Source organism: Dryobates pubescens, chromosome 4 (genome assembly GCF_014839835.1).
Source record: "Dryobates pubescens isolate bDryPub1 chromosome 4, bDryPub1.pri, whole genome shotgun sequence".
NCBI classification, from domain to species: Eukaryota; Metazoa; Chordata; class Aves; order Piciformes; family Picidae; genus Dryobates; species Dryobates pubescens.
This window is the reverse complement of record NC_071615.1, coordinates 34,271,409-34,478,022: the sequence shown is the minus strand read 5'-3', so window position 1 is coordinate 34,478,022 and position 206,614 is coordinate 34,271,409. Positions and strand designations below refer to the sequence as shown.

The 206,614-nt window shown below is 44.4% G+C and overlaps 2 protein-coding genes across 2 annotated transcripts; one reads left to right on the top strand and one right to left on the bottom strand.

Annotated features, from left to right (window-relative positions):
• Nucleotides 1-882: 882 nt before the first annotated feature.
• On the top strand, nucleotides 883-26,157 carry LOC104306539 (serum paraoxonase/arylesterase 2). The gene is made up of 10 exons (XM_054161099.1): nucleotides 883-1,007; nucleotides 6,436-6,506; nucleotides 12,025-12,080; nucleotides 13,426-13,591; nucleotides 14,793-14,919; nucleotides 15,420-15,620; nucleotides 16,156-16,237; nucleotides 16,752-16,880; nucleotides 18,217-18,385; nucleotides 22,637-26,157. The coding sequence occupies exons 1-9, from the start codon at nucleotides 934-936 to the stop codon at nucleotides 18,373-18,375; spliced, it is 1,065 nt and encodes a 354-aa protein (XP_054017074.1). The 5' UTR covers nucleotides 883-933; the 3' UTR covers nucleotides 18,376-18,385; nucleotides 22,637-26,157.
• A 38-nt stretch (nucleotides 26,158-26,195) lies between these two features.
• Nucleotides 26,196-166,777, bottom strand: PPP1R9A (protein phosphatase 1 regulatory subunit 9A). Its single transcript, XM_054161097.1, has 20 exons — nucleotides 166,513-166,777; nucleotides 163,556-165,226; nucleotides 84,485-84,617; nucleotides 83,963-84,083; nucleotides 78,809-78,913; nucleotides 61,659-61,794; nucleotides 56,809-56,964; nucleotides 50,409-50,462; nucleotides 47,825-48,054; nucleotides 46,352-46,448; nucleotides 46,044-46,215; nucleotides 45,001-45,158; nucleotides 44,134-44,434; nucleotides 41,087-41,174; nucleotides 40,900-40,977; nucleotides 36,692-36,890; nucleotides 33,843-33,962; nucleotides 31,800-31,823; nucleotides 30,456-30,638; nucleotides 26,196-29,221 (listed from the first exon to the last, which is right to left on the bottom strand). The coding sequence occupies exons 2-20, from the start codon at nucleotides 165,020-165,022 to the stop codon at nucleotides 29,009-29,011; spliced, it is 4,035 nt and encodes a 1,344-aa protein (XP_054017072.1). The 5' UTR covers nucleotides 165,023-165,226; nucleotides 166,513-166,777; the 3' UTR covers nucleotides 26,196-29,008.
• Between the last annotated feature and the right edge of the window lie 39,837 nt (nucleotides 166,778-206,614).

Genomic DNA, 206,614 nt, shown 5'->3' with positions numbered 1-206,614 from the left:
GGCATTGAGGATTTTAAGCTACAGAGGGAACGGAGGGCAAATCTGATCAGCTAGTGAGGAGTCAGTGCTTGTTGACTCAGAAGTGTGGGCATGAAGACAAGGCAAACATGAGGAAGCTAGTAGAAACCAACCTTGGTGTTGCTGTAGTTTAGAAACAAGCAGAAGGTGTCGACACAGTGTGGAGTTCCAAGGAGAGTCTGAGATCTTGAACTCACTGGTGTTGCCAAATGCAGAACTTGGGGTAGTGCAGCTGAAGCACTTTCCAGTAGACAAAGACCTGGGAGCACTGATAGGCTGCCATCTGAAGATGACCCAGGGTGTGGCAGGTGGCCAAGAAGGCCACCAGCATCCAGGCCTGTAGTGACAAGCATACTGTGACAAGCAGGACCAGAGAAGGGATTGTCCCCATGGACTCAGAACTAGTAAGGCCAGGCCACACCTTGAGTCTTGGGTTCAGTTTTGGGCCACTCACTCCAAGAAAGGCATTGAGGTGCTGGAGCAGGTCCAGAGAAGGTCAACAAAGCTGGTGAAGGGTCTGAAGAACAGGGCTGGTGAGGAGCAGCTGAGGAATTACAGTTGTGTAATCTGAAGAAAAGGAGGCTACGGGGAAACCTGCTGGCTCTCAGCAACTCCCTGAAAGGAGGCTGTAGCCAGGTGGGGGTTGGTCTCTTTTGCATCGGAACAAGAACCGCACTTTACAGAATCCAGAACTTTGTCCCCCTGCCTGGGTGCTGCAGCGTGATGCCTCCAGAGCCGTACTCATTCGGGCTCCTTCTGCCCTCCTCCGCCTCGTCCCCGGTCCTACAGCCCGCTGGCTGCTGCCGCGGGTGGGCAGAGTCGCTTTTGCAGGGCAGGTCGCTAGGGGCGGGCCGGCAGCCGGCGGTGAGTGCAGCGCCGTGCCGGGACGCGGCGGAGCCGGGAGTGGGAGCGAGCATGGGGAAGCTGCTGGCGGTGGCTCTCGTGGGGATAGCGGCAGCTTTGGTGGCGGAGCGGCTGCTGGCGTTCCGGTGAGTTGTCAGGGGTCGCCGCACGGCCCGCAGCAGGGGAGGGCAGCCAAGGTCCCGGTGGGGAACGGAGGTGCGGGAAAGGGCTCGGACCTCCAGGCCTCGGGTGGTGCAGGGGAGACTGAACTGACCCGTCAGGGTCGGTGCCGAGCTGGGCAGGGGGTGACGGTTGCACCCTTCCGAGCGTGAAGGCACTTCAGCCCCTTCTCTGGAGCCTGACTTCAGGGAACACACACTTGGCTCCAGTCTCCTTTCAGGGAGTTGTAGAGAGTGAAGTCTCCTCTCAGCCACCTTCAGGCTATACAACCGCAGTTCCCTCAGCTGCTACTCATCAGCCCTGTTGTCCAGACCTGTCTCTGGACCTGCTCCAGCACCTCAACGTATTTCTTGTAGTGAAGGCCTATCACTCTTGTCATAATCATCATTGCTACCTTCTTCACTATCAAAGGGAACAGTTTTCCCTGCACAAAAACTATTCAGTGGCCTGCCCGGCAGTGTCGTTTGCATCCTCTTTTTGGCATAAACTCACTGCAGGAGCATTTGTCCAGCAGAAATGCCCTTTGCAGTAAGGGGGATGTGAAATCCTCCCCAGGATTTCCCCCCTCTCTTTGGGGTCAAGGGTGCCCAAAAGGGGAGGGGATGTCTTGGGGCAGGGTGCCTGGTACCTCTGTTTTTGCAGAGGCTGCAGTTAAGGGGGTTGTGCCAAAACTGGGATCTGTGAATGTCTCTCATTTCCTGCCTATAGCATAAACAATAAGTTAAAATCAGGTTGGCAAAAACTTGTGGTGTTTTCTGCTGAAGCTGGCATCTGGGTAACAATAATCCCGGTGTACATGAGGTTTCCTCTGAAGGAGCACAGACTTCTGTGATGGTAAGTTGTAGCCTCAGTCACTGTGAGCTAAAGTACCCAGCCACATCATGCTTCATATCGTACACCTCATGTCATGAGGTGTGAATGTGAACATTCTTAAAGCAGCTTCAGTCCACAAGGACTCCAAACACCTGACTTCAAAGCAGTGACATCCAGCTAATAGATCTCTGGGTAGATAGCCATTGTAGCTCATTACAGAAGGAGGGCTGTGCTGCCTGAACCTCAAGTGCCTCAAGTACTTTTTACATCTTGCACTAATCCACCACAAGCATTACTAATAACTAGGGTTGTAGTGGGACCCATCTACCCTGGAGTCGCTCAAGTTGGAATGGCAGAGCTGGAAAACACTTGCAGGCTTTAGTATGGTGAGCCATTTCAATGCACTATGAAAAGCAAGGGACCCATGTCCCCTCCAAACTGAAGGGACAAATACAGCATTTGGGATCTGGCAAGATGAATCTCCTGGTAGAAACAGGATCCCTGCCATTTCTATAGCTCTCTCTGGGTTTTTCCTGTGTGCTGTGTTTTCAGCAAACTGCAGTCTAGCAGCAGTCTTAAGATGGTTGCAGAGTTTGGAAATACAACTTTAGATAACAAAGTGCTCTCAAATAATTTAACACAGCCTTGAGAAGAGAAACTGGGGTGGTGTTAACACTTCCCAGGCCTCTCTGTTATCCATCCCCCACTCAGAAGGCAGGAATCCAGCAAACAGTATTTGCTGTTTCTTCTGAATTTGATACCTGGTGTTCAGATAGTATGACACAAGAATCCATGAAATGCTTAAAAGATAAGGCTTAAAGAATTGTTACAAATCTCACAGAAACTCAATTCTTCTTCAGTCTGGTTTGTTTATGTATCTGTTACACACTTGATAGCTACCAAATGGACTTGAGTAGGGCTTGTGCAGCAGAAAACTGGTGAAGTCCTTGTGTGTTACCAATTGAAATTACACTGTTTCCAATGTTGTTTTAAATTGCTAATTCTTCTCTGAAGAAAGGTCTGAGCAAATTTGCAAAACTTGTGAATTATGCTGGTTTTTCCTCAAAGCAATATGCATATGATATTATTGTTCATGTACAGATACATTTACATGCAGACATGGTGGTGTCATCTCATAACACTGTTCTGATACGGTGCTCAGCTTGCACACTGTTTAAAGCAGAAGTGGGCTCCCAGAAAGATCCTGACCATACACAGATCTGTTGTAATAAGTCCAGAGGAGGGCCACAAAGATGATCTGGGAACACGTCTGCTATGAGTAGAGAGTGAGGGAACTAGAATTGTTCAGCCTGGAGAAGAGAACACTCTGGGGGACCTTGTAACTGCCTTCCAGTGCCTGAAAGAAACCTACAGGGAGGCTGGAGAGGGACTTTTTACAAGAGTGTTCACTGATAGGACAAGGGGCAATGGATTTAAAGTGAAGGAGAATAGGTTTAGATTGGATCTTAGGAAGAAATTCTTCAGTATGAGGGTGGCAAGATTCTGGAATGGATTGTCTGGAGAAGTTGTGGCTGCCCCCTCCCTGGATTATGTTCAAGGCCAGGTTGGATGGGACCTTGAGTAACCTAGTCTAGATGAGAGCTGTCCCTGCCCATGGCAGGGAGGTTGGATTAGATGATCTCTAAGGTCTCTTTCAGCCTAAGCCATTCTATGATTTGGAAAGAACTGGAAACAAACCCCAGAATAACAGATGATTTTCAGTCTTATCAGTAAGAAAGATCTGGGAGTGGTTAGCCTAGAGAAGAGGAAAACTGCAATAGGTCTTTGAATATGCAGCAGGTTGATGCTCAAGGAAAGGGGATGACTCTCATTTGTGTCCTACAAAGTGAGACAGTGGGTGGACAACTGAAACTGGAAAGAGAAGACTGAGTGGGAAAAGGCATTGTGCACAGGGATTGCACCAAGCAGCAAAATTCCTGCCGTTTTGGAAGTTGCATCTCCCACAGTTTGCAGGTCTGCTGTGTTTTCAGTATGGGCAGTTAGTTATCTGGGCCATCTGGCTTAGCAGTTAAGGCTGTCTGCGCTAGATAAACTGACACATTTTGGAAAAGCCTCTCTATATACTGCAGGCTTGTGACCAGTGTCCTTTTGAATTATTCTCATTCCAGTCCATGAAGTGTTTCCCTGGGAATGCTGCCGGGATATCATCATCCCTTGTTGGCTGCTGGCTGAGTTCCTGCTGTGCTTTTGGCACAGTCTGCCCAGGAAAAGCTGATGCAAATAGGAGAGAGAGTATCCCTCAACAGGCAGCACTGTGGACTTGGGGTGTGTTTGCCCTAAGCCACCCCTATTGATTCAGTTCTGCTGAGATGCCAAGGGGCAAAGGGAGACCTGACATCTCCCCTGTGCAGCTTGTGGGATGAGAACCAGTGTAATTCCGTCAGAACTCCTGAACTGGGGGAGAGGGCTTGGGAGAATTTAACTTGACTCCTTTCCCTTGCTGTCCTCTGTGCTATTTACCCTTTTTCTTTTTTTTTTCTCCTTCCCTCTGGCCTTATGTTAACAATCTGTGTCAATTATATAGCATTAAAGCAACTCAGAATTCTTAATTAAGTGATTAAAAAGCTGCAGGACTGACATACCATATGGTGCTCTCAGCCATATCACATATTTTTCATACCATAGACCAATAGTGCTGTTTAGTTCATGTTTGTGCCTGAAACTATAACATAAACATGGTGGGGTTTAGCTATGGGATCTGTGCATTCTGAATTGCCTGGGGTTGGAGCAAGTGCAGCCTCAGCACATATTAAGGACATACAAAGGAGTGACTGAGTTAGTTTAAGTGCTTTCTCTTAGGAAAAACAACCAAAAAAATTCCAGTGTGCTAGCTTGAGCATTCTTACATAGAGACACAACATCCTTCTTATGGCACTGTGGACCAGAGTGGTCAAACACTTCAGCCCTGCTGGTGAGTCAGAGAATCATAGAACTGCTGATGCTGGAAGAGACCTTTGAGAGCATCAAGTTCAAATTCTCACCTAGAAGTCACAATCCCACCACTACTGCTAAGCTACTACCACTAAACCATGTCCCTAAGCACGACATCCATGTGTAAGTACCTCCGGGGATGGTGACTCCACCACCACCCTGGGCAGTCTGTTCCTATTATTGATAACCCTTTCTCTGAAGAAATTTTTCCTGTTATCCAACGTGAACCTCCCCTGGCACAAATTGAGGTGCTTTCCTCTTGTCCTGTTAATTGCTGCATGTGAGAAGAGACTGACACCCACTTTTGTAGAGTTGTAGAGGGTGATGAGGTCTTCTTCAGCCTCCTCTTCTGAAGACTAAACAACCCCATTCACTTCATAGAATATACATAGAATATACATAGAATAAACCAGGTTGGAAGAGACCTTCAAGATCATCGTGTCCAACCCATCACCAATCCAACACCGCCCAAGCAACTAACCCACAGCACCAAGCACCCTGTCAAGTCTTCTCCTAAAAACCTCCAGTGATGGCGACTCCACCACCTCCCCAGGCAGCCCATTCCAATGGGCAATCACTCTTTCTGTATAGAACTTTTTTCTAACATCCAGCCTGAACCTCCCCTGGCGCAGCCTGAGACTGTGTCCTCTTGTTCTGGTACTGCTTGCCTGGGAGAAGAGACCAACAGCTGCTCCTCATAAGACTTGTGTCCCAGGCCCTTCACCAGCTTTGTTGCCCTTCTCTGGACCTGCTCCAGCACCTCAATGTCTTTCTTGTAGCAAGGGCCCCAAAACTGAATGCAGTACTTGAGGTGTGGTGTGGCCTCACCACTGCCAAAGGGAGGGGGACAATTGCATCCCTACACAAATTTATGTGAAAAGCACCTCCTAGTGAGGTGCCTTTCATACAGATTTGTAGACAACTTGGAATGGAGGAGATGGAGAAATAGGAACTCAAGTAGTTACTTGCCTCTGCCTGCTTGCCCAGTAAATCATGAGCCAGAGATTGAGTTTTTGTGGGCATTGAGGAATGAAATAAGCACCGCTGAAGGGTAATGCTCTGGGCAGGCACCAGCAGAAAAGAGGAAAGGGCAAGCTGATTGCTGAAAACTGTACTACCAAGTCCTACCAGCTCTTTGGAAATAGATATTCCTACCTTTGCCACAACACTGTTGCTACCTTTGAATGTAGAAAGCGCAACTGCTGATAAGCCTGTCCACCAAAAATAGCCAGTGGGTTGGGGTAGAAGGTTGCCCTCTCCTCATTTCAAATGCTGATCCTAACTGTGGGGTGCTACTATATTTAGGTGGCTGAAACCTGAAGAAAGGGTGGCTATGATATGTTACCATTTGAGCTGCAGTGGGGTCATGAAAGCTTGTTCCTGAAGCTCATGAACCAGGTCAGGTTCGTGAAGTTATTCAGTGCAGGAGAATCGCTTAATCCCTGCCTGTGTGGAGCCATCACAGCGATTTGGAGCAATTGCTGTTGTCAGTTCTGGTTTTTGCTTATTCAGTGTTTTACAGCTGATTTGTTGCAGTGATACGACAGACAATAAACCGAGGATCAAGCTAGGATTGTTACCTGTGCAAAGCTGGCCGTGTGCTGTTAACCTTGCTCTTCCCTCCTGCAGGAACAGGCTCAACGCTTCCCGGGAAGTAGCCCCGGTAACCCTCCCGAACTGCCGGCTCATTAAAGGCATCGGTACGTGCTCCACATGACCCAGGGCGTTGCTTTTGTCCAGCTTGCTTTTGCAGCTGCTTCTCAAAGCCAGCTTCCCAAGCCTCATCCTGAAAACAATTTTACTTTCATTTGCTGCTTGGACTCTGAGGTAGGGAGAAGCTGTGGGAAGAAATTATACTGAAAATCAAACTAGTTTGGTTTAATACTTTTTGCTTTTGGTGTTTGATCTTCCTGATGCAGGATCAAGTCTGGCATCTGTGCAGCTGTTCAGACAGCTGCTCAGCCCTTTGCCAGCTTGGTTGCAGATTCACAGATTGCATCAGGTTGGAAGGGACCCTCAAAGGTCATCTTGTTCAACTGTGCTGGCAGTCAGCAGGGACACCTCCAACTGGGTTAGGCTGCCCAGGGCCACATCAAGTCTGATCCTGAATGTCTCCAGGGATGGGGCTGCAACCACATCCCCAAGCAACCTGTTTCAATATTTCACCACTCTCATGGTAAAGGTCTTTGTCCTAATGTCCAAGCAAAATCTACTCTGCTCCAGTTTCAAACCATTGCCTCTTGTTCTATCACTACAGGCCCTTCTAAACAGTCCCTCCCTGGCCTTCCTGTAGGTCCCCTTCAGATATTAAAATGTAGTAATAAGGTCTCCCTGGAGACTTCTTTTTTTCAGGCTGAACAGCCCCAACTCTTTCAGCCTATTGTTTCAGATCTATTAGACAAAGCTGGCTAGTGCTAGGGAGGGGAAGCAGCAACTCCTTCCTTGGATGTTCTGGCAGAACTGATAGGTCTTTGCTGGCATGCATATAGTCCCACTGCAGAAACTTCAACTTTCACTCATTATTGAGAAGGAGCAAAACAGTCAAGGAAGATAGATTATTTATCGATGTCTGATCATCAAATAAAATGAAGCAGCAGTGATGCACAAGGTTTGTTTTGCTGTTGTGGAGTCTCCTTCTCTGGAGACTTTCCAGACCTGTCTGAATGCATTATTGTGTTGCCTGCCCTGGGTGAGCCTGCTTTGGCACAGGGGTTGGATTAGACAATCTCCAGAGGTCCCTTCCAACCTCTACCATTCTGTGATTCTGATCCCTTTCTTGAAAATTAATACCTTGCAAACACTTCTGTGTTGCTAAGCCACTTAGGAAATCATTTGGCTTTTAGACCAGGGTGTGCAGACTCTTCTGGCAGGTGGCTACAGGTGGTTGTCAGCTGATGGCATGTTGAAGAGAAGCCATGCTGCCAGGGTAGAAGCTTTGCAAGAAGGCCACAGGCATATGGTGAAGGAGTGGCTACTAAATGCCAACAGGGATTGCTCACCTTTGTGCCTCATTTGGCAGAGATTTAGGAGCAGGATGGTCTCATGTGGTGCAAACAGCAAGCAGGAGCTTGGGGTGGTTGCACAATTCAGCTGTGTGGTTTCAAAGAGCAAAGGGTCATATTTGTCATCTTAATTTGGTTTGCAGAGAGGTTTGACAGGGTGCCCAAAATGTTGACTTTGTCCTTTGGATCATGTATTTAGCAGGTGGCAACGCTTCTGTCTTGTTTTGTTTCTCTTCCTTTAGGATAAGCAGGGTATAAAATGGATAGCTTTACATGTCATAGCTTTATCTTGTGCCTCCTTTCCCCCAAAATTGTCATTTTTATCTTCATACAGGCTTAATGGCTGGGGTTTGTTCTCCTCAGTATTTTGGGGCATGTCTGAAATTCTGTCGAATTTTGCCTAGATTTTGCTTGTGTACAAAAATAAAATAGTCACTGAATGAGCTTTAAGAGCTTTGCCTTTGGGGCTTGCTGAGTCACTGAGCTGATTTCATAAATCTTGCTTCTTCCTTGTGTCAGGAATCAAACATCTTTGTAAAGTCAAATCACTGCTGTCTGCAGAGTTCCTTTGCCTGAGGTTATCTGCAGGAGGAATTTCACTTTAAAAATTTTCAGAGCCTTCTACATTGAGCTGAAATTTACTCATAGAGCACTCTGAGTAATGCTTATTTATGGTGATTAACAGAGAACTAATTGCTGAGTAATTCTGTGAAGCACATCACTGTTGCATTCTCTATGAGACTTTTTGCATCGTGTTGTCTCTGTTGAGGAAAGAAGGAAAACTGGACATTGTAAATACAGAGGTGGTTGATTACTGAGCAGTTATCTCATTTTGGATGCCTGACTTTTTACATGGAGATTCTGAGAACCTGGCTCTCCTCAGAGGTGGTGGAAGATCAATTTGAGGAGATTTATTTCTTCTGCTCACTCTGCTCCTCTAACACTGTCCCCTCACATAGAGGTCTGCACCATGTCTTGGCTTTGTGCTGCTGTCTGCTGCTTTCTCAACAGGCTCAGAGAGTTGGGGTTGCTCAGCCTGGAGATGGCTGCAGGGAAACCTTAGAGCAGCCTTCCAGTATTTGAAGGGGCTCTCTAGGAAAGCTGCAGAGTGACTTTTAACAACACTATGAATTGACAGGACAAGGGGTAATGGCTTCAAATTGGAAGACACTAGGAAGCAATTCTTTCCCATGAGGGTGGTGAGGCACCGGCTGCCCAGAGAATTTGTGGAGGCTGCAAGCCTGGAAGTGTTCAAAGGCAGGCTGGCTGCAGCCTTGAACAGGGTGGTCTAGTAGAACCCCCATGGCAGGGGGCTGGAACTAGAGGATCTTTTAAGTTCTTTCCCTCTCTAACCATTATGATTTTAAAATGCTGTGTCAAATTTGCATACACAGTCTGTATTTTAATATTTAAAATAGCCCTTCTGGCCTCTTAAATGGGACACAGGTAATGAGCTGGATCAGCTCTGAACAAAATTATCTTAAGCTATCCATCTTGTCCATGGAAGAGCAAACATCTGGTGTGGGCTTCCGTAATTAACTTAGAAGTGATGCATCTGTATAAAGGGAAGCAAACCCAGAGTAAATGGAAAAAAAATTCTATTCAACACTTTTCTTTCTGCACATTTTTTCTTCTCTCATTTTCCAGACTTTGATGTATTCTATTTTAACATTGTGCAATGTACAGACAGATGCAAATATTGAAAAGAATTAAAAACCTGCAGCTTGTCCTAAACCTCATTCACAGGTATGCAGAACAAGCTGCAGCTGTGGAATAAACAGGGTCTTCTGAATGACGGTAGTCAGCTGATGGTACTGTTTATAGCAGAATCATAGAACCCTTCGGATTGGAGGGGACCTCCAAAGGTCACCTAGTCCAGCCCCTCTGCAGTCAGCAGGGACATCTTCCACTAGAGCAGATTGTCCAGCTTCACCTTGAATATATCCAGGGACAGGGCCTCAACCACCTCCCTGGGCAACCTGTTCCACCATTCTGTCACCCTCATGATGCAGAACTTGTTCCTCACATCCAATCTACATCTGCTCTTCTGTCATTTCAAACCACTGTGCCTCATTCTGTCCTGCAAACAGTCCCTCTGCAGCCTTCTTGTAGCCCCCTTCAGATAATGGCAGGCTGCTATTAGGTGTCCTCAGAGCCTTTTCTTCTCCAGGCTGAACAACCCCAGCTCCCTCAGCCTGTCCTCATAGCAGAGGTGCTCCAGGCTCCTGATCATTTTCATGTCCCTCCTCTGGACCCTCTCCATCAGGTTCATGTCCTTCCTGTATTTCTTTAGTGCAGAAACTTACACGTCTTAATTATCTGCTCCCAGTTAGCCTGCTTGTCTGTCTGCTTGACTTGCCTCACTAATTCAGCAGTAGTAAGTGATGGTATCTCTGTTCATTCACTCACCAGCATGCTCTGCCAGTGAAGGCTGTCTGTCCAGTTCCTGTCACTGTGGTAATTGAGCCTTTCAGCGTTTATGATGTTAACGTTGCAGCAGTCCTGGGAAGTGGGGACCCACTGCTAACCCCATCCTAGAAATGCACCTAGGCTTGGAGAGACCAAGAGTGGGGCAAAGAAAAGGAGCTTGCTGCTTAAACCAGAGCATGAGCCAAGCTGAAACAACACAAATCCAAAGCTTTAGTTGGAAAGTGCAGGTTCTGAATGTCTCTGGGCACATCAGTGTAGATGTCTGCCTCCTGCCTGCAGCCCAGCTGGCACTCAGAAACAAAACCTAGGAGGTGGGTAATGGGCTGGCTCCCAAAAATGCTTCTTCAGACATTTTGCACTTCAGCAGGCAGGGATGCTCCACCTGTTAGATATGGCATGGGGCTTGCTTGCTGAGGCTGAGCAGAAGGTGGCTGTGTCTCTCTCCCCCGTCCCTCTGCAAGTTGTTTCACCAGATCTCCCCAGGGCTGAGCTGGGAAGGAACTTGCCTGCGCGGGGGAATTTGAGGATCAGATTCCTCCCCACAGAGCTGTTTGGTGGCTTCAGGGGAATTACAGCCCAGCTGAGTTAGTGCTGGGATAAACAGGAGTTACATAAAAGCAAACAAAAGACCCAGCTCAGATTTGCAGGCACTTCCCTGGAAGGAGATGCCAAGAGTGGTGTGACCTTTGTAGGGTTCTCTATGGCCAAGCAGGAGGGGTTGTGGAGAGGTGGGCAAGCTTTCAGGGAGCTCTGTTAAAGAAAACCTGCAGAGCAATTTCCTCCTTGAAGCAAATGCTCCTGGGTGGGTTTAATCCAGCCTTGGGAAGTGGCTGGTGGGGAGTGCTGGTTGTGCTGGTGACTTGGAGAGCAGAGGGAAGGCTTCTGAAGGCAGCAGTGAAAATGTGGGATGGCAAACAGGCTTCAGCATCAGACTAAAAGCTCTGTGGAGAGTGCTTGGTCAAAGCCTAAAATTGTGCTTTTACTAAAGGGATTTTATTCTCTTTTTTTAAACTTTATTTTCCTAGCAGGAAAAAATACTGCAGGAACTGCAGGAACTGGCAACATTGGAAATGATTACCCAGAGTTAAAAGTGTGGTCTAACTATTAAAGCCCTTAGCTGTTAAGGACAGAGCAGGTTCTCTGACACTTGAGAACTTCAAATATTTGGCAATCCATCCTAGTGCAGTGTCCCAGCTCAGCCAGAATTAGTGTGTGCAGTACCCAGAGCTGCCTTCTGCCAGTGCTGGGGCTGAGTGATGGGTACAGTCCTGCCCTGAAATTCCCAGCACTAACTGCTTGCAGCAGAACATTATCATCAAAAGTGGGTGACTCATCCCCTGCCACCCCAGGGCACATGGAGCTAGGGAGGAATCATAGAACTGGTTAGAAGAGACCTTCAAGAGTTCAACCCTCAACCTAAGACCACCATGGCCACTAAACCATGTCCCCAAGTGCCATGGCCACATGTTTCTTGGACACCTCATGGGACAGTGACTCCACCACCTCCCTGGGCAGCCTGTTCCAATGCCTGACTAGGAGACTGCTTGGCCACCACAGGGGCACCTATAAGCCCCCAGAAAGAGAGGAACCCGAGTGATTTCCTACCCTCCCCTGCCACTGCCTTCTGCTACCACTCCTAATGCGATGCAAACTTCTCTGCTGCACTTGTGCATTCATATTAGAAAGGAACATTCCTGAGAGCTGGATTTGTACTAAAAAGGTGTTGGGTTTTTGATGGGAAATATTTAATATCATCTGGAAAAGCCTCTTTATCTCTGTCTTGCAGAAGCAGGCTCAGAAGACATCGACATACTTCCCAATGGCCTGGCTTTCATTAGCTCCGTAAGTGCCCGTGCCCCCTTCCCCCGCAGGGGCCCTCCCTGCTTCCTTATCTGCAGAAGCCAAAGGTGAAAATTGCAGGTCGGACTTTTCTCCTACAAGGCTGACTGGCTCCACAGGAACAGACCAGACTTGTATCAGCTTAGCTGTTTTTCTCTTCTACTTGAGCCGGTGTACTCCTTGAGACTGAAGTGGCAGTGCTGGCTCCGACATGCGTGTCCTACTGCACTGGCTTATCTGCCCACAGAATCTTTCCTTTCTTTCACACTGCTTCCTTGACGTGCTGACAGGTCAAGCCTCTCCCTTATTAAGAAGGTGTGTTAATTCCCTGACTTAAAAAAAACACCACAGATTTTATGTGTTGGTTTTATTGCTCCTGGGTGTTTTTTAGCCTTTAGGGCATAGATTTTCCAGCGTTTCTTTGCAGGATGACTAGTGATTATTTTCTGAAGCAGAAGCTGATGTTCTCATCCACATGCTCCAAAAACACCCAGGGAATGACAAGGTTGCAAAATTCATGCCAGAAATTGTGACTTGTCACGCCACTACTGTTCCCTGTGGCTTTACCATGTTGGATACTGTCAGTGGTGCTGTACTTCCAGTTTGTTCTTCCCCAGTGTGGGCTTTATTTGCAGAGTGGTTTGACATATGGGGAGCACCAACCCAGGTGGTGCCTTTGTGGTGGCCTCCATGGAGCCTGCTCCCTCTGCACTGCAATCTGGGGCTTACCAGGGAAAGCAGAGCTGGTCCCTCTCTGTCCATCCTGGCATGGTGGGCTGAAGCAGAGGGACATCTTTGACACAGTCCCCCACAACATCCTGCTTGCCAAGTTGGAGAGATACGGATTTGATGGGTGGACCCTTCAGTGGATAAGGAATTAGCTGGATGGTTGCATCCAAAGGGTGCTGCCCAGGGAGGTGATTGAGGCTCCTACCCTGGAGATATTCAAGGTGAGACTTAATGATGTGCTGGGCAGCCTGATCTAGTTGGGGAGGTCCCTGCTGACTGCAGGGAGGTTGGACTAGATGACCTTTCTATCATTTTATGATTCTATCTAAAGGCTTCTCAAAGCCTGGAACGGGCTCCCCAGGGAGGTGGTTGAATCCCTATGCCTGGAGGCGTTTCAGAGAGGCAAAGATGTGGTGCTGAGGAACATGGTTTAGCACCAGCCTTGGTACAGTTAGAGGATGGTTGGACTCAACGATCTTAAAGTTCTTTTCCAACCAAAACCATTCTGTGATTCCATGACATCCTGATGTGTGCTTGCAAGCCTGAACAAGGCTCCAGCATTTTCAGCTTCCCTTTACCTTTTATCCAGGAATGATTTTTGTATGTTTCCATTTTACAGGGCTTGAAATATCCAGGACTAAAAAGCTTTGCACCAGACAAGCCAGGTGAAATATTTTTGATGGATTTGAACGAAAATAACCCCAGAGCAGTGGCACTGAGAATCAGCCGAGGGTTTGACCTGGCATCGTTTAACCCTCATGGAATCAGCACCTACATAGATAAAGGTAAAGCCATCTGAGGCAGATCTTGGCCTCAAGAGCACAAACAGAATCCCTCTGTAGCCTTGCACTGTACCTCCAATAGCCTGCTCTTGCTGGGAAAGAGAAAGCTTTTCAGGCTCTTTGTCTTTCTAGAGCTCTTTTCTAAATGCCAGCTGGCTAAATCAAGCATCTTTGCTCAGTATCTCAGGCTGGCTGAGATAGAAAGGTGTCCGATAGGACACCTATAGGAAAGAAAATATGGGAAAAGTCTGAGAAGGTGAAAATCACACAAAGTTTATTTTACCATTTTACATCTGCTCACCCAGGACTCAAGGGTTTTGAGGAGCAGGGACCTCAAAAAAGAGGAGGCTATGAATAAGAGTGACCAGAATGGAGACTTCTGTGGCTAAACAGTGAATTATCAAGTCACTGCAAGCTACCAAAATCTCTGGTACTTTGTGGCCAGCCATTAGAATGCTGGAAGGGACCCTCAAAAGTCATCTTGTCTAACCCACCCTGCAATCAGCAGGGACATCTCCAACTAGATCAGGTTGCTCAGGGCCTCATCAAGTTTTACCTTGAATGTCTCCAGGGATGGGGCCTCCACCACTGTCCCATACTGTGACTGTATGGGGACTTAGGTCAAGCTGCAGCAATGGATGTCTTTCTCCAGCTATTTGCAAACTCCTGTTTGCCTTGTTAAAATCCCTAAGGAAAGGAAGGAGAGCATGAAAGGTATTTTATTGGTAGCCAGAGCTTGGAGAGGAGAACATGGCAATGGTTTTAGAGTAGGGTAGATTTAGGTTGGACATTAGGAACAAGTTCTTCACAATGAGGGTAGTGAAAGACTGCAACAGGTTGCCCAGAGAGGTTGTAGAATCTCCATCTCTGGAGACGTGCCTGCTCAGGGAAGGATGTTGGACTCCAGAGATGATCTAACCCATGGTTCTGTGATGAAGACATGATTTCTTTCTTCCTTGGTGGAACTTGCAAAGATGTAGTTTACACAGCAGTTCCCTGTAGAGTGAGCCTGGGCAAAGAGCAGCTGGAGCTCTGGAGCCAGTTGCAGTGGCATCCTGCATTACTTTGGTGCTTGTCCTGAGGAGCTGAGAGACAAATGCACCAAATCCAACGTATTATATACTGGGGGCTGATTCAGAGCTCTGGGTGCTTAGCCATGCAGACTGGTGCAGAAAATTCAGCTGTTTTCATCTCTTCTTTCAAGATGACACTGTGTACCTCTTTGTTGTGAACCATCCCCAGCACAAGAGCACAGTAGAATTGTTTAAGTTTATGGAAGATGACAACTCTCTCCTGCACCTGAAAACCATTCGACACGACCTTTTGACAAGGTATTGGAGCTCAGTACTGGCCTCACAGGAACAGGCTGCCTTGCTAAACTCCAGAGTGGGAGCTTTAGGGTCTTATTGAGAGATTTTCTCTTTATCAGCTTTGCTGTTTCTCTTACCGGTTGCTGCTTATCTGTGTAATCAAACCTTCCTCCTTTTCTCATATAACCCACTCATGGCTCTCTTTCCTCTCCTTTTCCCACTTTCCTTCCCTTACCCCACTTTCCCCCCTCCCCCTTTTCTTCTCTCTTCCCTCCCCATGGACTTACAGGCACATAACCAGAACTCTCACCGATACCTTATGCTCCTGTTCAGGTCTCAGCACTGTACAGTCCTGCTTCATGTAAAAGCAAACAGAAGCAAAAAAGGATCTCAATAACTCAGTGTCTGTCTGAAATACCATCTGTAATTGCAACCCATTCATGTGTATGGGAAGACACCATCCTGGCTGGATTCTGGGCAATGCTTTCATTATTTCTCTCCCTCTCTTTTTATTTTGTTAGTGTGAACGATATAGTAGCTATGGGACCAGACAGTTTTTATGCCACCAATGACCACTACTTCACTGACTTCATCTTGATTGCCTTGGAGATGTTCTTGGGTTTAACTTGGTCAAATGTTGTTTACTACAGTCCAAAAGGAGTGAAGGAAGTAGCAGCTGGGTTTTATTCAGCCAATGGAATTAACACCTCACCAGACAGAAAGTAAGTTCCTTGTTGCCTTAGATTTTGTTTGCTCACACAAGAGAATCCCCAGATTCTAACTTGTAGCTGTGGTCCCTCTGTGACCAAGTGTCTAAGCTGGCTCATGTGAGGCAAGGTGCTACCTGCACAGTGCCACTGATGTGGAGGGCTTGTAGAGCAGAACTCTCATGTCTTCTTGTAACTGGAGGCAATGAATGCTCCACAGGTGGAAAGTGCATGACTGAGTTAACCAGCCTGGAGGTGTACATAAATCATCTTTAATTTGAAGAAAAGTGTATTTGTGGGCCTCACAATCCAAGGTCTGTGTCGGTGTCACAATGGCACTGAGAAGACCTGGCATGGTGTGAAGCTACAGTGGTGTCTCAGCAGGTTGGCTTCAGTTCAGTGCCCTGTGGCCTGCCTGCAGTGTCTGTTGCTGTGTGAGAACTGTGAGATGGATTTCCTCATGGGAAGAACTGGGCTTGCACAGGAGGAACTGACTGGTTTCAGTGTCTGCTTACTCATCTATATCTCTAAAAGCTGCTTTCTTTTGAAGGTACATCTATGTTGCAGATGTATTTGACCACAATGTCCATGTTATGGAGAAACATGCCAACTGGAGTCTAACCCATGTGAAGGTAAGGTGCTGCTATTCCATGGAAAGAGGTCTGTGTGAATGTTGGACAGATTAGTCCCCAGGAATGCTTGAGATTTCAGCCTGACCATGTGTAAAGTGCTGGTCTGGATGGCTCCTGGTGTGGGTTTGCAGAGGGGCAGTGTGCCCCTTACACAGCTTCAGGTCTTCCATTCTCACACCAGCAAGAAGAGGAGGATCCTTGGGTGTGCTGTAGAGCCACACTGAACGTCTGCCTCAGTCAGCCTGGGTCAACCAAGCACTGAAGGTAACAATCAGCACAAGTGTAGGTGGGGAGGCTTGGAGCAGCAAGCAGGTTTGTCATGGCACAGAGGAGGGTATGGAGCACACCAGGGGCAAAGTGTAACAGCACTGGAGGAGAAAAGACTTCTTAAAAAATCAAAAATTCTGACAGCTGGGAGCACTGGACAAGGCTGTTGGCTATGTTCTGGTTTGCTTCTAAGACTTCTGCTGGCTTAACTTCTCTCTTCCTCACTTTTTCCCTCTGTGTTGGACAGACCCTGCAGCTGGACACGCTGGTCGATAACTTGTATATTGACCCTCACACTGGAGACATCTGGACAGGATGTCATCCCAATGGCATGAAGCTATTCTTCAATGATCCTGACAATCTGCCTGCATCTGAGGTACCTTGTGGGAGAAGTCTCTGGGCTCTGTGCCAGAAAGTTGTTCAAATCCCCCTGCTCTAACTTTGCTCTGCATTACACAAGAGAAGTGCCTGACCAGCCTTTGTGGAAGCAAAGGCTCGGCTGGCTTCCAGCTTGTAGCTTCTGCTCTCAAGAGGAAAGCCTGCACAATGCATACTCACTAACAAACACCTATTTAGCTCCTTAGCAGGCAACTGAATCATTTCCACCCAGTAGCTCAGCTCAGTCATTTTGGACTCCTCAGGCTACTTTCTGTGCAGCTGTGGCTGTGCAATCAGACTTTGATGAACTGTGTTAATGACTGAGCCAGCACCAAACAAAAATAATTGAGTGCAAAGCATGACCAGAAACGTTGGCACTGGAATGATTTATCTGAGCCAGTGTGGTTCCTCAGTAGGTGACACTGGCATTCTTCTTTCCTTCTGAAATCTATGAGGTACCAGCATCAGCACACTAGCAGCTGGGATTGCAGGGATCTCGTCGGTGTCTGACTTCAGCCTTGTCTGAAGCTCTTCGTAAGACACTTCTCAAAATGAACATGTTCAGTAGCAGATTTACTATCACAGAATCATAGAATGGTTTGATTTGGGTTGGAAGGGTCCTTAAAGATCATCCAGTTCCAAACACCTCTGCCATGGGCAGGGACACCTTCCACTAAACCAAATTGCTTAAGGCTTCATCCAATCTGGCCTTGAACATTCCAGGGAGAGGCATCCACAACCTCCCTGGGCAACTTGTTCCAGTGTCTCACCACCCTCACTGTGAAGAATTTTTCCCTAGTCTCCAGTCTAAATCTCCCCTCCTCAAGCTTCAATCGATTCTCTCTCACCCTATCACTACCAAGCCTTTGTCATAAGTCCCTTCCCAGCTTTCTTGTAGCCCCTTCAGGTACTGGAAGGCTGCATTAAGGTCTCCCTGTAGCCACCTTCTCTCCAGGCTGAACAACCTCAGCTTTCTCAGCCTGTCCTGTATACAGGAGGTGCTCCAGCCCTCTGATCATCTTTGTGGTCTCCTCTGACCTGCTCCAGCAGTTCCATGTCCCTCTTGTGCTGGCTGCAGTGCTGCAGGTGGGGTCTCACCAGAGCAGAGGGGCAGAATCACCTCCTTTGCCCTGCCAGTCACACTGCTTTGGGTGCAGTCATCATGGGCAGTGCTTCAAAATGTGAGGCCCTACCACAGGAGTCACGCGGCTGCAGTCACCAGCAGCTGCTCAACCTAACTAACTTGTTTCCATCTAACATCTTGTTCCCTCGGTGGGTGGAGGCCTTTCACCCATGGCCATTTCAGCAGCTGTGTCCCTCTCCCCCTGGGGCAGGTGCTGCGCATCCAGGACATGCTGGGGGAGCGGCCGGCGGTGACGCGCATCTACGCCGACGACGGCTCCGTGCTGCAGGGCAGCTCCGTGGCAGCTGTCTACGAGGGCAAGCTGCTCATTGGCACCGTCTTCCACAAAGCTCTCTACTGTGAGCTGTAGCTCGGAGAGGGTAAGGTCTGCTGCACTGGAATGCATTAAATTCCTTGAGAACTTAGCTTCTGCTAGATTTTGCTAATGAGACCGTGCCAGGAAAGGTTAACCAGAGCCATGGAAATGGAGTAGTTTTTTGCCTTCCTCTCTGAAATAAGAGTGTTGCACCATGGTAAAGGAATTGAAGGTGAGGAATCAGTTTGTGTCAAATGGGGAGGACGCCGTGTTGTTAACAAAGGGTAACTGTGAAGTTGAAATTTAGATGACAAATGACTGAACTGTCAGACTAACTTACCTGTTGTGATTGGATCTCTGGGTTTTGGTTTTTCCCCCCAGAGAACACCGATTTTATAAATGAGAGCTGTTAACGACCACTGTGCTGCTTGTCACCGACCCCATGGCCTTCCCAGGGACTACTGTGCTAAGGGTTCTCCTTCCAGACCTTCCTCTTGGCTTTCCCTAATGCTCCTAAAATAACTGGGAGAAGAATGGAGAATAAATGTTATTTCAGTCTTTTCTTCCCTCATTCCCCTTAAAGCCATCTCCTAACCTGACTTGTTTCATAATCTGAATCCTCCTGAGGAAAGAGGAGGGCATCACTTTGGGTAGTTTCTTACTGAGTCTTCCAAAGGGAGTTTTTAAAAAAGCCTTTTTTTTTGTTAAAGAGTGGGAAACAACTCCTGTGCCCCTTCAGTAAAAGTGCAGTAACAACTGCTGTCTGTCACAGCAAAGGGAACATTTCTGGGCTCTTTGCCACAGTGACCTCCCCTGAGCGTTGGTCACCCAACTCCAGTCCATACCAAGCCGATTCCTGCTGTGCTGCTCTGCAGCAGGCACCTGCTTCACCTACGTGCAGTGCCAGTTATGGGTAAGGTTGTGCACTGCTGACAGATCTGTCCATGTTCCCATCAGCTGGTGGTTCTAGAGTGGTGTTAGCTAGCAGTCACTTGTCATAAACCAAACTGAGTGTCCCTTCAAGCTGGAAACCAGTTTTGTGCTTTCCAGTTTGCACAGCAAGATGCCAGTCTGGTAGAAGCCCCTTTGAGCCACCAGCTTCCTGCCCCTGGAGTAAGCTCTTCTTTCTTTAGTTTAGATGTCCTTACCCCCAGCTCAGCTCTTTCATCTTCAGAGTTCCCATCTCTGATCACTCACCACTGGTTCTGTGGGAGATGCTGCCATGTGGTAACACAGAAGGCTGTGTGTTACCGGCAGTGCCACTTCTCAGCAGCTTAGCTGCCTCTCCAAACAGAGTCACCAGACAGACCTGCCTGGGGGCCACCACCCTGCTGCATCCTTTAGCTGATGCAATAGCATTTCCTTGCTGCTGTTCTCCCATACTCTGTGGACCAAGGCGGCCGTCTGCCCATGAAGCAGCAGCTGAGAAGAGCCAGCCCCTGGGTGTTAGTTGCTGTTTCGGCCTTGCTGCTCTCTCCTGCTACCTGCTTCACCACCAGCCACAGTCCCCTCTAACCATGGAGAGTCCAGTACTTTGAAAGCACAGGAGCACTTCTGCCTACAAGGCAGAACAAATAACCTGCTCTGTAGCAGCCTGAGCACAGAGACAGGAGCCAGAGTGTGTGCAGACCTTCATGTGGCTTTGGGTTTTTCCAGGAGGTGTTCTTGTAGGGTAAGGTTTAGGGAGCAGCAGCCCTGACCAGCACATCTCTTGGCTCCTGCACCTTTGGTTTTTAACACAAACAACCCTGATGGCTTCCATCCCCTGTTATAAAGGAGTGACTGCTCCTTCTCCAAGGGAAAGGGACAGCAAGGAGTCAGTGCCAGGGCCTGTGGCTTCATTTCTATACGCGAGAGATGGTGCCATCCTCCTTCCTCTGCACAGCTGCAGTGTGCTGTGGGTCTTGCCACATCAGCACCTGTCCCTAGCAATCATCTGCTCCACCTCAAGCCCCTGTGTTGCCACCACCATCTTGTTGGCATAGATGCTGTGGTGTGAGGCATGTCCCTGGGCACAAGTTGTGTGAGGCTGGAAAGCTGAGCCAGCAGCATGTCTGCCCAGTTGCTGCACCCAGTTTCCCACCATGCTGCCATGCCAGCCAAGTCTTTTGCCCCCACATAGCAAGTGTGGTTGCTGGCATTTTTGACATTTTGTACACAAACAGCACAGGCTGCAGGGCTCCAGAGATAGCTGGAGGGGAGAGCCTGAGCTTTAGGACTATTAACTGCCCTTCTCTCTTGGGCACAGCCCAGCATGACAGGTCTGTGCATAGAGCCCTTCTGCAAAATGCCCTCAGCTGATCTGGGGACTTCAGCACTGCCCCAGGGTTTGCTGCCCAAGCTACAAAGGCTTTGGTGGCAAGGACTCATCTGGTTTGCATCCTGGTTTCAAGTCTTTCGCTATCCACAGTCTGCAGACAGCCCTTCCACAGAGCAGAGCTGGCCCTGTACAAGGGTGGCTTTTGTCTCATCCCTTTACTGCCCTTGCCTTTGGCATCAGCTGATTGCACCAAGCACTGGAGAACACAATTTACTGTAACTCTGGCTTTGCCACTCCTTCCTTAGCAACTTCTCTCCATGCATTGCTACAAGTCACTTACCAAAGCATTAATTTCAATTTTCCAGTAGCTCAGAACATCTTCAGATGAACAAATCTACATGATGCTGGATCTTCTCAAACCTGTACTTCTTAGCTGGCTTTGGCCTTTTGGAAAATAAACAATGTGTTGACTTGCCACTGGCTTTTTAGTTCAACCTAAACCTCCCCAGGTGCAACTTGAGGCCATTTCCTCTTGTCCTATCGCTTGTTAGTAGGGAGAGCAGACCAACTCCCACCTGGCTCCAACTTCCTTTCAGGGAGTTGTAAAGAGCCAGAAGGTCTCCCCTCATGGTCTTTTCTCCAGACTAAACAACCCCAGTTCCCTCAGCTGCTCCTCAAGATTTATTCTCAAGACCTTAAAAGATTAAAAAAAAAAACAACCAAAAAGCAAAAAAGAGTCAAACAACATTCTCACAGCCTGGCCTTGCAACCCCAAGGAGGGCATCAGCCATCACCTTTTACAGGCTGTAGCCTTTGGAGCAGTTCTGGGGCATTTCAGAAACCAAAGTGCAGACATCTGAGACAACTTGCACAAACAACAAGGACATGGTACAGTTAGAGAGTGGTTGGACTGAATGATCTTAAAGGGTTTTTTCCAACCAAAAGCATTCTATGATGACTGCTCCAAGCTTAGGAAGCTGCTGAGCAGACAATGTCAGTAGAGGGCTGAGAGCTTCTTACCATACCTATTTTAATTAAGATAATAATTGTCTGGGTACAGGATTCTTTTATCTTCTTGCAGCTGGAGGCCATATTAGCAGCAAGGAAGATTTCTGAGTCAGCTGCAGGGAAGCACAGACTGGGTTAAGACAGATTAAGTACAGTGTTTGGCCTAGATTCTGCCAGATGTAAATCCAGTGAAATGACAACACAAATTAGACAGCCTGTCCCCTTCTGCTTCTCCCTCACTGAATGCTTTACTAAAGTTCAAATAAATACAAACATCTGAGGCGTGTTCAGAACTGCTATGCTGTCTGAAGTGCCTGTTACCACCAACCTAACACTTGAGTGTAAAACCACAGGATCACAGGATATTAGGTGTTGGAAGGGATCTCTGGAGATCTTGCAGTCCAACCCCGCTGCCAGAGCAGGACCATAGAATCTAGGGCAGGTTGCAGAGGAATGCATCCAGATAGGTCTTGAAAGTCTCCAGAGAAGGAAACTCCACAACCTCTCTGGGAAGCCTGTTCCAGTGCTCTGTGACCCTTTCAGTAAAGAAATTCTTCCTCATGTTGAGGTAGAACTTCCTGTGCTGCAGTTTACATCCATTGCCCCTTGTCCAATCCCAGGGCACAAGTAAGCAGATGCTGTCCCTTCCCAGCCCTCAGATATTTATAGACATTCATTACATCCCCTCTCAGTCTTCTCTCCATACTAAACAGCCCCAGGTCTCTCAGCCTTTCCTGATAAGGCAGTGCTCCAGTCCCTTAATCATCCTTGTAGCCCTCCATTGGACTCTCTCAAGTAGGTCCCTGTCCTTCCTGAACTGGGGAGCCCAGAACGGGATGCAACATTCCAGCTAAGGCTTCACTAGGGCAGAGCAGAGTTGAAATGTTTTCTATACCAAAACTAACCCAAGGCTTTTCAACAGCATCAGCAGCCTATTTTCACATCACTCTGCAGGCTACATTTCACTTGCATATCAACAACAACAACAACAAATGGCCATTCTCTTTCCTTACCCTTTTTTTTCCTTGCTTTCTTACATAATTACAGATTGTAACAGAGGTCCACGTGGAGGCCTGTGAATCATGGCAACTGGGCCAAGAGCTGGGATTAAAATAATCTCCAGTGAGCAGAAGTCTGCCCTGTGCAGCAACAGCTGTCCAGTCATGCTCTCCATTATTTCCTCTGGAATGACCAAGAAATGGGCAGGCAAAGTGAGGACTCGATACAAATTGTACTAAAGATTCAGGGTTTCTCAGTTTATTGCATTCGTTGTCTAACAACAAGAATACTCATTGGCAAGAAAGTTATTTACACTAACAAATCAACTTGAAACCACGAGGCTTTGCTGTTTGTATTTAAACTGTAAGAAAACAAAGGGCCACCATGATGGATTTTTGTTTTGATGTCTCCCAATAACTAAATATTAACCAAAGCTGGAGGTTGTTGGGTTTTTTGGGGGAGGGTGGGGGTGGGTGGGAAGGGGGTAGAACTCAACAATCTAGAGAAGTTCATATCAACCAAGCACAAGAGAACAAGCTCAGACATGGCACTACTGTGTCATTCATGCAGATGATCAGACACCAAGATGTACAAATGAAAAGTTCAGGGAAACATGCACTTCATATACATTTGACCTCTTGGAAAAAAAAAGAAAAGGAAAAAGGAAAATCTTGGAAGCTCAACCACCTCTCTTCCACCATAGAAAAAGAAACCATATGAGTAGCCAATTTATACAGTGAGCACAGTGCAGTTTAGTCTTTTAGCTGCCAGGTCTTCTAGCAATGGCTGGCACCTGTCAGTGGCCAGTGAGATACCTCTGCAACGGGTCTGGGAAAGAGGAAACCATTATAGCAAAGTCTAAGGGATTCACTGTGCAGGCCCCACTTCCAGAGGGGCTGCTTGCTCTGCGTCCCCCTTTCCTTCACACATTTCTGTACCAGGCTCCAAGCCCACTTCTGCTGGTGCCAGTGACACAGGTCCCAGAGCAGGAGGCTCAAGATCCTGGGTTATAGGAAGCTGGACCCCATCCCATGAGCTGTGAGCCCTCCTCACCTTTCCTCACTCTGCCAAAGTCAGCAGAGCAGGTTTCACAAACCTTCCAGCTCATTCCTAGCACAGCCCAAACTTCCCAAAGAAACAGGCAGCTCAAGGCACTGCTGCCAAGCTTTCCAGTAAGACAGGGACAACAGCATAAGTACCAGTTAGTACTGCCAGTTAGTCACAGAAAGCTCAGTTTGTGAGGGATTGGAGGGCTCAATATCATGACTAAGATATCACAGCTTGGCAAAAATGAGTTTTATACATGGAAAAGTACAGCACAATCCATGCAGGAGGTCAACCAAAGGGACTGTGCACTCCACTGAGCTGAGTGGGTAGGCCACCTGGGATGTCACTCATAATCCTGCTTGGAAGGAAGCTACTGAAAGTGCTCCAACAAAACCAAAAGTTACAGTTAAAAATACACAAAAAGATTTCCTTCCTAGAATAGTGCCACTCCAATAAACCAATCCTGCCAACCTCCTGCCCCTTAGAACATTTCTAGGAAGGCTGATTTGAATTCTTTTCAATCACTAATTTACCAAAACTAAACCAAACCCATCCACCTGCTCTGTGCACTCTGCAGCCCATTTTGACCAGTAAAGACTCACAGGTTGATTAAAGAGGTGCTGCTTTGTTCAAATGCCTGGTTTGCAAGTGGTTTGGGCCCTAACATCCTGAGGTTTTCAAGTGAGAGAGAGCAGAGTGAAGAAAGTGCTATTAGAAGGGTCCAGCTCCTCTGTCACTTACTTTGATGATAGTGCAGGGACAAAGCCACACCTAAAAAGCACAGGGTTTTGCTCAGGTTTTGCTGTTGCCTCACCAATATTTTCTCTCTGCAAACACACAGCTAGAAAATCAACACAAGCCCTAATTCCTGCAGACTGCCCCTAAATTTCAGCACTGAAAACCAGAGCAGCCTGCAGGGCAGATGTTACAAAGAACTGCAGCTCAAGCTGTGCAAACCTTGCCTTTGGATTTGCAGTGCTGTGCTAGTGCCCAGAATGGTAATTCATGGCCACACCCAACTAAAGGAGGATCCTCTTTCTTCCTACTGCAGAACTGGATTCTGCACCACTGACAGGAGTGGTGTTTCTTCCCTTGATGGAAAAGTGGGACACAATTCATTCCCCGAAACCACACAATACTGCCCACCTCTTACTCACCAGCACGTGTGCCAGGAGGCGAAGGTGGAGCTGGTCAGGAGGACTTTGATGGGAGTGATGAGTGTCAGGAACCCTGGTGCTCAGTTTCAAGCACCTCTGAATGTCGATGAGAGCTGAGGAGTGGCAGGCTTCAGGAGAAAGCTGCTCAGTAATTCCAGCAGAAACTTGATTCATGTGAAAGGCCTGCAGCAGACTACAGTCATGGCACAGCAACACTGATGTGCAAACATCACCTAACTCTGCTCAGTTTTTCCCACTGGCCTCTGTCCCACTGTGCAATTCTAACCTGTGATCTAGAACAGACTCCTCTTACAGTGACCCCCCACCACACCTGCTCAGAGAGGGGAGTGAAATGCAAACAGCAGTGGACAACACTCTGCACTGCACCTTCCTCACACCTTGGTCCTGATCTGCCTGGACAGATCAACCCCAAGCTGGGATTTTAACACAGAAGTCACAGGGGTGCAGTACCACAACAAATATGAGCTGAAAGCAAGGAATGCTGGGCTGGTTTGGACAGAGCAAGGAGCCACCACTCCACAATTCCACTACAAACACTAGGATTTGTTAGGAGTGAAACAACCTGTGGACTCCTACTTTTTCTGTGTTTCAGAGTTCCATTTTTTGCTACCTCTCCATTCTTCACCCTTTCAGAGGCTCCAAATATTCACAACCTGGCAGCACCACAGCAATGGGGAGAACTAGAGATTACAGAACCAGGAGGAAGTGACCTTCGCTCTGGTCATCTGGGTTTAAAGATGACACAGAAACATGGCTGGAGGCCTGGAAACGCCAGACTACCAGCACAGCGGTTTACAGGTGGGCAGGCAGGTCAGAGCTTTAACCCCATGAATAAATATGGAGCAACAGGTGAGAGCAGTAGCTGCAGGTGAGCCAAAAGACAAAGGGTTTCCAGTGACTCGTTTCTGTTGTGACATCAAACCCCACATTACTCTGAACTGCCACTGATTCACAAGGAGTTTGAGAAGACAAGAAATGCACATCTTCCGTTTCGTGTGTGCTGTGACACAACACAAGGGGAACAAACATAAGACAGCTTCGAAGGTCTTGGAGAACAGGAACCACCATTTCAATCTGTGCTTTATCCCTGCTGGTAGCACTCCAGCCAGGAGTGAGCACACTGAATGCAGTCACAGACACAGCACCAAAACTCTTGGCAGTGCTCTGCTTGCTCAGTTTTCACTTGCTGATCAAAGTGCATTTGGGGTTTTCATTGAAATTCAAGCTGTGAGCGGTTTGTCCAAGTTAGGATTATGTTGGATTTTTTTAAAGGTAGGATTATTTATTTTTTTTTTAACTTAGGGTTTTGTTGGAATTTTTTTTAAGTTAAGTTTTTTATTTGATTTTTTTAAACTTTTGTTTTTGTTGGATTTTTTGTCAGGTTTTGGTGTGGTGGGTTTTTTTAAACTTAGGTTTAGGGTGGGTTTTTGGTTTGGTTTGGGGTTGTTGGGTTTTAAGTTAGGTTTTTGGTGGTGCTTTTTTTTGCTCATGCAGGGGGGGTTGGACTCAATCTTTCAAGGTCTCACCCCTAACATTCCATGAAAAACAAAACAACCTTAGCACAAAGCAACAAAACCTCCCTGAATACCTGAAGGATCGAAGCCCAATCACAGAATCAATCAGATTGGAAGAGACCTCCAAGATCATCAAGTCCAACCAGTTACTCTAGCAGAATAAGAAGCTGCTTTCCCAAGGGACTAAGCAGACACAGTTCTAAGCAGCAAGGATGAAAACTCAACCTGGAACTGCCAAGCAAGTCTCCTCAGCCTTCCACAAACCCAACATCAACCAGGGACACAACACTTTGGGTGATCATATAGAAACCACTTACAACATGGCTACAAGTGTAAACGTCATTTAAACCAAACCCAATCACTGAATGCATTTGTCAACATTGTATTTAAAATAGGTAAGTTTCCAGTTTCCCCAGATCAGTTCTCTCTTACTCACATATGAATGGATGACCTCCTAAAATAGCAGAATGCTCATTTTATAAACATGTTAAAAAAAACCATTTCTGGCATTATTTTCTCCTACAAAGAGCACAGAAAGATTGGCTGCAATGTGGAGTTCTTGTTACCAAGTGTTTGCTGCTGTTTTGGTTTATTTTCCCTATTTCAACAAAAATATCCCAAGCCTTTAGAAATGGGAGGAGCTATCTTTGAGGGCAATTTCATTTGTAGACCTGAAGAAAATATACATCAGAAAGGTGTAGGAACTGGATTGGGAAGGAAAACGCAAGCTAAGGCTAAGTAGATCTGGTGTGTGTTCATTTTGAAGCAACAAGGCTCTCTCAGTCCACAAACCCTTTCACTTGTCAAAGAAATTAATTCTCAGGACCAAAAGCAATTGAGCTGTAAACACTGCACCCCAACTGTTCCACATCTGAGCTTCAGAAACAAATCTGAATGCCATCAAGTACAGAGCCATACAAGCCAAGCCTAATTAAACCAAAGATTTTCTTCAGCAGAACTCCAGCATTTGCATTTTTTTATGCTGGCAAAGTTTTAAGTTCAGCATTCCAGCCTGATCTTAAATGACTTCTGGGTTGGCCTGGCTACATGAAGACTGCTCCGGCAGGGGGACTGGACTTGATGATCTTACAAGGTCCCTTCCAACCCCTACCATTCTGTGATGCTGTGAAAGGGCAGTGAGGTTTCTACACCATAAATGCTGCTGTGTGGTTGAGTTTGACTGCAAAGCAGGAAGCTGACACCTCTGGCGTCTCATTGTGGGTGTTTGCCTGGTGTCTCTCCATTCTTCTGAAGAAATACTGCATACTTTAACACTGCTTTTAAGAGGCAGTAACACCTTGCAGTGCCAGCTCTACACTGCTGCTGACACAGCCAGAACTACACTGCAGGCTTTGCCAATGGCCTCATGGACCAGGAAGAGAGAAATCTGAAGGATGGAACATGACCACTGCTAAGCCATCAAAACATTCTAGAGCCTAGGCCCCAAAATTCTGGGGTTTATGGGGATATTCTTTAAACACATCAATCCAACCAGTTAACAGATGGCAGCTTTGAGTTTGTAACCATCACCTCCATGGCAGCGCTGATTTTAAAAACATTGGAGACAATTCAACCAGAATCCCTCCTCTTCCTCTTCTTACAGTGCACTTCTGTAAGAACTACACCTCTTTAGCACACTCCAGTTTGACAACCATTTCCAGCAACAGCTTCATAACAGCGCAGCACAAAGCTTTTATTCTCCACAGTGCTTCCTGGAGAAGGACTCTGAAGATGTGGTGCTTTACTTGGGGAGGGGAAAAAGACCACCCAAACCCTGAAAGAAAGTAAGCCCAGTTTCCTGTTCAAAACACATGAAAAAGAAAGCAGAGTGTGCTATAAGAAAGTTGCCTACACACCGGGAGCACAAGGAGATTTGTACAGATCTACAGGCTGTGCTCTAGTGAGAGAGATTCCTCCTTGCTCAGATACCTGCAGGATAAATGTTATCCTCAGATCTCTGTGTAAACCCACAGAATCAGTTAAGGCTTTGCCTCCTTCCTGGGTTAGTTATTGTGCAGTTAACAGATAGAGTTCCACCTCCTGTCTCTGACCCAGGGTGGATATCAACTTTCCTGACTTGATCTCCAGTGTATGATCAGACGTCACTGAACAGTTGTGTTTCCAGAGCAGTGTTGCTTCAAGGTACTGACCAAGACGAAACTTACTCTGGTTGACAGAGTTGAGTATCCAAACACTGGGAAGAATCTGAACTTCCAGTTAGAAAGTGAAGTCAACTCTTACCAGACAGAGCACAACTCCTTCTATTCAGCTGAAGAAAAGTCCCCCAGTCCTTCTGACTGGCCACCCTGTTCAGAAGAGGTGAAGCAGTGGACCGTGCTCCTCAGCATCATGCTGGTTACTGATGTGACCAAACACACCAAGCTCAACAGAGAAGTTTGGAAGGAAACATTGCCACACAAACATGAAATCTGTCAGCTGTCAACAACAACGAAACAAACCGAGGGGCTGGGCTCGTGCCACACCGCACCGCAAGGTGTGGGAGCTGGGTATGAGGGAAAAGGAACCTACACAATGGAGACCTGCCCGGGCACTCTATGTACAGCCCCGCTTCGCTGTGCACACCCTCCTGCAAGCAGCACAAGGAAGCTGCAGGGGCACCAGAGTGATCTGAGCTTCTCTTCCCTTGAGGTGCCTCTGCCTGCCCACAGGGCAGCCGCCGGTCACTGCTCGTTGGCGCCCTCTGTCGCGTCTGACGAACACTTGTCTGGCTTCTTCGATTTCCTCTGCAGCTGCTCTTGTTCCTTCCTCCGCAGCTTTTCCCTTTGCTTCTCCATCTTCTCTTGAGCTTTGCGAGCTTTCTCCAAGGATGCTTTCATCTCCTTTAGTTTTTTTTTAATGACTGCTCTGTCCTGGGAAGATGTCATACCGAGAGCCTGAGGTGGGGAAAGCAAAAGTATAAAAGACAATTTCATACCTTTTATCTCCATCTTTTTTTCTATTCCAGTAATAACTTTTCTTGGGTAGAATCATAGAATAGTTTTGGTTGGAAGAGACTTCTAAAATCATCCAGTCCAACCAGCGACCTAACACCTTCATGGCCAAAGAAGACTCTTAATGATCTGAGACAGACTCAGATACATAAATGTACATAAGGAACACACTTCTGTACTACCTGCCATGCCTTCCACTTCTGGAATGTCAAAGAATTACAGCTCATTGCTACACCAATGCCAATTTCATTGATTAAATGAACTATTTGCCTGAAGTAATCTAAGTTGACATAGAACAAGATGGTTGGACCTGATGATCTTTTCCAACTGAAAGGATTCTGTGATTCTAAGACTTCTCCAATTCTCACTGCTATGCCTTGGACAAAAGTTCACTGTTCTAAAACCCCCAGAGTTAGTGAAACACCAGCAAAACATTTCAGGAAGGAAACACCAAACTTGGACTTTCAGATCTGCTGAGCTTCCCACAACTCCTTCCTGTAATTATTTTTGACAAAAGCAGGCTCATATTTTCACTACAAGAACCAAGGCATACTTCAACCATCCAAACTGGATTTATCATAGAATGATGGAATGGGTTGGGTTGGAAGAGACTTTAGACGTCATCTAGTTCCATCCCCCTTGCCATGGGCAGGGACACCTTCCACTCAACCAGGCTGCTCATAGCTTCATCCAGCCTGGTCTTAAAACACTTCCAGGGATCAGGTGTCCACAACTTCCCTGGGCAACCCATTCCATTTAGCTCTACTGGTATCAACTCATGCCTCCAGTACTGCACTAATCCATTTTCCGGTTGCTGCTTTTGATTTATGTCTTTTTACTGCCTTCTCTGGATCACCAGCCAGAGCTGGATGAGAAATCTCTGCATGCAAACAGCACCTAATGTGCTGCTGTGTGATTTATGCAAGTAAGGGCACATTTTATACACCCAGAGTCTTCACGAGGCAAAGGGAAGACTTTCCTTCAACTTTTCATCACTGCTTCTGAAGCTTCTGAATGCAGGTGCACATGGGAATTCCTCAAGGTGCTGGCTGTGGCTTTCTGCTCTGTGCTTGCTATTCTAGTCCAGCACCACCCCACAGACAGGGAGTCACTGCTGCTGGCCAGTCTTACCTAAGTGACAACAAAGATTAGTTATTCTTGAAGTCCAGCCAATTACCTTGAGCTTGCTGCCATCCAGCTGAAGGAGATACTCCCCATTAACGTTCTGGGCACTGAATTCAGACACATACTGCTCCAGGTTGAGGCTCATCAGCCAGTGGGACACCTGCTGCACGCTCCACTCCTGAACGGCACGGCTCTGGCACTGGCTGTGCTTGGGAGACTGCCCCTCATCCAGGATCTGTGACAAAGCCATGCTCTCTTGTTACTGGTAGGTAAGGTGGGTGATGAACAGCATTCTTCTGTACAAGCCACCAGCATCAGAGCAGAGCTAGCTGTGCTAGCTTTACACTGCAGTCATAACAGTTTCACACCACTCTACCCCATCTGTATCTAACCCGGTATCTAAGGGTTGGTACAAGGTACCCAAGAAGTATTCTATCTACACACAGAAGAAGAAAAAGGAGTTGGCATTCCTTTGAACCCAAAGAGGGGCTAAAATGCCAAGCTGGCACCATTCCAACCAGTTATGTTCCCACTTCCTCTCCTTCAAATCGGAACATTTCCGAGGGATGCAATGAATACTGCATCCCACTTCACAGGCTCATTCACAGACATGTTTAAGCTATGAACGAAGAAATTCAGCAGGGAAAAAACCCTCAGGAAACCACTCTGAAGATCAAAGTGATGACATCAAACAGCCAGTGAGAGTTATGCTGTCTATGGAAGACTATGAGATGACACAGAGGAGCAGTAAGGAACACACAGCTGTCCCACAGCCTTGGCCCTCCTCTCCTCACCTTGTGCTGCTGCTGCAGAGAGCACAAACACAGCACCAAGAGGGGTAGGTGGGGTGTCAGCTGCAGGTGAAGTCCCATGTCCCTGCTCTGCCAGTTTATTCCACCCTGAGGTATGCCAGTGGGGCCTGAAACAAAAGCTACTCTATGCCAGCTGTGGTCAGCAAAGCAGCTGCTGCCAGCAGCAGCTGTCTGCTGTTTGAGCAGCTTTTACAGAGGAGTGAGATGATGCTGGGAGCTCTCAGCTTCCCTCTGCCCAGTTCTCAGGACTAAGGAGAAGACAGTTTAAGCACCATCTTTTCCTTCTCCTGTCACCAGCTCAGTGCAGCTGATGCGTAGCCTGCTGGATTTGCTCTGACACCAACCCTCCTCCCCTTCCAGCATGCTGTAAAAACTGCAATTTGCTACAGCTTTGAAATCTCCTAGCAGAGAGGAGAGGGGAACTGCAGAGGAGAGAGGAAGTGGTGACATCTGTGTGCTGTGCTGGAACAAGAGGGTTTGCCACACCACAGCCATGACACAAGGAACGTGACTCTGGGAACGGGGACGCCACGTCGGCACGCCACGGTCACGCAATTCACCACAATAGCACACTAGTATCTCACCTCATCATCAATCATATCCAGGCTCTGAGTGAGGGAGCAACAAAGAAATGGGAAAGAAAAGCATTATAGAAACAAAGTACAGAACACATAACAGCATGTCAAAGTTCAGGCAAGGGCAGCACCGAGATTTGCAAACAGAGAGGGCCACTCAAAACCAAAGGGATCTCTTTAAATTAAAAGTCTTTCCAGAAGCAGAGAGGCTGTGCTGAAAGCTCAGCACGCACACAACTTAGCAGCTAAACCTCTAAGACTGTCAACCAAACCCTCCTTGAGTTCCTGATCTGGACACCCTAGAACTGGTGGGGTCCTTCCTGATGGCTCCAAGAGCAAAAGCTCCTTAGAGGAGCACCTGAAGAGCTGTGCTCCCTCCCCATCCTCTCCATTTTTTCATCCCTTCAAACGCTCAGGTCAAATCTGCTGGAGACACCAGAGAGGGAGTGCTGGCAGTTATGGGAGGCTGAAGAGCAACACTGGCCTAGTCCCCTGCCAGGGTGGCTGTGAAGGTTTCGACCACACCTCTTGCTGAACACACTGCCTGATTTGGAGGCTGCAGTTTGGCAGGCAGCAGAGGATGGAGAAAACTGGTTTTTTTAGACCTGTTGAGGCTTGATTATTGTAGAGTGATAAAGCAGACAGGTGAACAAGCAAAATGAAAACATTTCCAGGCTCTTAATTCAATGCTGCTGGGAACGAGGCATTGTCATAATAAAATACACAAAGTGAGGGGAAGGAAATGTGGTAAGAGATGGAAATACTTGTTGTAACGTTTGTCCTTTATCACCTGCAGTCAGTAACCTCCATGGAATGGTTAGATTTAGAGCCTTGCACTTTGGTCAGTGGTGTTGCATAGAACAGCTCTCATTCTTTAAATCCATGCAAAGTATGCAGGCAGGAAAGAGAACAAACCTAACTATCATTAAAAACAAAGAGGACATAGCTACTTCAAGTTCCTCCTCTCTAGAAAAAAAACCTGGCTCAAATGTCACACAGAAAATCATGGAATGGTTTCGGTTGGAAGGGATCTCAAAGATTATCCAGTTCCAACCCTCTGCCATTGGCAGGGACGCCTCCTACTAAACCAGCTGGATCAAGGCCCCAGCCAACCTGCCTTTGAATGCTGCCAGGGCTGCAGCCTCCACAACTTCTCTAGGCAACCTGTTCCAGTGCCTCACCACCTTCATGAGGAAGAATTGCTTCCTCATGTCTAACCTCAATCCACCTTCTTCCAGTCTGAAGGCATTACCCCTTGTGCTGTTCACTCCATTCCTCTCTAAAAAGTCCCTCTCTAGCTCTCTTGGAGGTCCCTTTCAAACCCTGATAGGCTGCTCTAAGGTCTCCCTGTAGCCAGCACTTCTGCCGGCTGAAGAACCCCAACTCTCTCAGCCTGTCTTCATGGGGGACCTGTGAAATTCTTCTGGATTGCCTGTGAAGAGCACAGGCACAGGCTGTCACCAAATCCCAAGGTCTGGAATGCTTTTTCACATTGTCACTGTTTGGAAAACCTCTGGTTTGAAGTAACTGAATTCAAATCCACTGTGCAAAGCAAGCAGAAAGCATGCAGAGTGGATTGACACATAGACATTCTAATCAAGGTACATACACTCAGGTACAGTAACACACAATTACTGCAGCTTGGCATTGTTTTAGCAGGGAAAAAATCAGTCCAGGGGAAGGTGCGTTGCAGCCCAACTAGATGGCCCAAATCACCCTGTATCTTTGTTTTCTCGTAACTGTCTCAACTCTCTCCAGTTCAGTGTAGGTATATCTACACCTATGGGTCCACAGGTACGTATTTACAATGTGGGAAGAATGTATGAGGAGACAGCATCTCTTAGGAGACCAATTTCACTCTGTTTTCCCATGATAATGCCACAGGACCCTTACTTCGACTCATTAAATGCACAAGAAAATCATCCTCTAGAAACCAAGATTAATTTTCTTTTCCCATTTCACTCCCTAAAAAAATGCCCCATCATTATTTGAGTATTTATCAAAGAAAAAAAAATATCTGTCTCCCATCTTAAACCAATTCCACCAGCATACCTCATCTGAAGACAGTGCCAAGGAGTGTGAGAAACCTGGGGGTTTAGGTTCTGCTCCTAAGCCACTCAAATCAGCTGAGCTCGTGCTGCTGGGACTGAAATCATCGTTGAACGTGAAATTCTGTGGAGAAAACAAATGAGTCTGAATGAATAAACAAACTCATATATACTTCTACAAGGGACATTTGCTTTCTGTCCTCCAGGCTGGCACAGTTCAGGAGTGATTTCCAGCAGACACAACACACATGGAAGGAGCCTGGGTTTTGGAATTAATATTTCTAGGATGCAGTATTTTTACCACTGCGTACTTCAAGAGACGCCTTTGCCAGTTTAATGCCTCAGTAGGGTCTGGAAGCAATTTCCAGACTCCCTCTTAAGATGCTGGCTGTCATCCTGGAGCTAAATTACTGCTTCCATGGGTTAATCACTAGCATTTTACTGTCCTCCAAGTATTTAGGACAAGCGTAGCACAGGCAGTAGCACAGAGAACAGGATGGAAGATTAATTAGCAGAGAGAAGTGAAAACTGCTATTGAAAGAGCAAGAAGGTTCTGTGAATCCATTTCTGAGTCCCAAATCATCTGCTAGGAGAAAGATCCTCCCTCTTTGCCCATACCTTTAAAAGAAACTGCAGGTAAAAGAGATCTTTGGATAGTGAACGTTATTTACTGAGCTAACAACAGAGCAACCCCTGGTTTTTGGTAATGATGCAATGGCAGTCATCACACCAAACAGCAAAGGGCAGCAGAAGCATGCACAGATTGTTTTTCCCCAGGAATACAGCAAAATTGCCATCAGAAAACAACAAAACACCCCACTAATATTTCACGTTAGAGTGAGAACCATAAAACCCCAGGGTCCATAAACAATTAAGGAGACCAGGACATTCGATTTACCTTGAATATACAGCTGATGATGTAGAGCCCTTTCATCTCTAGCCTAACATCTAAATGAAGACCAAATTAAATTCACCTTTGACATTCAATTAAAAATAGAACCAAACATCAAAACTACAAACAACATTAGGAAGGTTATCCTTTTATCCTCCCCAAAGATATCTGACCTATCTCTCCTGAAAACAAGAAGCCTTCAAAAAATATAGAGTGTTCATCCTCCAAGATTTGCTGCAACTAAAGGTGGTAACTATGCCTTGAAAATCTGAAGAGCAGTACAGGAATTGTTAATTTAAGAGCTTGCAAACTTTACAGGGAACATCAAAATGGCTTTGTGACCACTCTTCTCACACCTACGTTCAGAATTCCTGTTCTGCTTCTCGCAGCTCTTTATAGAGGAGAAGCAAATCTGAGCAGCTTCCTTAATATGCAAGCTTGTAGCCCCCACAGTGTTGTTAGAGCAGGAGTTCAACAGCTCTACCTCCTGTTGTGTGAAGAACACCTTTTTGCTTTTTTTAAGCACTCTGAATTTTCTTTTACCTCTATTTTGTGCCAAGCTTCAGCTTTATGATGAATTTAAGTCTTTAATGAATTTAGGGATAAACACAAGGCAGCCAATGCCTGCTAATAATTGCAATAGCAGGATAAGCCTCCTCCCCAAAGCCTCACACTCACAATCTGCACAAGGAGGTGCCCCTTTCCCCGCCATTCGGAAATCACTCTCACACGACCTTTCTTTGGTGCTGCAAACCGGATTTGCAAGTCTCAGCCTTACCTTCCCTTTTTAAAAGAATCAGAGGTTCAGAGAATGGGTTGGGGTGGAAGGGACCTTAAAGATTACATAGTTCCAGCCCCTCTGCCATGGGCAGAGACACCTTCCATTACAGCAGGTTGCTCAGGGCCTCACCCAACCTAACCCTGAACACCTCCAGGGCGGGGGCATCCATGACACCCCTGGGCGACCTGTTCCAGTGTCTCACCTCTAAAGAAATCAAGTAACCAATTAGCTTTCCTTTAATAATCTTCAGAGATTTCATCTATGGTCTTCTTGTTCAATCTGCTCTGGCCTTGTCAACCTTGTTTTGCTCCCCCTACCAGGCCAAACACAGCTATGAGCTTGGTGCACAGCAGTAGAGTATCACAAGCTCTTGGCACCAAGAGAATAAGAAAAGCCCATGGACACTGCTATTACACACAGGTGTTTGTAGAGGACAGAGAAATCAGATTTCTTGTTCGTACTCCTGTACATGAAGTTGGGAACCATACCTGCTTCTTTTTACCAGACCAAAACAAAAAGTCAGCTGCTGCAAGTCAGAAAAAGAATGAGGCAGAGAAATACTTCCCAGAAGTGAAAACAAAGCACTTTGCTGTAACTAAGGGTTATTGGAGGAGTCATCATGCTGCAACATTCATGCACATAGAAAGGAATCACACAGAGCTATTAAACTGCAATAGTTCAGATTTCCACTTCAAATAAAGAATTAAATCCAACATCCAGCATGCATGACAAACAGATTTCATTACTGGGGGGGGAAGAAGGCAGATGGCTGACAGCATACAGCATTTCCTCACTTGAAAACACCTCTGCTGAATGCAGGCAGGTTCTCCCCTCATCAGTCCTGAAGAATGCAGAAAATACCCAGCACTGAACACACAAACCCAGCATTTGCTCAGTGGATCCAAATGCTCATTTCCACTGGCACCACTTTGCTTTCTGTTATAGTGCAGCACACCAGGGTTAGGTCATTGAATTCATGGCCACTGAGACAGAGTCAAAAGGGTAGAATGCAAATGGTACAAGGACAGAGATGTTCTGTTTGGATGAGCTGTTCCCATACAATGAACACCATGCACTGTTTATTGTAGTAGTCATAGATTGGCCTGTTCTTTCTTTCCAGAAACAGGAAGCCAATTATGCCACTCAGCAGGGTGGGAAGAAGGTAGCTTTGATGTTCTACCTTTGACCCTTTTTTAGCTGGACTTATGTTTTCAGAGGAAGGTTCAGTTGAGCTGGTGGGCGACGGCAGGTTGCTAGAAGAATTGGATCCCTTGCCACTCTCTCCATACCATGTGAATGGTACACAGTGTGGGAGAGAGGAGGATCTCTCTGATAAAGGTTTAGTGCTGGCTGGCTTCTGCAGCACATCCTTGGCCATCCTGTGTAATAGAAAGGAGCAGGAACATCTGTTAGGTTGCAAAACAGGAGAAAACAAAACGCTACAGAGGCAGTTCATAGATTGATAGAATGGTCCGAGTTGGAAGGGACCTTAAAGAACATCCAGTTACAGCCTCCCAGCCATTGGCAGGAACATCTCCCACTAGCCCAGCTTGCTCAAGGCCTTGAGCAACTCCAGGAAGGGGGCACCCACAACCTCCCTGTGCAACCTGTTCCAGTTTTCCCCCACCCTCACTGGAAAGGATTTCTTCTGAATCTCCAGTCTAAACCTGTTTTCCTCAAGCTTCACTCCATTCCCCCTCATCCTGTCTCTACAGGATGTAGTAAAATGTCCCTACAAAGCTCTCCTGTAGGGCTCCTTCAGGTACTAGAAAGCTGCTCTAAGGTCACTCCAGAGCCTTCTCTTTTCCAGTTCATCCTAAGCAGAGTGACCTTCCCTGTAACTGTGACTAAATAACTGAGTGGCATGCAGCTGGTAGGGTCATGCTTGAAATCTCTCTCAGCAAAAGAAGGAAAAAGTGGGTTCTTCTTATTCTTTTTCTAACTCAGACTCTCTTAGACAACACACCCCAGCAAACGGAGGCAGAAGCCTGTACTTCTGATGTTCAGATGTGAACCAGCTCCAGGCAAGAAGCTGTACACTGTGCTGGTGCATTTCTGAGCCCCACTGGTATCTCAGCGTGACTAAACAGATCAGGCTCAGCACTGGCCCAAGTGGACTTTGGCTCCCAGAGAAGGTCTGGCTTAGGGTTTTATAGGATCATGGAATTATTCTGGTTGGAGAAGATCTCTAAGATCATGGAGTCCAACCATGACATGCAGAATGAATCAGGTGTATCTGCATCCATCTATGGAGATCTGCCTTCGGTACAATAGCTAAACACTGATAGAGGTCTCATTATGCTGATTTTAAGGTATTAAATATTAAAAATGTTAATATATTAAAGTGAAATAAACACCTATGAGATACTATCAGCTTCTCTCTTTGTAGTAACAGAAACAGCACTGAATAATGTTATCAAGGCAAAGACAGCAGTTAGAAAGGCCTAAATTATTCATTAATATCTCCTCTCAATGGCACAGGATGTATATCAAAACCAACTATGCAAGGTGTCTGCCTCAGATCAGTGCTGCATCTCTGATATTATTTATACCCCTATATATATATATATACATAACTGTTTCAGAGCATTAAACTGGGCCCCTCAGTTTAGGAAGGATGTTGACTTGCTGGAGCGTGTCCAGAAAAGGGCAACAAGGTTGGTGAGGGGCTTGGAGCACAAGCCCTATGAGGAGAGGCTGAGGGAGCTGGGGTTGCTTAGCCTGGAGAAGAGGAGACTCAGGGGTGACCTTATTGCTCTCTACAACTACCTGAAGGGGGGTTGTAGACAGGCAGAGGTTGGTCTCTTCTCCCAGGCAACCAGTACCAGAACAAGAGGACACAGTCTCAGGCTGCATCAGGGGAGGTTTAGGCTGGAGGTTAGGAGGAAGTTTTACACAGAGAGAGTGATTGCCCACTGGAATGGGCTGCCTGAGGAGGTGGTGGGGTCGCCGACGCTGGGGGTGTTCAGGGCGAGGCTTGACAGGATGCTTGGTTGTATGGTTTAGTTGATTAGGTGGTGTCAGATGATAGGTTGGACATGATGATCTCGAAGGTCTCTTCCAACCTGGTTAATTCTATTCTATTCTATTCTAAACTTCTACTGCTCTTAGCAGCCACCAGTAAACTGCACACATGTAAATCTCCCCTTTGCTTCTTCCTTCTGGACAGCTTCTAAGTTATGACTAAGATAATAACTAGAGCTTTGTATAATGTCAAACCTCTTCTCTGTGTGGACACAACTGAGGTTGTCAAAGGACCCCCATCCATGGAAGCACAAGAATATTTCTCCCCCCCTTTAGCTACATCAAGAAAGGTAGATAGAGATATCTGACCCAGTCCTTACTCCTCCCTCATGCTCTAATCTTGTTTGAAACTAGGAAGAAAAACAAAATGATGCTGCCTGAACCACCTAGCTCCAGGCAGTGGAACATATGCTTCTTAAACTGGGACTTTTTATATAGCTAACATTTATGGTAGACTTAGGAAATAATTCAGGATTTTATTTACATGTCCTCAGAGCTATTTTTCTGGCAATGGCAACATCCATCTGACAGTATGATTAATTCTACATCAGCAGGGTTAATACTACATCAGTCCTTGGACACAAGGAAGAAGTTCTTTGGGCATTAGGAAGGAGTTCTTTGGACATTAGGTAGAAGTTCTTTGCTATTAGGGGTGGTGGAACACTGCAAGAGGTTGCTTAGGGAAGTGGTGGAAGCCCCATCCCTGGAGACATTCAAGATCAGGCTTGACGGGGCTCTGAGCAACCTGATGTAGTTGGGGATGTCCCTGCTGACTGCAGGAGGGTTGGACTAGATGACCTCTAGAGGTCCCCAGGCAGCCTGTTGCAGTGTTTCAGCACCCTCGTGCAGAGCTTGTTCCTCACATCCAATACAACTCGGCTCTGCTCTCATTTCAAACCATTGGGCCTCGTCCTGTCACTGCAGGTCTTTGCAAAGAGTCCCTCTGCAGCCTTCTTGTAGCTCCATTCAGGTACTGGAAGGCTGCTATTAGGTCTCCCCAGAGCCTTCACTAACTGCAGGTCACACTGCAAGCAGACCCACCAGGAACCAGCTGGAGCAGGTTTTCTGTCACCAGCACAGAGGTGATGCCTAAGCTCACTGAAGAGACATTTGTGGGGTACAAATGTACACAAGGATGCTGAGACAGAACTTTGCACTTCAGTACAGTCTGCTTGAGGGAGTAAGTCAGAAATCTAAGGTTTATTTTGCTGATTTTATGGAGCTACAAAACAGACTTGTCTATATTAGATTGTCATCAAACCCTGCAGATGTCCACCACTGTGACTGAGTAGCACTCAAATTTTGCTTTCTTCCTATAGCTCTTTTATCTTTGGGGTTTTCTTTTGCTTTGTTTTATGCCCAGAGAGTTTTTGAGTTGCTATGTCCTCTCTAGCCTTCTGAACGATATTAAGTTTGCTTAGTGCTCCTGACATAAAGTTGTCTTTTCATATCTGGACCCAGGTATCACTGCCTGTAGCTGTGATCCTGTCAGACTCACGAGTATGTGAGGAGAGCCCTTCAGGAAAACTCTACATTGGCTTTTGCAGAGAAGATTGCTTCCTGCCATTCTGAACATGCATTTATCTATTCAGAGTCCAGATGCTGGTGATGTGGTTTCCTCAGATCACACAAGGGTCTCATAATTCCTTCCCTGAGAGATGGTATTGTGACAAATGCAGTCAGCATTTTCCCTATCTGTCTTTGACAAATGCAGTCAGCATTTTTCCTGTCTGTTTGCAGCCCATGATGCTCATCTTCAGAAACAAACCCTCCTGAAAGCTTTCCTGATGTGTCTGCTGTGAAGCTGCAGTGAACAGCTGCTGCCCAGCCTTGCTCTAGGGGCTTTTAAAAAATTGTGTCAGGATTTCTGGTTCATGGGGATTATTAACTGGCTGTGTGTGCATCTTTTAGGCTGGCTCTGATAACCTATTTCTGCAAATTCCATTAGTGGACACAAGAGCAGTAATGATGTCATGGTATTATAAGCCTCCAAGTATTTGTAGGTTACATGTTAGTCCTTCATTATCATAGAAACACAGAACTGTTCTGGCTGGAAACGACCTCTAAGGTCATTGAGTCCAACCATTAACCTAAGACCACCATGGCCACTAAACCATGTCCCAAAGAGCCATCGTGTCCACACATTTTCTTGAAGACTTCCAGGGACAAACTTGGTAACCAAACTCGCTGCTCTCAAATGTGTCCCAAACCCGCAGTTTGTAAGCTCAGAAGGTTATCTCAAAGCTTAACACTTATTTATGTGAAGTCAGTGGCTCTGACAGTGCTCCCATCTGCTAGGAGGATCAGGTTTTCCCACTGTTTTGGACAAATCATTTCTTGCGCCCTCCATTTTTTTTCCCATACCTACTGCCACAGGTCACCCTAACAGCTTCTTTCTCTTTCCGCTTCTTGCCCTTGTTTGAACTCCTTCTCAAGGGAGCCCTATAAGAATATTAGAAAACATCAGGAAACATATTTGAAATATTACTTTTAGTCCTTTTTAATGACAAAAAAGATCAAAAAAAGTTATTTGAAAGAAGAAAATGCTTACCCAAGATCTGCAAGCTTTCGCTTTAGCTTTTCTGTATGCCCTATAGCAGGGCCAGTTGTTCTTGCTGCCTGAGCACATGTGGCACCATCTAGGACATATTTGTACATGGAAGAATGTACATCATTATTATTATTATTATTTTTAATTAGTACTGATTGCTATTCCGCTTGCCAGAATAGTTTGTGTATCTTCTGCTGATCAGACATGCATGCCTATACACCTGTGTGAGCACACCTGGATTCTTCTTGTTTTTAAGATGATGGTGTGAGGAGGAATAAAAATCAAGAACTACTTTCACAATCATAGAATTGTAGAATGGTCAGGGTTGGAAGGGACCTCCAAAAGGTCATCTGGTTCAAGTCCCTCTGCAGAAAGCAGGGGGATCCTCAACTAGGTAAGGTTGCTGAAAATGCACCTGAGGAAAGTCTAACTGAAGGAAACAGAAAGTTCACCTTGGTTGAGTTTTAATGTTCTAGGGCACAAAAGAGGCCCAGCTAAACATTCCAGGGAATTCAGTTTTAAATTCAGCAGTAGCCACTTCAGTTTGCTGTTAGGGAATTCATTTGGTGTGTGTGCTTCACTTCTAAATTACTCCTGAAATGCTTGCTTAATCTTTGGACCCAAGACTACCTTTTATGACAGACATGCTAGGTCATAGTTATCTGTTCAGCTTCAACATCTTTGTTACCATAAACATTTAACTGGAAATCCAATCATTCTGAATTAAAAAAAAAAAGAAAGAAAAATTAAAGTATCTTGGTTCATAAATTTGCCCTCAGATGCCAATCAGTTTATGATCTCTTCCACAAACACTGTTAAAACCTCAAGAGGAAACAGCCTGCACTACCTATAAAGTGAAAACAATGAATCTGAGTCTGCAAAATGCTGTGAAATCCAGATGGAAGATGAGAAAGCGCACAGCAGCTGAAAAATTCAGACACAGCTTCTGTGATTCTTAAATGTAGCAAGTGTCCCCAGATACTGTAGAGGCAGCAAATAAAGGTCAGTCATTCGTGTCACTTGTGGTTTGGTGGCTTTTGCAACATGACCTGAGAGGTACAGTGACTTTTAACTGAAAGCACTGCTGGGTTTGTGAATTTCTGGCATAAGAAGCCCTCAGAATTAACTCAAAATCCCCCAGAGCTATCCCAGGGCAGTCAACCCTGTGCACGGAACTTTGTACACTGCTTTGTGGGTAATTGAGCAAGTTTTCATTCAGCTAAAAAAAGTCAGTGCTCAACTGGTTCATAAATCCTGGAAAAGCAGGAAAAGAAGGCTCCTGCAACACCCACACTCTTAAAGCCACACAACTTCTACCAACACAAGTCCTGATTTAAAGAAAAACAACGTTCAGGAACAACTGACCAGTAACCTCGTGTCAAAAAAAGCAATCAAAAGCCAAGTGCTAGGAAGAGTGACAAAAGCAAGGTGAAGTCTCCTGAGAAGAAGGCTGTTCCCTAGGGAGGCTGAGGAAAACTTCAGGCAATGCACATCAACCCTACACTGTGCACACTCCTCTCCTGTCTCCTCTTTCACCTTTAATCTGTATTTCTCATTTAACCATTCTCAATTTTGCCATTTTAAAGAATGAAAGTCATAATGTTTATTTTCACACCAGCTAGTCACAGGCAAGTGTGGCTTAGGGGCCAGTGGTGGGCTTCTTGGGGAGCTCTTCACAAAAGGGAACGACACAAACACAGGCACCACTGGCAGTCCCATGTTCACACCCTTATTTTTACTGGCAGAACTCAAGCATTCATTAATTACACAATTAAAACCAACACAGACCAGCCATTTCAGAACCTCTATCAAAACCCCAGTATATATTAACTTCTCCTCAATTCAACACAGCTTCCTGAAACTGCTTTCTAGGAAGCTGAGTGAAAGCCCTGCATGAAAATGCAGAAAACCCCCCAAATCAATTTCAAGTCTCTTCAACCACACAAACAAAAATCCCCAACAAATTGTCCTTGGCAGTCAACTTAAAAAAGCCAAAGTTTGTTAGGAACCTCCCCAGACCCATTCCTGCAGTTCTCACTTACAAACAACTGTTATGATATATTTTAGTTTACTGAAGTACATCTTAACATAAAATAGTGACTGGCAAAGAATGCTGGAGTTGTGTAAAGGGCAAATTCTGACTTTACAAGGACCTAAAACTAAGGACTCAGTGTTCTGTGCCATTACTGTACTCTTAATTCATGTAACAAACTACTCAGATGGACCTGAGCTAGGCAGAATTTAAAAGAATCTGAATTAACTAAATAGAATTTGAAGAATGTAAATTCCCTAAATAGAATTTAAAGAATCTGATTTAACTACACAGAATTTAAGGAATCACAATTAACTGAATAGAATTTAAAGACTCATAATTAACTACAGAGAATTTCAACAATCTGAATTAACTAGAGAATGTAAAGAATCTGAATTAACTGAACAGAATTTAAGGAATTAAATACATAACAATGTGGCAAATTCTCCACCAAATTACTTGATTCTTTTTTTGTTGTTGTTGCAAATGTAGAGTCTCCAGACACTAACCTCTTGTTTCATCTAGACTATGCAGTCTCTCAGCAATTAAAAGCGACAATCTGCTCTTCTTGCTTTACGCTCCTCTCCTCACCCTCCAAAGAAAGCATCTAGCAGTGCCAAAATCACATGATTCGAGTAAGGGCACTGTGTTAAGTGTGTTTCTAATACAGAAATGCCCCATTTGGGCTTTTTAAAACAAAATAAAGATTCTCTTAAAAGCAGCTTCTCCCTTTTTGGTGAGTTCTAAGAACCCACCAAATCTTCACCTTTTCCTGTTAATTCTAAGAAATAAAAAGGGGATTGGGGGGGCAAAGGAAGCAATTCCTGATCTCATTTTAAGCTTTGTCCTTCTTTTGTATCATCACACAAGGAATTTTTTGACTGCCAGGTAGACAAAAGAAGCTATAAGGTGCTGGTTTCCTAGGTGGCAAGGTCTTGCTACACAGTAAAGTTCATAAAGTAGATATAGGTGAGCAAAATGATGCATCAATGTAGTTCAAAAAATAAGTTAATACCTTTGTCCTGTAAAATATTCCTGCCAGCTGGGTGATGCAAAGGAGATGCCTCGGAGCTGTGCCCAGATTTGGAAGGAGAGGAAAGTGGAGTGTCTCCCTGAGCTGGCAGGGAAAGGACATCTCCTTTGTGCTGTTGTCCTTCTTCTTGGTTTTCAGTTAAGTTGTCAAGTGAGATTGCTGCACTGCTAGCCACGGGGGACAGGGAGGAAGCACCAGAATCTGATGCTGGTGAGGATGGTCTCATGCATAAGGGCAGTGGTGGTTTTGAAATGTGCATGGGACTACTGTAATTGTTTGACGGCTGTTGACACAAGAGATTATAAAGCAGGTTATACCATTTAGTAACCAACCAGAGCAAGGTGTACTCTGAACATGCAATTCTTTTATTCATTAGGCCTTCTATTTGTATGAAATGCTTTAGCAGCTCATGCCATTACCTTCTGACACCACACGCTGTGGTGTTTATTGGTATTTGGGTTCAGACCTTAGTCAGAACAGGACAAAACAGTAAGTGATTATCACATCATTTTCATTAACAAATTAACAGAGAGAGAAATGCACAATCCAAGTTCCTTTTAGACTCCTGCACAAATGAAAGGCTCCACTCTGCATTATAAAGCACACCTAGATCAGAAAGCCCAGGTTACCTGTTAAAAAAGCAACACAACAAAACCAAAAGCCTGGGTGTGCTGGCTCAAAGGAGACCAGACTTGCACATCACTCAAGGACATTCACAGCATACAGGCCACAGAGAAATAAATACTGCCTGTGCTACACTGACAGGACAAAGACAGAGGAGGAAATGACTTAGAGGGACAATCTAGCACTCCATGGGAAGCCTGGAAGAAAGGGGAGAGTCCTTCTCACCTTTCGTTCCAGGCTGTCCTCTCCATCCGTTGAACTGATGCTATCATACAGCCTCGTTCTGGAAGGCCTCTGCCGCTTGTTCTTCACTGAAAGCTGAGCTCGATTCTTCAGAGCTTTGGAGTCCAGCCTCTCTGTTTCTGGCACTGCTTCATTGAAATCTGTATGGACACAGGATTTGAAGCTATTTAGAAGAAGAATCTTTCATTGCTTTTCCCTAAGACAGGACCTGCAATGGCAAGTAGCTGCACTTTGCATGCTTTGCTTGCTCCTGCATCTTCAGAGCTGCTAAAAGTACATATGCAAAAAAAAAAGATATTTGCATAAACTATTAGTAAGTTTAATAACCTGTAACAACCCATGACACTTACTCACTTCCATTTCATAGAATCACAGAATGGCTTAGGCTGGAAGGGACCTGAGAGATAATCTAACTCCAACCCTCCTGCCATGGGTAGGGACACCTCTCAACTAGGCTTGGCTGCTCAAGGTCTCATCCAAAATGGCCTTGAACACCTCCACGGAGGGGGTATCCCCAACCACTCTGGGCAACCTGTTTCAGTCTTACCACCCTCCTACTGAAGAACTTCTGCCTAAGATCCAGTCTAAACCTATTCTCTCTCAGCTTAAAACCATTCCCCCTAGTCCTGCAGCTAGACACCCTTATGAAAAGTCCCTCTCTGGCTTTCCTGGGACTCTATCTTGGCACTAGATACTGAACTTTGGAAAAGTAACAACATCCCTGTATTATTATTTAGCTCATATCCTAAAAAATAACCATGTTGTTTACATCAACATACATCTTTTACAGAAACACAAATCAATACAATTAAAGAGTATTCCCTGAAAATAAACCAAACAGTTTCAGAACAAATGCGAGGCCTTGATACTTACTTTTAAATTGGTCTTAAAGCTTCAATGATTGTTTGCTGCTACCCTTACCTACAGTCATGCTGGATAAAGCTATATCTAAACGGAAAGTTCAACATATTCATGAGGTGTTTCCATTTAACTATAGTCTACATCTACATTTGGTTAAAACAAACCTTGGCTTAAGCCATCCAGGCAGGACACTTGCTTAGTATCTAGATTTTCCACTGGATCTCCTCTAGAAACTTCTCCAAAAGATGTCTGCCTTTCAAAAATGTTGTTGTTATTGTTAACCTGGCTCCCATTTTGCTTCATTAGCCTGAAAACTTCTGCTTCCAAGTCTTGTATCTGAAAGAAACACAACACGGTGTCACCCATAACACATGCACAGAGCTGTTAGAGACTTTTTTTTTAGGTATGTTAGCTATATTTTTTCCAGAATATCAGACAGAAATGTCTCAGTGTGGGAGCAAATCCTACTCACACGAGCCTGTAAGCCTTGAACCTCCACAAGGTGTGCTTTCTCCAAGTCTTCTAGTTTCTTTCGTTCAGCTTCCTGGCGCTTGATGAAGTCAAGCTCTCTTAGGGAACAATACAAAACAAAGATGTATTTGCTGTCATCGAAGCAATGATGTTCAAACAGAAAATAAAACCTTCTGATGTATCACAGAATCACTGAAACATTCAGGTTGGAAAAGACCCTCAGGGTCTCCAAGTCCAATTGATAACCCTTCTCTACAAGCTTCACCCCTAAACCATATCCCCAAGCACCACCTCCGAACAGCCTTTAAACACATCTAGGGTTGGTGACTGAACCACCTCCCTGTGCAGCCCATTCCAATGCCTGACCATTCTTTCCCTGAATTTTTTTTTCTAATGTCCAGTCTAAACCTACCCAGTCATAGCTTGAGGTCATTCCCTCTTGTTCTATCACTAATTACCTGGGAGAAGAGACCAGCACCAGCCTTTCTACAGTGTCCTTTCAGGTAATCATTGGAGGTTTTCAGGAGAAGACTTGATGGGGTGCTTGGTGCCATGGGTTAGTTGTTTAGGTGGTGTTGGATTGGTTGATGGGTTGGATGCGATGATCTTGAAGGTCTCTTCCAACCTGGTTTATTCTATGTATGTATGTATTCTATGTATGTAATTGTAAACAGCAATGAGGTCTCTCCTCAGCCTCCTCTTTTTCAAACTACAGAGCCCCAGCTTCTTCAGTCGCTCCTCATATATCTTAATCTATGCATCAGGAAAATCTGTCCTTAACAATTTATTGCCAGCCTAATAAGCATGAAACTGCAATTAGGTCAAAACCCTAAGCTTAGACTAAGTGAATGTGCTAAGTGAAGATGTAAAAATGGCAAGAGGACAGGCTGGGGGAGCTGGAGCTCTTTAGCTTGGAACAGAGGAGCCTGAGGGGTGCCCTCATTCATGTTGATAAAGATGTGCAGAGCAGTGTCAGGAGGAGAGAGCCAGGCTCTGCTCAGGGATGTCCAATGACAGGACAAGGGGCTTTGGGTGCAAGCTGGAGCAGAGGAGGTTCCACGTGAACAGAAGGAAAATCTTTTTCATTCTGAGGGTGCCAGAGCCCTGGAGCAAGCTGCCCAGAGAGGTTGTGGAGTCTCCTTCTCTGGAGACATTCAAAACCTGCCTGGATGCCTTCCTGTGTGACCTGCCCTAGGAGATCCTGCTCTGGCAGGGGTGTTGGACTGGATGGTATTTTGAGGTCCCTCCCAACCCCTACCATTGTGTGATTCTGTGATAAACTAATACTCAAACACTACTAACATCTTTCCATAATAAACAGCCTGTATTTTTCAGGGGGAAAAAAAGAGAGAGAGAGAAAAGCAGTGTTCACCCTACTGGTGTTTAATAATGGGTTTCCTATTTCAAAACATATGACAGACATGTTTCCTATCTGGCCACTAAGTCATTTTCTGGTCCTGGTGCAGCTGCTTACTTTTGCTGAAAATCCTTGATTAATTTCTTTGCCTTGTTGTATTTCTTCTCCAGAGCCTGATACTGGCTTTGCGTCTCCTTGAGGTGCTCATTCACCGTGTGACACAGGGTTTGTGCCTCAATCCAATAACTCTCTAATTTCATCATCCTCTCCTTATTCTCCTCAATGTTCTGCTGGAGTTGGGTCTTCTCTAATTCCCACCTCACCTTCTCATTCTCAGCAGCCTGCAGCTGAACAAAAGAGCAGAGATGAACTCAGTAAAAAAGCTGCTAAGTGCTTCCTAATAGTTTAGGATTAATTCAAACATGGTGAGCAGTGAAAATCAGTGAATTAATAACTAGAGTAGTAACATGTGAGCAGTGAAAAGAGCATTCCAGGACTATGAAAACAGGTTGATACAGGCTGATTCTTCCTCACCAAACAAAGCAGAGCCTTTACTTTGTGTTCCTGGTTTAAAGAAAATGTCAATAGTGGAGTACTCAAGGCAAACTCCAGGGTTAATCTGTCAGCACTGGGGATGGCTTTTGCTCTGTGCATGTTGCTCAGGTATTGCAAAGCATTTATGAAAGTTCATAAAACGATGGAATTTCTTATTTTAGGAGCAATGTGATTTCCAGGTTCTGTATTTGATTTAAGAGCAACTTAGAACACACTACCAAAAAAACCAGCAACTGCATCTAATGTAACTATCTGCTTTTTTTTAACCCAAATTAGAAACTCTAATGAATTCTCCCCATGTTTTGTTTTATGCCATAATCTTCCTTAACCTCCAAAGCCAAACAAAAGAGGTTGGAGCACAATTCAAAATTTATCATTGGGTTGTTACCTGATTATTTTTTTCCATTTAAGCAAGCACAAACTTTTGCATCCAATACTGCAACTATGCCGGAACTATGACAAGGCCAGAGGCAACCTGGTAGAAATATATTACTCTTGATTTCTTTAAACTTGCTGGTGAGGAGTTAACATGAAAAAGAAAATATGCCCTTGCTGCTGAAGATCCAAAAAGAAGAATTCTGTCCAATATAGCAGCATTGCTCAACTCTAAAACCAGTGTGGTTCCACTGCTAGTTCCACTATTTGGCACCAGTGAAGCCCAACGACTTTTTTCAAGTCAGGGCTTGGAATCCAAGGCTTCCTTAAAGGAATCCAGGGCTTCCAATCCAGGCTTCCTCAAAGAAGCATGGATTTTACTGCTGAGCTTGTAGTAAGAATTAGCTCCTTTGCTGTATTTGGGTTTTTTTGGGTTAGGCTTCTTGCTTCCCAATCAGAGCTAGCTGCAGGCTTCAATGTTCAGGGGAGGATAAGGGTAGGGTTGTTCAGCAGCTTGTTTATTTTAGGTCCCAGAATTCATAATAAGAATTAAAACAAATAGAAACAATGCCTTAACATCCCTGTTTACTTATCAAGATTGTTTAATTTGCTCTAGGCAGCTCTGCTAGATGATACACACACAAGGACAAGAACTTGTTTGCACATTTATTAGTAATACACCTAAACCAGGCACATTTTCTTCAGCTCTAATGAAAACACTAGGTAAAAAATCCATCAGGAAGGGGCTCGTGAACCCTCATCTTACAAATGCATTTGCTCACACCCACACATTGCTGCCATCAAGGCAATGGGGCTCGGCACAATCCCAAGGGAGTGACCCTTTGCCTCTCATTGCTAGCACGCAACTGGAAAGCAGAGCAAGGAAAGATTGCTGATTTTCTGAGCTGCAACAGTCCTGCTGAAATTGCCCTTGCATCGACGGCTTGCACTTTGCATTCGTTTTTAACAACAACATTTGATAAACATTATACAAAACACATGGTGAGTCCAAACATGGCTGAGGTACAATTTTCTCCTTCTCTTCTGATTTCCTTTGTCATGTACTCAGAGAGAAGGATGTCATTATAAAACCTGATATTACTTAACAACTGGAGCAGCAGTTGACTTCCCAGAAAGTTTACCTCAGTATAAAAAACACAATTCCTTTTTATTGCCAATTCAGTCTAACTAGCAACTGATTATGAGAGAATGTTTTCTGCTAAACTGGTAAGCTTTTTCCTTTCTAGAATATAATTTTAAGACAACTGCAACAATATGAAACAGAACATTTTCTGCTGTATATAGAAAGTAATTTATCTTCAATACCTTTCAATAAATCAGGGTTTTCTAAATGATGTCAATAAAAGGAACATAGTGTTAAATAGGATATTTTACCATCCCTGGTAAACTAAAATCCTACTAAGTTAAGACTTAAATATTCAAGCCAAGTAGAATTTTAAAACCTGAGAAACTGCATTAGAATTGTAAAACTAGAAATCTGCCATTTAGTCATTATGATACCCCCTAAAATGTACGTTCAACTGAAACTACACAAGTTGGCAGTTGCTCTTAATAGCAGCACTTAAGATTTTGCTTGAAACTCTGAATAGAGCACATACACCAAGACAAGATTTAGCTGAGCCATTGTGCTTCTCAATCACCCTTTAATAAGGATGTTGACTTCTCCACCCACATAGATACAAGTCTTCAGCTCTGATTTTTGCAGGAGAGGAACAAAACCAGCGTGTATTAACCATATATTGATTCTTACCTTTGTCTTCAGCTTCTGAATTTCAGCTTCTGTAACTGCATGTTTGATTTGCAACTAAAATTGAAAATATAAAATAAACAAGTGAAGTCACAGAGAGAACTCCAGCATTTTTAAAGCCTGTGCTGCAAGTTGAATACCTTATTACACAGCAGAAGGCCTTGAAGAGTGCTGCAGTGCAGTAGATTGTAAATTAAAATGTCTAGCTTGCAAAATGACTCAGTCTGTGCAACCTAATTAAAGATAGGATGCTGTCTAACCACTCATAATTTCAAATCAGAACATCCAATCTGTTTAGCAAAACCAAATGTCTTATGCTTTAGAAAAAAAAGAAAGAAAAAAAAATAAGAAGAAAAAGATGTTATCCTGCTGGGCTCTGCTCTGATCTGAACGTGAGATATGTCCCAGTGCTGCCAGGAAGTCCCACTGCACTGATTAAAGCAAGCATGTTACAAAAAGCAAATATGGAAATAAGTGATTTAACAACTTGAGAAGTCAGGAAAACCTTGAGGGAAGATTCCACACATTTATTTCAAACCCCCCCCCCGAAAAAAGAAGGTAAACTGATGCTACCCTTCTCCACCATTAGCTGGAGTGATTCTGCTCAAGCTGGCTGAGCTCAATTGAGGGCAGTTCCACAGGGAAATTGAAAAACAGAGCTGGCACTGGAGCAGACCAAATGATTGCAAAGAGATGAACAGCCCAGGGAAGTGTTTTGAAGGCTGGAGTCACATTACCAAGCAGCATCTCACACTAACATTAGGTTTGTGCAGGAAAAAAAGGTTGGTGTGAGGACCTGGCATCCACCTGCACACTTCCCGGAGGCATTTCTTTTGGACTAACCTACATTAGTCTGATCCTGTGGAGTGAATAGTCATTAGTGGAGTGAATAGTCATTAGTGGAGTGAATACTCATTAGCTCTTGGAGCGTGTTAGGCGATGTCCTGAAACATCTTTAGTTTCACTGTAAATTTGCAGGCTCCAAGAACACAAAATCAGAGTGGTGGGGGCTGGAAAGGACCTCGGGAGATCAGAGTTCAACTCCCCTGCTACAGCAGATTCACCTACAGCAAAAACATTTCCAGGTGGGTTTTGAAAATCTCCAGATGAGACTCCACTGCCTCCCAGGCAGCCTGCTCCAGGGCTCCAGCACCTTCACATTAAAGGATTTTTTGATAAGTTCAAGTGGTACTAGTTTGTGCCCATTGCCCCTTGTCCTATCACTGGGCACTAGTGAAAAGAGCCCAGCCCCATCCTCTTGCCTCCACCCTTTAAATATTGATCAGCATTGAGAAGATTCCCTCTGAGGCTGCTCTTTTCCAGGCTAAACAGCCCCAGGTCTCTCAGTTTCTCCTAACAAGAGAGGTGCCCCAGTCCCCTCATCATCTTTATGGTCCTCCATTGGACTCTCCCCAGTAGTTCCCTGGTTCTCCTGGACTGGGGAGTACAGAACTGGACACAAAACTCTGAAGGACAAATCAAACCATAGCTTCAACAGCTGATCCAAATGGAAATGGTCATGCACACAAACTCAATAGTGGTTTGCATCACCAATCCCTACTGCTTCATTATGTAAAGCAGGCAAGCATGGACAACCTTCTGACAGGTCCCACAACCTTACACTTAAAGCACTGTTCAATCTGAATCAGTGACCTGACCGTGCTGAGGGCAAGGGCATAGCCTGAGTTACAGCTTGGGCTGGAGGAGTGGAGCAGGACAAAGCCTTCATCTATTTTTCATGAAGACCAGGAATAGTTACCTACAAACATGTTTTACAGGGGGGTTATTTTCCCTCACAAGACTAACAACAGCCTTTGGGAACAGTTTGTGTTGAGCTAATGGAGTACATGAGGGAGCTGCACTCAACCAGAAATTATCACCTCTGGTGAAGCAATGGCAACATTCTTGAAGACTAGGCTGTTAGTAAAAAAATGTACAAACAACTCAAAAAAGAATTTCTGGAGAAGAGGAGAGAGGAGCAATTTTCAAAACACCAGGAACCATCAGAGAGTTGCTTGGCACAAGCAGTTTTGAGAAAAGCTTCTTTTGAAATCCCCTTTTTGTGGGGCCTCCTGAATGCACTTTTTGTGGCAGCACAGGAAATAAAGGCATGCTCTCAGATGCAGCTTGGTTTGCAAATCAGCTTTAACTGATCTAGTGAATAACTGCAGTCCTTTCTGGTAGAGAAATACTGAAAGGAAGGAAGGAAGGAAGGAATAAAGGAGACACCGATGCAGCCAGTTCCACCTGAGGAACACTTTAAGATCTTCCTTCTCTCACGCCTTTCTTGGTCACCATCTCCAGAGAAGACTCTAAGCAATTCTTGTCTCCAGGATCATCTTACACTCACTCACTTACACTCACTGTTTGACTTTGCACTGACAAGTGTGAGGAACCTTCCAGTGCTCAGTGACAGCAGCTCTAAGATTTCCCTTCAAATGCAAGCAGTCACTGACTGTACCAGCTAGCAAAAATATGGAAAACATGGAGGCTCACCAGCCATGCCAGCAGGTGAACCATACATGGGGTCAGACTGAACCTACCCTCAGCATGCAGCTAACCCATGGACCACATGGGCTTCCTGAAGAAGAGCCATATGAGCGCAAGGCTACTGGGCCAGGCTGGAGAGACAACAGTGCAGGTGGGAGCAGGGATCTCAGCAGCCCTGGAGGTGGTGCTAACAGGACGAAGTGGCCAGTGGTGCTATTCCACCTAGCAGACCAGGAAGGCCAGTAGGATATATACCTTTTTGTAACTATGTATAATAGAGGAAACTATGGAGATACTTTAATTAGCATTTGCAAGAGGTTACTTACAACTTCTGAGTTCACTCAATCCAGCCTCTGATCTGCAACTTTCAGATCATTCCGTTTCTGTTAGTAGTGAAAAATTACAGAATAACCATCTCAGCATGCTGTGGTGCTTAGAAAGTGCCCAGGTCTTTGCTTAGTTCTGCTACCTCATTGTTTTGGAGTGAGATTAGAATCAGGGGAAGAATGGATGAGCTAGACTTGGCTCCTTTGCAGAGATCATAATGAAATCAAAAAGCCAAGACTCAAAGTCTTAGGCTATCTCCTTACAGACCTTTCCTAGCTCTTCTAAAACCCACAAGCAGTACTTAATCAGCTCATTATTACACACAGGCAGACTCCACTTTTTGGATAAATGACAATCAGCTGAGGTACAGATGGTTTGAACAGTTATTTTCATACTCTCTTTTATTAAGTTAAAAATGAGTACTGAGCACCCAGTCAGATCATTGAATCATTATATGGTACAGCAGATCTCACTGAGGCAGAAGATAAAAGAGACTTTTTTATTGAAGGTATGTAGCTGGACATCTCATTTCTTTTCATTTTTTCCCCCTCTCTTTGAAAAAGAACCAATTCTGCTTGCAGAACAGACGAGAAATACTAACACATTTACCAGTTAGACTGAACAACAGGCAAGGTCACTTGTTTGGCAAGCAAATTTGGACTCCATAATTAACAACCTTTAAGTCAATTTACTAATAGGGGAGAAAAAAATCCCTTACTCCACATCCCATACAATGCCAGAAATTCTTGGCAGATACTATTTTGCATTTTTATGTTTTCTAAGCCAACATATAACTGTGAAGGCTTCATTTGAACAAAAGCATTTTGAACAATTTTTGGCACTTTTCCTTTTCAATGAGGTCTTGAAAAGCTGATTAATTTTCTCCAGAACAATGAAACTTTTTATCAAAAGATATAGATAGAAAATGGATTGAATTCATCTCTCAATGAATTCATTGAATTCATCTGCAGAAGGTAGAATGGGATGAAAAGCCAGCAAATGGTAAAATAGCCAGAGTACACTAGGAAAGGAAGTACCCAGTGGAATCTAATAATCTCCATAAAAAAATGTGTAGTCATTATATATATTTTGCATGTTTATGTAATGATATAGATTCTGAAATCATGGAATGGTAGGGGTTGGAAGGGACCTCTGGAGATACCCAGTCCCACTGCCCTGCCAAAGCAGGGTCATCTAGGGCAGGTCACAGGAACACATCCAGATGGGTCTTTAAATTCTTCAGAGAAAGAGATTCCACAACCCCTTTGGGCAGCTTGGTCTAGGGCTCCAGCACCCTCCCACCACCAAAGAAGTGTCTCTTCATTTTGAGGTAGAACCTCCTAGGTTCCAGTTTGTTTCCATTTCCCCTCATCCTGTCACAGGACACCACTGAAAATAGCCTAGTCCCTTTTTCTTGACACCCACCCTTCAGCTATTTGTAACCACTGATCAGATCTTCAAGATGAGGGACAGGACTGATCTGTGAGCACAACAGGAGAGAGGGAAAGCAACTGAAGATTTTGCAGGCTTATATGCATTTTGCAGTACTACACTACTACCACTAATCTATTTTTGCACATATTTCATTAAGGCATTAAATAAAATGCCTAAGTCTTACATACGATGTCCCTTCTCCCTACAGATTTTGTCCCTCTTCAATCACCACAGCTATAACAAAGCTTCTAGCTCTTTCTCTCAAAGCAGTTCAGGAAACTCAGTCCCATTTTTATCTGTTTTAGAGACAGGGAAAGTAAATTTGCAGAAAGATAGTGATTCCCCCAGCAATGCCCATCTCTCTCCTGACTTTCGTTCCAAAAGCAAGGCACTTCAGCTAAGGCTGCTCTCTAAAGTACATGAGCACATTTTTTCATGGCAAAGAGTGAATTCAACTAATTAGGTCAAACTATTATGCTTAAAGATTATGTCCAACCCACTTGTTTAATACTTTCAATAATCTCTGGAGTAAGAACAAGAAAGTACAGTTATTCTTTAAATACAATGCCAGAAAAACACTGTGTGGGCTTGTGCAGCGTGATTGTGAACAAGTCCTCCAGTGTTGAAGGAATTCAGGGCAAATACCAAGAAAAATACATGTACTCACTCTGGCAGCCAACAAAATGCAGCTGTGTGCTGTTAAATACAACCAGGGAAACAAAAGTAGAGTGCTTGTAACAGTGGTACTGCGTGGGCTAGAGAAAAAGAGTCCACTCTTGTGCAGGAGCACTGAATGTTTCTTCTCAGGCACTCATCTGCACTTAAAGTGAAGGATCCCCAAGAGGAGATCTTCAGCTCATCTCTTCTACACCAGTGTTTTGAGGGATTTACAACAATAGCTTCAAATCAGTTTGGACATGCTTAAGCATGGCAATAACCCAATGTACTCAAGCAGAGTTTGGCAGTTAATTCATCCACAGGTCAGTGTCTTGCTCATCACTGCAGCACTGCTTTGCGTGGCCTTGGTATGCTGGCACAATCAGAATGGCAGCACGTTCCCATTGCTTTGAAAAACTATCACAATGTATGATGAAAAGATAGCCTGAATTTGAAATATGGAATGAGAAAATCATTTAAGTACAGTAAAAATCTTTCAGAAGATGATGATGAATAACAGGAACCATGCAAAGGCTGAAAAGAGAAGGACTGGTTGCTCATTGATTACTTTCCATACATTACTCTCTCACTGGAGAGTAGTAACAACATGTGTTTATAGGAGACAACATATCAGGTTTGAGTGGAGGGAAGAGGAGAAGGGAAGAAGGATAAAAGCAGAGCCTCTGTATTTAAAAACTCCTTTCTGGACACAGATCCTGCTGCTCAAATCTCCTATGAGGTTTTGGCTACTTTCACCTCTCCTATCTTCCTGTATTTAAAAAGAAAATTGTTCTTTTTTGGAATCACTCAGCCCATTACTGTGGACTTAAGATATATCAAACTGTTCCATGTTTTTAATTGCAGCAACTTTCAGGAAAGCTTAGAACTAAACTGCATCAAAAGCACAGCCTAAAATACAGCAGAAAGGTTTCTCAGTACTTTGGTATACGTTAAGTTATATGAAGTTAATGACTGCAATGAACACCACTGACACAAGTCCCAGTTAGTACTGGTGGATGCTATACACTGTACCCACAGAGCTTGGTAAAACACCTGTTTGAAATATGCCTGCTTCCTCAGCAGAGCTTTCCCAGTCTTTCTAAACACGTGGCCAAAGACATGACACTGCTGTACACTGAGGAGTTGCTGCATTTGCTGTTGGGTTTTCCTCAACAGTTTTGATTGAAATCTTAGGATACAAAAAAAAACACCCAAAAACCCAACCTCCAAACAAACAAAACCAAACAACAACAAAAAAGGGCACTGTGTCTTCCTGGTCAAAAATACAAACTAAGTGCTGAGACGGAATAGCTTCAGTGCTGAAAACTTCCACCTGAAAGCTGATGCTAAAAGAGCTCTGAAGAACAGCCCCACTTCTTTTCAGCAGAACTTTCTCAGTAATTCAAAAGTACTGAGTATACAAACAGCTAGAAATCAGCTTTATAATCTAACTCTGGTGAGATACTTTAGGACTATTTTCTAATCCATCACTTACCTCTTTGAATTTGTGAGCAAGCTTGTTGGTGTCCACATCACTGGGGGAGAACATGTCATCGTTTTCAGGGAGATCAAACACCTCAATAGCCATGTCACCTCCTGGAAGGACAGGTCCCATGTCTTCATCTTCTTCATCTGTAGCATATTCCCCTGTCTTAATTTTACAGCATTTAAAACATTTCAGTTATCCTCTTATTGTTAGGTAGAAACTGTTCAAAAGAGTAATGAAGCTACTCTGCAAACACACAATCCTGCAGACAGAGAAGTTTCTCTTTTACTTTAACTGCAATGCTTAAAAATTCTACCAGACAACCTACAACTCCACAGCAGTATTTCAGAACTTTAAGAGAGCGGAGAAAATATTGTCTTAAGCACAAAGAATTGAGTGCTTTTAGTCTTTTGTAACACATTTTACTTAAGGAAGTAATTCTCCAGTGATAGTCCACATTGTATTCGAAAATCCATTGGTTTTGCTCTTTATCAACAACCTCATGGTAGAAAAGTGACTTGCACCTTCAGTAAGGAGATGCTTCAAGCTATAAACAGAAAATGCAGGTGGTTTGTTGGGTAACTTGTGGGATGTGAGCAACTATCTGACAAAATAGAATGTAAAAAATCCTAAGGTAAATCAGTATTTCAAGATTAAACAGAACTATAGTACTGAAAAGAAAACGACTGCAATGTTCAACCCCAAGCTGCCTAGACAATGGTTTACACACAAACCTGGGCAGCGTGATCTAGTTGAAGGTGTCCCTGCTCACTGCACAGGGGTTGGACAAGATGACCTTTGAGACTGAAAATCCAATGCAATCTGTGAAGCTGTGAATCCAACCTAAACCTTCCCTGGTACAACTTGAGGCCACTTCCTCTCCTCCTGTCACTTTATACTAGGGAGAAGAGACCAATGCCAAAGATATGAAGGATTAAATAATAGAATTTAATCATAAAATGGTTTTGGTTGGAAAGGACCTTAAGATCCTTCAATCCAACCATTACATAACTCCACCAAGTCTGGGGCTAAACCATGTCACTCAGCACCACGTATCTACATCTTTTCAAGACCTCCAGGGATGGGGATTCAAACTCCCTGGGAAGCTTGTTCCAGTGTTGAAGAACTCTTCTAGTCAAGAAGTTTCTTCTCATATTCAACCTAAACCTCCCCTGGTGCAACTTGAGGCCATTTCCTCTCATCCTGGCACTAGGGAGAAGAGACCAACACCCACATACATGAGTTAGATCAGGCAAATATTCAAACACAGGCAATATTCTACTGGCCTCAGGAGTTGGAATGTTTGAAGAGAGACACCAGGCAGCTTACAATGAACACAAAGGAAAATGTTGCTTGAAATTGTAGATGATAAGTGTCGATGGGCAGTCATTTCTGCTGCAATTACTGCAGAAAGTAGTCATCAAAGGCAAGCAGTGCCGTTTGCTCAGGTAACCAAGCCAGCAGGATGACACAAACACATTACAGAACACAGAAATAAACAGGACTTTTGCTTTTGTCTTCCAAAGAAAGGGATCTGATCTTGTCACCACATGAAACACAAATTACAGCTTCAAAAGAACCAAGGAGTGCTGCTGTAAGGAGATCTATGTCATAAGCTGTCATATTTGACCTGAAAAAAAAATTGTCTCTGCTGACTTTTGTTTCACATGAAACCAAGAGAAGGTTGCTCAGACCCAGTGCCACAAAGCTAGATTGAGGAATTCAATGTTTTACAAGGTACAGACAAATGTTATTTTGCTTGGAAATAACACTGCCTTGTAAGGTAACACTTGAAGTAGCTGCCTGAGGTTCCTTGCAGTATATTTTTTCCTAGCTGAAAAAAAAAAAGATGTTTTTATCCTCAGTAACCACTGAAAACTTCCATGCTCCTGAAGGAAAACTTTGGATTCTTCAGTCTGGATTGGTGAGCGAGACTCATGCATTTAAAAGACCTATTTCACATTTCAGCAGCACCTAGGGCTTGAGCTTATCCCTTCCACAGCAGCAGCTTTGGAAATCAGCCATCCCATTCTGCTATCACAGCCAATAGCATAGAATGATCTTCATAAACATCAACTGCAATTTCCCACTTCAAAAGGGAAAATATGTTACTCAGGTTGTTTAACTGTCTTCTCGAGTCTTGAAATAGGTTTGTTGCTCCCAAGCAGAAAGAAGGAGCAGCAAGGATAGTGCATGGCATTTGTACAGTAAATGAGGTTTCCTTCATGGTTACTCATGTAGTAAATTATCTTCCCCACCAAATAAGTGTCATGGAACATTCCTACAAGGCAATGGAATGAGAAGTCAGAGCAGACCACCAAATGTCTCTTTAATCTGGCATGACCCAAGTCCAGTGCACACTGGCTGGCAGAAGGTGAAACTGCCTCAATAATGCTGCTCTGTGAAAGAACCTGGATCCTTCTGCAAAAGCAAGGTGCTGCTTGAGCTATGACGAAGACTGTCCAAAACTGAAGAAATACAGCAAGATAAACCAGCAGGACCTGCACTTGCCTGGCACATGCTCTCTTCCTGGAGTTTGACCAGCTCTACCACACACAGCCATCTGCAGTGACTCCTGGACTCAAACACACATCCAGAAACCTGTCATGATATTGCTGTCTTTGTGGGAAGCTCTCTGAGGCTCAGAATTTGGTGGTCTCAATGCAGGGCTGAATAAAGTGAATTTTCTTGTATATTTATACAACACTGCAGCTCAAGATCTGCTACCAGATTTTAAGCGCTGCATGAAAATGAACAGGACAGTTTGACAGCTCTGAGACTGAGCAACTCCTGCATAATTTACCTCAGCACCAAACTCCTTAGGCTGGCAATCCCAATATTCCTCAACTTCATGTAGCCAGAAATATCACTTTTGAGGAAATGGACTCAAAAAGGTAGGATTTTTTTGGGGGGGTGTGTGTCTATTTGTGGATATTCGTTCAGACAGTGTAAACTGAGATTTTCTTACCCAAAAGATGCCCTACTTTTTAAGGTCAAAGAATGCAGGGCTAGCACTGGGGTCTGGCACACAGCAATGTAAACCCAGCCACATTTGTCCTCAGAGAGCAAGGTGAGCTCAAAGTAGCAATGCTCATATTTGACAGCAAGTAGAGCAGAAGTGTTTGCGGTGACCAAAAATATCTTTGAACCGCATCTAATGTGCATCAGATCACAGCCTCCACCATGTCAGCTGTCTGGGAGTGGTGCAAGTTATGCGAGTTTACAGGGATGGCAAAATTGAGTGACCAAAAAAAATAAACTCAGAAATCTTGCAGGTTCCCAATAAAATCTACTGCTGGTAAGTCTCTTAAGAAAAGGGACATGCTTCATTAACTACAACCCAGTCATCTAGCCTAAGAATAAGTTTTAGCACCTCATAGCCCTCACGCTTGCACACAAACATGCACACACGCACCCCCAAAAGAGGTGAGTGTAACTTTTATTTACAATCATAGAATCACAGAGTGGTTTGAGTTGTAAGGGACCTTAAAGACCACATAATTCCAACATCCCTGCTATGGGGTGAGGGTTGAACTAGAAGTTGGATTGAGATTAGCCATCAGAAAGCAACCATTCCCCATGAGGGTGGCGAGACACTGGAACAGGTTGCCCAGAGAAGTTGTGGAAGCTCCAAGTCTGGTAGTGTTCAAAAAAGTGGCTGAGGCCTTGAGCAAGCTGGTAGGAGATGCCCTTGCCCATGGCAGGGGGTTGGAACTGGATGCTCTTGAAGGTCCCTTCTAATCTAAACCATTCTATGATTCTATGATTTATAGGTCAGCAGGTAAGACTTTATTTATTTATATGAGTTAAATATGCACATATGATAGGATTTATTCTGAAACATATTAAAGTACTTTAATTTTTAGTATCAGTGGACATCAAAGCAAATGATAGCATCACTGGAGCTAGACAGGACTTTTTCCTCCATCTTTTGGGACACTTCTGACTGTTCTGACCTACTGCTAGTTTAAAGCAGGTTTCAAAATCCAATTGTATCCCAATTTTATCTCAGAGTTGTTGTTTTTTCTCTGTGTCACTTTTTAGAAGCCTTGTCTCAGTACCTAAGGGAAAACTAAAGTGAAATAAACACATGGCAGGAATTCTCTGTCTCCCCTTCTCTGTCACCTCTTTCCACTAATAAAATGTAAAGCTTGGCTCAGGACTAATCCCAGGAGTCTGGTATTTCAAATAGTGTTATCCCAGATAATGTGACTGAAGGCAGCATGCCTGGGCTATGTGGAATTGGTTTGCTACAACTGCCTTTCACCCAGCAGCTAATTTAGGGAGTAACACAGACAGTGGTATCTGAAAAAAATCATTAATCTTCCTAAATATCACAGAATTGAAGAACGGCAGGGGTTGGAATGGACCTCTGCAGATCATCCAGTCCAAGCCCCTGCCAGAGCAGCTTCACCTCCATCAATACGAAACGTCTTGGTATTTAGGCGTATTAGGAGTTTCAAGCAAATGGAAAGAATTCACGGAAAAATTACTGTATAAAGTTGCTGGTTCCAAATCCTTTGTATTGGGACATTGGGTGCTACTGGAAAACATCAATACATGATACAGACAAGGCATATTCATTCCTAATCCTGGGGAATACCTGTTCACACAGAAAGCAAACAGTGTGTGGATGGAGGGGGTCTGTCCTGGAACTTCCAGAACATTTCTGAATGATCTGAATGAAGCAAAATATCAGTCCTTCCAAGGGGAAAAAAAAGACAAGGGGTGATGGGTAAAAGTTACTGCTGGGGAGATTCCAAGAAGGTAACCTCTGAGTGAGAATTAAAAGTAAGGAATTAGGAATAGAAAACAGACCACTGAAAAACACCAAATAATGAGACCCTGGACAGCCTTACCTTGTCATCATCTGCATCATACTGTGCGTAGTGCTGCTCCAGCAGCTCTCTCTGGCGGCGTTCCTGCTCCAGAGTCTGGCTGATCAGCTGCGCCACCTCACTCACCTGGCCTGGCTTTTCTCGGCCAATGACAAACCTGAACAGCAGGGAAAACAAAGGTTACTCCTCTTGTTTTACTAACGATCTACATGTTAAGACACGCCTTGTAGAGGTGGGTAGCCTTTGTCTTCGAAGACAAAGTGTGCTCTCTGGATGGCATCTGTGCAGCCCTAGGAGGGTTTGGACCACAACAGTACTTACAGGGGCACGGGATAAGAAGAAGTGATGACTGAAGCCTTCATTCCAGATTTCAATACAAAGGCTTCTCTGAGTTTGAACTTTACAGACACAGACCAGGTCACTTCTTAAAAAGATTAGTGATCACTTCTATTCCCTTCAGGAGCAAGGTACAGAAGCCTACAGAAGACCTGATACACAGTAAGAGCACAGACACACTTCTGGCAGCTTGTAATGAAAGCAATATGCTACAGAGCAACCTCCTTCTCCACCCTGACCTAGAAGATCACAGAATCACAGACTGGTAGGGGTTGGAAAGGACTTCTGAAGATCATAGAGTACACCCCCACTTCTAGAGCAGGGTCACCCAGAGTAAATCACACAGGAACACATCCAGGAGGGGTTTGAATGCCTTCAGAGAAGGAGACTCCACAACCTCCCTGGGCAGTCTGGTCCAGTGCTCTGCTATCCTTAAACCAGCCTTCCTCCTCTCTAGAATAGAGAATCCACTTACAGGTTTTTCAGTCTAACAGACACTATTTCCCCTCATTTTAAGATGCCTTTAAATCCTTCTTTGATTTCATCAACTTGTGTTGCTAAGGAGCATTTTCCTCCAGCATCAGCTACTGCTGAACACTGGGAGCACATTTCTCTGGCTTAACAAAAGACAAGGGAAGTGCCCCTTTCTTGATAGAGACTTACAAGGCTGCCTCCCAGTCTTGCTTTCAGCAGTTCAAAATTGGCTTGGATGATAATAGTTTGTTCAGCACAGTAGCATGACTGAAATTAAGTATTTTGCTATTTATAGTACTTAAAACACACACCCATTAAACAGTATCAGCACACTGTAAACTACTGAGAAAAACACAATTTAAAGACGTCAAGCTGAAGGAATGTTTTTCCTAGCAGGTCAGAAAGACAATTAGGTAATTACAGGTGAAACAAGTATTGTGCAGAGCTGAAAAGCATGATCAGGTGAGAGAGATACTGCATAAAGTAAATCATTTGTTTCCACAACACCTGGTTCACAGAGTCTCAGAATCCCAGCTTGGTGGGGGTTGGAAGGCCCCTCTGGAGATCATCCAGTCCAGCCCACGGTCATCCAGAGAAGAATCACATTCAGGTGGTTTGGAATGTCTCCAGAGAAGGAGATTTCATAACCTCTCTGGGCAACCTGCTCCAGGGCTCTGCCACTCTCAAAGTAAGCAAATTTTTCCTCATGTTTAAGTGAAAATGATGAATTCACTATTGGAATGAGAGGTAGAATTGTGCATTATATCCTAAGGAAGAAAATTATTTTCATTAGTGCTGCCTATCGCTGTTAAAGTCCCTTGGGATTTGGCATCTATGTGGATGCCAGCTTTCCCTGAGTGGATGACCCCGAGTCCATTTCCTATGCCAAACAGTTCGTCAGGCTCTATGAAGTCAGGCAATACAGAAAATAATACAAGGTGGAGTTTATTTCAACAGTATCAAAACACCCATATCAGTAACCACCGCCAAAAGGATAAGAAAGGTGAGAATGAGCAAGTCCATCTGAAATGACAACACGAGATGCTCTGAAAATAATGTGCAAGGAAGGATCTTAGTTTAAAAGCATTTATAGAAAACACAGCAGAAAGTAGAACAAAGCCAAGGAAATACCATCAAGCATTTTAATCCTGATCAAAACAGATGACAGTCTGGCACTCAGACCCTGGTATTACAAAATGTGACATTGGTCCTCAGTCATGATAAAGACCTTGGGCTGAAAGCAAAAGAGTGTTTCCTCATGGCCCCAGAAGTTCATCTGTTCTGAAGACTGACTCATACTCAGATCCTGTTTCCTCTGAATTTTAATTTCAGAGCCAAGTATTGCAAAGATTAACCCAGACATGTTTGCAGTCTCAGCTGGGGGGGGACAATGAACTTCTGATACTACTACACAAAGTGAAAAAGGATTCAACCCATATTTGTTTCACATTTGTCTCCTCTAATGTAAAAACAAATTAAAAGAAAAGATGGAAAAAAGTAACTTCTATTTCAAACAAACATTTTAAGCAACATTATCCATCACTGTACTGTGTATAGGTAGTAAGGAGAGCATCATGTTTGTAAATGTGAGGGAGATAACCAGTGCAGTAAACTATGGAACCACACAAAGGGATGCAAATATCATAGAATCATAAAACAAACCGGGTTGGAAGAGACCTTTAAAGGTCATTTAGTCCAGCCCCCCTGCAGCCAGCAGGGACATCCCCAACTAGATCAGGTTGCTCAGAGCCCCATCAAGCCTGGCCTTGAATGTCTCCCGGGATGAGGCCTCCACCACCTCCCTGGCAACCTGCTGCAGTGTTGTACCACCCTCATAGTAAAGCACTTCTGCCTGATGTCCAATATCGTTATTCCCTCCTGCCCTATGGCTGGTAATTCATCTTCCATGGGAAACAGGAGACTCAAAATAGTTGAAACAATCATTCTTGTACACTAAAAACCCTAGAAGTTACAATCTGTAAATCCTGGTAACTCCTGATTACTTCGGAGTGGTTTTAACACCTTAGACTCTAATGCATGAAGGTTTTCACACAGATAAACAAGTTGAGGCAGGGCCATTTCCAAGTTTAGCTAAGAAAGTAAAACCTTATCAGATTAATTTTTCTTCTTATGCCAAAGCCACTCACAGTTTATAGTGAAGTGATTTTCAAGGCTTAAATCATACATCAGAATGAAGTTCCTTAATGATACCTACAGCTGTTAGATGATACACAAATGAAAGCCTCAAAGAAACGACACAGTTTAAAGCAAATGTTTTCCAGGGAGAGGCAAAGAATGTTTTATTTTCCTATGCTTTAAAGTGAGACATTTCCACTGTGTGAAAATAAATGTTTAGAAACATTCAAGCTATGACTGATGTCACTTACAGACAAAGAATTGTACATCTGTACAGTGACAGTTGTTACAAACTAAAGTAAGCATTTGGGCACCTTATATTCCAGGATCTTCACAACACTACTCTGCATATGTTTACTTCTAACTAAAATGAGCCCTAAGATCATAGAATTAAAAATCACAGAATGGTTTGGGTTGGAAGGGACCTTAAAGATCATCTAGTTCCAGCCCTTCTGCCATGGGCAGAGACACATTCCAGTAGACCGGGTTACTCAAGGCCCCAACTAACCTGACCTTCAACACCTGCAGGGAGAGGACATCCACAACCTCCTTGGGAAACCTGTTCCAGTCGCTCACCGCCCTCACTGGGAAGAATTTTTTCCTAATATCCAGTCTAAATCTTCCTTCTTCCAGCTACAGTGAGGGTGGTGAGACACTGGAACAGGTTATCCAGGGAGGTTGTGGATGCCCCCTCCTTGGAGGTGTTCCAAGGTCAGGTTGGTTGGGGCCTTGAGCAACCTGGTCCAGTGGAAGGTGCCCCTGCCCATGATGTGGGGAGGTTGGAGTAGATGATCTTTAAGGTCCCTTCCAACCCAAACCATTCTATGAATCTTGCTTCATCTCCCCAACTAGTCACCCCATCATAGAGGGATAGATTAGTCAAGCATGATTTCCCCTTGGTGAATCCATGCTGACTACTCCTGGTAACCATTTCTTCCATGTGCTTAGATAATCTAGTTCCAACCCCCTGCCATGGGGAGAGACACTTTCCAGTAGCCCACGTTGCTCAAAGCCCTACCCAACCTGATCCAGTAAATTATAAATAGATAATTTAAAGACAGATTAACAAGTATTTCTGTCTGAAAGCCACAAAGCAAAGGCAGTTATTAAAATGCTAAGCATGAGTTAGATCTTTCCACCCAGAATGCAAGAACTATCATGATCTGAAGTGTTTAAATATGAAAAAGAGACATAAGGTTGTGATTCACTGACCAGAAAATGAGTCACTGAGCCATAACATGCACACTTCAACCAAGTGGGTAATTACAGATTTCTCATCACTCTGGCTCAACAAAATTAAGCACATTAATTTCAGACTTCATTAATTAGTCTCAAGGGCCAAAAGTATTATTACAAAGAATTATCAATTCTATCATCAATGATATATTTAAGAAGCTGGTTATGTTTCTGGATACGAGACAAACGAGGGTTTAAAAGCCTTTAAACCTCATCACAAAAAGCCAGCAGCTGCAAAATAAACCCCAGTGAGTCTGTGATGCTGTACTACAAGCCACCACTGTGCTAAATCTCTGACCAGCGCTGATTATTTCTGATGTCCACACAAAGGAAAGAGAGAGAACAACATAGAGAAGCAGAGCGTGAACTGACCTTGATATTCAGTTAAGCAGGCTGAAATAGCAGCTGTGAAATATTCACCTTGGTTGTGGTTAAAAAATAAACAGGGATGGAGCTAGGAATATAATTCACATTTGATGACTAAAACGGAGAGACGTGGATTTGATGGACGGACACTGGCTGGGTACGGAACCAGCTAGATGACTGCACTCGGAGAGTTCTGATTAACGGCTCCATGTCCAGGTGGAGACCGGTGGCAAGTGGTGTTCCTCAGGGTATGGCACTGGGTCCAGTGCTGTTGAACATCTTTGTCAGAAACATGGACAGTGGCATCAAGTGCACCCTCAGCAAGCTTGTTGATGACACCAAGCTGTGTGGTGTGCTGGGCTCACTTGAGGGCAGAGATGTCAGCCAGAAGGACCTTCACAGGCTTGAGAAGTGTGTCAGTGCCAACTGCATGACCTTCAACAAGTCAAAGTGCAAGGTCCTCCATCTGGGTAGGGCCAACCCCAGGCACAAGCCCAGAGTGGGTTGAGACTACCCTTGAAGAAAGAGACTTGAGGGTGTTGGTTGCTGAGAAGCTTCCCATGAGCCAGCAGTGTCCTCATGCAGCTGTGCGCTGGGCTGCAGCACGAGGAGTGTGGCCAGGAGGGCAAGAGGGGATTCTGCCCCTTGGCTCTGCTCTACTAAGACCCCACCTCTAATACTGCATCCAGTTCTGGTGTCCCTAGGATATGAGGACACAGAGCTGTTGGAGCGAGTCCAGAGGAGGCCACAAAGACGATCCAAGGGCTGGAGCACCTCTGCTATAAGACAGGCTGAGAGAGCTGAGGTTGTTCAGCCTGGAGAAGAGAATACTTCAGAGGGACCTTACAGCTGACTTACAGTACCTGAAGGGATCCTACAGGAAGGGTGCATAGGGACTTTTCATAAGGGTGTGTAGCGACAGGACAAGGGAGGAGGGTTTGGAGCTGAGGGAGAGCTGGGTTAGACTGGCTCTTAGGAAGAAGTTCTTCAGTATGAGGGTGGAATAGGCTGCCCAGTGAGGTTGTGGATGCCCCCTCCCTGGAGGTGTTCAAGGCCAGGCTGGATGAGGCCTTTAGCAGCCAAGCCTTCACAGGGAGGTTCCCTTCAGGTATTGGAAAGCAGCTCTAAGGTCCTCCCCCAGTGTCTTCTCTTCTCTAGGCTGAACACCACCAGCTCCCTCAGCCTGTCCTCACAGCAGAGGTGTAGCATTTGGGGGAGTTTTACAGACGGATTTAAAAAGTGGTTTTCCTTTGAGCTTCCAAGCATGAAGCTGCTTCTGTTACCATTTATCTGATTTATTTCAAGATGTCTTCAATTACCTCCTCTGGCTGCTTCCATTAGGATAATAGTCATGTAATTAATACAGAGTGCTAAAGTGGTGTGAACCCTGTAAGAAGGAGGTTTTATTTAGTTACAGCACTGCAAGTTGGATCATGTTGGGTTTCCATGAACAAGATCAAGCTCTCCTGGTGGATGGAAACCTCAAATGTTGACTGGCTGTAAGGAATTCACGGCCTATCAGCTTCCATTACACTTCTTCAGAATCATAAAGATTCTTTGAATTACTTGATAACTTAGGCTGGAAGCTTTGGTCCACCTCAAGTCCCCCCCAGCCCAAAGCAGGGCCAGCTCTGTTATGGCTTTGATTCAAATTGTCATCTCTCTACTGATCGCATTCGACCTGTTCCAATGGTTGAGAAACTTCACAGTATGGTTTTTTTCTGGTGAAAATGTATAGTCAGAATTTCCCTCACTGCAGTTTCTGGTCATGCCCTATTATCTTTTTTTTTAATAGAAACAGAAGCACTATGGTTGGAAAAAACCTCTAATATCATCGAGTGTAACCGTCAACCCAACACCACCATGCCCACTAAACTATGCCCTGAAGCACCATGTCTATGTGATTTTGGAACATCTCCAGGGATGGTGACTCCACCACCTCCCTGGGCAGCCTGTTCCAATGCCTGACCACCCTTTCAGGAAAGAAATGTTTCATAATATCCAATGTAAACATCCACTGGTGCAACCTGAGGCCTTTTTGTCTTGTAACTGTACAGAGCATACAAAATAACCGGGTTCACCCTTTCTACCTTCTGAAAGGTAGCTGGGACATCTTGAAGATTTCTGCCATTGCATCCTTCTTTCCTTCAGGTTGAAGAAGTTCTTTCCAGCTCTTCCCAGGGTGTTTCCTGCACAGCTGCTCTACAGCTCTCAGTGTCACACAGGGCTATGCTGCTCCAGAGGCAGACCGTGCACCTGCCCTTGCTGGACTTCATAATGTTTCTGCCAGCTCACTTCTCCAGCCTCCAGTCAAGGTCCTGTCTGTCAGCCTGAAACTGTCACAAGTAGACACCAACAGCATTCCCTTTGATGACTTGGTCTCTAACTCTTACCCATAAGCTTTTAACCTGCTCATGTCTACTCTCAGAGACTTACTCAAGGTCTTCCTCATTTGCATTCAAGGAAAAAATTAGGCAGCAGAAAAGCCTCTGCAGTCTCTCCACAGCATCTTGGATACAAGCCCCTGAGAAGCTACACTTCCATCATCACTAAATGGATATTGAGTCAGATGATTTGGAAGTCATGTAGAAAAACCCACACATCAATGTTAATGCACTTAGATTAATTAATCCCACAGAAATCAATTCAACTCTAGGGCCTCACTGACACATTATCTTTACTCAAGAGTACTTTAAAATTAGCCAAGGGATTCAACATTTTGGCACCTCTCCATGTTCTTCTGGTCCTTAGGTTGCTCTGCTCTACTGAGAGCACAGGTAGAGGATCTCTTTCATCTCTCCCTGACAGTACCCAATGCAGTGTTTGCAATAAAGGTTTCCATGAGTACATGATGATCACTTAATCAGCATTCCCTACAGCACCACACAGCTTTCAAGGGAATAGTCAGCTCTAAGAAATGCATTTGTAAACCTGTGCTTTAACATACCTGAATGCAAGTGAAGCTCCTGAGTCAGCTCTGTTCAAAAGCATACAAGTGCTAGCTGGGAATGCTTCCAAAACCTAACTGTATTTTAAGGTGAGATCACAGAATCACAAAATGGTTGGAAAGTACCTCAAAAGATCATCCAGTCCAACCCCCCTGCCAGAACAGGACCACCTAGGGCAGGTCACACAGGAAAGCATCCAGGCAGGTTTTGAAGGACTGCAGAGAAGGAGACTCAACAACCTCTCCAGGCAGTCTGCTCCAGGGCTTTGGCACCTTCACAGGGGAAAAGTTTTTCCTCCTGTTCCTGTGGCATCTCCTCAGATGTAGCCTCAGCAGGGCAGAGTAGAAGCAAAAGAGAACCTTCATCTACCTGTTGGTCATATCCCTTCTAATACAGACTAGGATACAACTGGCATTCTTGGCCACAAGGGCCTTCCCTCACTCCCACTCTTGCTGGCATCCATGGGAAGGAAACCCAGAAAGAAAATACAGATGGGCTACCAGTAAGGCACTGAGTTCAGACTATGTCCTTCATGTGGATGATTAGGTGGTTCCAGATCCTATGTCTAGCCAAGCTGGACCACCCTCAGAGCACAGTCCAGGGGTAGCTAAATGCTCCCACAGCACAATCCTCATGGCTTGGTAAGTTATCCAGCAAGGATGAATGGTAGGACACATTAATCAGGGTGCTGAGTGAGATCTTCCATAACACAGTATCTTGGACTTTGAAACAACAAAAAAAAGATAAATTAATTGCTAAATAAACACTTCTGATGATAGAGTTGAAAGGGTAGGAGTTTCTGCTTAGATCCAACCAACCTGAGGATGCAGTGATTCACAACCTGTCAAGTTGATGGGGTGCTTGGTGCCATGGTTTAGTTGATTAGATAGGTTGGACACGATGACCTCGAAGGTCTCTTCCAACCTGGTTTATTCTATTCTATTCCCACCTTGGGGACCTGTGGCACTTCCAGGACTACCACTGGGAGTTGCAAGGATGTGTAAAGTTGTTCCTTTTTCCAGGAAAAGGAAAGCAATTCCTAATGAAAGCCAGCCCTGCTGTGTCTTATTAATTCATGTTACACTTAATTTTAAAAACAATACTCTAGATATCTAGAAAAATGCCCAAAATCTTTTAAATGAAGATTTCTCTACAGATTTCACACTCAAACATAACATTTCCTATCCAAATCTGCAAATATTTCTAGACAGAACTTGCCATAAAATTCAAATTAGAAATATCTCAGAACTGGGAGGCTATGTTTATGCCAGTAAATTAAAAAGTGCCAGGGAATGCTCCCAAGAACTAATAATTGATCATCTACACTATGAAATCACTGAGGCAGTTTCTGGAACCCCCAAGTTAACTAATATGCTACCAAATAATACTCACAGTGACTTAGCAAAGGCTAGGAGTTAGCTTAGATGTTTCCAGCAGATCATTTGAATCTGGCCACCCTGCTCTGAAAGGTAAAGGAAGTTTAACAGCAGGAACACCGACCATGCTAGTGCCAGCTGGCCTCTGTGCTGAAGACCAGTCCAAGGCACAGTTCATGTCCTACAACAGGCACAGCCAAGGAATATAAACAGCAAAGCAGTGATGAATGCAGTCTTACCTCACCGGTGCTAAAGGGTCACAGCACTGGTGAGTAATCTGTCACATTGTTCAGCATGCTACTCCTGGTAGTCTTCTAGAACAATTACCAGTGCTTGTAGGAGTTGTTTGCAGAGACCACAAAGGAAATGGCATCTTTAGTGGAATAAACAGGAGAGCTCTACACAATTTTGGCACAAGACATCATTAATTTAGTTTCTGCCAGGTCCATGATGCATGTTTATCAAAGAAGGAGAAAGTGCACCAAGCACACATGGCTTCCTAGGTAGCCCTTCATGAAGTCCCAGCTCAGCGCTCCACAATCACAGAGCAGGGGGCTTTTCTTTCCTTTTCTTTTTCTCCAGCACTTGGATTCAAGTAAAAAGAAACACAGAAGGAAGGGAGGAACAAAACCATCCAGAAAAAAGACAGCACAGTTAAGCTTTCTGACTCATACATAGCGCATGGTATCATCCATGTGTGATTTGGGTCCTGTCCCATTACCCAAGACTGAGAAGCAGCCTTTCCTGCCTCTTCCACAAGGTGTACCTGTATGGAGAATGCCTAGAATGTTTAAATGACACAGCTGTTTCCCAGGAAAAGATCCCAGGTAGGGTAAGCAGAAGGAGCAGGAGAAAATCTGTGCACTAGAAGAAGAGAAGGCAATTATTTAGAGGAAGCAGTCACAAAAACAAAGCAAGTCTGTGAGCAAGCAGCATTCCCACCGGGAATGGTTGACTTCATCTGCCCTCTACACACTGCCTCAGCACTTGCAAAGACACAACCGTATGACCTATCTTTCCAGATGTTACAATGTCAAACAAGACTAATAGCAGGCAAGCAAATAGTATTTTCTGAGACTGCTATTTTCCATTAAAAAATCAGCTCAAGATGGGGTGAGGAATTAGCTGAAGAAGAAATAATATGACTCATCAAGTTGGTGCTAATTAAAAAGGCAGTATTTTCACTTTTCTCCCTTTAGCTGCACCTTGTACAAGAGCTAGCTAAAAGAAAAGTTAAAACTTCATTTTTTTCTGAAGTTGCCTTCTCACTAGAGTATGAGATAAAGAAATTAGGCTCTGAACTGGGAGTGGGAGCTGAGACAAAACCCTCCTTTGAATTAAAACTGTCCAGAGTTAAGAAAACCCAAAAAACAGTGATAAATGATTCTTCATTAGAACAGAGAAGAGTTAACAGTGGAAAGCCCCAGGGACTGATGGTTACACTGCTACTGTTAGAATCTACTTTTGATCCAGAAGATTAATTAAACACGCCAAAATTTGCTAACCAGTTATTTAGATCCTTTATTACGATGGGAAGACTTTGATGTGCTTCAGCAGACTTTAATTAAGCCAAAAAATGGTAAACTCATTGGTAGGTTAAAATTGACGCAAAGAATGATGTTCAAGGTGGTGCAAATCGGGAGAAACCAAATGAGTTTTGCACAGGTTCTGTGTGGTTCCCTGAAAACTCAAGAACTCCTTCAGAAACCACCGAGAGAGCATCCGCTCAGTGCCTAGCAACGGTTTGGAAAGCTGAGAAAATGCTTAGTCACATTCAGGAGACAGGATATGGAAGGAGGACACTGAATTTGAAATTGGCCTCTTTACTGAAACACTGAATTTGGCTAACTCCCTTAAAAAAACCCTTGCAGACGAAAGCAAGAATGACAAAAGGATGCAAGCAGCATTTGAAGAACTGGTATTTTCTGATGGCACTCATGCAAGACTTACCAATGCAGCAAGACTTCCCAGGACCATGTCTTCCTTTCCTGAGACCCTGCCTCTCCCAGAGCAGTGTGGACAAGAACATTTGTGAGGCAGAGAAATGCAGTCCTGACTGAAAGCTTCTGTATCTGTCCTTTGAGGGACAGAGACTAAGTAAGTATGCTAAAAGGACAAAGTTTTCTCTGGAAAAGAACTGTATTTTTGCTCTTGTGAGTGTGCTCAAGAAAAAATCAAGCTCCCTGGAGGTGTACAGCTCTCCAAGTGAGCCTTCTCTGGAAAGGACATTAGGATTCCCTAACACCATTTTATTATGGTGAAGAAGAGGGGGAAAGTGTGGAGTCACAAAGGCTCAACATCATACAAGCATCTTCGAAGAACTTCAGATCTGCTATTCAGCAGCACACCACACAGGGAGAATGCAAGCAAAGTAACAATGGAGAAGCTCCATGACAGGATGGGATTCCCACTGCCAAGCTGCCTCCTTATCTTTTATGATTGTAGGCTCACAAACTTGAAGCTGAGGGATTACATCCTAAATGGGGTCAGAAGACGCACAGAACAATTAGTGATATTAGTCTGGCGCTGCCCTCTGACTGATCCATTAATCTCAGAGCAGGGGCAGCACTCCACAATATTGAAACCCAGCACACAATTCAGTGGAAAATCCCTCCTGTAAATAACCAAATTCAGAAATCCACTCATGAGACAGTGAGCAAAATTATAAAGACTTGATATTTACATCAAGTGAAACAGCACTCCTAGTTGTATTTGCCAGATTAGAGTCACAAGGACACTAATTCTCATCCCTAAAAACAGAAACTGATTGCCAACTGGGATTATGAAAGAATTCCCTCTCCTTCCTTTCTCTCCTAGGCTACCAGAGTACATCTGATGGGTGCTGATTATCTTCTATAAACATGATCAAAAAGAATAATTGAATTTACTAGCATTGGGTTGGGTCAATGACCTTCCCTTATGGCCTGACAAGTTTCTGACTAGTCCAGCACTTCAAACAACGGATAAAATAATCACAGATGTTTCTATTTGCTCTTCTTTCCCACCTCTCACCCTCACCTAGAACAGTTCAAAAGGTAAAAACCATGTCTTCATTTCTGTTGATTCTTTACTGTGTCAGCTACAGGCAGTCTGGATACATTTTTCTGCCTGAAACACTGCAAAAATCTATTCTAGGTCAATGACTTCCACTGTCAGGATCATTCAAAGTGTTCAGGAGGCTCAATGGAGGAAAATAAATCACTAAGTATTGGTATTAAGCAAGCTGCCTGAAGAGGTATTGACTGCATTTATTGCAAAGAATTCAGCAGCAGCTTTAATGTCATTCTGTTCATGAACGTCCTTTCTTTGCAACTGATCTCACACAATAAACCCTGCTACAAAAGCCAGGGTGCACTTTGGCTAGATTAAGGACAAAAGGATTGTCTCTGTAATGCTGGGGGTTATAAATGTGAAACAATGCCAGTGACACCCACCCAAACCTCCGCACAGGACACCAGGCAGAATAAAGCTGCCCATGGTTTCTGCTGCCATCACACACAGGCAGTTCTAGAATGCTCACTGAACTATGAAATGGCAGACTGTGCTGGACTGCTTTGGGCTGCGACAGAGTTCATTTTCCTCCTAGGAGATGGTATAGAGCTGGGGTTTGGACCTGGGACAAGACACAACATTGATAACACAGTGATGGTTCAGTTACTGCTGAGCAGTGCTTGGACACAGTCAAGGCCTCTTCTGCTCCCCACGCCAGAGGGGTGTAGTGAAGGGGTGCACAAGAAGTTGGGAGGAGACACAGCTGGGATAGCTGGCCCCAACTGATCAAAGCCTGGAGAAGAGACAGTTCCTGGAAGAACTTACAGAGGCCTTCCAGTAGCTGAAGGGAGCCTACAAGAGAGCCAGGGAATGACTTTTTACAAGGGCTTGTAGTGACAGGATGAGGGGCAATGGCTTTGAGAGAGAAGAGGGGAGATTTAGATTGGAGATTAGGAAGAAATTCTTTACAGTGAGGGTAGTAAGACACTGGAACAGGTTGTGCAGGGAGGTCATGGATGCCCCTCCCTGGAGGTGTTCAAGGCCAGGCTGGACAAGGGCTTCAGCAACCTGGTCCAGTGGGAGGTGTTCCCTGCCCATGGCTGGGTGGTTGGAACTGGATGATATTGAAAGTCCCTTCCAACCCAAACCATTCTATGAATCTATGATATTCCAGACCATGCTTACCATGTAAAGCTGGGGGAAGAGGAGGGAATGAGGAGATGTAGGGGAGTTGGACTAGATAGTCTTTAAATGTCCCCTCCAACCCAATGCAACCTGTAATACAGGACAGAGCCCTGCTTTCCTGGAGGTGGCTGAACACCAGCCTGCCCATGGGAAGTGATGAATGAATTCCCTGGTTTGCTCTGTTTGTGCACAGCTTCTGCTTCACTTATTAAACTGTCTTTATCTCAAACCCATGGGTTTTCTCACTTTTACTCTTCCAATTCTCTCCCCCATCCCACTGAGAGGAGTAAGTGAGGGGCTGTGTGGGGCTGAGCTGCCAGGTGGGGTAAAACCATGACACATGCAGCTAAGAATCATTGAAATTGGAAGAGACCTCTAAGACCATAAAACTCAACCATCAACCCACCACCACCATGCCCACTAAACCATGTCCTGAAGTGCCATGTTTGAACACCTTCAGGAATTTCTCCTGTGAAAGGAGGACTTGTGAAGTTGCCTTGTCTTGAATTAGATGAGGTGTGAGATTGTGCATTGCCTACACACTTGAAGTTCAGCTGGGACACCCATCACAGGAATGGCAGAAGGTATTTCTTTATCAAGAACCTTTTCTGCTGCTCCTGCCTCCCACAGCTCATTAATGGCAGCTACCAAGGGAACAGCACACACAAAGGTCAGGAGCTCCACTCCCTGCTCTGCCAACAGGCAGGAGCTGATGGCTGAGGGCAAGTGAGGGATTTTGTGCTAGAAGATCCTCTTATGCTATCCCTATGGCTCTGGAGCAGTTTGAGTGCAGAGGTGAGCACTGTCTCCCAAAGAGGGTGGAGACAAGGGATTTCTCCATCCCAGGTATTACACAGGTCTGAAGTGGGAAAAAGGATTGGTCAGAAAACACTTGATCTCTCCAAAAGACAAGCAGCAAGCAGGACTCTCTTGTCACACAGCAGAAGAAAAACAGCCAGAAAGACAAAACCACACTGTGTGCTCTCATCTTTCAAGTCATCAGCTCTGACTTCCTTTACAAGTAAATGTTTAAACCTACTCTGAAGTCAAACCACCAAGCATCCTGAAATCTTTAGCTCTAAAAACCAGCTTTCTGGGACCATTTCTGATTTTGATTAGCTAACACCCATACAGTTCATCAGTGCCAGCAGAGCCTCAGACAACTCAACAGGGCAGGATCTGAGCAGAAGCCAGGCAGGAGCTTGTGGCACGCAATTCTTTGCCATCTCATCAAGTCCCTCTCCCAGACTGGCATAGATCAGGATAAAAATCATGCATTTCTCAGCTGGCCTGTGTAAAGCAGAAGAGTAGTCTGAGGGATTTCTTTTCCATGAAGTTTTAAATCAAGGAAATACAGGGGAAGTTGCACCAAGTTCTACCCCTTCTTTTCCTCTAACTAGACATCAGCATTAGTCTAAAGATGCTGCTGCCCACACAGTGTGCCTACAGACTCTTATAGATCTGCTTTATTTAATAACATTTTAATATTACTTTACATTGTAATTCCTATCATAATTTGTATTTTTCATTTAACATTATTTTATGAGGGTTTTTCAGTCTAGTTGTGACACTAATGCACTGGGACATTTCTCCATGAAAGATCAGTATTTTAAGCTTACTTACAAAGAAAAATGCAGAAGCTCACACATCTCTCCTTGATAAATGAGACCTGTCAGAAGCCAATGATCCCAGTGCACAGGGTACACTTGACAATGTGACCTCGACAACAATGAAGAAACACTTTGTACATTCCACTATTTTGTGACAAAAGGGTTTAGATTGAAACCAGTCTGGCTGTAATTTGCTCCCTGAGAGAAGATTCTGTGAGCATTCCACATGAAAACTGATTTATGTTTCTTGCTACAAAGATCTTAGGGGACTGGAACATCTCTCTTGTGAGGAAAGACTGAGGGAATTTAGGCTTCTTAGCCTAGAAAAGACCAGACTGAGGGGGGATTTCATCAATGCTGATCAATACTTAGGGGGTAGGTGCCAGGAGGATGGGATCAGACTTTTCTCAGTGCTACCCAGTGACAGAACAGGGGTAACAGGCACAAACTTGAACACAGGAAGTTCCATCTAAATATGAGGAGGAACTTCACTTTTAAGGTGGTGGAGCACTGGAGCAGGCTGCCCAGAGATGCGGTGGAGTCTCCATCTCTGGAGACATTCAAAACCTACATGGATGTGTTCCTGTGTGACCTTCTCTAGGGTGAACCTGCCTTGGCAGTGGGATTGGACTCGACCTCCAGAGGTCACTCCTGCCATTCTGTGATTCTTCCTTCCTCCAAACCCATGACTTCTAGCATGAAAGCAAGCACTGCATTCTCTAATGTAGGCAATGATAATTGCATGAACTGAGACAGTTATAAATGCATGCAATACACGTGTTTTATGTGAGTGGTTTGGGCTTCCTTTTTGGTGGTCTAAAACATCAAACAGAAAATGCCCTTCTTTTTTTTTTGGTGTCCTGAAACATAGGAAGACATTTTTCTTTGTCATAAAGATTTTATCACTGAAGGTCCCAATTTTGCAGAAATCCTAATAAAGTCTCCTCTCATTTTTATAGTTAACTCAGCAGGAACCCTCGCAGCATGTGTGAGCCTTGGCAGAAATAGCACTGATGTAACTAAAACTGTAAATGTTACACCAAAATACAGTCACCTGTAATTACACCACCACTTCTAATAACTTTTCTCCTAAATAACCTCTTTCAAACAAAACCTTGATCAACCACCCCCAAGATTCTTTGCAGAATACACATCCCAACATTATTCCTTAATGTCGTGTGGGAACAGCTATGTAATTAGAGTGGAACTGTGCACAGCAGCATCTAGCACCATCATCTGAGGGGGGCTGTGTATCATTACCACCACTAGTTTAGTCATGGTTCAAAAGAAGTCAGCCCTCAACTCATGAATTAAAGAATTCAGCTGTATTCCCTAAGGGGGGGGGGGGTTGAAAGAGAACCAAAGGGTTGACTACAGAATGGCTGTTGCTTTGCAATATGTCAAAGATATTTGGGGATCTTCAACGAAATTAATAAACTGTACACTATATTCTGTTTGATAAGCTATTAAACAGAAAAAATACCCCAACAAACTATGTGAGTGCAGAGGTTTTTAAATGGCAAACCAGTTAATTTCTAGGGAAACACTGTTCTTATTAATTTATAAGGTTTCCAGCATTGCTCTGCCATTAGTTCAGAATTTGACTTGCAGTCTATGTCACATTTTCTAGCCTATAAATTATTTTATGTTTTTTTACAGGGATGGCCTTTTAGTGAACCACAGCATAGGGACACAGAAAAACTCAGAGAAGGTGGAGGGACACAGGCTGCTCAATAAATTCATGCTGGGATGTTACTCTTCCAATTCAGTAGCTGTTAACACTACTGCATCAAGTACTCTCCTCTCTGTGCTAAGGTGGTATCTGCGAACACCAGAGTGCTCACTACCTTACTCCTCCAGCCCTGGGTCAGTAATGTAGCCAGTCTCCCCAATACAGAAGAAGAAAGATCAGTAGAAGCATAGTTTCCAACTGACCAACACCCATGACCTTCATCATTCCAGCTAATACAAACAATTTGAGGTCCATGGAGGTCTAAATCAGTGAAAAGCTGTCTTCTGTGAGCAATTTCAGCTTGATTCATAAAAGTCATAGAAAGGTTTGAGTTGGGAGCTCCAAAGGTAATCTAGCCAACCTCTCTGCACTCAGCAGGGACATCCTCCACTAGAACAGCTTGCTCAGAGCCTTGTCAAACCTGACGCTGAATATCTCCATTGATGGGGCTTCAACTACATGCTTGGGCAACCTGTTGCAGTGTTCCACCACCCTCATGGTACAGGACTTGTTAGTAACATCCAAACTAAATCTTGCCCCTTGTGCTAGCACTACAGGCCTTTGTAAACAGTCCCTCTGCGTCCTTCTTGAAGGCCCTCTACAGTGGTCTTCTTTTAAAATTCTAAGCCAAAATACAAATCTCAAATACCACAGCTCATCCCTGTCTTGGGATAAAAGCAGAGAGGACACAGAGGCCAAACCTCTCTGATTCCACCTGAGCTCACTGACACACCTGAGAAAGAAATATTCAACCACAATTCTTTTTTTCTTTAATACTCACCTGACTTTGCCTTTTGTGTTTCTAAGAACAGTTGCAGCAAAATTTTGGGTAACACCAACCAGACTGATGCCATCAACTTCCACAATTTGGTCATTCACTTGGATCCTTTGCAGGGAAAAAAAACACAGAGAGAAATAATTGTGTGAATTCTTGGTCAACTTCCAGCACAGAGAGATCTTTTCCATTTGATTTTCAGCAAAGACTTTAAACAAACACTCAGGCATAAAATGACTGAGGCAAACATGAAAAATGCATCATTCCTTGCATGCAGACAGCTCATAAATCCAGCTTCATTACATTAAATTCATTCATCCGTTCAGCTTCCCATTACAATTAATAGCATCGATCAGCTAGTTGCTTTCCCTGCCTATAAATGCAGCAACACAAACTCTTGAATCTGTCATATGACTTAAATTAAAAGAGATACTCAAACAGCTCTTGTGTCATTCTTTCCTAAGCCAATCTTGAAAAACAGCATAAGACACAGCTCTGGTATTTCAAGCTAATGGAATAAAAATGTGCTATTTAACTCAAACAACCTGCTCATCTGGGGAGAAAAGAGCTTGTGCATCAGACTTCATTCTGACATACTCTCTTAAAGTATTTCATCAAACTTGCTCCAAAAGGATCAATTCCCACTGTAAGTGTGATCTTACTGCTCACAGTAAGAGCTTGCACTGCTTTAATGACGACTCTCTTAGAAAGCAAACACATATTTCCAGCTGATAAGCTGTCTTATGCAGGAAAAGTTAGGCAAAATAAAGAAAATGCTGCTTTTATCTGAAGCAAGCACTGCTGCAAAATCCCTGGAGAAGAGAATGGACTCATCTGGATGACAAATGCTTGGAAGGAGGACTGACTGCTATACCAAAATGCCCTCTAGAAACACAGCAAGTCCTGTCACTTCAAAACATAAATTCTCTATGTCCATATATTTTCATCATACATAAACACCCCCCCCCCAAACAATCTGCAATTATTGCCATTCAAGTTAGAGAATTACATAGAATTAAAAAAGAAGTCTCCTCTCTGTTGCTGCATACCTTCTATACCGCCCAGACCATACCACTCTCACAGTCATACTCTCCTAGCTGTTTCCCTCTTCCTTGAGCATCCTCTCTCCAGCCCCTCTCCCACTGCAGCTCTGTACCTGTACCCTAACCCTTTAAAACAAGCCACCACAGACACCATCCAGACCAAAATACTCTCACAGCCATGTTCTCTGGGCAGCCTTCCCTCCATCAAGAGCTCTAAAAGCTTCCTCTGGCTCTCAAACCTAATTTCAAACATGAATGAAAAATTAGGCTCAGGTTGGCAAAGCCTGCATTAGAGCTGTTTTAACTCCCTTTATCATTAATAAAACTGGCAATTCTTCTGACAGCTCTTTTCTAATGCTCACGACCCAAATCTTTGGCTGTGTGAAGCAGCACTTCCACCAAGTAGCAACTGCAGAAGCGAACCAACTGAAGTTGAGCAACTCGCTTGTGCCATTACTGCTGTGAACTGATAAATTGAATGTGTGCAGAGACAATGTTTAGAGTATTTTTCAAGTTAAGAGATGTGCAATGTTTCAAAACTGTTGTTCTCTATGTTATCAAAATAGTTTCAATTGTGAATGACTCATCACCACAAGAACTGAGAGCAGCAGCTACAAATTCACCCAGGAGAAATTTTTGGTTTCCATATTCACTCAGCTCACCACAAGTTGGCAGCGCCCTCATGCAGCCCAGAAGGCAGCTGTGCACTGGGCTGCATTCAGAGGAGTGTGGCCAGCAGGACGAGAGGGGATTCTGCCCCTTGACTCTGCTCTGCTGAGACCCCACCTCAAGCACTGCTTCTAGTTCTGGTATTCCCAGAAGGACACAGAGCTGATGGAATGAGTCCAGAGGAGGCCACAAAGATGATCCAAGGGCTGAGCACCTCTGCTGTGAGGACAGTCTAAGGGAGCTAGGGCTGTTTAGCCTGGAGAAGACTCCAGGCAGACCTGAGAGCTGCCTACCAATACCTGAAGGGATCCTACAGCAAGGCTGGAGAAGGACTTATCATAAGGTCATCTAGGAATAGGATAAGAGGGGAATGGCTTGAAGCTGAGGGAGAGTAGGTTTAGACCAGATCTTAGGAAGAAGTTCTTCAGTACAAGGGTGATGAGACCCTGAAACAGGTTGTCCAGGGAGGTTGTGGCTGCCTCCACCCTGGGGGTGTTGAAGGCCAGGCTGGATGAAGCCTTGAGCAGCCAAGCCAAGTTGAGAGGTGTCCCTGCCCATGGTGGGGAGGTTTGAATAGATGATCTCTAAGGTCCTTTACAACTCAAACCATTCTGTGAGTAAGCCAGGTGTGCTAGTTTTAGGCTGTACCTTTAAAGTTTTCCACAGATCTTGAACAGAGAGTGGTAGAATGTAAATAAATTAATACTGGGTGTAAAAAGGAAAACAATGGTAAGTTCTAAACAATCCCATTGGACAGATAACAGACATAAAATTTAGATATGTAAACTTTCTCTCTTTTTTAGACTTCCTCACTCTGGGAGAGACTAACTTGATTCTGCTTGACCTTGGATGTGTTCTTTGGTTTGGCTTTGTACTCTAATAAAATAACTCTTTGCTCTTTTCTCTTGTCCCTTTGTGTCCAGGGGTGTAAGGAGCGGGGCAGGGAGTGGGAAGCTATAGAAGCTCCCCTGGTTTTTGGCCATGGGGGGTTCTTGTGCTGTTTGTAAATTGTAAATACCTGCAAATATTGTAAATACTGTATATCTTGTACATATTCATTGCATTCCATTGCAGACTGTAGTTTTGCTTGTAAATACAGCTTCATTTGCTTCCAGCTTGGCTGATCTGGCAATTTAATGTTGGGGGAATTTTCAACCCACCACAGCAGAGGTGCTCAGTCACTGAGAAACCCCTTTGTACAGATTTTGGGTTTCCATGGGAGGCAAGTACTATCACCATTCCATGAATCATTCAATGAAAGATGGGACTTATCCTACAGATATTGTCATGGTTTAAATTGTAGTTTCAGAAAAGCCTGGTAGAAGATTGTTGTGAGATTACTCAGAGTATCTGATGCAACTGCTGAAATCTAGCTTTATTTTCTGTGAGGAGACTGTTTTGCTATCAATGTTAATGATTAACTAGGCTTTTCAAAGCTAATAGGACCCTTTACAGTTGATGCACTTTATTGCAGAACTGACTGCTCCTAACTGAGAGGATGACATATCCCTTTCCCAAGTGAATGATCAATCAGGTTCTCAAAGAGAAAATCAGAGGGCTATTTCTCAGCTGGCTGAACAGGCAGTTGAAAACCAACACAAATATTTGAATGGTCAAAGAAAGATGCAATTTTGTTCAGCTGACAAGCTCCTTTCAGATGCCAGCCAGGGAAATAAAGGAAGAGATATGTGACTGAACATTAATATCTGTAGCCCGAAGATGTGAATATTGATAGAAACAGGAAACAGATCATCAGAGAGCAATGGTGAGTGTCCGATTATCAACCAGACAATTTCACACAGAATGCTAGTCACAGAATCATGGAATGGCTTAGGTTGGAAGAGACCATCTACTCCAACCTCCCTGGGCAGGGACAGCTCTCAGCTAGACTTGGTTGCCCAAGGCCTGAGTCATGAGCTTAATGCCTTCTGGCTGAGCTCAAGCATACCTTTCACAAAAACCTGCGCTTGAATTTAAAGCAATGGATGAAATCATGACATCTTGAGGTCTCAGATTCTTTACTTTCCTTCAGCATTTTTAAGCCTGTGAGAAATCAGTACCAGGCTTTTAATCTGGTATCTCATTGCCAAAGAGCTGTAAAGCTACCTGTGAGCCCACTCTGCAAGACAGTTTACTTCAGTAGTTTCAGACAACATCATTAAACTTTGCAGCCCCCTGCCATGCAGAGCCTTCTAATTTCATTTGTGTGGTCTTCAGCAGCAGAACAACCTTTTATTTAGCCTGCTTGAAAACTTCCAGGTGCTCTTCAATCAGGAACAGGTTACTGCAATACATTTTTCAGAAGAGAGTAACAACTTTTTAGAGTTGTGTCACTGTGTCAGTGTGTCACTGTGTCAGTGTTTGGTACTATTTATAACTCTTGTAACAAATCACTAAAGGGTGATAGAAGGAAAGGATGCATATAGGTAGACTTAATTGTTAACGTGTCAGATGAGGAGTATTTTATTTGCATCCAAATCCACAAAGAGTATGAACTAGGACAAACCAGCAAATTATATAGGTTGGAAGATGTTTAAGATTACTTTCCATTATGAAACAGTTTCATAATAAAGTTTTTCTAACTTTCAATGAGAAGCATCAGCCTGATTGTGGCAGGCACTGTGTAGTACACATCAGTCTGTCCCACACAATGGGAAATATTTATTGTATGTTGAAAAGGAATTATTTAATCTGCACATACCAAGCAAGCAATTCTAGAAAGAACCAGATTTGATGTGAACATCATGTAAGACTACAAACAGTAATTCATTTCTTTAGTGGGCAAGATTTACAGTGCCTTTTCCTATTCCCACTGATTAATGTGCTTTCAGTGCTGTAGCGATGAAAACTGAACTCTGGAACAGAAGGCTAAGCACAAAAAGAAACAGAAACCTGTAACAGGAAACTTCAAAGGATATTTGTATGTGTATTTACTAAGAGTTTAAGCATGAGGATACACTCATCATTTTCCTAATAGAATGTTGAGCAAAACTCTTTTTCAGAAGTACTAAAGCTGGTTTGAAGCCAAAAGAACCTCTAAAAGCTAAACCACTGTTAAAACTGATACTCTGTTTGGAATCTCCAGCTTCACTCACACTGAAGCATCTGGATTTTCAGTAGTCACCATGAAACATCTGGATTTTCAGTAGTCACCAGCACACACTTTTGGCAAATCTGCTCCCCCTGAAGAGTTTAAACTCTGTGCACCAAACTGGTGTCATACCTGACCACATCATGTATGTGGAATTTATCAGTCAAATTCCTGAATTGTAGAGCTTTGAGTAATCAGGACACACATTAGGAGGGTTGGACTGGGTGATCTGTGAGGTCTCTTCCAACCAGATGTTTTCTGTAATTCTGTGATTAAGCAAACAACACCTTCTGATGAAAATTTTACTTCATAGTTAACTACTGCTGGGCAAAATTGCAAATATTGAGTCTAGTTTACCTGCCATCTCTTTCTGCTGCCCCACCTTCAGTTACTGTTTTGACAAAAATTCCCAGTTTTTCCAGGCCTGCATCTGCTCCAACTCCCATTCCAATAATGCTTATGCCAAGTCCATCTTCATCTGTGAAAAAGACAAGTGAAAGCAGAAACTTCTTATATTTGATTTGTACAGTCACTTGGTAAGTAAACAACTATGCTTTAGTGCCTCTTGATTTTTTATGCCAGTACAATTGATTTGCTTCCTTTAGAAAAAAAAAAAATCTATTGTACTACCACTTTAATTGCACACCAAAAATAAAACCTTCACCCTTATGAGGGGGGTAGAACTACAATCAGGGGTTTTAACTTGGTTTATTCTATTCTACAATGGTTGAACTTGATTATCTTTAAAGGTCTTTTCCAACTGAAACAGTTCTATCATTCTATGAACACATTGCATCAAACACTGTGTAAAACCACATCTTAATGGAGTGCCACCAAACAATTTTCTTAGGGAAGGAGAGAGCTGTGCAGACCCCATACCTTTTTCTAGTTCAACTGGGAACAGCTCCAGTTTTTCCACACGCTTCTCAAGCTCATACTCAGCTGATGCAGCCACTGGGTCAACTTCATCGTTTCTCCTGTCATAGTCTTCATTGGAATATGTATTGAAAACCTGTGAAAACAGACCAAAAATCACTCAACTACCCACTCCAAAAAAGACTTTCTGCTTAGGAAAATCATAGGTTGTTTAATTTGTGCTTTTCATTCAAGTTGCAAAAGTCAACCGAGTAGAAATGATTGATTTTTGTTGTTTGTCATTATAAATGCAGAAGAGGAGCTTGAATGACTAAGTTGGCCTATATGTGTATTTAAAAGACTTCACTCATTAATAATGCACTTATTAATGGCTGAGGAGAATCTCATGATATTCAGTAAGGCAAAGTTTAAGGTCCTGCACCCAGGTCAGGGCAATCCTGGATATCGATATAGGCTAGGGGATGATGAGATTGAGAGGAGCCCTATAGATAAGGACTTAGGGTGCTGGAGGATGAGAAGCTGGACAGGAGCCAGCAATGGGCACTTGCAGTCCAGAAGGAAAATGGCAGCCTGGGCTTCATCAAAAGCAGTGTCACCAGAGATGAAGAGAGGGGATTCTATCCCTCTGCTCTGCTGAGACCTCACCTGGAGTACTGCATCCAGCTCCGGAGCCTTCAACACAGGAAGGCCATGGACCTGATGGAGCAGGTCCAGAGGAGGGCCATAAAAATGATCAGGAGGCTGGAGCACCTCTGCTACAAGAACAGGCTGAGGGAGCTGGGGTTGTTCAGCCTGGAGAAGAGAAGGCTCCAGGGAGACCTAATAGCAGCCTGCCTGTACCTGAAGGGGCTACAAGAAGGATGCAGGGTGACTGTTTGCAAAGGCAGTATACATAGCCATGGGTATATTTGACACTACCCAGGTTTACCAGTTCATCTCTGCTCTAAAGCTGCAGTTTATCATCTACTGCATTAATCTTATTATTTATACTACTTTCTATCATACTTCCAACATGAACATGGCCTTCAATCAGAGGCTATTTAAACATTCAGGAGTCTTCCTTTAGGAGAAGCATCCTTTCTTATTTTAGAGGACAGAGTTTGCCAATCTGATTCATTTAACCATCTACATTTGCCAGTTCCAAAAGAAAATACATTGGTTTAGCACCACACTTGGTAGATCAGGAGAATGGTTGGACTTCATGGCCTTGAAGGTCTTCTGCTTGAAAGTCTCTCTACAGCCTACCTTCAGGGAGGAGAGGAAGCTCTGAAAATGCCTGAAATAGGTGACACCTTTTTTAAAGAGTCTTTTCTCTGTGATGTGGTCTCCATCAGAGTCAAAGGGAGTGAGTCAGCGAGGAGGAGCCACCACAGGCTTCCTCCAGCTTTCCTGGCTTCATGCTCCCCTAAAGCCTGTGTGGGCATCAGCTGTCACTAATGCTTCAGTTGGGAAGCACCAGGGAGACAAATCTTCCCAAGAAGCAATAGCAGGGGTGAGACACAGATGGGAATTAGACAGTTGCAATGTTGAAACAATTTGATTGTCTAACACCAAACCCAAGCCTGGGGGTTCCCTCAGGTTTCTCTGCAGGAGAAAGATCTGTTTCAAGCAGACCATAAGCAGACCATAACTCCAGCTAAAGGAACGGCACAGATGAGTTTAGATTCTGAAATACCAAAACTATCTGTGCTCTGGACTTCTCTATCCCAGGGAGACCTCTTCTGACACACATACAGAGAGCAAGGAGCAACTGCTGCCATGCACAACCTAACTGTTCAATTTGCTGATAACAGAAAATAGCAACTCTAGAGATTCCTGTTGACATTGCCAAGCAGCACTCCTCTTCCAGAGACTTTGGAATATGAGATCTTTGCAGGTGTTGGGACCTCATTTCAATAAAGCATTTAAGAAAAGCAAACCATTTGAGATGCAGCCTGCCTCACCACCACTGCCAACAACAGCTCAAAACCAAGGGGAGAGAGAGGGTGTCCTGCAGCTCAAGAATGAGATACACCAAGTAACAGCAAACTCCTGCTGAGTGGGAATTTCTTGTAGCCTGTAACTCTGACCAAAATAAACTCTGCAGTGGCAGGATGTGAACTTTCCCATGCTGCATCCATTTAGTGTCCAAAACCCGTTGGAACTAAGTGGCACTGTAACTCTGTCCACCACCTCTTCATACTTTTTAAGGGATCTGAGAACAAGATACGCTTCCTTTGGAAGCAAATTAATATTTACATACTTCAGAAGCTATAAAAATGCAATGCTGGTCTCACAAACACTGAGGACATTTTATTACACAGCATCGATTCATAGATTCATAGAATGGTTTGGGCTGGAAAGGGTTTTGAAGATTATCCAATTCCAACCCCCCAGCCATGGGCAGGGACACCTTCCACAAGCCCACATTGGCTTCATCCAATCTGGCCTTGAACACCTCCAGAAATGAAGAAACCACAACCTCCCTGGGCAACCTGTTCCAGTGTCTCATCACCCTCACTTGAAAGAATTTCTTCCTAATCTTCAGTCTAAATCTGCCCTGCTCAAGCTTCAATCCATTCCCCCTCAACCTGTCACTACAAGCCCTTGTAAAAAGTTCTTTACCAGCTTTCCTGCAGCCCACTTCAGGCACTGGAAGGCTACTCTAAGGTCTGCCTGGAGCCCTTTCTTCTCCAGACTGAACAATCCAACTGTCCTGCATCTTGTGTCCTTCTTCACAATCTTGACCTAATGCGCCAGGAAAAAGCACAAAGTGAAGACTGAGCAGTCTCCCATGGGTGTGAGTCTCTGCAGAGCAAGCTTGCCCCTTGGAGCAGTAATCCTATTCATATGAAACTTCAGGAATATTGTGCCCTGAGAAGCACAGATGACAGAAATAATTTCTTTCTTTTCCGTACAGGCAACAAATTATGGCCTCTAGGCTGTTGAAGGCAAACATGACCCTAAACCAATCCTGGAAAAGCTCTGGCTATTTTCCCAAGGCAACCCTACAATCCCAAGCAATTCACTCATTGGCAAATACCAAACTACTTCAACACAAAAAGTTGAAGAATATTGCTGTGCCTTTTGTTTATTCAACTCATTTTCCAAGCTTTGAGCATGCAACCCTTTATTTATCAGACTTATGTTGTGCTGGAAGGAAAACTCAGTCATTCAACTTGATTATCAACTTGATTACCCTGGCCAGACTGGTAACAAAACACAGCTCACATGGAATTCCCAACGAATTCTTTTTGTCAAGAATAGAATAGAATAGAACAGAACAGAACAGAAGAGAACTAACCAGGTTGGAAGAGACCTTTGAGATCATCGAGTCCAACCTATCATCCAACACTGTCTAATCAACTAAACCATGGCACCAACCACCCCATCCAGTCTCTTCGTAAACACCTCCAGTGATGGTGACTCCACCACCTCCCTGGGCAGCCCATTCCAATGGCCAATCACTCTTTCTGTGTAGACTTTCTTCCTAACATCCAGCCTAAACCTCCCCTGGCACAGCTTGAGACTGTGTCTTCTTGTTCTGGTGCTGGTTGCCTGGGAGAAGAGACCAACATCCGCCTTGCTACAACCTCCCTTCATGTAGTTGTAGAGAGCAAGAAAGTCTCCTCTGAGCCTCCTCTTCTCCAGGCTAAGCAACCCCAGCTCCCTCAGTCTCTCCTCATAGGGCTTGTGTTCCAAACCCCTCCCCAGCTTTGTTGCTCTTCTCTGGACACGTTCCAGCAACCAACATCTTTCCTAAACTGAGGGGCCCAGAACTGGACACAGGACTCAAGGTGTGGCCTAACCAGTGCTGAGTACCAGGGCACAATGACCTCCCTGTTCCTGCTGGCCACACTGTTCCTGATACAGGCCAAGATGCCATTGGCCTCCTTGGCCACCTGCGCACACTGCTCTCTCATGTGCAGCCTACTATCAACCAGCACCCTCAGGTCCCTTTCTGCCTGGCTGCTCTCCAGCCACTCTGCCCCCATGACCATCATTGCAAAAGGGAAATTCCCAATACTGTCCTGTTTTTCTCTTCCATTAATGGCACATGGCAAATGATTTTCATTGAATTCTATTTGATGAGTTTTGCAGATCTGGGTCTAAATCTTCTTCTGCAGTGACCTGATTTTTGTAACAGAGCAGGTTGGAAGCAACAGTGTAATGGATTAATAAAGGACCAGGGAGGTGACTCCCCTGACTCTTATTGTTCATATACAAATCTGAAGGAGAATTTTTCAGTTGTATGTAGTTCACAGGTACACTTGATATGTAATTCATTCCTTTGCCATTTAACTAGAACTTACTGACACACACAGAAAAATACTTTTTAACTGGTTTAAATCATCCATTGCCTATTTCTGGTAAAAAATCCACAATTTAGCAATAGAGGATAAAAACTGGGGGGGAAATCCCCTTGTCTTTTTCATGACAGTAGCTTGACAGCTGCAGGGAAAAGAGCCAAGAACCAAGCTCCAGTGTCCTGCATTCCCATAAATGGGATTCCTCAGGCTTCCTCAGAAAGTCTCTCCTGCCAGGCTTCTTTCCCAGATCCCAGACAGGTTAGCAATCTAGGTGCAGCAATTGAACATGTCACTGCACAGAGCAGTGCAGTACTGACCCTTAAACCTCAATGGCTTTGGCTGACTGGAAGCCCTGGAGCAGGCTGCCCAGACAGGTCTCTGTCTGGACAGATTCCAAACCCACCTGGTTGCTGCAATGCTGGGCAACCTGCTGTGAGGTGACCCTAGCAGAGAGGTTGGACTAGATGATCTCCAGAGGTCCCTTCCAACCTCTGACATGCTGTGACTGTGACTAGAACTTCACTCCAAAAGCATCTATCTACACCTTGAGAGTGTCTCCATCCAGCAGAACAAAGAAGCAGGTGCACCAAAAGGATGTTGATAGCCATGCTGTACAACAAAACATTATTAAAATAGCAACAAGAACATTTAAGGAGAAAATTTGTTTCCAATGTGACAGCAAATATATTTTATCACTCTTTTGGCAAGCCCCTCTATTGCCAAGGTAACAAACTGGCATGCTCGAGAACTCATTGTATCTTTGAAGAGGCAAATAAGCATGCAAAGGAGAACATCTGTAGTGAGCCAAGTTTGACAAATTAATTATAACACAGCACAGCCTCAAGTCTGGACCTCTGGTTTCTAAATAAGTTTGAACAGAAATGGAGAGCATGAAGCAGAATTGCAGCTCCAGTACCTAGCCATTTCTTCCCAAATCTGCTGCAGTGTTTCTCCCAGATCCTCGCATCACTGCCAATTTACATCCTAACTGAGGGTGCTATTTTTCTCCTGCCTTCAAGATTGTGACACATGAGCTGGCCAAGAGTAAATGCTGCTTCTGGTACCAATTAGTACAGACTGCCATACAGTAGCAATGTCACCATTAATCAACATGTCAGTGTTTCTTCTCCCAGCTGTCTCACTCTCCCTCAGCCCACAGATGTCTAAACACAGATTGAAAATTGTAGAATCACAGAATGGTTTGGGTTGGAAGTGATCTCCAAAGGTCATCTAGCCCAAGCCCCTCTGTATTAAGCAAGGGCATCCTCAAACAGATCAGGTTGCCCAGAGCCCTGTCGAGGCTCAACTTGAGTATCTCCAAGATGAGGCCTCAACTACCTCCTGGAGCAACCTGTTACAGTGTTCCAGCACCCCCACAGTAAAGAACTTGTTCCTGACACCCAAGCTGGCACAAACCTAAAAATGCCATGAAGCTTCTCAGAAGCAAACACCTGGATCAAAATACTGACTATTCTTCAAACATTCTTATTACCAGTTAAGCCTCTGGAGAGATTCAAGATTCAATTGGAGAGGAAGGGACCCTCAAAGGTAATCTTGTCCAACCTCCTCTGCAGTCAGCAGAGACACCTCCAACTAGATCAGGCTGCCCAGGGCCACATCAAGTCTGATCTTGTATGTCTCCAGAGATGGGGCCTCAACCACATCTCTGGGCAACCAGTTCCAGTATTTCACCACTCTCATTGTGCAGAACCTTCTCCTAATGTCCAACCTAAATCTGCCCTGCTCCAGTTTCAAGCCATTGCCCCTTGTCCTACCACTACAAGCCCCTGCACATTCACTAAAAATGAATCTACGAACCCAAAGTTTCAGAAGCAATTCCTTCCGTTCACTTACAGGTGTCAGAACTGTTAGGAAAATAATTTAGAGGGGGGAAAAGGGCACAGAAATTGATCATGGGCATTAATTTAGAAGATTTGCTGATAAACAGAAAGGGTGAACACAGGTTCTTTGTATGCTCTGTACAGTTACAAGATGGGACAAGAGGAAAAGGCTTCAAGTTGCACCAGGGAGAGGTTTAGGTTGAATAATATGAAAAACTTATTTCTTCAGTCATTGGAACAGGCTGCCCAGGGAGGTGGTGGAGTCACCATCCCTGGAGGTGTTCAAGAAACCTGTGGATATGGCAGTCCAGGACATGATTTAGAGGGCACGGTGGCATTGGGTTGACAGCTGGACTTGATGATCTTAGAGGTCTTTCCCAACCTTAACAATGCTATTCTAGAAAGAAATTTTAAAAAATCATTATGCAGCAATAATTCATCCAACTCTCCTTTGATTGTGACCTATGTTATAAACTGAACAAAAAATAGTATGTTTTTGTATACATAAAGAGAGCTAGTACAGACCTATTGCATTCTCAATAGTACACATCACCATCTATCCTCCAAAGAAGACATCAGGTGGAAGGGTTAGGTGGAGACAGTCTGATTTGGTGTCAAATTTTCTCAGCATCACATCACCAATACAAAATCCTGTTCTCCTTTTTTGAGGTGCTAAGATGCAACTGCCCCAAAGGTTTGTCATGACACTCTCACACCATGTCTCTTTCCTAGCACTTGCTGCGTTTGGTACCAACTGGCAATCTTACTGATGCTGCTGCAGATGCAGCAAAGACTGATTGAGCCAGGGAGAAGGATCTGCAGCACCAGAAACCAGCAGACTTTATGGTTTTGCCTCAGACCATGGCACAGCAAGCAAATGCAAATTACATGCCATGACTTCAATGGGAGCCTTTCTGAATCTCTAAAGCCATCTCATCATCTCCTCTCATAACTATGTTCATATAAAAATCAAGAAATGCTTGGGTTTAAATTTTTAATATGAAATTCTTAATGAATTCTTTAACTGAGACTGGGTTACTAAATAAAGACAGTCCCATGTTTTAAGATGACTGTGGGAAATCCTATTATATTCTGCTCAGAAAAACTCATACATGTGTTGAACTCTTCCTTTGCAGAGTGTCAGCACACAGACTACTCACTGCTTAAGCACACAGCTTAGGTGTTGAAGCATAGATGAAGTATGACACTAGGTATTAGCAAACCCTTCAACCAGCCTTCTCTACAGGGGAAACACAATCCCCCAGGTTAAGGTGGCACAAAGGGGGTTTCAAGCAGGTATTTTTCTACCTCTACTGAAACGCTTGTGATTCTAGGGGATCCAAAGCCCTTGGTAGCCCTATTGCTACACTCACATGAACATTACCACACAGCTGATATCAAAGAGATCAATTAATGGGGTGTTGCATTAATTCACTCAGAGCCTTGCACCCGTTCCCACCAAAGCCCAACCATTAATGCTACTGCTTGTATACAGAAATGGACAAACAAGCAGAGGCTAAGAGGATTAAGGGAAAAGCTTCTGTAATACACCAAAAGGGCTGCTATGTTTTGTAAACATCTTTTCCAAACAGAAAGTGCAATGCAGCATTCCCAGTGCCAGATCACTACTCAATTACTTGATATTGTAGAACTCCCAATCCTTTAATTGCACCTGCAGGCAGAACTCATTTGGGCTGGCTGCCTTTCTCCTAATGATGGTTTCACATTCGCACTCTGGAGCACAATGAATTGCGTCCTAGTAAGATGTCAAAGTGCCTGGAATAAGCAGAAGAATGTTGATCCATGAAGCATTCATAGCCAGTGGATTGCATTGCAGTTAATCACAGCAGTGCTTCAGGAATCACACATTCTGTGTTTCCAGAGGAATTTCAGCTCCCTAATGCCTCCTAATACGGTATGTGGGCTAACAGAGACTTCAACACAAGCCAGGAAGAGGGGTCCCCTGGTCACAAAATCATAGGATTGTCTTTGTTGGAAACAATGTTTAAGATCAACCAGTCCAACCATTCTCTAACTCTACCAAGGCTGGGGCTAAACCATGTCCTTCAGCACCACATCTCTGCTCTTTGGAACACCTCCAGGGATGGAGATTCAAGCATCTCCCTGGGAAGCCTGTTCCATGGTTTGAGAACCCTTTCAGTCAAGAATTTTCTTCTCATACCCAATCTAAACCTCACAGACGCAATTAGAGGCCATTTCCTCAAAGATTCATAGAATGGTTTGGGTTGGAAGGGACCTTAAAGATTATCTAGTTCCAGCCCCACCCCTGCCACTGGCAGGGACACCTTCTACTAGACCAGGTTGTTCAAGGCCTCATCCAGCTTGGCCTTGAACACCTCCAGGGAGGGAGCATCCACAACCTCCCTGGGCAACCTGTTCCAGTGTCTCACCAACCACATTGTAAAGAATTTCTCCTAATCTCCAGTCTAAATCTGCCCTCATCAAGCATTATTCTATCACTTGTTACTAGGAAAAAGAGACAGACCCCCTGCCTTACTCCAGTCTCCTTTCAAGGAGTTGTAGAGAGCAATGAGGTCTCCTCTCAGTCTCCTCTTCTCCAGACTAAACAACCCCAGATCCCTCAGCTGCTCCTCACTAGCCCTTTTCTCCAGACCCTTGACCAGCTTTGTTTCCCTTCTCTGGACCTGCTCCAGCACCTCAGTGCTTTTCTTGTAGTGAGGGCAAATCTGACTGTGTTAATGGTTCAAATGTAGCAGCTTTAAATGCAATTTAATCTATGGTATTAAGGGAGCAAGAAACAGAAGGTTACAGCTGTGTGCAGGCAGAATATCCGAATGAACAAAGGGAAAGAAGGATCAGGGTGATAAGCTGGCATTAATGAGTAATGCTAGCTTGAGATGAGACTACAGTAATAATGCCACAAAGTGGGGATTCAAGATAAATACATTTCAAGTGACTCAATTCAACACTGGCTTTTGGACTTTTTTCAACTTCAACATTTGCTATGACATCAGGCACAAAGCCTGACATTACTCTCTTGAAATCAACAGCAAAATTGACTTTATTAACCCCCAAGAGGAAGAGGTGGGAGTCTGTACGATGACTGTTTTTCACTCTACCCTTCAAGCTGTAGACAGACTAAGAAGCACAGAAAATAGGAGTTTTGTTTACACATGTCCACTTTTTTTTTATGTGCCCAAATTTACTGCACAGGTCTGTATTATGATTCATTTTCACTCTACCCTTCAAATTGTAGACAAACTAAAAACCACAGGAACTACAAGGAGTTTTGCTTACACATTTCCACTGTTTGTGTCCACATTTACTGCACACATTCAGATTTTATAGATGTTTCCTGTACACCACTCTGCGATGGACTGGAAATTCTGGAGGACCAAATGCAAAGCACAGCACTCAGTGTTTTCCATTCTGAGGTGGTGTTCATGGAGCTCCATGGAGCCCAGACTGTGGGCATCCCAATTTTTCGTATGACTTCCCTATTCCATCACCAGACTTCTCATGTCTGTGGCATATGGTACCAAAGACACTGAGGTAATGCTGAGCAGCACTGCTTGCAGGGCTGTTAACTGCTGTACTTCAAAAAAGCAACGCAAAAGACATTTTTTGGCCCCATCAATACCATCTCCTTATGCTGAAGAGTGAATCTGAAACTTCTGCACTGATACCTGATAGGAGAGTCCTGAGTGTTGTCATTCAAGATGCAGGAATGCTGCTTAGAGAAGCTGTACAAGAGAAATCAACAAAGAGTGGGAAGATGCAGCCTTTTTGTTCGCCTGCTCTCCTAGAAAGAAAACGGTTTCAACCTGGCTGCTGTGGGAACTGGGGAAGATGCCTTTGTGCATATGCTTTTCTTTCTTTCCCTAAAAGAGTTTTGGTGGATATTTTTCCCCCACAGGAACACCATGCCTCACTCTTCTGGGTTTGAGCAAGCATCTCCCTGAGCATTGAATCATAGAATTGTTTCAGCTGGTAAACACCTCTAAGGCCATCAAGCCCAAGCATCAACCTGACACCACTATGGTCATTAAGCCATGTCCCAAAGTGCCATGTCCCCATGTTTCTTGAACACCTTCAGGGATGGTTACTCCTCCACCTCCCTGGGCAGCCTGTTCCAATCTCTGACCATTCTTGTAACAAATAAATTTTCCCTAATCTCCAACCTAATTCTCTCCTGGTGCAATTTCAGGCCATCTAATTCTATTACCTGATACTAGGGTAGAAGAGACCAGCCCCCACCTCACTCCAACCTTCTTTCAGGGAGTTGTAGAGAGCAATGAGCTGCATGTCTTTATCAGTTCCAGCATGAAAGGCTACATTTGAATGGAGTGGCAAGTGGGACACCATATCCATACACATCCATTGAGGACATGAAGACAGATATGGGGTTTAATGTGAGTCTGCTGTTGTCCCTACCACACACCAGCAGCAGAGGTGGCCATGGAATCAGACACATAGTTAACAAACTCCTGGACCTTTTGCTGACTTCAGTCCTCTGAGCTTTCTGACACAACATCTTGACCTGCTTCAGAGATTACTGAAGCTCAAAACCACCTTTGTGAGGGCAACTTTTAAAATATGAGGCTTAGCTTTCTGTGCAGATTTGCCCAAGTGGAGTAGAAGAAAGTCCTTCTATGATCAGGTGACCCGTCTGGTAGACGTGGGGAGGCCTGTAGATGTGGTGTACCTGGACTTCAGCAAGGCCTTTGACACCATCCCCCACAGCAAACTGCTGTCTAAGCTGTCAGCTCGTGGCTTGGACCGCAACATTCTGTGCTGGGTTAGGAACTGGCTGGAGGGCCAAGTCCAGAGAGTGGTGGTGAATGGTGCCACATCCAGCTGGCAGCCAGTCACCAGTGGTGTCCCCCAGGGATCAGTGCTGGGCCCCATCCTCTTTAACATCTTCATTGATGATATGGATGAGGGGGTTGAGTCAGTCATCAGCAAGTTTGCAGATGACACCAAGTTAGGAGCAGATGTTGGTCAGTTAGAGGGTAGAAGGGCTCTGCAGAGGGACCTCGACCGACTGGACAGATGGGCAGAGTCCAACATGATGGCATTCAACAAATCCAAGTGCCGGGTGCTGCACTTTGGCCACGGCAACCCCATGCAGAGCTACAGGCTGGGGTCAGAGTGGCTGGAGAGCTCCCAAACAGAGAGGGACCTGGGGGTACTGATTGACAGCCACCTAAACATGAGCCAGCAGTGTGCCCAGGCGGCCAAGAAGGCCAATGGCATCCTGGCCTGCATTAGGAATAGTGTGGCCAGCAGGAGCAGGGAGGTCATTGTGCCCCTGTACTCTGCATTGGTTAGGCTGTACCATGAGTACTGTGTCCAGTTCTGGGCCCCACAGTTTAAGAAGGACATCGAGACATTTGAATGTGTCCAGAGAAGAGCAACAAGGCTGGGGAGAGGCCTTGAGCACAAGCCCTATGAGGAGAGGCTGAGGGAGCTGGGATTGTTTAGCCTGGAGAAGAGAAGGCTCAGGGGTGACCTCATTGCCCTCTACAACTACCTGAAAGGTGGTTGTAGACAGGAGGGGGTTGGTCTCTTCTCCCAGGCAACCAGCAGCAGAACAAGGGGACACAGTCTCAAGCTGTGCCAGGGGAGGTTTAGACTCGAAGTGAGGAGAAAGTTCTTCACTGAGCGAGTCGTTCGTCATTGGAATGGGCTGCCCAGGGAGGTGGTGGAGTCACTGTCCCTGGAGGTGTTCAAGAGAAGACTGGACATGGCACTTGGTGCCATGGTCTAGTCATGTGGTCTGTGGAGACAGGTTGGACTCTCTTCCAACCTTAGTTATACTGTGATACTGTGAAAGTGCTGACTGCCATGTGCACAGATGAAGGCCTGTAAAAACTACAGAACTCCTCCTCTGTGTGTTGTGTAACCAGAGCAGGGGCACCTAGGAAGGAGAGTGCTGTTCACTTGCTCCTCCAGCTGAAGTGTGCAGCACACAGCTGGTATGGCTGTCAGTGGCAGTGACTGTATTCTGGTTACAAACAGCTGCACATCTCTTTTCAAAGGAAAACAGGCACCATTTAGTGGAACCTGGAGATATTCCAGCTAACAAATTACATGGGGTATAATCTGTGTGACAGGCTGGGAACCTAACAGAGTAAAGCCCTTCAATCATCTTACCATGATTTTAATGCTTACCTCAGCCTAATATAATGAATCAAGAGAATATCCCCAAATATTTCTAAAAATCCCTGACATTCAAATATTTTTAAGCCAGTTAGTGTTCAGTGTCTGAAGAAATTGGCAAGGCTGTGACTGTTGCCTAAAGGGAGAGCTGTGAAAGAACAAGCAGAGTAAGACAGCAAACTAATCTTAGGAAACTTTCCTAAAATACATTTACACATCTAACCTCAGCTGTGTTTAAGAATCTCTAATTAAAAGAGATGACAGGCTGGGAGAGTTGGGGTTCTTCAACCTGGGAACAGAAGGCTCCAGGGAGACCCTAGAGCAGCCTTGCAGTACCTGAAGGGGACCATACAGGGAGGCTGGGGAGGGACTGTTTAGAAGGGCCTATAGCAGTAAAATGAGGGGCAATAGTTTGAAACTGGAGCAGGGACATAAGGAAAAAGATCTTTAAGTGGTGGAACTCTGGAACAGATTGCCCAGGAACATGGAGGCCCCATTCCTGGAGGCATTTAGGATGAAACTTGATGGAGCTCTGAGCAACGAGACATAGTTGGAGATGTCCATGCTTCAGGGTGGTTGAACTAGATGACTTTTGAGGGTCCTTTCCAACTCACTGCATGTTCAAGTTTGTTAGAAGCGTGTTTTCTAAAATACCATTTTACAGTTATGGCTTCAAGGATACACATCAATGCTGAAAGGCTTCTTTTTTGGGGTGTTAATATAGTTCAGTTCTCCATAGAGCAAACATAAGGACAAACAGAGACAAATTTGAAGCAATTTTTGCAAGTCCTTCTTTAGTTTTAGTAACAAAAGTTAGCACTAGCTCAAGGAAACCACAGGTGATAATCATAGCATGGTTTGGGTTGGAAGGGACCTTAAAGATCATCTAGTTCCAAACCCCCTGCCATGGGTAGGACACCTTCTACTAGCACGGGTTGCTGAAGGCCTTATCCAACCTGTCCTTGAAGACCTCCAGGGAGAGGGATAATGCTAACCTTACTGGGAAACTGCACGACATACAACTGGTACAAAGCATGTGTGACTCCTGCCTGCTTTTTATCTTTAAATAAAACCCAACACTATCCTCGATGAGAGAGTTACTTAGATGCAGGTAGTTTGGGAAAATAAATACATGGTTGCACATAAAACAGTCTGGTAAAACTTTAAACATGAAAACTTTCATTTTAACCATACTGGCATTCATTAAACACTCTGTAATTCTAAATAGTAATTATCAAAAGAGCACCTTCTGCTTGCAAATGAAATAGCATGAAATGACAACTCTGAAAAGCCTTTTCTATTGATCTGGTGAACTGAACAACCACAACCACCGTTCTGTCTGTAAGTTAGTTCAAGTTTTAGCTTTCAATTCATAGAATCATAGAATTGTTTGTGTTGAAAAGACCTTTAAGCTCACTGAGTCCAACTGCTCTGTAACTCTACCCAGTCTGGTGTTAAACCACATTGGGGCTGTTTAGCCTGGAGAAGAGAAGGCTCTGGGGAGACCTTAAAGCAACCTTCCAGTACCTGAAAGGCGCCTTCAAGAAGGCTGGGAAGGGACATTTTACAAGGACTTGTAGTGATAGGATGAGAGGAAATGGATTGAAGCTGGAAGAGGGCAGATTTAGACTGGAGATTAGGAAGAAATTCTTGACAATGAGGGTGGTGAGACACTGAAAGAGGTTGTCCATGGAGGTCATGGATTCCCCTTCCCTGAAGGTATTCAAGGCCAGGCTGGATGAGGCTTTGAGCAAACTGTTCTCGTGGAAGGTGTCCCTGCCCATGATGTGGGGAGATGATCTTTAAGGTCTCTTCCAACTCAAACCATTCTATGCATCTATGAATATGACATTTAAACCCAAATGGCTGCATGGTTTTGGTACCACATAAAATGCTTTCAATACCACAGACAACATCAAGAGGATGGCTGACACAGAAAATGGTGGGGAGAACTGATAATCTTATGATGACAGTTAGCTAAAAACTGCCTGACAGCATTTCACATTAAAGGTAACTTGAATATACCATGCCTGGTTTTGCCTACTTACCCTGAAAGCTATGAGACGCTTCTTCAACTCAAGTTTAAAAGGCCTTATAAAAGCAGTATTAAACTAATCTTACTTTACTTGCCTTTATGTTAAAAGCCTGTCTGTCTTGCCAAAGGGGAAACTGTCATAATCTGCTTCCAATTCAACATTCCAAATAGTGAATATATACTGTCTTCCATGCCCCAAGTTTAATTTTATTTATCTCTGACAAATGTCATAATGTAACTCAATAACAAAGGCACAATGAAAAATGCAAACTATAACTGTTGCATCATAATGTTATGACTTGCAGCTAATAGGAGGCAGATTTGTGGAAAAGCAATCATGCCTCTGTTTAGGAAAGAATTTGTATTTCATTAGCCCAGCAGATTTTGCTGAGCTTTTTCCAGAATAGGTGCTTGAAAATCAGATGCACAAAATGGACTCCATCATTTTTCTATAAAAAGCCTTTTGGATACAAGATTTGTTCTTCATACTCAGGTTTTTTCCCTTTTTTCTACCAAAATCTAATTGTCTTATTTCATAGAAAGGCTTGAGTTGGAAGCGATCTGCAAAGTTCATCTAGTCCAGCTCTGCTGCAGTCAGCAGAGGCATCCTCCAGCTTGCTCAGAGCTCCATCAAGCCTGACCTTGAATATCTCCAGGGATGAGGCTTCAAGTAACTCCCTGGGCAACCTGTTGCAGTGTTCCATCACCCTCATGGTGCAGAACTTGTTCCTAACATCCAATCTAAATCTGCTCTGCTCTCATTTCCACCACTGCCCCTCATCCTGTCACTGCAAGCCTTTGCAAACAGTCTCTCTGCAGCCTTCTTGTACCCACTTCAAGTACTGGAAGGCTGCTCTTAGGTTCCTCTGGAGCCTTCTTTTCTCCAGGCTGATCAGGACAAAATTAATTTCAGTATATAGTAAGAACAACTTAAAGGCTGTCACTTGGCCTTTCAAAAACTGCTTGATAAACTAGGGACTTCGGTAGGGAAGCAGAAATTAGTCACCAAGACACTACTGGTACAGTACAATCACCTGCATGAAAATCTTTCAGTGCACTTGCAAGATAATTGAACCCAGGTTAATCTTCCCTCATGGAAGCTACTTCCAACTCCCCTGGAAGGGAGAGAGAAAGGGAATAAAAAGGAAGGACTTACAGGTTAAAGAAAAACACCACCTAAACAGCTTTAACAAAGCCGTATGAGATAATAATATTAAAATAAAATCATGAAATACATAGAAAATCAATACCAAACTCCCCCAAAGTTCAGGCTGGATTCAGTGGCAGATGGGGACAGGATGGCCTTGAATACCTCCAGGGAGGAGGAATCCACAACCTTCCTGGGCAACCTGTTCCAGTGTCTCATCACCCTCACTGAAAAGAATTTCTTCAAAATCTCAAATCTAAATCTCCCCTCCTCAAACTTCAATCCATTCCCTCTCACCCTATCACAACAAGCCCTCGTAAAAAGTCCCTCCCCAGCTTTCTTGTAGGCCTCCTTCAGCTACTGGAAGGCTGCTCTCAAGTGTCCCCTATGTCCAGCAAGTATTTGGGTTATCAGCTATGAGCCAGACTGAAGGCAGACAGTTTGCAGAGGGCACAGTTTGCATGACTGCTCAGTACCAGAGGAAAGTAAAGACAGCAGCTGTAGAAGTCATTTTTGGCCAGAGGTGATAAAGCAGCTCAATTTGCAGCACAGAAGCCAAAATCACAACTTCAAAGGAACACCAGTGGGGCTTTTTGGTGAGATTTAGAAGTATTTCTAACTGAAACAGAGTAGGAGAAATGTATCTAAGTATAGTTAACTTTAGTCTGGCAAATGGAAATGTTGAGCATTATTTAAGATCAAAATGAGTGAAAGAGAAATATCTTGATGCAAAAATGCAAAGCTATCAATGGGGCTTTGCATACTAGGCCTAAACAGTACAGCTCAAATAAGAGTAGGGAGTTTTAGGAAGGCAATATATATAAACATTATTTTTTAAAAAATATTAAGCTAATTATACCAGCCAGTACTTCAAATCCACCATCTAGTTCCAATGACCCTGCCAGCAGCAAGGACACCTCCTACTAGACCAGGGTGCTGAAAGGACAGGAATAGGTAAAAGGATATCAGAACTCCTCAGAAAGGATGCAGCCAGTTTAAAGAATATAGTTGATGTAAGTTCACCTTTGATCAAAACAAAATCAGAAGCGCCAGACAGCCCTGCTGCAGGCGTGAACTACGACCGTCTAAAGAGTTCTCTCAACACAAAGACAATTGGAGAAAAACAGGTTATGGAAAGAAGGGAGTTTGTAGGCTAGCAGAAGACACTGAAATACTTGGGTTCAAGACAATGATCTACTATATTTGGGTGTTAACTGCTTGAATTATATACAAACTCACACAAAAATCATCAAATCACAGAATCTGGCTGGACAAGACCCTTAAAACCATCAAATCCAACTGTCACCCAACTACCATAACCAGTAAACTACATCCTGAAGCACCACATCTACACACTTCTTGAGCACCTTCAGGGATGGTGACCCCACCACCTCCCTGAGCAGCCTGTTCTAATGCCTCACCACTCTTTCAGTAAAGAAATGTTTCCTCATATCCAGTCTAAACTTCCCCTGGGGTAACATAAGACCATTTCCTCTCAATCTATCTCATTTGCAGGGGGGTTGGACTAGATGACCTTTGGAGGTTCCAACCCAAACCGTTCCATGATTCTATGAAACAAAATGAATGGAAAAGATGCAACAGACTGGAGAAATGTGATACTACCACACAACTGATTTAAAAAAAAATCCTCTTCACTCCATATGGATTTTCCATCAGGACAATCCCAGGCCCATATGAAATTTAAATGAGAATCAGGTGTTTGACTGAGTATTGCTGGATTGCTGCTATTTACAGTCCTTAAGTCTCTAAATAACTCAGCAAAATAAAGAAATTGGTCCCAATATAGTAGAGTGTGAGGAGTGATTCAGACCACCCCTTTTTTCCTTATCTGAACTACTCTTGTACCCTTCTGCTAATGCAAGCACACAGAAACAAGCTCAGTCCCCATTAACATCATGCCAAGTTGAAAGGCACTCAGATCTGCTTTCCAAACCAGTCACAGAGACATCTCCAATTCACTTCCACACAATCAATATCAGGCCAGTACCCAGGGGCTGAGAGTGCCTATTATCCTGACATAAAAAATTGTTCCTATTCAGGAATCATGGGTATATGCTGAACTAGAAAACTCTTAGGCTTTTCCAAAGCCTCATCACCTTTTAACGTACCAAAACTACCCCAAAGTTTTCCAGGTAAGGCAGAGCTGGACATCTTCACACATCATGTTTTACAAGGGCTTGTAGTGATAGGAGGGAATGGACTGAAGCTGCAGGAGGGCAAATTTAGACTGGAGATTAGGAAGTAATTCTTTACAGTGAGGGTGGTGAGACATTGGAACAGGTTGTCCAAGGAGGTCAGGGATGTCCCCTCCCTGGAGGTGTTCAAGGATGAGGCCTTGAGCAAGTGGGCTGGTGGGAGGTGTCCCTGCCCATGGCAGGAGGTTGGAACTGGATTATCTTTCATGTCCTTCCAACCTAAACCAAATCTATAAATCCTTTTAGGGAATGGTTTCTATGAAGTATTATCAGGCTTTGCTTGCTTATAAACTTCCCAACTGGTAATCTATGAAAGGGAAAGAAAAGGTAAGAGGTAACTGATGCTCAGGGAAGATAAAAAAAACCTGATAGACAAATGGAACTGGGAAAATAGAACCATAGAATTGTTCTGATTGGAAAATATCTCTGAGATCATAGAGTCCAGCCACTGATCTGTCACTACCGTGGCCATCTCCTCACCTAGAGTCAACATAAAAACACATCCATGCCTTTGATTTCTTTTTAAAACCCTTCTCTCTTAAACATGTTCGAAGTCCAAGTTAATATTGGTTTCATGCACTTTGGAACAGATGCTGCTTCTGTTCTTCAGTTAGCCAGACAATCTCTTAATTAAATATCTGCATACAGCACCTTGGGAATCGGATCTGTATTTTAATCACATATTCCTCCACTTTCTTATTTTGCTTTTATTTACTCTGGTGTGTGGCAATATTGCACATGGCTGTAAAAAAACCTGTGTGGCTAAAGCTGTAATGTAGACTTTGAAACCAAATGACTAAAAATATGAACAACTCTTACTCTCAAGAACAATGAATCATAGAATCGCAGAATCATCTTGGTTGGAAAAGACCTTTAAGATCATCTAGTCCAATCATTCTCTAATTCTAACAAGGCTGGGACTAAACCAAGTCCCTCAGCACCACAAGCATCCTTAGAATCATAGAATGGTTTGGGTTGGAAGGAATCTTAAGTGTCACCTACTTCCAAACCCCCTGCCATGAGCACAGGTACCTTCCACTAGAGCAGGCTGCTCAAAGCCTCATCCCATCTGGCCTTGAACACATCCAAGGGAGGGGATATCCATGAACTCCCTGGGAAACCTGCTCTGGTGTCTCACCACCCTCACTGTAAAGAATTTCTTCCTAATCTTCAGTCTCAATCTCCCCTCCTCAAGCTTCAATCCATTCCCTCTCATCCTGTCACTACAAGCCCTTGCAAAAAGTCTCACCCCAGCCTTCTTGTAGTCCCCTTTCAGGTACTGGAAGACTGTTCTAAGGTCTCCCTGGAACCTTCTCTTCTCCAGACCAAACAACCCCAACTCTCTCAACCTGTCCCCATAGGGTAGATGCTCCAGCTCTCTGATCATCTTCTGGCCCTCCTCTGGACCCACTTCAGCAGGTCCACGTCCTTATTATGCTGCAGGCACCAGAACTGGACTCAGCACTCCAGCTATCACACCACTCCATTTTATCAGGGAATTATTTTTTTTCAAGACATAATTACACCTTTCTACATTAGAGAAAAACTAACTCCAACATTTCCTGTTGTGCAGAGACTTATTTAGCCCTCATCTGAAAACATAATTTAGAGCTCTAGTATCCATCCCTCAACATGCTTCTCCCAAGTAAAACATTGGGTAAACCTCCCCTGGCGCATTTTTATTGAAGAGAGCTGCAGAATTAAGTTAAAGTTACACTGTCTGTGTCCTTTCCTAAAGCATCAGACATCAGCTAATCCCATTATTTCCTAATGCACTGATTGATTTATTTGCTATGTTAAAAATGCCTGATCCCCTTCAGTCACCAAGGAGAATCCTGTGGCCAGCTGTGTCACGCTTTCATGGCACTGCACAACTTCTGGCTGTGATTTGACATTCAGCAGGCAGCTCTCTTACACTGCAATGCATCATGGAGTACATTTCTGAGGTGGAAGATGCTGAAATTTAAAAATATCACCTTCCTCCTCAACAAATGATGTGCATGCTGAACCAAGGTAAATACTCATCTCCAGAAGAGTTCAGTATTTTGTAACAATGTTTACTTTTTGTGCTTTTACGTTTTACACATTTGTGTATTGTGTGTAAATGTGAAACATTTGTATATTGGTATTTACTACTCAAATCATTCACTGCTTGAAATCTGCCACATAGAAAACAACTGAATATATATATATATATATATATTCTACTCCTATGGGTTTTCTGAGTTATTGTGTTTTGGGGTCATCAACTAAGAAAGGGATCATTTGAAGAGTTTCCCAGAATCACAGACTAGCAGGGGTTGAAAGGGATCTATGAACCTAAGCCATTCTGATTCTGTGACTGGCATCTAGTCCAAACCCCTGCTAGAGCAGGGTCACCCAGAGTAAATGCTACAGGAACACATCTAGGTGGGTTTGGAATGCCTCCAGAGACAGAGGCTCCACAACCTCTTTAGACACCCTGTTCCATCAATGTCCATGGAGACTCCAAGATGGAAAGACATGATCTCCCCCATCCAGCAAGGTGCACTCCCAGCCGTGCCAAAGGGGCCTTGGCTAGTGTCACCCAGCACCCCATCCCTCCCACATGTAGGATTACAGCTGAACCATGTGATGGTCGACAGCAGGCAAGGGCAGCCCTCACCACCATCTTCAGCTGCTTTACAGGAGGGATTAAAGAGGGATTGGATCTCGGATCTCCCAAGCAGAAGGATGAAAGGCCATAGCCACAAGCCTGGATGTGGGAATTTTCCTCTTAAGACATAAGGAAAGATTTCTGCCCATGAGGATGCTCAAATGTGGGAACAGGGTGTCCAGAAAGACTGTAGAGTCCTCCTGGATTTAGGGAGACGCCCAATCAGAAGGGGCAGAGCCCTGAACTAACTGTTCTGCCTCTACCTGCTCTGAGCCTGGTGCTGGATAAAAGGATATCCCGGTGCTGTTCAACCTGGAGAAGAAAAAGCTCCAGGGAGAGATTAGAGCAGCCTCCCAGTACCTGAAAGGGGCTATGAAAAAGCTTGCCTGCCTGCTCAAGAGGATGACACCAGCTATGGGAAATTTAAACGAGGGATAGCAAAGCCCTCAGACGATTGATGGGGCAGGAGCTCAAGTGGTGCTCTGCTCAGTTCCCTCAGTGGCAGAGATGTACACTGAAAGGAACAGGAGAACCCATGTCATCAACAAATGGCTCAAGGGATGGTGCCAGCAGCAGAATTTTGGGTTCTTTGATCAAGAGGCAACTTTTACTGCACCTGACCTGCTGGACCTAGATGGGGTGAATCTATCTAGAAAGGGCAAGAGGGCTCTAGCACTAGAGTTGGCAGGGCTCACTGGGAGGGCTTTAAACTAGGTCTGAAGGGGGTGGGTGATGAAACCAGTCTCTCTGGAGAGGAGAGAGTGGGACATAAACTAGAGTTAGATGAGAAATCAGCAGCCCAGCTGAAGTGCATGTACACCAACACACACAGTATGGGTAACAAACAAGAGGAACTGGAAGTCTTGGTTCAGCAAGAAAACTATGATGTAGTTGCCATTACAGAAACATGGTGGGATGATTCACACAATTGGAGTACTGCATTGCGGGGTTACAAGCTCTTCAGGCAAGACAGGCAAGGGAGAAGAAGAGGAGGGTTGCCCTGAATGTTAGGGGATCTCTTGATGCCACAGAACTTGAGGTTGAGGATGAATGGATTGAGTGCCTGTGGGTTAAAATCAGAGGGAGGGCTAACAAAACTGACATCCTGGTTGGAGTCTGTTATAGACCACCCAACCAGGATGAAGAGGTTGATGAAATATTCTATAAGCAACTGGAGGCTGTCTCAAGATCATCAGACCTTGTCCTTGTGGGTGACTTTAACCTGCCAGACATCTACTGGGAACTTAACTCAGCAGAGAGGAGGCAGTCCAGGAGGTTCTTAAGAGTGTATGGAGGACAGCTTCTTGATGCAGCTGTTAAGTGAGCCTAGCAGGGGTCAGGCCCTGCTTTACCTGCTGTTCTCAGAGAAGGGCTGGTGGGAGATATGATGGTAGGAGGCTGTCTAGGGTGCAGCCACCATGAGATAGTGGAGTTTTCAATATGCAGGGAAATAGGGAGGAGCAATAACAGAACCCTTACTTTGGACTTCCACAGGGCAGACTTCAGCTTATTTAAGCAATTAATTTGGAGAGTACCCTGGGCAGCAGCCCTTGAGAACGAAGGGGTCCAGGATGGTTGGACCTACTTCGAACAGGAGCTCTTGAAGGCACAGGAACTGGCTGTGCCCATGTGCCAAAAGATGAGCCGCCAGGGAAGGTGACCAGCCTGGATGGGCAAGCAGCTCTTGAGGGAACTAAGGGAAACAAAGAGGCTGTAGCACCTTTGGAAAGGGGGAAGGCAACTCGTGATACGTTTAAGGATGTTGTTAGATTATGTAGGAGAACAATTAGAAAGGCAAAAGCCCAGCTGGAACTTAAACTGGCTGCTCCTGTGAAAGACAATAAAATGCTTTTATATAAATATATTAATGCTAAAAAGAGGAGCAAGAAGAACCTCTACTCTCTATTGGACCTGGAGGGGAACATTGTAACTAAAGATGAGGAAAAGGCTGAGGTACTAAATAGCTTCTTTGCCTCCATTTTCAACAGTAAGGCAGGAGGACTTCAGGATAACTGTCCTCCTGAACTGGTAGATGGGGTCAGGGAGCAGTATAATCCCCCTGAAATCCATGAGGAAGTACTTAGGGACTTGCTGAGCCATTTGGATACTCACAAGTCCATGGGACCAGATGGGATCCACCCTAGGCTGCTGAGAGAGCTGGCAGATGAGCTGGCCAAGCTGCTCTCCATCATTTACCACCAGTCCTGGCTCACCAGAGAGGTCCCAGATGACTGGAAACTGGCCAATGTGATGCCCATCCACAAAAAGGGCCAGATGGAGGAACCTGCAAACTCCAGCCTGACCTCAGTGTCAGGCAAGATAATGGAGCAGATCATTTTGGGGGCAATCACAGTGCACCTGCAGGACAGCCAAGGGATCAGGCCTAGCCAACAAGGATTTAGGAAGGGCAGGTCCTGCCTCACCAACCTGATCTCCTTCTATGATCAGGTGACTGCCTGGTGGATGTGGGGAAGGCTGTGGATGTAGTCTGCCTGGACTTCAGCAAGGCCTTTGACACCGTCCCCCACAGCAAACTCCTGGCCAAGCTGTCAGCCCATGGCTTGGACAGCAGCACTCTGTGCTGGGTTAGGAACTGGCTGGAGGGCTGAGCCCAGAGAGTGGTGGTGAATGGTGCCACACCCAGCTGGCAGCCAGTCACTAGTGGTGTCCCCAGGGATCAGTGCTGGGCCCCATCCTGTTCAATGTCTACTGATGATCTGGATGAGGGAATTGAGTCCACCATTAGTAAGTTTGCAGATGACACCAAGCTGGGGGCAGGTGTTGATCTGTTAGAGGGTAGAAGAGGTCTCCAGAGGGACCTTGACAGGCTGGACAGATGGCAGAGTCCAACATGATGGCATTTAACAAGTCCAAGTGCAGGGTGCTGCACTTTGGTCACAACAACCCCATGCAGTGCTACAGGTGGGGTCAGAGTGGCTGGAGAGCGGCCAGGCAGAGAGGGATCTGGGGGCACTGGCTGACAGCCAGCTTAACACAAGCCAGCAGTGTGCCCAGCTGGCCAAGAACACCAATGGCATCCTGGCCTGCATCAGGAATAGTGTGGCCAGCAGGAGCAGGGAGGTCATTCTGCCCTTGTACTCATCACTGGTTAGGCCACACCCTGAGTACTGTGTCCAGTTCTGGGCCCCTCAGTTTAAGAAGGATACTGAGACACTTGAGAGAATGGCAGTGAGGCTGGTGAGAGGTCTTGAGCATAAGCCCTATGAGGAGAGGCTGAGGGAGCTGGGGTTGTTTAGCCTGGAGGCTCAGGGGAGACCTCATTGCTGTCTACAACTACCTGAAGGGTGGTTGTAGCCAGGTGGGGGTTGGTCTCTTCTCCCAGGCAACCAGCACCAGAACAAGAGGACACAGTCTCAAGCTGCACCAGGGGAGGTTTATGCTTGAGGTGAGGAGAAAGTTCTCCATAGAAAGAGCTGTTGGCCACTGGAATGTGCTGCCCAGGGAGGTGGTGGAGTCACTGTCCCTGGAGATGTCCAAAAAAGGATTGGACGTGGCACATGGAGCCATTTTTTATTTAGTCACAAGGTGATAGGTTGGACTTGATGATCTCTGAGGTCTTTTCCAACCTTATTGATTCTATGACTTTTTACAAGCACTTGTAATAATAGGATGAGAGGGAATGCATTGGAGCTTGAGATGGGGAGATTGAGACTGGAGACTAGGGAGGAATTCTTTTCAGTGAGAGTGGTGAGGCACTGGAACAGGTTGCCCAGGGACATTGTGGGTTCTCCCTCCCTGGAGGTGTTCAAGGCTAGGTTGGGTGGGACTTTGAGCAAGCCGGGCTAGTGGAAGATGTCCCTGACCATAGCAGGGGCTTGGAACTGGATTATCTTTAAGGACCCTTCCAACTCAAGCCAGTCCATGATTCAGGCAATGAACATCCAAAGTTACATACTGTCCAAATCAGAAGACTGACTAGATTAGCCCTGGGGGAAAAAACGGTGTTTGCATCCTGTAAATTCCTGTGATCTAATCAGGCTCCCACTGAACAGCAGCCTGTCCTTATGCTGAAGTGAAGCCCATGTGCTGAGTGAAAGCCTACGATATATCAGGAAAGGCTTAACCTAGTCTCCCCTGACCTGTTGAGTACCTAAGTGGCTTAGCAACTTAGCTCTTCCCACAAGCGCAGTATTAAGTATCCTGTCTGGATGCAGTTCTCATTGCACTTCCTTACACACAGGAATCTGAAGATTGCTAATGATCTGTAATCCAGCTAAAAACAGAAAGAAATGGATAATCTCTTTGGGAGGTGCTCCTCTAACCATTAACTGATGACTAGATTGCAAAAATATGAAGATTGGAAGCTCAAGGATAGTTAAGCTACTAAAGGCATTGTCTGCTTTACCTTCCTTCCCGAGACACACGGCAGTGTTACACTGCTCATGATTAATTAGCACAAGCTCTTGGTGACAACTTAAAGCCAGAAGTTACCCAAGCTGTAGATCAAGTTTTGCCAAAAAATAGAAAGAAGTTTGTCTTTTGTCTTTACATGGAGGGAGAACAGCAGATGAGAATTCATGACTCTTAATACCCAGTGTGGGTTATTCTTACCCCTGGCTCTTAGGAAGAGCAGGGATATGTGAGGTTGTGGGTTATAGCAGTATTTTTTCTTACCCTTCTGCAGTCTCCTAATCTGCATTTTCCATTATCATGATCATGGAAACACTGTGCCTTGTCAAACGTCATCACAATTTAGGATGAGAGGAAATGGACTCAAGTTGTACCAGGAGAGGTTTAAATTGGAGATTAGAAGAAATTCTTCACTGAAAGAGTTTTCAAACCCTAAAACAGGCTCCCCAGAGGGGTGGTTGGGTCCCCATCCCTGAAGGTGTTTCAAAGAAGCAGAGATGTAGTGCTGAGGGGCATGGTTTAGCCCCAGCCTTGGTACAGTTAAGAGAATGGTTGGACTCAATCACCTTAAACACCTTTTCCAACCAAAACAACTCAATGACGTGCCAGTGTTCATTGCCACTTTCATTCTAGAGCTGGTATTCACACAAGGGCTGAAATCGCAGGCTGTATCTATAGTAGTCCAGAACTAACCCTAGCAATTTCACACTACAGATGACTGCCTGCCAGGGCTCACAGCTATAGGCCAGCCCTGCTCACTTCCATAAGCAGATACAATCCTAATGCTCCCGCAGGCATCAGAGGCTACTTAAAGAAAACAAAGAGGTAGCAGTGGAACAGGCTTCCCAGGGAGGTTGTGGATGCTCTCTTCCTGGAGGTGTTCAAGATGAGGCCCTGAGCCACCTGGTCTAGTAGAAAGTGTCCCCACCCATGGCAAGAGGGTTGGAACTGAATGATCTTTAAGGTCCCTTCCAACCCAAACCACTCTGTCATTCTGTGATACTTAAGACTTGTTCTAACAAAAAGGGATGGCTGGGACAAAAAGTCAAATCAAATGCAATCAATATTCATTAAAGCTAGCACCATAAGGCACGATGAGAGCTGGACATAGGCAGAAGGAAGAGGTGCCATTAAAACCTGACCTTGAATTGAATCTTACCAATACACTAAAGCCGACTTCCAGTCCATTATTAAATGCTTCAATGTCTCTGAAGGCCTTTTCAGCCTCTACAATAGTCTACTGTAGCTGTCACATGGTAATCAGATCTGTTGAGTATGCAGGAACTCGCTCCCTTTCAAAATGTTATGGTGCTTACAAAGGATTTTATTCATTAGGCAGATTAATAGCTGGTCTTTGAACCCTCTCTATCCTTCACACACGTCTGTGCTGAGTACCAGCTCAGTGCTGCCTGGAGGACAGCAGAGGAGGGCTTCAGAAACTTGCCTGTGAGAAAAAATGCAAGCTTAGATGAATGTTACTAGGAACCCTAACTCAAAACAAATTATTGAGCAAACATTGTTGTCTTCATTATTTAAACAGAAAAAAACCCCAAACCATTAAAAAAATAGCAAGCAAACACAATTCTCTTCATTATTAACACAGAAAAAGCATACAAATAAATTCCCAGTAATAATACAAGAGGAATCAGATGATGATCACAGAATTATAGAATCATAGAATGGTCTGGGTTGGAAGGGACCTCCAAAGGTCATCCAGCCCAATCCCCTCTGCAGTAAGCAGGGGCATCCTCAACTAGATCTGGTTGCCCAGAGCCCTGTGGAGCCTCACCTTGAATATCTCCAAGGATGGGGCCCCAACCACCTCCCCAGGCAGCATTATTGCTTCTCCAGTTGCCCCACTTCAAAATCTGATAATTCTGTTTTCAAGTCTGCATTGAGAAAAATTCTTAGCTACCATTTAAAAAAAAACCATTATTGAAATCTCTGCCACTGACAAGTGTGTAAATATCTTACGGTATTACATGAATACAACCTAACTACAGGTAGCCTAACTGCAGGTGTGACTCTGGAATGAGTCATCCAAAGAGGCTGTGGATGCCCCCTGCCTGGAGGTGTTCAAAGCCAGGTTGGATGAGGTCTTAAGCAGCCAACTCTAGTTGACTTGGCAGAGAGGTTGGAGTAGATCATCTCTGAGGTGCCTTCCAACCTAAGGCGTTCTGTGATTCTGTGAACCTGCAAGAAAGTAAGCAAGGGTGTACTTTAAACCATGTTGATACTTACTCATCACAGAATCATAGAATGATTTGGGTTGGAAGAGACCTTGAAGATCATCTAGTGTCAAACTCCTGCCGTGGGTGGTGTTTGCCACTCCAAATGCCTACCATTAGTTGTTATTAAAAACAACACAGAAATGCTTTGCTGGCTTTATGCTTATAAATGTCATTTATGAATATTTGCAAATAAAACATTTAAGATCACATTTAAACCCTACCAGAGGAAACAAATATAATAAATTTGCATTTATTCCACTACAGAAGTTTATCTCTTATGATAAAGAGTCTGGAACAGCATGCAGAGGCTGCAGATAAATAGCCCTAATTGAAAGCAGACTAAAGTGCCTACACACTTGGACATTTGAATTGTTCTCTGTATACTTTAAAGAGAAAGACAAAAAAAAAGACACTTTTTGGAGCTTCCTTAATGCTCTTAAGATGTTACATTTCTTTAGCATTTATTTAATCTACATTCAAACCCATATAAATGATCAGTAGCATTAGAAAAGCTTGAGAAATGGCATCCTAAGGCTGTGTTTTCCTAGGGATGCTTTAACACCTCAAAATGCAGGATTAATTTTTTCCCCTTCCTGTCTCAGTAGTATTGTTATTCTAATTTCCTTCTAGAAATAACATTTAGGGAAGGCCTATGACTCTTTTAAATGAAACAATACAGTTTCCAGTCTTGAAAAATAATCAAAAGGTAGTAACACCAAAACCCCACAACCAGTACTATAAACTGGTGGCTTCCAATTTCAGTGGAATGCCATCTGGGCCTTTATTCAATTCATCTCTCCCATAGTCCTCATTCAAGACAACAAAAGAGAGACCACGTACATCAGCCTGGCAGAATACTCCTGACTGACATCAGCACAACCATGCTAAAGACTTGGCTCAATTCTTACAACAGGAGGTACCTTCTAAATGACAGATTCATCTAAAATGAACACAGTCGTAATGAAGTCTGGCCAGAAATAAAACATCTTGCTGGGCTGCAACTGAACTGCATATGGCAAAATAAAAGCAGCTATCCTACTGATACCCTCACCCAGGATACTGCATCCAGCTATGGGGCCCCCAACACAAGAAGGGCATGGACCTGATAGAGAGGATCCAGAGGGGGCCACGAAGATGATCAGAGGGCTGCAGAACCTCTCCTAAGGGACATGCTGAGATAGTTGGCACTGTTCAGCCTGCAGAAGAGAAAGCTCCAGGCAGAGCCTTCCAGTACCCAAAGGGGACCTACAGGAATGCTGGAGAGGGACTGTTTAGAAGGGCTTGTAGTGATAGGACAAGAGGGAATGGATTGAAACTGGAACAGGATAGATTTACATTGGACATAAGGATGAAGTTCTTTACAACAAGAGTTGTAAAATCCTACAACAGGTTGCCCAGGGATGTGGTTGAGGCTCCATCCCTGGAGACATTCAAGGTCAGATTTGATGTGGGCCTGGGCAGCCTGATCTAGTTGTAGGTGTCCCTGCTGACTGCAGAGGGGTTGGACAAGATGAACTTTCCAACCTGATGCAATTAGTGAAACGTGTATAGTAATGTGAAAGCAAAACTGCAAGCCTAACACTGTAGACTCCTATCAGAGGTTTGCATTTCTTCATCATTTCTGTAATAACCTTGCCAGGCACAGTTTGTGCCATGACCAAAAATTGTTGCTATTTGCAACAAAAAAATGTCCAGTTAGAAAGATCCCTCCTGGCAGAGAAGAGGGAGAGCAGTCAGAGGTGCTACACTGTGGTGTCAGGCTGAGCACAAGCTCTTCTGTGATGGTTTGAACATCTGGAATGAAAAGAAGAGCCTGCATCGGCTCATTTCCTCTTCTCAGGGGACAATAATGATCTCTGCACATCACAATCAACACTCAAAGCCCGGATGTAAACAGTGGTCAAGGTATTTTAAATCACATCACTAGCAAATGGAAGACAATGGCCAGTTGTGACTTCCAGTGTAATTAGAGCAGCACACAATAAAAATAAGGGCACTGATTTTCTTTATACAATGCGTACATGAAACACCAGCAGCACTGGGCTGAAAACTCCCCAGAGGCATTTCCAGTCCTTCCACGTAGGAGGAAGCCTACCCCTACCAACTGCCGAGGGAGTGGAGTGCTGGCACTCCTGGGATGTGGAAGGAGAAGGAGGGACAGAGAAAACTCCTCATGAAAGAGAATTTGGGAAGCCTGAGACAGACAAAACACTCTAAAGGTCATTTTCTCCTCCAATATGAATACAGCTTCCGTTCCAAGTCAATGGGAGACCTCCCAGGAACAGAAAGGTTGCTTCATTTCTGCTTTTTGATTTTAATCTGTTTACTCTAAATTAGATCCTGGCTTCGGAATGTTTCTCTCCCTTCAGCATGGAGAAATAAAAGTTCATCGATTCCTCTTCAAACCTAGTAAAAGATACTGCATCTCAGAGATGCGATGCCAGATAGTTTACGCAGCTAAAAGGAATCCTCTCTCATGTATCGAGCCACTAAACCTCGTCTTTTCTTGGCATATGTATTAACTGTGCTTCACCGAGAATTTCACTCGGCATCTGAACAACAAAGTGGCCTCCTGCAAACTGGAAATGACACCACAGGCTGGGAAGATCCTGCAAATCTCTCACTACAGCGCAAGACGACTCTCATTTATGCAGAACAATCTAGTTTATGCAGAATAACAACCATTTCAGTGAGACAGCATTCCCTGGGGTTTTTTTGCTTTATGCTCCTTCCTCTCTTCACCCCTTTCCCACAGTCCAGTCCCTTAACACCTTTTCTCTTTTAGTGCTTTCCTCCACCTTGAAGCAACACACCAAACACTTTGTCATAGCAAACTTCTAGTTGTGACAGATGGGGCAATGGAAGGTGACCAGGGAGAGCAGCTCCCATGCGGGGATGAGACTGAGAAACACCTGGATGCCCAGGGAATGGACCTCAGCCTCCCATCATTCCTCTAATACTGACCAGACCTACCCAAATCACAAATTTACAACCTCTCTGGGCAGCCTGCTTCAGGGCTCTGGCATCCTCACAGTGAAATTTTTCCCTCTGCTCCAGCTTGCACCCATTGCCCCTTGACCTGTCATTGGGCATCCCTGAGCAGAGCCTGGCTCCATCCTCCTGACACTGACCTGCACATCTTTATCAACATGAATGAGGCTCCTCCAAGCTGAAGAGCCCCAGCTCCCTCAGCCTTTCCTCAGCAAGGAGATGACGTTCCACTGCCTTCAGCATCTTTGTGGCCCTGTGCTGGATTCTTTCAAGCAGTTCCCTGTCCCTCTTGAACTGAGGCTACACGCCCCACATTTTCTTTCCTTCTATTGTTAGATATTTAAAAAAAAAAGACAGCAATACATGCCAGAGGAGTCTGAGGGATGTAACTGGTCTTCTAAGGCAGATAAAAAAAGAACAAGGAAGTATAATGCACAACAGAAGGAAGCAAAGCAGCAAAGACACCTCAAAACGTTTCACAAGGAACTCTACTCATATTTAAGGAGACAATAACACAACCAAGCCATCTGGTATAAACTTAGATGGAAAAAGTGAAAGACTGAGATATTATTGCCAAAACAAAATACAACACCAAACCTTTGGAATCTATAAATAGGAATAATTACACTAACAAGCAACTTACAGCCTGCAAATACTGAATAAAGACAAATAATAATTAATTCTTTGTGACAGCTGTCACTAGATTACAGCAATCACATTAGTGCTGTAGTTACTCAGAAGCCAAAACTACAAACACCAGTCACCAAAATGCTCTTTATTTTTTCCAGTGTTTTAATTAACATACCCGTTTTGGGTGCTGCTTAAGTCCATCCCTAAATTAATTACAATTCTGAGCTGCGTGCACTTCAGTGCAGGCAGATCTCATACCTCTCATTATGTCAATGAAATAACAGGGGCACACTTGAAAGCTAATTCAGAAAATCAATTTCCAGCACTAAATAGATTTAACTGTTTTGGGGAGTTCATTTCCCATACAATGGCCCTTCAAGATCTTATGCAGCTGGCTTTGGCTATGCACGTGAGCTTTGTATTTCCTTAAGCAGACTGGATTGGGTTTTTTCCCCAATTTGAAAAGATTAAATTAATTTCACACATATTTCATTGTTATTCCTTAACATGGACAGAAAACCAATGTGCCATGACCTTTGCTGCTGGTCTTGAAAGGGCTTTTTTACAAGCTAATTGGCATAGAATGCACTGAAATTTCATGTTCTGAAGTGTAAGTGTCCTGCTGATCAGTCAAATTTCATTGCAAAAGCAACTGGAAAACTTATTGTGACAATTTACTGAAGGAAATCAAAACTCTAGCAAAAAAAAAAAAAAGCCTCACTATTTTTCTTACCCATCTTTGGCTTCTGCTTCAATGCTCATGAAAAGTGGGAGTTCTTGCAGAAAAGCAAAACAAAACAGGACTCTGCATGTAGAAACTACATAAATAGGTATATTCAGTGCCCCTCCTCCCTGATAGCTTTGCTAAATTCATGGCTCTTATGGAAAGGCTGTGAAGAAAACATCCATCTTCAGAGACTGAAAAATTTGGTTAGACAGAAACAAATGGCTGTAGTGGTTTGAGCCTTAACTGGGAGTTAAGAGCTCAGATGGGGGCAAGGCTGAGAATCTCTGCCCTGCTCCCCCCTCCTCCCTCCCAACAGAGAGGGAAAAAATGGAAAGGGAAGGAGCAAATCCACTAAGCAATAATTTGGAGTTGGCCTGGAAGTAGAGAGGTAAAGAGTTTTCTTTAAACAATATATATATATAAAACAATAACAGGTAAGGTTCACCAGGCAAGGAACAAGGATGGATGGGAGGGGGGAAGAAATAAAAAAGAACACAAAACCAGTCTCTCTCTGAAGAGGCACAGAGGCAGCAGGGTGAAGGAGCAGGCCCGACCACGTGGCAGAAGAGCAGGAAAGCAGCTGCAGTAGCTCTTGTCCAGGACAGGCAGAAGCAAAAAGAAGCGGTAATGACTGCAATGCCCTCCCTTTTATACCCTAGCTGGGCAGGGAGTGGGGAGTGAAACAGACTCAGTTTCCCAGGGGGAAAACACCCTGCAGGGAGGGCAAAGCACTCGCAAGCCCTCCACCCTGTTTTCAGGATGGGCGTTAATCCAGCACAATGGCTCAAGTGATGGTGCCAGCAGCAGAATTTTGGGTTCTTTGATCAAGGGGCAACTTTTACCACACCTGACCTGCTGGACCTAGATGGGGTGAGTCCATGTATCTTGAAAAGGCAAGAGGATTCTAGCACTAGAGTTGGCAGGGCTCATTGGGAGGGCTTTAAACTAGGTCTGAAGGGGGTGGGTGATGAAACCAGTCTCTCTGGAGAGGAGAGAGTGGAACATAAACTAGAGTTAGTTGAGAAATCAGCAGCCCAGCTGAAGTGCATGTACACCAACACACACAGTATGGGTAACAAACAAGAGGAACTGGAAGTCTTGGTTCAGCAGGAAAACTATGATGTAGTTGCCATTACAGAAACATGGTGGGATGATTCACACAATTGGAGTACTGCACTGAGTGGTGGTGGAGTCACTGTCCCTGGAGGTGTTCAAAAAAGGATTGGGCAAGCCACTTGAAGCCATGGTTTAGTTAGTCATGAGGTGCTGGGTGACAGGTTGGACTTTATGATCTCTGAGGTCTTTTCCAACCTTATTGATTCTATGATTCTAAATTGTCCAGAGGAATTATCCTAACATCCTTGGTTCCACTGAGATATCTTCTACATTTAGGGCACTAACCAAAATACCAACATACACAAAAATATGCAAGCTGCAGAAGATTGCAAGCTGCAGAAAATACACAAAAATATAAACCCTCAAAAGAATCTTACTAGGAAGAAATCATCTACAGAAAGAAATCCACATAAATGTCTTCAGGGAATGCATTCTAGCACAGCTTTCAAAAATCCTTGTTTTACTTCCATGGGAAGAATCCAGAAGTTTGCTAATTCTGCTTTTAACTCAGGATATTTTCCTTCATTTCTGTAGTATTTTTTATTTACTTTTTTTTTCTCCCCTTTCCTGTCTGCTTGTGCTTTAAATAGCATTTGGTGGCCTCGAAAGATACAGAGTCAGATTTCCTGAAAAGGGACTGGGATTTTCATATTGGCAGCATCCCATCCCTGCGTGTTTCCGGCAGATAGAGTAGAACCACCACCTGATTTCTGCTCTTGTGCTCCAGATCTTAAGAACCACCCAAAACCCTCAGAGATCAGGAATTTTCTTCATGCCAGGTAAACTGATCTCTAAAAGTGGCTCTAATAACTCATTCCTTCTTTTTTTTTTCTAAGCTGTTTTTATCCAGATTAGTCCTGGGATTCAGGTCCCTGGTGGGAGGTAACCAAAAGCAGCTAAAGCCCAGAAAAGGTGGACTGAAATGACTTGCCAGAGTGAAAAGAGAGAAAGAAGCTCCTTCTTACCACACCAGTTGCACGGTGTCTGCAAGAACAACCCAAGCAGTGCCTCCAGGCTCCCATTGGGAAGACCTATCTGCATTAAAAGAATTGCTATTTCTGGAACACTTAGCCAAGTCTTACACAACACTCTATTAGTTGCATTATCTGCTTCAGAGACTGTAGTGGGGTGGGCTCCAGCACACTTGGAGAGCCAGGCAGAAGGCTTTACTTAGACCAGACTAAGCCTTGGAGGCCATGCTGTGGCAGGGGCTGCCTTCACCAGTCAGCACAGTGCCTGATTTCTGAAAAACAGTGAAAATGGCAACATGGAGATTCATAGAATCAAAGAATTGTTTAGGCTGGAAAGGAGCTTGAGGATCATTCAGTTCTAACCTGCCGTGGCAGGGACACCTTCCACTAAACCATCTTGCTCAAAGTCTCATCCATCCTGGCCTTGAACACCTCCAGGGAGGGGGCATCCACAAAGTCCTTGGGCAACCTGCTGCAGCGTCTCACCACCCTCACCACAAAGAATTTCTTCCTAGTAACTCCCCTCACCTTCAGTCAAAATAGCAGTCTCTTTGGAAGGGATTCATTCCCTCGGTTGTTTAACCATGAGGGTTCAAATCAACTGCGTATTCAACCCTGCTGATCTTTCCAGAAGCCCTGCTGGGTACCACTGCTGTAACTGATTCTTTTTGACAAAGTTGCACCTAAGATTGCTGAGATGGTTTTGGATGATAGTGTGGTGGTATCAGAGAGAGAGACCCTTGTGACAACTGCTTTGCTTCCCTTCTGCTACTGTCTTCCCTCATTTGCTTTCCTCTGCATTACGGTACTGACTCTGCAATCCTCCACCAGTCTCTCCCCCACCCCCCGCAGTCTTTATACCTCCTTTGCAATACATTTTCCTGTTCTCCTTATGTGACATTACAGGGGAAGAACGTTCACACCACCTAATTTCAGGCTAGGAAGTTAGCTTTCCTATCTGAACAATAGCAGCAGCATCTGCACCCCACAGTTGAGCAAGCAAACCTCATTAGGACCAGAAATGGAAACCCACGTCCCAGAGGTGGCTGTCACGCAGCAGCAGACGAGCCCACTCTGATTCCTGAAGGCAGGCAGGCAGCCACCCACACTTCAAGCCTACTCTTTGAGCAGGATTTAAATCTTCTTGAACAAATAAAACCTAAAAAGGGAAATACTGAAAAGCATAAATTTTATCAGCCACCATATAATCCTTCAAACAAAGGACTTAACAGTCTCATCAACTCTTCCACTGCCCAGAAGCAGAGGCTGGCTGAGCAAGAGCTTGCTTTCCTTGCAGCATGAGAAGTGTCTACAAATTAACACACAGAGGATGTTAAATTAAGTTTGCTCTCCACCAGGTACCCTAAAACATACAGGTGAAAGCCTGATGAAACACCAAGGAAACAAGACTTTGAGGAGACCATGTTGCAGCATGTCAGTATCTGAAGGTGACCTACAAGGTGAGGAGGGACTGTTTACAAGGCCATGTAACACTAGGACAAGGAACAATGGTTTTAAACTAGAGCAGGGTAGATTTAGGTTGGACATTAGGAGAAAGTTCTTTACTATGAGGGTGGCAAAATACCAGAACAGGTTACCTGGAGCAGTGGTGGAGGCCCCATCCCTGGAGGCATTCAAAGTCAAATTTGATGTGGCTCTGACCAACCTGATCTAGTTAAAGATGTCCCTGCTCACTCCAGGGGGTTTGGAGAAGATGACCTTCAAGGGTCCCTTCCAACCTGATGCATTTTGTGATTCTTTGGGTCTACCAGTGGGAAAGGGGCTGTATGGGGCTGCAGGTGGCTATAGTGCAGGCAGAAGCTGCAACCAAGATGAAGGATTTCTAAGTAGACACAGACACCATGTGGAACATGCTCCTATTTCCTCCTCTAGAAAAGGAAATCCAATTCTTCACTCAATAATTCAAGGCAAGATTAAGCACGCATTGCTGCTCACAACCACAGCTAGAGAAAGGAGACATTTTCTGCTCGGAATGAGAGTAACAGACATAGAGTATCATAGAATCATAGAATGGTTTGGGCTAGGAGGGACATTAAAGATAATCTAGTTCCAACCCCCCTGCCATGGGCAAAGACACCTTCCACTAGCCCAGCTTGCTTCCTCATCCAACCTGGCCTTGAATACCTCCAGGGAAGGGGCATCCACAACCTCTCTGGGCAACCTGTTCCAGTGTCTTACCTTGCTCACTGTAAAGAATTTCTTTCTAATATCCAGTCTAAATCTCCCCTCTTCCAGCTGCCATGGACAGGGACACTTCCTACTAGATCAAACAAACCATTCTTCTCTTTTTTTTAGGAGGAAAGAAAACCCCAAAAACATTCTGATTAACACTCTTGAGACTCACAGGTCTGTATGATAATTGATCTGTCAGTAGTTAAAAGGTTGCTTCAAAGTCTTAATAATGAAGGAATCACAAGAATAAAAGCAGTTCATATTCAGTCCAGTCCATAGCAAGCCACTGAAACTCTTCCCAACCATCACCAAAGCACACTTGAAGAGTTTACTTGCACCCTACTATTGGGGTACTGGTTGACAGCTGGCTCAGCATGAGCCAGCAGTGTGGCCAGCTGGCCAAGAGGGCCAATGGCATCCTGGCCTGCATCAGAAACAGTGTGGCCAGCAGGAGCAGGGAAGTCATTCTGCCCTTGTACTCATCACTGGTTAGGCCACACCTTGAGTACTGTGTCCAGTTCTGGCCCCTCAGTTTCAGAAGGGTATTGAGATGCTTGAACATGTCCAGAGAAGGGCAACGAGGCTGGGGAGAGGCCTCGAGCACAAGCCCTATGAGGAGAGGCTGAGGGAGCTGGGGTTGCTCAGCCTGGAGGAGGCTCAGCGGTGACCTTATTGCTGTCTACAACTACATGGAGGGAGGGTGTAGCCAGGTGGGCGTTGGTCTTTTCTCCCAGGCAACCAGCAGCAGAACAAGAGGACACAGTCTCAAGCTGCACCAGGGTAGGTTTAGGCTGGTTGTTAGGAAGAATGTCTACACAGAAAGTGTGATTGGCCATTGGAATGTGCTGCCCGGGGAGGTGGTGGAGTCACCATCACTGGAGGTGTTTAAAAAGAGACTGGATGATGAACTTAGTGCCATGGTTTAGCTGATTAGATGGTGTTGGGTGATAGGTTGGACTCAAGGATCCTGAAGGTCTTTTCAAACCCGGTTAATTTTGTATTCTGTATACTAATTTCAAGGTAATTACTCTTCCCTACTATTCTTCCCTCTCTGAACATGCTAAGCAGCCAGTGGATCACCTCATACTTTGGAACAGACATTTTTGTACTGTGGCATCTGCTCCAAAGATTTAGCTGAAATCTTAAGAAATTTATTACCTAAATTTCACTTAAAAACAATCTTCCTCTGTCCATTTGGAACAGGTCTGAATTGAAATCCATTTAATGTCTGATTCCACTCCGTTTCAACCAGGTCTTTACAGAATTCCTCATCTCAGCAGCTTTTTTAGGACTCCTGGAAGTCAAAACCTGATGAACCAACTTCTGTTGATTTTCCATCTTGACATACTGTATTAAAAACTGCAGTTTGAAGCAAATTCTCACAGCTGGATTAATAGCTCCTGGACAGAGCTTAAAATTGAAACATTTGACAGGACCTACAGCATAAATATCAAGGTTGAGTTCTCACAGCATCTGAGCCTTTCAGCAAAGTTTCTGTTCACAAGAGGTTTGACCATATTCTGGATGTCCAATGATTTCCCACCACTCTGTAGCCTTCATGTGCTAGTTTTACACAGTCACCAACATCTGACAGCAGTTCTTAACTAACCTCAGGACATTTTTATAGAGTGTTTATCACACTAGAGACTCCCAAAGTCATGCTACCACTTTCCCCCCTTGTTTTCTAGTACAAGCTGCATACAGTCCTCTCATAGCAGACACCAAGCTGAGTGGTGCTGTTAATAAGCTAAAGGACCAAGATGTCATCCAGAAGGAGCTGGACAAGCAGAAAGTTTAGCAGAGTGTTAGACACTTTTCAGTAGGGGTTATGGAAAACCTGGTGCTGTGTCAGTCCTTATTTGGAAAAACGTCAGGGAAAGAGTTTCTTCTGCTTCCCAATGCGCCATCCACAGCATTTAAAGTCTTTTTCCTTTTAAAGCAATTAAGATATCAAGATCAAGATAACAGTGCATCATTAGAGTGTCTACCAGAATCTATTAAGAACCAAATAGCAAAAGCCAGGAAAATACATCTGATTCATACCAAGAGTCATTCTAGTATTCTAAAATAGGCAGGGCATGCTTCTGAAGAACTGAAAAGTTCAGAATTGTTTCTTCTTTTGATAGACATTTTGAAGAACTCAGACAAAAAGCCGAAGTTGTCAAGCACTAAATTACCACAGAACTGTTTTGGTTGGGACAGACCTCTAAGATCATTGTGTCCAACTATCAAACTAACACTACTATGGACACTAAACCATGTCCCAAAGTACTATGTCCACACATTTCTTGCACACCTTCAGAGATGGTGACTCCACCACCTCCCTGGGTATCCTGTCCCAATGCCTGACCACTCCTTCAGAACAGAGATTTTTCCTCATGTCCAATCTAAACCTCCCCTGTCATAGTTTCAGGCCATTTCTTCTCCTTCTATCACTTGATACTAGGGAGAAGAGACCAACCCACCTCACTTCAACCTTCTTTCAACCTCATTTTCTCCAGACTAAACAACCCCAGTTCCCTGAGCTGCTCCTCACCAGCCCCATTCTCCAGACCCTTCACCAGCTTTGTTCCCCTTCTGTGGACCTGCTCCAGCATCTCAAGGTCTTTCTTGTGGTGAGGGGCCAAATAAATAAAAGAGCCTCTTTGGACAAAAATCAGTAGTCAGATCTACTTTTTCAGTCACTGGACAGGAAATATTCTGAAAGAAAAGGATGTTATTATCAAATGATTAAAGAAGACTGCAGACCTCATTTAATTTATCAGAACTACCACACACAAAACCAGCTGTAAAACCTTGAAAATGATGACTAGCTGCACTCTGCTCTTTGAGATGAGTTTTGGACAATGGTTTAAAATTAGAGCAGAGCAGATTTAGATTGGATGTCAGGAACAAGTTCAGCACCATGATGGTGGTGGAACACTGCAACAGGCTGCCCAAGGATGCAGTTGAGGCCTCATCCCTGGAGATAATCAAGATCAGGCTGGACAAGGCTGTGGACAACCTGTTCTAGTGGGGGATGTCCCGGCTCACTGCAGGGCGGTTGCACTAGATGACCTGTGGAGGCCCTTCCAACCCACACCATTCTATGATTCTATAATCTACTGCAGGCTGGGAAGCTGATCTGGTTTTAGCATGAACAGTTCCTTCCTCCCACCAAGCCATCAGAAAGGGGTAATAACTCCTGAGCTGGACTTACTGAATCCACTTCTCCTTTTCTTAGTTACTCTTTCCATATTTTTCAGGAAGTTGTCTCTTGGAGGCCTGCTTGCTTTAACACCTCTGGGAGATAAAAGAGCAAGTGCAAGGAGCTTGTCTCCTATCATTCCTAGCAGATGACAGCTGCACTGTTAACACCAAGGGTTGTCACCAACCTATCTCAAAACTTTTACTGTATCTCAAGTCTGGAGGGGGTTTGAGACAGAAAACACAGCCTTACAGCTCTTGCACGCAACTTTTATCAAGATGCTGATAACAACACAGCTCTGAACAAAACAAAGAACTGGAAAAGCTCTTAGGCACACATGGCAGTCCAAATCTGAAGCAAAAAGCATTCAGTTGTCCAAGATAATACTAGCAAGATGTCCAGAAAGATCAAAATATCCTCCATAAAAGAGGAAGTTTACTGTCAAATAAACTAAAGCCGTAAGACTGCTCTGAATTGCAAAATAAACCTCAAGACATCCAAACAGGCCTATTAAGAGGATTCTTAAAGAAGCATTTTAAATTAAGATCTCAAGAAAAACTCAAAGTATATTGTAAAACTTTGCTCCTGTTCTGCTCTTGCTGGCTATATACAGGAGTTGAATTCCTTCAGCTTGACTAGAATATATTACAAACAACATTCTACTACCATAAATCCATGGTATCTGTCCTGCAACTGGAAAAAAAGTGCTTTGTAGCTATGAGAGCAGGCATTTCACATGGTATATGGGATACTAAATAATCATCACAGGCTCACACCACCTCAGGCTATATATTTCCTTCTTACAGCATTTCCTCCAGCAAGACATGAATTAAACTTCACATTTTTATAGCGACCATTAATTTAATGAACTTTTGCTCCATTTTACCCTCGAGACAAGGCTGAAACAGCAGCAAGCTGCAGTCACACACTCCACTCATCAAAGTCCCTGCAACAGAACATTTGTTTCTTCAATTCCCTGAAACCACAACAACCAACAACAACGTTTTTGAGCCAGGATTATATTTACCTGTATTCTTAATGCAAGAATTGTTTACTCTTCTATGGACACAGCTTGCAAGCATGCTGGCCTAATAAAACCAGGAACTAGGCCTGGAGTACCAGTAAAGGAGGCTATAGAAGCATGCAGGTTCAGTAACCATCATCAGAGATTCCTCATATATAATACCTAAGAAAATGTCCACAAAGGCCACAGTAAATGCATTTATCATGCACAAGCTTAAGGCCATCAACACAACAGCTAGAATCAAGTTTAATAAAAGAATTGCATTTTGACAATACACAGTGAAGAATCTGAGCTAAAGCACAAGCAAAACCAAAATAAAACCACCTGAATACTTCAAAATAAGAAGTCTTAACATGACACTTTATTAAATAATGTAATTTGGTTAGAATTAAAGAAAACCAAAACACTCCCCCCAAAATCTGCATCCATTTTAAGACCTTACATTGAAACCTGCATGGATTTTTAAAAATTATATTCTTTTTTGCTTTAGATGTCAAAAATATCTTTAGCACTGCAGTCATTGCAGTTAAAGGGAGGGGAGTTAAACCATTTTCATTCCTGCTGGTGGTGTTATGCCAATTTTGCCCTGCTGCCTATTTCAGTTCCTATTTATTATCAGTGGTCATAAAAAGGCATCTTGTCTATGTAGATCAGAAAAGTTTATAATGCCACTCTGTTTCATCCTAGGAGTTTAGTACTTCCTCCTTTATAAATGCATCACAGAATCATAGAATGGTTTGGGTTGAAAGGGTCCTCCAAAAGTCATCACTCACTATAGGCAGCAGACATCCTCCACAAGAGCAGCTTGTTCAGAACCTTGTCCTTGAATATCTCCAGGCATGCAGCCTCAGCTACCACCCCAGGCAACCTGCTGCAGTGTTCCAGAACCCTCATGGTACAGAACTTGTGCCTAACATCCAATCAGAATCTGTTCTTCTCTCATTTCAAACCATTGCCAAACCATTGTCCCTGCAGGCCTTTGCAAACAGTCCCTCTGCACCCTTCTTGTATACCCCTTCAGGTGCTGACAGGCTGCTATTAGGTCTCCCCGGAGCCTTCTCTTCTCCGGGCTGAACAACCCCAGCTCCCTCAGCCTGTCCTTGTAGGAGAGCTGCTCCATCACCCTGAGCAATTTTGTGGCCTCCTCTGAACCTGCACCATCAGGTCCATCCACACAGCACATTCTGGTTGATACAAATTTGTAAATATTCAAGCCCCAACAGCATGAATAAGCCATGATTAACATTTTTTTCCTTCTCTAAAAGCCTAATACCAAAGCTGTATTCCCTTCTGCCATTTGAGACTTTATATTCACTGAATTCCTCCTTTCCTAAATTACATTTTTCTCCTGATACAAGTACATAACTTCACTGTGTAGGCTGCAAATCTGGTGGGGAAAAAAAAACCACCACAGCACCACGTTTTGGAGAAATGTCGAGTACTATCCCATTATCATTTTGTGGCAAGTTTTCCGCCTACATGAAAACCCACAGATAGTAAAAGTCAAAAGGAGCTGTGTTAGATACCAGCTTGGTTCTGGAGGGAATGGAATTACTGCTTTTTGTACTCAATTTAGTGCCTCCTTTTTTATTTTTAACTGCTTCATGTTGCCAAAACTGAACCTGGAAACAAATGCATTTTAAACTGTTCCTGCTCTATCAAAGCAGATGTTTCACAGCAGCCCATGTTTGGAGTTTTCCCAGCTGCTCTGGAACCTGAATATTCCCAAATGTAATACTATCTTTGGGTGAAGATCACCCAAAGCCTCATAGAAGCTTGTGCTTGAGGTCTCTCACCAGCCTCATTGCCCTTCTTTGATGATCTGGATGAGGGGATTGAGTTGGTCATCATCAAATTTGCAGATGACACTAAGTTGGGAGCAGATGTTAGTCTGTTAGAGGGTAGAAAGGCTCTGCAGAGGGACCTCGACCGACTGGACAGATGGGCAGAGTCCAATGGGATGGCATTCAACAAGTCCAAGTGCCGGGTGCTGCACTTTGGCCATGGCAACCCCATGCAGAGCTACAGGCTGGGGTCAGAGTGGCTGGAGAGCTCCCAAACAGAGAGGGACCTGGGGGTGCTGGTTGACAGCCACCTAAACATGAGCCAGCAGTGTGCCCAGGTGGCCAAGAAGGCCAATGGCATCCTGGCCTGCATTAGGGATAGTGTGGCCAGCAGGAGCAGGGAGGTCATTGTGCCCCTGTACTCTGCATTGGTTAGGCCACACCTTGAGTACTGTGTCCAGTTTGGGGCCCCTCAGTTTAAGAAGGACATCGAGACACTTGAACGTGTCCAGAGAAGGGCAACAAGGCTGGGGAGAGGCCTTGAGCACAAGCCCTATGAGGAGAGGCTGAGGGAGCTGGGATTGTTTAGCCTGGAGAAGAGGAGGCTCAGGGGTGACCTCATTGCTCTCTACAACTACCTGAAAGGTGGTTGTAGCCAGGAAGGGGTTGGTCTCTTCTCTCTGGCAACCAGCAGCAGAACAAGGGGACACAGTCTCAAGCTGCACCAGGGGAAATTCAGGCTTGAGGTGAGGAGAAAGTTCTTCATGGAGAGAGTCATTCGTCATTGGAATGTGCTGCCCGGGGAGGTGGTGGAGTCACCATCCCTGGAGGTGTTCAAGAGGGCATTGGACATGGCACTTGGTGCCGTGGTCTAGTCATGAGGTCTGTGGAGACAGGTTGGACTCAATGATCTTTGAGGTCTCTTCCAACCTTGGTGATATTGTGATAGTTGAAAAACCTATATTGATTTTAACGTCAAATGTCATAGACCCTTGAAATTCATAGATTCACAGAATGGTTTAGATTGAAAGGGACCTTAAAAATCATCCAATTCCAACCCCCCCGCCACAGGCAAAGACATCTTCCACAAGATCAGCTTGCTCAAGGCCTCAGGGAAGAGGCATCCATAACCTCCCCAGGCAACCTGTCCCAGTGTCTCACCACCCTTACTGTAAAGAATTTCTTCCTAATATCCAATCTCCCTAATCTCTAATCTGAATTTGCCCTCCTCAAGCTTCAATTCATTCCCTCTTATCTTACCATTACAAGTCCCTATGAAAAGTCTCTCCCCAGCTTTCTTGTAGCCTCTGTCAGGTACTGGAAGGCGTCTATTAGGTCTCCCTGGAGCCTTCTCCAGGCTGAATGACTCCAACTCTCTCATCCTGCCCCACAGAGAAGGTTCTCCAGCCCTCTGATCACCTTCGTGGTCTCCTCTGGACCTGGTCCAGCAGTTCAATGTCCCTCTAATGCTGGGGGGCACCAGAACTGGACATAGTATTCCAGGTGGGGTCTCACAAGAGAGCAAATGCACATGCTTCAAACTGCACAAGCTCCTAGTCATGCAGCTGGCTTCAAGGTAGACAGGAACTTTATTTTTAGAGGATCTAGGCTAAGCCAACCTCTCCGAGAGCAAGCTCCAGGGTAGATTCTTGCTTTGACTTCTATTATACAATGTGTTCTCCTGCAAATAATAGGAGGGTTTTTTTTTCTTCAAGGCAATTACATATGTTTTAAAAAAGAAACCCTTATATAAGCCTTTCACAATTGAGGAAAGAGTAATTAACTTGCATAATTGTTAGTTGTGACCTGTAGTTGCAGTAAATGCAGCTCAGCAAGCCTTTAAAATGGTCAGACACATTCTGCTAAAATAGAAAGGATGCACTCAGGGAGCTTCACCCTTCTTTTTATGCATATACATCCTCATCACTGCTGAAAACACAGGGCAGATGGAAATGGAGATGACCTTCAAGAACAGATCTCAGATATCAATTTTATTTCCATAAATTTTATTCCTGCCCTCAAGACAGAACACTTCTCCCTGGTCTTATGGTTGGCTGAGCAGAGCAGGAGGAAACATGAATTAAAAATTCCATCAGAGTGGCACACAAGTAATAAGTTAGAGGAATTTCTGTAAGATGCATGGCTAAATAAGCATCCAGCGGGGTTACAGATGGCAGTTAAAAGCTATGCATTAATCCTAGGAATAAAAAATTTGAAGGAACAAACCTGAATCTTGAAGTAAGATGGGGAGGGGGGAGGGAATCTTTGTGGTAAAAATTCTTGTCCCATTATTTCAAAACTGACAGAAGCTGAGCACTTCAGTTTATGACTCTGAAATGCTCTAAGGGTGACGCTGTTCTAATCCTATTAACTCCTCTCCAATGCACCTTGAAGCAAGAAGAAAGGGTAGGACACTGTCCCAAGTGCCTTGGCATCAACTTGCTCTTGCTAACCTCACGCTTCTCAGTTCTACATTCAGTACTCTCTGATTCTTCTCTTTTCAGTACTAAAAATGTGTTTTAATTCAAATGACATCAAAATGTATTATTTAAGCACTGAAGTAATCACATTTGCAGACGTTTGCTCTTTCTCAGTAGCTCTTTTGTACAATTAATTATTGAGTAAGTTAGAAATTAAAGCAGAACAACCTGGACACAGTTTCTTCCCTACCTACCTGCCTAGAATTTGAAGCCCTCTCATCTCCATCCATCACCATACTGAAATAATAAAATCATAGAACGGTTTGGGTTGGAAAGCACCTTAAACATTACCTAGTTGCAACAGCCCCTGCCATGGACAGACACTTTCCAACAGACAAGGTTGCTCAAGGCCTCATCCAACCTGGCCCTGAATACCACAATCTCCCTGGGCAACTTCTTCCAGCACCTTACCACCCTCACTGTAAAGAATTTCTTTCTAATATCTAATCTAAATATGGGATCTTGAACAGAGGTTCTTTATACCCATCTCTGCTGGATGTAAGATCAGGGTTAAAAATCCCTCTGAGCTGAATCAGACTGAGCAGCCACAGAGTACTGCAAGGGCACACTCACAGTGGGAGAAAATGAAACAAACAGTTATGGCCCCTAGTACTAGCTCTGGGCTCTCATCTTCCACCCATCCTCCACATCCCTCTTGGTGCATCTGTGCTTGAAACCCATCCTCCATCCCAACCCCAAATCTCTCAGTGAAGCTGATTCAGAATCAAACTAAAATGGAGAAAATGAATGCAGAAAAAAAAAAAACACACCAGCCCACTTCAAATATAGGACTTTATTCTCAAAAGCTGCCTGCCATTTTTGGAGCAACAGCTTTTAAGTCCTCTGCTTGAGACATCTTGAGTGCTGTTTCCATGAAAGCTGAACATTTCCAGCTCCCATGGAAATCAGCAAGTGAGGTGGGTGCTTAACATCTCAGCAAGCCACAGCAGTGCTTTTGCAAAGGAAACCTGTTAAAACTGAATCACTTACAATAAGGAGGTGCTATCCAATTTTAGAAACCATATTAAAAAACAAAATAAGGTCTTGGAATTTACAAAGAAAGATAAATTAACTCAGAAGAAAAAGGCAAGGGGAAAAGCAGCATTTGGAAAGGCATTTAATTCCTGTATCCCCAGACACTTGATTTTTCATAGCCTTGGGGATGTGCCAGCACGTTGAAAAGATGAAAGATAGAATTCTTCCAAAGGGGTCACACAGACAACATGTTACTAACCATCAACAAGCCAGTAATTACAACAGCTTTACGTTTATTTGAGACCATTTCCCATTCAAGGGGCTCCTTCAAAGGCTGCTGGCTATTTCTACACCCTGTGTGCGATCTGTGCTCTGCAAAGGATCTATTTGAGCACAGCAAAAGCCTCCCCTAGAAGTGGGTATTTAGGTCATTTCTATTACTGCACTGAAGCGTCAGTTATTTCGTCTGATACTCTGCGACAGCTTGTAATTTGCCAAGAGTGATGTTTTCCATCAGTAAACTCTGGCGAGTCAATAAATGCAGGCTTGATTTGACTCAAACTGGCATGGGGGTTAGAGACGGAGAGGGTGAATGTGAATCCTCATTGTGAGAGTAAATGCCCTGTTTTGTGGATGGTTAGCACTGCTCCCTGCTCCATCTCCTCCCCATGCTTCCAGGGTCACCTCTGATGCATGTAAGGAAAGAAATGTGTAAAGGAGTGTTTTACCTGTCCCTGAAAATAGCTGTTTAATGAGTGCTATGCAGTGATTATGAAGCCAGTGGAGCAGCACCTGCTGGACAGTTAGGAAAGAGTCTAAAGGAAGGGGAATTGGGGTTCACCCTGGAGAAGAAAAGGCTTATAGCTGCCTGCCAGTACCTGGAGTACAAGGAGAGGGACTATTTCCAAAGGCCTGCAGTATTGAATGAAAGGGAATGGACTAAAGCTGGAGGTGGGAATATTTAGACTGGAGATTAGAAAGACATTCTTTGTGATGAGGGGGGTGAGATACTGGAACAGGCTGACCAGGGAGGCTGTGGATGCTCCCTCCCTGGAGGTATTCAAGGCCAGGCTGGATGAGGCCTTGAGCAACCTGGTATATTGGGAGATGTCCTTGCCTATGGCAGGGGGGTGGAACTAATGATCTTTAAGGTCCTTTCCAACCCAAGCTATTCCATACATCTATGAGGAGTGACCACTGATGAACTCTGAATACAAGCAGAAAGTTCCACAGGTACAGAGCAAAACCCAGAATTGCTTCTACTTGCCCTTTTCTCCCCACAGGGGCAGCTCAGTAGCCAAGTACCCTGAGTCTTCCCCAGTTCTACACTCTGTAGCTATCACATGGCTGCCTAAAACCTGCTGAAAACATTGTTTGTAAGTATGCAAAGGGAATGAAAATCTCTGATTGTTGCTTCCTTCAAGCCTGGAGGAAAAAAGGATGAGGATATCACTGACAGCATCATCTTGATGCTGTTTCAGACAACCAGAATTCAGTCATTGCTGGATGGACCAGGAATCTTTCTTTACCTGTGTGGTGTAAGTACTTAGAGGTACGGAGTTTGAGGAAAGAGGTGAAGGCTCCAACACTGACCATGTTCAGAATCATTTGGGGATAACAGCAAATAAATCCAAACTCAGGAGTCTGCAAATCTAAACCACTAGATGTTTAGCACCAGACTTGGTAGAGTTAGATATGGCTTGGCTTGGCAATCCTAAAGGTCTTTTCCAACTGACACAATTCTGTGATTCTGTGCCAAGATGTAGGTAGAACTACAATATTTATTCTAAAAGCCAGTGAAACATGTACCGTGCAACTGAAGCAACAGCAACTAAATTTGCTTGTTTCTGGTTTTTTTGGGGTACAACCTGATGTGCCAAACCACAAACTGTACCCATGTAGAACATTAATTCTAGAACAACAAGGAAGTAGTGATGGCACACATGGTTCTAAAGGTCGGCCTACAAAGTCTTCATTTTCACCACCCTCTGGACTTGATGGCTGCTGGTTTGCCTCTTATTTCTTCTGTCAGTATTAAAAGAATAGCATCACCTCAATGAACCTGTATTTTCACTCTCAGCTAGCTATCAGACCAATCTATACTGGCATTTCAGCTAGCAAGATTACTCCAAAGCCCTTTCATTAAGGCACAACTAAATAATGATTCCTCTCAAGTTGTCATACTTCTTGTCATTTCCCAAGAACCCAAGAATGTATGGATGGAGGAAAACAATGAAACATCCTAAATTCTACCAGCACTGACAGTAGCACAGTAATACCCTTAATAGTCTTCAAAGTGCTTCCTTTCAAACATGACAAACAAAAGAGATCCATTTGCTCAGACCTTTCATGAGCTGTGTATTTGGAAACTTCACATCAAAATCAGGGGCACAGATGCTGTGATCAAAGAGCAGCTGCTTGCTTAATCCATCAGGAAAACGACACAAACAAAAGCTTAAACGAGCAAAACGTCAAGGATTCCGATGTTGAGGCTAGAGATCTCCTGCAGTGAAAAGCTGAGGCTGCCTTTGAAACAGCTGCCGAGAGGTAAAAAAATACGCAGGCATTTCCAGGTTTGTGGATCCCCAGCTTCAAAATATTCAATTAGAATATTGGAAGCCAGTAGAATCTACTGGAGAGCGAATGTGGAGTCTTCTGGTGATGCAAACTTCACTGCTGCTACAGAAACTGTCAGCTTGTTCGGGTTATGGAATTGGGAGAGAGTGTAATTATTTATTTGTTTTATATTCCATGGCTTGTGCATCTAATTAGTTACCGCACGCAACCGCTGGTGCACGCAGCCAAGTGGAACAGGTCGTATTTACTACTTTTAATGAGATAATTTGTTAGGAGAAGTTACTGTGAAATGCCTCAACGAAGAATGAACTAAAATTATAGAGCACAGGTTATATTCAGCTCAGATGTGCAGTGTTAACCAGACGAACTGAGCGCTCTCTCCTCAGGCTAGTTCTCTGAATTCAAGTGCTGGGTCCACTGCTGATGACTATTTTTGTCTCTACAGATTGACAAAAAGAAGTATACCTGTAGCAATGAAAAGTTCATATTTGAATTGCTGCAACTATAGTAACATCACCGAGAACATGATACACTCAATTTGAGGGCTGGAGTATTTCTCCTATGAGGATAGGCTGAGAAAGTTGGGGTTGTTAGGCCTGGAGAAGGCACCAAGGAGATCTAATAGCAGCCTGCCAATACTTAAAGGGAGCATGTCAGAAAGAAGTGAAGCCTTTTAAGCAGGACCTGTTGTGACAGGGCAAGGAGGAGGGTGGATGTAAATTTAAAAATGGGAGATTCAGACTGAATACAAGGAAGAAATTCTTTATCATGAGAACAGTGAAACACTGGAAGAGGTTGCCCAGAGAGGTGGTAGAAGTCACATCCCTGGAAAGAGTCAAGGCAGTTAAGGTCAGATCAGGCTGGATAAGGCTCTGATCAATCTGATCTATTTGAAGATGTCCCTGCTTACTGCAAGGGGGCTGGACTAGATGACCTTTAAAGCTCCCTTCTAACCTAAATCATTCTATCATTTTATGATTGACAGAGCATGGTCATTTCCATCAGCTCTACTGATCCTTTCATGTTGTCAGTGTGATGGAAAGTACCCACCAAAATTAAGAAAGAATCCAACCCCAACTAATCTGGCCCAACTTAGGCTGGAGGTTAGGAGGAAGTTTTACACAGAGAGAGTGATTGCCCACTGGAATGGGCTGCCTGAGGAGGTGGTGGGGTCGCTGTTGCTGGGGGTGTTCAGGGCGAGGCTTGACAGGATGCTTGGTTCCATGGTTTAGTTGATTGGGTAGTGTTGGATGATAGGTTGGACACGATGATCTCGAAGGTCTCTTCCAACCTGGTTAATTCTATTCTATTCTATTCTAATCACAGAATGCCAGGGCTTGGAAGGGACCTCCAGAGATATCCAGTCCAATCACCCTGCCAGAGCAGGGTCACCTAATGCAGATCACACAGCAACATATTCAGGTCAGTTTTCAGTGTCTCCAGAGATGGAGACTCTACCACCTCTCTAGGCAGCCTGGGCCAGTTCTCTGCCACCCTCACAATAAAAAAGTTCCTCCTCATGTTCAAGTCTACGTTATTAAAACTCTTTAACCTTATAAATCTAGCACTTAGAACAGGAAGGAAATCTAGATGGTGGGGGACACAAGTCTATCCATCCACAGGAATGCTAAACACAGAAAAATCTGGAGTCAGGAAAATTATTTGAAGATCTCCTTAAATGAAAAGTGCATTTTAGGCACTGAACACTGACACATAATATGCTGATGTACACTGCACAGTGAGGCTTTCAGAACTTCCATCAAAAACTACAAGCAAAGAAAAACCACCAAGAAGCTCAGGTTCCAGGTTTCTCTGTTTAATTTAATTAATTAGTCTGACAGAAAGCAGGATAGCTCTGCTGGGACTTTTTCATAGGGAATGTGCTTCACCACACAAGCAGAAGCAGACTTGCTATCGGTGGCATTTTCCAGCTGACAAGTTTGTCAGTTCTAACACGTTAGAGAAATCCATAGCTCTTGTGTGCTAAACCTGCCAAAATGAAGTGGCAAAGCATGCTGCTGCAAGCATCCATCTCTTCTGTCACTGGCTTGCTCCAGCACATGGTGAGAAGCAAAGGCATTTCATTTAGCTCTTCACCATGAGAGAGGTCAAACACTGAAGGAGGTTGCCCAGAGATGTGGTCAAGGCCCCATCCCTTGTGATATTCAAGGTCAAACTTGATAGGGCCCTGAGCAACCTGATCTAGTTGGAGATGTCCCTGGTCACTGCAGGGGGATTGGACAAGATGACCTTTGAGGGTCCCTTCCAACCCAATGCATTCTGTGAATCTGTGATTTAGGACACTGTAAAATGAAAAGAAAGCAAGAAGCCTCTTCTAATTATGAAATCAAACCCTGCTCCTATAGGGTACTTCACAATCTCCTTCATGAATGTAATAGTATTTCTGTGCCTTCTACTTCAACATGCTGTCCCCAGCATAATAAGGACAGAGAGCTGTTGGAGCAAGTCCAGAGGAGATCACAGAGATGATCCAAGGGCTGGAACCCCTCTGCTATGAGGATAGGCTGAGAGAGCTGGGGCTGTTCAGCCTGGAGAAGAATCGAGGGACCCCAGAGATACCTTCCAATACCTGAAGGGATCCTACAGGAAGGCTGGAGAGGGACTTTCTATAAGTGTGTCTAGAGACTGGACAAGGGGGAATAGTTTGAAGCTGAGGGAAAGTAGGTTTAGACTAGATCTTAGCAAGAAATTCTTCAGTACAAAGGTGGTGGGACTTTGGAATAGGTTGTTCAGGGAGGCTGTGGACACCTCCTCCCTGGGGGGTTTTGATGAGGCCTTGAGTAGTCAAGTCTGGTTGAGAGTTGTCCCTGCCCGTGACAGGGAGGTTAGAGTAGCTGATCTCGGAGGTCATTTCCAACCGAAGGCATTCTATGAAAATTCAAGGCATGTTGGTCTGGTATTAAAACTGACCTCTGCTTTCCATGCTAAATCTACTTATGGCTCTCTTGGATCCCACTACTGCCATCTCTGTCCACCCATTCATTCCAGTGCAAAGTCAAGTTTCTTAACTTGACACTGGAACTGCAAATAGTTGCTCAGGGTGGGATTTCCCAGTGGTCCACTACTCGCATTAGAAATACCTAACTGGTATTTCTCCAAACACACACTCACATGGTATATGGCTATGCAGCCTCAACAGACTAATCGTACTAGTCTTGTGATCAACATCAAATCCAGCTATTTCCTCCTCCTTCCTCCTGAATTTCCTGGAGCTGTTAAACTATAAACCCCAAAAGGGCAGGACTTCATTGTCCTTCTAACAGACTGCAATCTCACCTCTGTTACACCAGTCTTCAAGGTCAATTGGTTCTTCTTTTGTCTATATAGTTTACATCTCCAAATTCTGCACAGTCAATTATCTCCATAACGGCTTTTTTTTGGTCAGCATTATTATCAAAACATTCTTCTTGAGAATGTCTGTCCAGTAATTCCTCATTAGCCTGACTGTTCTGCTTTTAACTCACTCACTGATGTGACCTGTGTGCTCACTTTGCTACCTACACTTCTACAGCACTGGCAGAAAAAACCTTGCTGTTACCTCTTTAGACTGAAGCAATGCTCCAAAAAAGTTTCAGACATTCACAGAATAGTTGATGTTGGTAGGAACCTTTGGAGCCCATCTGGTCCAACCTTCCTTGCTCAAGCTAGGCCACCTAGAGCCAGCTGCCCAGGATCATGTCCAGATAGTTTCTGCATATCTCTGAAGACAGAGACTTCACAATCTCTCTGGGCAATCTGTACCAGTGCTCAGTGACCCTCAAGTCAAACAGTTTCTCCTTATTTACAGACAAAAGGCATATTGCTGACTTGGTGTTCTCCAGGCTCCCATGTCTTCTGCAAACCTGCTTTCCAGCCAGGCAGCCCTGGTGCATGAGGATGTTTCTCCCTGGCTGCAGCAGTTTGCAGCTCTCTTTGTTGAGAATCATGAGGCTCCCGTCCACCTGTTTCTCCTGTCAAGGTCCCTCTGGATGGTAGCACAACCCTATGGCATACAAATCATTCCTTCCACATTTGAGCCATCAGCAACCTTGCTGAGGGTACACTCTGCCCCATCATCCTTATAATTAATGAAGATGTTGAAGAGCACTGGACCCAGTAGGTTTACACTGCAAATTACTCTCCTCCAGCCAGACTTTGTGCCTCTAAGCTCAGTCAGTCAGTTTTCAGCTCACCTCACTGTCTGCTCATCCAACCCACCTCACTGTCTGCTCATCCAGCCCACACTTCATCATCTTCTCTGTGAAGATGTCATGAGAGACTGTGTTGAAAGCCTTAATGAAATCAAGGCAGACAAGCTCCACTGCCCTCCCCTCATCTACCAGGCCAGTCACTGCATCAGAGGTGCTATCAGGTTGGTCAAGAACGATCGTCTTCCCCTTGGTGAATCTATGCCAGCTACTGCTGCTGACCTCCTTGTTTATTTTAAATGTTTTGAAACACTGGAAAATATCACATCCATCATCAGAAGATAAAAATTAATGTGGCTACATCTTCTTTAATGTAACTCTGCACCAACTAAGAATCTATCATTGCAATCTACTGCATGTTTGCAGTTCAAGTAACAAAGGACAAGTCATGCAATTCACAGAAAGAGTGACAGAAGTGATTCATCAGGAGATTCTACACACACTTCCCATCAACACCTTCATTTTTCTAGAGATTTTCTATGAAATCTAACAAAATCCCTTCTTAAATCCTATCCCCCAAATCTTTGGTCTCTAATTATCAGAATTAACCATGAATAGACTAATCAAACAAGCAAAACTGCATTTTTTTCCAGCTGAGTATATAAATCCTGTTCTCTAATGTGTTTGTATTTTTCCCTCTCAATTAAGCAGTTTGTAAACTTGATAAAGCTTTGGGGGGAAAAAAAATAAATCCTATTACAAACTATAGAAACTCTATGTAAAAATGTCAGGGTGAAACTTCTGTTACCTGAATTCCAAACTAAACACATCTAACAATATCTGAAAGACTTAATCACCCTCAGGAAATGTTTCAATGACCCGAATGTGTCAAAAAGAGGAAGAAGCAGATGACCAGACAGAAAAAAAAACATGAAGGAGGAAAGATTAGCTCAACTATTTACTGTAGCACTGCAAATAAAGTATTTTCACCACAATCCGGCATATGCTGAGAACTGATTAAATACTTTAAAAAAATAAATCGTGGCACACAGTGTAGGATTTTGCCAGATGAACTGTCAAAAAGCATCATCTCAAATAGACTGGAAGACAAAAGCATTGATAGCTGTGCTTAGAAAGCCTGATTCCACAGTGAAGTCTGGTGGGAGAGAGAGGTTTCTCTTACCAGTAAAACCATTTTCAGGATGGGTTCCCAGAAATAATAATTAAGTGTACATTAAAAAAACAAACACAATCAAAAACCAAAACCAGTCTGCTTTTCTGAATAACATTATCCAACTTAAGGTGAACTTAAGTCCCCCTTAACAGTATTCAACTTAAACTGCAAGAGGACAGATTTAGACAGGGTATTAGGAAGAAATCCTTTACAGTGAGGGTGGTGAGACACTGGACCAGGTTGCCCAGGGGAGATCACGGCTGCCCCCTCCCTGGAGGTGTCCAAGGCTCGGTTGAATGAACAAGCTGGGCTAGTGGAAGGTGTCCCTGCCCATGGCAGAGTGGTTGGAACTGAATGATCTTTAAGCTCCCTTCCAACCCAAACTATTCTATAAACTTCAACGTTCAATATAAAACCTGGAAAAAAAATAGTTTAAGAAATCATGGTTTAATAGTTCCATAAATAGTTTAATAAATGGAAGAAAAAACTTCCAGAAGATAAAAACCAGTGTTTCTATGTTGTGCCCACAAAACTGCATGCAACTTGCAGTATTCATTTGTAAGTTAAAAAATGAAACTCTGATATTGTGAAGACAAACACAAGATCAGCGAGTACAAATTGAAAATTAAAGGAAAAGCTAAAAGGGAAAAAAAAAGTAGAACCTTTTTATTCCTTTTCTTTTTTTTTCCCCTGTCTCATTGAAGACAAGAAAAATGCCACTTTCAGGAGAGTCTGCTCCAAGGAAGCTTGAACTGAAGCGAATAACTAATGAAGCGGAGGAGTCAGTGCTCCTCACCAGTGCTGGGGCAGAAGTAAACCTCTCTGTGACTGTGCAGAAGCTACACCATCATATACAAGGAGACACTTCTGAAGCCCCACCCTGCAGCGCACCGACTCAACAGCTGGATCACGTAGCCTCAGCCATCAGAAACAACTTTGTGCCTCCGTGTTTTGAATTGTTTGCAAGCAGCTGGTCACCACAGACATTCACATCTTTCTTAAAAACACACAATAAGGTAAATCCTCTTTGCTGTGTTCTCAAGGACTGACGTGAAAAAGGAGCACAACATTTTACTTGAGCCTAAAAAAGCCCTTTGAAATTTTGATACTGCTGGAACAAAGATTAACATCCTTCAATTAAGGGCAGGAAAAGGCTTTCCCACTGCTTTGCAAGCAGTACGTATTATTCCATCAGTTCAGACAGGAGATGTGTGGGTAAACTGGTTTCCAAGGTAACTGGCCTAACCATGGGGAAGTCAGCAGGGTGATAAGAAAGTCAGAAAATTTAGAAGGTGCCACGCTGAAAGAGAAGTTGCTGAACTGCAGCTATTCAGATAAGCCTCAGATTTACTGATTTTACACAAAGTAGAATAGGATTATTTAGAACAGTATTTTGAATGTTTAAACTGCAAAGTCCTGAATGGTGCCCAAAAGCCTGCCTCGAGGCCAGGGAAGCAGCTACTTCTCACTCAACACAACAAGCACAAGCAGAAGACTGAGTCCTCCAGTGCAGATGCAACTCAAACTGCCCCCGAGTTGCTGCTCCACTGCTCTCAGGTTCAGCAAATCAGAGACATGGAACACAGAATAAACAGGAATCTTGAAGAGGTTACAAATCAGAGATGGATAAAGTGTGAGTTTTTGGCCTTCGTAAGTCCTCTCTTAAGTTCCACCACAAATGCTGCTGAAAATAGGTGAGCTAAACAATATCGATGGTCACCATCCCTGGCAGCATCCAAAGAATATGTATAGATATGGCACTTTGGGACATGGTTCAGTGGACACAGTGGTGTTGTGCTGACAGTTGGGCTTGATCTTACAAGTATTTTCAACCTTAATACTTCTATAATTCTTTAAAACTGAACTTCTGAAGCCTGATGAGGGTTTTTTCCCCAGGTTTTAGAGCTTCAGGCAATGCCGTCTCTAGAAGCAGCTAGGTAACAGCACAAAATATTGTGCTCATTTACGCTTAATTCATATATGCAGACTTGAGTATCAGTAAATGCAGTGCTTGACATTTGCAATTTTGTATCTGGATGCCATGAATCAGCAAATGTTTAAATTTAAACTGACTGCACAAACTAGAAAGTACAAATGTTTCAGAAGGACAAGTGAGGCGATTCTCCCTCTCTCCTCTGCCGAGACACCACCTACAGTGCTGTATACAGTTCTGGTGCCCCCAACAGAAGGACACAAAACTGCTGGAGCAGGTCCAGCCCAAGCCACGAAGATGATCAGAGGGCTGGAGAACCTCCCATGCGTGGACAGCATGAGAGAGTTGCAGTTGTTCAGCCTGGAAAAGAAAAGGCTCTGCAGAGACCTAACAGTGGCCTTCCAGTACCTGCAGGGGGCCTATGAGAAAGATGGGTAGGGACTTTTTACAAGGGCTGGTGGCGATAGGATGAGGCAGAATGGACTGAAGTTGGAGAAGGGCAGATTTAGACTGGAGATGAAAAAGACGTTCCAATGAGGGTGGTGAGACACTGGAACAGATTGCCCAGGGAGGTTGTGGATGCCTCATCCCTGGAAGCATCTAAGGCCAGGCTGGACAAGGCCTTGAGGAAGTTGAGCTAGCAGGGGGGGTTGGAACTGGATGAGCTTTAAGGTTCCTTCCAACCCAAAACATTCTATGATTCTGTTTCAGCCACAGAGAATGGTGTCCTTCAGAGCAAATGAAAACATAACCCAGAAATAAAAATAGCTGTCTTTAGATAGTGCCTTCAAGGTGTGGCTTGCTTCTTCCTCTTGCACTAACTGCGCAACATCTATCAATGTGCGACATCAGGCCACACTGTAATTTGCATTCAAGGCAAAACACAAGCAACATGGGTTTGCTAACAAGTTTTTAACTGAAGGCATGTGAATACACACACAGTATGGGGGAAAAAAAAAGATTATTTTGTATGCAAACCAGGAAAGTTCCTCCCAGGCTGCAGCCACTGGTTATCGCAGGGAGGAAAGGAGCATTTTCTTCTGTGGAGGTAGAAAAGGGGTTTTCTGGAAAATGGGATGCTTGGCTGTTTCCCATGTGGGACAGAAACTGACATGCAGCCAGGGCCCAAGGCCACAATAGAAGGGGCACATGAGGGACAGAATTTGTCTTCGTGTCAGGGTCCAAACTGGGTAGCTCATTTTAGAGCTGCCTTCCAATACCTGAAGGGAACCTACAGGAAGGCTGGAGAGGGACTTTTCATGAGGGTGTCTGGAGACAGGACAAGACTCTGGAATAGGCTGCCCAGGGAGGTTGTGGATGCCTCCTTCCTGGGGGTATTCAAGGCCAGGTTGGATGAGGTCTTGAGCATCCAAGTAATAGCTGAGAGGCATCCCGGCCCATGGAAAGGAGGTTGGAGTAGATGATTTCTGAGGTCCCTTCCACCTAACCCTATTTTTAATACATCACCACAGCATATTATCTGCAATGGAGTCCCTTCAGTTACTCTATACTGTGGGATACTATCATAGTTTTCTTTTTCAGTGCTCAACCTTTTTTTTTTCCCCACTTTTTTTTTTCCTTTTCCTTTTTTTCCCCTTTCTTTTCTTTTCTGAAAGCATTAGAAAAGACTTGGAAGAGTAAAGACCAGCTCATAATTGAAATACTTCTTAGAGGTCAATCCTGTAAGCTGCTCCTCAACTAGAAACCCCATCACCAACTTAAAAAATCAGGGGGGCTTCTGTAAGAACATAAACTGAAAAGGCTTTGCACAGCTTTGCCCTCAGTGCAAACAGCCCTAAATCACATTAAATTCTCATCTGCAGTTACGTGTTTCCTGTGGGCTCATTTCTTCATCTGCAGCAGAAATAAAAAAGGGTTGATAGAGCAGCAAGATAACCCCACATAATGGCAAAAATACCTTGTGTGGATTCAAACACAAAACCCTCCACATTACACAATGACTCTTACAAACCACTTAAAGAAGACAACAAGGAATGCATTTTCTTAAGCTACCCACAGAGAGGAAGAAACATAAAATCACACCAAAACTCAAATTTTTAGCTTGGCTACAGAGAATTCATTCACTGAGGGAGGCACTAATTTGTGTCTCACTAACAGCAGGATTCTGCTGTCCTTCATCTGCCCACAACTTAGCAAAATAGAAACAAAAAATACCTAAACCAAAGTCTGTGGCATAAAGTAGCACACTCTGAAAAAACCAACTACTAGGTCTTATCATCCTGTAAGATACTTAAAAGATTGGGAATCCAGAGAGCTTCTCAATGGGATGGAATAATTCTGTTAGCTTAAGATCTCTGCATCAAGCTCCCAGCACCTTCAGCCGTAGGTCAGCACAGGAATAGTCACTGTACTTGCTGCATAAACAGGCTTGAAATCACCACAGGAAAAAGGAAAAAATGCCCCCAGCCGTAGAAGACATACACCAACATACAGCTGCCTTTACAGAATGACATAAAGGTGAATCAGCAAGCCCCTCCAATGGCAAGAGAAAAATCTCTTCAATTGCTTCAATTGAATTACTTCGATTGCTGCCCTGGGAGGTTGTGGATGCCCCCTTCCTGGAAGCATTCAAGGCTAGGCTGGATGAGGCCTTGAACAACCCGGTCTAGTGGAAAGGTGTCCCTGCCCATGGCAGGGGCATTGAAACTAGATGATCTTCAAGGCCCCCTCCAACACAATCCAGTCTAAGATTCTGAAGAAAAGCTTACCATAAAACTGGTACATGGAGAAGAGCATTTATTTAGGTACACACAGGACCCTAGATACTCAGTTCAACCACAAAATTAATTTTGTCTTCAAACTGGAAGCTTCCTAAACTACATCCTTGAATTAGCAGAAACAGCATTCTGTCAAAGCATCACTGACTTCCCCATTTCTTGTTGTGAGGAGCATATAATTATTAGCAAATCCTCTAACCATCCATCAGCAATTAGCATTTGAACAGGCAGGCTCAGGAAGAAGAATTTGCTTGGCTTCTTTTCTGTAACACAAACTAAAACAAAGCACGTGGCTACATTAAAAAGCAAATTAGCCTTATTACTGCACACCAAACAGCTACAACTGGACTGCTTTTGGTAACCAGTCATCTTGTTTCATTTTTGTTTAGGTGTATCAGATTTATATTGCTGCCTGCACCAATACATACACCTCAGCCCCTCCACTCTTAAAACTCTTTTGTGCCCAGAGCATAGCTTGGTAGTGATATACAAAGGAAAGGAGAACAGAATCTGGGAGCTCATTAGCTTCCGACTTCTATAGACCCAGCAGATAATTACATCCATGACAGGTAATATTTTCAAACAAGTACCAAGTCCCAATTGTCTGCTGCAGAAAAGAAAGTCAACACTAGCAACTCAAATCACAGGCTGAAGCCTCTATCTTTTACTTCCTCCTCTACATTAATTTCAGTTTTGGTTTTGCTGAATATTTTTTGCATTTCTTTAATTTGGAGGGGTTTTGGAAGGCTTTTTGGAGAGAGTCCAACAGAGGCTAAAAGGATGACTGGGAGACTTGAACATCTCTCCTATGCAGAAAAACGTGACACCTGGGGCTGTGCAGTCTAGAGAACAGAAGGCTGAGAGGGGATCTTATCAATGTCTATACATATCTGAGGGGTGGGTGTCAGGATGAAGGTGCCAGGCTCTTTTTGGTGGTGCCCAGTGATAGGACAAGGAACAATAGCTACAAGCTGGAACACTGGAAGTTGTATGTCAACATAAGGAAAAATTTCTTTACTGTGAGGGTGCTGGAGACCTGGAGCAGGCAGCCCAGAGAGTTTTTGGAGTCTCCCTCTCTGGAGACAAAACCATCCTGCATGCATTCCTGTGTGGTCTACCCTAGGTGACCTTGCTTTGGCACAGGGGTTGGACTTATGATATCTGGAGGTTCCTTCCAATCCTTAATGTTCTATGATGCTATGAAGCTATCACTGCCAGCAAATTCACTTGTGTCAGGCTGAGTTACACGTGAGTTACAATTCTTTTTAATTTCTGAAACCTGCCTTCACAGCTAGCAAAGATCTATGACAATGCAGCAGGTGTGTTCTGGAGATGCTGAAGACCACTGAGAAGTTGTCTTTAATCAAAATGATGAAGGGTAAAGCAGTAGAGAAGGCAGAAGCCAAGTGCTCCAACACTGGGAGCTGCAGCTCCTGGCTCTTTCTCCAGATTTCATAGCATTACAGAATTGTTTTGGTTGAAAAAGATCTTGATCCCCAAGATCATCAAGTCCAACCATCAATCTAAGACCACCGTGGCCACTAAACCATGTCCTAAAGTGCCATGTCCCCACGTTAATTTCACTTGTAGCTCAGTGAGTGCACATCACAAACAGCAAATAACACTTTTCTTCTGAACTGTACTATTATGACATCAATTCATCAATGACCTAAGATTCCCCAAAAGCAGTTCTCTAAATTTTACAAGCTTTATTTACCATCCAAATTTGAAGGTCTCATTTGACTCCTCTCTTTTCCACTAACCCCAGTTGCATAACCAAGCATTATTTCATCTTCCTCTGCCTGCTTCTCTTCCTACTATGTTATCTGCTGGACTTATTTATAAGCATTATGCAAAGAGACATTCTAGCCACCAAGAGAATACCTCAATAAAGCCCTGACTGTGTAGCAAAACCAGGGCAGCTTCCCAACATGAATAAGAAAGCCTGGTTATCCTGGCTCTAAAATGATTCCACCTTCTTTATTCATGAATGGTTTATCTGCCTTTCCACACCCGCCTTGAGGAATGCTTCATATTCAAATTGCTTTAGGTTAGTGAAGTTAAGTGTTAGACTTTGTCACTGCTGGGCCACCACTTTCAAACAGCCTAATGGCAGAGACAACCTAACAAATATGAGTCAGGTTTCAACAGATGCTGTAACAGGATGGAAAAGCATCAAGAAATGTTGTTTATCTGATTGGAGAAACAAATATTATTTATTATCAGCAGGTCCTCTCCCTCTGCCCTGCTGAGACCGCACCTGGAATGCTGCATCCAGTTTTGGGTTCCTCAGTTCAAGAGAGACAGGGATCTACTGGAAAAAGTTCAACAGAGCTACAAGGATTGACTGGGGGACTTGAACATCTCTGCTGTGAAGAGAGACTGAGAGAGGTGAGACTGTTTAATCTGGAAGAAAGAAGGCTGAGAGATCTCATCAACATCCATAAATATCTGAGGGGTGGAAGTTAAGATACAGGTGCCAGGGTCTTTTCAGTGGTACCCAGTGATAGGACAAGGAACAGGTACAAGCTGGAACACTGGAGGTTCCACCTCAACATGAGGAGACACTTCTTTATGGTGAGGGTGATGGAGCACTGGAGCAGGCTGCCTGGAGAGGTTGTAGAGTTGTCTTCTCTGGAGACATTCAAAACCCGCCTGGATGTTTTCCTGTGTGGCCTGCGCTAGGTGACCCTGCTCTGGCATGGGGGTTGGACTGGATGATCTCTGGAGGTCCCTTCCAACCTCTAACATTCTGTGATTCTATGATCACAAAGTGTGGGCTGTAATCCAATATTTGTGGTGTTATCAGTTGGTGAAAGTTAGAACACAACATTTTTGTACTAACTAAAAATCTGTGGTTGAGCAGATAATAGAACTTCTGGCAATCACGGAGTCAAATCCCCCTGCCAAAGCAGGATCACTTAGGGCAGGTCACACCAGGTACACGTCAGTGAGGTGAGGCTGTAAAACAGGTAAAATATTGCCAAGTCCACATTAAACTTCAACAGGACTGTGAGAACATCAGAAAAACCTTCAGCTGAAACCCCTCCGTTCCATGACATGGAGATTGTTGTGATTTTAGCTAAATAATGTGCTGCAATCTCTCTGCTAGGCTTTTAGCAGAGGTGGCTAAGTGCACCAGCAGGTCCTGCAGAGGCTCCCTCTCAGCTCTCTGAGGGCCATTATTATGTCTCCATCTAAGAAAAAACTTCCCTAAGTCATCTCAGTTTGACAAGCTTTTAAACACTGTCACCTTCTTTAGCTGTACTACAGCATACTCGAGTTTTGTATGTTCTAAACTTTCCCATTCATATTTACTTCTTTTCAATCAGAACTGTTTTCATTGGAAAAGACCTTTAAGATCATCAAGGCAAATCATTCTCTAACTCTGCCAAGTCTCACGCTAAATAAAACATGTCCCTCAGCACCACATCTCTGCCTCTTGGAAACACCTACAAGGATGTGGATTCAACCACCTCCCTGGACAGCCTGTGCCAGGCTTTGAGAATCTTTTCAGTCCAGAAATTTAACACCCAACTTAAACCTCCGTGGTGCAACTCGAGGCCATTTCCTCCTGTCCTATCACTCGTCACTAGGAAGAAGAGACCAACACTACCTCAATCCAACCTCCTTTCAAGGAGTTGTAGAGAGCCAGAAGGTTGCCCCTCAGTCTCCTTTTCTCTAGACTAAACAACCCCAGTTCCCTCAGCTGCTCCTCACCAGACCTGTTCTCCAGACCGTTCCCCAGCTTTGTTGCCTTTCTCTGGACCTGCTCCAGCATCCCAATGTTGTTCTTGTAGTGAGGGCCCCACAACTGAGCCCAGCACTCAAGGTGTGGCTTCATATAGTGGTTTTAGGCTATGCCTTTAAAATGTAGTTACAGATTCTGAGCAGAAATGTAGAAATAAATAAATCACTATTGGGTGTAATAAACAAAAACTAAGGATTATTCTAAACAAATTCATTGGAGAAATATCTAGTATAAGATGGGTTGTACCAAAGCAATTCTTTCTCTTTTCTGATCTCTTCTCTGCTTCCTTTGCTTAGGAGAGATTAACCTGCTTTTCAGCTGACCTTGGCTGCGTTGTTTTAGTTAAGTCTAACCCCTGCTTCCTCTCTGCTCCTTTCTCTCTTGGGACGGGGGTGTGGGGGGACAGTGGAGCAGCTTCCCTGGTCTCTGACCCCAAGTTAATGCTGGGGGGGAAATTTCAACCCACCACACTTCACCAGTGCCAAGTCCAGGGGGACAATCCCTTCCTTGGTCCTGCTGGCCACACTATTTCTGATCCAGGCCAGGATGCTGTTTGCCTCCTTGGCCACCTGGGCACACTGCTGGCTCAACCACCACCCCCAGGCGTCTTTCCACCAGGCAGTTTCCAACCACTCCGTCCCAAGCCTGGAACCTTCATGGGGTTGTTTTGAACCAAGTGCAGGATCCAGCACTTGGCCTAGCTGAATCTCATCCCACTGGCCTTGGGCCATTGATCCAGCCTGTCCATGCTCTGTGTAGCCTTCCTACCATTACTTGCTGCCATACATCCATGACAAAAGGAAGCACTGCCTGTCAGTTTTGCAGCTCTCCTGACCCCTACTCTGTTCAGCATTGTCAAATGCAGTGCAGGTGCAGAAAAATCAGTACATGTGCACTTCCTCAGGTCATGGCCATCATTATGCCTGTCCAGTTGCCCTGTGCATGCTGACACCTCATTTTCTATTCCCAATGTGCCTGACCAAATGGTCCAGAAGATGACATTTATCTCAGTGATGCTGTAAGGATGGTTTCCAGCACAGCTGTCTGCTAATCCTGTCCGGTATAGTTTGGTTTGATACCCCCATCATGTCCTGTCAGGAATTCTTGCATGCAGGCTCAGTGAACTGAATCAGAGCTAGTGCTGCAACTTCTAGAAATCTGCTATCAGTACAACTAACTTGATTTACCAATCAGACTCATGACAGTGGCTGTGGAGCTGGGAGTCCCCCAGAAAATCTTATTTCTGATGGCAGCACTGCATGGTGCATTTGACTACACCAAACACACGGACATGGATATTAGCAGAGGCAACTGATTTAAAGCATTTTAGATTTGATTTATTCTACAATGGCATTTCTTCTCTTCAGAAACTTAATCAAATCTGAGGTCTGAAAGGGGGATGAGGGACACTCCTTTTTTTTTGTCCCTTCTATTCCTGGAGGTTTTTTCACATCCTGAGACAAAAGATAAAATTTTGACTTTCATTTTCCAAGTAATCCAAGCCAGTCACTAAAAGACAGCTATTATTCAGCAAGTCACCAAGTGATGTTGTATCTTAGAATTGCAGCGCTCATAAAAGACAAAGACTTTGATCTAGTATTTCATGGTTATAGTACCACTCTTGTTCAGAAAAGAACAAAAAATACCTTATCCCAGAGACAAGTCATGCTGTGTTTAGCCTTAACAGACGTTTCTGCTACAGCCTCCTGCCAGGTTTACCTTGCACTGCAAAACTTCTTGCAGCTAAAGCATGCCCCACACCCTTGGAAGCATTCTCTTTATCAGGAAAGAATAAATTACAGAACTTTTGAGAAACAAATTTCTCTTTCAAAGCTTTATGATGAATTACCACTACAATCATTTGTCTTTCAATTATTACTTTGCTAGGTAATAAAATGACAGAATTCATAAGGTTGGAAAATACCTCTAAGACCATCAAGTCAACCATCAACCTAACACCACCATGGCCATTAAACCATGTCCTAAAGCATCATGTCCACACATTTCTGGAACACCTCCAGAGACGGTGACTCCACATCCTCACTGAGCAACCTGTTCCAATGCCTGATCACTATTGCAGCAAAGACATTTTCCTAATATCCAACTTAAATCTCCCCTGGCAGCAGATCTGCTTCTAAGTTGGCCAAATAAAGGAGATACTCCATGCAACACATCCCAGAGAAGATGCTTTGTCTCCTCTCAGGTGTCAGACAGTTCTAAGGAAAACTGCCACAGAACATATGGCACATGTAGATTTTGTTGTCTTAGGCAATGAAGAAGCAAGCTATCAAAGACAAAGAGTGAGATCAGAGAGGACAATCTGTAGAGAGAATAAGAACAACCAGAAAATGAACAGCACTTAGAGAGCCGCTGTGGATACAAAGCCACACATTTCATGATCAGCTACTTAATACAAAGAATTATAGACCAATGGAACAGTTGGAGGTGGTAGGGACTTTAAAGATCATCTAGCTACAACCTCTCTGTCATGAGCAGAGACTCCTCCTGCTAGACCAGCTTGCTCAAGGCCCCAGCCAACCTGCCTTTGAGGCTTGGAGTCTCCACAACTTCTCTGGACACTCTGTTCCAGTACCTCACCACTTGCATGGGGAACAATTTCTTCTCCATGTCTCATCTCAGTCTGGCTTCTTCCAGTATAAATACAATAGAATACCATGAACAAAATCCATAGATAATGTTCTAACAAAATCAGCTCAGTGGGAAAGAAACACTACTGTCAATTCTTCAGTATTCCAAGAGAAGAATATGCTTTCCACAAAACACAAATGAAAATTCATAAACTAGCAAAAAGGAAGCTTCATTTTTTTCATTTCCTTGTTTTTTTCATGTAATGCAAAATGTCAAGCATGTAGCCCCAGAAAATAAACTAAAAAATGGTGATATAAAAGGAAATTATTTCCTAGGCCATCAACAAAGCTAACTGCAGCCTAGGAAGTGTCCAGAATCAATACAAGATGAAAAAAAAGAGAAAAAGAAAGAAAATAAGACAACCAGAAACAACTACTTTTTTAATATCTAGGAGGCAGACTACGATGCTCAGATACCATCAGGCAGTCAACTGAGGCAAAAAGGTGAAGAAAGGGTTCAGCAAGGTATTTTAGATAATGCTCCAGTGCAGACTACTGAAGCAGCAGTAAGTGGTTAGCTCCTAAAAGAAGGCCAGAATACTTGTCCTTCGGCTTCTCTGAGGCCTAAATCCTGCCCAGCACATCACTACCATGCACCAGCTTCATGGTTTATGAAAGCTGGGGCAGAACTCAGCCAGGGCAGAGGGCTGACAAGGGACCCTGCTGGGTTAGGAGACCCCCACCAGTCCACCACCATCCCAGCCCCCATGGTTCTCACTGCTGGGCTGCTAGAAGCTAAATCCAGCTGGCTCAAGCTCAGAAACATGCAGTTCTCCATGGCATAGATTAACTACAGGGATTCTCCAGCACTTAACCTCTTAGAAAAATAAAATAAATACCATCACAGAATGCTTTGGGTTGAAAGTGACCTCAAACACCATCTAGTTCCAACCTCCCTGCCATGGGCAGGGACACCTTCCACTAGACCATGATGCCCATCCAACCTACCTTTGAACACTTCCAAAACCCCTATCAATCACATATGGGCACAAAAGGCTTACTTTAACTGATCCACTCTGAAGTCAAAGGAGTGAAGAACAAGTTACTTTATACTACCCACTTTCAGGTTTAATACCTTTATTCCAAGTGCTACTTTTCCCACTAATGTTTCTCATGTTTTTTAACTCACTGTTGGTCATCTTCAGCCACACATACTGGCCTCTCTTCTGGGAGTTTCTGAGCTTTATGAAACCAGCCCAGCACCTCCCTCCCTCATTACTGGAAGAATTTCATACATCAGCTAGACAATGGGAGCAGGTCAGTACATTTTATCATGCAATTTTAAGATTGCACTGTAGGTGTTATTCACCAGTCTGACCAGAGCTTTTGAACCTCAATTGAGCATAGAGCTAAACTTTTTCTTCCAGTCATGGCTTATATACATTAATAAGATTCCCCTTTGAGCCTTCTCTAGGCTATACAATTCCAGTTCCCTCACCCTTTCCTCACAGGAGAGATGATCCAGATTTTTATGATCTTTACAGGCCTTCATGGGACATTCTCCAGCCTCTTACACTGAGGGACCCAGAACAGGACCTGGAACTTCAAGCGTGGCCTCATCAATGCCAAGCAGAGGGGAAAGATCAACTCTCTCAACAAGCCCTATGAGGAGAAGCTGAGGGAGATGGGGTTGCTTAGCCTGGAGAAGAGGAGGCTCAGGGGAGACCTTATTGCTCTCTACAACTACCTGAAGGGTGGTTGTAGTCAGGTGGGGGTTGGTCTCTTCTCCCAGGCAACCAGCACCAGAACAAAAGGACACAGTCTTAAGATGTGCCAGGGGAAGTTTAGGCTCAAGGAGAGGACAAAGTTCTTTACAGAGAGAGTTGTTAGCCATTGGAATGTGCTGCCCAGGGAGGTGGTGGAGTCATTGTCCCTGGAAGTGTTCAGAAAGGGATTGGACGTGGCACTTGAAGCCATGGTTTAGTAGTCATGAGGTCTTGGGTGACAGGTTGGACTTGATGATCTTTGAGGTCTTTTCCAACCTTGTTGTTGTTGATTCTATACAAACAGGCAGGCCCCAAGCATAGACCATCAGGGCTTCTACTCCCCAAGTACAGCAGTTTGGACTTCATGAGGTTCCTGTCTCATATCTCTGTTCAACCAGTTCTCAGACCCCTTCACTGCTCATCCAGCCCCTACTTCATCAGCTCCTCTATGAGGATGTCATGTCCAAAGCCTTACTAAAGTGAATGCAGACAAGATCCATTGCTCTCCCCTCATCAACCAAGCCACTCATTTCATTAGAGAAGGTTATGGGTTGGTCAAGCATACCTTCCCCTTTTTAATAGCCAAGAGTTACTGGTAATGACTGGTCATGCACTTGTAAGTAAACTGCAGTAAGTCTCAGCAGTTAATTTGGATTTATAGCTGTTAAGGTTGGAAATTGCTTTACTGGCCCGACAGACAGAAAGGAAAAAAAAGTCCTCTGTTTAATGCTATTTCCCTCCACCTTAAATAACAACATGAAAGAAATGTGCAAAACATCAAGCTGGGAGTTTTTAGTCAACCTACTAGACTAATAAAGGGGTTAAAACCCAGGATTGTTTTGGTTGGAAAAGACCTTCAAAGATCATCAAGTCCAACCGTTAGAGGAAAAAAAGAGCTACACAACTCTGCAGTCTCATGCCCCCCAACACCACACTGGAACATTCTCATTTACATTAGTGCACTTTGCTTTAATCTCTAGATTCCTGAGTTCTCTCTGGTTTTTCCTTGTGGGAAAAAAAAAAAAAAAAAAAAAAGAAAAAATTTCTTGTGAAGATTCTGTTCAAGCAGTCCATGCACAAAACCTATGCTATGAGGCAATCACCCCAGTTAGCATCAATGACCAGGTGTGTCTGGGCTCCCAAGGAGAATGAGCTAACAGGTAAACATTTAAATACAATGGAATCCACGTATCTTCAGAATCTAAACATGTCAGTACTTAAGGATGAGAGAGTCCATCTTAAAAATGACTGCAAGCTTACAAAGATAAAACCATGACTGCAAGCTGGCTGAAACCTTGGGATGCTTTTTCATCATAAAAGCCATAATCCAGATGAATTAGACAGGAGTTTGATAGCATGACTTTTTAAAGCCTCTGGAGCTTATTGCTTTTAAACAAATCATGTGAACAGTAAATTTGAAATACAGGTAGTTCAGAAAATAAAAGGCCCTAGGACTACATGCAGCAGAGTCTGACTAATAAAATATATTCTTGCAGTATGAACCAGAATCTTATGCCCTTGAGGTTACGCACTGAATACTAAGGCAGATGGAAACTGCAGAGAGGGACCTAAAAAGTTACAGATGTGCAGAGACTGAGAAGTGCAGCTGGATGTGCAATAACAAAATGCAAATGGGTCTCAGAAATGCTGCCTCTACCCCTTCCACCAACTTTAGCATATGGAAATATCTGAGTGATCCAATAGGTCTCTTGAATCAACTCTTGCAAGTACAATTAGATTCTGCTCTCACTAGAATCCTTCCTGGATTAAAAAGGAGACTACAGAGACACAGCTATGGCTTTGTATCCTTTCACATTTCTTTTTAATAGATTAATTGTGGCCAGAAAGTTCAACAGTACTGAAGGAAACTCCTTCACAGGCTGAGCAGAGACTGTCAGATAACACAGTGGTCTGTTAGGAGCATAGGAATAGAGTGTCTGCTATTACGATTCTTTAAGGTGGAAAATGCTCAATTCCACCTTAAAAGTGGAACCCTGCCCCTTAGACTTCAGGTGCTTTTTCTTTATGAATATACTAGGAGAGCAATTATGCTCTTTTTCAGGCTTTGTCATCCCTCAGTGAGCAAAATAAACATGTTAAGCCCCCCCCCCTTTTTTTTAAATGATAGAATTAACCAAGCAAAAGACAGGTAAGAGCAGCAAGTCACAGCAGCTCCTCCTGCAAACTGACTCGCCTCAAGGAGAAGCCACCAGACACCTTCTAGATGAAGCCTCCACAGTGAGTTATAAAATGCCACTAACAAAATATTTAGCTTTATGCATCTAGAATGCCATTTTCCTTCCTCACAGCTGCACTGCACTGCAGGTTGCTGCTGCCATGCTGCAAGAGCAAGGCAGAGTGGCTTTCTCCTCTGTCATCCCATAGAAGTGGGTCACTGGCTTACAGTGAAACTTCTTGGCTCATAAATCCATCCTCACTACTTCAGTCCTCCCAGTCACCCAGATTTTACTGCAACCCTATGCAATAAGAAGGCTTCCCCACGTCCCAGCAGCAGCGAATGACATTAGTGTGCTCCAGCTTGCTGAGACAAAGCTCCTGAAATTTTTAACAAGGTTTTCTGTCCTATCAAAGGCAGACACTAATTCCATCTGACATATGCTATATCTCATCCATCCAGCCACATGGATTCCACTTTTCCCTTTGCCTCCCTGCCTCTGATTATTTGTGAAAGGTTTCTTTTCTATTGTTCTGCTATTGAAAATAGATATTAATAATTTTCCAGCTGCCAGAAGCACCTCTTATTTTCTGAAACAACAGTGACTGCTATTTGCTCTTCTGCAGTTACATACCAATTGTATTTTGAGAGTGCTCTGTTTGCTTTGAGATGTTTGCTACAAGACCTTCTCAAATACAGCTTCTTTCACCCAGTACCCTAGAAACCTGAGCACTGGGAACTTCCAGGATTCATCTTTATTTCACTATTAGAATTTCCACTACTCATATTTGTTTCTCTCTTAATCCTGGTCCCAGGTTCAACACAGAACTGAACCAGAAAATAATTTTGTTAGAAAAGACCTTTAAGATCATCCAGTCTGATCATTCTCTAACTCTGCCAAGGCTGGGGCTAAACCATAGCCCTCAGCACCACATCTCAGCCTCTCTGAAACACCTCCAGGATGGGGAGTCAACCACCTCCCTGGGCAGCCTGTGTCAGGCTTTGAGAACCCTTTCAGTTGAGAAGCTTCTTCTCATATCCAATCTAAACCTCCCCTGGAGCAGCTTGAGGCCACTTCCTCTCATCCTATCAATTGTTACTAGGGAGAAGAGACCAACATCATAAAAAAATGTAACTGAAATAAAAGACTAGGCCCCAGAAATGCCCAAGACTCCACCACCAGAACAAAGACCCTAGTTTTACATCATTAACTTGAACAAATAAAGTTAGTACCACAAGCCTTGCAGATATTTTATTACTCCTCAAGTCTGTAGAATTCCCATATTGCACAATACCTGAAAAATGTAGGTGATGATTTTATGTAGCAGAATAATCCACATTTCAAGCTACCCATGCGGAGGCTCAGTATGTCAAACTACTTCATAAATTGGGATTAATGAAATTAATTAACCAGCTTGCTGCCCACTTTACAGAAGTCAAACACCAGCATAAAGGTTTAGGGATTTATTCAACATTAAAGGAGATGGAGTCTAAGCCTACTTAATACTAACATACTTAATAACAGTTACATGCTTCAGCCACAACTGCCACCTACTCCATGTTGTAAAACAGCATGGACACAGGAGCCAGAGTAGAGAACCAAATTTAAGGGAAGGAAAATATTCTTTCAGTCATTTTAGAAGGAAGCTTTGCATGGTCATGCTTTGGAGGCCTGGTGAGGCATTGGAACAGGTTACCCAGAGAGGTGGTGGAATCACCATCCCCAGAAGTGTTCAACAAACGTGTGGACACAGCACTTCAGGACATGGTTTAATGGCCATGTCCTCTTAGGTTGATGGTTGGACTCAATCTCAGAGGTCTTTTCCAACCAAAACAATTCTATTACCTTTATCTGTAAAGGTCCTTAATTAACCCACCCAAAAGTGGATAAATTTCTCAAATTCTGGAATAATTTAAAATGTAATACACTCTCAGGATCTTCCTGCAAGTCCTGTCTTCCAGATCTGCCTTCAATAAGTGTCCTAACAGCCACTGGGGCTATTTCATTTATAGAATCACAGGCTTAGTGGGGTTGGGAGGGAGGTCTGGAGATCACCTGAATCCAACTCCATGTTCACTTCAGTAAAATACAAATAGAAGCAGTGGTGAGTTTAGAGTCAGGGACAGCACAGTGCTTGAGGGAGGTGTGTTGGGTTTGTGCATGCCAGGGCTTGGGGAAGTGGGCCAGTGGAGAAGCCCCTGTAAGAAGCTTCAGGAAGCTCCTCCAGCTCCAAGGCGGACCTGCCTTTGACCAAGGCTGCTGAGTGAACCCTCCCTGGCTTTTGTCTCGACCCCTAAGTCTTTTGCTGTATTTTCTCCTCCCCATCCCACCACACGGTGCCAGATAGGTGGCCACAACAGTGCTTAACCTTCAATTATTACTTCCATGATCCAAAATAGTTCACTAACACTTTAACAACAACAGGTAAACACCAAACTAAGCACCGAATCAGGCAAACACTGGAACTTGCAAATGTTTCCAGCCTACTTTATTTTGATGTTTACCAGATTAAAAAAGTAATGTTTGAGAGGGCAGAAATTTCCAAAGTAGTCACAGTGTCAGATTACTGTGTCCAGTTCTGGAGCCCCTATTACAGGAAAGATATGGATGTGCTGGAATGTGTCTAAAGGAAGGCTACAAGGATAATCACAGGGCTGGAGCACCTCTCCTATGAAGACAGACAGAGAGTTGGGGTTATTCAGCCTGGAGAAGAGAAGGCTCCAAGGAGACCTTTTTGTGGCCTTCCAGTATCTTATAGGGGCCTACAGAAAAGCTGATGAGAGACTTTTTAGGATGTCAGGTAGTGATAGGAGTAGGGGGAATGGAGCAAAACTAGCAATAAGTAGATTCAGATTCAGAAGCTCTTCACCAAGAGGATGGTGAAGCACTAGAACAGGTTGCCCAGGGAGGTGGTGGAGGCCCCATCCCTGGAGGTTTTTAAGGTCAGGCTGAATGGGGCTCTGAGCAGCCTGATGTAGTGTGAGATGCCCCTGCCCATAGCAGCAGAGTTGGAACTGGATGATCTCTGAGGTCCTTTCCAACCCTGACAATTCCATGATTCTTTCAGATTCTTTTTTCCTCACTATTTACACTCCTGAATACACTTTAGCAAGAGAATTAAGGAACACCTCAAAGAAAGACTTGTTCCTTCAATTGTCTTTTAGCAAGAAAACTCACCACAGGGATCCTACCAAATTTCAAAACCACAGGTAAATATGGGTGGTATTTAGATTCTAGACTTCACTGGTCACCACATTACTTGTAAAACCTCTTCAAAGGGTCACTTGGGGTAAAAAAAAAGTGTGAGAGAGAAGCACATGTGGTAGTTCAGGCTGGGTGCCTCCTGTTCCTGCCACATACACCTCCAGTGTCCAAGTGTCCAACCCAGCAGGGGGACAAAGGAAACAGCCTATTTCATACCCATAATATCCTGCACCCTATAAATCCATCTGCAAAGTCATTCTCTTCCTCTTTCTTCCCTCTCTGCCCTGTGGGAGATGCTCCCTATCAGGTAACACTGGGGGAGTATCTCTAGGCCTAATGCCCGGGGAGGGGGGGGGAGCGGGGGGAGAGGAAGGGGAGGGCAGTCTTAGACCTGGTCAGCCTGAGACTAGCCTAGCAGTGGGGGAGGGAAGAAAGAGCCCTGGGGGTTTTGGGTGTACCCTAAGGTGAGGAGATGGAAAAGGCTGGGGACCTTTGGGTGTGCTGAAAGGGACTCTCTATGCTTTGGGATTCTTTTGTCACTGTGCTTGTAGTTCCTGTAAAACACTTCTGTAAAACTGCTCTTCCATTTAAACTTTCCATCACTTCGCAATCCATTTGTGTGAGTGTCATTCTTTTGCCCCTCTCAGGGGCAAGATAGAATCTGCCTGGCCTCAAACCAGGACAGCACAAATCCCAATTCCTGAAAACCACTTGAAGAAAACATGATCTGGAGAAGTGACGTGCTGCAGGCTCTAAGATTCAGTCAAGCTGCATGGCAAAAGAAAGGAAGAACGTGAGGCCCCATCACTAGTGAGCGTAACTAGCAGCAGCACAGAAGAGCCACTAGCTATATCATGTTACCCCAAAACTCAGAGAGGTCTGCATAGAGGTGCCTTCACCATCTCTGCACCCCATGGAAGCCTTATGAAACCTTGAAAACTGCAGCAGCAGCAGCTTGGGCTAAACTCTCGGTAAGAGACTAAATCTTGTCTCTCTTGATGTGAATCAACAAAGATAAAATCACCTTTGCTCCTCAGCCAGACAATAGCTGCCAAGGGAGGGGATGGTGAGCCACTGGATAACGACCCTCTGGAATGTGCAGAGACAAGATCATCTCAACCCATCAGTTACCCCGGAAGGGGAGGATGGTGAAGAGGACAATGGATTCACCACCTGGACACATACCTAAAAAAAACCCCTTTGTCTAAAAAACTTGTATGAAAGACCTGAGCAATGTCTGCTCAAGAGAAGAAAAATGGAGAAGAAAATACAAGGAGAGAAAAGGACAGACACAGGAGAAAAGGCATCACCATGTAGCCTGCAAGCAGCATACTAGGAGGAACCCTCTCTCCATGTCCTAAGTTCCACCTGCTGCAACTCATGGAACTGAAGAGGCTGCTCAGAGAAGGACTTGGACTTTGGGATCTCTCCCTCCTCTCCTCCAGCAGAGGACAACACAGCCAACAAGGATGATATCTCCTCCAAGCCAAAGCAGCAGCACCCTTCCTCCACAGACCCAAACAATCTTGGGAGGTAGGGGTGTGGTAATATAATCCCTTTCCTCTTCTCTCTCCCTCTCTCCCTTCTTCTGTTCTGTCCACTTTATTCTGTTAGCAAACAGCCTCACTGTTGGTATTTTGGCCTCCTTTGTGCCGCTAATTTCATAACACAGGAATATTCAAAAGAACTGAGTCTCCTTCCCTCTCTGGACCAAGACGCCCTCTCAGTGTACCATGAGCTGCCTGCTGTCTGCCATACGGTTTGATTACACTCCCCAGTTCACTCCAGCTCCTTTGCTAGGTAGGGCCAAGTCGGTGGAGCAGAAGGTTGCAAAAGGAGGCCCAGCAGGAGACACCAATTGCTGTTAACAGCTTTAAATGTTCCAATGCGTACCTGGTGCCAGAGATATGGCACTGACTGAAGATGCAGCCATCAGCTATCATGATACCAGACGTCATAGACTTGGAGAGAGGAGAAGAAATGAACGTTACTCTTCCATCCTAAATCTACCCAGAACGGAGGAAGCATGGTTCCAAAATAACTATGATTTGGACAATTAATATATTTCCATTTGCTAGAGTGTGGGCAACCATGAGTTAATGAATTTTGTACCACAGTTTTTGGGAAGAAGCATGTAGTGCAACCCTCAGGAGACCCTGCAAAATTCAACAAAGGGGCAATAAATCACAGAGTATCTGGGGTTTGTTTTGGTTTTGTACAGAAAAGGATCCTTGGGCAAAAAAGGGTGGAGTTTTCCCTCATCATATTTACCTAAACTGTTTCATAGAATCATAAAATTGTTTTGGTTGGAAAAGCCCTCTAAGATCACTGAGTCCAACCATCAAGCTAAGACCACCATAACCATTAAACCACATCCCACTGTGCCATGTCCACATGTTTCTTGAACACTTCTTGCACTCACATTGGAGAGTTTCAGTTCCATCCTTGAGCAGAAAGACAATAATACAAGAGCTGGCCAGACCTGACAAAGGCCATTATAACATGATATAAATACTAATATCAACTAAAGATCAGCCCACCAACACACTCATGCCCACCTCTACTAACAGCATAACTTGGGCCCTTTAGCACTGAACAACACCAAGCTGACCTGAATTCCCACAGACTCAGACAACTGCTCACCTTAACAACGCCACAGCCTAAATACCTAGAAACCCCCCATGCCTGCAAAGGCCCCTGGGCAGCCACATGTTCCTCAAATGGAACTTTCAACAGAGATGAGATAGCAAACATACCCCATAATTCCAGAGCACAGTAAATGGCCCATGGAGTATGGGAGCTGTGATACTGGAATTACAAACTGTGAAGGAATTTCCTCAAGGGGAGTGTGGTCAGCAGGGCAAGAGAGGGGATTCTGCCCCTTGACACTGCTCTGCTGAGACCCCACCTCCAATACTGCCTCCAGTTCTGGTGTCCCCAGCATACGAAGGACACAGAGCTGTTGAAGGGAGTCCAAAGGAGGCCACAAAGATGATCCAAGGGCTGGAGCACCTCTGCTATGAGACAGGCTGAGGGAGCTGTGGTTATTCAGCCTGGAGGAGACTCAGGGGGGACCCCATAGCTGCCTTCCAATACCTGAAGGGATCCTACAGGAAGGCTGGAGAGGGATGTTTCATGAGGGTGTCAGGAATGGGGAATGGTTTGAAGCTGAAGGAGAGTAGAGTTAGACTGGATCATAGGAAGCAGTACAAGAGTGGTGAGGCTCTGGAATAGGTTGCCCAGGAGGTTGTGGATGTCTCCTCCATGGGGGTGTTCAAGGCCAGGCTGGATGAGGCCTTGAGCAGCCAAGTCTACTTGTGAAGCATCCCTGACCATGGCAGAAAGGTTAGAGCAGATTATCTATAAGATCTCTTCCAACCTAAGCCATTACATAGAACACATACATAGAATAAACCAGGTTGGAAGGGACCTTCAAGATCATCGCATCCAACCCATCAACCAATCCAACCCACCTAAACAACTAACCCATGGCACCAAGCACCCCATCAAGTCTTCTCCTGAAAACCTCCTTCACCTCTTGATGCGAGTCTTTATGAGTTTCTCAGTAACCAGGCCTTTTCCTTGCTTGGAAGATGAGCAGAATTCAATCTTCATCAGTTTGATGAGTAATAGTTTATTTATTCATCCTTCTGCCCATACGTCATTACTTTTCATGGACCACAGCATGTCCCCTGAAGAGACAGAAAAGATTCTCCTTGGTCATAACTGAAAGCTCTTTGCTCTTCAGATTCAGCACTCTGATCACTCACTTCTCACACTTCTGCCTAAAAAATCCCCTGGAAAAAAAACAGTTCTAAGAGGTTTGTCTAAACCTGTTGGAAGCCTTCCAAGTAACAATTTATGGCAATAACCACATGCTCATTTCACAGATTCCACATTCAAATGCCAATTTTGTTATTTCAGAGCTTACCTGTAGAAGAGCAGAGGTGCAATGCTGTGAAATCAATGCTGAACATCTAGAGTTTGGGTTGGACTTTTCACACTATTATCTAGCAAGGTAGTTAAGTACCAATTGCCTCATTCTAATCGAGAGAAAGCAGTTTTGCACAGTTCAGAAGATGCTCCTGTATTGCTTTGTCTTTTTGCTTTCTCAGTTATGCAATGCATGAGGTGATGCTCATGAAGCTATTAATGAAACCATTTATGCCCAGAAAATTGCCTAGAACAGAAACATTCTTAGCTGGTTGCTGTCTGTTCAGTTAGTAAGCTTCATTATCATCTAACAGATGGCTACAGGAGTAATCAGGTAGGTTTGTCCACTAGCATTGTGTGAGGGGACAGAAAGCAGGTCATAGAATCACAAAATGTGCTGGGTTGGAATGTCCAGCCCCCCTGCAGTCAGCAGGGACATCTCCAACTAAATCAGACTGCTCAGGGTCCCATCAGTGTTGACCTTGAATGTCTCAAGGGATGGGGCCTCAACCACATCTCTCAGCAACCAGTATTTCACCACTCTCCTTGTGAAGAACTTCCTCTTTATGTCCAACTTAAATCTCCCCTGCTCCAGTTTCAAACCATTGCCCTTCATCCTATCACTACAAGCCCTTCTAAAGAGTCCCTCCCCAGCCTTCCTGTAGATCCCCTTCTGATATTGAAATGCAGGTATAAGGTCTCCCCAGAGCCTTCTCTTCTCCCCTGATCATTTTCACAATCCTCCTCCAGACCTGCTCCATCAGGTCCAAGTCCTTCTTGTCTGAGGGCCCCAGTGCTGGACACAATACTCGTATGAGGTCTCACCAGAGCAGAGTGGCAGAATCACCTCTCAAAATCTTCTGACCGTGAGCAAGAACCTCATGAACTCCAAGAGTCCCCTTGCCCTCTGCACTGCTGATCGACACCTCTCTGCCAGGCAGGAATTGCTTGCCAGAGCCAAACAGCAGCACTGTGAGGGACAGCACAGGAGCCCAGAGATCTGAGCCTGGTGGGCCTGGGATCTGAAGGTGGGCCTTCAAGGTCCCACCGTGACCTGATGCTACTGGCAGCCTGCCTGGGGTTACGCTGCCAAGGGAGTTACGGAAGGTGGCAGAGAGAAGGGAGGAAGTCCTGAGAAGCAGCTTTTCATCAGCCACAACCTCCACTGCCCACCCTCCTCCCCTGTCAGCTTTCCACACGCTCTCACTTCTGTTTCCCCACATGAGTAATAGGCGCAGGCACCCAGGACAAAGAGCAGGGGATCTCCCACACCTCCCACCCTGCTCTCTCTCAAGGCAGCTTTGATTCTGCTTTCTTCCCGTGCCACAATAAAGATGATAAAATAATTAAAGCAGCGATTCTTTCAATTTGGATAAGCTCATTCAGAGTACTTTATGCCTAAAACCGTGACAAATGTACTCTTTTTATGATGTACACAAATGACTTTTAGAGCATTCTCCTGGTGGACTGTTGTTATTGCTTGCTAGTATGTAATCTGGAATGAACAGAGTATGAAAAACTGGAGAAGAAAAGACAAATTCCATAACTAAATAGCTGAGACAATAATCTAACAGCTCTTGGCATGACAGCACAATTCAGACAGATGACAGCAATACATTCAAGTAAGGATGTCACTACTTAGCTCTTTCAAAACAGAAACAGTAGAAATATCCAAGCTTCTCAAGAATAAAAATCCAGAAAGGGACTTACACTGATTTTATATGATAAAACAAACCTCTGTGCATAACTGGTGGACCTTTCAGAAGAGAGATCATCTTTTCTTTTAGTGCAGCCTGAGGAATCATAGTCACAGAATGCCTGGTTGAAAAGGACCCCAAGGTTGCTCTGGTCCAATCCCTCTTGGTGATAGTGGAGTTGAAATGAGCTGGCCCAGCACCCTGTGTCAAGCTGACTCTCAAACCTGACAAATGCAGGGGAATCCACTGCTTCCCTTGGGAGATGATTCCAATTTCTCACTGTTCTCAGCATGAAAAAATTTCTTCCGGAGTCCAATAAGAATTTCCTCAGGAGTAACTTGTACCCATCGCCCTTCCACGTGAGGAAGAAGGTGGACACAAACACACAACAATTTCCATAATCCTTTGTCATAAAACCTTTTTCTGCTCCATTTAAAAAAAAAAATTTAAAAAAAAAGGAAACCCAACTAGTTAAATTCTGGGAATAAACTAGAGGGAGCACAAACACTGAATTTTTGGTCCATGATGCAAGCCTGAATAAAATACTAACAAAAAAACACAATAACAATAACAAACCCCCTCATTATCTTGGCTTGGAATGGTTTGTTTCGGTGTTAAAAATGCTCTTCTCAAAGCACGAAGAACACAAGGTCATTTCCTCTCCCTCCACCCTTCAATAAACAGATGTGAAAGCCTTGTTGCTTCATTCAGATGAAAATGTCCTGGTGCAAATATCCCTCTTAGCTTCAATTAAACTACAGGTGGTGTGAAGACCCATTTTGTTCATCACATCACTTCAAGCTTGACAGTGAAACTTCTGTTCATTGATTTAGCAATTTTCCTTGCTAACCTCACACAATAAGAATCCAGGCAATTTCAATTACAGACTCTTAAGCTGGAAAATGTTTATATTTTGAGTATTCCACCAGATACGGCTGTTTCCAGAGGCATTTCTGGAAAAACCTAGGTGTTTGAATAGTCCATTTAAGCCCAGGGGCACTACCAACTTGGAGTAAAATACAGACTTAATTCTGAGGCTCAGCAGAGACAAGTTGGTACAAAACAGAGTGAGTTGGTCCTCTCTGAAGTGAAAGTACTCAAAACAATATTCTCAGCTCTCATTTCAAGGTACTTAAACCAAAAAGCTCTGCAAGAAACCCACCCTGGCTTCTGCCTCTCTGTGAAGATAGGCTGAATATAGACATAATAACATTCTGAAGTTTCTAAGGGACAAAGCTACTAGAAAAGAAGATGCTAATTCATAGAATGGCTTAGACTGGAAGGGCTCTTAGACATCATCTGCTCCAACCTCCCTGCCTCTCAACTAGACTTGGCCTTGAATACCTCCAGGGAGGAGGCAACCACAACTTCCCTGGGCAACCTATTCCAGAGTCTCACCACCCTCATACTGAAGAATTTCTCCCTCAGCTCCAGTCTAAACCTACTCTCCCCTCAGCTTCAAACCATTATCCCTTGCCCTGTCTTTAGACATCCTCATGAAAAGTCCCTCTCCAGCATTCCTGTAGGATCCCTTCAGGTATTGGAAGGCAGCTCTAAGGGCCCCCCCAGAGTCTTCTCTTTGCCAGGCTAAACAACCCCAGCTCCCTCAGTCTGTGTTCACAGCAGAGGAGCTCCAGCCCTTGGATCACCTTTGAGAGTTCTCTGGACTCACTCCAACAGTTCTGCATCCTTACGCTGGGGACACCAGAACTGGAGGCAGTATTGGAGGTGGGGTGTCAGCAAAGCAGAGACAAGGGGCAGAATCCCCTCTCTTGCCCTGCTAACCGCACTCATGCTGCAGCCCAGCACACAGCTGCCTTCTGGGCTCATGGTGAGCTTCTGATCAATCAATACACCCAAGTCTGTTCCTTCAGAGTTACTCCCAGCCCACACTGAACTCTATTCAGACACGGAATTATTACCAGGCCTCTACTATGAGACAGTCACATTGTGTTTCATGACACAGTGCTTAAATACAGGGACTTTAAATGTCATCTAAGGAGAGCTGAAAAAAACCAAACAAACTCAATTAAAATAAAAACACCAACCAGCCCAAAAGCCACCAAATAACTACTTCTACATTTCACCACCTGATTGGAGCTCAGTCACAGAAGTCAAAAAACACATGTATCAAAATCCTCAAACCTCACCAACCTAACTGCCAACCTCGATTTCTGCTGCTTTAGCCATCAAGGAGTCTAGGAAATGACACAAGCTCATCAGAGCTCAGCTTCCTTACTTCATTTAGGGTTACACTCACTAGCTCTCCATCATAAAACCACATACTTTAAGATTCACTGCAATCTTTCCAGAGTCACAATCAGTCAAAACCTATTTCAAATAAAGCCTCATTTCAAAACAACCCCAACTGCAGAGGAACAACAGAAGAAAATTTAATTACCTTAATTGGAGCACGGCTAAACTGGATTTTTCTGTTGGCTGGGATTTCATCTTCATCTGGCAATCCATTAATTTCAGAATATTCCATATCAGGTTCATAACAGTTATTGTCATCACTGTCATCCTGATCATCCTGCTCTGTCCCTGTCTCTCCCCAGTCAGAGTTGTATCTGGAGCGTACCCGATAGACGCTGTAGTCAGAGTGCATGTACACATGGGAGCTCTGCAAATTACTTCCATCTTCTTGCACTTCTTTTTCACTTGCCTCATCATATTGGGACTCAGTAGCATCTGAAACAGCATTTGTAGCAAAATCACCACCTGAAGATGCATTCCTTGGCAATTCTGCAGCTTCAGGGCTATCAAAGACACCCTCTGCGTGCTCTGACCGTTCCTTTTGCTGCAACAAAACTTCTGTCTCTGTTTTTGACTTACTCCTAGCACAGCTGTCCGTAGATCTTTCGCTGTCAAGCACGTTGACCAAATCCTGTTGATGTGCTGCAGAGCTCTCAAGAGAATCAGCACTGGCCTCTGCACTCTTTTTTATTTCTTCAACTGTTTTTGAACTTGCCAAAGTGCCCGTGGACGTCTTCTGCCTCGGTGCTGAAAGCGTGCTGTTCTGCTGACAGCTCTCAGGCGACACCATGCCCGCACTCTGCTTGGCTGGGGGAGACCATGTGCTGCCATCTTTCAAAGGGCTGAAGCCCTCAAGGTTTGCAGCTGGGGAGGAGATACTTGTGACAGTGGAGGAGAGGTTCAGAGGGTAGTGTCCAGTTACGGAGTACTCCTCACTGTTCTCCGACTTGTCTGCAGTGACCGCATTGTGCGCATCGGCATTCTCAAACACAGCGCTGAGCTGGCTGACGGTCGGCGAGACAGTCTCTGTCCTGGGGCTGAGGCTGTCCAGCGAGTCTGTGCTGCCTCTCTGAGACTTGGAGCTGCACCACCCTTCTGGAAGCTCATTGGAAACCACCTTCTCTTTCTTTGGGGAATAGCGATTGGAGTGTCCCATTTCATGAGCGTTGCGCTCAAACATCTTCCGGGTTTCCGTAAATTTGGAATAGGAAGGCCCATCGTGGAGCGTATCGAACCTACTGATTCTCTCCGAGACAGACGACTCCAACTTGACGATGGAACCATCCGCTTTTTCTACAAATTCTTTGGGCCTAACTCGTCTCTTGGGTGAGGGAGGGCCACCCTTCCCCCTGGATTTCGGGGTAACTCCAGCACTTTCAGTGGGCTCCATGCCCATCTGCATAAACAAGTTCTTAATCCTATTGACATTTGAGCCATATTTCCTTCCCCTGCTCTGCGAGCCCTCTCCTTCCTCTTTCGCTTTTTGGTCTCCTTCTGATTTGGGTTTATCAAAGGTGCTTTTCAGCGCCTGGAACTCAGTTCTGTAAGCGTTCCTGTGAGGAGAAGCACTTCGGAGGGTTGATCTTTCTCCTGAAGACTCTGTTTTCATCATGTTTGCTCCAGAGCACAAAACCAAGTTACATAGTTTCTGCAGCACCACTCTCTGTAGCCGGCCACAGCCCAGACAGGGCTGGAGGAGTGGTTTTCTCAGGGGACACTGCCCTTCGGCAGGGCCATACTCAACAGGAGATCCGGAGGCAAATAGTCTGGCCAATCAGTGTAAGTGAGGGTGCTGGAGAATAACAGCTGATTTCACCTGCAACAGAAAGGAGGGTTTTCTGAATCACACCAAGTACCTGCACTTCTTTAAGCCACAATTTCCCTTTACTAATACTTGAAACGTTAACCACAAAGAGTTTAAAAAAAAAAATACATTCTGCCACTGCACAGATATGTAGAAATCTATTACAAACTTTTTCAAACTGCAGAATTTGCAATCTCTGTATCATTCCATAGCTAGATATGATCCCATGTTACTATTCACAAACTACTGCAACCATGCCACAAACATGCATGCAAAGGAAAGGCCACGTGACAAGGAAAGTAACATTATTTTTGTATAATTTAACTTTTTTAACACCATAAAGAAGAATAATCCCCACATCAAACCTCTGAGCTGCAGCTGACGATAAAGCAACCCATGCAAATATGACGGTTCTGCTTCCCTTAGGTACTGCAAGACCACCTTTGGTCCCTCAGAGAAATATAACAGTAGAAACACCATCAAACATTAGAAATACCATTACAGAATGTTCTTAGAAAGGCAAATTAAGCAGCGGTAGCTCGAGGGAATAGGAAAACCTGCACCCAAATTTGAAGTCCTCGGTTGACATGGGGCGGGGGCGGGGGGGAAGTGAAATCCAGTTACAGAAAGTTGTCCCTTGCCGGGGGCAGCGGTTTGAGCACCTGAAAAAGCCTGGAGGTGCCCAAGGAGCAGATGCAGAAGAAGCAAAGCCCCGAGGGCCTCGCTGCGGCCGCTGTGCCGGAGCTCCCCAGCCTCGGTGGCCGCCCTCGGCTCCCACAGCACCGCGAATAGCAGCACACAGCTCCCCGAGAGCCAAATCTCTCTCCCTTCTCGTCCGTTCCTCCTCTCCACCACTCCCGCCGTGGGGAGGAAGCCTCATTTTGGAGCACTGCAACACGCGGTACCCGTAACCCAGGCGGGGAACCCAAACCCGCGCCCCTCCGCGCCTCGCTCCCGCCGCCCTGCCCGAGCGGGGGACGCCGATCGCCACGGGCGATCTGAAAAGGCCACACGGCAGCGGCTCCCGCCGCGACACGCCGTTCCTCCAAGGTTGGCAGAAGGCAATAAACTTCACCCGAGAGGACAGCGCCGGAGCCCCTGCGGCGGCGGCTCCTCGGGCGGCCGCGCCATGCCGCGCCAGGGGGCTTGAGGCTCCGGGCGGCAACACCTTGCGGCGGGGCAGAACCCTGGCAGCTGCCCGCCGCGGGGCCGGGCCCCACTAAAACAAAAGCCCGGTGACAAGGCTGCTCCCCCGCCGAACCCGGCGGCTCACCCGCGAAGCGCGCACGCCGCCTTACCCAGCCAGGAACCGCGGCGGGCTCCCCCAGCCTCCCGCCTCAGCGCTGCCCCCACTCCTCCTCCGGCGCCTCTGTGGAGAACGGCCGCTGCCGCTGCCCGCCTGACAGAAGGCAGTAACCGCCGCGGCGCCTCAACGCCATTGCAGGCAACGGCAGCGGCGGCGGCTGGGGCACCGACACGGCTCCGTGCGCACACACCCGCGGCGACAGCGCAGGGGAGGAGAACCGCCGCGCCCCGCCGCAGCCGCCCGCCCCTCCGCCGCGGCGCGCCCGCCGCGCCCCCTCCACCGGACGCGCCCCGAGCCGCCGCCGCCACAGCCCGCCGCGGGGCCGCCTGCCGCCGCTGCCGGCGGGTGACAGGTGCCTCACCTCCTCGGCGATCCGCAGTGGTTCGCTCCGCCGGGGGGGAGCGAGGGGGGCGGCGAGCCGAGCTCCCGCTGCAGTCCAGCCCCAGGCGGTTACCGCTGAGCGGCGGAGGTTGGGCCCGGCCGCGGCAACGCCGCCTCCGTGCCTGGGCGGCGGGCGAGTCCGCGCTGCTCCTCCAGAGTGCCAGAGCCGAGCCCGCCCTTCCTCCCCCTGGGAACGCTGGTTTCCAGTTGACCCCTGAGGACCGGGCCGGTACGGCACCCGCCCTCGGCTGGGAGGAGACCGGGTGCTGGGTCCCGCGGCAGGGAAATCCCCTCTCCCAGCTCCCTCCCGCCGCAGGAAACCTGTGGGGCGCGTCCAGCACCGGGCACACCGAGAGCTCGCTGCAGCTGCAGCCCCAGCACCTTCCTGCTCTTGCTATGGAACCGTTCGACCCAGCAGTAACGTGGGGGTAACGGGCAAACCTCTCAGCTCCAAACGCTACCGGCTCCGGAGAACGATACTAGATCACCAGTATGCTTTCGTTGGCTGTTTGGCTGGGCCAGTTCGCCACAAAAATGTTTGGGCTTTACGCAGTGAATAGAAAACTTAACTGCAGAAGGTGAAATCTCCAGGTAATTTGTCAAACTGGCAATTCCATGAAGGTAATGACTGTTAATCACATAGCTGTACCTCACCAAAGTTCATTAAACTAATTGCATAAATATCCAGAAAATGGCCTGGGGATGTATGTTGTAAATTCTGAAAGCTAATTATTCAGCCTAGGGAACCCAGAGAACACTGAGTGGAAATGAAGACATAAGGTGCACGGGTTCACAGACTTAATTCATTAGTGTTAATGAGACTGAAGCATGGGTGCTAGCTGCCCTTCTGAGTGTTTACAACTGTCAATCTCCAGTTAATCTAATATACAGCAAGGGTGTGCAGCTCTAGATCTTTGCCAAAAAAAGTTTAAATAGCCAGCACACTCACACTGATGGGCAACCAACAAATCTTGAAAAACAGACAAAAACCTCAGCATCTTGATAGATCTATACCCAAGAAGCTAGCAACAGATGTGAGGACACCTCAGAAGTGCTTTTCCCACCATCAGCAATAGAATCACAGAATTGTTTTGGTTGGAAAAGACCTTTAACATCATCCAGTCCAACCATTCTCTAACTCTGCCAAGTCTTGTGCTAAACTATGTCCCTCAGCACCACATCTCATCCTCTTTTCAACACCTCCAGGATGGGGATTCAGCCACCTCCCTTGGCAGCCTGTGCCAGCCTTTGAGAACCCTTCCAGTGAAGAAGTTTCTTCTCGTATGCAATCTATGGCTACTTGAGGCACGGGAGGAGGTAAAGGGGCTATGATGCCTGCAGGCCACTGAGCATTGCCATGGCAAAGCACACCAGCACAGCAGGGAGCAGTGGAATGAGCAAGAATACAGGCAGCAGCTGAGCTTCTGCAGAAATGGTCTTCTGAGAAAGACCATTTCCCAAAGAAGAGGAATATGGGAACTGCTTCACAGCTGCTCGCGGTGAGAAGTCCTACAGGTGATTCCCTGCAGAAGGACTAAAGCTACTTCAGCTAAGCAGGACATTGCTTATTTAATTCTAAACACACCAGGTCTGGAGCCCCACCTGCTTGACAGCACCTTTCCATTGGTCTAATTTTGTAGACTTGAAGCTATAAGAACATTTAAGAGAGCTGCTTGACTTTTGAAGATACAAGTAGATGAACAGAACTTTGAGTGTCATTGAGGAAGAGGAGAAACACAATGCAGAAATGAAAATGTTCATTATTTCCTTTGTAAACCCAGACTAAGCATGTAGAGTGGTAGAAGAACTTCACATGTACCACATATCTGTCTAGAAAAGTTTTACAATTCACATACAAAAAAAGAAAAGGGCACATGAAACAATTTGTGAAACAAATACAACTATTTTTAAGAGACTAATTTGCATCTCATTATGTAAAGACAATTAGGAAAGGATGCACGATGTTATCTACACAACCAGAGTCATAAATATTAACAAATCCTTTTGCTAACAGGAGTTTTGCAAATAAAATGGCCATTTCTGACCCATCATATGTATTTCAAACAAGGTACTCATGGAAACATTTGTATTAAAATGGACAAAGGTCTGAGGGTGCTGATCAACAGCTGCCTGAAGATGAGCCAGTGTGTGTCCACGTGACCAAGGCAGCCACCAACGTCCTGGCCTGGATCAGGAAAAGTGTGAGCAGCAGGCCCAGGGAAGTGGTTGTGCCCCTGGAAGCAGTGCTGGTGAAGACACACCTTGAGTCCTAGGTTTAGTTTTGGGGCCCTCACTATAAGAAAGATATTGAGGTGCTGGAGCTGATCCAGAGAAGCTGGTGAAGGGTCTGGAGAACAGGTGTGGTGAGGAGCAGCTGAAGAAACTGGGGTTGTCTAATGGGGAGAAGAGGAGGCTGAGGGGAGACATGGCTCTCTACAACTCCCTGAAAGGAGGTGGGACTGTGGTGGATGTTGGTCTCTTTATCCCTAGTAACAAGTGATAAAAGAAAAGGAAACAGCTTCCAGTTGCACCAGGTTGGAGATTAGATGAAACTTCTTCAGTCAAAGGGTTCTCAAACCCTGGCGCAGGCTGCCCAGGTGGTTGAATCCCCATCCCTGGAGATGTTTCAAAGAGGTAGAGGGACATGGTTTAGCCCCAGACTTGGTAGAGTTAGATTAGGGTTGGACTGGATGATGTTAAAGGTCTTTTCCAGTCAAAGGCATTCTCTGATTCCTTCATGGCAGAACAAGTGATCTCTATATTATACTTCAGTAGAAAGAAAGGAAATAAGCTGACTCACTGATGGTGATAGAACCACAAAAGAAATTGCAAGTTCCCCCCAATGAGAGATATATTACATCTGTGTTCTCCTTAAATGTGTTTTAAGTACACAGCACAGACATTCAAGCAGAGAATACCCAGTTTTGACACAATCTAATGCACAATTCTTTTCAGTAATTTCACACTCCTTCACTACCACTTTAGGTTCACAACAACCAGCAATAAGACAGGGGGGGATGCTTTGAAGCTGAGGGAGAGTAGGTTTAGACTGGATCTTAGGAAAAAGTTCTTCAGTGCAAGGGTGGTGAGACTCTGGAACAGGGTCTCAGGGAGGCTGTGGATGCCTCCTGCCTGGGGGTGTTCAAGGCCAAGTTGGATGAGGCCTTGAACAGCCAAGTTTAGTTGAGAAATGTCCCTGCCCATGGCAGGGATGTTGGAGTAGATGATCTTTGAGGTCCTTTCCAACCTAAGCCATTCTATGATGATTCTATGATCTATGACACTACCGGCAATTTTGGCTGCTCAGCCAAAGATGCTTGAACCTTATTTAGGGGTTCAACACTGGTCACCAATATCCAAGATATTCAAACTTAGTAATCACTTACATAACCAGTTCAGTCTCCATCCTTATTTCCCCAGTGCTTATGTTAAAGAACATTATTATAGACTCTGGGCTAATTAATTGTGCTTTGTTTCAGTTGGTGTGTCACTTCTCAGGACAGGCTCTTCATAGCTAAGCATGGCCATGTAGCTAGCTATGAAGATGAGAATTGTGTGTCCTTTCATATTTTCAGTATTTCTGTGACAATCCCTTTGACTAGAAGGTATTTTTAGGCTCTGCTAAAGCGTGATTGACATTTCTGTTAATTCCTTAGCAGCATTAAAAGTCTGCACAGCATACTTTAGGGAAGATAAGAGACCAAGGGAACTTCACTGAAGTTAGGGAATTACTCTGCTTCCCAACCAATTGGAAATTTGCATCTTTTCAGCTTCATAGTTACATATGATAGAGTATGGCTGTCATTTTACTTGCACTGGAGGTGCAACTCCATTCAAAATGCTTTGAATTCATACATATGACAGGCAGAGAGACCCAAATTGTTTAACCTGACAGCACCACTCACTGTCTTTTAAAACCAGTTTTGATACCTTCCTCCAACACTGGGTATAACTGATGTTCTGCTTACTATAGATTAATTAATTGTATTTATTTACAAACATGACTATTTGGATTTCACTGGTGGGATCGTTCAGCCTGGAGAAGAGAAGGGCTTTGGTGAGACCTTAGAGCAGCCTTCCAGTACCTGAAGGGGGCTACAAGAACGCAGGGGAGGGACTTTTTACAAGGGCTTGTAGTGACAGGACAAGGGGGGATGGATTGAAGCTTGAGGAGGGGAGATTGAGACTGGAGATTACAAAGAAATTCATTACAATGAGGATGGTGAGACTGGAGCAGGTTGCACAGGGAGGTTGTGGATGCCCATTCCCTGGAAGGTTCAAGGCAGATGAGCCCTTGAGCAAGCTGGGCTAGTGGAAGGTATCCCCCAATGACTGCAGGGGGGTTGGAACTAGATATCTTTAAGATCCCTTCTAACCTAAACCATTCTATGGATCTCTGCTGGGTTGGTCTGAGTCACTTTGGTGCTTCTGAGGTTTCAGACAGCGATTTATTTGCAGAGCAGAGCAGCAGGGCAAGTTTTTCCACACAGCTCAGGCAAAAGCAGAAATGCCATTCCATCATGTCTCCTGTCAGAGTCTTTCAGGTCTTGCAAGATAATATCTCTATGTACACATACAAATGGAAACTATTTACCTATTCTGTCTTTGGCTAAGAAAGCCTCTACTTGCTATCACCTGCTGTCCTGCCAAACTACTGCTGGGGAGAAGGTTTTTCTTCCTCACCTATCACAACGTAAACAGAAGTGAGATCATTAATTCTTATTACATAATCCAGTTGAAAGAAAAAGATCTTGTCTGAACAAGATGCATACATTTTGGCAGACAAGGAGTGTTCCAGTTGGGTTTCCCCTATACCAAAACAGCAGGAGACTAAATAAGCAGCAAACAACTGTAATAGTCACAGAATCATAGAACTGTTTATGCTGCAAATTATCTTTCAGATCTTTGAGTCCAACCACTAACCTAACACTACCAAGTCTGCTGCTAAACCACATCCCTTAGCACCATGTCAGCTACCTCCCTGGGCAGCCTGCTCCAGGGTTTGAGAATCCTCTCAGTCAAGATGTTTCTTCTAATACCCAATCTAAACCTCCCCTGGGGCAACTTGAGGCTACTTCCTCTCATCCTACCACTTGTTATTAGGGAGAAGAGACCAACATACCCGAATCTGTTTCCAAAGAGCTGTGGAGAGTGATGGGGTGTCCCCTCAGCCTCCTTTTCTCCAGATTAAACAACCACAGTTCCCTCAACTGCTGCTCACTAGACCTATTCTCCAGACCCTTCACCAGCTTCATTGCCCTTCTCTAGACCCCCTCCAGCACCTGTGAGTGCACGAAAACTGAGCCCAGGACTCCAGGTAAGGCCTCACTAGTGCTGAGTCCAAGGGCATAATCCCTTCCCTGGTCCTGCTGGCCACACTATTCCTGATCAGGCCAGGATTCTGGTGGCCTTCTTGGCAACCTGAGCACACTACAGGCTCATCTCAGAGGTTTTTCTCTGCTGGGCAGATTTCCAGCCACTCTTCCCTAAGCCTGGAGTGTTACAAGAGGTTGTTATGACCCACGTGCAGGACCCAGCACTTGGCCTTGTTGAACCTCATCCCATCAGTCCAACCTATTTAGCTTCCTCTGTAGAGCCTTTCTACCCTTATGAGAACAAACTCCCACCAAACTTGGTGTTGCCTGCAAATTTACTGAACATGCCCTCCATCCCTTTGTCCAAATCCTGATAAAGACATTAAGAAGAACTGGACCCAGTGCTGAGTCCTGGGGAACACCACTTGTGACTGGCCACCACCCAGATTAAACTCCATTAACCACAACCAGCTGATAACCTTTGGTTTCAAACATTAGCAATCCGTGGCTGCAGTTTGTGTAATTCTTTTCTATCAGAAGCCGTTAACAGTTAAAAATGGGAGCTCATTAATATCACTAATTTGGCAACTTCAGAAGTCTGTGCTGTTTTTACACAGAGCATGTCAAATTACTTGAAAGCTCAAGAATAGTGTTAAAAAAAAAAAAAAACCAAACCACAACTTTGTCCTGAAAGAGCTCAGAAATTCTCTGCTAATGATAACAAAAGTGCATGTTCGTGCAGCTTAGCAGAAAGACAAATATTAACATTATGAAGGCCTCAGTTCAGACTGGTAATAGCCTCTTCTCTGTAACAGTGAGGAGACTATCACATCCATTCTTAAACATTCTGCTTTTAAATTATTCAAGAAATGCACTGTTATGGCTAGAATAAAGGAGACTTTTCAGAAAGGAAGGACAGGAATTACTCACTACATACAGCTACTCACATTTAGCTACACTGAAAGCTAGAAATGCTAAGAATGGTCAGAAAAGCTGTGTATTTCACACAGCTTTCTCTCATGGGCACACAACACTGGATTTATAGCACACCACACACAACTATTAGTTACCAGCCTAGCTAGAATGAGGTCAGTTAGTTGCAGAAAATATATCATCTCCTGAGAAAGGAAAAGACTAAAGGCTTGGTCTGTTAGGGTTTCACTAAGAAGCAAACCCTGGCCACACTCATATTTCATGCTAAGATGCTGAGGTGGGGAAATTACTAGGAAACATCCTAGAAACCAGGCTGAACAAGATGGGGTTGGACAAGATGACCTTTGAGGGTTTCTTCCAACCTAATGCAACCTGTGAATCTGTGCGATCTGTTAGCTGATAAAATGTGTGAGATACTCCAAGGTGAACGGTACCTGTCACATACTTCATCAGATGAGTAGCATGTAGATACAGGGTGTAGAAAACCCTCTTTTCCAACATCAACAGGACAGATTCAGACTTGGAACTAATTCAATCATTCCAAACCAGAAAAGCAGAAATAAGGGGTAGTTGACAGCCTCATAATAACTGAATAATTGTTATTTCAACACAGAGATGTGGTGCTGCGGGACATGGTTTAGCGGCAGCTTTGGTAGAGTTAGAGAATGGTTTGACTGGAAGATCTTAAAGGTCTTTCCCAATCAAAACAATTCTATGGTTCTATGATTAATGGAAAGCCTTTTTTATTATATATTAAAGAAATTATATGTATTTTTTCCACTGAAAGTATTTCTTTCTTAACAGAGTCTAGAATACAGGAAATAATGGTTTTTTGCCATTCTGTGCAAAAGCATTATCTCAGAGTATTTATTGTGCAGTAAATAGCCATGATTATTCTTAAAGAACACTTAGTGAGCCAGAAGGAAACTGGGAGAAGAAGAAGAGGTACACTTAATGCTCAGAGCTTACCAGTATGTTTGGTAATGTCAGTATATCGCACACAAGCAAATCTGATTTCTGAGTCTAGTAATCATTACCTTGACAAATCATGCTTGGTGTCATGAAGAAGAGAAGACAGCAAGTTTGGCTTTTATCTTTTGCCAGTGATGCAGAGATGTGGTTGCTGAAGGCCATGGTTTAGCACCAGACATGGCAGAGTTAGAGAATGGTTGGATCTAATGATCTTCAAGGTCTTTCCCAATCAAAATGATTCCAGGATTCTAACTGCCTGACTATTTGAGTTCAGTGGCACTTTGCAGCCTATACTCCCATTCTGGAAACAGCAACAGATGACCCCCCAGAGACACAGAGGCTGGATAGAGTTCCCAAAATACAGCCCACTACTGCTGCCTTGCAGACTGCAATCTATTGGCAAGTGGGAAATATACCTGTCTGGATTGCTCCACCCTGAAGCTGCTGCATGTGCCTGTGTTTGGGCTCATATTGTGGCAGTCTGGGCTTCCAGTGTCCCAGCATTATTTTGGAAAAAATACGTTTGGAAAAGCTGTGATCTTTGACAAAGCATCAAAACCACATCACAGTGCCACAGTCACTGCAGAAATACAAGTTACCAGTTTGAGGTGTCTGTAAATTAGAGTGCTGTGCCAGCCATAAGGCACAAGAGATTTCAAGAGAGGTGAGCACTTCTATCACACTATTAAAAAGAGAACACTGCCATCATGTTGAAACACAAAACATCAAGAATTAAGGAATCAAAGTCCAGAAATGTACCATGACTTATTTAAGAAAGGGCTGGAACACTCCCATTTAATCAGTATAGAATTGCAGAGGAATAGGATTACACTAATATTTGCATAAAACACAACCAGCAACTGCATGAGGCAGAAAAGACAAGCTTTTGAAGGATCTAGGCCATTGCCCAGGACGAAAATACCCAGAAATAGCTGTTCTAAGTTGGCCAGCTCTGCACAAGCACAACTGTGGAGCTGCCAAGAAAACAGAAAAGAAAGATTGCAACTCTGCATGCCAAATACTGGGTCTGATACTGAACTCTCAGGTGAGGAATACAAAAGCCAGGAGAATATGACAGTGGAGGTGAGTGAAGAGAATTTCTTTGGCTCTCCCTGTTGGGTGAAAGGGGCAGTACCTTGCTTGTGGCAGATGTCCCGGTGCCTTTCCGAGACACAGTTTAGAGTGGATCAAAATACTGTTTTTCTTTATTGCTCCGAGGAGTTGTGTTTCATTACCTCTGTAGGGACAAATGAAAAGATGCATCATTGGATGAGGGGAACCTCTTGTGATTTCACTACTAAGTCAGTGGCTAAATCCCAAAGGAAGACCAGTGTGAAGGACTTTTATTCTTTAGCAAAAGTTCAGTTGATGCGCTGAGTAGGTGCAAGCAAAGAGGAACATAAGGTGCTTTAAAAATGAAAACCTCCAGTATTTGGAAGCTCCACTTCCTGTCTTTCAAGAAAAGGGTTGTATTTCCTCATCTTAAGCACTGAGTTCAGATTTGGGCACTCAGGTGCTGGAGCAGGTCCAGAGAAATGCAATGAAGCTGGTGAAGGGTCTGGAGAAGAGGGCTGGTGAGGAGCAGCTGAGGAACTGGGGTTGTTCAGCCTGAAGGAGGCTGAGGGGAGACCTTCTGGCTCTCCACAACTCCCTGAAAGGAGGCTGGAGATAGCTGGGGGTTTGTCTCTTCTCCCTAGTAACAACTGATAGGACAAGAGGAAATGGCCTCAAGGTGCACCAGGGAAGGTTTAGGTTAGACATTAGGAAAAACATATACACCAAAAGGGTCCTCAAGACTGGAACATGCTCCCCATGAAAGTGGTTAAATCCCCATCCCTGGATGAATTTAAAAGCAGTCTAGACATGGTGATCAACAATATGGTGTAGTAGTGGCCCTGGTAGAGCTAGATAGTGTTTGGATTTGATGCTTTTAAAGGTCCTTTCCAACCATGGTGACTCTGATTCTAGAAAGCTGCACTAGTTATGATCACTCTGCTGCAATAAACATTTCTGACAATAACAAAGTCAATGTATGCTCCCAGAAGGAAAGCAACCCATCTCTAGAAGAACTGGAGAAGCTGTAACTTGAGTCAGGAAGTTTCAGAACAGGCATGCAAAACGGCTTCAGGCAGTGGATCCTTGGTTCTCCAGGATAAGTTGAAGTAAACTGCTACCAAGGAAAGTCACATTTACACAAAAGCCACCCATCCATATTCACCAAGCAAGTTTTGTCTGAGCTAGCCACTGGTAACTTTGCTGTGAAATGACAGAGAGAATGAAGAGCTTCAGGATGCAGCTGATGAATGGTACTCAGGTCTGAGAGGGCCATTGATTCTTCAAGTGCCCCTGTGAAGGGTGACCATTTCCATTCATTCAGGCTTGGGGTCATGCACAGTTAGCACTGATCACTCAGTGAATAAGCTGATAGTAGGGCTTGGATCTAAACGTGTGTATGTGCTCCTGTCTGAGCAGCAAAAGAAGGTACTGCAAGCAGTCTGCCTCATACCTCCTAGAAGCAAACATACCAAAAACAGTGAATGGGAGGTGATGCAGAACCAAGAAGAAACAGGATGCAGAATTATAACTTCTACCAAGGGCTTTGCATAACGTCACTTGTCACTGTAAAATTCCTTATAATGAGGTCCTACGAGTAGTTTTTCCTCTGTATTGTGTTGGCTTTGTCCTATATAACACACCTATTAAAAATGAACAACCTCTCTTTCAAGCACTATCTTGTCATCTAAGAAGAATGGCTGTAAAGAAGTGGGGAAGAGAGGGCTGGACTGAAGGGTGAAGGAAGGAAAATAAGATTACAGGGGTCTAAGCTGGATCAGACCCACTACCCAGCAGTCTGCATTAGTTTCATGCCGTGCCATGTGAAAGAGAAAACAGTGTTTAGGAATAGATGGTGAGGAGGTGGAGGCAGAAGGGAAATACAGATGGGTACAAAACTGCCAACAACCTGTCAGATTTGAGAAGAAGGAAGTTGTAAGGAGTGCATGAGGAGCAGAAGAACTTGACCTTCTTTGTCCATTTTGGATGTCATGGAACTATCAGAGAGGGAATAAAATGATTGAAACAAGGTAAGGTAGCTGCATGTGTTCATGCCTCTGTACAGGCAGCTTCAAGAGCCCCACCAATGCCTTGACTATGCTGATGAAAACCAGGCTAGCAAGCAATGGCACATGAACAGTAAAATATTGGAATTCATCATGTACTAGCTGGTTAGTGTCTTGATATGATGTAGACTCCAATAAAAAGAAAGAATAAAGCTACACATATTTGTAGCTCTAGACAGAAACTCTATTTAGAACACTAATCTTCTCTGCAGTGTCTTACTTTCCTACCATGCATGAAATCACTGGCTCTGGTTTGGGTAGCTTGTATGGTACAGATGCCACCAAATCAGTTACAAAAAGTGCTAGATGTAGGTAGAGTTTTGCTTTGTACTTCAAGAGCTCCAGCTTGTCTCTTACTTGGGGCAGAGAAAGAAGTTTTTAAAAAGAAAAAGGAAGGAAGCAGCACACAGGCAGAGCAATAAGAGGATGACTGGCTTTCATGGCAGTGCTCCTCCCAGACTGCAGAGACAACTGACTAAGGGCAAAACCCTAGAACCAACAGGCAAGTAACTGGGGTGGGATATGGCAGGGGAGACAAGCATTTTCCTAGTCTCCTGTGTTTCAGAGCCTCAAACTCAGTGAGCTTTGCACAGCTGCCCTGCAAGAACACATAAAGGCAGTGAAGAGACTGATCTCATCAGGTGAAGAAATTCCTTATTTTACTGCAAGGACAAAAGTAAATGGATATTTAATATAGTATGAGGTAGTAGTAACTCGTGGTGTTACTACTAGTAATGCACAGTGCCATTGAGAGAAGGAAAAAGAACACAGTGCACCAAGTCTTCAGAAACAGCTGAGAGAGTGGGAGTTCAGCTCAAGCCTAAATTCCCCAGCACTCCAGTTCGCCCATGCAGGATGTTCCAAGTGTTCTGGAAGTGCTTTGGAGGGGCCATCTGAAGCTATACATAGGCACATGCCTGCAAACAGGCACCATGTTACTATTTTACTATCTCTGTGAAAAAGAAGAGAATGCTAGGCGTTAAGTTTAACTACCAGCATTTTGCACTTCCCACAACTGCAAGGCTGCCAAGTCCCTGCCAGATGCCTGACTAAGATTTGTGGATTGCTGGAGGGAGGCTGCACCCAGGAAGGGAGGTTGAGTTTGGGGGGTTTGGGGTTTTATTCTGGTTTTCATTGCTCTCCCTCCTCCCTGGACAGCACGTGGTGGCATTATCATGGTTGGGTGATTTGATAACGAGAATCTTCTCATGACTTCTCAGCATTAAAACTCAGCAGAGTGTCAGAACACAGGGCACACCAGGTTATCCCAGTGTATTAATTGTAAAAGGAGAGCTTACCAGGAAAAAAAAAAAAAAAAAGCAAGGAAAATAATTACTTCCCATTGAATTAAATTCTGTTGTCTTAACTGTTGTAAATTTACATTCACAGATTGCGTTTGGCTGGAAGGGTTCCTCAAAGGTCATCTTGTCCAACCCCCCTGCAGTCAGCAGGGACACTTCCAACCAAAATAGGCTGCCCAGGACTACATCAAATCAGGTCCTGAGTGTCTCCGTGACAGGGCCTCAACCACATCCCTGGGCAGCCTGTTCCAGTATTTCACCACTCCAATTGTAAAGAACTTCCTCCTTATGTCCAACCTAAACCTACCCTGCTCCAGTTTCAAACCATTGACCTTCATCCTATTGCTGCAAGTCTTTCTAAACAGTTCTTCACCAGCCCCTTGCACCAAGGCACTAAATTCAGGGGGGTTTATCAGGATGAATATTATTAAGTCATCAAATTATTCTACAATTCCCTTGAATTCATGATGTTCAAAAATTATGGAGGCTTCAGTAACATTGTGGGCAGGTAAACAGAATGGGGGATGTCTCCCTGACTAGATCTAGGCATCCTGATCACTCAGAATGGAATTGCCTGTAAAACTCCCAACTGCAAATAACACTGAATTATGTGAAAGTTAAGTTTAGAACTCTGAACCTATACAGTAAAGGCAGAAATATGGCTAATAAATGCACAAGACTAAATGATTTCTTTTTAGGCAAGCTTTCTGCTTGCTCTCCAGAGCATTTCCTATTGCACTAAAAAGCCCAAAACACTTCTTATTTTTCTCTGTAACTAGATTTTCTGAAGGTTGCATTAAAAGCTGCTAGAACAGCAAGCTCACTAAAGAGCCAACAATAGAACAATGAGTGGGGAAAGATGGGGAGTAGTGGAGGGGGACAGGGGGCAGAGACCAAAAAGGAGACATTTTAAGGCAATACAAATGTATATGCTACCATTTCACTTTTTTTTTCATATGCTGAATAAAAGTGCAGTACAAAAGAGTAAGTTAAGTTAATGCAAGCATCCTTCAGAGGACAGCCTGCACTTTATGTTACTATGAAGCAAAAAGAGAGAAAATCCTGATGAGCAAAAGACAAGCTAGTCCAGTCACTTCAGGACTTCAGGGCAAGTAATTCCCACTTCTCATCCCACTCCTCCCTTCCTTGATTCCTATAGGTCTGTTCCTGCAGATATATTTTAGAAAAGTTGCTTCTTTGGGGCATAAATAAAGCTTCTGCTGTTTCCCACAATATTTACACATGACACTTACCCTTTCTGCCCCGGTAGTCTGCAGTCTGGCAACCAGTGCTAGCAATAACTTCAGGGATTCAGAATCTCAAGACTGAGGCTTTCATTTTTTATTTTTCTGCCTCCTTTCACTAAAACTTTTGCTTAATTAAAGCATCTCATTGCAAGGAATGGCTTCTGCTACACTGGACTTGGAGAAGTTCAACCTTCTTCCCATCTCCGTTCCTTCCCTTCCCCATCAAACCCTGGTGGTAGATGTAAACCATTTGATTCAGGGAATCACTGACCATGCAGCCATGTTTAACTTTTTGCCTTCTCATTTGCAGTGAGTTTGAAAAGCATCAACTTGAAATCAAGCATCTAACCAGCTGCAATTAATATAAATACTGAGCTACACACTGTTTCTGGGATTAAACCTACCTCTGGTAGGTGTACCACAGACTATCTGATACATACCAGCCATCCTTGCAGTCAGAGCTAGGTACCTAATGCTCCAAGTCTTGAGTTCAACCATGCTTCAGGAGTCAGTTACAAGGTCCTCGTGGATGAAGTATCAACAAGAAAATGGAGAGCTTAACACTGAAAAAATGAGAAAAAAGATAAGTCAGGAGGGGGATGATCCTCAGGCCACATAGGTGGGGAAGCTCACCAAACTTTGAGTAGGAATGAGTCATGAATTCTTCCCCAGCTGATTCATCTGTAACACAAGAGATTTTAAAGAAGACACATGCAGAACACTCTGTGTTCCTCATGGAAAGCTCAAAACTGGAGAAGAAAAAGAGATGATCAGAGGAGAAACTGATTTTTTTAATTACTGTGCTAATATCAGGCACAATTAAGAGAATGTTCATTTAACATTTTGCCTTCTGAGAGCAGAGCAGAACTCACTGCAAACCACAGGCTGTTTTTAAAAGAATTGTTGCAGACTGTAGCTCCCTAAAATACTCCAAAAGTAGAGATTCAGGTTAATTAGAACACTGCTCACATCTCATGCACTACTTGCTTCCTCAGTGCTGCTTTTGGAGCAGGGAATTGATTTTTTCTTTATTTATTTTCCATACCTTGTTTAGGTGTAATTGATTCTGTTCTTTCAAACCTGTGCAAAATTAAGTAGATATAATAACAAGGGGATGGAAGTTAAGTGTTACCTAAAAACTACCCCAGAATTCTTAGTTACTGAACTGTGCCATAATTACTTCTATGTGCACTCTGAAAGCTGATTTTGCATATTTAACCAATGGAAACCAGCAGGCAATTACACAGTGCTAATTTTTATGCGCTTATTTCTTTGTTTAACCAAGCCTGTACAAATTCAGTGAAGTCTACACCAGAATCCTACATGAATTTTTAAAGCTTTTTCAAACACTGCATGGAAAAAGGATATAGACTCAAATCAGGAGTTCTGCTGGAGGGCTGTGCTCATGTAGATAGCTAAAAAAATTTTCAAAGGAGAAAAAATACAGACATATAACCTTCTTCACTGTAGGTGGGTGTAAGAATTCTCCTTTTTCCTTGCTACTTCTTAGTTGAGCTAATCACAGCTCACAGTAAACCCACAGGGGAAAGCAAACTACTAAGCACCCCCTGTGGCACAACCTTATCCTGCTGCACAGGCAGTGGTCTTCCTCTACATGGTTACAGAGTGGAGAACAGCATGAGAAAGGCATGGCAACACGACATTGGGATGTCACGTTTACACAGAGAAAACAAGGACGAGGTCATCTCCATTCCCTTTGACTACAGAGCCTATAGCTTTGCTTGCCCCTAGAACTGGGACCAGACCTCCCAGTATTGTCCTCTGCTCTCTACCCACACACACAGACAAGGGTTAGGTACACAGGGTCACAGAGAGAAAAGCAGACAAGGGGAAATGAGCAAAGCGTTTTTCATTGTGGCCTTTCTTTTGGAAAGTCAAGGAAGTCTGACACAGGGTGGTACAAGCCTCCTAAAACACAGTTGTGGATTCACTCAGTCTCCTCCAGCTTGTGCAGAAGGCCTGGTGGGAACATTTTGCCCCTTGAAAACAGTACAGTACAAATCCTTGGCAGACTGCTGCGTGTCACAGCCGTGTTACCAGGGACAAAAATGCAACCCCACTTAGTAGACTAGATTCTCCTTTAGCCTAACTCAGACTTGCTTGAGTCACTCTGCAACAGCTTAACTAGCACAGCACCAGGGCATCTGCTCAGTTCCTGTGAGTCTAACTCCCCTGCTACAGAAACTGAAGAGGAGACAGCTTTGATTTCAGGGAAATCAGGAATAGCTCAATCCTGGCGAAGATTATGCTTCCAACATACCCAATGGCAGTTGTTTCTTGGGTGCTGCTTTTACACAGGATCACAGAATGGGTTGGGTTGGAAGGAACCTTAAAGCTCATCTAGTTCCAAACCCCCTGCCATGGGCAGGGATACTTTCCACTAGCCTAGCTTGCTCAAGGCCCCAGCCAACCTGCCTTTCAACACTGCCAGGCTTGGAGCATACACAACTTCTCTGGGCAACTTGTTCCGGGGCCTCACCACTCTCATGGGGAAGAATTGCTTCCTCATGTCTCAACTCAATCAAGCTCCTTCCAGTTTGAAGCCATTACTCCTCATTCTGTCACTCCATACTGCTCTCAAAAATCCTCCAGCTCTCCTGGAGGCCCCTTTCAAATACTGGAAGGCTGCTTCAAGGTCTCCCCAGAGCCTTTTCTTCTCCAGGCTGAACAATCCCAACTCTCAGCCTGTCTGCACAGCAGAGGTGCTCCAGCCCTCTGATTATCTTGGTGGCCTTCCTCCGGACCTGCTCTACCAGTTCCATATCCTTCTTGTGTTGGGGGCTCCAGAGCTGGACACAGCTCTTACCTACTTAACCTTACTTACACATTTGGGTTGACATTTCATAGACTGAACAGAAACAGACTTGTGTGAAAGACTACTTAGTGTCATTAAGTTACTTGCCAAATTCTTGAATAGTCTGTGAGGTAAAACACTTGGCATGTACAATTAGAAGAGACAATACAAACCATTTGCATCTTTTAAATAAACAATATTATTGGTTTACACAAGGCTACATTAAAAAGTATCCAAGACTCTGCTGACAGACTGGCCTGGGTCATTAAAATAATTCTACTTTCATGGTTCTGCCCTTCACTGGTAGTCTGACTTTTCTGCTACTGCTGTTATTCTTGCAGATAAAACCTTGCCTCAGCAACCTGATGTTAGACATCAAGGTCAGAGCAACAAGCTTCCTTTACATGACTTTTACAACATTCTCTACAGTCTCTTTTCTAACCTAGTTTACATTTCAAAAGCACCTTCAAGCTTTTAATCTCATAATGCTCACATAAGAAAACACAGTACAACAAAGGTGAGCGACAAGTATAATATCAGAGAGTAAGCAGGCAGTAAACAGATTTTTAGTGATTCGAAATTAGTTGATGCTTGTATTTCTTCAAAGAATTTTAGATCATAGTTTACTTACTGAGAAAACAGCAAATAATGGTTGGGCTCAGTATCTTAAAAGTCTTTTCCAACCAAAAGGATTTGATTTTGGCCACAACAACCCCACACAGTGCTACAGGCTGGGGTCAGAGTGGCTGAAGAGCAGCCAGGCAGAAAGGAACCTGGGGATACTGGCTGATAGTAGGCTGAACATCAGCCAGAAGTGTGCCCAGGTGGCCAAGAGGGCCAATGGCATCCTGGACTGTATCAGGAATAGTGTGGCCAGCAGGAGCAGGGAGGTCATTCTGCCCCTGTACTCAGCACTGGTTAGGCCACACTCTGAATACTGTGTCCAGTTCTGGGCCCCTCAGTTTAAGAAGGACATTGAGACACTTGAACGTGCCCAGAGAAGGGCAACGAGGCTGGTGAGAGGCCCTGAGCACAAGCCCTATGAGGAGAGGCTGAGGGAGCTGGGATTGTTTAGCCTGAAGAAGAGGAGGCTCAGGGGAGACCTTGTTGCTATCTACAACTACCTGAAAGGAGATTGTAGCCAGGTGGGGGTTCGTCGTCTGTTATCCCAGGCAACCAGCACCAGAACAAGAAGACACAGTCGCCAGGGAAGGTTTAGGCTGGAGGTGAGGAGAAAGTTCTTCACAGAGTGATTGGCCATTGGAATGTGCTGCCCAGGGAGGTGGTGGAGTCACCATCACTGGAGGTGTTTAAGAAGAGACTGGATGAGGCACTTGGTGCCATGGTTTAGCTGATTAGATGGTGTTGGATGATAGGTTGGACTTGATGATCTTTAAGGTCTTTTCCAACCTGGTTAATTCTATTCTATTCTATTCTATTCTATTCTATTCTATTCTATTCTATTCTATTCTATTCTATTCTATTCTATGATTCTATGAAAACATTCCTTCCTTTCATGGGGAAGAAAAAAATGTGTATCTGATAGTTTTGCCTTGTACTGGGATAGTAGACCTTGAAAAAATGAATTCCTATGAGTGTTGTTCTACCAAGATTTTCAGCAATTAGAAGAGCTGTATTGGAGATCAGGAAACATTTTGTTCCTGCAAGAGTAGTCAGGCATTGGAACAGGCTGCCCAGGGAGGTGGTGAAATCACCATTCCTGGAGGTCTTTTGAAGTCCTTCATATACAGCACTTAGCAATACGGTTAAGTATAGGGTTAATGGTTGGACCTGATGATCTCAAGGGTCTTTTCCAACCTGAATGATTCTATGATTCCATGAATCATAGCAGTGGGACCTACCACAGACAGCCTGAAAGGAGTGTGGATGGGCATTCAGCAGCCCAGACCACCTTAGTCCTTCTCTAACCTTGGTGGGCACACATGCCTGCTGTTTCACAAAATCACAGAATGGTAGGAGTTGGAAGGGACATCTGGAGATCGTTGAGTTCAACACCCCTACCAGAGGAAGTTCGCCTAGAGCACGTTGCTCAGGATTACATCCAGGCAGGTTTTGAATGACTCCAGAGATGGAGACTTTACCACCTGTCTGGGCAGCCTGGTCCAGTACTTTACCAATCTCAAAGTAAAGTTCCTCCTCATGTTTAGTTGGAAATTCCTATGTTCACGTTTGCTCCTGTCACTGGGCACCACTGAAAGCACCTACATTTGTAGTCAGTGGGAACTGACTGTCCTGTGTAAAGAAGGCCAGAGAGCATGACCATAGCTTCTAAGAAAAAGTCACTGCAAATTTCAGAGGTGATTTCAGGCCAGTTTAGTCAGCAGCACAAAACATTCATCTCAGCCAGCATGACAGCAACGTTTACCAAACACGCGTGTCTCACCCAGGTCTGCAGATTAGTCTAATTAAAATGAATTCACCAACTTAAGGTTTGATTTTAAGAACAATTTTCTCATGAGGACAAGCCCACTTTCTTGGAGCACTGCCCACATTTATCACACTTGGACACTCTGTTCAGAGCAGACATAACATTTTTGATAATGTACAGTATGTATGATCAAGCTGCAGCAGTTTGTCATGGGTGGGCTGCTCCTCGCCCACTTGAGTTAGACAGGTTTTGGAGGACTTGTGAGAGCAGCAGAGAGATTCTTTGGTGATTAATAAGCACACAGCATTGTTCAATCTCCCAGGAAACGATCCTGTTTGAGTCGGGCATGCTGTGATGAAATGGCAGTTGGATCAGCCCTGTCCTTTGTTCCACTGTCTCCTATCAGATGTTTAGGAGCCACCACCATTTCTGCTGTTCATAGGTGATTATCATTGCACCATCTCTCACTGCACCACCCAGACCACCACAGCAAGCAGCAGCCCTGATGCCTTTTTCTCCAAAAGTGCTTGAGATTTGTGATTCAGCAGAAGTAACAGTCTTCAGTTTACCCTCTGATACTCATCTTGCCTAACATCTGCAGTCAGCAGTTAGGGATCAAGCTCAGAGAACAGCAGGGAAGAGTGTTAAGCAGCCTACCAGCATTTGGTGGCTCCTTATATTCCACATCTACCATGAGCCTGGTTTACAGAATCATAGGATGGTTTGAGTTGGAACGGACCTTAAAGATTATCCAGTTCCAACCCCCCTGCCATAGGCAGGGCCACCTCCCAGTAGACCAGGTTGCTCAAGGCCTCATCCAGCCTGGTCTTAAACACTTCCAGGAATGAGGTGTCCACAACTTCTCTGGGCAACCTGTTCCAGTGTCTCACCACCCTCATTGAAAGAACTTCCTCCTACTGTCAATCTCAATCTACCCCACTCTAATTTCAAACCATTGTCCCTCATCCTATCGTTACAAGCCTCCATAAAGTCCCTCACCAGCTTTCCTGTAGGCCCCCTTCAGGTACTGGAAGGCCGCTCTTAGATCTCCCCACAGCCTTGTCTTCTCCAGGCTGAACAGCTCCAGATCCTGTCCCTGCAGAAGAAATGCTCCAGCCCTACAGACTGTAGGAATGAGAAGGAGCAGTATCCTTCTCAGATTAACTTCAGTTAGGTGAACTGGTGACAGGAATGAAGATTTATGGTGATGTCCTTCACCCCTGGATGTCAAGACGGGCATGCTGCATAGGGCTAGTACCAAAGGTAAGAACTGGGTAAACAGTTGTCTCAGTCAAAGAGTAAGAAGTGAATAAAACCCAGGGAAACATTCTCCACTCATGTTTACCTTTGGTCACCAGACCTGTCCAGGGCAGTCATTTAACATGAAGCCATTTAAAAACATTAATTAGGAAAACTAAGATTGGAACTCAGGAATAAAATGGGCACTACTTTACACTTCTAAATTGCAGACCTTCTGCTTGCAGGGTCTTTTTGTGCAAGGCCCAGATAAAGTGACCCAAAGGCAGTGCTTAGCAGTTTGCCAACTCTAGGCATTCCCTAACTGCACCTCACCTGCACCCCATCCTTCCCCTGCATTAGGTATTCCTTCATACTGTTAGCAATACAATTGGGGTTTTCTGTCTGACATAGGTCTTTCATAGGTCTACAGGTTTGTGGGCTTTTTTTTTTTACTGCAGGCATCTCAATGTATTTGAACTTCATCCACAAGCTAAGAAAAAATATTTTAAAATTTGAATCCTGTTTTTTACACACAGTAATTCATGAAATCATAAAATGGTTTGGGTTGGAAGGGATCTTCAAGATTATCTAGTTCCAACCCCCTGCTATGGGCACAGACACCTCCTACTAGATCAACTTGCTCAAGGACCCAGCCAACCTGCCTTTCAAGACTGCCAGGCTTGGAGCGTCCACAACTTCTCTGGGCAGCCTGTTCCAGTGCCTCACAATGCTCATGGGGAAGAATTGCTTCCTGATGCCTCATCTCACTCCAGCTTCTTCCAGTTTGAAGCCATTGCCCCTCGTCCTGTCACTCCATGCCTTTATCAAAAGTCCCTCTTCACCTACCCTAGAGGCCTCCTCCAAATACTGTAAGGCTGCTCTAAGGTCTCCCTGGAAAGGTCAGGTAAGATGCATCATGTGAAGGTGCACTTCACACTGGGCAAAAACGTGGACTGCTAGCACCTGGAAAGCTGTCCCCAGGGCTGTTTGCTGCCAGCTCATTCAATAGCCTCCAGAACATTGCACTCATGAGATGGCTCCTGCCACAGATGCAATCAGCTCACCTCCTAGTCACCACTGCTCCCTACCCATCTTCCCTGGACTATGACTGTTTGGATCCGACACAGCTTCCCTTTCTATCACTCAGGAAGTCTAAAAGCACAGGAGGATACAGTGGGTTTCTCTTTTAACACAGCTAGTGCCAACCCAACCCTACAGGTATACAAAGCAACCTTGGCCTCCTTCCAGGTGTCTTTTTTTTCCCCTCTCTCCTTCAAGACATAATAATCTCTAGTGCCTCCCATTAAACACTGGAGAAGTAAATCTTTGCCCACTGGTAGAAAGCAAGATTATTGTTTGACTGTTTCAAGACTCATCAGTTCTCATTCTCTGGTTCCCATGGAAACTATCCCCAGTGAAGTTTGAGAGGGGCTGTGTGTGCAGCAGAAATGCCAATAATAATAGGGAGAATTAAGTTTCTGCAGGGGAAAATATTAAGTCATTTTCCAATACTGGCCAGGTGCTGGATGGCAAATCATCTGCAAGCTTCATTTTTTGCCAAATAAAAAAGCAGAAATGTGTATTTTGCTACACTGACTTTGAGTTCCTAAGATTTTTAGGGCAAAAAGGTACTGGACTGAAGAAGTGCCCAATGTAATCTGCATCAAATAAAGAGTATGCCATTAGGCTGACATTAGGCCAGTAATAGCCAAATGTTTGCTTGGAGACTTAGTATCTAAATTTATGCATAAAGCTCTGCCAGCAGAGCTACATCTGTTTGCTCACTGGAAACTGACAGGCCTCTTTCACTGAACCTCTACATTAATTTAATGAAGCAAGAAGTAACTAATCCAGAATCCTCAACAGAAAAATCATAGGATCATAGGCTGGTTTGGTTTGGAAGGGACTTTAAAGGTTATCTAGTTCAACTACCCCTGCCTGCCATGGGCAGGGACACCTTCTAGTAGACCAGGTTGCTCAAGGCTTTATCCAGCCTGGCCTTGAACACATCAAGGCTTGGAGCCTCCACAACTTCTCTGGACAATGTCTTTCAGTGCCTCACCACCCTCATGGGGAACAGTTTCTTCCCAGTGTCTCATCTCAGTCTGGCTTCTTCCAGTATAAACACAATAAAACACCATAAACAAAATCCATAGATAATGCTCTAACAAAATCAGCTCAGCAGGAAAGAAGCACCACTGTAAATTCTTCAGTCTTCCAAGGAATGAATATGCTCCACACAAAACAAAGATAATAAACTGGCAAAAAAAGAAGCTTCACTTCCCAATACAGAGGAAACACAGAGGAAAGGACATAAAGTTAAAAAATGAAAGGACAAAAAGTGCTCACTTAAATGCAAAACTTTGTGCAGTGTACAAAAGTTCTACTAAATTCTGCTTCTTGATGAATGAAAAGCAACAGGTTCAAGAATGACAATAATTGGAAGAAAACTCCTGTGCTTAACATTAAATCTCATCTTCTGTAGAAAAAATTACACACACTCAAATCAAACTGGATGAATGATTGAAGGTTGGACTAGATGACCTTTGGAGGTCCCTTCTAACCCAGACCATTCTGTGATTCTGTAATGGCAGAAGTGGTTCTAATGGTGGGCAAAACACTACAGAAACATTGTTCTCAGGTGAAGTATTACAGGAATTATGGTTAGTAATTACTTAATCTCTTTTATTTTTTTTTACAGACTTGCAAATCATATAGGCAAAAGGACAAGAAAATGAGCAAGGGCACTAAACTGGGGCCCTGCTCAGTTAAGGCTACACATTCAGCAGAGAATTTGAATGTCCACATTACTGTACAGCAATTCCCAAAACACAAACCAGGCAGCTGCAAGTGCATCTCCCACTTAAACCTGAAACCCTTCTAAAAATTCTGCTTCTGTGCAAGCAGAAAATAAAGCATCCTGGCAGCTGTCACTTGCCTGTTCTAACTGAAGATCCCAAATGTAAGTGTCACTGAGGACCCCAGTACCTGTGCTCAGAACATACCCAGCTCACAGCAGGAGCCCAGAGTACTTCACAGCGTGAACAAGTGAACATTTTCTCTTACAACACATCCAGAGAAGAACAAATTGTTACAAATATACATTTCCACACAGTGTCCTGCTGGTTTTTGGAACACTCACTGTGAAAAACAGGAGACACTTAAGTTAAAGGTCTTTTCAGCTAGAGGACCTTTCTCTCCAGCCTCCTCTCCCTGTCTCCTGCCTCAAAACACACTTAAATACCAGGCTAGAAAGTAGACTGAGCAGGAGGAAAGAAGCAGAAGACAAGGAGTGTGTGTTTACTCTCTGAGTAGTTAGGGCTGTCACCTCAATGACAAAAACACAGATTGTGTCCCTTGGAACTCATTTTGGAGTTCGGTTTAAAATGCAGAAACAAGTCTGGAAGCTGGGAGCAGAGTCCAGAAGTTACCCCTCCCTGCCTGGAGAGTCAGGCCGGGAGTCATTCTCCTCCCAGCCCCAGGATTCCTGCATTCCTCCCAGCCTACTCACACGGCCTTGGCAGCACCGCTCCCACCCCAGCTCCAGCCTTCTGGGCAGCCTATTTGGTTGGGCACTCCCCCCAGGACCGGGAGATGGAGCTTGGTTGGGCACTCCTCCTAGGGCTGGGAGATGGAGCTTCATGACCAAGGAATCAGCAAGCCCTTGTGAACTTTCCAGGTTAATGCTCAGCCAGCTGACTCAGGTGTGAAGGGTGCAAGGAAGAGGGAAACCACTGGGTTTGGTGGTTTTGTTTTGCTGTTGTTTTTTTTTTTTACATAAAGGCCATAGAAGAATGAAGGCACAGAGCAGGCTTCAGAGAACAAGCCTCACACGCAGTGTCAGGAGAGGCAGTGTGCCAAGGAGGTGACTGTTGCCCACACAAAGCTGAATGCCAAAGCTGCAGAAGGAAGCAGGATTTCAGAGACATCCCAATTCTCATTAGTAGGCTCAGAAGAGTTTCCTGCTGAGAATGTCAACACTTTGAGGTCACTTTTTCCTCTATGCAGCACCCATCACCCCAGCTGTTTAACAGAGGTGCCTGGGATGCCAAACAGCTGGAAGTGATGCACAGGAAGTCATTGTCCTTTTTTCACTCTGTTTCAGCCAGCCTTCAGCCTCTGTGGACCACTGATTTCCATTTAAGAGCAGACAGACAATAAGCTTTCTGTTGCACAGGGGTGTCAAGATAAACATACTGAAGATTGAGATGGTCAGACACTACAGCAATTAGGGCTGTGACACAGGATAAACCTCACAGAGATAAGATACATGTCTGAAATCTTACCTATGAAGAGAACAAACCTAACTGAGAAGAGTAATATGGAGTGTTATCAAATCATTAGGATATTGAGTTGGTTAAAAAAGACTGACCAGCCAACACTGTGGGAGGAAAACATCCCTAGAGGCAACACTAAAGTCACCACAAAATCTTCACAAAAGCAAAAAGCAGCAAAACCACCCTCAACATTCTCTCCTAGTTCTGCTGCCTTCATGAAGGAAGACAATAACAGTCTTGGCCAGCACTCATCTCTCCACAGTGCTGCAGCACAACTATGGAAGGAGGGATCACAAGGAACTGGCATAACCACAACACATAACTTTTTATCCCTGGACTGGGGAGGGGAAGAAGCAGATGAACAATTGCAGAAGTGAAAAGCTTTGGCATGAACCAGAGTGGGGCTCAGACTCTGACCCCGCTGCTAGGGCAGCCTGGAGAAAGACAGTTCTGCTTGACAACAGCTGAGATTTCAAAAGCTGGCTTGAAGCCAAACCCAGACAGAATTTTCCAAGCTAATGGTTTCCAAACATGACTTCTGGAAAATAAGCAAGATGCTTGATTTTCCATCATGTAGTACAAAAGCAGCATTTGTTATAAAACCACAGAATTCAGACTTCAGCATCATTTTTACCACTGCAATTTTGGCCAAATCTACACAATTTGCTAAAGCATTCTAAGATAACTGCATCTTCTGATTAAATGCTGTGTAAAGTTTCTGTCCTTGCCTGCTCATATATAAAATTCATGATGAAAACAAAACCACAAAAAAGACAGGAACTGGACATAGATGAAATAAAAAATAAGTACAAACCACAGGGGGGAGGAAAAAAACCCCAGAGTTTTGAAGAGATGAGAATGAAATGAGGAGATTCTGCCACTTTGCTCTGGAGTAATGCATCCAGCTCTTGAGCCCTCAACACCATAAGGAGATGGACCTGATGGAGAGGGTCCAGAGCAGGGCCATAAAAATGCTCAGGGTGCTGGAGCACCTCTGCTACAAGGACAGGCTGAGGGAGCTGGGGTTGTTCAGCTTGGAGAAGAGAAGGCTCTGGGGACACCTAATAGCAGCCTGCCCATACTTGAAGGGGGCTACAAGAAGGCTGCAGAGGGACTGTTTGCAAAGGCCTGCAGGGACAGGACAAGGGGCAATGGTTTGAAATGAGAGCAGAGCAGATTTAGATTGGATATTAGGAACAAGTTCTGCACCATGAGTGTTCTGGAACACTGCAACAGGTTGTCCAGGGCTGAGGCACCATCCCTAGAGATATTCAAGGTCAGACTGGCCAAGGCTCTGAGCAGCCTGCTCTAGTGAAGGATGTCCCTGCTGACTACAGGGGATTGGACTAGATGGCCTTTGGAGGTCCATTCCAACCCAATCCAACCTATGACTCTATGAATATAGTATGATGATGAGTGCACTATCATGTCTCAAGTGACCCATGCAGGGGTGCACAGCAGTTCAAAGTGGCAGTGATGGCCATTTGAAGTACACTGCTGTGGACAAGACCAGTGGACTGTGTATATAAAACCTAAATAATTCAATAAGACAAGAGCAAGTAGACTGCACTTCATCAACTCTGTTTCTTTCTCATACTTCTGCTGAACTGTCTCTGCTTTATCACTGCGCCACAGGAGTATAATTTCAGCCCAGACTGATACCAGAGCCTTACTCTTTATGATAAGTCACAGACTGAAGCCTGGAGACAGTACATCTAAGGTTTCTGATCCCGCTTCCTTCAGGCACAGAAATACATTTGGGAAAGTGCCCATTTCTTAACTGAGTCACATAAATTCTGGTTTATATGTAGAAAAAAATATGAAAAGTAGAATGGATGGATAAAAATAAGCTCAGTCTGGGAGAACCCAGGATTTCCTAACGTTCACCACTGTGAATTGTTCAGAGCTGCTCAGCAGAGTCCCCAGTTTGGAAGCCTAAGGTTGCCACCTTTTGGAACTGCATGTGAAGTGTGTAGCTCCCACGCAGAGCCTCCTCATGACGTCAAGAAACAGCAGCATCTTAAGGAACGAAAGTTTGCATCAGACAAATTGTACATACTGATAAAAAGTCTTTACCTCAGAGTGTTCTCATGAGTAGTAGCATCAGATTTCAGAAGAAATTCCCATGCTTTTCTTGTCATCAGTACTTATATCTCTGTGGTAAAGTCAATCATGGTTCTACAGGTCACTGTGAGGAATCCCATATCAGCTTGTGCCTAATGTGGAAATAAGAAAATCACAGCATCATAGAATCATAGGATTGTTTTGGCTGGAAAACACATCTAAGATCATCAAATCCAACCATCAGCCAAAGACCATCATGGCCACTAAACCATGCCCCCAAGTGCCATGTCCATATGTTTCTTGAACACCTCCTGTGACGGTGACCCCGCCACCTCCCTGGGCAGCCTGTTCCAAGGCCTGGCCACTCTTGCAGAAAAGAAATTTTTCCTAACATCCAAACTAATCCTCCCCTGATACAATTTCAGGCCATTTCTTCTCCTTCTATCACCCGATACTAAGGAGAAGAGAGCAAGCCCCACCTCACTCCAACCTCCTTTCAGGGAGTTGTAGAGACCCAGAAGGTCTCCCCTCAGCCTCCTTTTCTCCAGACTAAACAACCCCAGTTTCCTGAGCTGCTCCTCATCAGACCTGTTCTCCAGACCCTTCGCCAGTTTTGTGGTCCCTCTCTGGACATGCTCCAGCACTTCAGTGTTTTTCTTGGAGTGAGTGCCACAAAACTGAACCCAGCATTCAAGGTGCAGCCTCGCCAGTGCCCATCCTGGTGAGGACTCCTAAAGCACTGCTAAAGTAACTCCAGCAGGTCTGGTAATTAAGTGCTGCTGTAAATGGCTTTGAGTATTTTGATTTTTATGTTAGGGTGAGGAAAGAACCTGTAGAAGTCACACTGTCTGACTGCTGTAATATTAGAAAATACTCAGCACCAGCAGCCTTAATCATTAACAAACGATTCATGCAGCTGTGCCATTAAATCCTGCTTTCCACCAGAACTTGTTACCCAGTGACAGTGAGAAAAAGGAGGGGTTTTCCCCAACAAGCTGACCAAGGCTGGGCAGTGTCCTACAGGACTTGCAGCTGATATTGAGTAAAAGAGATAGAGAGAGAGAACTTTTTGTTTCTTTGTTGTGCAATTGAGTCAGGCAGAGAGAACAAGTGTTTACTATTCTTTCAGAAAAAAGAAGCATCTGTCAGGATTGCCAAGAAGGCCTCATTTGCTCACTTAATCATCTGCAAAATCTTGGTTACAGGCTGGAAATATTTTAAGTTGCATTTGAATGTCAGCAGGAACGATGCAAAAAATCTCCTTTGTGGGGGCTACTGCCTTCCAGTACCTGAAAGGGATCCTACAGGAAGACTGGAGAGGCATTTTTCATAAGGGTGTCCAGCAATAGGACAAAGGGGAATGTTTTTAAGCTGAGGGAGAGCCTATCCTCACAGCAGAGGTGCTCTAGCCTTTGGAACATCTTTGTGACCTTCCTCTGAACTCACTCTAACAGCTCTGTGTCCTTCTTATGCTGGGGACATCAGAACTTGACACAGTATTCAAGGTTCTTCTTGATGCAATCTCATAAAGCCAAAGCTTGGCTAAAATGTTTCAAGCCAGAGTTCAAATTAGAGTCATTAACAAGGAAATGGCGATACAAAGGCTCTAGGAAAATTACTGAATAGTCTCATGAATAATGGCTGCTTCAGAATAAGAAGTTGGAGTAAAACTGAAGATTCCTTCCTTGGTTTTGTTTCCATGAATCAGGGAGACCTTTAAGAGAGAGAATCCACTGTATTCTGTGACTGTTCCCATCCCAAGGTTTAAAGCTTTAAGACAAGAGTGACTGCCACACCACCAATACTTGAAGTCAGCTGTTACTAGTACTGAGCAGTAAATTGATAGTGTGAACCCTAGGTTCTGTCTTACCACACTTAAGACAAATTTCCTAAGCTTTGTGCTTCCACAAAACCCTCTGCAAGCCAAACACTTCTGTTACATGATCATTAAAGGGTCTTTGTACCTAGTTCTAAAGTGTAAACAAGAAAAAGACACAGAAATGCCAACTAAAAGTCATGACTTGCTGTGTTACACCTACTTAAATATCAGGATCTTCAGTCTGGCAGTTCCAATGGGAATATTCAGCTCTGTTCTACTATACTTACCACCTGACTGTGTTTATGATTTCACAGCAGTTGTCCCCATTTAGAAGCACTTTTCTGTGCTTTTACAGCTCCAACATCCTCCTGTTTGTCAGAACAAGAAGTCTATCATTTTGTACTCTCTCTTCTCTCCCACTACTCGGAGTATTTTGCCAAGGCCTGTTGATTCCCCCTCTACAACATGTCCCTGAAGAATAAGCAAGTCCTTTCACTCCCTGTGGTTGAAACCTTTGAGCACTGATCATCTTTCTTCCGAAGTTCCTCAGGTACTGCCACCTCCTCTGTTGCCTTCTTTAACTCCCACTTCATACTGCCACAGTTGCTAAGATCCCTTTCCCCATAAGCACTGCCTCTTACAAACCATGGAATAATTTCAGTTGGAAAAGCCCTTTAAGATCATCCAGTCCAACCATTCTCTAACTCTACTAAGACTGGGGCTTAACCATGGCCCTCAGCACCACATCTCTGCCTCTCTGAAACAACCTCCAGGGATGGGGATTCAGCCACTTCCCTGGGCATCCTGTTCCAGACTTTTGAGAACCCGTTCAGTCAAGAAGTTCCATTTCATGTCCAATCTAAACTTCTTCTGGCACAACCTGAGGCCATTTCCTCTCATCCTGTCACTTGCTACTGAGAAGAGACTGACCTCACTAGCTTCCTCTATCTTAGCAATCAAGTATCTCCAGTTTTGCTTATCCCATCCTTTCTAGTATTCCTGATTTGTCTTTTGACACTACATTCAGATGCATTTGCACCTCCCATCTAACTCCATTTTGGCACAGGCAATGCAAAGTCACTTCCTACCCACTGCAGCAAACTCCCACTACTTCCTTATCAAGACATATCACTACCATCCATGTCATTATTCTACATACATCCTTCCAAGAATATTTTATTTGCCCAAGGAAAGTTGAGTTTGGGTATTCCTGAATCAAACAAGAACTTCTGCACAGCCTGGGTGACAGGCACACATTAGAACTTCACAGAGAATTAAATCCTGTAATTTCTAGCTTAATGCAGCTGATCTGCTACAGAAAGGTCCTCCTACACAGCAAGTTCTCTCGTGCAGAGATTTTGTCTTTGTTCTGACACTTTGCTGAGAACCTACATGTCTTTAATTCATATAATATGGGATATTTATTCCTCCGAAAAGCACAATGACTCCTTCCTTTCCCTTCCTTCCAAAAATACAAACTATCCTCCCTTCTCTCCCCCTCAAAAAAGAAAAAAAAAAAAAGCTAGTTATACTGAAGTACACAAATTGTTAGCTTTGCTGGTGGCCATAATTCTACAACTCAGGGGATGGCACTTGCTTAAAGTAGAATGCTGCCTTGACAAGGAGAACATTCAGATTTGTTCTTTAGATAGACAATTTGAAGTGGTCAGGCCCTTATAAAACTGAGTAAATTACAACTTTACCTTCTTGTATTCTCATGAAGCTTCTAGAACCATGCAAGGTTAGTTTGTTGTTTTGCTTACTAGAATCTTTCAGCAATTGTCTATTTGCTGCAGGCATTCATTAAAAGGTCAGAGCTAGCAGAGTACTGACAAAAGGTCTTTCCTCAAGATGACAGCACAATCACAAACCTGAGAGATGTCAATCTTGCTGTGAAATCTTCATGTGGCAAGATGGTTTGGTTACCCTTAAGAGAAGAAGGAAGGGAGAACAAGGGGGGAAAAAAACCCGAAAGCTTTTGAAAGCAGCCTGGAGGGAAGAGTCATTCACAGATAGGAAAGGCAGGCTGGTGTGTCTCTGTGGTCTGGGAAACATTTTACAGAGGAATACAAGCAGCTCCTGATTCTCTCCTCTGCTTTTGGATTTTTGCAAACCAGAGGCAAATATGCTGTTGACAGCTCAGAAATCATCTGAGCTGACCTGTGATGCACGATGAGAGAGAGACCCCAAATCATGTCCTTAGTACAAGTATCTGTGAAGAGTTAAACACTAGCAGGTATGTGCATGTCTGCAGCACTGACCTGTGTCCATGGGCATACTGGAAATTGGACAGCATGGTTCAGCCTAGACTCTACCCTGAGATGCTTATTCTGCAGACCCTGGTTGCCTTGCCTGCCCTAGGCTGGGTACTCAGGCAGCAACACAGAAGCAAGATTTAAACTCAGAAATGCTGTGAGAATTCATCACATGGCAGAATGTAGCTGGAATGAATTCAGTTGTATAGCACTGTGTTGGTTTCCCTCCAGAGCTCAGCATTGCCATACCACAAATCAGGGAAACACAGACAAACCAAAGATCTTCCTTTAAAATGAAAACTTAGTGGCAAGAGAGAGCATGAGAGACTGCACACAGGCAAGCAGCAGAAAGGTCTAAAGATTGTTCTCCACTTTGTGCAGGGAAAAGCAAAACTATTTCTGCAGACATGTTGAAGAGAGCAATGTACATTTAATGCAGCACAGACACTACCTTGCAGAGTGAAAGAAGGAGGAGATTGACAAGGACCCCGCCATTAAATATGGGAATATTATTTTGAACCTCTCTGTACTGAGATGTTATACATTGGTTAAGGTTGAGTTTTAAGTATTTGAAAAGAAGCCATGGAGGCATTTAAAGGCAAAAATCAGATTGGAGAAGAGGGCATGTCTGTGCTACACACAGATTTAAAACAAAGCTTCAAAATAATTCAAAGTTGCTGGGGGACATGAAAGTCTTGTTCTACAGCTCAAACATGCAAAACGTTCAGAATGTCAGCAAAACCAACTCATAGTATTAAACGAAGAAGTTTTTTGGCAGGTAATTTGTTTTGCAGGAGAAAATGCACAGATCAAGATTTTCATTGTGCAGAACACTTCAGAACAATGAAACTCAGCCCCATTTAAAATCCAGACTTGCCAACAGTGCATAAACGTTGAAATTGACAGGTCATGACCACAAATTGACTTAAAAGTCTGTAATAATGCTGTGCTTAAGTTCAGTCTCTTGTAAATGACTTCAAATCAAAGGACAGCTAGGGTCTGCTGGAAAACAATATGAAAATCCTGGAAAGAACTCCTATTCATGTCTTATAAACCCCCACGGAATCCATTAGAGATCTGATTTGGAACTGCTACATAACCACATTTGTGAAACTAGGACTGTCAGGTACTAATGATGGTTAATAGTCAGATTTATTCGCCTGGTGCTGTTGTAAGAATTTACAATGCTCAGCTTTTGGCAGAAAAATAGCCAGAAAAATGAGACATGAGAATAGAGGTTTGCAGAATCCAAAACCTTTGCATGCGTATCAAAGGGAAAAAAAAACCACTGGGCTGCCAGGAAGCTGCAGCTTATTTCCATGGGATAATTATAGGAGCAACTCTTGAAGAGTCAGAAGACACACTCCTCCTTCTATTGCAGAAAAAGATGAGCAGATGAATTTTGTGTCCTGCAAATCTGAAGCAGAACATGCCAGCAGCATGTATGGAAAGGAGCAGATCTAAAAATCTGGCTATTAAGAATCTGGCTATTGCCAGACTTTTCAGTCCTGCAAAAACCCTTCTAAGTGTGAAGATCACAGGACTTTGGACTGCCACATCATCCTTTCCTTCTCCTCCTCCCTATTATTCCAGGCCCAGATTTAATAGCATTCCCAGTTTGTGGTTGCCATGATCACCTTCACTCAAGAGATAAAAGCACTGTTTGCAGTCTACTGCAATAATGGTCTCTCTCATCTACCTTGAATGGATCCTTTAGCATTCACCTGATTTACTACCATCAGATGTGGAACCTCACCCAGAGGAAGCAAACAATCTGCCCAAGACTGGTAAGTGAAAATCTTGAAACATGAATGCCCAGGAGAAAAACAGTGCAGTAACCCTGGGGCTCCCAAACTAGAAATTATCTGATTTCCTACCATTCTAAATTCTCAATTCCTACTGAAGTCAATGAACACAGCAAAGGACAAAACTCAGCATAGGCTATTCCTTCCCAAATTCATGACTAGTTTCTCTGCTCACCTACCTTTAGCCAGCTGGTTCTCCACCCCTCCAGAAGAAACTCTGCATCTCAATAACTCTTTATGTTATGTTTTCCCCCTCATGATCTGTGACAATTTTATCAGCTGAGAGGCTTGGCAACTGCTAGTTATTTACTTAGCCAGGCAGACAACATCACAACACAGTGACAGAGCATATTTAGGAGTAGAATCTCCTAAACAAAATATGGCTTGCCAAAAGACTCCACCTGCAAAGACATGGCAGATGAACAGAAGTCCCCTAAGCAGAGTCTTACTTTGACATGGCATTCCTCCTGACAGCTAAACACACCTGGCTCCCTTGGTACTTACTCTCTAGGGAATATTCATGTTTGTTGCTCTCAGTCAATATATATCTCAAAAAGCCTCATGTATATGAGACACAAAGCTAGCCCAAGATCCTGATCTGAACTCCACACTATTCACAACTACTTTCCATCTGTTAGCTTGAGGATCTCAGTTTATACAGAACCATGTTCAACAATCCTAAACTCCAACGGCATTCTGCCCTCCCAGCCTCCATGTTCTCCTTGCTGCAAGCCTGATTATTGTGCTCTGTGGTTCGCTCTTAGTTTTCTAAGTCTTTCTTAAGTGCTACCCTTAAACAGCCACTTTTTACCTGGCTCTGCCCATATCAGGTTGCTCACACAAACACACTTAGAGAGCACATGATCTTTATTTAAGAGAAAATAGACAAGCACTTCACTATGCCTCCAAGCAAACTTCTTCTGGAACAGAAAGAAAACTTGTTCTTTGTCCTGGGAAAAGCTTGGCCCTTCTTCCTAGCAACACTTTCAGATATGCTTTCAGGCTAAAGACATTCCATTTTTCATCAAACTGTTTTTTAAAATCTGCTCATAAAACTCCCCATCTGCCACGAGCTTTTGCTTGGCTTCTTTGAGGTGTTTCTGCACCTCTCACACTCTTGACAAGACCTGACTCCAGGTACAAATCCAACACCCTCCCTGATTCATCATCTCAGATCTATGGTTAACTGGCTGTTTTCAAAGCTGTTGCCTTAAGCTCTAGGTGCTGACTACCCCCATATCAGGAACATTTTCAGTGCTAGCCCATGTTTCTGCTTCCATGGGCTTTCATTCTTCACAATGGAGCTGGATCTGTGTTCATTAAGCTGATCAACATGATAGTGACATCCAAGGTTTGGCACCTGCAACAGTTCCTGCTAGTCAGGTTCCATCCCCAAATTTATTTGTAGGTTTCATCGTGACATGGAAACTACTTCTCCAAAGGATTCATTGGATCAAACAGAATGAAGTATTTAAGGTCCTGGCCATAGCCAGTCTCATCCATGTATGACAACACACATCAAACACCTAAACAGAATGTGGAGCATTCAGTCTAGTTCACGCTTCACAGGCCACGTTTGTTACAAATCCTGGTTCTAGGATAATGTCAGCCTTTCCCAGTAAATTTTGTAATCAATTATTTGGTCAAGGGAGAAGAGATGGACATTAATGCACAGGAAAATAAATTTAAAAATCTTATTGCTAGAGCTGAGGATTTACTCACTCATCATCAGAGGGCTGGGGCACCAATCCTATTAAAATGGGATAAGAGAGTTGGGGCTCTTCAGCCTGGAGAAGAGAAAGACTTTTCAGTATTTGAAAGGGACCTTCAGGAGAGCTGGATAAGGACTTTTGACAAAGGCATGGAGAGACAGGATGAGGGGTAATGACTTCAAACTGGAAGAAGCTTGACTGAGATGAGACATTAGGAAGAAATTATTCACCAAGAGTGTGGTGAGGCACTGGAACATGTTGCTCAGAGAAGATGTGGAGGCTCCAAGCCTGGCAGTGTTGAAAGGGAGGTTGGCTGGGGCCTTGAGCATGTTGGGCTAGTAGGTGTCCCTGCCCATGGCAGGGAGTTAGAACTGGATGATCTTTAAGGTCCCTTCCAACCCAAACCACTGGGTATTTAAAAAGGACAATGAGTATTTAAGAAGGATATTGAGATACTTGACCGTGTTCAGAGAAGGGCAACAAGGCTGGGAAGAGGTCTTGAGCACAAGCCCTGTGAGGAGAGGCCAAGGGAGCTGCGGTTGTTTAGCCTGGAGAAGAGGAAGCTCAGGGGAGATCTTACTGTTCCCTACAACTACCTGAAAGGAGGTTGTAGCCAGGTGGGGGTTGGTCTGTTATCCCAGGCAACTAGCACCAGAACAAGAGAACACAGTCGCAAACTGCGCCAGGGGAGGTTTAGGCTGGAGGTGAGGAGAAAGTTCTTCACAGAAAGAGTGATTGGCCATTAGAATGTGCTGCCCAGGGAGGTGGTGGAGTCACTGTCCCTGGAGGGATTCAAAAAGATTGGATGCGGCACTTGGAGCCATGGCTTAGTTGTCAGGAGGTGTTAGGTAATAGGTCAGATCTCTGAGGTCTTTCCCAAACTGCTTGATTCTGTGATTCTGGTTGTGTGGCTTGCCAATGTGCTTATCTACCCACTGTTTTCTTTAGTAATTCCTTTTAAGATACTTCTGTGCATCCAGGGATTGATCATCATACAGCTGTACTGCAGGGCCTACTGCTAAAAACACAAGACAAAAGGGGGGAGGATTCAAAGTATAAATTTCTCTTGTTTACACAAGCAGGATCTCCAAAGTACAGAGGCTTCAGGCAGCCACCTTAGGAGAACCTAGAAGTTCTCCTTTTTCAGCCATTAACTCTGATAATTGTATATCACATGTGCTTTTGAACCCCCACATATTGCTTTTGAACAGACACCCACTCTTCCCTTCTCAGGTGAGGCAGCTTTGCCTTGATGTGGATTACAAAAAAAAAGGTGAAACAAGGAATTTTTGTAGATAAGAACTGATGAACAGTGAAGACAGAAGAATTAGTTCAGATTTTTAACTACTTCAGACACTAACTTCTCTGAGAATTTACAAGCAATTAAGGCAAATTAAAAAGTGGAGATTTAGCAATGGCAGAGATCACAGATAGACGAGGAAAATGTTGATTTAGTGGTACCTGAACTGGCGTGAGCAGCCTACTAGTGTGAGTTCATAATTAATAGGTTACTACTAGTACAGGGAGACAATGTTCTGGCCTTGGTTTTCCCCTCGTGATAAAGCAGCAGAAGTAGAGTATTTCTTCTCAGGGTCATTCTACAAGATGTAGCCTTTCCCAATACACAGCAAGGAGAGAAAAAAAACTGCCACTGTCTAGGTGGCTTTTGAGTCTTTCTGGAATGACAGTTACAAACACAGATAGACATCTTAATTCTTTGAACATCATCCCTAAAAGCTTGACACCAGGAAAAGTTGTGACAGAAAGCACAGTCAATATTTTTTCCCTTTGAAGTATGAGCCATCAATGAGCAGCCAGCAGCAATTATGTTTGAAATGGGAGTCTCTTACAATGATAGGGACAATTTACAGAAGGATCTAGCTTCTGGCTTGGGGCAGAGTGGCTGGAAACTGCTCAGCAGAGAAAGACCTGGGGGTGTTGATTGACAGCTGGCTGAAGATCGGCCAGTGTGTGTGTAGGTGGCCGAGAAGACTACCAGCATCCTGGTCTGGATTAGCAATAGTGTGACCAACAGGACCAGGAAAGTGATTGTCTCCCTGGGCTTGGCACTGGTGAGGCCATACCTTGAGTCCTGGGTTCAGTCACTACAAGACGGTCACTACAAGACGGTCATTGAGGCGCTGGAGCAGGTCCAGAAAGGGGTACAGAAACTGCTGAAGGGTCTGGAGAACAGGGCTGGTGAGGAGCAGCTGAGGAAACTGGGGTTGTTTAGTCTGGAGAAGAAGAAGCTGAAGGGAGACCTTCTTGCTTTCTACAATTCCCTGAAAGGAGGTTGGAGCCAGGTGGTAGATGGTCTCTTCTCCCTAGTAACAAGTGATAGAAAATGGCCTAGGGTTGCACCAAGGGAGTTTAGGTTGGACATTAGGAAAAAAATTTTCTTTAAAGGGTTCTCAAACACTGGAACAGGCTGCCCAGGGACCATCACCCAGACATGTAGACATGGTGCTAAGGAACATGGTTTAGCATGTCTTGGTAGTGTTAGGTTAATGGTTTGACTCAATAATCTTAAAGGTCTTTTCCAGCCTAAACAACTCCATGATTCTTTGGTTCTCTAAAAGCACACCTCAATACTGTTTCACTCACTGCTGCCTGGCAGTGCCGTAGGAGGGAGAGAGGGGCAGACATGGGCTGTCTGTACATATAAAGAGAGTGAAAGTTCTATTATGTTGACAAGAATGAATTTCAGGTGCAGTGATGTCCGAAAAGTCAGAAGTGCTCACATGTGTGCAGCTAAAACCTCTGTAACCAGCCCAAAGTTAATGACACAGAGGGCTACTGGCTATGCAAGTGCTGGATCAGCAAACTGAAGTTGCCTGTGGGCTGTTTCAGCTTACAGTGCACTTCTGATTTCTTCCAAGTTCTTTCCCCCCCCCATTTGTTCTTGTTTATGACTTCCACATTTGGATCTCTATAACCTTCTGTCTCTGAACACATGGTATTTTCCAAAATAAAAGCCAAATTCTTGAGAAAACTACTACATTACATAATTCAATCTTCTGAGCTCCTCTTAACCATTTATAATTCCAGGAAAGGATAAAACACATGGGCTAAATGAGCTAAAAGCCTATTTCTGTTCAGTTCTGGAAGTTAATTTTGAACAATGTGCTTTGTTTCAATAAACATCTGTTGGGTGCATTTCACATAACATTAAAATACTTCAAAACTTGAATTTTTGATGGTATTTTTGTTGTCCCAGTGTCCTGCAGCACTGCTGCCTATAAAGCATGTAGCTAAACATTGTAGACACATTAGTAGTATACTACAATTCCAATTTACCACATTAATATAGAATCATAGAGTAGTTTTGGTTGGAAAAGACCTCTAAGATCATTGAGTCCAACCATCAACCTAACACCACCATGGTGATTAATCCATGTCCTAAAGTGGCCTACACGTCTCTCCTCAGCCTCCTTTTCTCCTGACTAAACAACCCCTGTTCCCTCAGCTGCTCCTCACCAGATCTGTTCTCCAAATCCTTCACTAGCTTTGCTGCCCTTCTCTGGACCTGCTCCAGCACCTCAATGTCTTTCTCGGAGTGAGGGCACCAAAACTGAACTCACTATTCAAGGTGCAGCCTCACCAGGGCTTCCCTACTCCTGCTGGCCAAAAGACTTCCAATTATCACTAGAAAGAGAAGTATTAAAAAAAGAAGCCTTGGAATGCAATCAGATTCTTTGCTAGCATGAAAACGATTGCTAGACAGTTACCAGTATTCTCACCAGTTAGCCTAATGTTACCACCACAGCAGGATGGGCAACCCTAGATCATTATGGCACAGCTACATTTGCACACTTCTGTAAGGGAATGAATCAAACACTCATGCAGAACTTCAGCAAAAGTAGCTCTACTCAAGAGACACAGGAGTACTTGGAGGTAAAAGAAGGAGAGTGACTTCTGCTCTTAAACATCTACGTAGTCAAATTTAAAATGAGAGTAAGATCTGAAAGCCTCAGAATAAAAAAGTCTTTGCTTTGGGATAATGAGCTGGCTGCATAAAACACCAGAGTATTTTACACCTTAATGTCAAGCAAACTTCTTGACTGAAGAGCCTCTCACTATGTAAAGTTTCCCTTCATGGTATGGCATAATGAAAATTTAGAGTTGTAACAAGACTAAAGCCAGACAGGGTGAAGTCTTCTACAGTTGGTTTTTTAACCCTTCTACTTATAGAGAGTTCAAGAGGGTCAATGCAATTTGAGGAAGGCAGATTTCTTCCTTCCAAACCTCAAAAACATTATTATTATTATTATTATTATTGTTTTCCAAATGCATTTGGCTTGCAAGAGTGGAAATGCTTATGAAATTTCATGAGAAGCCCAAATTCTGTATGCAGAACAAAGGAAGGAAGGTTATTTCCATGGATAATGGAGGACCTACTACAACTGGCAAGTAACAAACATGACAATCTGCCAACAAGAGAATATAAAAGTAGAAACGTATTTGTTGAGCTGAGGCTTCAGTTGTGGAAGGTGAAAAAAAAGTCTTCAACTGCATTCTATGCAATTTCAAACAAGAATTTCACAGAAACACTCCATCCAACTCTTGTCCTGTTTAAATGTACTTTTATATTTGCCTACACAAAACACTTACAAAGGAGTTGTCAAAAATCTACCCTCCCATGTATAACTGCCCTAAGATCTTGCAAGCTTAAACTGCATGTTAATCAAATGGCTTGGATGAGCACACTGCTGGATAAAACTGATCTAGTTGAGGATGCCCCTGCCTACTGCAGAGGGGGTTGGACTCATGACCTTTGGAGGTCCCTTCCAACCTAGACCATTCTATGATTCTAAAACACTGGCTGGATGTCCAGGCCCAAAGAGTGGTGGTCAGTGGAGTTAAATCCAGCTGGCAGCCAGTCACAAGCGGTGTTTCTCAGGGCTCAGTGTTAGGACCATTTCTGTTTAACATCTTTATCAATGATCTTGATGAGGAGTTAAGAGTGCACCATTAATAAATTTGCAGATGACATCAAGTTAGGTGGGAGTGCTCATCTGCTTGAGGGCAGGGAGGCTCTTTCAGAGTTGGATCAATGGGCCAAAATAATGGGATGAGCTTCGACGAGGCCAAGTGCCAGGTCCTTCCTGCACTAGGGCCACAACAACCCCATGCAACGCTGCAGGCCTGGGGAAGTGTGGCTGGAAAGTTGTTTGACAGAAATGGACTTGGGGGTTCTGATTGACAAGCAGCTGAATATGAGCCAGCAGTGTGCCTGGGTGGCAAAGAAAGCCAAAGGCATCCTGGCTTGGATAAGCAAGTGTGACCAGCATGAACAGGGAGGTGATTGTACACATCATGTACTGTGTTCAGGTGTAGGCACCTCAATACCAGAAAGACACTGAGGGACTGGAGCGGTGAAGGGCCCAGAGAATTAGTCTGATTAAGAGCAGCTGAGGAAATTGGGACTGTTTAGTTTGAGGAAGAGGAGGCTGAGAGGAGACCTTAACGCCCTGTACAATCACCTGAAAGGACAATACAGAGAGGTAGGTGGTGGTGTCTTCTCACAGATATATATAGAACAAGAGGGAACGGCCTCAAGCTGCACCATTCAGGCTAAACATTAGGAAAATTGTTCACATAAAGAGTGGTCAAGCATTGGAACAGGCTGCCCAGAGAGGTGGTGGAGTCACCATCCCTGGAAGTGTTTAAGGGTGGCACTTAGTGGTGAACTTGGTAGAGTAGGGTTAATGGTTCAATCTGATGATGTCATGGGTCTTTTCCAACCTGAATGAGTCTATGAGGAATGGCTCTAGATGTGGTCTACAGGAATGGCTCTAGATGTGGTTCTAGATGTAATTCTAGTCAAGGCACTACTCTTCCACATACCAAAGAAGAAACTGAGTGACATTCCCTGCAGGAAAACACTGTATTTACATAGCACTGTGTCTTAAGTGGTTCTATTCGACATATACAGACACCTACTCACAAAATACAGCACCACTGCCAAGAGCTCTATTTGACTATATTCTTCCTTCCTACACAGGGGGATCTGCTTCCACAGGGAAGCAAACACTATCAGAATTTTTGGGCTATGCCACAGTCAAAAATTTAGTAATTAGACCAGAAAGCATCTTGCAGCCTGTGTGAAGTGAGACAGCACAAAATGATCAAGACCTGACCAAAGAAATCAGGTACGATCTCTAATGGAGGTCATTACACTGTACAAGTGACAACCTCCACACACAGAGTAGCCTGGAGCTTGGACTCCTTAACGATCCCCTCCAGAGACCCCGCTCACAACTCTGCTAGTTACAGAATGAAAAAAAAAATCCATTTTGGATTTGCATGTAGAATAGGGATACAAACCCAAAAGGGATAAGATGACCTGGAATCGGATGTTGCAAGGACTTTAGCCATAACGTCCTCAATAAGCACACCACAAGACAATCTTTTGAGGTGTCCTGTATTATTACTTATGTCCTGCCTTCAA

Bases quoted from the DNA above. Each gene is read 5' to 3' on its own strand.
- PPP1R9A (XM_054161097.1), bottom strand. From the start codon at position 165,022: ATGATGAAAACAGAGTCTTCAGGAGAAAGATCAACCCTCCGAAGTGCT. The intron at 50,463-56,808 runs GTAAGTGATGGA...TTTCAATTTTAG, and splicing joins TTGCTCACAAATTCAAAGAG to TTGCAAATCAAACATGCAGT. The intron at 46,449-47,824 runs GTAAGCAGCTGC...TTGTTCCCTAAG, and splicing joins ATCAAGGATTTTCAGCAAAA to AGAGCTTGACTTCATCAAGC.
- LOC104306539 (XM_054161099.1), top strand. From the start codon at position 934: ATGGGGAAGCTGCTGGCGGTGGCTCTCGTGGGGATAGCGGCAGCTTTG. The intron at 1,008-6,435 runs GTGAGTTGTCAG...TCCCTCCTGCAG, and splicing joins GAGCGGCTGCTGGCGTTCCG to GAACAGGCTCAACGCTTCCC. The intron at 12,081-13,425 runs GTAAGTGCCCGT...TCCATTTTACAG, and splicing joins GCCTGGCTTTCATTAGCTCC to GGCTTGAAATATCCAGGACT.